We start from the raw sequence: 288,358 nt of genomic DNA, 5'->3' as shown, positions 1-288,358 counted from the left end.
ATGACAAGAGGAGAGACGTAAACTGACTCCCTGACAACCACCATCACCATCATACTTGCCCTGGATTGCCTGACTCCAGACTTCATTTCATGAGAGAAAAATGAATTTCTATGTCTCATAGTCACTGTTCTGTGGATTGTTTTATTATAGAACAGAGGAAGCTAATCCTGAGATGTGGGTAAGACCCATCCCTGGAGAAAGTAGAAATCAAGTGAAAGTGTGGCAGTCAGGTAGTGTCCAGTTTCACATAGCCACAGCAACTCGTTGTTGGCTCTGTTTGTTACCCGGCCCCAGCTCCCTGCTCACTGACCCTCCTGGGCCTTAGACCAGTTCCCTGTAGGTCCTGGGACAGTACTTACGATAGAGATTTTCCACCAGGGTGTTGCTTCCTCTAACCACGGTTTTCCCCTCATGGTTCATGAAGTTCCACAAATGCAGGGCATAAGAGTTATTGAAGCTCGGGTCTATGTCCCAGACGTCATAGTAGCGCCTCCACTCTGGATAAGAGATTGGGTAAAATCTCTGGGGATGTAGGAAGGACAAGTTCAGACACCTGAGGTCATTCAACCCTTGGAAGTCTTCGAGTTTGCACCATAATCTCAACATCCTCGTCATCAAATTAGGACCTTGGTTGCCCCAAATGTATGAGTTGTAGTGTTCAACAAAATTTTCCATGCATCCCCACAAGAAGGGGTGGTGGGGCAGGAACCCAAACACTCCATTACTAGAGTACCGAGAGGACTGAGCAGCCAGAAAGTTCTCCTCGGGGATAGGCCTGATGGAGATGACATCAGTGTCCATGTAGACACCACCGTATTTCCAGATGATGGCCAGACGGGATGCATCTGAGCTGACGTGGAACCAATGCCTCTCTGCACTGGAGTTGATCTGTGGGAGTAGGTGCAAATCAGTCCCAAGCAGTGAAAAGAGGGAGGGGTGCACAGTAGGAAGCTGGGCCCAGAGTAGCTGGGGAGGGGTGCAGTAAGCCGCCTTCCCCAAATTGGATTTGGTCACAAGCTGAATTTCACAACTCTTCCAAATTTACCTCCACACCTCTAGATTTTCCTTTAAGTAAAAATTTGCAGCAATTACTATCAATGAAAAGATTTTTAGCAGCTTTTAAAGATTTTGTGAAAAAAAAATGAAAGCAGTGGAAAGAGAAGGAAAAGATCCAGCAGTCACAGTGAAATATGAGTCATTCTTCAGCGTGGGTGTACATTAACCACATATATGAAGCAGTGAAGGAAAAATCAAAAAAAGCTCTCAGAATGCTCATTGGTTCGACAAAGGGGAATGAAGGGAAGGGAAGGGGGATGAGAATAGGAAAGACAGTAGAATGAATCGGACATGACTTTCCTATGCTCGTATATGAATGCATGACTAGTGTAACTCCACATCATGAACGACCCAAGAATGGGAAGGTATAATCCATGTATGTTTGATAAATCAAAATATACTCTACTGTCATGTATATCTTAAAAGTACATATAAAAAATTTTTAAAAGAATGCTACAAATTAATAAAGAAGAAAATAAGCTAGGAAACTAGGGGAAAAGTCAATATGTATGCTTGATGTGAACTTGGTCAAAGAATCTTCAAATGTGTGCATTTGTTTGCTTCTTAATTGCTTTAATAATATTCGTGGAGGGTCTGTTTATTTTGTGTCCACCTCTGTTAGAACTGCTAAGGATATAGCAGGGAACAGACAGGCAAACATTCCTACTGGGAGGCGAGGGACAATAAACAAATAAATATATACTCTGTTGGGTGTTGATAAGAACTATGAAGAGAAAAAAGCTGGGTGAAGGAGCTGTGAAAGAGACGGAGTGGAGCACAGTATATCAGATTCCAACAGAAACATGAATGATGTGGTGGTGAACCATCACCATATCTGGAAGAAGAGGGTTCTGGGTGGAGGGAACCACAAGGGCCCTGATGTAGGTACACCCTGGCCCTGTGGCAGAAGCAGAGTAGAGAAGGGACCCGGCAGGTGATAAGAATAGAAAGGGTAGGAACAGAGAGCAGACTTGGAAGTGACTAAGAAGGTTTGGAAGAAAGGAGAGATATGATCTGAATTAGTTGTCAAGGGGTCACTTTGACTGCTATATAGAAAAGACCCTGATAAATGGGTGAGAGATGACAAGGGGCAAATTTGGAGGCCATTGAAATGATCCAGGCAAGAGATGATAGTGGTGGCATGGGCCTAGGTGATAATCTGGTTGAGGGCGAGAGAAGTGGTGGGGTTCTGGACACATGTTGCAGATAAAACTGCTCAGGCTTCTCACCAACGAATTGGATGTGGGGTAGCACAGAGAGGAACCACAGATGACTGCAAATGTGAAAATGTGAACAAAAACAGAAAAACAACTTTAAAAGAAGTACAAACAAATCAGCATAAATAGCAGTGTTCCCACATGGAATGCTAAGATTTTGAATATTTGAACACCAAAAACAAAATATGCTTTTTTTTTTTTTTTTTTTTTTTTTTTTTTGTACCAAGGATTGAACCTAGGGTGCTTAACCACTTAGCCATATCCCCAGTCTTTTTTAAATATTTTAATTAGAGACAGGGTCTTATACATTTTTTTCTAAACTTAAATATGTTGACTAAAAGATGAAATAACCACCTTGACTTTTGGTAAAAATAAACATTCTTTAAAATTCTGTCATCAAATCAAATCAAAGCAGACCAACTAAAACTGCAGAAATCTTCACAAATTGCTAAAAATCATCACCTTGCTTACAATTGCTGAAGACCTCTTAATTAATAATAGATAACACTTGACAAGTATTGGCCAAAATATAGACAAATCCTCAAAGATAAGGTTCTAGCATCATTCTTATTTAAAAAATAAAAAAATTAGAAGGATCAGGAAGTTTAGTCATCTGTGCAAAGAGGAAAAGGGTGTATTTCAACCAAGACAGTCTGACTTCAGACATCTACTCATTCAGAAGAAACAAAGTTTTGATAAAAATAAGGATGTATAATTTTTGGTAAATTGTGATTGTTAGTGAACAGACAATGACTGTACAGAACCAGAAGAGGAGAAAATCTGCCTTTATATGAGCATTAGAGTAGTGTCACCCGAAGCATAAGAGCCCCAACAGAGGTTTCAGAAAGAGGTTTGAGGTCTGGCTGCTTAGATGACAGTTGCCCACCCCCACCCTACACCTACAGTACTCATTCCTAGGCATCCTCAAGGGCTAAGATTGCCCAGATCAGTGTAGCAAACCCAGTGGTCACTAGTAAGTGATAGAAAATTGAGTCCTCTCAACAGGTGACCCCCAGTTATCCTGTGATGATCTATCTGGGGCAGAACATGTCACAGCTCACACCCTAAGGGAATCACAGTATGAATGCTTTAGATAACACAGCCAACTGTAGCACCCTGCAGGCTCAAGGGGAGCAGATACTTAACGGTTTTGAATCTCAGGGTCCACCTTGCTCCTAAAACCCAACACACAGGTACAGCTCAGAGGAATCCAAGCTCTGCTCCATGTGATCAGAGATTTCTTTTTCCAAGGAGCAAAACACAATTTAGGTTGTATTAGTCTAGCCCCGGTGTGGGAGCACCCTCTAGCAGGCCAGCCCTGACAGCCTGCAGGGAACAAGCCTGCTCTCCCCTCCACTCTCAGTGCCTGCCTCCTGGCTTGCTGCATGCCTGGCAGCTGCCCAGAGTAGAACCAGCTACTTGCCAGGAACCCTGCTGTTGTCAACTGCCAGGACCTAGCAAGTAGCAACTCAGTTCATTTTTCCACCTCCTTCTGATGGGTCCCAATGTGACATTTCTGGGCTCTTCAGGAGGAGAGATGGGGACTTTGGAAACTAGAAGTCACTGGGGCTAAGGATGGAACTGATCCCAGGGGCTGCTCCAGCCCTATCCCCTACCTGCCTGGCCCACCAGACCCCTCCCCCGCAGGCCTAGGACACCATCCAGAGTGCCTCCTGTTGACAGCAACAAAACACATGCACACCTACCATCCATGACAGCCCACCCAGAGCAGAAGCTAACGTGGAAGAGTGGGGCAAGGTTTTTCTCTTTTTATATAGAGAATGTAGTAGGCTGAATAACAGCCACCCAAAGATATCAGATCCTAATTTCTGGAAACTGTAGATATTGCCTCATATGGGGAAAGTATCAGATATGATTAAGCTAAGGACCTTGAGATGGAGAGATTTTTCTGCATTATCCTGATGAGGTCTTAAAAATTACCGACGTGCTTTAACAGAGGAATAGAGGGAGATTTTACACCCAGAGAGGAAAGGGGAATTTGAAGACGCAGACAGAGCTTGGAGTAGTGGGCGCCAGGCCAATGGATGCTGGCATCCACCAGGCGCTGGTAAGAAATGAAGAACAATTCTTCCCCAAGTCTCCGCAGGGAATGTGGCCCTGCCAATGCCTTGATATTAGCCCAGTGAAGCTGATTCAGGACTTCTGCCTCCAAAGTAAGAAAATTAATTTCTGTTGTTTTATGTCACCACACTTGTGATAATTTGTTAGAGCATCCACTGGAAAATAACTCAAGAATATAATATTCTCAATATTTTTGCTTGGCCCACTAAGCCTAAAATATTTGCTGTCTTGCCATTTGTAGAAAAAAAGTTTGCTGATATTTGGTCAAGGACTTTGCGCAGCAGGCAAATAGTATTCTTTTGATGTCAATTTTTAAATCACCTTTTGTTTTTTTAAAATAATTGAATTTATAAAACCAACATATTCTTAATACTAAATTCACTTCTAATCAAATCATATTCAAGCAACTACTATAATTGTGTGTCCCATGGTTTCTTTGGAACTTTTCTTTTTCCAATAGATGGCGGTGGGGGGGGGGGATGATTGCAAAGCCAAAATCATTATAATCACATTATAACGTAAAGGAATTTCACTCCATATATTCATAGTCTTCAGAAAATGTCAGTTTTTAAAAAATCATAGTTAAAACAGAATCATTGAGTGTCTGTATTATAATTTCTTTAAGTATTACCTGACCTTTGGCCCTCTGTAAGAGAAACATTAAATTGAAATATTAATTCCTTATTATGTTATGCTGCTAAGATATGATTATAAAATTCCTAAGAGCTCTGGGAGTTTCTCAATCAGATTTTTTCCCCTCAGTATTGATGGGAAATTTTATTGTTTCCAATTTGTTTTGTTGCTGGTGGTGGGGTTTTGTTGTTGATGTTGTTGTTGTTACTATTTTATCAGTGATTAAGAAAATGGGACATGATTGTTATCAATCCGATCTTAATACAGCTCAACCTCATACAGCAGCATTCCACTGATCCTTCGTGAATTTTCTACTTACATCATTCTCATGTTAAATATTGCCTAGTCTCTGCCACGGGTGCATAAAAGATTTAACATGTAGGTTTTAAACTAGGATTAAAAATAAGTGTTTCATATGCATAGAAAAGATACAAAGATTTCACTCAGATAAGAATAGCCTCCAAAGAAATAAGGGCAGAAACAAAAGACACCAGTCCAAATGTAAACCTGACTTAAGTCTCTCTTGTTTAGTTGAACTGGTTCTCAATGCAGTAGAAAAAGGACCAGCAATACTCAAAGATCTGGTTGCTAGTCCGCTCTGGCCCTGATTCCTTACTCAGTTGACCCTTCTATACAGTGAGAAGTTTGCACTCATTTTCTGTGAGTTTTCTGTTGGTCCCTCCCAACACTTATTTTCTAAGTTTCCCCAAACACTTACTCGAGTGTACCATGAATACAAGGGTGTATCTTCAAACAGCTTTTTCATATCCAAAGGGAGGAGGAAAACATTGTCCATGGCTGAGAGGAGGGAAAAGGCTGGGTAACTGGAGTTTGAGGGCAGCTGAGTGGAAGTGTTGAGACCTTTCATAAAGAAGACCACGGGTTGCTCAGGGTAAATCTTGGCAGCAGACTCCACCGCACAGCACACCAGTGAGGGTGGCTCCATTCGCTCCGAGGTCTCTACAAATACAATGCCACGTCTATGGCTCAGAAGGGCTTCAGGGTCCTGCTGGAACTTAAAGGAAGACAGGCAGGAGAAGAGGCAGCGGGGCCTCAGGGTGAGCTGGTAGAGGAATCCACAGGAAAACAGCAGGATGACGGACAGGGAGAACTGGAACTCCTTCAGCATGTCCACTGTTCTCTCCGGCTCTGTTCCTTTAACAACACTGTTCATTAAAAATTGCATTTGCAAGTGAATAGAGATAGCACACAAGAACACACTATGAGGGCTGGGGAGATAGTTCAGTTGGTAGAGTGCTTGCCTCACAGGCACAAGACCCTGAGTTCAATCCCCAGCACCGCAAAAAAAATAAATAAATAATAAAAAAATAAATAATCACACACACACGCACACTATGAGAGTCTCTCTTATAAAACTACATGAAAGAAATATGTTCAAGGCATGTCAGGAATAAAAAGAAAAATTTGTCATAACCAGTTTGGGTTGTTTTAGATTTAAGGATGATTCTGCATAGAAGAATAATTAGTTAATAGAAAAACTATTAATGAATGCATTATCTTAAGAGAGTAAAGAAGAAAAGTCATATAATCATTTCAGCTCAATAGATGCCAAGATTGTGATAAAATTGGACATTCATTCATGAATTTTTAAGAAGCATAAAAACTTTCTTAACTGAATAATTATGTCTATCATAACTTATAGAAATTAACATATTTAATATGAAACATTTGAAACACCCTGTTAATATCAGGAAAGTGATATAGATACAGCCACTGTTGCTGTTGCTGTTCAACATCATTCTGATCATTCTAACCAACACAATAAAGTGAAAGAAAGGAATCTCTACTATGAATGTTAGAAGAAGCAAAAGTATCACCAGTTTTAGAAAATATGACTGCAGACCTAGAAAACCCAAGCTCATTTACCGAAAAACGAATCAAACTAAGAAGGAAATTATCCAAGGAAGAAAATTGAAAGAGAGATAAATAAGTTGCCAAGATCACACAGTTTGCAAGTAATGGAATTGCAACTCCCACCTGGGTCTGTCCAGCATGAAAGCCCAGGCTCTGAACTGTCAAGGTAGTATCTACCCCTCTGTAGATGTTAGCTCCAACTCCGGGGAACAGAGATCTCAATTCTGGGAGGTCTATTTTCACATACTATATAACTCTTGGACAGAATGCAAAACCAGTAAATTGGAGCTTATCTTCTAGCCAGAAACTTGCAGTTAGCCAGTATTTGAAGTCTTAGAAATGAGGACAAGTTTTTTCCTGGTATGCTTTCTGATAAATCGCCACCCAATCTTCCAATCAACTACCCACAGTTAAGTAAATCATTGGCAGAGAATTAAGGCTAAACACAGGCTAAGTTCCCTGGAAACTCCTCCCTCTACTAAATGGCCCCCCAAAACAGAGACCTGAGATAATAGGGGCTTCAGAGGATTTTTCAGGTGACCCACACACTAATCCAGTCTGACTGTGGATCTGACATGAGAGCTTTAATGGGTTCATTTCAGGTAGAAGAAACTACTGTATCATAACATAAGCCTGAAGCCAACAGATCCTACACCTGATCAGATTAGCTTGAATCAAATTCACAGAGACTAGGGAAAGTTTCTTTTCCAGACAATCCTATAAGTTGATCTAAACTGCTTCTTTGCAAACATAGGCTTGATTAAAAGAAAAGGAAGCCCATCACCACAAAACAGCAATAGACTAACCCCAGTAGTCCAAAGGCCTGGTGGTCTTTAATGAGAATGGATTCCCCAGTATAAATTACAGGACAGAAAGGCTACTTTTGCCATTGTCCCCCTTGTGGGATATGAACCTCTTCTTACTCTCACAAAGTCAGCTTTGTCACCTTCAACTGATGTGGCCATCCCCACATCCCCCAAAGTATTTTCACTCTCCTGTGGTCTATTCCCATCACTCCTGAAATGAGCACTGAATATGCTCTTTGGAGCTATCCTCTGCTCAGAGAATTACCTGTTCTCATTCCAGAGCCTTCTCTCAGCTATGAACATGTGTCCATAATTTCCCTTGGATGCTCTAGTATGAACAGCGAGATCCCCTCCTGAGAAGACTATGGATTCAAACATAGCATAGACTGAACAAGTTAAATCTGTCCCAATTGTTGATGGCTCTGGGTTTTTTTCTGTGTCAAGGAGGCCCCAAAACAGTTCTTGGATCTCCTTGTGACTCTTCCTTTTGAAGCTGAATTTCTTCTCTGAACCTCCTCAGTTCTGAACTCAGTGTGTTTTGGCATCTTTCCAAAGTTCTCTGGAAAGAGAACTGAGAATAGATTGAGAGAATACATTGAATAGATTGGTTGCTCTTTACCACAAAGAGGAAGGGAGATAAGTGTTCCTGCTCCCTGTCTGGGGGTAATCAGAGATCTCCATTTCTGGAAACGATGCACTCCTTGTGCCTGAGTCTCAGAAAGGTCACATATCTTAGTGCCTTCCAAATGTTTGCACAATGGCCCAGACCAATGAATACATTTTCAGAAAGCAGTGAACTGGTTAGTGGTCCTGGTCAGGAAGGGGTGATGTGAGCAGGAGTGACAGTGAAAACCTGAATACAACAAGTAGGTCCTGTCTGAGCAAGAACCTCCCAGAAAACACCATGGAAATAGCAGTGGGCTTGGAGTTGTGCCTGTCTGTCACAGACTGAGGACCCAGGACACATTTCAGGTCCCTTGTAAAGAGCAGAAGTTAACCACACTCAGGCTCACTGTCAGGATGAAAGGACTCTGAAAACCAAACAGCAACTCTCACTTTCACTAGGGAAGAGGGGAGAGAAGGAGAAGAATACTAATGAAGTTGGTATTTGTGCTCTTGATAAAAACATTAAGTTATGTTGCTTTATGTATTCAGATTAATGAAGGCTATGTCCCAGTGCATGTTTAAGATGGAAATCCTCAATCCCAAGTGAGAGTTGGTGTGATGTGTTCAGAAGCCAGGTCACAGGTACCTGGGGCCTCTTTAGGAACACAGCCTGATGTCCTTCCCAAGTCTTTATTGAGGAAGCCTCCTGCCATTTCAACCACTCCACTCAGAACATCCAGGGGCCCTCAGACACATCCATCAGCCTTCCCTCTAGTGAGAAGAGCCGGGCAGCCTTTCCTTCCTGCCATATCTGGTCTGTTCCACACTAACTTTATGTCTGTTCGGTCAGGTACCTAACAGCAGCTCTTAATTTGAACTTCACAGATCCCCTTAGAGGCTTCATGGATGGACTTCAGGAAACCCTGAACCCTAGAGCCATTTCAGGTAGAAGAAACTACCTTAAACCTGGATGCCAGTTACCCACAGCTTCTCCTACGTATTGACTTTCTGACGCTCTGTCCAGATTCCTTTGAATTTCTTTACCAAATCTCAGAGGCCTTCTCCAACCGGTCAAGCAACTCCCAGGAACCCTGACATAGGTACTTGAGTAGAGATATACAAAAATCTCCTTGCCTTTGAGCAATGGATAGGGCTGAATAATCTGGTAGGAGTCACATCTGCTTCTAGGTATTGTGTATTTTCTTAGGAATTTTTGCTTTGTGTGAGAATTCTTTCTCCAACGTAATCCTGACTTGGTCAATCCAAAAGATTGCAGTCTGGGTAATTATCACTGACCGATGAGACCTTAGGAAATGTGAATTGGTGTAGCACCCCAAAACTAAACAGAACAAGAAAAAAAAATCCAAAGTTATTTCTATTTTACAATGTTGGTCTTTGGATGTTTAGAGATAGTGAAAATAAAAGGCAGACCAGAGAGGAAAACCACAGAACTGTAGAAGAAATTTCTTCAACTCTGAAATCCTATACATAACCTCTGATAACCTCAATTCTAAATAGTTCAGTGTTTGAGCTAAGCTCCCTCTTCTATAAAGAACCCACTGTATCAGGCAGGAAAAGTTAATTTTTATCAATAAATGTTTGTTAAATTGAACGGCACATGAAAAGTACACCTTGCAATTCTGTAGCTTCTTTGGACTCAGATTTACTTCAAGAAGGAAATGTTCCAGCAACTTGTCCTATTTGCTTTGGAGCCTTTGGAACCATAGTTCCGGTTTTTTAACATTGGTTAAGCCAGTGGGACTGATAAATTTGTTAAAGCATTCAGCTATTAACAGGGAAAAAACTATACAAGAAGTGATACCTTATCAGCATTGCCAATTCGTTTCCCCTGCCATTTGTTTCCCCTGCTGTCCTGCAGTTGGAACAAAGACTGAGGGGTTGGATTTTCATGAATGGAGGGGAGATGGTTGGATAGAGGCATTTTACTGCAGAGTAAGAAACAATCCATAGCATAGCACTTGGAAACCCATGGAGGAATAATAATCAATGCACCCTGAGGAATGACATTATCTACGTTAAATCCTAAAAAAAAAATAAAATAAAATAAAAACACCGATTTACTAAAATCAGTGACTCAATGCCAGAGTAAAATCTCCTTGCCTTGTAGAAATATATTAAACTATTTTACATTCCCCATAAAACAGTCATAACCTTGTGTTTCTCACTTTTTTTTCTCCACTCAGCCATACCAGTCACACATGCCCCTGTTAACAAACCTTACATAGCTATCAAGAATATGTTCCTGGGTTTGTTCTGGAAATTATTGTATTCACACATGTAATCCCCCCCTTTTTTAAATTTACTTGCAGATAAAAGAGTTGGTGGGGGATAAGGGCAGGGAGATAAGGAAAAGTAATTATTCTCAGTGAACATGACACCATTTTCTAAGGCTGAAGCACAGTGTCTGCAAATAGCCTACAGAAAACAATGGCACCTTTTTGAGAGTGGAGGACTGAAGGGACCTTGTTGTTAAGCTCTATGGGACATAATGTAGCTTCTTCTTCTTGTAAGGAATTGGGGACATCTTAAAGTCACCTACACTAAATGTCCACATGGCACAGGACCTTTATAAAAACTGTGAGAGAGAGCACATCTCAATATGGAGGAAAGAAACCATTATAGAATGAATATTTCCCCCCAAATTCATATCTTAAAGCCCTAAATCTCAATATAATGGTATTTGGAGGCACCCTTGATTAAGTTTAGATTAGGTTCCTTATAGGAACATCTCTCTCTTCACACACATTTACACCAAAGAAAGACCTAGTAAGCACACAGTGAGAAAGTGGCTGTCTAACTGGGCACAGTGGCACATGCCTGTAATCCCAGCAGCTCAGAAGGCTGAGGCAGGAGGATCCAGAGCTCAAAGCCAGGCTTAGCAATGGCGAGATGCTAAGCAACTCAGCAAGACCCTGACTCTAAATAAAATACAAAACAGGACTGGGGATGTGGCTCAGTGGTCAAGTGCTCCTGGTACCCCTCCGGCCAAGAAAAATAAAAGAAAGTGGCTATCTACGAGTCATAAGTTGAATCTACTAGCACCTTGATCTTGAACTTGTAGCCTCTAAAACTGTAAGAAATAAACAGTTAAGCAGCCCAGTCTGTGGTGTTTTGTTATAGCAACTTGGGCTGACCAAGACAGAAACTCCATGGTAAGCTTACACATGTTTTCACAAAAACCTGTTTTTGAGCCATACGTAATGTTGAAGCTACTCTTAACATCTGGGGCCAGACCTCAGTGGGGAAGGGGCAACCAGCGACAACATAAACCTGTAGTGGGTAGAACTCCTCTCCTTACCTGAGGTCCCTTGACCTTCTTTCCTTTTGTCCTTCCATACCACTCCCCCGCCCCCACACACTGTCCTCTTGTGTCTTTTCTTCAAATGGAGATCTCTGGTCTCTCTTATCTCAACATCACCATGCACTCAATTACCTAAACCAGAAACCACTGAGTCATTTTTAACTCCTCTCTCCTTACCCCTCACATGCAAGCTATGTGAGTTCAGATTCTCTGAGAAGCAGACACGGAGGTTAACTGTGTAAGAACTTTATTAGGGGAAATGCCTGTGGTAAATAGGAAAGAAGCTGTGTACGGCTAGGACAGTGTTCAGATCACAATGGAAGTCTTAAAGAATCTTGGGGGAAATCCTGAGCCGCCTTACCTTATCTAAGGCTGTTCTTATCTAAGGAAGTTTCAGCCAAGTCTTCATGCAGTCCTCAAGCCAAACTCAAGTCTTTAGAGGAGAACGGTATCTCCCAGGAATGGGACCACCTCAGTACTCTTGCTACCTAGGTCACTGCTGTGAGCAGCCTGTTGGAAGTATATCATTAGTACAAACTCAGAGCTGTTTCATAGGCAGCCGCTAGGGCTTTGGGTCAGTCATGCTCTCTAGTGGGAGGCCTAGAAAGGGACACATTCTCATGACTGCCACATTGCACCATTCTGGGCTGCACTGATCTACTTCCCCACAGAAGTTCAAGGAGCAGCACTTCTGTGGTTCCCATTGGTCTTTTTTTCTAAGGGGAATCTAACAAGAAGGGGTGAGTGGATGAACCACAGCAGCCCTCATCTCTGTAGTTGTCCTCAGGGCTCCAACTCATCCTCTCCCTCCTCCGGTACCAATTCTAAATCCCCTTGCCCTCAGCGGTCCCGCTAACAGGTGTTGGTAGTTTAGATGATTGTGCCACTCACTTCCTTGAGGTGCCTGAAAGCTTGACAGTTGCACCTTTTTCATTCAGGGTTGCTGCACCAGGAGATGCCAAAACGGATATCTTAGGTTCCACACATATTCCTTTTTATTGCTATTATGGGAAAGCAGCCTCTCACCTCTCCTGCTGATCAAGGTTAGTCACTTTCACCAATGTAACTGCTCTTTCTACTTGCTGTTTCACAAGCCCAAGAAAACCAAGATGCTCTGTAGTTGTTTGTAATTCATTGGGACTCTTGCAGAATCACCTGGCAAGAGTTTACTCTATTTGGGACTAGAACTTCCAACAGTGAAGAGCTCAGGTTTGCTGTGACAAGAATCACAAAATCCCCCCAATAAATCAGTGGGACAGCTCCTATTTATAGCTGCTAATTCCTGGATCCTTCTTATCAGGAACAGAACATCAAATACAGATCACTGAATCAACATATGTTGTGTACTGAAGGATGGCACCCCATTCTTTCAGAGTTTCCTCCAAGCTAACACTTCAGCTGTACCTTTATAAAGCCATTACAGAAAGTTGCCTCTGTGTGGTGTGATTTGCAATACAACTAGCAGATCCCATGGTCATGGACCACTCCCTTACCTCCATCGCTGTAAAGTGATGGACACAGGCCTTGGAATCAGTAGAGTGAGCCAGGAAGATCTGCCCTCACCAATGTGGTGGGCATCATCCTCTCTGCTGAGGGCCTGAGTATAACAAAATACCTGAGAAAGGGTAAAACATATGACAGGATGGAACATATTCTCAGAAGCAATAAAGAAAAAGGAAGAAGAGGAAGGGAAGGAGAAGGAGATTCAAGAAATGAGCGTCAGCAGCAACTTTGTTGGAAAAGAATTTGAAGAATTAAATTATTTAGGAGGACATAAGACAAATATCTGTGAAAAAATAGTCCAAGATAAGTTCATGATGTGATACAGGTACAGATTTTTATATTGAGAGATGGCAGCAGGATTTAGGGAAAATGGCAATGGCAGCAGTATGATTTTTTTAATCTCTCCAAGTTATCATATAAAAACAGGCCAGGGGCTGGGGTTGTGGCTCAGTGGTAGAGTACTTACCTAGCATGTGTGAGGCACTGAGTTTGATTCTCAGCACCGCATATGAAAGAATGAATAAAACAAAGGTCTATCAACATCTGAAAAAATATTTTAAAAAATAAACAGGCCGAACCACCATATTGTAAGTCAAAATCCAACAGGCAATATTTTTGACAAAACTAGGGGATAAATTATCCCCATAAATTCTAAAATACAAACAGGTGGCAACTAACCACCAATATTCCCAAGAACTCCATGATAATAGCTCTGTACTGGAAAGGGAAGAGAGGAGCCAGATGGTGGAGAGAGAAGTCAAGAGCTATTCATGGGAAAGTGTAGCAAGGTAATGAGAGAGGAGCTACGAGGGCAAAGGGCCTGTAGTAAATTCTGAAGGGACTGGACGATCCTGAACCTCATCGGATTCTGAAAATTGAATAGCCAGGCCTCCTCCCCAATACAGAGCCCCGGGGGGCCAAGAAGAAATGTATAGAAACAGAACCAAACTGTACAAGGTAAGGAATTTTATTCCAGAAGGAGAGTAGAGACCAGGTACTTTTTCACCTGAAACAAATATTTGTTCTGATTCTGTTATTTTATTTTATAATTTCAGTTTATAAAAAGACATAAACATTCAGTGATTAAAAACTCCTCAAGAATAAATCAGAGGGTTGAGGTGTAGCTCAGTAGTAGAGTATTTGCCTAGCATGTGTGAAGCACTGGGTTGATTCTCAGTACCACATATAAAAAAGTAAAATAAAGGTCCATTGACTACTAAAAAAAATATTAAAAAAAAAAGAGTAAATAAGAGACTGTGAAAGAGTAAAATTTTGCTGGGTGTGGTGGTGCATGACTATCGTCCCAACTTCTTGAGAGGCAAAGACGGGAGGGTCACTTGAGCTCACAAGTTCCAACCGAGCCTGGGCAACATCATGATTCACAATTAAAAAAAAAAAAAAAAAGTGAAAGTTACAGTCTCTTTTATAAGATAGTATAAATCAGTAAGAAACTAAACTTCAGTCCAATAAAAAACTAGGCAAAATTATGACTTTACCAAAATTATAAAGCTACATAGCCTGTGACCAGCAATTCTATTATCAGAAATTTATCCTAGAAACCTACTCATGCATGAGCAAAATTAAATATATATAACATACATATATATATATATGTTCATTTTCATTGTTTTTGTTATCAAAGGATTAGAAACAACCTAATGTCTATTACTAAGGACTAGTTGAATAGGTTAAGACACACCCATACAATGGAATAATGTGCATCTGTAAAAAAAAAGGAAAACTTTCATATTTGGACATGGAATCATCTCCAAGACATACTTCTAAGAGAAAAAAAACAAGGTAAAGAAGAGAATGTAATGCTATTTTTCTTAAAAGGGAGGAGAAAAAGAGAAAACCAAGAGGAAATGTTGGTTGTTTCTTGAAGAGGAAGTGGGAGACTAGGAGACAGAAATGAGAAATTTTTATGGTACATACTCTGCACTACCAGAATTCTGAATTGTATGAATATATAAGCAAAATTTTAAAACAAAATTTAAGGAGAAACAATTGAGTATCCCAACAATGACTGATGAACATAGACTTACGAAGAGAATTCAGAGATTTGATAGAACTTCTAATGAAAATTCAGAAAATCACCAGGACTTTCCCATTTTGGATTCAACAAGTCAATTGATAGAGAAGCCTAAATTGAACAGGAAGAACTGAAATGCTTTGGAATCCTTTGATAATTTCCCCCAGTCTTCCTTCTGTACATTTTAATTATTAATAAAGATAATAGTTACATCAATATTTCAGTGTTCTTACTTGTACCAATACTTTTACATACTTTTAAGATTTTGCTTTGAATCTTGGTCATTTCACTTCTATAATTTATATTAAGATGTTAGCATTCCATATGCCTGAAGCCCTGGATTCAACTACCAATACCAAAAAAAAAAATTATTCCAGATTTGTTAAGTGACCAGAATGGGTCAGTGCTTTCTCCTATGTGGTATAGGGTAATAGGTAGTAGTTACTTTGGCAAAAATTGACAATTTTTACATTGTTAAGCTACTGAATTAGGAATTATTGACTATTTTCTAATTTATGTAGAAATAATTTCCTTTAACACGATTTCTTTTTTTTGGTTTATTACAGTCTTACACATTTTTGATCTATTAATTTCCAGAAATGCCATCATTATTTGTCATTCTCTGCCATCCTTTCTTACTAGTTATTAATGTTGTAGAAAAGTGTTATTAATTTATAAAGTTATCTTTGTTCTGGCAAACTTGTTGACATTTTTATTTGTAGGAATCTTGTTTTTGGCCTTTCTATATAGAAGTTCTGCAAATAGTGATGTTTCTGTTCCAGCTGTTAAATCTCTTATTTCCTTTTTTTACATTATAGCTTTAACTAAGACCTTCAATTAGTATTACATTAAACAATACCTGTGAATCAAATGCCCTTTGATTTTCCCTTATGGTATTATATTTCTCTGATTTGTCACACTATTATAGTTGGAATTTCATAATTTACCATGTGATTATTTTGTTAATATTAATTTCCCTCATTGTACCATGAAGTCAGGAGTAACCTAGTATTTCATATCATTGTATCTGCGGTAAAGTGCCTAGGACATACTCAACAAATATTTCTTGAAGGAATAAATGAGGGAGCTAGAGCAACAAGTGAGAATAGAAGGAAATCATAATAGGCAAGGGCATCATTTTTTTTATCTTGCTTTTTTTCTCTCTATTCCAATGACAAGATCATTAGCACTCAGGAATATATGTATGAATTGGAGTATTTTGGATGCGAACACCAATACTTGGCAATAACTAAATTAAACAAGAGGAGAATTTACTGGTAAAAGATAAGGAGATGTTGAAAGAGTAAGTTGAAGACTAAGATGAAAGAAAATCTGGAAAGAGGGCTGAGAAAAGAGCAATTCTGAAGGTATAGACTAGATAGTAAAACTACTCAACAGTGTTGTGGGGGTACTGCCTCTGGAACCAATGAGCACCAACCATTTTCATCTTTTTCTCTCTGATTAAAATACAAAGAAAGGAGCATATAACTGGTACAACTTGAGTCACATGACTGCCCATGGATAGGTGAGAACTGGACACCAGTACAACAGAGGTGATTTTCACACACACACACACACACACACACACACACGCATGTACACGCACGCAAACACACACAAAAAATGACAATAACAATAATAAGAAGAAGTACAACAACAAGAACTCCTAGCAGAAAGAGACATGGAGGTTTGTAGTCCACCCAAAACCAATGCCCTCTACAACTTCTTAGTTTTGGGTTTCTACCACTTTAAAAGTTCACCTTAGATATTACCATTTCAAATATAGTATAAACTGGAAATGAGTGAATAGTGTGGTTAAAAGGATGAAGGGTTCAGAATGGAACCAAGATATCTCTTGAGTATACTTTTATATACTATAGGTTTGACTTTAAAACATGTAAATGTGTTATAAATTCAAAACCATAAATAAAAACAAGATAAAGAGATGAAATCTTCTTTCTTACACAGAAAATATACACTCCTCTGAACCTTCGTTTTTTTTTTTTTTCACTTAATATGACTTAGCAGTCAGTCCATATCAGTTCATGGGACTCTCCCACCTACATATATATTTTACATATGGAGTATAATGTCTCATTTTTTCTCATTGTATGTGATGTAAAGTGTACAATTCAATGGTTATTAGTATTCACAGAGTTGTGTAACCATCACCATACTCTAAGTTTAAAACATTTCATCATTCCAAAAAGAAACTTTGTATCAATTAGCAATCACTCCTTCTTATCTCCCATTCCTTTCCCCAGCCCTAAGCAACCAAAAATCTACTTTCTTTCTCAATGAATTTGCTTATTTTGAACATTTCATATAAATTGAATTATATAATATGGGTTTGTGTGGTGTGTGGTGTGTGTGTGTGTGTGTGTGTGTGTGCATTCCCCAGACTCCTTTCATTAAGCATGTTTTCAAAGTTCTTCCACATTGTAGTATTTATTCACTCTTCTTTCCTTTTTAATGGAATGAATAATAGTCTGATGTATGGATATGCCACATTATATTTACTTATCAGGAGACATTTAAGATGGTGAATTAGAGGAAGGCTGTATTTCCAGTTCTGTGGCTTGGGATTCAAGCAGTAGGAGCTCTCAGTGAGATTCTGGGAATCTACTGGGGACTACACATTAATAGGGTAGAGACACTGCTGCTAAGCTAAACCCAACCAAGACATAGGGAAATTTGCTCCACACACAAATTTCAGTGATGCATTAATATATAAAATAAATGAGACAATAATTCAAGTAAGGAAAAAGCCCCTTGTGGGAATAGCTAGGTGTTCCCACAAATTCCATTCTTGAACATCCACTTCTACTGCAAATGAAAAATTAACACAAAGATTGGGGGTACCACATCTATGAGGGTCTCAACCTAGGTCACTCTTCTATCCCATTAGAATACATAGAGTAGTTAAGTGAAAAGAGTAATCATAAAGGGTGTACCCATGTGCTCTGTTGTACACAAAGCAATGGCCAGATCTAAAAGGAGGACTCCAAGCTTTTGACACCTACAGTAAAAGTGGAATCCTCAAGTTCTAGCACAATAGACACTGTCTTAAAATACAGTAATTATCACTAGAGAATGAGCATGGAAACTGTACCAAACCCACTTGGGGATATATTTAAAAATTCACAATGAAATGATATCCCAGAACATTCTGACAAGAGAAGACTGTGCTCTAAAATGGTCCACATATGAGCAGAACAGAAATCCATAACAACACTTGCATAAAACTTTCCACAAGAATGCAAGAAATTTAAAATAATAAGGTAATATGACACCTCCTAAAATTTATAATTCACCAGTAACTGACTCCAAAGATAATGAAGTGGTTGAAATATCAGATGAAGAATAAAGAATGTTTATTTTCAAATCAACTAATTCCAAGACAGCACATAAAAACAACAGAATGAATTCAGAAAGTCAGCATAGAATATAAATTTTAAATTCAATAAGGAGACAGAAAAAGACCCAAACGTAAATCTTAGCATGAAAGACACAATAAGTCAAACAAAATATTCAGTTGAAAGTCTCTCACAGTAGACCACACTGAAGACAGAAAAAGAACTCAAGAATAACATTAACCAAATTTTAAAATCACTAGAATTGAAAAGGGTTGTGAGATTCAGGCTAATGGCATGGATAAACTCTTCAGGGAAATAATAACAGAAAAATTTCAAAACTTTGAGAATGGGATAGACATCCATTTACAGGAGGATTTCAGAATCAAAAATAGATAAAATCAAAAAAGAATCTCTCCATGATGCATTGCAATTAAAATACCTAACATACAGAACAAGGATTGAATTTTAAAAGCCTCAAGAGAACAACATCAGATCACATCTAAAGGCAAGCAATCACAATTACTTTGAATTTATCAGCACAAATTCTAAAATCCAGGAAACCTTGGAATGATATGTTCCAAGTCTGAAAGAAAATAACTATTATAACAAAATAACAAAATAACTATTAATAAGGATTGTTGTATCCAGCAAAACTGCCCTTCAGAACAGAAGTAAAAATGAAAATCATCTAAAATAAGCAGTCATGACTTTTAAGCCAGCACTACAGAAAATAGTTAAAGAAATACTACACATAGGAGAACTCGAAAAACTCAGGCTCACAAATAGACAAATCTCATTTGAAGAGGAGCTAAACAAATGAGAAGTAGGACCAACTTAAACATTATAAATAAATCAAAATGTCAGAAATTAATAAACATCTCTTTATAATGACATTGAATGTAAACAGTCTCACTCTTCAAGTGAGACATAGGCTGGCAGAATGGACTGAAGAACAAGACCTAACTACTTGTTGCTTTCAAGAAATTTGCCTTGCAGGCAAAGACAGTCACAGGCAGAAAGTGAAAGGATAGAAATATACATACCATGCAAATGGAGCCCCACAACATGCAGGAGTAGCTACTCTTATATCCAACAAAGTAGATACCAACTCAAAATTAATCAAGAGACAAAGAATGTTACTTCATACTGGCAAAGCGGACAAGCCAACAAGAAGATATAAGAATAATAAATATACCCAAATGCTGGAATAAATAATTACATAAAAAGACACTACTCAGATTAAAGGCTTAGATAGACCTCAGTACAATGATATTGGGAGATTTCAAAACATTTCTCTCACCAACAGATAGGTCATCCAGACATAAACACAGTAAAAATTCTTCAGAACTAAAAAATATTATAAATCAAAAGAACTTAACATTTATAGAATATTCATTCAACAACAGCTGAATTCACTTCTTCTCAGCTGCTCATAACCTCCATATACATCATTTTTAGAACACAAAGCAACCTTAGAAAATATGAAAAAGAAATTTGACATATTTCCTTGCATTTTATCTGATCATAATGGAATGTAATTAGAAGTTAGCACAAAAAAAACTTCAGAAACTATATAAATATATGGAGATTGAACAATATACTTTTTGAATGATGAATGACTGATAGATGTAATCAGGGGAGGAATTTTAAAATTCTTAGAATAAAACAAGAATAGTGATACAGCATACTAGAATCTCTGTTACACCATTAAAATGTTTCTAAGAGAAAGACATAGCTATGAGTGCCTACAGAAGAAAACCAGAAAGATCCCCAATGAAAAACCTAGTGATGCATTTCAAGGCCCTTAAAAAACAAGAAAAAAAATTCCAATGCCAGAAGAAAGAAGTAAGAAAGAAGTAATTAAAACCAGAGAAAAAGTCAATGAAATAGAGAAAAAAGTAATACAAAGGATTGATGAAATAGTTAGTTCTTTGAAAAGATAAATAAGATCGATAAAGCCTTAGTCAAATTAGCCAAAATAAAAAAAGAGAAGATCCAAATTAGTAAGATTAAAGATAAAAAGAGAAATCACCACAAGCATCACAGAAATCCAAAGGATCACTAAAGGATTATTTTGAAAATTTATACTCCAATAAATTGGAAAACCTAGAAAAAATTTATAGATTTCTAGACACATGTGACCAGCCAAAAACTGAAGTAAGAGGACATGGAAAATCTAAGTAGACCAATAACTTGCAATGAGATTGAAGCAGTAGTAGAAAGCCTTCCAAAAAATGAAAAGCCCAGGAACAGATGGATTCTCAGCTGAATTCTAACAGAACTTTAATGAAGAACTAATGCCAATGCTCTTCAAATTGTTCCATGAAATAGAAAAGGATGGAACACTTCTGAATTCATTATATGAAGCCAATATCACTCTCATACCAAAAACAGATAATGACACATTAAGGAAAGAAAACTATAGACCAATATCACTGATGACATAGATGAAAAAACTTCATATTAGCACATATTAATATATTCAACAACATATTAAGCAGTTGTACATTATGACCAAGTTGGTTTTATTCCAGGGTTGCAATGGATTTACATACAGAAATCAACAAATGCAATTCACCCCATAAATGGAATTAAGAGGAAAATTTGCAGTCATCTCAATAGATGCCTTTGGACCAAATTAAGCACCCATTCATGATAAAACACTGAAGAAACTAGGGATGGAAGGAACTTACCTTAATATCATAAAGGCTATATATGACACCAATGCCAACAGCATAGTGAATGGGGGAAAACTTAGTCATTTCCTTTAAAAACTAGAACAAGAGAAGGATATTCACTCTCACCAGTCCTATTCAATATAGTACAAGAAATTCTAGCCAGACAATAGACAATAGAAGGAACTATAAGGATTCAAAATAAAAAAGGAAGAAGTCACATTATCGCTGTTTGCAAATGATATTAAAGCTCCAAAAAGTTCCACAAGAAGACTGCTCAAGATAATAAATTCAGCAAAGTAGCAAGTTTACAAAATCAACATACAAAAATCAGCTGCTTTCCTATAAGCCAATCATGAATCTGCTGAGAAAGAAATCAGGAAGATAATCTCATTCAAAATAGCCTTAAAAAAAAAACCTAGGAATAAGTCTAACCACGGAGGTGAAATACATCTACAATGAAAACTACAGAATACTGAAGAAAGAAATTGCAAAAGATTTTGAAAGATGGAAAGACCTTCTAAGTTTCATGGATAGGTAGAATTCATATTGTAACATGGCCATATTACCAAAGCATTACATAGATTAAATTCAATCCCCTGTCAAACTACCAATAATATTCTTCATAGAACTAAGAAAAATAGTATTAAAATTCATTTGGCAAAATAAAAGATCCAGAATAGCCAAGCAATTCTGTGTCAAAAAAGCAATGCTGGCTGGGCAGGATGATGCATGCCTGTAATTCCAATGGCTTGGGAGGCTAAAGCAGGAGGATCACAGTTCAAAGTCAGCCTCAGCAATTTAGCAAGGCCGAATCAACTTAGTGAGACCCTGAGGGCTGAGGATGTGGGCTCAGTGTTAAATATACCTGGGTTCAATTCCCAGTACCCCCAAAAAAACAAAAAGCAATGTTGGAGGGATCACAAACACTACAGCATTATAACAAAAATGGCATGGTACTGGCATAAAACAGACACATAGACCATCAGAACAGGAGAGAAAACAAAGAGACAAACTCACAGAGACAACCGTCATCTAATCCTTAACAAAGTGCCAAAAACATACACTGGAGAAAGATAGTCTTTTTAATAAATGGTGCTGGAAAAACTGACTATCCAGGTAGAAGAATCAAACTAGATCCTTATCTCTCACCTACACAAAAGTGGTCACAGACCTAGGAATTAGAACAGAAACTATGCAACTCCTAGGAGAAAAAGTAGGGACATCACACCAACATGTAGGCACAGGCATAACTTCTCAATAGGACCCCTGCAGCTTAAGAAAGAATATCAAGAATTAATAAATGGGATGCATCAAATTAAAATATTCTGAATAGCAAAACATGTTTAAAATGTGAAGAGAGAACCTACAGAATGTAGAAATCTTTGCTAGCTACTCTTTGGCAGAAGATTACTATCCAGAATAAATAAATAATTTTCTTAAAAATACCACCACCAGGGGCTGCAAATTAGTGCAGCCACTCTGGAAAGCAGTGTGGAGATGCCTTAGAAAACTTGGAATGGAACCACCATTTGACCCAGCTATCCCACTCCTCGGTCTATACCCAAAGGACTTAAAATCAGCATACTACAGAGATACAGCCACATCAATGTTCATAGCTGCTCAATTCACAATAGCCAGACTATGGAACCAACCTAGATGTCCTTCAATTGATGAATGGATAAAGAAACTGTGGAATATATATGTATACACACACACACACACACACACACACACACACACCAAACACACACACATGGAATATTACTCAGCTATAAAGAATAATAAATTATGGCATTTGCTGGCAAATGGATGAAATTGGAGAATATCACGCTAAGTGAGATAAGCCAATCTCAAAAACCAAAGGAAGAATGATCTCGCTGATAAGCGGATGATGACATATAATGGGGGGTGGCAGGGGAGCAAGAATGGAGGAAGGAGGGACTGTATAGAGGGAAAAGAGGGGTGAGAGGGGTGGGGGATGTAAAAAGTAACAGAATGAATCAAACATCATTACCCTATGTAAATGTATGATTACACAAATGGTATGCTGTTACTCCATGTACAAACAGAAACAACATGTATCCCATTTGTTTAAAATTAAAATAAATTAAAATTAAAAAAACACCAAAAAAAATTATTAAATGTCCAAATGAACTAAACAGACACTTCTCAAAGAAATACATATAGCCAAAATATATATGAAAAAATTCAACATCTTTAGCAATTGGTGAAATGCACATCAAAACTACAGACAATTTCACTCTAGTAAGAATTAAAATAACATTAAATGTTACCAAGGATGTGGAGAAAAAGGAACTTTTACATTGTTGGTAGGATTATATGAGGCAACCACTAAGAAATTAGTTATAGAGGTTCCTCAAAAGATTAGACATGGGACCACTGTACAATCAGGTATTCCATTCCATAGCATTTATCCTAAGATTAGTCATCATACTATGGTGATACATTCTATTCAAGTTTATAGCAGCACAATTCACAAAGCCAAACTATGTAACCAGTCTAGATTCCATTCATAGATGAATGGAAAAAGAAAATGTGACATATATGCCCAATGGAGTTTTATTCAGCTGTAAATAAAGAATAAAATATATTGGCTGCAGGAAATGGATAGAGTTCAATAATATTTAAATGAAATAGACAAACTCAGAGGATCAAGCATCATATGTTTTCCTCCTATATTTGGAAGCTAGAGAGGAACCAAGGAAAAGAAATATGTGAGGGATCTCATGAAAATCAAAGGAATAGTGTACAGTAGAGGAAAGTGATCATGGAGAAGAAGAAGAGGGAAAGGGAAAATACTGAGGACATTGACCAAATTGTATCATTATATTGTATGCATGTATAAATATGTAACAATGAATCCCAATTCCACCATTATGTATAATTACAAAGTATCAATAAAAGAATGGAAAAAATATTTAGCTATCAGTTCATCAGGTGAACATTTGCATTTTTCCTACTCTTTGGCTATCAGGAATAATGGTACTAATGAACGTTTATGTGTCCCATATTCTTTTTAAAAAGGTTTTATATTATTCTTTGGTTTGGTCCAATCCTTTCTTGGTGAACATTAGATTGTTTCCAGTCTTTTACTATTACACAGAATGCTACAATAAATAATTTTTTGAGTATGTGAAGAGTTGTTTGGTGTGTGTGTGTAATGTGTGCGTGATTTTTTGGACTGGGTATTGAACCCAGGAGGGTTCAACCACTCACATCAGCAGCCTTTTTCAAAAATTTGAGACAGTGTTTTGATAAATTGCTAGTCTGGCCTTGAACTTGGGCCTTCCTACCTCAGCCTTCTAAGTAACTGGGATTATAGGAGTGAGCTACTGCACCTAGCTCAGAGATGTACCTATAGGGCCTATTACACATGCAATAATACAGTTCAAACTAAAAGTTTGTATTTGCAAAAATGAGCTTTAGTCTGTCATGTAAGTTGCAAATATATTCTTTCAGTTTATCATTTATCTTTGGTTCATGGTGTTTTATTTGCCAGTCAAAGGTTATCTACTTTATATACTGAAACTTTATTGTTTTTTTTTAACTCTGTTTGGAATTAGTTTCAATGATATTCCTCAGTCCCAGGTTAGAAGGAAATATAGCCATATTTTCATCTGGTATTTCTTCAAACTTAGAACCCTGATCTATTTGGAGTTTACTTAGAAATATAAGTACAAGTCCAGTTTTTCTTTCCAAATGGATAGATAGATAGACATCCAACCCTGTATACTAAAAGGTCATCTTTTTCTGAGTAATTCAAGATGCCATTACTTCTAATCTTTCTATTCTATTGATAATGTTCATTCACATACAAACATTACCTTGTTTTAACTATAGAGGCTTATAATTTCTTTTGATATCTAACATGTCCAATGTGCCTCCATTTTTCCCCCTGTGCCTTCTTCTCTACACAAACACTAAAATCAACTTGTCTACCTACAGAAAAACAAACCACCATGTAATTGGTATATTGATTTAGATCATGTTAAAATTATTTGCTAAGTTGGGATGTCTTTAGAATTTGGAGTCTATCTATGCAAGAATAGAAGATGTTTTTCCACAGTCTACTTTTGTATTTTTCAGGTGTGTTCAAAGGCTTTCTCCAGGATAGCTTTTGCATGTGTATTGTTAAGTATTTTTTGTTGAGTTTTTCAAGGTGGTAGAATAGGGAGGTCACTCTCCTGACTGTTTCATGCATGAAACAAGAGAGCAGATAGGCAGCTTCTCAGCAAGTTTGGTGGGGGAAAAAGGGGGACTTTACTGGGAATTAATACTAGACCTTCAAAGCACATCAGGGACTCAGGAAGTTGGATATAATAAATAAGGAAGAATCCCCAGTGCTACTCCCTGCTGCTGCTGCCACCAGTAGTATCAACCAAGAGGTCCCCCCATGAGCAAAAGGGAGGGATAGGGAATTCAAGGAACCCACATTTTTAGGTGGCCCATGGCAGGTCTGGGTATGGAAATATCAAAGATCCAGACACTGCTGGACTAATTTTAAAGGTGTGCTACACAATATATTTACATTGGAAAGAAGCTGTATCTCTCCCAGATGCCCATGGAGGACAGAGGGAGAAGGCATTTTGCAGCTGTGGTAGAGGTTGGCAGCTGGGGGTAACTGATTCCTGGCAAACCAAAGCTGGGCCTAAAATACAGGCCTGGCAAACATACACCACATGACACTGAGTGCCTAAGTGACCAGAAGAAAACCAACATGGAGAGGGGTTTACACAGGAGAACACAGGTCATAGAAACCCACCCAGTGCCCACTTTCCCCCTTGACTCCAGTGGCTTGCAGTCCTGGCTGGGTGAGACATGCCCAGCTGGGAATTGAAAGGGCAGAGGTGGGAGTGATTGACTTTGGAGACTGAACACAAGAGACCAGGAAACGTGGGATCCATGGGTGATGGAGGGGACTAGGGATTGGCTCCTCTGCCACACAAGGGAGATCTCTGGGTTACATTCTCCCAGCATGGACCAGTAACAGCTGGTCCCTGGAAGTGCACTGATTTAAAAAGTTTCAGACTAATTGCCATTCAATGAAAACCATGGAGCCTAAGCCTATACCCTCCAGGAGCTCTGCCTATGGGATCTCCTCACACACTCCAATGACTCCACACTGAAGGTGGAACAGATGTCACACTCCAGGACACAACTAACACTGCTGAGAAAGGAAACCAAGAATTTTTTTTAACTCTCATGGAAACAATTCTTTAAATTTTCAAGGAGATCTTTTTTCTTTTGTCTTTTTTCTGCTTCATTGTGACCTAAACGGTTAATGGACACTTCTATATACAAATATTAGTTTCTTTTTCTCGTTCTAGCAATTTTGAAGGCAGTTTTTAATGACTCACTATTTTGAGGACTTATATGTTTGGCTAGTATATTACGGTTTGGTTTTGTATTCTTTTACTTTTACTTTTTACATTTTTCATTTTCTATTATGTTCTCTCACTTATGGTTCCCTTGATTCTCTTTCTCATTTTTCTTCTGCTAGCAGTCAAATTTTATTGTTCTCTCTTTCACTCTTTCTGTAATTTTTTACTTCTAATTTCTCTCCTCCTCTCCCATAACATCACATCCTACATCATTTCCGTTCTCTCCTTATCCACCATTTGAAATTGTAAGCCCTTTTGCAAACTTTTTGGTTTTACTGTGGGCAATAACTGATCACATAATTTCTGTTTATTGGGACAAGTAACATTGTAGATACCATAACAGAAACTATTTAGTTTAATCCTGTGTATTGTTTGCCTTGGTTGTGGTTATTATTTTTCTCCCCCTAAATAGTGAGGTACTGGAAACCTTCATGGTCAACAAGATAGAAACTCTACTGCCTTAGATTCATACTGTTAGGTGGACAGACAAACAAACAACATGAAAAAGCAAGGGAACACATCACTCCAAACAAACTAAAATACTTCTATAACGGAATCCATCCACACCACAGTGGAAGTGTCAGAGAAGGACTTTAGAATGTTCATAGTTAAACTGATTGGTGAGGTAAAAGACAATACAAGGAGCGATATCAGAGAGAAAATACAGGAAGTGAAAGATCACTTCAGGCTGGGGATATAGCTCAGTTGGTAGAGTGCATGCCTCACAAGGCCCTGGGTTCAATCCCCAGCACCGCAAAAAAAAAAAAAAAAAGAAAGAAAGAAAGATCACTTCAACAAAGGATAGAGATTCTGGGGGGGAAATCAAGCAGAAAACCCCAAAATTCAAAGGAAAGAATTACCAACAGAATAGACCACTTGGAAGACAGAGTTTCAGGCAATGAAGACAAAATTAAGACTTTGTTTTGTTTGAAAACAAAGTCGACTGTGGAGAAAAGATGTTAAGAGACCTTGAACAGAACTTGCAAGAAATTTGGGATAAAATGAAAATTTAAGATTTATCAGGATGGATGAAGGCTTGGAGATACAAACCAAAGAACGCAGAATATTTTCAATGAAATATTATCAATACAGAGGCTTATAGCAACTGAAATATACGAAATTACAACGGACACTAAAGCACATTATTATGAAAGTGCCTAACATACAGAATAAGGATAGAATTTTTAAAACTGGCAGAGAAAAGCAACAAGTCATATTTAGAGGGAAACCAACCCAGATCTCAACTGATTTCTCAACCCAGACCCTCAAAGTTAGCAGGCCTTAGAATAATATATACCAAGCTCTTAAAGAAATGAATGCCTCCCAGAATACTATACCCAGCAAAATTAAGCTTTAGAATTGAAAATGAAATAAAATCCTTCTATGATAAACAAAAGTTAAAAGAATTCACAAATAGCCTGCATTACAAAACATACTGAATAAAATATTTCATGAAGGAGAAATACAAATTAAAATTCAAAAACAGCAAAGGAACAAACTACACAAGATGAATCCAGAATAAATCAAATGACAGGAAATAAAAATCATTTCTCAATAATAACACAGAGTATAAATGGCCTAAACTCATCAATCAAAGACATAGACAGGCAGATTGGAATAAAAACTAAGACCCCCCCCCAAAAAAAAAAAAAAAAAAAACCAAGACCCAACAACATGCTGTCTCCAAGAGACTCGCAGCATAGGCAAAGACATCCACAGACTGACAGTGAAGGGATGGGAAAAAACATAAACATTCACGTGGATCTCATAAACAAACAGGAGTTTCCATCCTCAGATAAAGTGGATGTCAAGCCAAGGTTAATCAGAAGGGACAAAGAAGGTAATTTCATACTGCTAAAGGGAATTATACACCAATAAAACATAAATTTAAATATTTATGCCCCCCAAACAGTGGAGCATCTATGTACATCAAACAAACCCTTTTCAATTTCAAGAATCAAATAGACCACAACACAATAATACTGTGTGACTTTAACATGACTCTACTCACTGGATAGATCTTCCAAACAAAAAGTAAATAAAGAAGCTATAGAACTAAAAATACAATTAATAATTTAGACTAAATAGACATATATAGAATATTTCATCCATGAATACACTTTCTTCTCAGCAGCACATGAATCCTTCTCTAAAATAGACCATATCTAAGGCCAGAAAACAACTCTTAGAAAATACAAAAAAAAAAAAAAAGGAGAGAGAGAGATAATACCTTGTATTTGATCAGATCATAATGGAATGAAATTAGAAATCAATGATAAAATAAAAAATGGAAGCTACACTAACACCTCAGACTAAATATATGCTACTGTATGACCAAAGGATAGCGGAAGAAAATTGTATGAAATAAAAAATATTTAGAGGTAAATGAGAATATGACACAACATATCAAAATCTTTGGGAGGCTATGAAGGCAGTTCTAAGAAGTAAGTTCATTGCATTGAGCTCATTCATTAAAAGAATAGAAAGTCACCAAACAAATACCCTAACATTACATCTCAGAACCCTAGAAAAAGAACAAATCAACAAATCAAAAGCAGTAGAAGACAGGAAAGAAGACATATGACCTACCCAAATTGAATCAGGAGGACATAGAAAATTTAAACAGATAAATTTCAAGCAATTAAATAGAAGACACTAACCATCAAAAGCCTACCAACTAAGAAAAGCCCAGGACCAGAAAGATTCTCAGCTGAGTTCTACCAGACCTTCAAAGAAGAACTAACACCAATACTTCTCAAATTATTCCATGAAATAGAAAAGAAGGGAACCCTTCCAAACTTGTTCTATGAAACTAGTATCACGCTGATGCCAAAACCAAATAAAGACACATCAATGAAAGAAAACTTCAGACCAGTATCCTGATGAATATAGGTGCAAGAATTCTTAATAAAATACTGGCAAATTGCATACAAAAACATATTAAAAACATAGTGCACTATGGTCAAGTGGGGTTTATCCCAGGGATGTAAGGTTGGTTCAATATATAGAAACCAATAAACCTAATTGAACACATAAATAGACTTAAAGATAAGAACCACATGATTATCTCAATAGAGAAAAAGCATTTGACAAAATATAGCAGCCATTCATATTCAAAACACTAGAAAAATCAGAGATAGTAGGAACATTTTAACCACTATGTATATTAAACTCCAAACCCAATTTCATTCTAAACAGAAAAAAAATTGAAAACATTCCCTTTAAAAACTGTAATGAAACAGGGATACCCTCTTTCACCTTTTCTATTCAACATAATCCTTGAAACTCTAGTCAGAGCAATTAGAAGAAAGAAATTAAATGGATACAAATAGAAAAACAGAGCTCAAACTATCTCTATTTCATGATTCCATAATTAGAAGACCCAAAAAGCTTCACCGCAAAACTTCTAGATCTCATAAACCAATTTAGCAAAGTACCAGGATATAAAATTAACACCTATAAATCAATTGCATTCCTATAAACCAATGATGAACCAGCTGAAAGAAAATTTAAGAAAACTATTCTATACACAATAGCCTCAAAAAGATAAAATAAAGTACTTAGGAATCAATCTAACAAAAGAGGTGAAAGACCTCTATAATGAAAACTACAGAAACTAAAGAAAGGTCTTCCATGTTCTTGGATAGACAGAATTAATATTGTCAAAATGACCATACAACCAAAAGTGATATACAGATTTAATGCAATTCCTATTAAAATTCCAATGACATTCTTCCTAGAAATAGAAAAAGCAGTCATGAAATTCATTTGGAAAAATAAGAGAGCCAGAATAGCCAAAGTAATTCTTAGTGAGAAAAGCAAAGCAGGAGCCATCATGATACCAGACATTAAATTATACTACAGAGTTATAGTAACAAAAACAGTATGATATTGACATCAAAACAGACATGAAAACCGATGGAATGGAATAGAGAGAAACCCATATAAATACAGTTATCTCATACTAGAAGGTGCCAAAAGCATACATTGGAGAAAAAAATGTCTCTTCAACAATCCATATGTAGCAGAATAAAATTTAATCCCTATCTCTCATCCTTCATAAAACTCAACTCAAGTGGATCAAGGACATAAGCATTAGGTCAGAGACCTCATGCCTAGTAGAAGAAAATCTAGGTTCATCTGTCCATCATGCCAGTTCAGGAATGGATTCCTCAAAACCTCCTAAAGCATAAGAAGTAAAATCAAGAGTCAATAAGCAGAATGTTATCCAACTAAAAAGCTTCTTCACAGCAAAGAAAACAATCAAGAACGTGAAGAGAGAGCCTACAGAATGGGAGAAAATCTGCCACCTGCACCTCAGGTAGAGCATTAAACTCCAGGATATAAAAAGAACTCAAAAAACTTAAGACCAAAAAATCAAATAACTGAATCAATAAATGGGTCAAGGAACTGAACAGACACTTCACTGAAAAGAAACAGTCAACAAATACATGAAAAAATGTTCAACATCTCTAGCAATTAGAGAAATGCAAATCAAAACTATACCAAGATTTCATCTCATAATAGTCTGAATGGCAATCATCAAGAATACAAGTAACAATAACTTTTGGCAAGGATCCGAGAAAGAAAGATTACTGAGGCTGGCTTTGCACTTGTGTTCCTCTGGCCTCAGCCTCCCAAATTGCTGGGATTATATGCTCGTGCCACCACACCCAGCACTTTGTCTGGTACTTGACTGTACCTCTTTCATTGCAGTTTACCATGAGTTCTTGAGGATAAGAATTACTTCTTACCTTCCTCCTCTCCTGGAGTCTCATATCCAACAGAGAATAAGAAATAAATATTCATGTTTTAGAAGAGTGAACTTGGTGAAATGGAAAGAAAGCTAATGCCTTGGCACACACTAAAAACACCTTGCTTGACCAGACTCAAACTTGCTTGCTGCTTTTCTGAGTGCTCTTCAGCCTGTTTTAATGCCCTTCATGTTCTGTCCCCGAACCACCAATCTGTTTCTCGGGCATTCTTCAATCTGATAGAGCTATTTTCCATGCTCTTAGCTCCTACAGGTGCTTGTGAATTCTGTTCTAGGTCCAGCAATGCCTTTCTTTTTACCTGATGATGAACCTTGCACAAAATTCAAGGTCATATTGGTTCTAGATTCCATGTGGGTTTTTCACCTTTTTCACTATGTCCCATTCTCTCAACTTTTATAGCACTTGTATAGATAGTACCTTACTATTTTTAGCAGTCTTCTCCCATAACTGATGTTTATTCAGCTAATTTTGATACTTGAAGTTCAGATGCAAGATCCTATATTTATGCATTCAGTTATATTTATTCAACTACTGTTTATAGAAACCCCCTATGGCAATCTGCTCTAATGGTTACTGGAGATGTAGCCATAATTAAGACAGAGTAACTTTATCCTTTTTTTTTTTTTGAAGTGTCCCCACACAAGGCTAGTTAGAACCTTAATGTTTGGCCGACTCTTGGAAGTTGGTTCTCCCTTTAGATCTTCTTCATATTTGTCAAGCATTCATAGAACCACAGAGATGCTGGCTCGCATTTGTGTATTCAGTTTTATTTTATACTCTATCAATCTTGCTCAAAAGAAACTGACTGTAGAGAAACCTAGCTTCAGCTCTTGGCTATTACGATCATCGCTAATAAGGTTTGATTATTTGGGGTAAGAAAAACAGTGACAAGAAGATGCAACTAAATTGACCTAAAATATAAAAGACTTTATGAGACTTTGCTGGCAGGTATGAGGAGGAGGGAGGTGGAAAGGACAGGGGTAGTAAGCAGGACAAGCAAAGACTGCGTTGACTTTAAGTAAAGTGGCTAAGTGTCCATGGCAATTGTCCATGGGTGGGGCGGGGTGGGGAGGGCTGGACAGAGCATTCTTCAGCAAGCAGTGATGGTCCACAGGGCTGCTTTTTATTTATTTACTTATTTATTTTTTGGTACCAGCGATTGAACCCAGGGGTGCTCCACCACTGAGCCACATCCCCAACCCTATTTTGTATTTTATTTAGAGACAGGGTCTCACTGAATTGCTTAGGGCCTTGCTAAGTTGCTGAGGCTGGCTTCCAACTTGTGATCCTCCTGCCTCAGCCTCTCTAGCTGCCGGGATTACAGGCATGCGCTACAGTGCCCGGCTCCACAGGGCTGCTTTGTAGGCGTCTTTAGGTGGTGGAAATCCTTGAAGTAAATAGATGGTTGGAACAGAGCTCCCGGGGCTGTCTTCTGTGAGACAGTGTCTGATACTACAGGTGCAGATTCTGACCCGAGGGAACAGGATCGGCAAAGGCGGGAGGAGGGCTGTTGGGTTCATTGCTGGCAATCTGCCCACGTGAGAGAGTGATCAAAGGAGATGAGATCCTCCAGAGAAGACAGAGTACTATCAGGAAGAGAAGGCACAGTCATGTTCTTTAGAAGAAACCAGGTGGAGGGAACGGAGGACGTGCTGACTGCTCATTTGCAGGCTGTGGGACCGGGAGCAGGTGGCTGCACTATCACCACAGGCACAGGACAGGTGTGGCAAAATCAGCTCCCCCCTGAGTGGGTCGGGGGTAGAGCTGTGGGTCATGTTTTCCATAGCAAGGGCGAGCGGGTGGCGACTGGCGGAGCCCAGGTCCACTGGCGCTGACATTCAGAGAAACTGTTTTAGATGCTTATACCATTTCCGCCCCGCTTTGACCGCCACCAGAACAGCTTACAATTATTTTTTCTTTCTTCTCACTTGGAAGGTAGAGAAATTAATTAGCTGTGAAATGACTCACAGGCAGAAGAAAGATCAAATATGATGGAAATCACGGAGAATAAATACAAATGCGTTGGGTAGCCATTCCTGAATCTTCATAGCAGAAACAAAACACAGGAATTATTCTGAAATGAGAGTGCATGCCGACGGAAAGCCAGGTGGTTTTCCAGAATCTGGATTAGGCTTCCTGTGACTGTCTCCCTCCCCCAATTTATAAATGGAGTGTTTAATTCGTAGAAAAATAATACACAGAGAAGACCAACATGCAATCGTTGAAGCAGAAATTATTGGAGGAAAATAGTGCAAATTGGAAAATTCGAAAATCTGTTACAGTTCCTTTATCATTGTATATAAGCCTATTAAAACACAATTTACAACTTTCACCTACAAGAATGTTGCTTCCTCTCATGAACAGGTATTGGATCAAACTCAGACACATTAAAAAAAAAGATAAAATGAATAAAGATAATGTGGTGATATCTACACAATGGAATATTATTCAGTCATAAAAAAAGAATGACTTTGCTGGTAAATGAATGGATCTGGAGACAACCATGCTAAGTGAAATAAGACAATCCTAAAAAAACAAAGGTTGAATAGTCTCTCTGATATGCAGATGCTTACATTTAATGGGGGTTGGAAGAGAGAGGATTAGACAAAAGGGAATGAAGGGAAGGGAGGGATGATGGGAATAAGACAATTCATTGGTCATAACTTTCCTACATTCATATATGAATACACCACCAGTGAAACTCCACATCATGTACAACCACAAGAATGGGATCCTAATAAGTTACAGTCCATTATGTATGTCAAAATATACTCTACTGTCATGTATACCTATAGTATATTAAGTTTATATAACTGCTTGTCTGAGGTATTGCTTTTCATTGGTTTTGATTTCATGGTTTTCTGAAATATCAGGTCATCTGCATTTGAATGCCTTGCCCTTTTTAAGTTTTATTCTCTTCATTGTGTTCTTCTATCTGATTGTTGGGCTCTTCCCCCAAGACAGTGTTAAAACATAATGGAGATAGTGGGTATTGTTTTCTTGTTCCTTGGTTTTCAAAGAAATGTTTAGCTTAAGATTAAGATGTTGAATTTTGTTTGGATTTCTTCCCACCCACGAAACCAGAAATGAATGCCTGAATTTTGTCAAGGGTATTTTCATCATTTGTAGAGATTATCATTGTCTGTCCTTAGCGCTATTAATATGTCCATTCTACAAACAGATTTCCTAACATTAAACCCACCATTTTATTAGTCAGATCAAATCATCTTAAAATTTACTATTGATTATTTACTAATTTTTTTTGGGGGGGGGTACTGGGGATTGAACCCATGGCCCTGTGCTTGCAAGGCAAGCACTCTACCAACTGAACTATCTCTCCAGCCTATTTACTAATTTTTAAAGAATTTTTTCATCAATACTCTCAAGATTGATTTGTGGCTTTTTTACATAATCCTTTAGATTTGGCATTAATGGCGTATTTGCCTCATAAAAATAAATTTTAAAACTTTCTTCATTTTTTTATATTTGGCAACAGCTCATATAACATTAGGGATTATTTGGACTTTTAATTTCCTCCTGAAACCTTCTATACCAGGTGTTTTTTTATGGGGGTATTATCTAATAGCTTTCTGTGTCTTCTATGGAGATTTTGTTTCCCTCCACTTCTACTATGGTAAGTATCTGTAAACTCCATTTTCCTTGGAATTAATCACTCATCAAATTAATAACATTATACAGAATAATATTATTCATTCTGATAGTTTATTTCTTTTCTTGCTTTTTTCATATTTGCATTTACTTGCTTTCCTGATTGCATAAGCTAGAGGATTACTATTTTTTTTTTATTTTTAGAACTAACATTTACTAATTCTAACGTCTGTTTTATATCTAGCTACCTTTTGCTTTTAAGAATTTCTGGGGGAGTCTAGTATTCCCAATGCATTAGGCATGTAATAAATTTTGGGTTTTCTTGCTAAAAAATGTTTTCTGGGAAAACCCACTAAGTATCAGTGTAACAGGATTAAACCAGTGACTGAGGGGAATTTGTACCTTAAAATATTTTATGTAAATAAGGATCAAAACATGGGAATTAATAGTCAACTCTGGTGGGGGACGGTAGCAAAGGAAATAAAGATAAAAACCCCAAAGTCCCAGACCTTTATCAAATCAAATGCTGACAAGATCAAAGTCAAATGCTACATTATTCTCCCAAGTATTCTCCTGGATTTGGACTGCAGGGGAACAATAAGATCCTGCAACAATCTTTGAATCCCAAGATTCTTTATCCAAAGGCTAGGGTGACAATCTCCTCATATGGCCCAGGCATTATATCCAGAGAGGTATAGATTTTCCACATGGATCTTCAAAAAATACTTTAACACTAGCAATCTGTCACGCAGAATGAAGGACAGCATTTGTGAACTTAGCTCTTATTTATAATTAACACTAAGCTGAACTATGCCAAAAATGACCATAGAGTTACTATAGTTAATAAAAATTAAAGCTAAAGATAAAATATAAGCATCAATAGGATATTAATTTCAGCAATTACGTGTAATATTTTGTTTACCAATGTTCAGTATTTATAATTTATTTTCTGAAATCTTACCTACCATCTTCAATTTCAATTTATATTTAATAGACACTAAGAGCTGACCCTAAGGGAAAACTATAATAACTGAAAAACATATATAATTATATATACAATAATGACATAACTTTGTAAAACAAAATATAAATATATATGCCACAATTTACACACCAAAACATTTATAGTAATAACTCCTTGAAGGCCAAAATTCCTATATCATTCATCTTAATAGCTCCATCTTGTAGAAGAGTACTTGGCACAAAGTACATGTATAATAAGTGTTTGACAGAAAAATGGAAGTGAATGACATGTCTTCAAAATAAGGTAGTCGATCAAGTGAATATATGAAACTTTAATATGTTTATATTTGAAACATACAAAGGCCTTAAGACAAAGTCGATATCTAACTAAAATTCTCTTATGTAACTTCATTATTACAAAGTCTTGAGTCAAAAATCCAACTCTAAAAATAGGGTCTCAAAAATTACATATCTACATGTAATACTAAGTAAATTGTCTTATGCCACATCATCATCATCATCATCATCATCATCATCTACTGCAGCATAGATTTCTTGATTCCTCCTCTTAATTTTCTTTCTTTGTTCAGGTTCATGTTCATCACTCAGTCTCTTTGATGGCACCTCAGTTAAGTCCTTCTCATTCTCCACCTCCACAGCCTCACCAAGTTTCCCTTCTCTACTAGTTGGTGAACCTGATGTATCATCAGAAGATACAATCATGGAACCCGGCAAGATCCTGACATCAGAGAAGCTTGCAGAAAAGTCAGAAGCTTGATTCAAAGAGGGTTCTATGGATGGTGTGTTCATGTCACTATGTGCAGTTATAATATTATCTTCATCCTCCTCCTCTTCATCTAACATTATTTCATCTGGATTGATAGACGATAGAGCAGATGTGTCTGTATTGTATTCACTCCGGTCCTCTCCAGAGTTATTACTCTCCACATCATCCTGTTCTTCATATTCACCACACAAATGATGCTCTTCCTTGGCCTTCTGAAGGCTGACATTAATGTCTGTGATGCCGAGCTGGGCACAAAACTCAGTAGTCTGAGGGTTGATCCTATGAACCAGCTGCATTTGAGTCTGTGGCTTGGTAGGGTCATAACAAGCAGCTGTTACACTAAAGTTACATGGAACTCTGAGGTCATGATTCAGTTTTTCCAATACTTCCTTCATAGCTTCTTCTGTTGCACTATAATCCCACCTATAAAAGTCAGAACAACAGATTTTTACATTTTATCAACTTCACTCAAGAAATGATGAACCTAACTATGGACTTCAACTACAAGAATAAAAGTGAAAATCTATCAAAGTCCGTGTAGTAAAATTATAGTTTAGTTAGCAAAGGACCACTTAGAAATAACAAACAGCTCCTAGGAAAAAAAAAAATCCTTAATTTGTACAAATTTTATTTGTAAATAAAAGTTATTATTTTAATGTGTGAACCAAATCTTCACTTCATTATAGTTTTATCCACACTTTCCACTTACAAATTTACTTGGGTTGATGTTCAATGGTTCATTTGCTCGTCTTCCTTAGATGGAAAACTTGTAGTTTTCTAGACTATAACAGTCAGTCAATCTTGGATTGTTCTTACACTCAATCAACAAAAATTCCCTTGACTAAAAACAAAGGTGGGGCCTCATCACCAGTGTCTGCTGGAGCCAAAGGCTGCAGTCATCCAGTCAGTCCCAAGTTGGGAACCTCGGGTAAGTGTTGTGCCCGAAAGATGTGTCAAGTCACTGGGCAGGCAATTGATAGGTTTGCCAAATGCCCAGATTATAGGAAACACTCTTACCCTGCCCCCGTCCTTCTTTCTATAGACCAAACTCACTCCCCGAAACACCGAACAAAAAAACAGAGTTGGGAGAGACAAAATTGTACACACGGAGAAGGAAGTCCTAAAGAGGTTAGACTTACTTTGTATGCAGGCCATTATTCTCAGGCATATTCCACAGGTTCCCAGTCACATTAATAAGATTGTTAGTAGCCTTGAGAATAGTGAGCCATTCAATATCATACTCCAAGTAATCAGGAGCACTGGGGTCATGTTCTATTTCTAAGACCTACAGGAAGAAATTGATAACTTTAGGTAATATCATATATTTCTAATAGTCTTAAGAATTTATTATTACTTAAGAAAATTAAAAGGGAATTTAAAACAATTGTAAATCAATCATTTAATTTTAAAACATCAATGTAACTTAAATAGCCTCAAAGATTCTTAGAATATGCCAGGGTTGATGGTGCACAATTGGCAGAGTACTACAAGTTTGAGGCCAGCCTGTGCATCTTAGGTATACCCTGTCTCGAAATTTTAAAAAGATGGGATGGGGGAAAGTGCTGGGAATGTAGTTCAGTGGTAAAGCACCCCGGGTTCAATCCCTAATTCTATTAAGAATTCTCTGATTCTCTAAATTACAAAGAGCACAAATAAATTCTGAAAGGAAAATTAAAAATATGTTTTTAACTACTGGAAGAGTAAAACTATATTGTAAAGTTATTTCATTTTCTTTTTACCTGAAGAAAGTCTCTGTGCGGTAAGCATTTGTCCAAGGCTAAAAATTTGGTTGCTTTGGCTGTCTGTCCTTTATCCGCGGCCTAGACAATATGAACCATGATTTAAGAAAAAATGTCAAAACATCACAAGTCATTCATACACTGAACAGAAGAGATAATCTTTATTGCACAGGCCACATGCCTTAGTTGTGTGTCAAAAGAATGACTGTTACTTTTCCAAAAAAAGTTCTATATCTACTTGTGCAAAGGTGGGCAAGGTGCTTAAATTCTCTGGGATTCACTTTCCTTACAAATTTCAAAGCAAAAACTGATGATGATATTCGTGTCAAATGAAAGCTTACAAGACATAAATCAAAGATAAACTACAAAGATAAAAGGTAACTGAAGAGTGTGAAGTAAACTGGCAGAACTAAAACTACCAAAGGTAGATGTAATATATCCACAAAATAAAATATTGAGCACTAAATAGGAATGCAATATTGATACATGCTACGTGAATGACTCAAAAAAACAAGCCAGGGGAAAAAACAGATGCCGAAGTCTATTTATTCTAGGTTTCATTTATTTGAACTGTCTAGAAGAGGCAATTGAATTGGTGGTTGCCTGGGGCCGAGGATAAGAATAAGGATTGACTACAAATAGGCACAGAGTCTTTTGGGGCAATGGACAGCTTCAAAAACTTTGTTACATATCTGCAGAACTCTGGAAATTTACTTAAAATCACTAAATTATGCATTTAAAAGTGTTAACATTTCATATGTAAATTATACTCCAATGAAGCTATTATTTTCAAAAGTGAACTAATAAAAGGAAACGGGACAGAAACCACAATCATGAATATCATACTGGAAGCAGTACAGAAGTGACTCACTGAAACAAGGGACTTGGAGGTTAAAAAAAAAAAGAAAAAGAAAAAAGAAAGTAAGTTATTGTATATCCTGCTGAGGACCAAGTACCAATTCTTTTCTAAGGAGGTACTGAAAAGGGTGGAGAAGCAGAGATTGCACGCAGATCTTGGCTGTAAAGCAGTTCTAAGGAAAAGCAATCTTTGGTGTTGGTGAAGGGGCTAAAACAGAAAAGCAAAGTCAGAGGAGGCTGAGGAACAAATAAAAAAGGATCTAACGTAGCATTAATGCAGAGATGTACATCCTGAGGCAGACAACAGAAGATGGAGTGGGGAAAGCAGCACATCAGATGCTTCAATAAAAATCCAAGAGTCAAGAGTGCTGCGAGCCCTAAGAGGCAGAAGAGAGTAGCACAATGTGGAAAAGAAAAGAGACATAAATGGGTGACTTGAACTTTTAAATAACTGTGATCACTGAGAGGCAGTGGCACAAATGAAAGTGGAAGAATTAACCTTTGCCCTTCTCCCAGTGAAATCGGGAGGTAATATTATGTATTTCTAGTAGTCTAAGAATTTTAGTATTACTTAAGAAAATTATTGTGAGAACAATAAGTCCACAAGAAAAGCAGCCTTATGAATGTTTTCAGATGAAACCACATTTTAGGAACATTGTGAAAGTATACTTCTAACACAAAAAAGTATTTGACAAAGTAAGTTTAGGAACCACTACACATCGCATTCCACTCTTGAGAAAGGCAATGCCCATTAGTGCATTAAAGAGTCCTGAAAATTCCATACAAGACTTAAAAGACTAATTGTAAGTATTTATTCTCTACTTTCCATCAAACATCATCTATGTAATTACCCAAAGAGAACTCAAGGAATCATCTTAGACTCTCTCCTCTCTGTCACCATACCCTGATGATTCTGCTTCCAAAGTCTCTCTAGACCCTGCTTCAATCTCTGTACTCTCTGTCTTAGGCAGAACCCTCTCTTTTGCTATAAGAGACTCCTGTACTTCCCATTTCATATGACTCCAATCCATCTACAAAACTGCTGCCAAAGAAATCTGTCTAAAACGCATGCGGTTTCATTGCTTCCACATCAACTTCTGCTTTAAACCCCAACTCAGGAGCCTGGCCCAGAAGGCAGTTAAGATTTTTTTGTTCCAGTTTCATCTGTCCCTATGCCTCAGCCACAGGGGCTAGCTGCAGTTCCCCAAATGCCATACCCTTAGAACTTCCAAGACTCAGCTCAGCCTTTGGAAACCTTCTCTCTCTCTTCGGCTCTGCCACATCCCCATACCATCACTCCCACAGCATGTTAGCACTCTGTAACCAAACTTACACTGTTTTGTAATTGCTTGCTTTTCTCTTCCCCACATTTTGTATTGAGCTACTCACGAGAGATGAATTACCTTTCATTTCTTTAACTACAATTGTGCCAACAGTACCTATTTCATATTCAATAAGTATTTGCTAAAGGAAGGAATACATATTTGGATTTCTACCTGATGCTGCATCAAGGCTGCAAATTTCACATGAAGGTGTGCAGAAAACCAGTAAGTAGGTTTCAGGTGCTCTAAAAGCTCCGAAGCAGCGGGACTTCCTAATGTGTTATTTTCCACTTCTTGTCGGAAAAAAGATTTCATCTTAAGAAGTTGCTTCTTATTTCCATAATGATAAATACTTCTTGGCCAGTCATGAGATAAGAATATATCTATAGGCTGCTTCAGCTTTAAAAACAGAAAGAAAAAAAGAAAACTCTTAAAGACAGATTAACTAAAAATAATCTCCTCCTCCCTTCTCTCCAGCAGCACACAACCACTCATGCACTTAAATATCTAGAGTTCTGTGTAATTCATTCTAGAGACAGTTTATTTAAGGAAATTTAAAAAAAAAAAAAAAATGAGGCTCCTCATTCATCTAGGCAAAGCGGAGCAGTTTTTTTCTCTGCCTCTGAAATTACCCTATTTTCTGTGGTAAGGCAGAGTAACAGAGGCACACTTTGATTAGACTGTCAATCAGCTGAAGTCTGCATCTAAAATATATAATAACCAGAGTTCTTTTCTCCTTGGTAAAGAAATGATGATTCTGAAGACTCAGAACACACTAACATAATTGATATAGTAAACCCAAAGATTTACCAGAAGGGAGAATATGGAAGTAGCTCAGCAGTAGAGCACTTCTCTAGCATGCAGGATCACAGAGGGCGGGGGGATCTAATGGGTTCGTATAGCATACACAAAAACTCTCTATTGACTATAAAAATTAATATTTAATATACAAAGTGGCCAGTTGGTATCTTCATGTGGAGGACACAAAACACAATGCATACTTAACTTATCCCAGCACCTTCAAGTAATCTGTAACAAATTCTTGGAAAACTAATAAATTAAAACAACCTAAATAACTGGCCAAAACAATATAAAATGTAAGCCACACATGACTATCCACTGAATAACTAGTATGGACAAGAGGCACAGTGAAACTTCAGAGAAGGGTAATGACTCTAAACTACAAGTCACAATTGGGAAATGATATCTAAGTTGAGTCTTAAAGGACTGACAGGATTTGGACAGGTGGAAGGGAAAAGCCACCCAAGGGAACTGTATTGAATACCTCATAAAAGAAAGGCCAGCAAGCAATCTTATGACCCTGCGGAGGCTCTAGGAAAGGGGAAGGGGCCTGAGCAGTCAGGCAGGTGCTCCTACTGGACCACCTGGGAGGTCCTGGCAGGTACTCACCTTTCTGAGCCCTGGCTTCTCATCCTTAAAGTGAGGGAGTTACAATAAGATCTGCCTCACAGGATTTGAGCTGAGATTACACAAAATACCATATATGAAAACTGCTCAGCCCAGCCTCAGCCACATAGTAGGTTCTCAAACAAAAACCTAGTTTCATGCACTCTCCCATTAAACCAATGTTTTGATACATCTTCACAACTTCCCCACATCCTCATCTTTTTTCCCATTATATTCTCTTTGATACCATTATTTAATTACTAGCATATAAAATGTTTAACTTTTTCTTCAAAGTATCACTTGAGTTCAATATATATTCTTAGGGTTATCCTAAGTATAACATCTGAAATCAGGAATTAAATGTTTTGTAACATTTACCTACCAAAATAAATTCTTAAGCATTAAAAAAAAAAAAAACAAAAAAACTGTTCATCTATGAACCTCCTGAAAGCAATTTGAAAATCACATTTTTTAAATATTGAATCAATTGTTCTCAGAAGCAGTATACCAATATAATCAAAATACATTTTGGAACAAAATTACTTTAAATTTTTTTCAATCTTTTCAATGTTATACTTTTGACATACCTGTTTTAATTTATAGACTTCAATATTTCTCACGTGATAAATACTTCTTATTGTAGATGGGTTGTAAGGGGGGTACTCAAAATGACCTTGAAGTAAAGAGAAATAATTTTTATTACAGTTGTATTCCCAAAACTGGTTTCAATTCGCGCTCGAATGTGCCACAAGCAGACAGCCTATTTTTGTACATCCATATCAATGGTTCAGAATCATGGATAAGAGAGGGGTAGGGAACAGATTTGTGATTTGACATCTACACTGAGGATATAAGTTTTAACTGACAACTGAATTCAAGAAATTTGTGAAATCAATATGAATCCAACCTATTTCTCTAACTTTAAAAATCAAGGTCTAACTCATTCAAACATAGTGGAATGAATGGTAACTTGTGGTATATTTACACAATGAGATATTATACACCAATGAACAGATTAGAGTTACATGTATCAATATGGACTTCAAAAACATGTTAAACAAAGAAGAACCTGCAGAAGCTACCAGCAATAAGATACATTTATACAAAGTTTAAAACACACTATATAATACATTGTTTAAAATTCTTATATGTGCAGCAATGCTATAAAAGGATAAAGTGAATGATAAATTACCAAATTGAGAATAGTAACTTACTGGCAAGGAGAGGAAGGAAGGAAAGGAGTAAAAACAGAGGATGGGAAAACAATGAACTTTAGTTCTATCTGTATTGTTTTATTTTTTAAAAATCAAAGTTAAAAATGGTAAATACATGTCAAACTAGATGGTGGATACACAGAAATGATAGTGTTGTCTATATCTTCATGTGTATAAAACATTTTATAATAAAAAGAATAAAGTCACTCACAGAAAAAATTGTTATGAATAAGTCAAACTATATAATTTGCTTGTTACTCTGGGGCATGTGAGTTTTAAAACTTAAAAATAATTTCCCCAAAACAGCAATACCTTTCCGATAGTCATGAGATTTAAAGATACCGGAGATTCCACCAATCCTTACACCTCGGTATTTTACCACGCCAGCCAAACCTGAAAAATGACACAATTAAAAAGTTACTATAGACAAAAACAATCTCTTTACTAAGAATAAATAAGTTAGAGGCTTGGAATTCCACACAGTCCTAAAATTATTTGATATAAAGTGCCATGATGAGGTTACTTTTCTTACATGGTCAACAATATATAAGGTAAGACTAGGGTGAGAAGGCCTAGAAGTAAAATAGCCAAGAGACTAAGTTGATTCTGGACAGGATAAACGTAGAGTGTTAAAAGGGAACTGACATAATTTGGTATCTAACTGAACATAAGTGTGAGGTGGTAGGGAAACATAAGGAAAAATGTTGTATAATGGATTTATACATTATATATCTGCAAGTCAACAGGTAAAAGAATCTGCAGTTTTACATTTCATTTCTGATTGATCATCATCTAACAATTTCACCTTTTTGCAATAGTGCAGTTGTCAAAAGACAGTCAATCAGTAATGATGTAGAGAAATTAAATTTCTGAAGTTCTTAATTTATCATTAGAAAACCAGTAAATGGTCCTAGGAAAAAACATGCACTTAAAGAGAAGAAAAGACTGCAAAGTTTAAAGGAACTAAAACTGAAACTGAATCTAATCAAGTAGATAAATCTAAATGCAGATTATAGAAAAGACAGAGGGTTATAGAAAAATTTTAAATGATATCACAAGGAATCCAATCAGTCAAATCTAGAATGCAGGAAATGCTATAGAACAAATGTGCCCTTTTATTCAACAAATAAATGGTTTCATGAAAAAGGGGGATAGGGAGAGAAAGAAAGGAGGAACATCATAGTCTAATAGACTTCTGAGTTAAGAAAACCAAATGAAATGTGTGGAACTTGTTTGGATCCTACTTGAACAAACCAATGGTAAAGCAGACCTCTTTGAGATATGCAGGGAGATCTGAGCGTGAACAAGGCAATAATAAGGAATTATGTTACTTTAGTTAGGTAAAATAATGGACCTAGTTGTGGTGTTTTTAAAAATCCTTATATATTAAGAATATAATATGTACTTAAGTATTTACATATGAAATAATCTAATAGCTGCAATTTGCTCTAAAATAATCCAATCTTACTCCACAAAAAAGTTTAGAGGAATGCAGGTTGAAGACAAGGATAGCAGCATAATAGTGTGTGGTTTTTTTTTTTTTTGGGCAGTGCTGGGGATTGAACCCAGGGCCTTGTGCTTGCAAGGCAAGCACTCTATCCACTGAGCTATATGCCCAGCTCCATAGTAGTTGCTGAAGATGATTAACAAGAACAGAGATCAATATACTACTCTCTATTTTTGTGTATGTTTAACAACTTCCATTACAAAAAGTTTATGATTTTTTAAACATTTAATAAGAAGAGTAAGCCTGGCATGGTGGTATATGCCTGTAATCCCAGCTACTCAGGAAGCTGAGGCATGAGGACTGCTAGCTCAAGGGCAGGTTAGGCAACTTGTGGAGACCCTGTGTCAAAATAAAAAATAAAATGGGCTGGGATTTAGCTCAGTGGTAGAGCACCACTGGCTGGGTTCAATCCCCAGTTCTGCAAACAGTAATAATAATAATAATAATAATAATAATAACAACAAGGATATTAATAGTGTAAGGTATCTGCAGTCTTATTAACTATCTCTTAAAACATTAGATGAAGCAAGGACATATTTTTATGATTAACCATTTAGTAATTATTTTAACTGAATTTTCATGATTAACTATTCAAACACTATACACCTCAAAATCCTGACAGGCTCTTCCAATCCATCAAACTAAAAACTTATACACGAACACATACCTAAATAATAAATGTTTGGTGCCACCCAGCCACCATAGGGTAACTCTTGCAAATGATTTGAGGCTTCATGGTTTCCCCCAATGAAGACTGTAAGAACTGGGGCCTTTTTCTCTCCAGAGTAATACCTAGAACAGAAAAGTAGAGCTGTCAATTACCAAAACAGGCATAACAGAAAAGCAAAATAAGTTTGGAAGGAAAAACTTGAGCTCATCAAAAAAAGTCCTTCGTAAAGGACCCCAGATATCCATCCTTGTCCTTAGGAATGAAGAGCAAATTTCAAGCCAGCGCAGAATCAATAAGGTCAAGAACTATGTCGGGTTCATGGCTATAACTCAAGCTTCTAAAACCGGTACTAGCACATAGCAGCGTACAGTAAAAACTCCTGGATCATTAAATGAACTCATTCCAGAGTCCTATCAAGTACAAGATATCTAAACCTGTTGACTTCTTCCTCCAAGTTTTCCCCTCAAGCACGATCCCTGTGAAACAGAACAGACAGATGTATAGAAAAAAGGAAAGTGACATTTCCTAAGCGCCAGGTCCTGGGGTGAACAAAGATGGGTACGACAGGAGACAGCTAGTCAGGACCGCAGGGGATTCGAACCCAGTCCTGGGTCTCTGCCCACTGCTGGCGGGTCACGCGCTCCGCCCCGCGGGGTCGGAGGCCCGGGCCGCGCCCCTCACCTGTAGAAGGTCTGCATGTGGCGGTACTTGGGCGGCACAGCCATGCAGCGCAGATCGGCCTCGTTGCGCACCGCCTGGAAGTCGCCACAGCACAGAAGAAGGTCCACGGGCCCCGGGCCACGCCGCTCGGCCAGCGCCAGCGTCTCATAGATCTTGTCCAGCTCGCCGTGGCAGCAGCCGGCCACGGCCACCCGCATCCTGCCGGCCCGGGACGCTGAGCACCGGGAACACAGTCCGAGACCACCTGCGGCCGGGGTCCGACTGCGCGCAACTCCGAGCCGCGCTCCGCTCCGCTCCCGCCAACAAGAACAGAGCCGCCGCCGCGTTTGACTCTGGCAGTAAGATCAGCTTCCGGTTCCCAAGTCTCGCGAGAGCAGGATCGGGACGGGCAGGGCTGACAGCAGGATCCCGGGCAACTTCCAAGTCCAAAGGGGCTTTGCCAGTTTTCGCGGGTTCTTGAGTCCCAGCAATCTGACCAATGACACAATTCAAAACCAGAAGAGTCAATATAATCCTTTGAGGTAGGAATTTAGTTTGGTAAATGAAACCCAAGGCAAACGAGCAGGAGCGACTGTCGAATTCTCTAGGACGAAACCTCTCCCAGCAATGACAGTTTTCTGATGGTGAATTAGAAATTAAACAAGAGATTTTAAAAGGACATTCAAAAAATGATAATTTGAAGTGAAATTTTAAAACTGAAGATTTAAAAATTACCCCCAAAGAATTTCTAAAATTATGGGGAGTTGGGTGTATAAGAGGACTGAGAATTTTGCCTTTTGCTGCCAAATAGTTGTTTGCCTAACTAGGATGCAAGCTCAATGAAAGCAGATCAGTGTCTTGAAAACTTCAGGAAAGAAAAGAACCAAACTGGTCAATGAAAAATGAGTGGCCAAGATAGAAACAAGGGAGACACCTCTGGAAAGCTTACTCAAGAAAATGTAATCTTTTCAAGGAAATACAGGGAATGATAAGACCATCTCTGATCGACTTTATAAACAAAATTCTAGGAACAAAGATACCAAAGTTAATTCAAAATGAAGTAGGACAACCAGGCTCAGTGGCATACACCTAATATTCCAGAGACTTGGAAGGCTGAGGCAGGAGAATTCTAAGTTCCAGGCCAGCCTGTCTCCATGTAAAAACTAAAATAAGTAATTAGAAAATAAAAGGATGGGGAATGTAGCTCAGTGGTATAGTGGCACCAAGTTCAATTCCTAGCACTTCAATATTAAATAAATAAAACAGGACATGTAAATATAATGACAATAGAAGACACTGGAAAAATTATCAAAGATGAAATATAAAGGCATAGTTCCAGAGTGATTTGAGGCCAATTTAATGAAAATTTACAGGAAAGATATAATTTTGTGAAATTTAATATTTCTGATTAATTTTTAACATTTTATATTCCTTCTGTATACATGCTTTGTACAATACTGTTAAATTAACTTTTTTTTTCTGAGATGAGGGCTTCACTCTATTGCCCAGGCTGGCCTCACACTTCTGTGTTTAAACTGCCTTAACCTCCAAAATGGCTCAAACTTCAGGTGTATATTATAGAGCCCAGTTTATCTCATTTCTTATTTACCAGACTTGTTTTCTTCAAAATTTTTCTTCATGTAAAAAAAACTTTTTTTCATCGTATGTATATATTTGATCTACTGTAGTACAGCCTATACCTTTAGAAGACCTTTAAAGATATTAATTATCATTTAAACATGAAAATTTGCATAATTTTTATCAGTGTAACTTGAAAAAACTGAACTGGCAGTAACAGACTTATTAAAAGCTGTAAGACTTATGTAACCTGTAAGGCTTATATTTTTATGCCATGGTCATGTGACTACTGGAAAAAAATATTGGATTACTAGAATTCATCTCGGCAAAGTTTTCCAATACAAATTAGAAGAACTTTGATTTCTAAATCTTTTGAAAGGACACTATTAAAGCAATTCAAATCAGAACATCTAATTAAATAGAAGTAACAAACCAAGGCAATTTTGTAACCTAAATTAAAACACTTACCATTGGCTAGTGATGTCTCAAATGGTGCAGTTTCTACAGGTCTTTCAATCCCTTCATTATTAAAAAAAAAAAAAAAAAAAACTTTTTTGGACTAAGGATTGAACCCAGGGTGCACTAGTACTGAGCTACATCCCTAGACCTATTTATTTATTTATTTTTTATTTAAATATTTTTTAGATGTTGATAGATCTTTATTTTTATTCTTTTATTTATATGTGGTGCTGAGAATCGAACCCAGAGCCTCACACATGCTAGGCAAGCGCTCTACTCCAGCCCCCTTTTTATTTTTTATTTTATTTTATTTATTTATTTATTTATTTATTTATATATTTTTTGGTGCTGGGGGTTGAACCCTGGCCTTGTGCATGTGAGGCAAGGACTCTACCAACTGAACCATATCCCCAGCCCCTCAATGCCTTCATTTTTGTTGGCAAACTTGTCTGTGATGGTGGCAGTGAGGTTGTAAGTCCAGGCACCACTAGCTATACTTTCCATGCAGGAACCACAGTGCCAGATCCCCATAGCTCCTCTCTTCTCTTTGACAGGGAAGTAGTGAGTGTATTTGGTGGGTTGACTGATTTCAATTTTCTTCATCGTTTTCTGGAGGGAGGCACCACAGTGGCTCCAGGATTTACCTGTGATTCCAACCTACAAGTAGCCATGTTGTACCTCTTGGGCAGAGAAGACTCCATGTTAAAAAAAAATTGAGATATAACTTACATATATAAATATAAATATATAAACTTAAGTGTATAGTCTGATTAATTTTCACATAGACAATCACCCAAAATACTACCAGCCATATTAAGGTACATTAATATACATCACCCTCCTAAAAGATTCCCTTGTGCTTCCTCCCAAGTCCCTTCTTTCAGAAGAAAAGCACCATAGATCTGTCATATATCTGTCACCATAGATCAGCTTGAAGGAAAGCACTATTCTGACCTCTGTCACCATAGATCATCAGTTCTGCTGATTTCTTTTATAGAATACTTCTATTTTATTTATTTTTATGTGTTGCTGCTGATTAAACCCAATGCTTCACATGTGCAGGCAAGCTCTCTGCCACTGAGCTACAGCCCTAGTCCCCTTGCCCATTTTTAAATTTCAGATAATTATCAGTTTGTATTATTCACTCTTTTATGTCTGGCTTCTTTATTCCATGTAATGTCTTGAGATTAATCCATGAATCTGTACTACAGATAGATAAAGCCATACTATGCTTTTTCTTATTGCTGTATAGTATTCCATTGTGTTGAATATATCACAGTTTATCTATTTCACTCTTGAAGAACAGTTAGATTGTTTCCAATTTATAGCTGCCATTCACATTCTTGTAAAATCTTCTGGCAGACATAGGTACTCATTTCATTGGATTATGGCCAGGAGTAGAATCTCTGCATGAGGGAGTAGGTATTTGTTTAACTTTAGCAGTTAATTCTATTTCAAAAATGAGTGTGCTTATTTACACTTTCTTAACATAAGACAGTTCTGATTATTCCACATGATCAGCAGCACTTGGTATTGTCTATTAAATTTTAGTCATTTTTTTGGTTGGATAATGGAATCTTCTTATGTTACTATGTAAATTTTGCAACCAAGTTTTGACATATCAAGCAATTTGAATTTTTGTGACCAATTGTAAACAATAACTTCATGCTATAAGATTTAAAAAATTAAAGATTAAAGAAGGAAATAGATTATAAATAAGAATGAAGAAGTACCTCATGACTCAGTTCCTAATTCTATTCCCAACCCAAATACCAATTCCAGAGGCCATACTGATGAGTCAACAAACTTGAGAATTTTTACTGATTTTTCTAAAATCAGTCAAAAGAAAGTCAAATGAAATAGGAATCCTCACCTGCTTCCCATTATGAATGAGGAGAAACAGGAGGGTTGTTGGAGAAACACTGTTATGGTTTGGATATGAGGTGTCCCCAAAAGCTCATGTGTGAGACAATGCAAGAAGGTTTAGAGTAGAAATGATTGAATTATGAGAGTTTTAACCCAATCAGTGAATCAGGGATCACTGATGGGATTAACTGAGTAGTAACCGAAAGTAGGTAGGGTGTGGCTGAAGGAGGATCATTGGGGGCATGACTTTTGGGTATGTACTTTTAATCTGGTGAGCCAACTGTCTCTGCTTCCTGTTTCCCTTTGCCACACTCTTCCACCATGTTGTTGTGCCCCACCTTGAGCCCCAAAGAATGGAGTAAGCCTTCTATGGACTGAGACATCTGAAACTGTGAGCCCCTAAATAAACTTTTCATCCCCTAAAATTATTCTTGCCTGATCTTTTAGTAATAGCAGCAAAAAAGCTAAAACAAAAATGAATTGAGCAAACAATGAAGATAACTCTTTGACATGTGTGAAGGGATGCCCACTGAACATGCAGGTGCTCTCAAACTGTGAGGAAAACAAACAAGTCTCACGAATGGGGGGAAAGAAGTTCCCTGATTCTATCAGAAGAAAGACAGTGTCTAGAGAGATGCACCTAACAATGAGTAATATGAAAAAAGAAACCACATATCAACCATGGAAATATGCTATTAGGAGCACTACCCAGAATGAAGCTAACAGAAGTGCTTTTAAAACTTCTTAGGGTCCTGTGGCTCAGTAGCAGGGGACATGCTTAGCATGTGCAAAGCTCTGGGTTCAGTCCTATTATGATTTGGGTCTTAAAAGCCCCATAGGCAGTAGCCCACAGTACCATTGGGAGGTTGTGGAGCCTTTAGGAGGTAGGGCCTAGTAGAAGTAGGTTGGGTCATTGGGGAATGTGGCCTTGAAGGGGATATTGGGACCATGGTTCCTTCTCTCTCTTTGCTTCCAAACTGCCATGAGGTAAGCAGCCTTCTCTGTCATGAACTCCCACCATGATTAACTGCCTCACTACAGGCCCAAAGGGATAGAGTCAAACAACCATTGTCAGAAATCTCTGGAATCATAAGCCAAAATAAACCTTTTCTCTTTTAAATTAATTTCTTAGGCATTTATTTTGTATAATTTGCCAGGCACAGTGGTACACACCGCTAGTCCCAGCTGCTCAGGAGACTGAAGCAGGAGGCCAGCTTGACACTGGGAGTTCAGGGCCTAAGTGAGCAAATAAGAAGATTCAGTCTCTTTTTTAAAAAAAAGAAACCCAAAACTTTCTTAGGCACACACCAGACATTGATGTCTGAATACAATTCCAAAAGAAATCAGGTCAGCCTGTTGAGACAGTTGATTCTAGGGCAAGTAAAGTACAAAATGAGCCTGAATCATCTTCTTGAGTTTGAAATTAAGGAAGTGCTTAAAGAATTTGGGAACTTCAAAAAGATGCCAGATTGAAAGTGTTTCCACTGGCCAGATCTGGAACAACTTCAGTATCAAAATATATATGTCATAGTAACAACCTACAGCTCATTGAATAAAGTAGGAATCTACTACAAATGTTCCTTGACTCATGATGGTTTGACCCAAAATTTTTTTATTTTAAAATGGCACAAAAGCAATATGCATTCAGTAGACCTGTATTTAAACTAATTTCGTATTTATATCCTTTTCCAGGCTAGAAATATACAGTATGATGATACTCTCTCACGATGCTGGGCAGCACAACAAACTACAGCTCCCAGTCAGCGAGGCAATCGTGAGGGTAAACAACACAGGTTAAGTTATAATAGGTTAGGTGTATTAAATGTACAACAAGCCAATTTATGATAGGTTTGTTGGGAAAAAAATCCCATTATAAGTTGAGAAACATCTTATTTCATACTGGTATAAATAAAATAAAATATAGGGGTGAAGGGAGATCTCTTATTTACACAAAAAGATTGATTGATAAAAATAGAAAAAAATTGGAATTAGAAATTACCATACAGCAATCATTGTTGTTATTATCATCATCATTTCAGGTAAGAATCTTCGGATAGCTAAAACTGGAGGGTAAACTTGGAAGAGTAACAGGTTCCTTACATAGTCTTAACGTATCTATTATTTGAGATTACTTATGAAATCTTAAAGTATCTTTCCAAAGGATACTTTAATAAATAAAAGAGAAAATATGAAATTTTACATTAGAGAAATTGCCAGAGTGATCAAAGTTAACCTCACTAGAATTGATAAATTCACATCATGAGCCTCTCATATGACACAACATCACTTCTGTGGTACTCCTGCCAAAAGTGTTCAAAATAAAATTTATAGGAGGTCATTGGTTTGGACTGAACTTCTGGAATAGGCTCAACAGGTCAAACCAAAATGGAGTCACTCATGCTAAAGTTTCATGTCAACAAGCCAAAACTAAGTTGTTTATCTGACCTTGCGAGAAACAAGGAGAGTAAAATATAACAGCCAAATCCCCAATTTTAGTTTCCATTTTGAGTCATTTTAGTTTCGATTAGGATTCAAAGAAATTCCTCTGTTTTAACCCTAACAGAGAAACAACTTTGACTACCTGCTTTTCATTCTGTTTCTGCTTTCCTCAGGCCTCTTTCTGTCTATCAAGCACACTTTCTCTTCCAGCCCATCAGAGTACTTACCCTACTTTATAGAATGGAGTGTTGCCCAAGACTAGAATCACACATTAGATAACTAAGATTTTTTAAAAAATTGTATTGTAATTTTGTTTTTGACATCTGAATCTAATCTTGGGAAAACAGTAGACAAATTGAAATTGAGAAAGATTTTGCAAAATAAGTGGCACATATTTAAGATGTGTGTATATACATATATATGTATACTTATATAGTACAGTCTTGAAATACAAAGACATAGAAAGATGAAAAATTAAAGAAAACTAAAGATTCATGACAATTGATTGTGGTATCATAAAAGACATTTATTAGAGCAATTGGAAAAATCTGGGGAAAGTCTATAAGTCAGATAATATTGTATCAGCATTAATTTCCCAATTTTGATCATTTTAGTGCTGTTATATAATTCCTTGTTTTCAGGGAACACTGAAATGTTTAGGGTAAAAGGCATAATTTCTGCAACTTACTCTCAAATTATATACATATATGTTTAGTTCTCTATGTCTGTTTTGTGGAACTAGAAGCTAAGAAACTACATTTCTTGCACTCCCTTGTCAATCAGGGTCTGGATTAGGTTTGACAACCTATTCTGGGTTGTATGAGAATAGAAGATAGTAGAAAGATAAAAGCTACTTCTCTTTTCTTCTGGCTCTGGCAATTATGGTGGCAGCAGACAAGTTTGACACTCTACAGTGGCAAATCCTCAGTGGTGATGGACCCTGGAATGTTCTGGTCTCAAGCAAAACACCCACCCCTGGTTTTTAGCATTAGTCCTTCCAATAATTTGTAATGTTTTATCCTAAATTACCTAATGTGAGCTTGGTTTTTCTATATGATGCACCAGCTGTCATTCATGTAAAAGGCAACGAGCAGATATTTTCAAACATGGAAAGAATTCCAGGGAGACAACACCCATGGGCCCTTCTTGGAAGAAAAGTGATGTGATAATGAAATCCAGTCAAAACAGAGTTGAATTGAACTAAAGAACTTAGGAAGAAAAAAACACGTTTTAACAATGAATAATTAAAATCATAGCAGGTGAGGAGAGAGGGATTGTCGTGGAACACTTAAGACACAGTTGTTCAGGAAGATCTTACAATGACATTGGGCAGAAACTTCATGAAGGAGAGGAGTGAGCTCTTGGGATACCTGGGCAAGTCAGTTTTATAAAAAAAAAGTGTTGCAAACATCAGGAAAAGCATTCACCTGCTGTGTCTTAAAATTGAACTCCTGATTCTGTCACTTACCACTACCTACTGGCACCTAATTCTATAGAAAAACTAGGGAGAGAGCATGTTGGGCGCTAAAACTCTAAATTACAGTTGTAATGAGAGGCAAATAGTCACAGATAGCAAAAAGAGTTCTGTGGTGTCTCTGATCTCTCAATCTCAACTGGTCAAACATCTTGTATGACTTTCTGATTTCAGCAGGATAAAAAGCAGACAATAACTCTTGTTTAGTGTTTTGATGACTTCTAAATTCTATTCCTGTATTGTAAATGGTGAAAAGATCAGACTTACTTTGCCTCACTTATTACCTTTGCTTCTCCATTTTGAACATCCCCCTAAAGTGATCACCTTGTGGGAGGAGGATGGGGGAATCTCTCCATTATCTGTGAAATCCAGAAGATGTTATAGCTCTCAGAAGAGCAACTGATTCTGGAGTGTCTCTTTTTTCCCCCAAGAAATACTTACAGTTCTTGTCCTGTTGATGTTTTTTTGGAGGATCCACCAGTGTATCCACTACTAAATCCAGAGAAGTAGTATCTTAATTCTACAATTAGAGAATGTTTCTGGACAAGTCAGGCTCTGAGGAGTAACACACAGGGCTCTGCTTGGTCCATTTCTGGTTATACTTCAGGCCAGAACTTGGGCACCAGCTCCACCAGAAGGGCTTCCTATGACCTTGGTCCTGGTGAAGTTTCCTTTCTATATGCCCCCTGAATTCCACCCTCTCACTTAACACCTACATTTTTTTTAATTTTTAAAAATTTATTTATTTTGATTCATTGTAAACAAATGGGGTACAACTTGTTTCCCATACCATTTGTGTAATCATACATACCTTTCGTTTAATCATACTTTTACATAGGGTAATGATGTTTGTCTCATTCTGTTGCTTTTCCTCCTCCCACCCCTCCCATCCCTCTTTTTCCTCTATATAATCCATCCTTCCTCCATTCTTGCCTTCCTCCCACCCCCCTTTATGTATCATCATCTGCTTAGCAGAGAGATCATTTGTTCTTTGGTTTTTTGGGATTGGCTTATCTCACTTAGCTTGATATTCTCCAACTTCATCCATTTGCTTGAAAATGCCATAATTTTATCCTTTATGGTAACACCCTACATTCTAACCCTGTGTGCACTTATCTCTCTTTAGCTCTTGCCCGAAAAGTCTGTGAGAAACAGGGAATATATCAGCCTTGATCATAATTGTATTCTCACTCCTGGGTATAGTGCCTGGAATATAATAGATATTTAGTATATATGTACATATGAATGTAAGTATCTCATCTATCCTAATAAACAACTTTTCAGGATCCTTGGCTAAATCCTACAGATTTTAAAAATTATTTTCTAAATGAGTTACTTTTTCATTAAGAAAAAAAAATGGTTTTCCTTGTTCAAGGGTCAATCCTAGCTCACAAGCTGCCTTATTTGTTATATCACTTTATTGTCCTTTAATCTGGTACACTTTCTGTCTTTCTTTGTCTTTTATAACATTTTTGAAAGGCGTAGGTATGTTATTTTGTTGAATGCCTCTCGGGGTTTATCAGATGCTTCCTTGTTGATCACACACATGCATTTTTAGCAGAAATACCATATGGAAGTAATGCATCCTTCTGAGTGCATATCATGGTGTCCTTCCCATTACTGGTGATTATATTTATAGCCACTTGAATAAAGGAATTCACTACCATTAGCATCCTGTGACAAGATACTTTGAGACTGTGTAAGTATCCTGTTTCTCATCATGTTTTCACCAGTGACTTCTAGTATTCATGGATGATTGTTGCCTGGGACAATATAGTTGTCAAGTGGTGATTTTCTAACTCCATCATTTCTTCTACATTTGTAAGCTGGAGTTTTGCCATAGCAGTAATTCATTTTTTAAAAGAGAAATTTATTCTTTATTTTTTTATTTTACTGTGGTACGTAGAAAGATGTTTTAAAAACATCTCACTACTTATGTAGAAGCACACACACACACACACACACACACACACACACACACAACTCTCCATGCACCTGATGAATTCCCAAGGCATCATTTACCATTGCAAAGCCCTTGCAGACTTACCTTAATTGACTGGTTCTTAGACGCTTACTTTGTTGTCCTATTTGGGAGAATCCCGTCAGGTCCCAAACAACTGAGGGAACTCTAAAAAGGACTTGGGAACCAGAGAAACTTGTGCCCAGATTGATTTTGCCTCTCACTCCCAAAGTAACCTTCTGCAAATTATTGAACCTTTCCCAGTCTCACTTTTATTCCTCTCTGCTGAGAACAGAAAACACATCTTTATTCCACTTTGAAATCCCAGTTTAGTGTGTACACAAGTAAACTTGCAGTCCATGTCTGTTAAACTGCACTGTATCTCCTGTGTATCATAATTAATCCATTCTCTCTTCCTTATTTATTTAAAGAATATCCTGTTTTCAAATCTTTAAAAGATTCTTCTAAATCCCTTTTGGGACCATTAACTTTTTGGTTTATATCTACCTTTCTATACTTTAAGCTTTTCTATTTTTACATAGGTATGTTTCTACTTTTAAATATATAGTTCGTTATGCATCTTGGGAAGTTCTATGTAACCATTTTTAAATATTTTCCAGAATTTTTTTCCTGACAACTAAACTTCTTGTTCTGTGTTCTATTTTCATCATTAAACTCCCATTCTTGTCTTATTTTTTCAGAAATTAATACTGCTCTGAGAGAGAGAAGTTTTATTCCCCTTAGCAAGGAAATAGGTGTGGGTGTTTCCCTCTCCTCAGTGCAGTGCCAAAATTAACTGTTCCATTGTTATGTGGAGGCGGAATCCAATTTCTTATTACCCCTCAATTTCTACTCTTGCTTATATTCAAAGTGTACCTAAAGTTATTTAGCAGCAAAAGTTGAACTAAAAACAAGATTTCTGACCCCCCCAGGCTTAGAGGTTTGCTATTCAATGCTTCCTTCTTATAAAATGGCCATGTTGGTCTCCTGTAATAAAACAGGGAAGCCTGGGTAACAGAGGTGTTGGATGCCTCAAGTCACAGTTCCTACCCACCCCCATCCCCCATTTCAGCCACAGCGATAGTGACAATTCTGGGTGATCTCAAATGTATATTGACTGTATCCTACCCCAAGAGCAAATCTTCAGACTCTGCCTTTGTACACCTGCTTAAGGAAGCCCTCTCTGTTCCATGCACAAATGCAGGCCAAGGGGGCAAGAGTTAACATTGCTGGGGGAAATCCTCAACCAATACAGGATGGGGTGAGTAGTAGGCAATGCCCCAGCCTCAAGATGGACAATCCAAGGTGGAAAGTATGTTTACCAGAGGTGCTCAAGGAATAAACAGTGACCTCAATAATGGACTTTTATATTGACTTTTTCTTCTTTCTCACTCTCTATAACTAATCAATTCTGTACCCAGGAAACACTTCCCAAATAAACTACCTGCACCTACATCTTTGTTCCCATCTCAAACTAAGCCAAAAGTTTAGCAAACATTTTGTAAATGACTATGTTAAGTATTGTGATAAAAGCCCTAGGAGATAAAATCCCTATTGCCTGATGGGGAGACAAACCAGTAAATAATTAAGAAAAAAATCCCCTACAATTACAATATATTGTAAGAGCTAAAATATATTGGTAGCTGCAAGAACAAAATGATGCATGAAGACGTGGGGGAGGGATCACCTAAGGCATATTTGGGGTGGGTCTTCCAGGAGTACATGTAGCTGGAGTGAATTGATGGAGTATAGATTGCACAAAGCTTTAACGACCACATCATACAATTGTTAACTGAAAATTAAATTAATACTTTTGTATGCTCTGTGTAAGAGTTATGCTCTGTCTGGTTGTGATTTGCAGTATATGACATAATTTTAAGTGTTATAGGAGGGGCATTTAAAATTTTTTTGTAGGTACAATAGAATTAAAATAAAGAGCGTTATAAACTTGATTTTTTATGATTTAGGATGAGGTCAAAATTTTTTAGTGTGTTAGAAAAATATTGAATAAATAATAATTGCTGGGTGCAAATTGGCAAAGATAATGTAGGTACTATGCTGTACCCGGTTGTGGTTTGTAGATTTGTGAAGCTTGGGAAATAGTTGTAAGCAGAAGGATTTGCTAAAATATAAATCCTGCCTTCTGGGAACTCAATATTTTTAAAGGCAAACAGACCTATAAACAAGTGTGATAAATGTTACAATGAATTTAAAAGCCAAGTACAGAGGAAGATAGGACAGCGGTGAAACGCAGAGTGAAAGGGAAGCTGTCCTTTGCAAGACCAGTTGGAAGGCTATTGCTTTAGTCCAAGAGGTAATAGCACGAGTTAGGGAGTGGCTAAAGAAATGGAAGGAAGACAAGTAATATAACAGGCTCATCGCACCCATCCTGTGAAAACCCTACTGGTTGCAAACAGCAGGAAAGTGAAACCGGTCCAACAGAGTCAAGAGTAGTGTTGCACCTGCACGCGCCCGCGCTCACATTCCCACGAAGGAGTAGGAGATTTGAATTAATCAGAAAATACGATAAAGAGCATATTTTTGTTTGGTGTCAGTTATCGGGAGTGTTCTAGTAGGAAATATTCAGATAGTTGACCCATTTTTCCCTCACTCGACATAAAGGGTGGAGAAATGCTAGCACGTATACTGTGTAATGATTTCTCCGTTTCCAGGCATGTTCTAAGTGCTTTATGTTTATTGGTTCCTCTATTCTTATAAATTTGATTTTACGAACCAGGAAACTGAAACCTAAGGAGGGTAAGTAACCTGTGCAAGGTAATGCGGTTAGTAAGTGAAGTAGCGAGGGTTAAACCCGAGCGTTCTTGCTCTAGAGTGTCTATTCTTAACACCATGCCAGAATAAATAGGTCGGGCACACATAGCTAAAGCAGGTCACACTTAAGCGCTGTATGGTGAAATAATCACTCTTGTTGGCGGCAGGAACCCTGGTTTTGAGATCATAGTTTCCCCCCTATAAAATGGAGATGATAATGACGCTAGGAGTTTGGTGCAAATGGAGAGATACCGAATGTGAAAATGAACTTTAAACTATGTAGGTGGCTCCACGTACTAGTTTTCCGGAATATGAATACGTGAAGGCATAAACTGCAATTTATCCGTCTGGACAGCTCGCAGCGCCAGAGCGAGACTCCGCCCCCGAGGCTCCACCCACCGCGAGCGGCAGGTGGGGCCGGCAGAGCTTTGCGCATGCGGAAACCGCTGCCCGCGCCCACCTCTGACCCAGGCTGACAGTAGCTGCCGTTTCCGAGAGGACGATTCGTGAGGAGGCTCTTGGCGCGGGTCCCCTTTGCTTGCCCTTCCGCGGGCCCTTCCCACACTTGAGCGGCATCCAGAGGGTGGTCGGTTGTCGGCTACCTACCTGACTTTCTGCAGAGGTTCCTGCCCGTTGGCCCAGTAGTCGGCTGTCGAAAGTGCCGGCCCCCGCGCCGGCGCCGGCAGCAGCCGGGTGGGAAGGCTCAAGATGGCGTGCCTGTTGGAGACCCCAATCCGCATGAGCGTCCTCTCGGTGAGTGACCCGCCGCGGCCGCCTCCCTGCCGGGGAGCCCGGGACCCGCCTGCCGCATTCCCCCGAGCGCGGTGCGTCTCCTGGGCACCACCCCCTGCGGTGTCCTCTGGTTGCGGCTTGGGCCGGGAGTGAGGGAGGGTGGACGGCTGATAGACGGGACCCCGGTGGAGCCAACTCCGGCAGCTCCCACCAGTGCGGCTTCCCTGCGCGGCGTCCGGCAGGCGCGGGGATTGGGCCACAGGCAGCGCCCCGCGGCGCGGCTGGGGTCCGGCCGGGCGTTTCACTGAGCCTTCCCGGCGATGCCGCTTCTCCCGGGCCGAGCGCGCTGCCCTGTGAGGCTTGCCGCCGGCCTGGGAACCAGCGCCCACTCAGCTCCCCTGGGCTTCGGCAAGAAGAGGTGCAGGCTCATTGGCCCCCGCGGCCTCAGAGCTGCCAGGCAGGTCCGTGTGTCTTTTATCGCATCCCAGCACCTGGGCACCGGCTCGAGCTTGCCTCTTGGCAATGGGGATTTCATATCAGCTGCAACTCTTCTGTGTGTGAGGTTATTTAAACCCCCTGCCTGTGTTCTGCTCCGGAGGTCACGGCTTAAGAGCCTAATAAATGGACTTTCTCTTCCCTGTGCCTGATATTCCTTTTTTCTTGAAGGGGAATGGTTAGATGACCTCATTATTAAGAGAAGGAATGTACTGATATGTTAAGAAGCAACACCTCGTTTTTGTTTTTAAGTTAAAAAACAGGACGACAACGTTCATCCTTCCCTGCGTTGCCCATGATAGAATAGGACCAACAGTGAAAGTTACTGGGAGATGACTTCTTAGGGTTTACAACCAATTTTAGCTGTCTGACTTTGAGACTGGTCAGTTTACCAGTGGTTCATTTGTTATTGTTGGAAATAAGGAGACAAAGAATGACCATCTCTTAAACTTGTGGAAGCCAGTCTGATGTTGAGAGGGTAGTTGAATTATAGATGACTTGTCAGGTTCCTGGAGTTTCTTTTCCCTGACTTCTCTCACGGACAGGCCTGTCTGAAAACACGTAGGACATTGCTTGATTCAGGGTTAGAGTTACGTGGCAGACTGCAACCTTGAAAGGGCTTAATTTGACAATACAGTGGTAATTTAATTTTGGGAGACTATCAACAAATTTGTCTCCCAATCCATTTTGTTAGCTTTTCTTATTTTTAAACTGCAACTAGAAGAATACTGTTCACTCAAGTATTGAAGCAGATTAGTACATCAGTCCACCTAGAATGTAATGCTCATGTTTTGTGGGAGAGCAGCCAATGATGTCTCCCTCATTTGTAAAAATTGTATATATGTATTTTGACTATCCTCAGTTCTCTTTTGTCATTTACATTCATTATCCTTCAGTTCACCTTTACTTTTTGTATGTTACCAACACCTATAGTGTATACAGTTGAAAATTTTCATTTGTTTCATTTTCTTATTTTGTTTAAATGAATTTAGACAGTTTAAATCATTTATCCAAAGCTCTGAATTCCCAAAGCCTTGGATAATTGATTTAAACTCTGTTCACTGATTTTACTAATTGAAAGAGAAGCTTCAACCTTTCAGACTACTACCTAAGGCAGCAATCAGAAAATTGAATGGTTGATTCCTTTAAAAGCTACTTGTTGTGTACCAGATTAAGTACAAAGGTGTGTATTGTGTGCTTTAGGGAAGGCAAGGAGGATATCAGAAATACTGTCAAGCAGCTGATTATCTGGATTACGCTTGAGTTAGATAAATGCGTACATTGACCAAGGGAGAATCAAATTGTTTTAAATGATTTCTATCTAAGACCCATTCTACCTTCTTCCTCAGAAACTTCATTCATTCTGCTAACCTTAACTCTTCCATTTACAATCTACATTGCCAACCTTGACTTTTCTCTAACATCTGATATCATATCTTAAATTGTGTGGATGCCTCCATCACATCCAACAAAGCACATTCCTTTTCCTAAGAGGACTTAGTCATGACTTCAACTTCTGTTAATGGTACTATCTTTCACTGTTGAATCTCCTGAATTCTCTTTGACTCTTCCCCTTTACATTCCTCCTTATCTAATCAGTTGTTAAGCTCTGTTGTTCTTTATTCTAAGTGTTTCTCACATCTTTCTATTTCCCTGGCCTCTCTCATTCAGGACCTTATTGTTTTGTGACCAGTATCCCAGTATCCTTTTAATTCCATAGTGTCATTTTAGTTAAGTAATTATTTTGAGATGAAGTTGTCAATATGTTACTGGTCTCAGGCTCATGAGTTCAAGTGATCCACCAACCTTAGCCTTCTAAGTAGCTGGGGCTATAGGTGTGCCCCAACACAGTTGGCTTTAATTATTTTTATTGCCTCTAGTGTCTTACTTTTTCAGTTCAAGTCCGTTTTCATGTTAATTCTTCTAAAGTACACATTGAAGGAGCTGGGGTTGTAGCTCAGTAGTAAAGCGCTTGCCTTGCACTCATGAGGCATTGGGTTCAATCCTCAGCACCACAAAAAAACAAATAAGTAAAATAAAGGTGTTGTGTCCATCTACAACTAAAACAAGATTCTTAAAATTCTTTATTATCTGCATGAACCTTCTATTCCATATAAACTGGCTTCTCAGGCTGAAGTTAATAATTGGTTTCTTCCAAATTCCAGTAACTTATTGTACATATGAACTATAGCTTTGCATGGATTTATTATCTAATGTTTTGAGCTTCTGTCATATGCCAAGCATGGCAGTGGATTTGGGAATACATTGATGAGACACATTTATCTATGTCCCTTTAGAGATTTTAGCCCAGAGAGGAAAATATTATCAAATAATCACACAGTTTTTCATGACCGGTGATTAGTATTATGAATGAAACATATAGGGTGCTGTTCAAACATGTAGTAGAAGAAACTGATCTCATATGGTGGACAATGAGAAGATCTAAGAGGTTTTTCCTGAAGAAGTGACACTGAGCTGAGAGTTCAAGGATGAGTAAGAACTAACTAGAAAGAAAAAAAAAGGAGAACAGCATTCCATGTGAAGGAAGCTGCTTTTGTGGAGGCTCTTGTCTTGGAGAGGAAATTCATTCAGACCTAAGTGCTCAATTTTTTCTTTTAACCCCAATATTGCTTAAAACACTGTTCTTGTGTCTTGCAAATACAAGGTAGTCAGTAAATGCTTGATTGAACTGCTTTGGGAGTTGAATAAACTGTCCAGCTCTTTTTACATGGCACCATGGCCTCTATTCGTCTTTGGTTTGCATTGACCATTATGACCTCACTCTTTCCAACAAAGTTGCAAATTCCTTCTATGTTTTTCAAACTTTTGGATTGTTTTATGTTGATTGCGTTTTTAACAACTTTTTATTTTGAAATATATAGATTCACAGGAAGTTGCAAAGTACAGAGAGGCCCCTGCATATACTTGGCTCAGGTTCTTTGATTGGTTACATCGTATATAAGTATAGTACAATGTGAGAACCAGGAAATTGGTATAAGAATGTATATATTTCTGTATCATTTTAATCTTGAGTATATTCATGTAACCACCACTACTGAAATACAGAACTGTCCCATCACCACAAGGATCTCCTTCCTTCAACCTCTTGACAGTCACACCTGCCAGATACTCCAACCCAACCCCTCCACCATCCTTAACTGCTGACAATTACTAATCTGTTCTCCATCTCTGTAATTTGGGGGAAAGGTACTGGGGATTAAACCCAGGGACACTTAACTGCTGAGATCACTGAGTCACATGCCCATCCCTTTTTATATATATTTAGAGACAGGGTCTCACTAAATTGCTTAGGGCCTCGCTAAATTGCTGAAGCTGGCTTTGAACTCTCAATCCTCCTGCCTCAACCTCCCAATACTCCCTGGCGTGCACCACTGCCCAACTCCATCTTTATAATTTTGTTGACATAAATGGAGTCAAACAATATGTAACTTTTTGAGATTGGCATTGTCACTAAGCATAATGTTTTTGAGATCCATCCTAGTTGTTGCATGTATCAATAGTTTTTTCCTTGTCCTGGACTGAGTAGCATCCCTTGGTATAGGTGTACTGGAATTTAATTATTTACCTAGTGGACATTTTGGTTGTTTACATTTTCTGGTTATTATAACCTGCCCCGAACAGTGGTATACAGGTCTTTGTGTAGACTTGACTTGAGGTGTCTAAGATAAATGCCTAGAAGTGAAGTTATTACCTCATATGGTAAATGTGTGTTTATCTTGATGAACTTTCCCAGAGTCGATGTACCATTTTATATTCCTACCAGTAGTGTATGAGAGATCCAGTTTCTCTGCGTACTTATCAGCATTCAATATTGTTGTTATTTTTCTATTTTAGCTGTTCTAGATGTGCAGTGATATCATGGTCTTAATTTGCATTATTTTCCTAATGATTTGTAATGTTGAAAATCTTTGCATATGTGTCATCCATTTACCCTGATGAAATATTTCTTCTTTTGCCAATTTTCTCACTTGACTGTTCTTTTTGGGTGTTGAATTTTGAAAATTCTTTATGTATTTTAGATATGAGTTCTTCATGGGTGTTACATGGGTGTTTTTAAGTATTTTCTCAGGGTCTGCATTTGTCTTTTCATTTCCTTAACTGTAGGTTAAAAAATGACCCTTGAGGATAGGGGCATAGCTTAGTGGTAGAGCAAAGCCCTGGGTTCAATCCCTAGCACACCTTCCCTCCCTCCAGAAAAATTGGTCTCAACCTCATACCTTATTACCAAAAGTAGCTCAAAGTGGATCGTAGATTTTATTGTGAAGCATGAAATAAAACTTTAAGAATATAATAGGAAAAAGTCCACAGAATCTTGGACCACTGAAGGATTCTTAAACCTCTTTTTAAAAAATCAATAAATTAGACTTAAGGAAATGAAATTTAACACCCCTGAAAGACCTTGTTAGGAGATAGTTGCATTTTACCTTGGTCACTTTGTAATGGGTTGAATGATACATTGTAGGCTGATATAGACATCTAAGGCACTTGTCGATTTTAATTGCTTTTTACAACCTTTTCCCAATGCCTTTATACTTTTTCTGACAAGCAGCTGTTGGGCCTCCATAGGGTATTTGAAGTTAGATATTCTTTGATTTTATTCTCTCTTGACAGGTGTTAGCATTTGTTGGCCTTGCCTATCACTACATATTGATTTATTCTCTTAAGTGGGCAATTGACAATAATTAGAAAAAAAAATTTCTGTGAAGTTAAACCTATTATACTCAGAGCATAGATTTGGCCTCCTAGTTTTTCATAATAAATGCAAAATGAAATTGTTTCAGCGTATCTTCAAGTTTGCTATTAGTTTACTCTACAAAGCACAGGAGGTGGTCCTAAACAAAATGAATCAAGGGACTGGGGCTGTAGCTCAGTGGTAGAGTGCTTTCCTAGCACACGTGAGGCACAGGGTTCAATCCTCAGCCACAGCACATAAAATTAAATAAATAAGTAAAAGTATATTAAAACTTTGTGTAGAGGGAAATGGGGCAGGAGTGGGTGGGGGAAGGAAAGATAGTGAACTGGACAGACATTATTACCCTATGTACACTTATGATTACATGAATGGTGTGAATCTACATTGTGTCCAACCGTAGAAATGAAAAGCTGTATCCTATTTGTGTATAATGAATCAAAATTCAGTCTGTAAAAATAAAAAAGAAAATAATTTAAAAAAGAAAAGAAGAAAACCAAAACAAAACAAAAAAAGGGAATATTAAAAAAAGAACTTAATATAAACTTCCTGATCTTTAGTGATGATGTGTGAAAAATAGGGGTGCTCATGTATATTTAACACATCTTGCTGTGTCTTTAAGGAAAGATTGTCACCTGAATTTGGATACCTTGTGCTCAGGAAATTCTTGAAACTGTCAAGAATCAGAAATACCTTGAAGTAGAGTCTTCAGATTTTACCTAAAGAGCTAGCCTTCCTATTGCCTCTCATTCTCATTACATTTTAAAATACTTAGTGTGAGGGGCTAGGAATTGCAGTAATTTTGACTTGTGTCTTTTTTATTTCTGGTTTGACAATTGTTTTGCATAACCATCTGCCATTTTGAATTCTGGGTACAGATGTGGTATTATTTGACAAAATAAAATTCCTGTTATCCTCTGGAAGTTGGTGAACAGCTGCCTTCACTGAATGGTGGTACTGTGATGCCTGGGACTATTTAGATAGGGATTAAAGTTATTTCAATTGAGAATAGTTCTGTAGGACAATCCCCCTCCACCCCTGCTCCGTCATTTTGGTGAAGGAAACCCATTTTGACCCATTCCATAAATGAGAAGAATAAAGAGTTAGTTTCATTCTCTGGCATATTCATAATATAGGTATTAAGGGAGGAGGAATAATGAGGCAGTGTTAAACTTCATATTAAAAATAAAAAATCATGATCTAATAGAATTTCCAGTCCATAGGCTCTATTAATAGTTGGAGAGCTGTACCACCTGGATATGATTATAAGACACATTCTTTTGCCTCCATGGGGGCAAGGGGTTAAAATATTTTAGGCTTTCAAAACACTCTGAGTGGTGACTGATAGGATAAGAGGAACACAAAAAAGGAAAGAGTTGTGATGATCATTATGATCAAACATGGCTCATAGAATTTTTTACCTTTTCGTCCAAGTAGTATCATCTACCAAGATGGCAATGCTCAGGAGAGGAATGTGTTGGGAGAATAAGGAGGAAAAATAAGTTTCATTTTGGGTATGCTGGGGTTGAAGTGTTTTCCAGATGCCTATTTAGAAGTGTCAAATAGGCAGTTGGATATAAAGGTTGAGGGCTTAAATTTGGGGTAATGATCATTATTTGAGAGTTACCAACATGTTGATCATTGATTCTTAGCTCTTCCAGGATAAGCATTTCTACACTCTCTTTCTCAGAAGAACATGCATATACCCGAAGAGTCGTATAATTTCAAGGGGTTTGTAGACTCTCTTAAACCCATATTAACTCCTTTGCTTGTCCAAAGCAATGTCAGTCACCAAAACTTAAAAAGTTATTTTAAAGCATATCAGAATGGTAAAAATTATAACAGTAAGGTTTTAAAACTCAAATAAGGTATCATGAGTAGGGGACTTGGTTCTAAAGTTTTATTTTTTTTGTCTAGTATATGCTGGTGATCTCCCCCAACGTGTACTGTGTCTGCAGAAAGGAGTTTGTGTAAGCAGATGGTCACGGGTCTAGGATGCAAAGCTGAGTTAGCTGGAGATCCAAGTTAGGATAAAGTAAGGTGTTTGGGAACAAAACAGTCAAACTGGAATAGGCACAGCTCAGATGTCAGTCATAACATTGCCCTGATTGTCACAGGCCACAGTGTGGATGAGAGGTCAGATAGATCCTGAGGGGTTTTATGATAAGAAAACTAATGCATTAACTGTTATAGGAGACAGCTGAGTCCGAGTCAAGCACCATGGATAGCTCCAAGGCAAGGATATTACTGCCTCTAAGCATTGAAGCAAATAAGGCCCTTTATTGTCATGCAGTAGCTGGCCTGACTAGACAATACTAGAGCTGAGGTGTACCATATAAAATGGTACCCAGGATCTCTTAAGTCATTACATGGTTGCAATCTTGAATTATAATTTAAATCATTGTTGTATGATTTAATCTTGTGTCAAGACTGAGAAATAAGTATTTGAATGCATCTCAGTGGATTTCTTGACCATCTTGTCTTTGGAGGCATCTAAATGAACTTCATCTAATATAGAGAATATCTTAGACTTTGTAAAACTCCTGTGAAGCCTGTTGCTCTAGATATGCTGTCCAGAGATGGTTCTTGTTCCCTTGGACTTTCATATTATTGTATTTTGCACCATAGGTCCTTAGCCCATTCACTGTATCTAGGGTGATCTCTTCTTGGTCTTCAGACTTTCTCATCTACGTTGAAGAGTTAATGAACACAATTTTTAATAGGGAGAAGCTTTAAAGACCATTTAGACCCAGATAGCTGTTTGTGATTTGCACCACACTTAAAAAGGATAAATATCATAGTACTTGATTTTAGATGCATGAATGCTAAATTACTTTGTTTTTGTGACCATAAAAGCATTAACAAATAGTACTTGTTAATAGTGTACAGGGCTAGAAGAATGTGCTATCACACTGGAATTCCAGAAAAAATAAAGGCTTCCTCTCAGATCCCTTTTAATCTAGCTTTGTTTCTGGCTTTTCTGTTATGAAAAAAAAAAAATACTCCTTTTTCTGTGAATATAACATATGGATTCTTTGCCTGGAAAAACCTGCAAAATTATCTTTAGTTCATCCTTGTCATTTGTTATTGGGGAAATCAGAACTGGACCAAACTGACCTGCTTGCTGCCATAGCGTGTTGGTCAAGGTCAGATCTACAATTACCTGTTTTTAAAAACAAAATTGTGTGCTCATCCTTATTTTTAGAATTTCATGTTCAATTTTATTAGCACTGATTAAACTTATTTTTAATAAATTCTTTTGACATCAAGGTGTTTCGCCTATTGAGAGGTCAGAGTTCCTCTATACAAGTACACTAAGTAAAATTATATATTTTAGTATGTTTCATATTGGTATTTGATATTAAATCCAACTACATTCTAGAATTCTTAATTGCTCTGAGTATGTTACATTCCACACTGATGGGGCCCAACTGAACTGTGAAGTGACCTTTTAGAAACTTTTCGCAGTTGCTTGTGGCTACAGAAAAGCAAAGCTTTGATTAATCTGGAGAGAGAGGATGTTGTGAAACTCTAGAAAATACCAGTTAGTCCCATGAGAAAAAAAAGTAAGGATAAAAATATTTGCAAAAATGCTCTGTGAGATGTATAAAACAAATGTTTTAGATCTGATTGGTTTTTAATGGGACCAGAAGTTAACAGAATACAAAGAGCAAAACAAGCAGAATGACAGCAACAACAAAAACAAACAACAAAATCCTGTGCCAAAATCTTGGATTTTTAAATAGTGCTTGGACATTTTCTTCTATTTTTTTCTTGTTTGTAGGCAAGTAGAATTTTGGAATACATAGGAAGGGCATTGTAGCTGCCTGCAAGTAAAAGGTCTGTCTTTGTGATATTATTATCCTTTTTTTGTATTGTTCCAAATGGAGGGTTTTTTCCTCTCAACACAAGGAAGAAATTGTCTAGCAATTTGAAATTAATCCATGTCAGAGAGAAGCACTTTACATTACCAGAACATCCTTCAAGTGACAGATTTTGTATCTTGTTATGAGCTTACATGCATGTAACCAGAACAGAGGGAAATGTGAAATTTGAAATTAAGGCACAGTTTAGTAATATGCCACTCTAAAGTATTTAGTTTTCTGATATTCTGGATTGTAGCAGCTGTAATCTCTAGGGATAAGTACGAACTGATAAGTTGTCCCAGGTTTAAAATAAATAATTGTGAATTTGTAGCTGATCCAAGCAGTGCATTTATTTGGCATTTTAGAAAATTAATGTGATGAATTTTTTTTGGATTGAGGGTTTTGGAAGGCATTAGAAACTCAAATTTTGCCTGTCCTCCCGTGTCTGCAGAAGGGAGATCAAGGAAGACTGCGGCAGGAGATCAAGAGTTCAAAGCCAGCCTCAGCAAACTTAGCAAGGTCCTAAGCAACTCAATGGGATCCTGTCTCTAAATAAATATTAAAAAGGCCTGAGCTCAGTGATTAAGCACTCCTGGGTTTAAACCCCTGGTACCAAAAGCCCCCCTCACAATTAAGTTTTATGCTATTTGGGAATAGGTTTTGGGGCTCTCAGTCGACTGACTCATTAAGAGCTGTTTTAGTGAGTGACCTCCCAACCTTATCAATCATACTCTTTTATAATATTGTCGTAGTGACTCCTTAACTATCCTGAAATGAAATTCATAGATAACTATTGTCGCATATAACTTAAAAAGTTGGCATAATATTCCAGCTGCACTAAAGGAGAAAGACAGCAAACTAATGTATAACGTAACTAAGTGTGCTCAGGTACTGATGTAACAGAAGGTAATAAGTAGTGACATTTTGCAAATGTATATTGCCTGTGAATGTGACAGCACACTGCAGACTGATAAAGGCATGCAATTATTTACATACAATAAAGAGTAATTTTTTATATGACTTTCTGAAATGGCTGAATGTTTGGTAAAGTTCCTAATAAGATAAAGTACAGCCTCTTTTTTTTAATTCATGTAGGAATTGCATTCATGGAAAATCATACATTAACATGGTACACAATTTATTTTGCGTTTGTGTGTAGAATGGAATTAGATTCTAGACTCAGATAATTATAAGTTTTTTTCCCCCACATAACTGGATAGTGCAAAGTTGTGGGATGTAGGCCTGTTGCCCCAGGACATAGTATCCTTAGTCCTTGCTCACTAAATATTAGTAGCACCTTGTTGTCATTGTGACATCCAAAATCACTTCCACAGAGATACAGGGTATATCCTATCTTACAGTCGTACTGCAACTGTTTAGAATTACTAGGGGCATGGGGTTTTCTGAGTGGTTTGTGTATCTTAGTAAACCTCTTTCTCTCTCTCCTCCACTTTCCCTTGTTCCCAGCTGGTGACAGTGTAGTTGTAGTATGAGGACTTGGAAATAAAGTATTCTGAACATTTTCCTCATACTGTACATCTTCTAATATACTGTCACCTTTTTAAAAATTATGTTTATCACTTTTTAAGATCTTTCTCCCTTAGCTCCTTTTGCTCTTGCAAAAGTAGACTTTTTTTTTTTTTTTTTTGACTTTGCTCATTTCCTAGAACATTGCCTGTATACTGTAAATCTTTATTGACTGGATTATGAAATACTACTTCAGGCTGGGGTTGTAGTTCAGTTGTAGAGGTCATGCTTAGCATGCAGGATGAGGCGCTGGATTCAATCCCCAGTATGGCAAAACAAACAACAACAAAACTAATTCAGCATTGTTTTGTATTCCCAAGTGTGTGCAATGGGACTATAATACTAAATGCATTTTCTTTCTCAAATACACCTTATTGCTTCAGAATTCTCTTTCGTATTGTTGGTGTTATGCTCTTCCTGGAGTACTTAACCTTTTTTTTTTCCTCTTTCCTTCCCTTTTTTACCTGGAAAACTAGTACTAATCTTTTAGATTAACCATCCTAATTGCTTAGACATTACCTTCCATCCCAACCCTAGTGTTGGTTAATTGTATCTTCAACTTTTTATTTAGTGTTCACTTTTTATGCATGTTTACATGTTATACTTGTAACGTTCTTGCTTACCGCGTCTGTTTCTTTGGTGCTATGAGCCCCTTAAGGGACTCGTATGTCTCTATTCTCAGCACCCTACCATATTACCCCATAAATTAAAGATACACAATAAATTTCAGCCTGAAATAGGTTTAAAAACTAAATTGTGTGTGTGTGTGGTGTGTGTGTGTGTGTGTGTGTGTGTGTGTGAACAGCTGCCTTTTTTATATACTTGTCCCAGGGTGAGACTCCACAACTTTCTTGTTTACACCTTACAACAGGACGCACATCTACTAACAAGTGTTAAATTTAGAAGCTCAATATTAGAAAGAATGAATAATTCTTCTTATAAGCAAGAACACTTTAAAATTCCTTACTGGCATCCCATTCAACCTCAAGAGACTATAGTTGTCTGACGTGGGATGATTTGGATGTCCAGATTTACTTGTTCTTCTCTTTAGTCTGTGTGTTAGTTTAGGCTGCTATAACATAGTACCACAGTCTGGGTAACTTATAAATAACAGAAAAATTGACTTCTTGTGGTGGTGCCCTTATGACTTAACTACCTCCCAAGCACCCCACCTCCAACAGTAGAGGTTAGGATTTCAACATAAAAATTTCAGGTGGGAAATAAGCATTCAGTCTATAGAGGTCTGTTTCAGTAGTTCACAGATGTTGGTGGAATAAAACTTCCTATGTAGGACTGTATAAGTAAGTCATGCTTCTTACACTTGATTAGCAATTTAAGGAAATTTCAAGGATAATTTAGTTGTTTTTTTTTTTTTTGTTTTGTTTTTGCCTTGTTTGTTTTACAACCTAAGTCTTTATGGGTTTTTGGAATATAGCACAATCTGAGACTCTAATTCTCCCATATTTTTTATTGGTACCTTATGGTTGTACATAATGGTGGGACTTGTTGTTACATATTTGTACATGCACACAATTTAACAATATACTTTGGCCAATATCATTCCCCTGTGTTCACCCCTCCCCTTCCCTGTTCCTTCTTCCTCCCACTTCTCCTGTCCCTTTCCTTACTCTGCTGAATCTCACTTGGATTTCATGAGACGTCCCCCCCACACCTTTCTTTTCCATTTTTCCCTCTGTAGCTTCCATGTATGGAGAGAAAACATACGACACTAGATCTTCTGAGTTTGGCTTTTTTTGCTTAACATAATGTTCTCAAGTTCCATCCATTTTCCCAAATGACATAATTTCATTTGCCTTATGGCAGAATAAAACTCCATTGTTGTACATATATCCTATTTTCCTTATCCATTCATCCATTGATGGACACCCTAGGCTGGTTACATAGTTTGACAATTGTGAACTGTGCTGCTTTAAACATGGGTATGCATGTATCACTGTAGTATAAAGATTTTATTTTTTAGGATAATACAGAGCAGTGGTACAGCTGGGTCATATGGTGGTTGCATTCCTAGTCTTTTGAGGAAGCTCCATACTGATGTTCCATAGTGATTATACTAATTTACGATCCCATCAACAGTACAAACACTGTTCCTGTTTTCTCCACATCCTCCCAGTATTTATTATTGTTGTATTATTGATGGTTGCCATTTTTTGACTGGAGTGAGGTAAAATCTCATTGTAGTTTTAATTTGCATTTTCCTAATTGCTAAGGATGTTGCATATTTTCATGGATTTGTTGGAAATTTGTACTTCTTTTGAAAAGTGTCTATTTAGTTCTGTTTAGTTCATTTGACCATTCATTAATTGGGTTATTTGTTTTGGGGGGGTTCTTTATATAGTCTGAATATTAATCCTCCATCAGAAGAGTACCTAGCAAAGATTTTCTCCCATTCTATAGGTTCTCCCTTCACATGATTGTTTCTTAATTGTTCCTTTGCTGTGCTTTAGGGGTCCTATTGAGAAAGTCATTGCCTGTACCTGTATGTAGGTGTTGACCCCATTTTTCTTCTAGGAGTTGTGTATAGTTTCTGTCTAATGTGTAGGTCTTTGATCCATTTTGAGTTGACTTTTGTGCAGGGTGAAAGATAATGATCTAGCCTCATCTTCTATATTTGGGTAAGTTTTCAGTAGCACCATTTGTTAAAAGGCTGCCTTTCCACCAATGTATGCTTTTGGGCACCTTAGTCAAGTATCAGGGTGACTATTGAGTGGGGTTTGTCTGTGTCTTCTGTTCTGTACTGTTGATCTCTGTGTCTGTTTTAATACCAGTACCATTCAATTTTTGTTACTGTAGTATAATTTGAAGTCAGATATTGTGATGCCTCCAGAATTGCTTTTTGACTTAGAATTAATTGGGCTATTCTGGGTCTTTTACTTTTCCAAATGTATTTTAGAACTATAAACTGAAACCTTGTAGAGATAAAACAACCTGTTTTTGTATTTATATTTTTTTTCCATCTTCACAAAACCAGGATTTTCTCTGGTAGTGCTGAATGATGAACATTATGAATAATATTCTTAATAGTTTGTGAACTGATAGACATTACATTTTTAATTATCAATCATTGGTTTAAAAAAAGTAAATGAGCCAAGTAGGCTTCACTAATCACATTGAAATCATATGTACTTTTTATTTATTTTATTTTTTGGTGCTGGAGATTGAACCCAGGACCTTGTACATGCTAAGTAAGCTGCTTTGTCATTGAGCTACACTTCCAACCCCAAACATTAATTTCATATGGGATCAGAATTCTCCATTGGCTCTTGTAATATTTTAGGACATTTTAATATATTAATATATAAATTAAATGAGAAATTAGCTATGAAAATGCTTTTGTTAACTGTAAAACACTAAACAAGTGTATTTCTTGCAAAATATTTTGTCAGAGAGTGGGCTGCTGTTAAGTAGAGGTAGGTATCTTTGTCTGAATAATTTAGCTTTACTCATGAATATGAACAACATGAGAGGGGCGTTTAAGTAACTTGTTAAAGGAATTACCCTTTTTGTACAAAGTCAATCTCCTGAAATCATTAGGGTACTTTTACTATTTACAAGGATTTTCCTATAGTGTTATCTCATATGAGCCATACTCTGAGCTCTATGATAACATTACCATCTTATTATTGAAGAAATAGCTTCAAAATTTGAGTTTTCCCCATAATTACAAAATCTGCAAATGCAGATCATTTGTTCTTTTACTACATGATGTCTGAGTTGGAAACAGAGAACAGTGTATGTTAATGAAATACTTAAATTTGACCTAGTCATGGGTCGTTATATTCAGAAGGACAACAGGAACCTGTTTCTGGTTTGCCTTGTCAGTACATCTGACCAGTGTTCTGAGATGACCAAGTATTTCCTCTTTTTCTGGTACTACTAAGGGTGAATGAAAGCCCAATTTGTCTCCATTACTCTTGGTTATGTGTATTATTCTGTAATAATTATTCAAGTTTGGTTGGTAAATTCAAAAAACCTAATGATCATCTATTGCTGTGTAAAAAATTGTTCTAAAACTTAACTACTTAAAACAACATTTATTATTTCACAGTTTCTGTAGGTCAGAAATGTAGGTGTGAACTAGCTGGGACTTTTGGCTTAAGGTCTCTGATGAGGTTGCAGGCAGTGGGTCAGTTGGAGCTGCAGTCTCATCTGAAGGCTGTGGAGGAGAATACAATTTGGTGCTCACAACTGTTGTTGTCAGGCAGAGTTTTAGTTCCATGCCAGGTGAACTCTCCCATAAGTGAACTTATAATCAGTTAATAAGCTTCCATCAGAGAGAAAAAAGGGGTCATGGTGGGGAGAACTCTGAAATTTCTAAAATAGCATCTCATTACCTCTGTTGCATTGTGTTTGCTAGAACCAAGCTATAGGGTCCAGTACTCACTCAAGGGAAGGTACTGCACAAGGGCATGAATACCAGGAGGTGGAGATCAATGGTAGCCATCTTGGCTGCCAATCACTAATGAGAGGTAAATTGCTTCCACATAATACTCCCTACAGTACAGTGCAAGTCCTTATTTGCTGCTGTTTTTGTTTTTCTGAAGAAGAAAATTGCTTCAGCTGCCCTTCTCCCCCACCTCTTCTCTGTACCTGTTTAGCACACACTGTAGAATTTACAGTCAACTTTTTTTTATTATTAAAATCTTTTTTATTTTTACAGACTGCATTTTGATTCATTGTACACAAATGGGGTACAACTTTTCTTTTCTATGGTTGTACACAATGTAGATTTACACCATTCATGTAATCATACATGTACATAGGGTAATACTGTCTGTCTCAGTCTACTATCTTTCTGTCCTCCACCCCCTTCCACCCCATTTTCCTCTACACCTTTCAAAGTTCCTTCATTCTTTTCTTCTCCCACTAAGCCTCCCCCCAATTATATATTGTCATGTACTTATCAGAGAAAATATTCGGCCTTTGGTGTTTTTGGGCTTGGCCTATTTCACGTAGCATATTTTCCAACTTTATCCATTTATCAGCAAATGCCATAATTTTATTCTTCTTTATGGCTGACATTCCATTGTGTATATATTTCACCGTTTCTTTATCCATTTGTCAGTTGAAGGGGATCTAGGCTGGTTCCACCATCTAGCTATTGTGAATTGAGCTGCTGTGAACATTGATGTGAATGTGTCACTGTAGTATGCTGATTTTTAAGTCCTTTGGGTATAAATCGAGGAGCGGGATAACTGGGTCAGATGGTGGGTCCATTCCAAGCTTTCTGAGGAATCTCCATACTGCTTTCCAGAGTGGCTGCACCAATGTGCAACTCCATCAGCAATGTATGAGTGTGACTTTTCCCCCCACATCTACGCCAACACTTACTATTGCTTGTGTTCTTGATAATAGTTATTCTCATTGGAGTTAAATGAAATCTTAGGGTGGTTTTAATTTGCATTTCTCTAATTACTAGGGATGATGAGCACTTTTCATGTATTTGTTGATCACCTGTATATCTTCTTCTGGAAGTGTCTGCCCAGTTCCTTAACCCATTTATTGATTGGGTTCTTTGTATTTTGGGTGTAAAGCTTTCTAAGTTCTTTATAAACTTTGGAGATGAGTGCTCTGTCTGCAGTGTGTGTGGAAAAGATTTTTTCCCACTCTGTAGGCTCTTTTTTCACATTATTGATTGTTTTCTGTGCTGAGAAAAACTTTTAGTTTGAATCTATCCCATTTATTGATTCTTTGCTTTTATTTCTTATGCTATGGAGGTCTTGTTAAGGAAGTCTGGTCCTAAGCCAACATGATAGAGATTTGGGCCTACTTTTTCTTCTGTTTGGTGAAGGGTCTCGTGTCTAATTCCTAGATCCTTGATCCATTTTGAGTTGAGTTTTGTACAGGGTGAGAGATAGGGGTTTAATTTCATTTTACTGCATGTGGATTTCCAGTTTTGCCAGCACCATTTGTTGAAGAGGCTATCTTTTCTCCATTGTAAGTTTTTGGTACCTTTGTCTAGTATGAGATAACTGTACTTATGTGGGTATGTCTTACTGTCTGATATCCTGTACCATTGGTCTACGTATCTCTTTTGGTGCCAATACCATGCCGTTTTTGTTACTATTGCTCTATAGTAGAGTTTAAGGTCAGGTATTGTGATACCTCCTGCATCACTTTTTTCTGCCCAGGATTGCTTTGTCTATTCTGGGTCTTTTGTTCTTCCAGATGAATTTCATGATTGCTTTTTCTTTTTCTATAAGAAATGTCATTGGGATTTTAATTGGAATTGCATTAAATCTGTATAGCGCCTTTGGAAGTATGACCATTTTGATAATATTAATTCTGCCTGTCCAAGAACATGGGAGTTCTTTCCATCCTCTAAGGTCTTCTTCAATTTCTTTCTTTAATGTTTTGTAGTTTTCATTGTAGAAATCTTTCACCTCTTTGGTTAGATTGATTCTCAAGTATTTTCTTTTTCTGAGGCTGCTGTGAATGGAGTTGTTCTCCTCATTTCCCTTTCAGATGTTTCATTGCTTATGTATAAAAATGCTTTAGATTTATGTGTGTTGATTTTATATCCTGCTATTTTGTGGAATTCATTTATGAGATCTAGAAGTTTTCTGGAGGAGTTTTTTGGATCCTCTAAATATAGAATCATGTTATCAGCAAATAGTGACAGCTTGAGTTCTTCTTTTCCTATTCATATCCCTTTAATTTCTTTGGTCTGTCTAATTGCTCTGGCTAGTATTTTAAGGATGATGTTGAATATAAGTGGTGAAAGAGGGCATCCCAGGTTTGCTCCAGTTTTTAAAGGGAATGCTTTCAGTTTTTCTCCATTAAGAATGATGTTGGCAGTGGGCTTAGCATAAATAACTTTTACAATGTTGAAGTATGTTCCCCCATCCCTATTTTTTCTAGTGTTTTGAACGTGAAGGGGTCTTGTATTTTGTTGAATGCTTTTTCTGCATCAGTTGAAATAACCATGTGATTCTTATCCTTAAGTCTATTGATATGAGGGATTACATTTACTGATTTACGAATGTTGAACCAACCTTGCATTCCTGGGATGAACCCCACTTGATCTTGGTGCACTCTCTTCTTAATATGTTTTTGGATATGGTTTGCCAGGATTTTGTTAAGGATTTTTGTGTCTATATTTATCAAGGATATTGGTCTAAAGTTTTCTTTCCTTGATGTATCTTTGTCTAGTTTGGGTATGAGGGTGATATTAGCTTCACAGAATGAGTTTGGTAGGGTTCCCTCCTTTTCTATTTCCTGGAATACTTTGAGAAGTATTGGAATGAGTTCTTCTTTGAAGGTCTTGTAGAACTCGGCTGAGAATCCATCAGTTCCTGGGCTTTTCTTGGTTGGTAGGCTTTTGATGACTTCTTCTTCTTCTGTTGCTTGATATTGATCTGTTTAAATTGTGTATGTCCTCCTGGTTCTGTTTGGGAGGATCATATGTCTCTAGAAATTTGTCGATGTCTTCGGTATTTTCTATTTTGTTGGAATATAGATTTTCAAAGTAGCTTCTCATTATGTTATGTATTTCATTGGTGTCTGTTGTGATATTTCCTTTTTCATCATGAATTTTAGTAATTTGGGTTTTCTCTCTCCTCTTTGTTAGTGTGGCTAAGGATTTGTCTATTTTGTTTACTTTTTCAAAGAACCCACTTTTTGTTTTGTCAATTTTTGAATTTTTCTTTTGTTTCAATTTCATTGATTTCAACTCTGATTTTAATTATTTCTTGTCTTCTACTACTTTTGGTGTTGCTTTGTTCTTCTTTTTCTAGGACTTTGAGCTGTAATGTTAGGTCATTTAGTTGTTGACTTTTCATTCTTTTCTAGAATGCGCTGCATGCAATGAATTTTCCTCTTAGTACTGCTTTCATAGTGTCCCAGAAATTTTGATATGTTGTATCGTCATTCTCATTTCTTTATCTCCTCCCTGATGTTTTCTGTTATTCATGCTTCATTCAATAGCAATTATTTAGTCTCTAGGTGTAGGAGTAATTTCTGTTTTTTATTTTGTCATTGATTTCTAATTTCATTCCATTATGATAGAACACAAGGCAGTATCTCTGTTTTTTTACATCTACTAAGGGCTTCTTTGTGGCATAACATATGGTCTATTTTCAAGAAGGTTCCATGTACTGCTGAGAAGAAAGTGTATTCGCTTGTTGATGGATGGAATATTCTATATATGTCTGTTAAGTCTAAGTTATTGATTGTGTTATTGAGTTCTATGGTTTCTTTGTTTAGTTTTGTTTGGAAAATCTATTCAGTGGTGACAGTGGCGTGTTAAAGTCACCCAGAATGACAGTGGTGTGTTAAAGTCGCCCAGAATTATTGTGTTGTGGTCTGTTTGATTCCTGGCATTGAGAAGGATTTGTTTGATGTACATGGGTGCACCATTGTTTTGGGCATAAATATTTACTATCATGTCTTCCTGATTTATGGTTCCCTTTAGCAGTATGAAATGTCCTTCTTTATCCCTTCTGACTAACTTTGGCTTGAAGTCCACTTTATCTGATACAAGGATGGAAACCCTGCTTTTTTACTGAGTCCATGTGCGTGGTAGGTTTTTTCCCATCCTTTCACCTTTAGTCTGTGGATGTCTTTTTCTATGAGATGAGTCTCTTGCAGGCAGCATATTGTTGGGTCTTTCTTTTTAATTCATTCTGCCAGTCTACGTCTTTTGATTGATGAGTTTAGGCTATTAACATTCAGGGTTATTATTGAGTTATGATTTGTATTCCTAGTCATTTGGGCTTATTTTTGGTTTTTAAGTTGGCTTGGTTTCTCCTTTGAGTGGATTTTTCTCTAAGGTTGTTCCTCCTGTTGCTGACCTCCATTATTGTTTTTCATTTCCTCTTCATGGAATATTTTGTTGAGAATATTCTGTAGTACAGGCTTTCTATTTGTAAATTCTTTTAACTTTTGTTTATCATGGAAGGATTTTATTTCATCTTCAAATCTGAAGGTTAGTTTTGCTGGGTATAGGATTCTTCTTGGCAACCATGTTCTTTCAGAGCTTGAAATATGTTGTTCCAGGCCCTTCTATCTTTTAGAGTCTGGGTTGAGAAGTCTGCTGCTATCCGTATTGGTTTCCCCCTATATGTAATCTGATGCTTTTCTCTCGCAGCCTCAAAATCCTATCTTTAATTTGAATGCTAAGCATTTTCATTATAATGTGCCTCAGTGTGGATCTGTTGTGGTTTTGTGCATTGGTGTTCTGTAAGCCTCTTGTATTTGATTTTCCATTTCATTCTTAAGGTTTGGGAAATTTTCTGATAGTATTTCATTGAATAGGTTGTTCATTCCTTTGGTTTGTATCTCTGTGCCTTCCTCAATCCTGATAATTCTTAAATTTGGTCTTTTCATGATGTCCCATAGTTCTTGGAGATTCTGTTCATGATTTCTTACTATCTTCTCTGTTTGGTCAACGTTATTTTCAAGATTAAATATTTTGTCTTCATTGTCTGAGGTTCTGTCTTCCAAGTGGTCTAGTCTGTTGGTCATGCTTTCCATTGAGTTTTTTATTTGGTTCATTGTTTCCTTCATTTCAATGATTTCCTTTTTTTTTTTTTTTTTTTTTTTTTTGAGAGTATCTGTTTGTTGAAATGATCTTTGGCTTCCTGCATTTGTTGTTTCAACTGCTTATTTGTGTGATCATTCATTGCCTGCATTTGCTCTCTTATCTCATTCTTTGCTTCACAAATCATTTTAATCATGTATAATCTGAAGTCCTTTTCTGACATTTCTTCTATCATATTGTCACTGGGTTCTATTAATATAGAATCTAAGTTTATTTGGATCATTTTCTTTCCTTATTTTTTCATGTTGTTCATGTATCTTCCCCTCTAGCAACGCAGATCTGGGGTATTACAGTTTCCCCTTTATAGGTTTATAGTGACTCTATAGGTTTCCAGTACCTCTTCTTTAAGGGGGAGATCAATATTAGCAGTGCCCAGTTCAGACAATATGCAATCCTAAACCAAATAGCCTCTATGAGGATGTTAACAATATTGTCATAATAAACAGAATGAGTTCAATTATTGTCTTCAGTATAACAAATAGATTTGCAATATGATATACAGTTTCTAATGGAGGACAAAGAGGATGGGGAGGGGTGTAGGATGTAGTTGTTAAGAGGATAAGAAAAGAATATATAGGAATTCTAGATCATAGAAAGAGAGTGTAATCAAAAGAAGTTGTTGTTAGCATGCAAAAAGGTAGAAAGAGACTCTGAGGGAACAGGTAAACAAAAGAAAAATAGAGCAAGAAAAGTAAAGAAATAAAAACTTTAAAATTTTCAATAAGGAGAAAAAAATTTAAAAAATTAAAAATCTAGACTATAAGAGTCATACAGTATTCAAATCTCCCAGTCTTCAGTAGCCTGATGTATGAGAGGTACTTGACAGTGAGCTTCCAGTCTCCAGCAGGCATCTTAGGATGACATTTGACCCACCTAAAGATGGGAGATACGACTTCCAGTATTATCCAAGATGGCTGCTCTGTCTTCCAAATGTGTTAGCATATGGGGAGCTGCAGCACAGGGTGTGGGCATGGTTGACTGGAGGCAGGGTGGGTTGGTCGGGCAGGGGTCCTGGAGGCTGGGTGTGGTTGGACTGGTTGCGGGATCCTAGAGGTGGGGTGCAGTCAGTCGGTCTGGGGGTCCTTGTGGTAGGGCGCAGCCGTTGGTCTGGGGTTCTTGGCGACAGGGAGTAGTTAGTCGGTCTGAGGGCCTTGGAGGCAGGGAGTGGTCACTCAGGCTGAGGGATCCTGGAGACGGGGCTCAGTCAGTCCAGCCAGGGGTCCTACAGGTCCTGGCTGTTGTCTCAAAATGGCAGCAGCCATGTGTAACCAAACCTGCAGGTACTGTGACAGTGAGCTTCCAGGCAACAACAGGCAGCTGGTGCTCCACTGGCGGTCTGCGTTCTGTCAGCTGGCTGCTGTCAGACCATCGGCAGGTGAACCTCTGTGGTGGGTGATGGATAGGTGAAAGGCAAGCGATGAATAGGCAAGAGGCAGGCAAATGGTGGATGGCAGGCGCCAGACAGTGAGCAATCTGCACTCAAAAAGTAGTCAATAGGCTGGCAGACTGCAGATGATCATAGTAGACAAAGTGGGTAAACAGCAGGGGATCGATAAGCAGCAAAAACTGCCTCACCAAGAAACAGATATCCTCTGCTTGAAACTCGAGTTATGGAGTGACAAGGAACGCAGCCTCTCTCTAGTCCGCCATCTTGAATCTCCCCCTCTACACTCAACTTCTTAGAATTAACTCTAATTCACAGATATGATGTCCACAGATTTTCTGCTGAGGGCTACATGTACAATTGCACATAATATAATTTTGGGGCAGTGCTATTAATCATAAAATGCAACAGGTTTTTAATATATGCATTGCGATGGCTTTATTGTAGCTTTGAATATGTAAAGTGAGTTCAGAGCCAGGTTGAGAGCTTGCTGGCTCAAGTATTTGAAGCCCTAGGCCAAAAGGCTATAGAGTTACAAGTATGACTCTCATTAATTTTGCTGTTCTTCACCCTCGGCATAGAGTGTGCCCTGAGCTTTAGCTGGCTGCTTGGCACATTCACTCTTTCATTGGGAGGATGGAGGTATCACCATGTGGACCAATCCCTTGCTTTTATTTTGTTTCTTTCTCTGGGCTTCCCTTATGCTCAGCCTCTTCTCTGAACATTTCCTTCATCTTTTTGTTGACAATACACCAAGCTTTTTTGTCTGTTGACACTCTGACTAGCCTCACAGGTAATCTTCTCAGTTCTTTTTCTTCCTATATCCTTCATAATACTTTGACAAGATAGTTTAGAAGTCCTCCCAGTTCCTCATTGGTACTTTCAGATCCTACTCTTTCCCTCTTTTCTAAAATCCTATCTTTAAATCTCATCATATTCTATGTTGTATTCATTTATAGACCTCCAGATCATTCCCTCATTTTTTAAGGATTATAGCTTCTGCTCGTGGTAAATTTTTCTAGCACTACTTCTGTGATTATTTGTGGAAATTTCATTGTCTACGCAGTGTCTAAAATTCTAGACTTCTCCAAAGATCAGATCCTCAATATTACCTTGAAGTACTTGATCCCATGGTCATTTCCTAGACCTTGATTTTACCAGTGACTAAAATTTCTTCATAGACTCAATTTCTACCATCCTGGCCAGCACCTTCTCTCAAATCACTCCTAGTACTCCAGTGCAAGCAGTTCTTCATTGCCTGTTACCTACAGTCTCTTAATTCTACCTCTTTTGCATTGATTTTTAGTAGGTCCATTATTGTTATCACATCTTTGCGTATACCTTCATTCAGTTGACCCTTCCTGTAGCCTTTCCTTCCTTGCCTGGTAAAATTCCAATCCTAGTTAAATCCATCTCTCCTATTCATGTCTGCTTCTGTGCATTTAAGTGTAACTGAAGAAAAATAGCCATGCTTACTGTTCTCACTTTAAATTCATAATCACAAACTTCAAGAGGATTCTTAGTATTCCCTAGTAGTCTTGGTAAACTTTCCTAGCTCATTCAGTCTGTGTCTTATTCCTTCATTTCTATCTTCAAACCACTTAACACTTCTTTCTTTTATTCTTAGCACATAGAAGTACTCAGAGAGAAATTCCACTAGCTCTCACATCATAACTACTTAGTTAATTCACTCTGGGTGTTGCTTTCTTTGATCAATAAACCACATTCCCTTTCCAGTATTCATGAACATTCTAGAAGTTCTCCCCCTCCTCATGTAGCATCAATTTTTCTTCTCTCTTAAGAATTTCCATCTGTGAATAAACATGTACTAATTTATTCCATCTTAAAAAATAAAATCTCAAAAAAAAACCCAAAATAAAATGAAATAAAATCTCCCTTGACTCTCCTTTTCTCCAGCTACTACCTTACTTCTTCATTTCCTTTTACCATGAAACTCCTTGAAAAAATTGTCTGTACTTAACATTCTCTAGTTTCTCTTTTCCCATTCTCTCTTATACCCACTCTAAACAGGTGTCACCCCACTATACTGCTGTTGTTAAGGTCATGATGCCCTGCATTATTCCTAAATCCAGTGGTCAGATCTTTGTCATTACCATATACTGCACATTGCAAGGATTTGTCAGGGTGATTATTCCCTCATTCTCTGATTTGACTTCCTAGAATTCTACCTACCACCCTGGTTGTGGAGCACAGACTTTGGGCCTTGCTCTATCCATGGTCACTCCTTTAGCAAACTCATCTGTTTATAAGCTGACAACTTTCTGATTTGTATCTCTAGCCCACAACTTTTTCCTAAACTCTAGACTTACATATTCACAGCCAGCTTGACAGCCTCTCTTGGATGTCTGATAGGATTCTCAATCCTGACATGTCCAAAGCTGAACTTTTGCTCTTCCCACTCAAATCTGCACCTCCCACAGTCTTCCTTATCTCATTAACTGGCAGCTCAATCTTTCTAGATGCTCAGGCAAAACCTTTAAGTGTTGCCCTTGGCTCTTATCTTCTCTTATACCCTACATCCTGTCTGTCTGACAGCATATCCAGTTTGACAGTCACTTCAGACTACCCTGTTTATCTGGATTCTGAGTGAATCTTAACTACCCCTCTAACGTTTGTCCTAACCCAGGCTATCATTGTTTCTGAAATACAAGCATTTCTGATGATAGCCTCCTACCTGGCCTCTCTGTTTCTGTCTTGTGGCCCCTCATCCTTCTCTTCACATTTGTCTGTTCCTAAAATTGGAACCAAAATGATATGAAAACAGGTCAAATTATGTCTCTATTTAATATTTTGTAGTAGTGATGCTATCAAAGTAAAAAAACATGAAATCCATTTAATGTATGTATGTATGTGTTTATTTTTGTGGTACTGGGGATCACACCCAGGGCCACAGGGATGCTAGGCAAGTGCTCTACCACTAAGCTGTATCCCCAACCTGAAATTAATTTTAATATTATTTGAACTAATGTGTCAAAATATCACTTCAGCCTGTAATCTATGTAAGAAGTTACTAATGGAATTATTTTACTTTTTGTATCAATTCTTCAAAATCTATACTTTGTACAGTTTGGATGCTAAATTTTTATTGGAAATACTTAATTACTATTCAGATTTCATAAAATATATAATTTAAAAAGTAGATTCACATGCCCAGGTAACTCCAAGTAGCCTTAAAAGTTTTCTAATCACTGAGTCCACTACTGGTTTTTAAAAATTTTATTGTAATTAATGTTTTAAAAATTAACAAAATTCAGTTCCTAGCCATATTTCAAATGCTGAAAAAAAGCCATTTGATGCTAGTGCCTATCGTATTGGACAGTGAAGCTCTTTACCCTCTGACTCTGTTCTTGGACCTCTTCTCCTACTGCTTTTTCCTTTGGTTATTCTCCAGCTCTAATGGCCTCCCTTGCTTCGATTATGTCAGATGAAGCCCATCTTAGAAACTTTGCATTTGTTGTTTTCTTTGCCTGAAAAGTTCTTCCCCTCAAATAGCTGCACAGTGTGCTCCTTCACTTTCCTTGGGTCTTTGTTTCAGTGTACCTTTTAGAAGTGTTTTCCTTTGCCAACCTATTTAGTATCTGTACGGATTGTCTTCTGTACCTAGCTCTTCCATTTGCAAGGTACCTTCTGAAAGTAAAAAGAGGTAGAGGAGAGAAGTGACCTGTTCTACAAAGGAAAGCAGTAAAATGCAAGAATTTTCCTATACAGAAATACAAATGAATGAGTGTGTTAGGCAAAAGCACAGAGTAAAATAAAATTGAATAAGGGATCACATCCCCTGAGCTTGCTTGCTACCTTAGGTGACATTTTTGTATGCATGCAGACCCCTTACAGATTGTAAGCTTCTTAAATGCAGCACTCTTCCTTAATGTCCTCTTGTCCCTCCTTTGCTACTTAGTATAACTCTGAACAAAAGGCAGTTGGAATCTCCAGTGTGGGCCTTTTATGTTATATATTCTATGGTGGCCTGCCTACCCTTTGTTGTTTTTCAGTGCCACCAACTGGTATACTTGCTGATGGTTTAAGTGTGTTGGCTTCACATGTCCTGTGGCTGTGATTATAAATTATAACTGACTCATTCTTTCTTTCTTTGTCCATTGTGGTATACTCTTAGTCATTTTCTAAAACCAATTTTTTATGTTCTTAGTAAGAACACAATTACAACGGGATGTAAGTTTTTGAGGACAGGGACTGTGCTTTATGAAATTTTTCATCTTTAATGTTTTCCTCACTGCCTTGCTATAGATACCCAGTCAGTGCTTGCTGTATTGTATGAACCAGGCCACAGAGGAGCAATCAGAATTGCTATTGATGGAGGAAATTTGTGTTAAGATATATGTCTTGAACCCAAGTATAGTACCTCTTTTGTTATTTTGGTTTTTTTTAACTTGGTTCTTTTTAGCTATCCATGACAGTAGAATTCATTTTGATATAATTATATAAGCATGAAATATATCTTATTCTAACTAGGACCCCATTCTATGGATACACATGATGGTGGGACGTACGCTATGATGTTGTCATATATGTTCATAGGAAATTTATTTCAGATTAATTCCACTGTCTGTCCTTTTTCTATTCCTCTACCCTTCCCTTCATTCCTCTTTGTTTGTTGATATTTTAACCACATTGGGAGACAAAAGATGTAGAGTGGTGGGAGTAAATGTGGGGAACAGTAAAATCAAAGATCAGTCCCTAAATAGGAAAGAGGCTAAGGATCTGCAATGCTCAGATTAGCTTATTGTGTTAGAAAGTCAAGAAAACAAATATACTGCCAGGTACAGTGGCACACTCGTGTAATCCCAGTGGCTTTGGAGGCCAAGGCAGGAGAATCGCAAGTTCAGAGCCAGCCTCAGCAACTTAACAAGGCTGTAAGCAATTTAGCAAGACCCTGTCTCAAAATTTTAAATACAGAAAGGACTGGGACTGGGGCTCAGTGGTTAAGTGCCCCTCGGCACAAAAACAAACATACACAGTGACAAGACATACCTGTTTGTATTACAGATATGCTTTTTTTCTCTTTTACCCTAGCTTTGCCCTTATTTAACATTTGATGATCTGACTTTGGGTGAAGAGCATAAGAAACCTTATTTGTGAACCAAGGGATTAGGACAGATAATTAATGATCATCCTTCTAACTCTGATTTTGTTTATTTTGTGGAAAAGATATTATATTAGAAGTGCTTTAATGGTACCCTGGTGGGCACAGTACTTTTTGTAACTTCTCTTTGTTTGCTTCTGCTGTTTGGTCTTTATAGATGGAGTTCATACTAAAAGCAATAAAATGTTTTGAGTTGCCTGTGAGGATATTGGGGTAGCAAGTTCAGAGTATGAAAATGTGTATTAATTTAAAAAAAATTTAGTTGTAGATGAACACTATTAATTAATTAATTAATTAATTAATTAATGTGGTGCTGAGGATCAAACCCAGTGCCTCATACATGCTAGGCAAGTGCTCTACCACTGAGCTACACCTACAGCCCTAATTTTGATGACTTTATTGTCAGAACACTAGAGTTTGTGTAGTTCTCCAGAATTAATTTTGGTGACTTAGAAGTTAAAACCAGTACCCTATCTTGGCAGTGAGCTCTTTTACTGAATTGGGATTCTGAGTTAACTGAAAATGTTCCTTCTTCCTATAATAATTTATTGCTAATGGGTGGTAGCAGTGTGTAAGCATATTCTAGGAGGCATCAGAAAGAGCAAAGGGACAAAAATCTTTTTTCCCCTTATTCAATGTAAGTTCTTCATTTTAAATAATGTTAAGTATTGAAAATTAATGTAAGAAAGTATTACTGACCAAAATAGATATTCAAGAAATAGCATAGTAGGGCAAATGCCACATATAAGTTAAATGAGGTAAGTCTCTGTCCTTTATTCTTTATATTCGTAACTTTTCACGCTTACCCAGCTTTACCCAGTTCAAATAGATTACTCTGTTGGACCCATAGATCACCCTACTTCTGAACTGTTTTCCTTCAGAGAAGGTATGTCAAGTTCATTATTGCAGTTACTGTTTTTGCTTATATCTGCCTCCTAGCATTGAAGCCTCTGCCTCTGTTTTAAGGGACTTCCACTTGTACTTGCTTGCTTACGGTGAAGCCTGCACCCTTTTCTTGACCCAGAGCCAGATTTTCTCCCTTTCATTGTATACTAAACAAAAGTAATATTCCTATCTATTGCTCACATATGTGACATCCAACAGTTAATGAAGAAACTTAACTGGTTTCATAGCACATATGCCCAATTGTTTTATTGACAGTTTGCGGGGCTTGCCACAATGGTCCCACTGTCTAGTTGTTTTTAGTGAGGACTGGATGTCTTCTTTTCTTCAACTTATTGTTTATGATATTGTCATATTTTTTTCTCAATAATATTTACAAAATACGTTTACTATTTCCCCTCTAATTCTAACCTTAAAATGAACAAAGTTATTGTGTACTCTGTAATTATGTTGATTTCCCAAACTCTTCTGCAGTTTCATTTCCAAAATTCATAGTTTTCCATTGACTTTCTTAGTTTTGAAATCGAATCTTCTTTAAAAAAAAAACAAAAAACAAAAAAACTTTGGCATCTTGAACTAAACACTGCAGTTTCCAATTATTTTGATACCTGAGAGAGAAAAGTCACCTGCTTAAGTATCCCACATAGTAAGGAGGCAAATGATACTTTATAGAAATCTTGCTGCATCTTCCTTAAGTTAGATTATATAGCTATTTGATGTTGTGGGTGATAACTATGAATTTGTGATTTGCATGGCTTCAGATGTCATAATTTTTCCCCCACTTTCTAGGAAGTAACAGCTAGCAGTCGCCACTATGTTGACAGGCTATTTGACCCTGATCCCCAGAAAGTTCTACAAGGTGTCATGTAAGTAGTATGTATTTAAGAGTCTATCAAAAAGTTTTGTTTGTTTTCATGTTTTAATCTGCCAAATTTTATAATTCTGAAAATGCAGGGTTATAATATTTTCCTTCCATTTGGCTTCTTTTTGAAAAGACTGCTTGACATTCATGACTTTTAACATTTTACTATAAATAATTATCTGTTGGATAGTTATATCTTCATTTTTTGTAGAATACTTGTTTTATACTTAAAATTTTTCCTTTGGAGAATACTTTTGCTACTTTAGTATCCACAGAAACCAGAGAATAAAATTGATCTTTTGTAATTGGAAAGCAGTGGGAGAATAGGTTAGTAGGTTTTGTTGTGCTTTGTTTTTTGATAACTCACCAACTGCCTCTGGGTCTCCCAGTGACATTTTATATATCAGAATTTAAAAAACAGGCATCAGAAAATTTAAATACACTCTTGATAAGATAAATGCCCTTCTTTTCTCCAAAATTTCATCATGTTTAATGAAAAGAAACATTTTTAAGCAATATCCTGGAGGTGATGATATTTTTAAAAATTGAACTAGGAAAAATGGGGTAAAATTTCAAATGACTGAAAGGTATATTCTCTTTCCTTTTGAGCTTTAGCACAGTATGCTTTTAACACATTAGTTTTAAGGAAAAAGGTCTAATCTAAAGGCTCCTAAGGGATGAGAAACACACAGAACCCACAGGCCTAAACTGTGTTTGAAGAAAGAAGGATACAAAATAGGGTGAAGATGAGATGCATTTGTGATAGCAGTGAGGCACAAATGTGTAAACCCCTTTTTTCTTCTCTTACTCTTTATGTTGGTCAGCCAAATAATACCTTTAACTCTTGCTCAGTCATGCAAGACTAGGATGCCTTATTTGTAGAAATTTCTTCTGACTGAAATTTGTATTCAAAGCTTACCAGTGCCCCAAACAGGCAAAATGGAGGGATGTTTGGGAGATGTGAATTTGTAAAAGGAGGCAAAATAAGTGTATAGGGTTATTCAAGTTGACCTGGAAGAGAAGGTGAGGAGCTGCCTGGGACCACCTAAGATACTTGACACTTTATAAAGATGTATCTTTATGTCTTCTGTTTACAGAAACAATAAGAGATATATCTTGTTTTTTTTTATTGTGTTATTATTTGCTTTTGTCTCCTTAACTGGGAGATTTTGTGATGATTAAGTCTGCTGTTTTTAAGATATATTTGATTATTACCAGGAAAAGTGGTATTAAACCCTTCTATTTAATTAAATCTGTTTGGACTGTACCTACTTGAACAAATTAATCGAGAAGGTAGGTTTAATTTAACATTTCTCCTGAGACCAGACAGGCATTCCCCACATACAGCCAGACGGCTTTGTATATTGATAATCCTAAATAACTATCAGTAGTTAAAACTTTGAGAACATCAGAATCATTACGTGTTCAATAAATGGTATTAGAAGGCGATGTACTATTACTAGTATAGTTGTTTAGGAGGAAGCTACTTATTAATCAAAGATTTTTCATGATAAGTCTGTATACTGAGTTGTATCTGATATGAGTAGATTGTCACTTTGAGAAATTTTTAATTTACCAAAGAACATTATAACTTTTTAAAAGTTGATAAAATATCAAATAAGAGACAAAAGAACATTGAGAAAGATTAAATTATAATGAAGCAACCAAAGTGTGGCCTTCGTGACTCTTAAATATTTATGAAGTCTCAGACACAATTAACTGTCAGTTAGACAGACACAGAAAGGCTGTTCATGTTAAGGGATGTTGGAATGGAAAGAACATGGACTTGGCGTTGGACAACAGTGGGTTGAATCCCTGGTTAATGGCATTTCCTACTGGGGTCCTTTCCTTGCTGTGGGCTTGGGCAAATTGCTTAATTTTCTTGACCCTTCATTTTATCATCTGTAAAGAGTTGTTTTGCCAGGTGTTTGTGAGAATTGAAACAGAAATAAAAAATTCAGGACTTGATGTGTTGTGGATACCCACCAGCTGACAGTTAGTTGTTCTTAGCTCCAAGATAAAATAACTTCAAAAGTAAGATAATTCTCTGCACAGAATTAAAAGGAAAATTCAAATTAAAGAATCAAACATAAAACAATTTGAACTGAAGAAGAGGAAAGAGAGGGACTAGAATTCTTGACTTAGATAAGAGAATAAAAACCATAATGCATTCTAGTAAATGTGATTGCTATGTACAATATTAAAATCTGTTTATAGTTAGAAAAGTACAGATTACCCAGCATTTTTTTTCCATTATGTCAGAGTATGACTGGCCTTATGGAGGTTTATTTGGTATGATTTTACAAAGCTTTCTAGGTAGAAATACTTACTCTTTCTGACAGTTGTTTCTTAAGTTAACGTCATTATCCAAAAATTAATTTTAGGATGAAAAATAAATTATATTTTAAACATTTTATTTATTTTTAAGTAATTTTAATACAATATTGATAGAAGGAAAATGGAACCAAAATGATACTTAGGGAAAGAAAGTTGACCAATTTTCCCCTTTTATGTATCTTAGGCATCTATTGAGTCACACAGAGACCATTACTAGAACAAAATAGATAGGTAAGAGAGGTAACCGCACAAAGTAAACAACTAAGGTAGTTGCTAATTTTAGGCAAGGAAAAGACAGACTGAGGTAATCTTATTTAAGTCCAAAATATCCAACTGGAAGGACATAAAAGAATTGACAAGAATTATAGCTTAAAGAATTAAAACTAGAGTTTTATCATTTTTCTAGCTACATTCAATTTGATTTTTATCAGTAAAGATCAAAAACATATAACATACTAACAGAAAAAACAAAATTGAAGAAATCAAGGGTAAATAATGTGTTTTCATCCATTTTGAATCTACTCTACTGAATTAGAACCATAGCCACACCCATAAACATAGGGAATGTTTTTGTAGATAACCCATATCGCCCAGGAGTGTTTTACCCAATCAGTCAAGAAGAATATTCAGCATCAGAACTGCTTATTTTTCAGTTGTTGAAGAATGGGAGTTATCAAAAAGTAACCTTTTGGTACAGTAGTTAGCATAAACTTTAATGATCCTCCTGTATCAAAGGTTTGAATACAAAATCAGGTCTTTTTCTCTATTTTTTAATGAAGTGCTTCATGAATTTGCATGTCTTCCTTACAGAGGGACCCTGCTAATCTTCTATCATTCCAATTTTAGTATATATGCTGCTGAAGTGAGTACAGGTTCTTTTCTCTAAAGAGCAAATTTCATAATTTGCATAACTGAATAGTTTATTAGGTGTGGTGTAATATATGAATAGAGAGAAAAGGGAGGTCACTTGTGTAAGTCATGATCTATATAGCCTTTGTAACCGCATGAAAGAATATGTGTGTATATTGGATGAACTACCCTGCATTGCAGATTCTGGGCTTCCTCTCATGTAGAGATCTGCATGTGACTTTACAAAACAATTGTAGGACAGTTTTTGGTAAGGTTATTATGGTATTGGTTCAGCCATGTTAAATCTCATAGTTGAAGAACAATGCTTTTCAAATGCTTTTATAGATCATGAGTCAGAGTTACTTAAATACTGTGTAGTATATGTGTCTTTTAAAACGTATCTATACTAGAGCTCTTGATCTGGTTCTTCCTTTACTGATTCATAATGAAAAGATTGACAGATATTCTTATGTGGCCCTCTGTACATATTCCCATGATAAAAGGCAAAAAACTGATAGAAGCATATGTGACCGGATTTGTCCTTTCAAATCAATAAATAGAATCAACTAGAATAAATAGAATCAACTAGACTCTCTTTGATTTAATTTACAGGCAGTTGCAGATACTTTGGAATTGTGTGGTTTTTACCAAGAATCCATTTCTAAAGTGTCTTCTGTAGTATTTTAGTGTACTGATGAAATGAGTTTATTTTGGTAATGATTTTCTGGTCCCAGAAATGATCCAACTCTGGTTTCAGTATAAACAGGTTCCATTTTCTTATATGAGCTAAAGATATAAATTTCTATAAAATGAAATATTAGGGTTTTGAGAACTTTTAAGTTAAAAGATTAAGTTTTATGATAATTCTAAATTAATATCCTGAAAAAGAAATGTCTTTAAAAGGCTTATCCCCTAATACATTTAATCTGTAATTCTAAAAAGTGTTTTGAGTAGCCAGGCATGCCACCTGTGATCCCAGTAACTTGGGAGTCTTAGGCACTAGGATTGCATGTTTGAGGCAGCCAGGACAATTTAGTGAGTCCTTGTCTCAAAAACAAAAAATAAAAAGGACTAGGAATGTAACTTAATTGTAAAGTGCCCCTGGGTTCAATCCCCAGCACACCAACCTCCCCCAATAGTTGTTAAAGTAAATGTCTACAAAGACAATGCTAATATCAGATGTAATAGAGTAATCTTGAGTCTTATTTGTTTATAACTATGTATTCTGTAGTCAGAATTATGGTTAAAAGGGTGGCAGGATTTTCCAGAATTTGTTAGATCATATTGATAGTCCTACATACAGATGAGCTGTTTGTTTTTGTGTATGTGTGATATTAACTTTGAACATCAAGAATAGCTGTATATTTGTATGCCTATGTGTATGTATCTTTCCACATATATAAATCACTTATTTGCTGCCACAATATTGTATAACATTTAACACATTTTTATGTTCTTTGGAATGATTATGTTTAAATATTAATATGCTACAAAAATATTTGGGCATTACTAATGCACTTATTTTAAATTTCTTCATTTTTGGAGAATGTGATTTATATTCATATATTGATAAAGAATTAAATACAATAAATATCCTAATTTCTGAGTCAGTATTTAATTTTAAAATTTATGCATTCACTTATTATTTGGGAGCCATAAGATGCTGTAGAAGAAAGATTAAATATTTACAGTAGTTTTTTGATGGTTTTATGCAAATCAGAACTGTATCTGAAACTACATGTATTCCAAAAATTTGCATCATGGAAGAATTTATAAGAATGAACTGGACGCAGTAATCCCAGCAGCTTGGGAGGCTGAGGAAGGAGGATTGCAAGTTCAAAGCCAGCCTCAGCAATTTAGCAAGGCCCTAAGCAACTCAACAAGACAAATAAAATACAAAAAAGGGCTGGGGATGTGGCTTAGTGGTTGAGTGCTCCTGGGTTCAATATTCCCAGTACAAAAAAAAAAAAAAGAAGAATGAAACTGAATTGCTGTCAATTCTCAGGTCTTTTTGGTTTCTACATCTAGTAAGTGGATATGCAATAAATACCAAAGTTAACTTGAGTTTTCTGTAAAATGTTTGCTTCCTGAATTGAAGCCTTCTGCAAAAATAACTTTTGTTTGAATAACAGATCATCATTATCAAATTCTTTTTAAATTGGCAATTTACATATGGCCAGTTATTAGTTTGGAATATTAATATGAATATAAATATTCTTTAATTGGAATTGAGTATATATACCCCATTCCCAACCAAGCTTGGTAACAGAAAGCTTGTTGTACTGGGTGTTTTGATACTACATTCTCCAAAAAGAGCTTTATAATAATTGCAGGGGCAGAATCTGAGTACATTTGTAATTTTCAAAGTTCAGATCATTTTTATAGGTTGTTTACTATGTAACCTTATTACTTACTTACCCACAAATATGGTTTTTCCTCTATTTTATGGACAAATATTGTATGAACAGTGTGTTCACTGTTCACTTATCAAATTGTAGTTTTCAGTTTCCAGTATAATGTTTGGTTACTTTATATCAATTAGACTAAACATGATTATAGAACAGTGTTCTAAACAAGAGCTTCAGGTAAGTGGAAGGTAATACTGTTTCAAAATGAAAATAATATTATTGATCTTTAGCTTGGGGCTCCAAACTTCAATACTTTTAAAGATAATTTTGTTTTTAGAGGATAATAGGTTTTCAGTTAAAATTTATGCTATATTTTACTGTTATGAAATAAATATGCTTATACCTGACTGAAACTTTCTCTAGGAGATTTCAGTTCTTTCTTTAGCTTTTGCTACTATTTTAATGCCATAGTTTAGTGTTTACTTTCTCTCAGTATTGATCAACTTTATAATTCTCTAATTTAGACATAACTGTGGTAGACTTTGTGTATGTTTTAATATTTGAGCATTTTTCTCTAATTAATCTCTTTCAGAGCAAAGAAAGGAAATGAAGTAGAAAGTTTAACCTGCATGTAAAAGTGGGTGCCTCATAAGTCCATTTATTAGTGTGCAAATTTAAGATTCTGTCTAGATTTTAGCTGAAATTGTTACTTGACAAATGCGTGTTTGGAACTTCTTAATATTGACTCCTCTTATTTCATCTCCGCAAAATGGGATATCCTGAAGGCTTACTTTTTTTTTTTTTTTTTTTCCTTTCTGCCTGGATATTCTTATCTTACCTCAAGATAATTCAGTGTGTCTCAAGTCAAGAAAGATCCTTGTCTCTAAGCTTCCTAGTGTTTTCTGTGTCTAGACATGAAGTAGTCATTCAAGATATGCCACAAAAAATTTCCTGTACCTGTTGAGTCATCTTGTTAACTCCTTCCTCAAAATGTCCTATGTATTAATGATTCCAGTGGCTATTAACCTAATTTTTCTCACATAATCAGATCCCTGGGGGAGGGGGGTTGGTTAATTCCTTCAACAAACATTATTAAGTGTCTGCCAAGTGCCAAGCATTGTGCTAGTATGGGGGTATTTAAGAATGAATAATGTAGTCTCTGGGCTGGAGAATTTAAACGTCTGATGAAGAAGTCAAATAACTCAAGAGGCAATCCACCTATAGTTTGGTGACTACTATGATGGTAATAAAGCATAGTCTCCTTGGGACCGTAAAGGGAAGCATCACCCTCTTAGGTCCCCCTCTTGACTCTTCTTATCAGCATGCCAATACATTCCACATTCAGCTTGTCTTAGGCACTGCTTCCTTCACGTCACTTCAGTGTTCAAAAACGTAATCATTCTTTAATCCATCTCCCTTTAGTTTGTCCCTTCTCCCTGTTACTTTCCTAGTAACTCCCTGAAGTTAACCTTCCTTTCAGATCAGGTTCCTTGTCCTGCCCAAGAAACAAGCCATATTCCTTTCTAATATTATTATCGGTGAAAGGCTTTTCCTTTTCCCTCTCCATCCACTTATCCAAGTCCTGACCATTTTTAATCATTGTTTTAGTTCCTCCCATTGCCTCAAAAATCTGTTAACCATCAAATTTTCCTGTCTGTATAAACACTCAGTTTGTAACATAACACTGCCTTACATTGTTAGTGTTATTTTTGTCATTACCAGGAGATCGTAAACTCTTCAGGTCAGGCATCCCTTCGTGTGATGTTTTGTATCCTTCATACAGCCCTCTATAGTCCCGTGCTCAAAAACTAATAGTTGAGTTTCAGTAGAATATAAGTAGGACATCTCCTTCCTACATCTAAAATTGATAGGAGGTTATATTCCATTCATCTCCTGGGAAAAGGATGCCTGAGTAAAGCTTAGATACACTTTTATTTTGTATAAAAATGTAAAAAGTGAAGAAGGAAATGAATTTACCAAATTCCTTTTCCATGAGTTTGTTATAAATGCCTGATGTGCTAGAGGTAATGCAAAAATCATGTGACTGAAAAGACATGGGTTGAGATGATTGACTTTGTCATTTAGTATGGAGTTCTGAAAGAAAAAATCTCTAAGCATGAGTTGTAGCTTCCTCATCTGTAAAATGGGGTTGATATTATAAAAAATTATAAGGAAGGGGAAATAAAAGTAGTGGTTATAGCATATTTTATAAGCTTTAAGGAATATATAACTGAGTTTTGCATTTTTAAAAAAATACATATTTCTGGGCTGGAAACGTAGCTCAGTGTCATTCGTGAGGCCCTGCATTCAATCCCCACAGTGTGGCAAAAAGAAAAAAATTACATATTTCTATGATGGTACATTTTCTTAAATCATAATAATTAATGATCCATTGACTTCCCTGATATTTCCAGACCAGATTTACTTTAATGCTGCTAAAGATGAACAGATTTCTATCCTAACAAGTGATGAGTGTGTTCTAATGGAGGGACACCTAGTCCAGACCTTGAGGTCTTGGGTCATGTTTCCTGGAGGAAGTGATGTTGGCACCTAAGTTTATACTGGAAGGATGAATAAAGTTAGCCAGAGGATCATATGAAGAAGGGGATAAGGAATGATGAGAGAGACAGACAGACTACATTGTACTTAGATCTGCTAAAGAGGGGGAAATGTGTTGGTTATTGTCTCTTTTCATTTTAACCCTTTCATAGAAATGACTTACGAGTATCCCTTTATAATAACAACTGAATTGAATTTGTTTGCTGGGCATTAACTTCTTTCCCCCCTAATGAGCATAGTTATATTTTCTTACCAGATCCAAAATAAGAATTCCTTTTTCCTTAGACATTTATTCATTTTACTAATAAGTGTTCTCTTCAGCTTGCATTTAGTCTATAGCCACTGGCTGCCTCTTCATGTCCCTTTTGTATATTATTAAGAGAACTGGAATATTGGTTTTGGAGGGGGTTTTGTTTGCTTTTTTTTTATAAAATTGTTTACTTTAGCACAGTTGCAGATGTTTGGAATGGGCTCATAGGGAATATAGAGACAGATACCTCATTTCTGCTTAGTTTGAGAAGAATGGGCAGATATTAAGGTGGGGAGTTCTGTAATAGGGTACCCAGAGTGGCACCTGGCACAAAATACTCCTTTAAAAATGTTTTTATTTTTTTTAGTTGTAGGTGGACACAATACCTTTATTTTATTTTTACGTGGTGCTGAGGATTGAACTCAGGGCCTGACATGTACTAGGTGAGCACTCTACCACTGAACCACACCTCAGCCCCAAAATAGACTCTTAAGTAGATAGCCGCTGGATAGATGAATGCACTGCATTTAGTAAAGATGGAATGCAGTATGAGAAGGAAGATGATGAATAGCTGTGGGGTTAAGATCTTTAAGCTGATGAATTGGAACTAAACCTGGTAAGAAGGAAACAGAGGCATCCATAAGAGCCAAGAACCTGGACATGTAATCCATCACTAACTACGCTTTTCCTAACTAAGACTTTGCTATCTTAACATTCTATAATCATGTGTCAAAACATGGTAAAATCTTCAATAAACTTCATTTGGTTTAGTCCCATGATGAAAAAATTATTGTTACTTATCTCCTGTAAACCATATAGAAGCCTGAAGGATAATTTACAGAGAGGATATCTCAAGCTGTGTAAGACCTATCTGCAGATACTGAGCTAATGGAAGAAAAGAACAGGCAATTTCAGTATTTGACTCAAGGCTTGTAAAAGTGCCATTCAGAAACTTGTGGGGAGAATCTGCTTTCAGCACTTCCCTTGTCATAGCAGTAGTTTCTATAATAATTGTGAAAGATTATTATTTCCCCCCTCCCCTGCTTCCCTGTTGGGGATTGAACCCAGGGTGTTGCTTCACCCCTGAGCTGTATTCCCAGCCCATCACCAGGGTTTTAAATGTCAGTGTTTGGTGTTATAAATACATATGTAGTTTTTTAAAGTAACCTTTTCCCCCGGTTTTTCTACAAGATTTTGTTTTACAAACAGTGCAACTTTTTGAGATTTTAACTTTCAAGGTTGTCAAAAAATTCCTACGTATTATAGAGCTCTACTAACTCAAAGAGGGAAAGTAAAAAGAGATGTTGAATCAGCATTTAGGAACTTATTGGGATGTAAAAGAAATGGTTGAGCTCCAAACTGCAGTTCTACCAATGATCTTAATACTTCCATACCTGACTTCCCCTTATTAAATAAATATTTTGTAGTGTCTCTTGTTGTATCTTAAATTAAATTCCTAGAAATATAACCTGCTTATACACATAATTCTGAAATAATATAATGTCTCATCTGCTTATAATATAAAAATATAAATAAAAAGATTAATTTGTTATGTTGCAATATGTAAATGCTTAGGTCTAACTGAAATAGGAAACTCAGTGAGATAGTATGAATACAAGAATTGCAAATGTAGACTGATTATAGATATGTGATATTGACTGTTACAAACACCACCAAACTGGTTTTTCCGTAGTGATTAACTTTTGATATAAAGTATATATCCCTCTTTTTGTCAGGAGAAGCACAATATTGAAAAATTCAGTTTTCTTTTGAACTATGCAAAAGATGCTGTCTTTTTGTAAAACCATCACCAGAAATTTCCTGCCTTTCTTGTAAACTTCTAAAATTCCTGTTGGGGCCATAATGCCCTCCTGCTCACTTTGAGAACTCCTGCTATTTAGGAATCCATGGTGTTCTATATTAAAATAGTGCTGTCTAATCAGGGAAGTATTTTTAAAACATTAGTAGTTGTGGGTTTGTTTTAAGCTGTGCATTTTTTTTTCAACACGTCCTTTGTAACCAATCATGAATTGCTGAACCAATTGATAGAGGTTCTCTTATTGTGAAATAGAGTTTTACTTCTGTGAAGTAAAGAGCTCTTTGTAGCTAGAACAAAAAATATTGGTGAATATATAAGAAATATTACAGTGGTTCTTAAAATATTTTAATCTTCTTACAAGATAATACAATTAAGTTGGCTTCTTAAGCAAAATGGTAACAATGTACTATGTTGGCTCTATCCAATTTAAAATCAAAGTGTGTGACAATAGTAGTAGAAAGAATAGGAAATGGAAGTACACGTGCAAGACTCTTAACACATGAAAATATCACTTTAAGCTTGTCATAAATTAAATGATGAATTGGAAATTCTAAAACAACCATTAAAAAGCAATAAAACAGGACCCCGAGCCATGCGTGCTGAAGGTGTCCTGTGTTCCTTTATATGCAAAGGGTTGGGGTCATCTTTAGAACTCAACTCTGACTATATTGGAGGTCTTAGCCACATTCCACACTACTCTTCTGTCAGCTCCTAGTCACTTAGCACCTCTCAGTCCCTTCTCTTTAGTACTCCAGGTGAAAAAGGGCCAATGCTTTGACTTTGTCACTAATTTCTGTACTTGCCAACCCAACTCGGTTGCATGATAAAGTGGAATGAATTGATCTTTGATACTTATATTTTTCTGTGATGTCTCAACATACTTCATACCTTTTTCTCTTCCCCTGAATTCAGAGACATGAAAAATGCTGTAATTGGAAACAACAAACAGAAAGCCAACCTCATTGTTTTAGGAGCTGTTCCAAGGTATGTTTGCTATCTATGCCCTTTCTGCCATTTTTGCTAAGTTCTTAGTGTATTTCTTATTCTCAGGCACAATGCCCCTTTTTTCTATATTGTTTTATCTATATTTTAAAAAATAAATACTTTGACATATGTGAACCATCTCTAAGAACCATCTCCAGAGAATGGACTAAGAAGTGAGTATATTAATACTCTTTGGAAATTCAGGAAGATCATTAACCTTGCAGTGTTAGAGTTTGTTGGATACATAGGACTATATACCTACCTGATGATTTCTTCTCCATCTCTTTAGAGTCCTGGAAGTTTTTGTGTGAGTGGATAATTTATTAGAATTCTCAAGACATTTTTGAATTTAAAGAGGGAAAAAAAAACTCTGCTTATTTTTTTAAATTTATTTTTTATTTGTACATTATGTGTAATAGTGGGATTCATTAAGCCATATTCATATACATGCACATAACATAATTTGGTCAGTCTCATTCTCCAGTATCTTCCCTTTCCCTCCTCTCCAGTCTTATTCCAGCTTGTCCTACCCTGCTGATGTTATGTTACTGTTGTTTCAATTAGCACATTATTATAAACAGAATTCATTGTGGTATATTCATACATGGGTATAGCATTATTTGGTAGATTTTTGTTCCCCAGTACTTTCCACTCCCTCTCCTCCTCTTTTCTCTATCCTCTTCCTCTACTCTAATGGTCTCCCTCTTATTTTCTTCAGATCCCCGTTTTGTTATGCAACCCCCCCACCAGCTTCCATATATGAGAGAAAAATTCAACCCTTGACTTTCTGATCTGACTTATTTCATTTAGCACAGTGTTCTCCATTTCCATCCATTTAGCAGCAGATGACAAAATTTCATTCTTATGGCTCAGTAAAACTCCATTGTGTGTATACACCACATTGTCTTTATCCATTAGTCTAGGTATTCATCAATTTGGCTACTGTGAATTATGCTGCTATAAACATTGGTATGCATGTGTCACTATAGTACACTGACTTTAATACTTCTGGATAAATACCAAGGAGTGGGATTGCTGGATCATGTAATGGTTCCATTCCTAGTCTTTGGATTATATTAATTTACAATCCCACAAATAATGTGTAAGTGTATCATTTTCTTCACATCCTTGCCAGCATTTATTATCATTTTTATTCTAACTGGAGTGAGATAAAATCTCAGTGTAGTTTTGATATGCATTTCTCTAATAGCTAAAGATGTTGAACATTTTTTCATACATTTTTAGCCATTTGTATTTGTTCATTTATTCATTTGCCTATTTATTGGTTGAGTTATTGGGTTTTTCTGTTTTTTGAGTTCTATTAAAATAGTAGATATTAATTATCTGTTGGAAAAGTAGTTGGCAAAGATTTTCTCCCATTCTGTAGATTGTCTCTTCACACTCTTGTTTCTTTTGCTCTGCATAAGTTGTTTAACTTGATGCCATTCACTTATTCTTGGTTTTATTTCTTGAGCTTTAGGAGTTTTATTAAGGAAGTCAGTGCCTGTGTCAGTATGTCACAGTGTTGACTCTGTGTTTTCTTCCAGAAGTTTCAGAACACAGTCTGATTCTTAGGTCTTTGATTCTTGAGTTGACTTTTGTGCAGGGTGAGAGATAGAGATCTAGTTTTGTTCTTATATATATGAATTTCCCCTTTTCCTAGCACCATTTGTTAAAAAGGCTATCTGTTCTCTAATATGTTTTTGGCAGCTTCATCAAGGATCAAATGACTCTATTTATGTAGAATTGTCCCTGCTTGGTTTTTAATCCTTTTAAAAAAAAATCTGATTTTGAAAATTTGTTGTTTCTTGAGTTATCATAGAACATTTGATTTCTTTTTCTGATGACCTATCAGCTTCCTTTTGGCAGACAGTGACAGTTTATGACTTTCTTTTTGCCTTTGCTACTTAGAACCAAGGTTTGTTTTTTTGTTTTTTTTTTTTTTTTTGCAAAATTGTTACAAGTTTTAAAAAATATTTTTATTTTTCTCATTCCTATTTTCTATTTTTTAAATACAGGACTAATGGTTTTAATGTTTTTAACATCACTGACCTCAAATGTATACTTTAGTAACCATACTCTCAGCATCCATTCTTAGGGTTTGTGTGCAGTATATCTAACTAGTGCTTTAGGGAGCATGAAATTAGAATGCAAAAGAGAGGGTCTTAAGAAATGGAGCATTAGAATTTGGGGATTAGTTACTTTGCAAACTGGGCTACAGTGGAATTGGGAGGATTTCCTCAGTCCCCAAATGGGAGAGTTGAAGAGAAGAAAGGTTTCCTGAAACCTTTCCTGAAAAACTCCACAAAGACTATTCCCTCTATGCTAGACCTGTGCCACCTAAACATTGAAGCTCTGGATTTCTAGTTTGAGTCTGTGATCCAGCAGTACTTGGCAAGTTTTGAAAAGACCCACCAAGAAGTAGCAGATAACATGGACTATAGTGCTTGTTCTGCAGATACCACTTGTACACAACCCTCAGATTTACAGTTTGATAAACTCTGAGATCTCATGATAGTCCTGTTGTTCAAAATGAAAAATATCTCTTCTAGATTTTTTCAGATGTTTCTTTATTGAATTGGCAGATAATATAAATAAATAACCATTACCCAGAGAAATTCAAATAAGCTCAACCAACTATAATTTTAGTATGTGGAACGCATTGGTAGCCTTCTTTTATCACATTCCTTTGTCACAGTATTTTAATTTACTTTTGTTCTTTTAGTCTCTTTGTTTATCAAGTTCCTTCTTTTTAGATTGTTGTATTTGCTTCAGCAAGAAACATCAAGCACGGAGCTGAAAACGGAATGTGCAGTGGTATTGGGAAGTCTTGCTATGGGTACTGAAAACAATGTCAAGTCTCTGCTGGACTGCCATATTATCCCTGCCTTACTACAAGGTATGCAGGGAGGACATTTCACACACGCAAAGATTAGTGAGCTTGCAGTGTTGTAAGTACTGGTTGAGAAGATGAATCTCACATATAGTTTCTGTTAATAGGACTACTGTCCCCCGACCTGAAGTTCATTGAAGCTTGTCTCCGATGCCTGCGTACCATCTTCACCAGTCCTGTCACTCCAGAGGAGCTACTATATACAGTGAGTTTGGATGTTTTGGGGTCATTGGTTTTATTTCACTAAAAGCTTATTTGCTTATTATCTTCAGACTCACAGCTGTGATATGTAAAAAGTCTCAAGAAGTGTTTGAGTTCCTGCTTATTTACAAGTATTAAATGTTCTAGGCTTTGTTTAAAATGAACAATGGGGACTGGGGAGATAGCTCAGTCAGTAGAGTGCTTGCCTTGCAAGCACAAGGCCCTGGGTTCGATCCCCAGCACCACAAAAAAAAAAAAAAAAACCACGTTAAAATGAACAATGGTAGAGCATTTGCCTATAATATGCAAGGCTTTGTGTTCAATCCCCAGCACCACAAAACAAGCAAATAAAAAGGAAGATAGTCTCAGATCCTTGAGGAATTTACAAGCTGCTAAAAATTTTTAAAAAACCCATTTTTATATCTTTGTATAATTAAGGAATTTCTTATTATGTTAAATGAGTGATAGGGAGTTCTGCTCACTTTAGCTTCAAGTCCAGGAAAGTAGGCTTTGTAGAGTAGCTAAAATTTGACCTAGGTCTTGAATAATAGATAAGATGTAGAGAATTGGAGAGGAGGGAGACCATTCTGGGAAGGATCTGTGTGAGGCAATTGCAGAACAGTCTGATGTGGGGAGGGCGTTGTTAGTGTTAGCCGGAGAGGTAAACCAAAACCAGCTTGCAGGAGGGTAGGCTGACAGGCTAGAAGTAGAACATACCTGGAAGAGAATCCAAAGATGTTTGGAGTCAGTTAGTGGTTTTCAAAAGTCTCAGGGATTATGAAGGGGTTTTGATGGGACTTTCTTAGTGAAAATTACCTAGACCAATGTTGTTAAAACACTTATCTAAAATATAATTTTTACTACCTCAGTATACACATGTATAACTTTGTGTATGTGAATCCTGAGACAACTATCGCAACACAGTTCCACAAATGTGATGTCCTCTGGTTTCTATTTTTTTGTTTCTCATTAAAAACAAATAATGCCTTTTGTGCTTCTCTGAGCTCATATAAAGAATCGCTTGTTTGATTGGATACACAGAATCATAAATCTTATTCATAATCAAGGATTATAAGTATTTCAAGAACATAAACAAGAGGCACAGGGAAAACGTGCATGGAGAAGATATGGCACATGACTCCATAGTCCATCCTGCCTACATCAGACACGTAATTCTCTGGCCTCAATGATACATAAGGTCTCCAAGTGAGCTTTGTGGGTCACTTCACAAACTAGGAACTGTGTTATGAAGCATCTCAAGTTTATACCTCAGGGTTTTATGTGACATTCTTGAGGGATTTGTGCCTCTTAAGTCTAGGCTGTTTACTACAGTAGTTCTCAAATGTGAGCATGTTCCAGAATTAGTTGGAGGATTTGTTAAACAGATTGCTGGACCCCCACCTACACAGTTTTTGAATAGTAAGACTAGGGTAGGGCCTGAGGATTTGCCCTGCCTACAAGTTTCCAGGTAATTCAAATGCTGCTGCTTCTTGGACTGGTCTTTGTAGTAAGTGTCAGAGTGTTTTTCTGGATGTCATATTGTCATGTTTCCAAAGAGATTAAACCAATCATCTGTCTTCTCTACCCTAGAAATTTCTCACCCACCCTAGCCCTAGGGTAAGAGGGGGAGAAAGTAATCCTAATCTGCTAATTTGACTCCTTCCTCACTCTCTAAACTGATTTATGTCCCACTAATGGATCATGGTACAGTTTGGAAAACTCTTGTCTAGGTCAACTTAACTTTTTTACAGAACAGTTAAGACTCAGGTAAGTTAAATTTAGAGGGTGAAATCATCAAAATTATGAAACATCTTAGTTTTATGCCTCAGAGATTTTATACTTCAGAGTCAGATGGGAATCTGTAAGAGGTGTCAGGGGAACCAACAGAGAGCAGTGCTTGAGTGTAGACTCAGCTGCTGTAGCAGAGTAGGTACTGAATAGGACAGTCTAGTTAGAAGAGAGCAGGGTTTCTAGTTTGAAATCCTGTTTATCAATGGGTAACTTTGGGAAGTTATGTAACTGTTCTTTTCCTTGTTTAATCATCTATATACTGCAGATATATGAACACAATTGACAGAAAGGGAGCAGGTGAAAAGAAATAGAATGGGAGCTGTTGAAATGGATGAATGAGAGAGCAGTGAAGGAAAGAATGAAGGCAAAAATAGCTTTAGGAGTCTGATAGTTGTTTTTATCTACTGTTGACTTGCTGTTCTAGCTTAGCTGCTTCTGCTTCCCTGTGTTCTGCCAGTGGAACTACTGTCTCCCCTCACCCTATTTGAAACTCATCTTCTCTCTTACTTTTCTTTCTTTGTATTTAGTACCTAACTTTCTCTGAGGTTTTCAGGTTTTTTGTTGTGTTTTTAAACTACTTTGTTTGTATAACACACAGGTTATAACAAGTAGGGGAAGACATTTCACTTTTAGGGAATCAACAGCCTGCTATTTTTCTACTTACCTTTTATGTATCTTTTTTGGGGTTGGGGGATATCAGGGATTGAACACAGGAGCGCTCTACTACTGAGCCACATCCCCAGCTCTATTTTGTATTTTATTTAGAGATAGGGTCTCACTGAGTTTCTTAGTGCCTCAACGTTGCTGAGGCTGGCTTTGAACTCCTGATCCTCTTGCCTCAGCCTCCAGAGCCACTGGGATTACAGGTTTGTGCCACCATGCCCAGCTTCTTTTATGTATCTTGGCATTCTTTTCTTTGATGCCCTCTGTGTGAAGGTCTTCAAAGTATGGTCTGTTGATCAGCAGTATCAGCCTCTTTGGGGAGCTAGTTAAAATGTAGACTCTTAGATCCCAGTCTAACCCACAAAATCAGAATCTGAACATGAAGAACATTCCCTGGAAATTTGCAGGCACATTTGTACTTGAGAAGCATAGCTTGAGGACGTGTGACAGCTTTGACTAGGAGACTTGAGCTAAGTCCATCTATGTTTAAGGCCAGATTCCCTTTCAAATTGTAATTCCTTTTGTATTAAAAGGAAATACTTGAAGAACCTGCAGGAGGGTTGTTTGATTTTTCTCTTTTCCTATGTCACCATTTAAATGTCAGTGAAGGCAATAGGCAGTGGGTTTTACGTGACAAATTGCTAATCATGTAAATTGTACAGATTGCAAGTGGCTAACTGCAGTCATTATGAGAGATTAGTTACTGATGCTCACCATATATCTTAGAGATCAAAATGGTCAAATTCTTTCTATACTTCCTTATACTGTATATCTTATTAATCACCTCACATTTTGAGTTCAGAAACTATTAGTCTTACTGAAGTGATATTATTTTATTATGAGGACACATGAGAGAGCTGTTGAGAGTTCCTGTCCTTATATTTTGTTTTCAAGGATGGATATTGAAGCCCCTTTTCTTGTCCTTGGCCTCAACTGTTTTGAAGGCCATGATGTTTTTCTTTTGCTGTATTCCTTCAAGAAAATTGATTTACTGCCTTTTAAGATAAGAGGCTTCACTATGTGCCTGCACTCTGTCAAATGTGCGTACGGTGCCTAAGTTCCTTGTTGCTGTGCTCTCATTCCCCTATGCTCCAGGATGCCACAGTGATACCACACCTCATGGCGCTGCTGAGCAGGTCCCGCTACACCCAGGAGTATATCTGTCAGATCTTCTCACACTGCTGTAAAGTAAGAACCAGAATAAATACTTTCTATAATGTAAAATCTTACTTGCCCTTAAGAGATGTGCCTTATTTGTGTGTCCTCTCAAAGATTTTATGTGTATATTTTTCCTTTATTTTTTAACACAAGCAGCAGCATGTAGTGTATACCATTCTACATCTTGCATTTTTCACTTGACATATCTTGAAGGCTATTCCATATCAGTATACGAGGAGTTTCTCTGCTTTTTTTTTTTTAAATAGCTACATAGCATTTTACTGTATAAATGTACAGTAATTGATTTAACTAGTCCTCTGTTGTTAAATATTTAGTTTGTTTCCAGTCTAAAGTACAAAAAAGTTTTCCAACGAGTACCTTGTATAGAAGACATTTTATAAGAAATGGAATTGCATCAAAGAATATGTTCAATTGTAGTTTTACCCATACTGTCCTGCCTGGAGGTTGTCCTATTTTCTATTACCAACAGCATGAGATCATGTCTGTTTCCTTACAACCTCAGTTTCCTATGTTGTTGGAAATGGTTTCTTGTGATCTCATCTAAGAAATGGATGTGATTCTTTGCTCATTGTTGAGTGTGTTCTCTTTCTCTCTCCCCGTTTCTCTCTCTTTTTATAGACATACTCAGGTAGGTATTTATTGCAAGTATCCTGAGGTAAATAAGTACAACTGAGATAATTTAATATAATTAGAAGAGCTTGTACGTTGAAGTCATTAACACCCAGTTTTAAATTCCAGTTCTGATTTGTGATGACTGAGGGACAATGAGCATTAGTTTTCTCGTCATTGATTTTAGTAACTTCAGCTTACAATTTTTGTTTTTCCATGTTAAGTTGAGAACTTTTACCTTTTCACCTGAAAAAAGAAACACTTTATGATTTCTCTTTGGCATTTCTGAATTGCCAGCCTCACTATTCTTGCAAGATAAGAGACGCATAGGGTAAGGTATGAAAGAAGGGGCTCAGAACTTCCATGCCCATCACCCTCCAGGTGCATCACCCTTATGTCCCATATGTAGAAGCTCTAGTTTCTCTGTTTAGGTTCCAAACCCAAATAGCAGAGTGCTATGAAGTAGCTACTTAGTTTGCTTCATAGATTGCATTTTGAGTGTACTTATTTTGGTAGCCATGGTGATGACTTCAGATCTTTCTTAATTTTTAAGTAGTTTCTAATTCTTACCAAATAATTGGTTATCTTCTGAGAATTCTGTTAAGTATTTCAGGATGGCATTAGCTGCCTTCCTATTGTGTAATACAGATACCAAGTGAGGTAAGAAGGGTTAAGAGAAGTGAACATACATTCCAAAATGGAAAGGTCACATTTGATTTCAGAACATCTCCCCCAAATATATGAAAATTAGATCACTTGGTCCTGGAAAAAGTGCCTACATTAAAATCTAATCATTTAAACCCCTTTCCAACCCTAGCTGATTATCACAGCCTCTTTACTCTGTTTAAGGCACAGGAATTAAGATTTTTGCCAAAAATCCTTGAGTTTTTTCTTCTTGATTCTTTTGACAATGTGTAGGTTAGCTCATAGAACCAGGGATATCAAACAATGCCTTTATTTTTTTTGTTCGTTTGTTTTATACCAGGGATTGAACACAGGGTCATTTAACTGAGCTACATCCCCAGCCCCCTTTTTGTGTTTTGTTTTGAGACAGGATCTCCTTAAGTCCTTAGGCCTCACTAAGTTGCTGAGGTTGGTCTCGAACTTGTAATCCTCCTACCTCAGCCTCCTGAGTCGATAGGATTACAGGTGTGTGCACCATCATGCCCAACTACCTTCATCTTTTGAGGTGGGCAAGAAAATGTTCTAAGAAAATGAAGTTTTTTTGCAATTCATTTGCTAAAAAGGAGTTAAAACCAATGAGATACAGAATTTTCCAACAATAAAATGAAGTCTTATAGCCAGCCCTGGCAGTTGAGTAGAAGATGATATTTTAGAACTCAGTGCCTCATAACCATCCTATCAGCATCTATTCCTGAGTGCTCAAGAGAGCATAACATCTACTAGTCATAACCACAGTGATTCCAGAAAATTGGACCTGGAAAAATAACTACATATCAGATTATTTTGTTAAATTATAAGAAGTTTGAATAATACCATACCCAAAGCTAAAACTCAGTTAGCCTTCAGGGCTAGTCATCAGGAATATCTCAACACTTTTGGATTTGCTCATCCAAAATTTCTCAGTGCCGTCTTACCTGAAATCATAGATAAAGGAGTACAATTAAATCACTAGACCTTTTACTAGACAGAAACTTTTGCTGAGAATAATAATTTACAGCCACCCTGATGCCACTGACAGCATTGAAGATGTTATCAGAGAAATTTGCCTCACTAAGCTTTCTTTTAACCTAATAATTACCATTTTCTGCTGTAATTACCAAATTTAAGTGTTCTGAGATATAAATAGACTTCAAAAATCATTATACTGTTTGTAAACCCAGCAATAATAGTAATGGGTTAAATTCCAATATTAACTTTCTCCCTGATATACTAACAAGTCTTTGAAAACAACTGATCTGATGATTTGTGTATTATCATTAATTATAGAAACCTCTTATTTTCACATTCCTTTTTTTTTGTACCTAGATGCAAAATAAACAAACTTTGTAATAGAACATATTCAAAGGAGCCTACTTAGCTACAATTAAATGGGATAAGACATTACTAATTTGCATAGACTGGTATTATATCAATATAGTTTGTGGAGGGAAAACAAAAAGAGAGATTATGAAAGCTTTTATTGTATAAACTAATAATAATTGTATCTTTGAAACTCTTTCCCTGATGTATTAAGGATCAAAAAAGGCTAGGGATAATATTTATTAGAATTATAACTTATAAATTGTTGCCACTTCCTAAGCAGTTACTCAGATTTCTGAGTCCTATCTTTTGGAAGTTAAGACTGCAAGGACTTGTGAATTTCTGTTCAGGTGAATGCTGCCATCTTAACCACCACCTGCAGGCATGTGCAGGTTGATTTGGAGGAAAACAAGAGAGAGACTTGATAAGAACCAAAGAATAGCTTCTCCTCCCCAGTTGGTTCAGCCACTAATTCTTTCCTTGCCATTATTTTTACCCAGTCCTATATACAGCCTCAGAGAGGAGGAAGACCTTTGATGATAGACATTTGTTGCCATATTTGAGGCAAAGTATTTGAGGGCTAAAAAGTAAGGTATCTTAGCAGCAGGGAATAATTATGTAGAGTGAGAATTGCGATCTGCTTGACCTTTTCACTATCATTTGTAAATACAACTCTATCAGTAGGGATATTTCAGAAATGATTCAGATCTTAGAAAAAAGATACATGCACATGGGTATACTTTGAAGTGATGTTGTAATAGTGAAAGACTGAAATTCTAAATGTCCAACTATAGGGTACTAGTTAAATAAAGTATGAGACTTTCATGTGATGAATAAAATGAGAAAACTAGTACATATGGTATGAATGATCTCTGCGATATTTAGTAAAGGAAATGAAACACTTAGAGTAGTATGTATAGTATTTTACCATTTGTATTAAAATGGGAGAAAGAATATACTTGTATGTTTGTAGAATGACTTTAAGTATATAAAATAAGCAACTCAGGAGGCTGAGGCAGGAAGATTATGAGTTCGAAGCCAGCCTTGGGCTAGGGATGTGGCTCAGTGGTCAAGTGCCCCTGAGTTCAATCCTGGAAGTCCCCACGCCCCAAAAAAGAAAATATAAAATAATACACTTAGATCACTACCAAACATAGGAATCAGTTGACTGCAGTGTTGGAAGAACAGTGAGGTACAAGGGTACAAGAGGCCAAGGCAGCACCCTGCCTTCTTAGCCACTCTGATAAGCTCTGCCAGTGTGGAAACTAGGAAGTCAAAATGGATGTGTAGAGACAGACAAAACTTGACCATGCTGACATGTAAGCTGAGGCTAATTTAGGGTCTTAGGAGATGCTTCTTTTACTTGACTCCCCCATAACAGTCACATCACTATTTTTATACTGAATAAGCCAAGGACCCTTTTATTTCAATTGAGAGAATGCTAGTAAAGCATTTAGAGCATTGCCCAGTCCATAGCACCCCTTAAGTAGGACCTGTTACAACCGCAGATCAGGATGCGGTGGGAGAAAAATACATTTAAAGTATATGCCCTGAGAATGGGATTTGCATGTGTAAACTATGAAATACTCAGTAATGATTTAAAATAAGAAATTAAAAGTTAGAAAATGTATAGAAATTAAGAGAGATTGCTGAAGTTTGTTTTTTTTTTTTTTTTTTTAAAGGACCCTTTTAATAGTGTATGAAATGGTTAGGATATTGTTACCTATAAAGTAGAATGTGGTTCTTGTGTTATTTAGAAGTATAAATATTAATCCCACTTCAAATGTTGTACTTTTTGACCCAAGAAAGAGTAAACCAACTACAAGATAGTTCTTAGTTGGCTTAGTATCGGGTTAGAGAAACTGTTTTGAGAACTCTTGTCTGAACCAGTAACTGATTGCTAAACCCAGACAGATTCCCTACTTTTGGTGATATGGTCTTCTCTTCTGAATAAGGCAAAAGTAGGAATAAGGATAAGCTTGCAGTACCAGCCCTGTCTTGACTTTAACTGACTTTTCATTAATTGTTTGGGTGAGGTTGGACATAAAATGATTGAATAAGAGTCATAGCAATATTAAAGCTTTGCATTAACCTTTAGCTTCTGCCCCTTTGAAGATCTTTAGTACATAGTTTAGTAGAAAACAGTGGATGAAGAACACAATACCCCTTTTTCCTATCTCTTCACCTTACTCTAAGAAGTAATCATTTTCAAAAAAGAAATGAGAAACATAGAAACCAAAACATGTTCACTTCTTAACACTTCTATGGAGTGTTGTGTTTATTCTCATTATAGCATCACTGAAATCTCCCTAATGTATTATGGTAGGTGAGGTTCGCTTGCAATTAGTTTTAGAGTTTCCCCTGACTAGTTCCTCAGCCCTAATTTGTAAGAATGACTGTGCTTTTGTCTCCTGTGGGCATAGGGTAAGGGTGTGTACATGAAATGTAGAATTCAGAGTGGCTCTGTGGTGATATGCTATTTAATCATTGTGAAGGGCCTCTGCAAGGATGGCTTCTCTGTCCCTTCCTTATTTCAGGAAGTTAAGAAAGCAGCATTTCTCAAACTGGAGTGAGGTAAGATGTGGCAGCCCCTTGCAGAAATAAAAACTGTCTACCTTTCTTTTTGTGTTTGAGTTTGCAAGCAAAGGGTAACTGAGAAATCTATACTGTCATGAATGTGGTTTTCAACATTTAATAAATGTGATTTTATTGGAATGAATCACTATTCTTCTTAATTTATTATTGTATTCTCTTTTCTTACAGGGTCCAGATCATCAAACAATTTTATTTAACCATGGTGCAGTTCAGAATATTGCTCACCTACTAACCTCACTCTCCTACAAAGTAAGATGTTAAAAACTGTGACCAGATTTTTATCTTGATTTTGGTTAATAGAAATAGACCCACATATTTTTTTGTTTCTTTGATCCTGTGATCAGGAGGAGTATTTTGTCAGTAAAATGTTATAGGGCATAATGATACCTCTAGAATGTTCTTTCATTGTAGGGAGAAAAATTTTGCCCTTGGATCTCAATGTTTCCAGGCTGTGGTTGTGCCATGAGTCACTGTTGATTTTTGCCTGTTCAGTAGTATTTCAAGTCTTTCCTGGGCAGCTTCTATGCTAAAGCTGCTGCTTAAGGTGCTGCTTCAAAATGTGTAAAAACAAAGGCTGACTAGCTCAGGAAAAGCTTAAGAATTCACGATTGAAACCCTCAGTGACTCAAACTTATAGCCTTTACTCACATATATATCAGCATGTACAATGTGTTTTGTTTTATATTTTAGAAAATCAAGAACTTTCAGACATTAATTAAATTTTCCTTATCATCTTTTATATACAGCTAAGCAGCCACACAGTATATTATCAGTCAGTGAGTTAAAACTTAGGCCATTTGTTGTTGTCCAGTTAGCAAACCGTGGCAAATATTGTGATATTGTTGGTGTTGTATCACATTAGAGCTAGGTACGGCAGAAGAGGGAAGCAGTCCTTTTGTCTTGTGTCTACCTGTGACCCTAGTCTGCTTTTTTGGTTCTTAGCTTTATTTCAGGTAGGGCCTGCTAATGGGTCTGTTTTCCCTACCCTAAACATCCAAGTTTGGTCTTGGTGAAGAACTCAGAAGGATAGGAATGGGGAATGGAGCCAACCTGAAACCGGCCAAGGCATGAGAAACTGCTGTGCCATGTGGAAGCTGAATCCCATTAGCACTTGCACATCAATAAACTGTTGTTGGGGCCACTAGTTATTGTCTCTTTACTTTGTTATCCTCTAGTTTCATTAATTCCCCAGCTCTTCCTCCATTTCTTGTGTTTTCAGCATTAGATTTGCCTATTATATCAAATTTTAGAAGGTTGTAGAAGGGCAAAGTGGTAGCATTACTCTTTTGCTAAAGTTTGCTCCATTGTCAAGAATGTCATGAACATCTTCTAGGTTCCACCTGTTGGGGACGTGCTAGCCTTGCCCATGAAGGACACTCCTTCACACTCCACCTGTGTGTCATGTGGGTGCCTTCAACCTCATAAGAAGGTCATGTGTAGACTCAGGCTCAGAAGTAAGATGACATCTCCTGGTGAAAACTAAACGGAAACAGTGAAAAGGAACAGCTGTCATAGGAACTCTTTCAAATTGTAAAACAACAGATTGAGCTCTTGCTATCCTCTGCTTTTGAGGAAGAATAGCACAATTCTTAGGTATTTTAAAGTGGAATTAGTCCTTCTCAAACTTTTATTATAACACTCTTTCTCTCCTTCTGTTCTCTTGCCCCCATATGCATCCTATACACATTTACAAGAGGACTCTTCCTTTTTTGCCTTCCCTTCAGTTCTCTGGTTTGTAGTCAGAGAAGAAATGTCCCACGTGTTAATTACATTCCCCTTGTCTTAACCAGCAGTATATTTTGTACAGTATTCTTTTAGATTTGATTAGGAATCTGTCTTGTTCACTTTTGATTGCTGCTGCTTCTTCACTATTTTTCTATTACTTCAAAGTTAATTTTAACTTTTTATAACAAAGTTAAACTTCTATTGTACTCTTCAGATAGGTATTGCTGTTATTCTCTTGAAGCCGTCTTTTAGTATTTTAAGCAGAATTGAATGGTTATTTCTTCATAGATTCTGAGACATTCAAATAATATTTGCAAAATTAAAATAAATGCATTTTCTTGTCTGTTTAATTTTATAGGTTCGAATGCAAGCACTGAAATGCTTCTCAGTTTTAGCTTTTGAAAACCCCCAGGTATCGATGACCCTGGTAAATGGTAGGCTGGAACTTTCAGTGGCACCTACATGATTTAATTTATCATTTTGTAGTTTTAAAGAATTTCCTTAACAATTTTTTTTTTTTATTTCTAGTTTTGGTTGATGGAGAATTGTTACCACAGATATTTGTGAAGATGTTACAGAGAGATAAGCCTATTGAGATGCAGCTCACATCAGCAAAATGGTAAAGGTCAAAACAATGTGGGAAGGAAGATAGCACATTTATCTCTCCATATCTTAGAGAATTTTTGAATGACCTAATTTGCTCACTTCCATCCCCCATCTTGTTTTGGGATCTTGAAATTAGATAGTCACTGGGCTACCTCACATTTTCTTAAATGGATGTAAGTTTTTCTACTTGGTTTATCACCAGTAGTGTACAGAACAGGAACTCTTGTGTCTAAGACTATACAGAATTACTTTGTTATTCCTAAACTTAACATTCCTTGTATGCCAGCTGAAATAATACAGAATTATGTCAAAATTAATCAACACATATTACAATAAGTATGAAGCTAGAAAAATAGAAATATGGAGGGAGAAGTTGAATACTAGTACATTAACTGATATGTCGAGCACCTGCTGTGCAGGGTTTACCTCAAACAATTACTCGTGCATCATGAATTGTGTTTATTTATATTGTGCTTTTGTTTGCTTGCTTTTTATCTTAACTGCAAAACTGAGCATTTGCCTCTTTGTTAATAAGGTATTATTCTCCTATAAATAGTTTTTAAAAAATGATATGGTAACAAACCTCATGGTAATAACAGCTACAGGGATTTTAGACTTCCACAGTGGAAAAGAATTTACTCATTTGTTTATAGCTTTTTGTAAAAGCCAAACATGGAATGTTTTCAGTTCCCCCCACCCACCAGCTTACTAAAGGAATCTAACTCAAGAAGGAAATTCATTAATATAAATTTCTAAAATAATTTTCAGTACCTACCTAGGGAATACAAATTAATTTTTATTTTTTATTCAAAACCAGATATAATTATGAAGGTACATTGTTTTTCAGTAGAACCATTTGTGAATCCTGAACTATTGCTCGTAACCTCTAAAACCTCTAAATAGTTCACTTCTGATGAATAGCAGTATTACAATTTAAATGCCTCTTCTGTGATATTTCTACCACTTTGGGAGTTGGAATATCCCAACTTAACTTTATCTAAACTAAGATACTTTGTTAATCTTATATTTTATTAACATTTTTCAAGTGTAAAAAGTATGGAGAAAATCATAAGGAACCCACATATGCCCAGCTATCTTCAAAATGTATCCACCCATTAGACTGTTTATTTTAAAAACAATTTTGTAGTGTTTTTATTTTTCTAACTATCTGGCTGACTGTATATGTATCTGTTAGTTTTCTTTTATTACTAAATTGAACTAAAGATAAAAGAATGTCAGTCTTCTCTCTCAAAATAAATGAAAGTATTTGTTTACTTGTGTTTTTTGCTCATAAAATCTTAAAGGCAAATAATTTTTTTCTTTTAAGCTTTTAAATCAAGCAAAAACCTCACTTTTGGTCATTTTATTCCAGTTTAACTTATATGTGTAGAGCTGGAGCAATTCGGACAGATGACAACTGTATTATATTAAAGGTAAGCTAATTCTTTCTAAAACTATTTGAATATTATGTAGTTCTATAAGTATTAATATGAATATTGGCATTTGTTTCTTTTTACACATTTATCATTGTGGTATGTATATATAGCATAAAATAATATTAAAATGCCATGTTTTCTGTGGGAAGCCATGTAACTTTTAAAAATTGGTTTAGAGAAATTTTGAACATCAAAGTGAAATAATTCTTTCCTTCACACAACTTTTTTTATCTTATGGTAATTAAGAGCATGTGGAAATTTTAAAAAAGAGGTAAAATTCAGGTGAAATAGGGAATGTAGTTTAATCCTTGGGTTTCATTAAATTTGCAGTATAGTTTTATAGACAGGCAGTTTGCCATTCCTATAAATACAGACTTTCTGTCACTCTAGTAGCCAGTAACCAATGGCATCATGAGAGAATAAATAAGTAGCACATGAAAACAATCATTGTTGTTTGTTTGTTTTGCTACTGGAGATTGAACATAGATATACTTTACCATTGAGTCACTTCTGCAGTCTTTTTTTTTATTATTATTTTATTTTGAAACAAGGTCTCACTAAGTTGCTTAGGGCCTTGCTGAGTTGCTGAGGCTGAACTTGAATTGCGATCCTCCTATCTCAGCCTGTCCAGTTGCTGGGATTATAGGTATGTGCCACCGTGCCTGACTGTGGTTATTTTCAACAATGTATGTCAAATACAACCTGAACTTAGGAAAACCTGGATAAGAGATCAACCCTGAAAGTCCTAATTAAGACCTGTATTCTGGTTTTAGCACCCCCACCACTGACTGGCTTGATGTCCCTTATACTTTTGTTGCCTCAAATTCTCAATCATAAAAATGGAGGTGATAATTCCTGCTCATTTGTCTCAAAGTATTGTGAGGATAACAATATATTAAATACAGTAAATGTCTTATTTGCCATAAAGTACAAAACTGGGCATAAACAGATTAATCATAGTGTCATTTTGAAAATGGCATGTCTTATTATCATTATCCAAAAGGTGAACCCAAGGATAAAGGAGCTTTAAGAAGGCTAATGTCTTCTGAGAAAGAGAGACAGCTAATTTTATGAGTGCTGAGACTTTCCGGACAAGTGACTTTTTTTTTTTTTTTTTTTTTTTTTTTTTTTACTTCTCTTACCCTTATTTTCTTTCTCATTGGTAAAATAGTTTTAGTAGCATTACCTTTATGTAGTAATTGGAAACATTAAATAGGATAAACTATGATTTTTGTTACAGATAAATAGTAACTAGTAATGTTGGGAAGAGAAGAATGGGACCTTCTCCTCAGAAGCCTAGGTTTGAGTTGTAAAGCCAGAAGCAGGCAAATAGGAAATCAATAGTGAACAGTAAAGCGCTAAATTCTGTGGTGAAAATGTGATAGGACTGTAGAAAATAGTGAAGCACAGTTGACTGTAGTCATCGAGGAAGACTTCTATCATTAGGACATTTCCATTTCTATTTCCACATTATCCTTCAAACTGGATGCATCCGCCTTAGGAATACTAAGCACAGAACATTTCTGTTGAGAACCTAATGTAGATAAATTACTAAGACCAGTGTCAAGGTTTTGAAGGACCTCAGGAGTATACTTGAACTAGTTGATACCACAGTTATTCCAGCAAGTTCTTGGGGAAACCTAATGATTGTGATTGATGCTTTTCACTCACTTTTTAGGAGAACTGGTGGAAACTGAGAAAGTTAAGATCACTGAATTTTTAAAGCTGTATTTTGTTTTTGCAGCTATAGATATTAATCCTCAAAGCAAAACTAAAAGCCATTCCAGCCATGTTACTCACTAAGGAAAGGATTGTAAACTTTTTCTAAGGCAAAAGTCATTCCTGATTAAACTGCTGCATTTCTTTTTAGTAAATAAATACATACATGAGACAGAACCCTCAGACAAGATTTGTTAGCGGTTCTTAAATATTTTTATAATAAAGTTTCAATCTTGTCATAAAAGCAAATTAGAACTTCTAATAAGATGCATTGTATTAGAGTTTAGTGTGCCAGCACAAATGATTAATCTGTACTCAATTTTGTTTGTTTTTGCATTTTGAAAAATCTTTTATTTTCTGAAAGTCAGTGGAAGAAGTACTTGAGCACAAATATGACTTCCAGTGAAAACCTTTGAATTAATTCCTACCTGCTCTTCATCAAGCTTGCCTTTACCAGAAAGCAAATAATAATGTCCCTACCTTTCAGACGTTGCCTTGTTTGGTTCGAATGTGCAGTAAGGAAAGATTACTAGAGGAGAGAGTTGAAGGAGCTGAAACACTCGCCTATCTGATTGAGCCAGATGTTGAGCTGCAGAGAATCGCTAGCATAACCGATCACCTCATTGCCATGCTTGCTGACTACTTCAAGTATCCCAGCTCAGTGAGTGCCATCACTGATATTAAAAGGGTATGTTCTCTTTTCTTTTTTTTAGCAGCCCGGGAGTTTGAGTTTTTTTTTTTTTAATTGCTTACAACTTTCAACCAGTTGGTAATTAGAGCTCAAAGCCCTTTTAAAATAAAATAATCTTTTATCTTGGGTAACATAGGTGATATTGCTTTGTGTGTTTTTAATCCAGTGTATTTCATGTTTATTGTCAGGAAAGTTTTACTAAGCATATATGCAGGAAATAAGAAAATTGCATCCCAGGCCCCAACTAAACCCCCTAAATAGTGAGTTTCTAAGCTAGGTATTGACATCATATCAACATCATTTAATTATATTCAAGGTCATGCAGTCATCTCTGTTACTATATTCTTGTTCTTTAGGTTAAGTGTGATCTTTGTACAAGTAACTGAGTGTCCTCATTTTAGTCTTCCCTCAGTCTTTGTTTTTTGATACCTTTTACCATCTTCTTTTTCCACGTTTCAGTTTTATACTGTACTTTCAACTGACTACAGAGAGCTAAAGATTATTTAACCTCTGGTTTGGGACCATCAAGGACCAAATTGGGCTTTTTCTGAAAATTCAATTTCCTTAGCATTGGTAGATATTCCTTTGACTTGTTGCTTTTCAGCCTGTTTGCCTTGTCTATTTCTTTTAGCATAAGAGATTCTATTAGAGGAAGTTCATTATAGGAAGTCATGGTAGAGAGACCATAATTAGTAGCTGGTGCCATTGCATGAATGTGACCATGGTCCCAATTTTAACTTTTCCTTAAACCTGAGTTTAAAAAAAAAAAAAAAAAAAAAAAAAAAAAAACCCTACCCAGACCGTAGGTCACTTGGCATCAAAGGTGTACCTTTTCTCTTAGGAAGGGCCTAGAGTACCTTCAATGATAATTGCATTAGTAATGTGCACTGCCCTCTGTCTTTAACATCCTGTGGATGTTCTTCCTTCAGTTATAGTATCTTCCTAGGAGAGGCGATGGGATACATTGAACCAGTGCCTCCTTTGTTACTCTTTGACCATTTGTTCACACCAACATAGTATCTCACCAGCACAGAGATACATAAGCAAGACTTAATCATGGCCTGATAAGCACCCTGAATTGAATGATTGCCCCAGCTAGGCAAAGAGAATGCCCTACTGGGCTTGGGAGTGAGGAAATATAATTTTAAGAACTTCTAGCATAAACTGTACAACTCATCCAACTATTATGTAGAGAATTATCCCTGCTATTAGAGTTTTTTCCATTTCATTTCCATCACAGTAGAATTGAAATGGTAATCTTTTAAATGACTCCCTAATGCCAAACTTAAATAATAGATTGTTTAATCATCTTGAATTTTGGTGGTGGATTATGCAGTGGTTTCTGGCTATAGAAGTACCCATGAGAGAAATTACCACATGTTAATAAATGTTTGTGATTTTCTTGGCATTGGGGTCCAAGTCAGTATTAGAATGTGTAGATTATGGCTAGAATGTAGTTAGGACTTTAAGGGCAGATACTTTGCATACTTTGGAACAAAAAATAAGTATTGTATATTGCAGAGCTCCTCTCATAATCTGTCTGTGCCTGCTGTGGATCAAAACATTTTTGACTCAACTCAGACCTTCAAAGCCAGGAAGTCATGGAACAACATATTTTTCAAGCTCTAAAAGAAAATGGATGCCATCCAAGAATTTTATATCCAGCAAGATTAAGTTTCAGATTTGAAGAAGAAATAAAAACCTTCCATGATAAATAAAATTTAAAAGAATTCAAAACCAGAAAGCCTGCACTACAGAATATTCCCAACAAAATATTCCATGAGGATGAAGTGGAAAAAAAAAGAAAAAATGAAAACCAGCAAAAGGGAGGAACTACACTGAAGGAATAGTCAATCAAAGGAGAAACTAAATCAAATTAAAACCAGAAATAAATCAAAATGACAGGGAATACAAATCATATCTCAATAATAACCTTGAATGTTAATGGCCTAAACTCATCAATCAAAAGACATAGACTGGCAGATTGGATTACAAAGCAAGCCCCAACAATATGCTGTCTCCAAGAGGCTCACCTCATATGCAAAGATATCCATGGACTGAAGGTGAAAGGATGGGAAAAAAACATATCACTCTTATGGATTATGTAAACAAGCAAGGGTTTCCATCCTCATTTCAGATAAAGTGAACTTCAAGCCAAAGTTAATCAAAAGGAGCAAAGAAGGACATTTCATTCTACCTAAGTGAATTAATACATATTATGTCAGCAAGACATAACAATTGCAAATATTTATGCCCCAAACAATGGAGCATCTATGTATATCAAACAACCCCTTCTCAATTTCAAGAATCAAATAGACAACAACACAATAATACTGGGTGACTTTAACACACTTCTCTCACTACTTGACCGATCTTTTACACAAGAACTAAAGAAATTATAGAACTAAATAATCAATAATTTAGACATAACAGACATATATAGAATATTTCATCCATCCACAAGCAAATAAACTTTCTTCTCAGCAACACATGGATCCTTCTCTAAAATAGACCATATCTTATGTCACAAAGTAAATCTTAGTATACAAAAAAAAGATAATAATCTGCATTCTGTCAGATCATAATGGAATTAAAATTAGAAATCAATGATAAAATTAAAATTAGAAGCCACTCTAACACTGGAGACTAAATAATACACTATTTAATGATGAATGAATAGTAGAAAAAATCAAGGATGAAATAAAAAAATACTTAGAGATAAAATGAGAATATTGATACAACATATCAAAATCTCTGGGCCACTATGAAGGCAGTACTAAGAGGAAAGTTCACTGCATTGAGCTCATTTATTTTTAAATTTTTTTATTTTTACAGACTGCATTTTGATTCATTGTACACAAATGGGGTACAACTTTTCGTTTCTATGGTAAGTTCATTTATTAAAAGAATAAAAAAGTCAACAAATAAATGATTTAACATTACATCTCAAAGCCCTAGAAAAAGAAGAACAAATCAACACCAACAACAGTAAAGACAGAAAATAATTAAAATCAGCCAAAATCAGTGGAATTGAAACAAAAGAAACAATTGAAAAATTGACAAAAAAGAAGTTCATTCTTTGAAAAAAATAAAAATAGATAAACCCCTAGCCATGCTAATGAGGAGAGAGAAAACTCAAATTATTAAAATACATGATGAAAAAGAAAATATCACAACAGACACAACTGAAATACAGAAGATAATTAGAAACTATTTTGAAAATTTATACTACAATAAAATAGAAAATATAGAAGACATTGACAAATTCCTAGAGACAGAACCTACCTAAACTGAATCAGAAGGTCATACACAATTTAAACACAATTTAAACAATTTCAAGTAATGAAATAGAAAATGCCATCAAATGCCTACCAATCGAGAAAAACCCAGGACAAGTGGATTCTCAGCTGAATCCACAAGACTTTCAAAGAAGAATTAACACCAGTACTCCTCAATGTATTCCATGAAATAGAAAAGGAGGGAACCCTTCTTTTCTAAACTCATTCTATGAGGCTAATATCACCTGATAACCAAAACCAAAGACACATCAAGGAAAGAAAAGTTTAGACCAATATCCCTGATGAACATAGATGAAAAAATTCTCAATAAAATTCTGGCAAAGCACATACAAAACCATATTTTAAAAATAATGCACTTCAATTAAGTGGGGTTCTTCCCAGAAATGCAGGGTTGGTTCGACATTTGGAAATAAATGCAATTCATCATATCAGTAAACTTAAAAACAAGAATCATATGATCATCTCAATAGATGCAGAAAAACCATTTGACAAAATACAGCACCCCTTCCTGTTCAAAACACTAGAAAAACTAGGGCTAATAGGAACATACCTCAACATCATAAATCTGTGGGAAACCCAAGACCAGCATAATTCTAAGTAGAGACATTCTAAAAAGAGGCTTGCTTAGAGCATTCCTTCTAAGAACTGGAATAGACAGGATGCCCTTTTCACCACTTTTATTCAACATCATCCTTGAAACTCTAGCCAGAGCAATTAGAAGAAAGAAATTAAAGGTGTACAAATAAAGAAGAACACAGACTATCACTATTTGCCAATGACATGATTCTGTATTTAGAAGAGCCAAAAAATTCCACCAGAAAACTTCTAGAACTAATAAATGAATTCAGCAAAGTAGCAGGATATAAATCAACACCCATAAATCAAACACATTTCTATTCATCAGCAATGAATCCACTGAAAGAGAAATTAGGAAAACTACCTTATTCATAATAGCCTCAAAAACAAACAAACAAACAAATTGGGAATCAGTCTAACAAAATCTACAGTGAAAACTACCAGAATACTAAAGAAAGAAATTGAAGAACACCTTAGAAGATGGAATGACCTCCTATGCTCCTGGATAGGCAGAATTGTCAAAATGGCCATACTACCAAAAGCGTTATACGGATTTAATGCAATTCCTATTAAAATCCCAATGACATTCTTCATAGAAATGGAAAAAGCAGTCATGAAATTCTTTTGGAAAAATAAGAGACTCAGAATAGCCAAAGCAATCCTTAGGAAGAAAAGTGAAGCAGGAGGCATAATACCAGACTTTAAACTATACTATAGAGCTATAGTAATAAAAATAGCATGGTGTTGGCACCAGACAGACACATAGACCAATGGTACAGAATAGAAGACAGAGACAAACCCACATAAGTACAGTTATCTCAATACTAGACAAAGGTGCCAAAAACATTCACTGGAGAAAAGATAGCCTTTTCAACAAATGGTGCTGGGAAAAATGGAAAGGCACATGTAACAAAATGAAATTAAACTTCTCTCTCTCACCCTGCATGAAACTCAACTCAAAGTGGATCAGAGACAGGCATTAAAACAGAGACCCTGCGCCTAACAGTAGAAAAAGTAGGCCCATATCTTTACCATATCAGCATAGGATCTGACATCTTTAGAAGACTCCTAAAGTGTAAGAAGGGAAATCAAGAATCAATAAATGGGATGCATTCAGACTAAAAAACTTCTCAGCCAAAAAAACAATCAATAATATGAAGAGAGAGCCTACAGATTGGGAGAAAATCTTTACCATATGCATCTCAAATAAAGCATTGATCTCTAGGGTATATAGAGAGCTCAGAAAACTTAACACCAAAAAGACAAATAACTCAATCAGTAAATGGGCTAAGGAACTGAACAGACACTTCGCAGAAGAAGAAATACAATCAATCAACAAATATATGAAAAAAATGTTCAACATCTCTAGCAATGAGAGAAATGCAAATCAAAACTAAGGTTTCATCTCACTTGAGTCAGAATGGCAATCATCAAGAATACAGGCAACAATAAATGTCAGTGAGGATGTGGAGGAAAAGGCACACTCATACATTGCTGGTGGGACTGCAAATTGGTGCAATCACTCTAGAAAGCAGTATGGAGATTCCTCGGAAAACTTGGAATTGGACCACCATTTGACCCAGCTATCCCACTCCTTGTTTTTTACCCAAAGGACTTAAAATCAGCACACTACAGTGTCGCAACCACATCTGTGTTTATAGCAGCTCAACTCACAGTAGCTAAACTATGGAACCAACATAGGTGTCCTTCAACAGATAAATGGATAAAGAAAATATAGTCGATGGAATATTACTCAGCAGTAATGAAAAATGAAATTATGGCATTTGCCAGTAAATGGGTGAATTTGGAGAATATCATGCTAAGCAAAATAAGCCAGTTCCAAAAAACCAAAAGGCTGAATGTTTTCTCTGATATGCAGATGCTAATTCACAAAAATGGTGGGAGGGCATTAAGGAAGAAAAGTGTTTAGATTAGGTAGAGGGGAGTGAAGGGAGGAGAGGGGACATGCGGGTAGGAAGGGAAATGTAATGAAACAGACATTGTTACCTCATGCACACATATGACTGCATGACCGATGTGATTCTAAAACATGTACAATTAGAAAAATGAGAAATACCCCCTTTATATGTGATATATCAAAGTACATAAATGCATTCTACTGTCACTTATAACTAATTAGAACAAATTTAAAATGCACAAACTTTTAGGAAATTTCATTACCTTGAAATTAAAAAAAATTTTTTTAATATGCACTAAAAAAAAAAAATTGGGGGGACTATTTTTAAGTCCTACCTGCAGAACTGCCCTAAATGAGTTATTATTCTTTACTTTGTATTTAGTGGAGTTATCCTAAATTATATTACTCATCTGGATTTACCCATGTTCATATACCACAGTGACAGTTAACTTAAAACTTGTAGTTGATGAAGCTGTCCCTTTCAGGATTTTGTAGCTATTTATTTATGTAGTGAATTTCAAAAGAGGTTCTCGGAATGTTTTGAACAACATTTTTATCATTGGATAAGAGTTAACTTTTCCAAGAAAGGGTTTTCCTTTGGGAAAAATGGTTTTCGTTTGGATGAGGAACTTAGGGCTTTTAGTTTAAACTATAATATGACTTTTTTAGTTACTGATTCATGGTCATTGGAAGTGTTCTGAGAGCATGTTTTTGTTTTTATGATAGTTTGTTGATAAGTCAATTTTATGGAAGAAATGATAACTTAAGTCATTTAAAGATAGCATTAATTGCTTGATACCAATAAATAATTTTAATTTTCTTAAAGAAAAAAGATATACCCTGAATATCAATCTCAGGTAACTTAAATGGTAGTAGTGATTACTGTGGTATATTGTTTATTAGGCATTTTCACAAAGAGTTCCCTGTTTGTAAAGTTTTTTAAAATGTTAAATTTAGGCTGGCACTATTCTTAATGTTTAGGAAAATCTAAAGACATTGATGAAATAGCATTCAATTTATCAGCTGCAATCTTGGGCTAGAAAGACTGAGGTACGCCCTTTTTTTTTTTTTTTTTTTTTTGAGGAAAACATTTCAAAGAGCTGCTGCAAGCAAGCAAGCAAGCAAGATTCAGAGCCCCTTAAAGTACCATCTGTCAGCACTGAATTTTTAGGGATTAGATATTCACAAAAGCTTTTTATTTATCAGTGTCAAATATTGTGTTTTCATTCTTAGAAGCAGGATGCATTTAAGCCCCATTGATGTAAATTCAGCATGGTCTCAGTCATGTGAATAGAACCCCCAAAAACTAGGGAATTGAATGACAACACTAATGTTAATAGTCATTAACAGATTTAAAAAAAATTTTTTTAAGATGTTAATAGACCTTTATTTTATTCATTTATTTATATGTGGTGCTGAGAATTGAACCCAGTGTCTCACACATGCTAGGCAAGCACTCTGCCACTGAGCCACAACCCCAGCCCCAACGCATTCTTTTTTTTAATCTTCAAACTCTACTCTGTTATTTTTATTAAAATTTTAACTTATGAACTGAATTGGAATGTATCTTTTTTTCCTTCTAGCTTGATCATGACTTAAAACACGCTCATGAACTCCGCCAGGCTGCATTCAAGCTGTATGCCTCTCTTGGAGCAAATGATGAAGACATCCGGAAGAAGGTGAGTCTGGGAGAGGGGCGTCCCCCAGTCCTGACAGCCAGCAGGCAGGGAGTGACATCAACCTGAAAGTCGTGGTGAAGAGCACTAACAGTGACTGTTTGAATATATTAAAGCAGATTGACAAAAGGCAGAATTGAAGAATGAATGGGACCTGGATTTGGGGGTTGTTTGTTTTTAGATCATAGAGTGGCATGGCCATACTGGAATGACAAATAACTGGCCTGCTTTTTTTGTGTCATTAATATGGATTATTATGTTGCACATTTTTGCATGTGTTCTGATAAAAATCAATTCTAGCACTGTGAAGCTTCAAACACCTTGAAAGACCTAACACTAGAATTGTAAATGTTATTTATGGAAATACCTTCCAATGCCATTAATAAGTTCACATCTCTATTGTATATTGTTCTTTGATATGTGGCTTAGTTTTATGTTTTTATTTTTTTATTTTTTTATTTTTTTATTTTTTATTTTTTTTATTTTTTTTGCTACTGTGCAAGTTTAATGTGAATAAAATCTTTGTGGAATGATGATTTTATGTTTAGTGAGTGGTCATCTGAATTTTCCAGCTCCCAAAAAGTGTGTCTCTGGTGTAGCACCTGTATGTTACTAGAGTCTAGTCTAACACTGAATTTACATTATGAGAGTAGTTCTAGGTAAGAGGTAAAGTGTAGTGGTAAGTTCTGACCTGGCTCCCTCCACAACCAAAAGGCTGGAGCTTCCCACTCAAAATTGTATGTAATTTATTAAGTGCCACACAAGACTTTTAAAACCATCAGTGAGCAAAATGACATCTGCCTTGAGGAGCAGTAGTAGAAGGAGCAAGTGGCATTATTTACTGAATTTGACAGTTTACTGACTGTCCACATCTGTGTTGGTATTTTAAGGAGAACTGAGGAGAGAAATCACGAAGTATTGGATTGACATTTACGTGATTCAGAGAAGTATTGCAGGCCTGTAGAAAGAGAAATATGGAACAACCTTAAGTTTATTGAAATAAACTGAAAAACTTTCTTAAGAGAAATTGAAGTAATAGCAATAAGATTAGATGTGTGAGTAGCTTTGATTTAAAATCAGCACAGAAAAGCACAAGAAGTTTCTTGTTTTCCATATAATCTCAGACTAGTTCAGTTAATGAGCTTTTTGATCTCTTTTGAAGTGTTTTTAGTACATACTTATAATTTTTGATACCTCTAGCTTTCACTTGTAAAATGTTACTTCAAGGCACACATACTGGTGATAATATTATTTCCTGTGTCTAAACCTAATTTATGGATGTTGACACTGATGTATTTCGTTCACTATAGGTATGTGGTACATTATAAGGGAAGAGGTCTTGCTGGTAACTCATAGATGAAATTAGAGAAGACATGGACTATATGATTTAAATACATAATGATTTAGGATTGTGATTAGGGTTTGTTGAAAACAGAAGAAGTATTTTACCCATTCTATGACCTCCACAAGACCATGTCTTGGAATGAAAGGGAGATAGATTAAGAGGTAGACAGACAGATGGATCATAATGGGGGAAATAGGATGTGTATTTGTACTTCTTTGTACTTTTTTGTTAATAAACTATTGCTTTGGAATTAATGACTTAATTTGTGATGTCATGTTCTAGAAAAACTTGCAACAACAGTCTAATTAGTAGTCTACTAAAATTTGTATTTATAACATGTATAATTTGCTGGTAAGGCTAACTCCTGATTATTTCTGTAGAAAGACAACAAATAAAGAATAACTTAAAATTATTAATCATAGTTTTGTTGTGTGCTGAAGAAGATACTATGACATTCTTATGTGATTGGGATCATGTAGTGCTTTTAGGAAGATATTTAATTTCTAAGAAATTAAGTGTTTGAATAATTTATATAGTTCATAATATTTACTTTGAAAAGAGAAATTATAACATGGAAAATATAAAGTAATTTTGTGATAAAATCTACTTGAAGCCTGGTCTTAGGAGTAGAAAATCCTTATTTTTGGTATATAAACATGATCAATAACTCTTTTCCTTTTAATGCATTTGTTTCTATTCCTTTTTTTTATGTCAAAATAATTATTTGGATAGATTTTAATTTACTTTCTCCATGAAATATTTATTTCTCTTTTATGCTTATGCCTTATAAACATTGATTGTATTCCCTTTTTATATGTAGATTCTTAAAGTTCTATGTTTATTGTTTTATTTTTCATGTAGTATTTATACTTACAAAGATGGAATTTCAGTTAGCTGAATTATCAAGTGAATAACCATAAAAGAAATGCCAAGGACTATAGACAGACCTTCCCCTGTTCTCACCATCCCTCCCCCCAAAAAAGCAAAAAACAAAAACAAAAAATGAAGTTTTTTGTTTGTATTATCAGAAAAAGATGAAATATTCAGTTGGTCTGCTTTTCAAACTGAAAATGGGAACATAATTCAGTAATTACAATCAACAGTATGTGCCCTGCTATATCCAATTAAGGAAAGGAAGCAGAATAAAGAAAACAAGAGCAAAGAAGTAGAAACAATGAGAAATAAACACTGCATGCAGTAAAGGTGAAGGCCAGTGTCATCCTCTCTTCATAGAATTATGTCTCCCTCTTAGTGCTTCTAAAGACTTCTGAAAGTGTGCTGTTTTCATTTCTTGATACCATCTCTTTTGGCCAGATTTAAGCTGAAGACTGAATATGACTTCGAAGTCAGAGGTTAACCAACCTTTCTTTGGAGCAATGTTGGCATATTCCCATTAAAAGAAGTTAATTGTTCCTGGAGCCTAATAAGCACTCAGTTAATATTTGTTAAATAAATATAGAAATGAGAGTGCAGTAATCATATGCAGAGTGACATTTCCTTTAATGTGCCTGGATCTTTCTGTATCCTGTGCAGAACAAAGTTGGAATCCTAATTCCTAACTTTGTATCCTTTATCACTCTGGTGGTTACAATTGTGTGGCAGCACACATCTCTAATCCCAACTGTTTAGAAAGCTGAGACAGGAAGATTATTACAAGTTTGAGGCCAACTTGGGCAACTTAGTGAGACTCCAAAGTAAAAAATAAGAAGGACTAGGGATATAGCTCTGTGGTAGAGTGCCCCAGTACTAAGATGGGGAGGGGAGAATTGAAACTGATTCTGAGTGGATTATGGTTAGGGAGAGTCAAGGCATAACTAGGAATTGAGAGCTCAGTGGAAGACAGGTCCAGAGCACATTAGTAGTGACTACTGACACCTATGCCATTAGCTCTAATCTCTGCCAAGGGAAATCTAGTTTCTAATGGTAGCTTTTACCAAATATTAATGCTGACTAGGAATCAGAAGTACAATTTATGGGGCAGTGAAAACAAGAGAAGTTAAGATATTAAACAAATAGATCAGGAAATTGTTTCAGATACTAGCATCATTAATAAATGGTTAAGTAATAGACAGCAGTAGCAAACAATCCTGTAATTTTTAAGCCAATTCCTTTATAAAAAGGAATTGTTTTTATGAAGACTATCACTTGTTTGATAATCGATTAAACATCAGATTGGAATTTTTTAAGTATTATCTCTCTTTTAATCACTTAAAATAAAATAGTGATATTTATCAGAAATGTTAACAGAAATTGAAGAAAATTAGCAGTAGGAAAGTGTACATTAAAACTAAAATGCAAGGGAATTAAACTAAGCAGGATGCTGTTTTTATTTTTAATAAACAGATTACAAATGTTAAATGAAGTATTTGTAGACTTTGCTCCTCTAGGATATCTGACCATAGAGATGTTCAGAAGACTGTTCTCTTACATTTGAATACTTATATTCTAGCTGGAGATGCATCTTGAGGACTTAGAGTGTAAGCTCCATGAGGGCAGGGATTTTTTATGTTTTGTTCATCGCTGTGTTCCCAGCATCTACAATACTATGCATAGTTGACAAAAAACATTTGAAGAATGAATAAGTGAATGAAAGGATAGTGAACAAATGAATGCAGAATTGTGTTACTCCATACTCATTATCGAATTATATACAGTCCTCTCTACGTTAGGAACTTTGCTAATCATACTAGCAGTTCTTGTGTATATAAAAAGAAGAAATGTAAAATGGAGGAAATACATATGTGGGCATAGGGTCAAGGGGTTTCACTGTACCTACTGTAGAGACTATGCAGGAATTCCCATTTTTCAAGAGGCAAGTAATTCCAAGGGCAGGTACTCTTCTACTCACTTGGATATAAGTCAAAGAGTACACATTTCATTTCAAAATAATTTTGACCATTTTTTCTTAAATTAAAAATATAGGGTTTTTCCCTCTCTAAATATATGATCTAAAGCAGTTTATAGAATTCACAAGTGTGAATATGCACATTTTCTACGAATGAAAATGTGATTTGGTTTATAGAAATGAACCTGACTTTTTAGGAACAGACTTACCCTGTAAAATGATATTATATATAAAATATTATCTTCCCACTTATAGGTCATTAATTTAAGTCAATTCTACATAGATTGAACTTCCTCCATTGTACAGGTTGTCCACTGAGTAAGGGAACTACCCAGAGAGGGGAGGTAAACAACAATTAGACAGCCCTAAAACTCAGCATGTATAATAGAACCTCAGTACCAGAGAAAAACAAGAAATGACTAGTGAGAATTTGCTAAGAGCTCAAAGAATTATTTGGAACCAATTAAAATGAAGATTGATATCTGGAGCTATCCTTGAATAAATTTGGAATTTAATAGTTTTAATAGTCTTTTTTAATGCTTTCTAAATGCTTTTTAGTTTACATTTTTCAAGAACTAAAAATATGAACTCTTTTTGCTCCTTGTGCAGAGAAAAGTTATCCAATCACAGTAGTTTTATATGACATGAAGAAAGTAACTGACATTGGATGTTTTCTCCTCTTCCCTCCCTTCCCCTTTCCTTCCTTGCTCTTCTCTTTTCTCTTTTTTTTGAGTCAGGGTCTCTGTATGTTACCCTGCCAGTCTCCTACTCGTGTTCAAGAGATCCTCTTGTCTGAACTTTCTAAGTAACTGGGCTATAAGCACTGCCACTGCACCTGACTTATATGTTCTTTTTTTTATTGAACATTTAAAAAAAAAAAAGTATAGGAGGAGTAATATTCCATTGTGTATATATACCACATTCATCTGTTGAAGAACACCTAGATTGGTTCCATAGTTTAGCTATTGTGAGTTGCGCTGCTATAAACATTGATGTGACTGTGTCACTGTAAGATGCTGATTTTAAGTTCTTTGGGTATAAACCAAGGAGTAGGATAGCTGGGTCCATTCCAAGTTTTCTGAGGAATCCCCATACTGCTTTCTAGAGTGGTTGCACCAATTTGCAGTCCCACAAGCAATGTATGAGTGTGGCTTTTTTCCCACATCCTCACCAACAATTATTGTTGCCTCTTTTCTTGATGATTGCCATTCTGACTACAGTGAGATGGACCTGGAGAATATCATGCTAAGAGAAATAAGCTAATCCTAAAAAAACCAAAGACCTAATGTTTTCTTTCTTGTATGGATACTAATTCACAATGGGGATTGGGAGGCTAGGGAAGAATAGAGTTAGTTTGGATTAGGCAGAGGGGAGTAAAGGGAAGGGAGTGGATATGGGGGTAGGAAGGTCAGTAGAATGAATCTACAATAATACCTTATGTGCATAAATGACTACATGACTGGTGTGAGTCTACATCATATACAACCAGAAGAATGAGAAGTCATACTCCATTTATGTATGATGTGTCAAAGTGCACTCTACTGCCATGTATAACTAATTAGAACAAATAAAAAAAGAAAAATAAGTATAGGTAGAGAAAAATAAGAAAAGGAAAACAAAAAAAGAGGAGGATTTTCTTTACAGTTATAACCGTAAAGTAAGTCATTGTGAAGATTAGACATATTTATAATATTTAGCATGATATCTGCCACATAACAAGTATTTAATTAGTGGAAGAATTTATTAGAATATCTTAAATGACTGTTGGAAGAATCAAAATACTGTATTTTTAGTATATTAGGAGAAAAAGAGAACAACATTGGAGGTGTAAATAAGAAAGGTTTATAATGAAGAAAGTGATTTTATGCTATAAATTCACAAAATTGTTAATTCATTCCAGTAAAAGAATATTTATATTCAGAAACATACTTTCTTTAGAATATCTCTTATTAGGGCTGGGGAGATAGCTCAGTCAGTAGAGTGCTTGCCTTGTAAGCACAAGACCCTGGGTTTGATCCCCAGCACCCAAAAGAAAAAAAAAAAAAAAGAATATCTCTTATTATTGACAAGGTGTTTTCTTTGTCTTATAATTTTATTTTTAAATAGATTTAAAATATGGATTTTTAAGAATTTTCTGTTGTCATAAAATGTCCTCCAAAGCACCAAAATAATTTTGTTTGTTTTTCTTGGTGCTAAATATAATATGTAGTGCAAATCAATAGTTGGTTAAAATCACAGATAATAGATGTCTTGAGAAAAGTCAGGAAGCTGAATTCTATCTAACTTTTTGGTGTTCTAAGTATTACTGTCCATGGTTGTCAGAAGTGTCATTTCTCCTAAGGGCCATCATTCTTATGAAACCAAATCCCCAAATATGTTCATATTTTGAACACATGTAAAGTTTTTCTGTATTTTTAATGGTATAAGATTTAAAGATATATTTGAAGTTTAGGCCAGTTTTTCTTAACATCTTTTTATTGTATCAAAACTTTGCTAAAAAAAGTTCTTGCTAAACATTCACTTGGAATGTTTTTTTTTTTTTTTTTTTTTTTTTTAGCTATAGATGGACACAGTGCCTTTATTTTATTTATTTATTTTTATGTGGTGCTGAGGATCAAACCCAGTACTTCACACGTGCTAAGCAAGTGCTTTACCACTGAGCTACAACTCTAGCCCTGGATGTTTTTATCCTTTGTTATAGCTTGATTTTATTACTAGTTTGTTTTCTGATTAACAGTATAAATGTACCATAAATTTATGTTTTTAGAAACTAAGCAAAGTTTTTTGATTCCAAATGACCATTTAAAGGGTACAACATCAAAATTCTGTATTTGTCTCTGTCACGAAATCAAGCAGATGTAAGGAATTGTTTCCGAGTCATAGCCTGCAAAACACCTTGAACATCTTAAAGGTTTTTCCATGGTACCACTTAACTAGCACCCTTTAGAACTTGGCTTTGCTATTATATAGCAACAGATTAATTCAGAATTCAGAATTCCTTCCCTTAAGTTGTGGTAAATTGTTGGCTATCTTCTTAAAGCTGACCTACCAAAGAATTTTTAATGAGCTCTGCACATTCATTCACGATGGTAAGTATTTTAAAGGAGATAACAGTAACAGGGCCAGGTTTTGCCCCTTGCACAGTGTTAAGACCCTCAGCTTTCAGTATGCCAAACCTGGGAGTCATAATGCTATATACATAAAAGAGGTATTTATAAGATGAAGTAAGACTTTTATCTCAGTTTCATTAAATGGAGACATAAAATTTAAGTGTCACATTGTGGTATGTAGATGTTTAACCATTGACTTACAGTTCTGTTTTTAATGCATGAAGTGCAAGTTGGTTGTTTATTGTTTATAATCTAGTTAAAAGCCACAGATATCTTATAAACCAAGTAATGAGCTAAAATATGATCTTTATTACATCTGTAAAGCTAAAATGAGTGACTTCGTTGGCTTTTCAAGAACATTTTATCTGGAAATGAATGGAATGTTTGGGATAGTTAAATATTTTTAGAATAATAGACTTTGAAAACATTGTGTTTGTGGTGAAGAAGCAGTACTATTGCTGCACTGTTCTTATATGATTAAAATGCTAGCACAGGGTCAGAGGATGCCACCCTGTAAAATACCTGTTACCCATGTAATTCTGTCATTATGTAGCCTGTGAGAAAAGAATGGTTTTTGCATTTTTAAATGATTAGGGGGAATAAAAATCAAAGGAAGAATAGTATTTCCTGACATGTAAAAAGTAAATTAAATTCAAATTTATGTCCATAAAGTTCTTTTCCAATGCAGCCATGTCCATTTGTTTATGTGTTGCCTGTGACTGTTTTGTATTGCCAGGGCAACTTGAGCAGTTACAACAGAATCATGTGACCCCCAAAGCCTGAAGTTTTTCCTGTCTCGCCTTAAATGAAGATAATTTGCCATCTTATACTAATATTTCATAGCTAAATAGAAACTGTCATAAGCTAGTTTGGTGAAAAACTACACTTCCCATTTACCTCTCTGTTCTGGATTATAGAAAGTATTGGGACCCCACCAAAGCCAGTAGAGGGAAAAGTGGTTGTCTGACATTCTGAAGACAGTATGACATTGTCACTTGGTATTTCCCTACATGCTGATTCCCTTGTTTGAATGATTATGGCATGTGACAGACCCTGGATGAACTGGCTTTTAGTTATGATAGGAAATGTTACTGAATTCTGTATAGTGGTTTACAGAGTTGCTTGACTAAGATGCCATGTCCAGGAGAAAAATAAAGGTACAGTATACTTAGTAAGCTTTGCCAAATATAAAGCATTACGTTAGGTGGCATAGGGACATGTGACAATGATTTAATTCAGAAACTTATGTCAAGATATTCTCTTTGAGAGCCAGATGTGGTATGCCTATAATTTTAGCAACTCAAGAGGCTGAGGCAAAAGGATCCCAAGTTCAAAGCTAGCCTCAGCAACTTAGTGAGACCCTGTCTCAAAATAAAAACTAGAAAGGTCTGGGGATGTGATTCAGTGGTCAGGCACCCCTGGGTTCAATCCCTGGTACCAAAAACAAGCTATAATCTATTCGAACCTGAATTCAACATTAATATAACAACTGCTCTTTATTGAATACATACTATGTGCCGGACCCTATGGTAAGCATAAGCACATTATCTTTCTTAAATCTTATTACCATCCTGTGAGACAGCCACTGCAGACCAGGAAACAAGCCCATGGAGTTAGAGAAATTAAGTACGAATATGAATAGCAAAAAAGTGAAAACAGGGAAGAAATACTTTGCAAAATGTTTACTAGAACTCCAGAATATGTATATTAATCAGTGATATAAGAGAAACTGAGTAACTTCTTATTCTCTTCAAGAAAAAGAGCTTTTGGGCTGGGGAGATAGCTCAGTTGGTAGAGTGCTTGCCTTGCAAGCACTAGGCCCTGGGTTCAATCCCCAGCACCGCAAAAAAAAAAAAAGAAAAAAAAAAGAAAAAAAAAAAGAGCTTTTGGTTAAAAGTTTTTAAAAAGGAGCTACCCTTTCTTTTCAAAATAATTACTAGAGGAAAGTGTTAGAAAAATCTTATATTGGAGCATTCACAAATGTTACATAGGCTATAGCTGGGAAGACCTACAGCCTCCACAACAAAGAGAGGGCATTTATGGCCTGAGGGCAGGGGAGTGCTGGTTCCCTTTGGCTTATATCTGAGAAGGTTTGATTCTAGAATGGAAAAAGATCAAAAGGGAATGGAATTGAAAAGGCAGTGAAACTCTACCTTGTGTTTTCTTCCCAGTTTTTTGTTGCCTTATCTCTATTAGCTGTATTCTTGCTGACCTTTTTTTTTTTTCTTCTTCTTCTTTTTTCTTTTTTTGGTGCTGGGGACTGAGCCCAGGGGGTGCTTCACCACTGAGCTATATACCCAGTGCACACCGCGCCCGCCCACACACACCTTTTTTTTTGAGACAGGGTCTTGTTAAGTTGCTTAGGGCCTCACTAAGTTGTTGAGGCTGGCCTTAAACTTGTGATCTTTCTGCCTCAGCCTCCCATGTAGCTGGGTTTGCAGGGGTGTGCCACTGTACCCAGCCCTCTCTGACTTTTGCCATTTGTACTCCAAACCATAGCTGAATCATTGATTCGTCACATTTTTCTTGTAGGCTCTGTGGAATGTCCTTTTTTTTTTACCTTTTCCCCATATCAGTACAGTTTGTTCATGAAGACCTCTCTTGCCTCCTTATTGGCCTGGGATGTCAGTATATGGTCTACAATTCCTATAGCACTGATAGCTTTTCAGACTTCTTTCCAATTTTCAAAGTCAGATTTCAATTTAGGTACTAAGACTAGGTGAAAAAACATCTCATCCCTACAGCACACTGAATAGAAAGGACTCCCCACTATAAGTAAGAAAATGCAGGAGAACCCTGCTCAAAAGTTAACAGGCCTGATGAGTTCTTTCAGATGGTCTGTTGCCATTAAAGCCATGTGGAAGAATGCAAGCACCATGGCTACCCACATTTTCTTTACCATTCTTCTTTTGATGGACGCCTAGGCTTATTCCACAACTTGTCTATTATGTTCATAGTGCTTATCTCCCAAAAAGAGAAAGGGGGGGGGGGCATTAAACCTCAACTATGTGTTCCCTGGCATGAAAGGCCCATCTGTATTGACACTTAAGAAACAAAGCACTGCCATCCACACCCAGTCTCTTCCTTACCTCCTTATACTGACTGCTTAGTTCCTCCTGCTTTACAACTAGACTTTCTGGATTTGATAATTTATGCACTTAGATCTTAGGAGGAGACAGCCTCATCTAACTTTCAAAGTTCAGTTCCAGGTCTTAACTCTTTCAAACCAGTTCTGTCTTGTTATCGTTCATACTTCATTAGAACATCTTCTGGACACCTTTTACATGAGCCCATTTGGAATTAAATTGTATTTGCCTGGCTATTAGTACATTAGTATAAACAATTGATGTTAAGATAATGACCACTTTGCCATCCCCCACCCCCTTAACCCCAAGCACTTTGAGTTGTCTGAGAAGTTCACTGATACCACCAGGGATCGGCCTGGATTCCATTTGTACAAATTTTGTTTGACCTTGTTTGAATATAGTCCAAGTCCAAGCTGAAGTATTTTTAGTACCTAGAGAATGCTTCATGCTGAGTTGTGCCAAACAAATAATTGGATATGGGTTTTACAAAGACTATATCTCTGACTTTTCAAGTTCTTCATATGCTCTGAGGAAGAGATGGTTTATGTCCTGGATATTCCTAAGTTATGGGTCTACTAGTGCTCACGGAGAACTGGAAAATTTCCATATACCTAAAGGTTATCTTCAAATTATTGACATTCCCGTGTGTGTGGTGAACATTGCCATGTTGTCTGGATTCTGCATTTTCCCCATAACCCTGTGGGCTGATTGCTTCTGTCTCATAGTCCATAGGGATTTCTTGCCCTGCTGACAGGGAGCTCCAGTCTTGTTCTAGTAGATCCTTGTCCATCCTGCAAGAGCTATAACACCGTTGACAAAAAGCTTAGCAAAGCATGAAGTCACGAAGATTAAAAACACCTACTCAACACCCAGTCCATTGACCTAAAACGTGATCAGTTTGGGATGTAGTGATTTAATTCTGTACTTAGATTTATAGCCCAGGCCTTTAGAAGAAGAAAAGAAAAGAGATGACCTCCTCTACTCTGAGGCCTCAGTGTATCACTGATCCTTTCTGATCAGGATCTACAACTTGCACCCTCCATCTTATAAGACTTTGGAGCACAGTACTGGGGCCATTAAAAGGCACCATAGAGAGCAAGTTTTGTTGTTCCTGGCTTTCCAGCCACAGGTCTCAAAAGCTATCTGGTACTGTTAGACTATTGAGTCAAAGGACTGTGACCATGACCACCACCAGCTCCTCGCCTGCTCATTTAAAAACTTTTTATGTGGATTTCCAAACCTCTCCTTGTCTCATAATCACATTTTAATCCTGATTTGGGTGCATGTGTTCACTATAATCTCCCTTTATCCATGCACAAATGACGTCACTGTTCTCAAGGTTGTAAAACTTTGGTTACATTGTGTTACTCACTTACATGGCTTCTCTGGATACCTTTTGGATTGTAACCTAGGTTCACATTCTAATTTTGTATTGTTTTCACTCTCTCACTTACTGATGATCTTGATGGAGGTCAGTCGGACATTCTGGTAATATGCTTTCTGAAACCAGGGTTACTGAAGTCTTTTCATAACCAGTTCAGTTACAAATCCAGGCCTCCTGCTATAGACATTTTAATAGACTCATATAAGAAAGGTCAACTTGTGCCCACAGGTAAGATACCTCTAGATAACCCTATTGTTTAATATCCTGACTCAAGGAGAAAGTTCAACAGCTACCTAATAGCTATACTCCATCCCCAAAGGATCAGGCACTACCTGCCTCTAGAAAACTCAAAAAGTAAGTACACAGGTCCACTCTATTAATGTTACAGTGATTGGGCAATAATAGTTTACTGTCCTCTGATCTGAGCCTGGATATTATCTGGAAAGGTCATTAAAAAACATTTCCCAATGGATAGTAAAACCTCCATTCTTGACACTGATAGTCTTTCCTCCATTCTCTTTGTGGCTGCCTTAAGCCCATGGCCCTCATCACTCCCATGCTCTTGCTGCCATAGACTCAGTTGTCATAACTCAAATGTTAACTGTACTTGCTTATTCAACAGAGTTTGGTGGTGGCAAGAGTTTTCTTTCCCTCACTGTTCCTATGAGTTTTAAAATGCTTGATACTCTGCTGAATAAATAACTTATTTATTCAGGTAAAAACTATTTTCAGGAATACAAATAGGAGCTCTGCCCTGTTTGCTCTTGCCTTCTCCCTAATTTTGACACCCCAGTTAGACCTTGCTATATCTAACCTCTCCTCACCTACCTTGTTTCCCATCTTCTAAACAGCATGATAGCTTTATCCAGATTTTGTTTCCCTGCTGATTGCAAAGGATTGGAAGTGAAGTAACCATTGCTATGACCCTTTATTTTACTGAAGGCCCAGAGAGGTAAAGTGAGTGAGTTGCTCAAGATTAATACAATAAATCCACTCTACAACATTCATCTTACTGCTTCATTCACTGAGTTGGCTACCCACTCATTTTATCTCTGCTCACACCCTGTTCCTCTCTCTAGTTTCTTTGATTATCAGCCTTATTAACTTTGGGAAGGCTCACAGTCTGGACTTAAGCCCATATTAAGCTTGTAGAATCATCTGACCCATCTCATGTATAGAATTAGGATTTTTCATGGTGCCAAACAATTTCAAGGATCTATGATCCATGGCCCAAACTTTACTGGGATAAACTTTATAAAATACCTAAACGATTGCTATCCCTTGGTAGATTTACATCTGTGGTTAAATTTGGCTAGTAAATGTTCTCCAGAAGCCTCTTCTAAGTCTTGGCGGGGCTTAGGTTCTAAGCACATGGAGCCAGTGCTGATGGTATTTCTTAGTTCTTCTTGGAGAGTAATCCCTTGTCCTATCTGCTCAATCCCATACCCCTCTCCCACTTACTTTCTGATGATGTAACTATCCAACACAGGCAACTGTTTCTTCCCAGTTGCTACTCCTCATCCTAAGTGAAAATAATTTCCTAAGGCACCAGGAGATTCCAGGCCTCACCACCCAGCCCTCCAGCGCCTGAAATTTTGCCTCCACCTTGTAGTTTTTTCCTCTAAGGGAAGGTCCCAGTTTAGTTTTGCCTCTTTCAAGAACAGTGACTAGTGTTTGACTGAAGTAACTAATCAACCAATCTTCTGTGGTTGCTGTAGCAATAAAAGATGAAGCAATTTGAAAAACACATTAGTGTCACCCCAAGGAAATAGTAATGAGGTCCTAACTACTTTAATGGAATAAGAAGGGTGATGGGACAACCGTGAGATAGTGCAAAGGAAATTGGTTAGGCCTTAAGGGAAAGAGTTGAAGTAAAAATAAATTCAGATTTAGTGCCTGGATAGCTGGCTAACACCAGAAGCAAAGATAGACAAAAAGACATGAGGTTGAGCCAAGACTGGGAACAAGCAGGTAGGCAGTAAACATGGCATAGGACATGAATAAACAGAAATTCCACTGAACATTCATATTATTGGAAATATGGAACTAGATATCAGGACGAAATTCTAGGAACAAACTTTAGATTAGGAAATTACTCATACCAAGCTGGTTCTGAAGCCACAATATGGTCATATGTAGAGTGAGAGTTGGACAGAACCTTCAGATCACAGTTAGTTCCCTTTAAGGATGAGAAGCAGAGAGAAGACAGGAGCTTCAAGGGGTTGAAGTGTGGGCTCTTTTAACTTTTAAATACGGGTGGAAATAAAGTGGAAGGTGAGGCAGCCTGAGGGAGGATCCAGTGGGGTAGGCAACATACTTGTGCAGGAAAGGAATGAGGAGGTGGTTTTGGGGTGAAGATAGAAGGACTTTGAGCTTAAAGTATTCAACTTGAGCATAGCAAAGATAAAGAAAAAACTGAGCGAATGGAGACATTTCTTTCAGTAAGAAGTGGGAAGTTGAGCCAGGCACACCCTTGTCATCCCAGCAGACCCAAGTGGGAGGATCACTTGAGTGCAGTAGTTTGAGACCAGCCTGGGAACCATAGTAAGATCCTGTCTCTAAATTCATTAATTAAAACAATAAAATGTTGAGGTAGTTTCTTTCCCAAAAAGAGAGCATATCCCCCTACAAATTTGAGGTGGGCACAGAGGGACTGAGGGGATGAGTAAGGTCAGAAGAATTTGAAGGGGCAGGTGGGAATATGGGGGTCTCTTGCAGGTGAGTACAAATCTGGCAGGCCAGAAGTGAGGATCTGGCCCAGGTGCTGTAGTGTTTGCTGAGAGAGCAATCAGGCATCCATTTTGGGGATGGGGTAGGGCTGAAAAGAGTGGATGAACTGAGAAAGGGAGTTGTGTAGGAGCTGGAGGTGGGAGAACAGAGTGGGTATAAAAGTGAGCAAAGGATTAGATTTGGTCTAGGATAAGGAGTAGACCAATGTATACATACACTTTGGGAACATTATATGAAAATTATCATTCTGAATGTACAGCTAGAGTGTGGGTCCTATTCTGAGTAGTAGATATTCTTCTTCCTGGTCAGTGTTAATTTCATTTCTATTTCCTGCAGCCTTCCTATTTGGCTTGGAAGATCCTGAGGTTTCCCACCCTTGCCTATTCTGAAGTCAAGCCAAGCTTCAGGATTCTCTCATTTTACTCTAGATCAGTGATCTTCAACCTTGGTTCCACCAGACTCAATGAGGAGCTTTTTAAAAAATACATACAGGTTCCTGGGCCTCACCCCAGAGAATAGGATTTAATTGGTATGACCTGAATATAAGGATTTTTTTTTTTTTCCATTTTCATTTTAAAGCTCCTTAGGAGGTTGTTCTGTGTGACCAGGGTTAAGGTCTTTGGTATTCTGCCAGGCAGGATAATGACTCCCATTAATAGAAGTTTCGAACTGGGAATGCCTGATAGTTTAGCTTAGTGTGGCTAAGCATATGGACTCTGGAGTTAGATGCCTAGGTACAGCTCTTTGATCCCAGGAAAACTGTATTACCTAGGATTCTCAATTTCCTAATGTGTGGATGGGAACAATCATAATAATGCTCACAGAAGACTGAGGGTTAAATCAGATGATGTAACATGTTTAGCACAATGCCTGGCACATAGTAGTACTCAAAAAATATTCATTGTTTTTGTTAATATTTTTGTGATTGCATTAATACTTTATTCTTTTTCCATGGGCCCACACAAGTTAGACTTAATTTCCTCTGAATATTTTATTTCAAATCTGTACATTACTTGAAGGAAAATTGTAGGCCATCTTGTTTTAAAGTTAAATAGAATAAAGCTTCATGATTGTAGCTTGACTTGCTACCTGATTGATGTAGCAGGAGTTGGTGCTATAGTGAAAGATGACAGATGTTGCTTTTCCAGATATTTAACTTCGTTTCAGTGGTCATGGTAAGAAAGTAACCACAGGGTGACTCTGTCAAGCTGATAAATTTCACTTCTTGAAGATTGGGTGTGGACTATGATTTTTCTAGAATCTTTCTCTGGCAGGAATTTGCCTAATAGGAGTTTAGTTATACTCTTCCCACCGCCCCCCCAGGATTATTTATGCAACACCTCTGCAATATTTATGCCATTTAATTTTTTTAATTGTCTTTAAAAATAAAGAAACATAACCTGTCCCTTACACCCGTCATTCATCCTCACTCGTCCTTAGTGGGCTAGCCCTACCTTCTGATGATCTTTCTTCCCTTACTGCAAAATGATTGTTTAAGAGGTAAAACTTTTACCAAAAACATTAAATGTTTAATGGACATTAACATACTTGCATTTACAAGCAGTGAAGTTTGTCACCTTCATGTTGTTATTTATGCAGCATTAACCTTTTTCTCCAGATCATTGAGACTGAAAATATGATGGACCGAATTGTGACTGGCTTGTCTGAGTCTAGTGTCAAGGTGCGGTTAGCTGCCGTCAGGTATGAGCTTTAAATGGTCTGAATAAACATCCTTTGCTGTGTGTTTAACTTGTTTCCTCTCCGGTCCTTCACTACGTAAGCGCAGAATCCAAATGTTACTGGAAAGTATGCTCGGGTGAATTCATACAGTGTGTAACATCACCTAACAGAAAACCCAGCCTCCAAAGCCCATGACGTGTCCTGACATAGTTGACTTACTCTCTATGGATATACTTGAAGCGTGCGCTAGTGATAGTGAAAAGTCATGCAGTTTATTTGAGAAGTAAGTTTTGGCTTCTTAGAAAGCTAATTTTGATTATTCTTTATAGATGTTTGCACAGTTTATCCAGATCTGTACAGCAACTTCGAACCAGTTTCCAGGATCATGCTGTGTGGAAACCTTTAATGAAGGTAAGAAGAAAGGTCATCAAGTGACCCATTCACACAGAGGCTTTATGAGCTGAATGAGCCAGTAGCACTCCCAGGGATCAGGAGTGTGTCTGACTTGGGTAAGGGCATTTTGAACATCTGTCTCTTGAATCTGATATTTTGAACATCTACAAATCCACAGAATGTGTTTCTGAGATTGACATCTTGTGTGTAAGGGAAAAGTCCAAACCTGGTTTTCTTTTATTAATGCTGTAGCTACTCATCTGATGTTCCTTTGTGTTGAGTATTACTCTTTAAACTTATACTGAGTTATCCTTGTAATTTTTAGTTATAAAATAGAAAAGAATTAGCCATTTGCAGATATAACAGGTTGTTCTTAGTCCTTTGGCTATCCCTGGATTTTTTTTCCTCATTTTTTTAATTGGTGCATTATAGTTATATATATTGATGGGATTCATTGTTACACATTTGCACATGCCACAATATAACAATACGGTTTGGCCAGTATCACTCCCCAGCATTTCCACCTCCCTCTGTACCTCCCAACTCTTGGTCCCTTTCCTCTTTTGATCTCCCTTTGATTTTTAAGAGATCACCCCTACCTTTGTTTTCCTTTTTCCGCTCTAGTTTCCACATGTGAGAGAAAACATTGACCCTTAACCATCTGAATTTGACTTATTTCACTTAACATGATGGACTTTAGTTCCACCTGGATATTTTTCTTAACAGTAACTTTTTTTTGGCATCAAATCTGCTCCTGAGGGCTCCCACCCAATTTTTTAAAAAGTCACGTTTCAGGGCAAATGAATATGAATTAAGAGAGTAGCAGGTTGCTGCTAATAGTGTTATCCCTGATATATCATGGAACCACAGGTCACCTTGATCTTTCATCTTTTTTCCCCTTTAAATGACCACATACAAACCTTGCATTTAGTTTAAAGGATTTTCCCTTTATTAAGGGTTTTTTGTTTCAAGTAAGTACTCAAAAGCCTCCAGGTACAGTGGGCTACTAAAAATTTTTACTACAGAGCTCTTGCCCTAGCTTACACTTCAGGTTAGAATAGGGATATCAGTGTGGCAGAAACAGTCAGGAAAGACTTCAGACAGAAATAATGTGATGTGACTTTGAAGGGAAAAGAACCAGGAGAATTTTTCAGGGAAAGGAATAGCAAGAACAGAAACATTATGTATGGTATATGTAGGAAATAGCAAAGATCCCATTGTGACCCTAATAGAGGACTTGGGTATGATGAGACAGACATACCAGTGAACAGATAAGCACCAGGTAGAAGAGGTGAATCAGTGCCGAAGGCTTTGGGAATTGACATGCCGAGCCTTTTTTTTGTGGAGGTACATGATTTATGTGTTGAGGTCCTGGAATAAGGACAGCATGTGAACCCTGAAGATATTTAAGTGGAAGGAATGACAGGTTTGGGTGTATAACCACCCAATTAGGAACTGTCAGGGGGACACCAAGAGGCTCTAAAAAAATGTCACAATATGACCCTGTGAGGCTTATCAGAATTTCTTCTTCCCAGTTGGCCCACCTAAGCCAACTGTCTATGGCAACCTAAGCAATCTATGACATTGAACTTGACCTATTTCCTTCCACTGGCACTTCTCCCTAGTTTCACCCTGTTGCATACTATTGGACATATGTCAGCCCTTCTAAATATTCTTCACTCACTGCTCTTCTTTTACTACCTGAACCTAATTAAAAACCCCAAACTCAGAAAGGCAATTTGCCCAATCCCTATTCTCCATACTACAACATCAGTGCCTTTCTACACTGAGCAGACACTTGCTAGGGGACATGTTGGCTCCCACCAACAAAAATCCATTTCAGATCCACAATCCTTTATCTAAAAGCACTGGAACCAGGTTTGGCATTCCTGGATTTTCAAAGGTTCTCCTCAGTTTAAGTGATATTTTCTTTTACCGTCCCCACTTTTTCTTGTTCTCAGATTGTGCCTTTTTCATAGCAACTTGATCTTGATTTAATGATTATACATTCAAGATTTTTTTAAACTGCTCTTCTGCTTCCCAGAATAACTCCCTTTGCATCTGGGGTTGTTATCTCTGATTGTACAGTTCAGAACTGCTCTGTCATACAAATCAGAAATGGAACACCATGTGATTTCTGCCTAGTTCTCCCAGGGAAAAGGTCCGATGAGCAATCTAGAAGGGTTTTGTGCACTTGGGTACATGTGGGTATGATTACTTTCAAACTATGACTTTGTAGCACATTTAAATTATTAAAATATTAACAACTTAAAAGAAAACAAATGATTTGCTTCATATATTTTTTGGTTCCTAATGTTTCAGAAGCTGACATCATATCTGCTAATATTTCGCTTTTGTTTTTTTTCATTTTTTAAACTGTTGGTTAGCAATCTGCAAGAGAATAAGCTTTTGATTTAATTGAAAGTTTTATGATTATTTTTTGTCCTTTTGGTGAAATTCGGTATTGGATGTCAACTTCTGAATTTCATATGTTGTATTTTAAACATTTTGTTTCTTCAATGTGAGAAATCAAGTTTAGAGATAATTGTTTTTATTTAGTCTTCTGTGATCTCACTTCCATGATTTTAAACCATTAATGATATCCCTTTTGTTTATCCAAAGGTTTTACAAAATGCACCAGATGAAATACTAGTAGTAGCATCTTCCATGTTATGTAATCTCCTTCTTGAATTTTCTCCAAGCAAAGAGGTTAGTATTGATGTTCTTTCCTAGTTGTTGCCTGGTCCAGCTAGTGCTTAATCAAATAACTTTTTACAGTTATTGACTTTGAAATACATGGATTGGTTATAAAAACAACTTCTGAATTATTTGATGGGGACATCATTTTTTAATATGACTCTTATTTCCCAGTGTTCCTTCTATTCTACCTGGCATATTCAGCTTCTTTAAAAGACATTACAAAGCTGGATAGAGTGACATATGCCTATAGTCTCAGTTCTTCAGGGGGCTGAGATAGGAGGACTCCTTGAGCCCAGGAGTTCAAGACCAGCCTGGGCAACATAACAAGACCCCATCTCAAAGGTTAACTAATTAATAAGATATTACAATTCGTAGCCAATCTAAACTGCAAGTGTAAAAAATAATTACACAAGCGGTAGACTATTTTCAAACTATACCTACACTAAAGAATAAATTGACTCACTTTTGTAAACCAGGGTTTAGGATTCATTTCAAGGAGATAAACTGCTTCTAATGTAAGTTTTAGTTTTTTAGTTTCTAATGTTGATGGTAGTTTGGGGAGGGAGAAAATGTGGGTGTTCCCCCCCCCTTTGTTGTGCATTTCATAAATTCTCAAAACTTGTATTTTTTTAAAATAGGAAAAACTGGAATTGGTAGAAGGGTAAACCTTAAGAGATCAGTTTAACTGTGTTATGTTTTCTGGTTTGGTGCTGGTCGTGCCTGTGCTTAGTATGCATGAGGCTCTGTGTTTACTTCCCAACACCAAAACAAAACAAAAATCTGCCCGCGTGGTGGCGCACACTTGTAATCCCAGCAGCTTGAGAGACTGAGGCAGGAGGATTGAGAGTTCAGCAAAAGCGAGGTGCTAAGCAACTCAGTGAGACCCTGTCTCCAAATAAAATACAAAATAGGGCTGGGGATGTGGCTTAGTGTTTGAGTACCCCTGAGTTCAATCCACGGTACCCAACAACAACAACAAAAACAAAAATGTGATCTGCCAAATCATGAAATGAAATGAATTGGACATTTAATAGTCCCATTTTTATTTGGGGTGTTTTTTTTTTTAATTATTTTTTAATTGTAGATGGACACATGTGTACCTTTGTTTTATTGATTTATTTTTATATGGTGCTGATGATCAAACCCAGTGCCTCACACATGCCAGGCGAGCACTTTACCATTAAGCCACAACCCTAGTCCCTGTTTTTTGTTTTTGTTTTTCCACGTATCATAAACTCCACTTATTTATTTGTTCTTTTAATTTTTAAAATTTTTTATTTGTTCTTTTTAGATGTACATGAGAGTGTATTTTGATATCTTGTATACATACATAAAGTATAACTTCCCATTCTTCTGGTTGTACATGATCTGGAGTTATGTTGGTCATGTGTTCATATATGAACACGGGAAAGTTATGTACGATTCATTCTGTTTCCCATTCCCATGCCTCCTCCCTTTCTTTCATTCCCCTTGTTTAATTCAATGAACTTCTGTTCTTCCCTCCCTCACCTTTATTGAGTGTTAGCATCCACATATCAGAGAGAATATTTGGCCTTTGGTTTTTTGGGATTGGCTTATCTCACTTAGCATGATATTCTCTGGTTCCATCCATTTACCAGCAAATGCCATAATTCCATTCTTCATTAAAGCTGAGTAATATTTCATTGTGTATTTATACCACATTTCCTTTATCCATTCATCATTGAAGGGCACTTAAGTTGGTTCTATAGCTTAGCTATTGTGAATTGAGCTGCTGTAAACATTGATGTGGCTGTGTCACTGTAGTATGCTGATTTTAAGTCCTTTGGGTATAAACCAAGGAGTGGGGTAACTGGGTCAAATGATGGTTCCATTCCCAGTTTTCTGAGAAATCTCCATACTGCTTTCCAGAGTGGTTGTACCAATTTGTATTCCTACCAACAGTGTGCTAGGGAACCTTTTTTCCCACATCCTCACCAACATTTATTGTTACTTGTATTCCTCATAATTGCCATTCTGACTGGAGTAAGATCAAATCTCACTAGTTTTATTTTGCATTTCTCTGATTGGTAGAGATGTTGAACATTTTTCCATATATGTGTTGACCAATCATATTTACTCTGTGAAGTGCCTTTTCACTTCCTTTGAGTAGTCCCATTTTTGTTGAATTTATTTTCTTCAGTCTTTGACTGAAATCAGGAAGGCAGAATTGACAGTTCAAAACAGTAATTTTTAAAAATCTTATAACAGGACTAGGGATGTAGCTCAGTTGACAGAGTGCTTGCCTTGCACACACAAGGTCCTGGGTTCAATCCCCAGCCCCACAAAAAAAAAAAAAAAAAAAAATCGTATAACAAAATGGGACAGAATATGGCAGATCCTCCATCATGTTCTCTGCCCTGTTGTGGGGTCTTGGCTGGGTTATGATTAATCTACCTTCAGAATATTTAGTGTCCATTATTTAGGGAAAAAAGGTGGAAGAGCTCAGGAAAAGGATCATTAATAATGATCAATTTTTTATATTAAAAATTAACTTGATCCTATTCTGGAAGGCAGGGAAATACTATAAGAGCATTGTTGGGCCATTGATAGAATTGGAATAGAGACTATAGATTGATAAAAGTATTGTGTTAATTTAATGTTAACTTATCTGAACTTGTACCTATACTGTGATTATGTAAGGGAATAAACTTCTTAGGAAATACATATTAAGGGTAAAGGGCATGATATATGCACTCTGATTTCAAGTGGTGGTATAAAATAATGTGAATATAAATAGGTGAACAAAATAAGAGATGATAAAGCAACTATAGCAAATGTTAAAAATACCACAATTTGTACAAATAGAGGAATATGTAACTCTTTCAAAAAATATCATCTTGAAAGGCACAGCACTTTTTAAGTGTAGAAATCTGAATTGCTTAAGACATTTCTAGAATTCACTTGACATATGGCCTTTAAACGTTATTGGTGGTAATAAATTTTAATCCTCTAAGTTTTGAATTTTCCATAAATTTCCAGATACTCCTTTTCATCCTAGTATCATAACTACAGTAAGTGGTCAGACTAAAGCATACTATTTTAGGTGTAAAATGTGGCATGACTGTAAAAGTACAAATCCGTTTTGCTTACATAATTGAAAAGTAGTTCTGAAAATAGTCCTCAATAATGAATTCCATAGCATTTTGAAATAAAATTGACTATTTGGAAGGAAGATGATTTGGTTATCTAAGTTCCATTATATTTCTTTCCTAAACCAACCATTGCTTTATAATCATAGGTGGTAAGCAGCACACAAGGTCCATGCATAAATGAGGCCAGCAGGGATGGTTTCAGAGGGTGGGGAGAGTGAGAGTGGGGAACTAGATGATGGGGTCGCATAGGGTATGTGTGAAAAGTACAGATGATCAGAGTCTCCAGAGTCTGTCAGTACTACAAAGAAAAAGGAAGTGACCTCATGATGATGATGACGATGATTAGATTTGTGGGAGAAAAATTGTCCTTGCCCTCTTCAAGGTGATTTTTATGGCTGTATCACTCCTGCTTTTTGAAGGCTGCTTGGAACTGAGTAAGAATGGGAAAGAAATTATAGAATATCAGGTATATACAAATTTAGTTTGTAAATCTGACTATAAAGCTGTATTTTTTTGTTTTTAAATTTTGCAATCACAGCCAATTTTAGAATCAGGAGCTGTAGAGCTACTTTGTGGATTAACCCAGAGTGAAAATCCTGCTTTACGAGTGAATGGAATTTGGGCTTTAATGGTATGTTTTACCTTTTTTATTACTTCATAATTTATATAATTATCAAAGTTAGAACTAAAGAAAGTATTATGTGAAATGTCTGGAATTGTCTATTTTAAAAACCTAGCTATTGTGGCCCAGTTTTCTAATGACCAAGAACCTAGAAGATATGGTATTCAGCTTTCAGGTCAATAGTAAGCAAGTTGCTTGGCCACAGTATGCCTAGTTTCCTATTATTTCAAAGAGTGAACAGGTGTTGAAACTTCACTTTCTTAATTTTGGGGAAAAAAAAAATATATATATATATACATACATATTATTTTTATATATTTATATATATATATATGTATATATATATATATATATATATACACACACACACACACACACACACACCATGGATATAGTGACATATACAGAGAGCTGCCTACTTTTTACAAAGCACTTTATTCTCCCCTTTGCTCTTAAGAACATTATGAAATAGGCTGAGTATTCTTATAACACGACAGATGATTTTTTTTAATTGACAAAAATTGCATATGGTTAAGGTATACAACATGTTTTAACATATATACTCATTGTAGAATTCCTGAATTGAGCTAATTAACATGGATTGCCTCATATGCTTTTCATAGCGATTAAATAACTTGCCAAGATAATAGGATTGGCATGTAAATGCTTAATAATTTAACAGTTCCTAGTAAATAATTTATAATAATGGATTCAAAAATTATGATGTCAACTGGACACTGTGATACATACCCATAATCATGGCTCAGAAGGCTGAGGCACAGGATTAAGGGCCAGGCTTGGCAACTTAGTGAGGCCCCTATCTCAAAATATAATAAAAAGGACTTAGGTAGCTCAGTGGTAGAGTACTTACCTAACATGAGCTGAGTTCAGTCTCTAGTACAGCAATAAATGAATGAATTTATATATGAATAAAAGAAATATGTACACACACACACACATATATGGAGTCAGAGAACCCTTTTTCCTTAAGATTATCAAAGTAAGTTTTATTGAAATTGTAAAGGGAGTAATCCTACATGAATATTTCAGAAACATAATTATGGTAGTTATAATTTAATTGCTATATACCAGACATTAAATTAAGCATTTTATATTTGCTTCCTCTAATTCTTATTTTAAGTTATATTGGTGTATATCTACCTTACAAATGGGGAAATAGGATTCCAGGAATTTAAATGAATTGTGAGGGAGAAGGCCTCACAGCTAGTAAGTATGGAAATGGATTCTGAAGGTGTCCCAAGCCTGTACTCCTCTCCCTTTTCCATGTCTGCTGTGTTTTCACATGAACTTTGGAATAGAAATAACCATCTTCTAAGAAAGCACCAAATCCAGTGGTTTCATAGTTATTTTTCCCTTTAACTTCACACTGCTTTTAAAACTCTTTTCTCCTTGGGGGCTAGGGATATAGCTCAGTTGGTAGAGTGCTTGCCTTGCAAGTACAAGGCCCTGGGTTCAAATCCCCAGCACTGCCAAAAAAAAAAAAAAAAAAAAAAAAAAAACTCTTTTCTCCTTGAAACTGTACTGGGACTTTTTTTTTTTTTTTTTTTTTTTCTTCCCCAACCTTCTTTTCAGGGAACATTCCCCTGAGTTTCATTGTACATTTCAGTTTCAGGAACTCCCCCTAATGGAAGAGATTACTTCAAAACCTACATATCCAGATATGGCTGTTACCTGTTCCCCAGATCTATTACTTGAACAACCTGTGGGACTTATAAGAGCTCCCTGGCATAGCAACTTTAATATGAGAAAATGAACTTACATCCCACTCTAAAAGTCCAGACAGACTATCTTATTTTCAACAGTTTCCATATTACCAGTTGCCATGTTCTCCAGCTACAAACCTTGGACTTCTCTTTGATCTGGGTCTCTTCACTTGATCTTAATAAAAAGACCGAGAAGTAATGGCCTGAGTTTCTTGACACCCAGCCACTACTCTTTTTTGCTCTACCATGTTGACTTGCATCATTGGTAACTTTACCTCTCATCTGTTTTAGCTCCTTAATTAAAATAAGTTCCTAGGAGGCAATAGCTACATATTACTTAAGTCTTCCGTTTACAAGAGATTTTTATATCAAAAAGTTGATTGAGGAGTTGTTATTTGGAATTTGCCATGGTTTTGTATTGGGTGGGTAGATTGTTTTTAATTCAGACATATTATTATAATTTAAAGTTAAGCTGGGCTAATCCATAATGGGAATAACAAAAAAGGAACAAAGTAGCTACTGCTTGCTGGTAGCCTTCCCCCTGGAAGGCTTCCTGTGTGATAGGGCCCAGTCATCCAACACCTACCATAGTATTAGGAACCCAGTCAGTGTTTTCATGCTGGCAGAATTAGCACACCACTGCTTATTTTCATCTTTAGTAAGTGAGTACTTTGAAATCATTTTCAAAATGCATGGCACAGTATAGTTATTAATAGTCATATTGTTAATAAAATGCACAGAAGGCAATTTGATAACCATAAAGGTCTTCTCAAAATAATAAATACATTTTGTATTTATCTGAGAAAGCTTAAGACATTCACATGCCCATGCCAGAAAGTAGTCATGTTCATCAGGTAGGTGTATGCCTAAGAGTAGCAGTTATACCTAGAAATCTAGGTGATTAGCAAGAATCAGAAAAATGTATGACCCATACTTAAGGATTCTTACAGATTGTACTTTGAAAATTATCAGAATTACTGCAAAAATAAAAAATATAATAAAGTAAATGTAGAAATGATTCTTGCAACTTCTTTAATCTTTTCAGAATATGGCATTTCAGGCTGAACAAAAAATAAAAGCAGATATTTTACGAAGCTTGAGTACTGAACAGCTCTTCCGGTTATTATCAGATTCAGATTTGAACGTGCTGATGAAGACATTGGGACTTCTTAGAAATCTCCTCTCTACTCGGCCTGTGAGTAAGATCACCCAAGCTTCCAAATTAGCCAACCCTCCGTGTGCATAACCCAACACTGCTGTCTCTACTCCCCTCGACATCTCTTATGAGTATGACTCAAATGTTGCCCCTTTCCAGAGAAGCAAGGAGTTGATATCCAGGCCTGCCACCTTCGTAGGTGTTCTGGGAGCACCCCTGCCCACCACCCCTGCACTGCCCATCCTTGTCTCTCTCTCCTCCCTTGACACCAAATATGTACCTGTCTTGATTTGTTACTTTACTCTTGCCTAGTTTGCTGGCCATGTTTCTCATTTGCCTGAATCATTTATCTCTGAGGCTTCTGCTTATTTGGATTTAGAGAATTCTTCTCAGTGCTGTTCCATAGACACCCGCCATACCCCCACCTCCCACATTTCTAGAATTAACCTCTGGAGATGTCATTGTGAAGAGCCGTGGGTAGTCGATAGAAGAGGCACAGCTTTGCTGTTGGGGTCATGCTCAATGTTGTTCTCTGATATTCCCTGACCAACGATGTCAGGGCCTTCGGGTTGACGAAGAAACATGGGTGGTCCCCTTCTCTGTTCCTTACTTGTCTTTTGAGTCATCTTTATGCATTTGTGCCCCAAGATAGAATTAATACCTACACTGTATTTTTCATGTCTGACTCTCCCCACCAATCCATATTTTTGTGCTTCCTTTTAAATCTTTGATATCTGTGGGCTTGAGGACCCCCACTGATTTTATTCTGTATTCTATCAGACCGTCTCTGTTTTCTTCATAGTAAAATCATTCAAAAACGTATTTGAAGGCAAATTGCAGCTTTACAATATAACAAACACTATACTTTGGCATCTAGTTCTGTAGGCTGTGGTGTTCTACTTGAAGCAACTGTGTATCATAGTAATTAACGTTTAGAAGCTTTATGTTCTTTCTGTGGTCTTTTTGTTTCCCAGATGATAATTGTGGCTTTCCCGTTGTTTTACAGCATATAGATAAAATAATGAGTACTCATGGAAAGCAAATTATGCAAGCTGTCACCCTTATTCTGGAAGGGGAGCATAACATTGAGGTCAAAGAGCAGGTATGTGTCCTTTCTCCTGGGGAGTATTTTCTGAATGTGAGTACGAAGGCAGATCTTAGGTAGGAACCTCCTAAAATGTTCAGATCTGCAGAGGACAGGGTGCTGCTGATGTGGAGGATCCAGAGACAAGAGAGGTGCTCCATCAACCTTGAACTATTCAATATTTCTTCTCCCTGGAATAAAAGAAAACATGACCAGAGTCTGTAGTTTTCCCCTGGTTCACACTGTATACACTGTCCCTGTCTCTAAAGTAGCAGCTGCCTTTGGTAATCCTAGAATTACTCCTTTCTCCAGAATTCACTGTTTCTAACCCTTTCTACCACCATACTGTGAATCCAAATTCCTATAGTTCCCTGGTAAGAGAATTTCTTATCCTACTGATGGTTTTGGTTTTTTATCCTTAGGCATCTTCTATTCTTAGTCAATATCCGAACACCTACTTTCTGTTGGCTTTCAGTAGGGCAAGATTGTGGTAGGCATAAAAATAGAGACACTGCATTTATGAGTTAACCAGGTGGGAATCACTGTTCTGTATTTTCTGGGAGACATCAAGGCAGCTTTAATGTTGTATATATTTTATTTTGCCATAAAAATGAAGGTCACTGCAAATTTAAGATTTTAACACAGAATCTGAGGTGTTAGTAATGTTCAGTTTCATGCTATAAGGTGTTGGCTACATAAGTTTAAATTCCTTGAGTTGTACACATGTATGTATGCCTATATTTATGCCAGAAACTTGTCAAAATCATTAGAGGAGAGTTGGGCACAGTGTAAGTACAGGGCTCAAACTCCTCATCCTCTGTGTTCCCAAGCTGGAGTAGTTCAGCAAGCTTCTGAAGAGCAGTCCCAGAGGTAAAAGCAGTAGGACTTAGTAGTTGTGATGGGATTTATGAGCAAAAAACATGATAGATTTGACAGAATGGTTTCAAGATAGGTATTTTAGGTGATTTTTCTTAAAGTTAATCTTCAAAGCATCACTGAAGTGAAATGAGATAAAATTCATTACTGGGACTAAACAATGAAGAAATACATTGTTCAAAAGAAACTGTTCTACTTGGAGACCAGTGGAATGGATTTTGTCTGTAAAGACAGCTCACCTGGATAGAATTGCTCTAATGTGAAAAGCGAAGCAAGGCAGGAAGACCAGGCGAGACTTGGATGAAGACAAACGAAAAGACCAACAACAGTGGTTTTTTGTTTTTTGGTTTTTGGTTTTTTTTGTAGGAAACAGATGATACTATCATACAGATTTTGGAGATGATCCAGAAGTAGACAAGTATCGAATGCTTAAACTACCTAGCTGGAAGTTTAATGCTTCTCAGAAACATCTAATAAATAATTTTTTAATCTAGTCCTAATTGATGTACAATAAGTTGTAGTGCGATAAGTTTGTATATGTGTATATACGCATGAAACAATCACCATAATCAAGATAGTGAACATATCTACCACTGTTTTTTTAAAAGAGGAACAAAATAAGAATGTCCATTTATCCCACTCCATTTCAACATTATCCTGGAATTTCTACCAAGTGCAGTAAGGCAAGAAAATAAATAAAAGATATACAGACTGGAAAGGAAAAAGCAAAACTATTTACAGACAACATAAATGTCTTTATAGAAAATGCCATGGATTCATCAAAAAATCTAGAACTAATAAGTTAATGAGCAGGTCACAAAGGAGAAAAATTGATTTTATTTTTATATATGAGCAGGGAACAATTAGAAGTGGAAATATTTTAGAATAGTGCTATTTATAATAGCTCAGAAAAAAATGAAATGCTTTGATATAAATCTTAGAAGGATCTATGTACTGAATGACAAAATACTGAAAAAGAAATCCAAGACCTAAATAAATGGAGAGAGAATACTATGTTAAAATATCATTCAATATTGTAGCCATTTAGAGAATACTATGTTAAAATTCTCCCCAAGGGGATTTACAGATTCAGTATAATCCCAATCAAAATCCCAGCAGAACTTTTATAAACATTAATATAAATGTAAATATAAATACTAGAATCTCTACCTACTATGAAATAACATAATCAAGACTACATACCATTAGCAAAAAGATAGTACATGTGGACTATTACATGTGCTAGAAATAGGCCCACGTATGGCAGTTGCTTACTGACAAACATGTAAAAGCAGGTCAAAGGAAAAAGAATGATCTTTTCAACAAATGGTGCTGTAACAATTTTTGCCAAAATATTTTGCCAAAAAAAATAACTTGTACTGTATCTCACAGCATAGATAAAAATTTACTCATAGGTATAACATAAAAGGTAAAATTATAAAATTGCAGAGAAAATCTTTGAAATCTTAGATTAGGCACAGGGTTCTTAGATATGATAGTGTAAACATCAGAAAAGGAAAACTGGTCTTCATCAGAATGTAAAACTTCTATTTCTGAAATGCACTGTAAGAGAATGAAATGACCAAGCATCCACTTGAAGGAAATATTTGTGAATCATACATCTTATGGACACATTGGACATGGTGACTTTTGTCCAGAATATATAAAGAGCTCTCAAAATAATAAAAAATAAAAATAAAAACCTGAGTGAACAATATTAATAGATACTCCATAATATCAGTACACTCTTTTAGAATGACTAAAAATGTTTTGAAATTGACAGTAAATCAGTGGGAATGCAGATGATACACTTGGATTTTGCAGTGCCTTAAGGTTGAAGGTATACAGTCGTCCCTCATTGTCTGTGGGAGTTTGGTTCCAGAATGCCCATGTATACCAAAATCCACAGATGCTCCAGACCAGTATATAAAATTGCATAGTATTTGCATATAACTTAGGCACATCCTCCTGTATACTTGAGATCATCTCTAGACTACTTATAATGTAAATGATGGATGAATAATAATTTTTTTAATAATGCCCCCCCCAAAAAATCTGTACATGTTCAGTATGGACAGATTTTTTTAAAAAATATGTTACATCCATGGTTGGTTAGATCAATGAATGTTGAATCCATAGAGATGGAGTGCCAACTGTACTTAGCATAAGCCCAACAATCCCATTCCTAAGCATGTGCTCACATAACGCAAAAACCTATATTCACACAAAACCTGCATATGAATAACAAAGTTTATAACAAATTTATTGGTAATCACCAAAAACTAGAAACAAGCTAAATGTTCCTTAACTGAACAATAAATACACTGGAATACCAGTCAGCAATAACGAAAGACAAACTGTTGATACATTCAACAACATGGATGAATCTTAAGTGCCTTATAGTACATGAAAGAAGACAATTTCAAAAAGCAGCATGGTGTACACTTCCATTTATATTCTGATTTTGCAGAAGACAAAATCATAGAAATGGAGAACAAACATACAAGATTTAAGGGAGGAGTAAGGGACTGTAAAAGGATAGCATACACGTTGGGAGGGAGACAGTGAGAAGACTATTCTGCATCTGATTGTTGATTGTGGTGAGAGTTACAAGATTCTATACATTTATCAAGTAGGAGTCACACCAAAAAAGTGAATTTTACTGTATTTAATAATTGTGCTCTTATATTTAACCCCAAAAAGCTAATTTGGATTTTGTTTGGGGTGACATCATTTAAGTTCCCACTTTTGAATATACACTCTCCCCAATTATTTAGGTTTTCTTTGATTCTTCATAACAGTGTTTTATAGATTTTAGTATACAGATCATATTTTCTGTATTCTGAAAGGTGTCAACAGATAGTTTTCCTGTAATGTCTATCTGGTTTTGGTATTTGGATAATGCTGGCTCTAGGGAGCAGGGTGGGTTGTTCTCCAGTCTTCTGTGAGAATTTGTGGAGAATTGGTATTACTTGTTTCTTAAATGTTGGTGGAAAGTTCCAGTGAAGCTATGTAGACATTGGGTTTCTTTTGTGGAAAGGTGTTTCTTTAATAGGAGTAGGACTGTTTAAGTTCTTTGGTCTTGAGTGAGCTTTGGTATTATGAATTTGAAGGAATTTCTTCATTTCATCAAATGTTTCAAATTATTGACATAAAAGTATTTGTAATATTGTCTTATTATCTTTTTAAAGCATGTAGTATCTTTTACAATGTGTCCTGTCTTGTTCTGTATATTGCTAGTTTGTTTTTTCTTGATCAGTCTAACTAGAGGTTTAGCAAGTTCATTGGTCTTCTCAAAGAATCCACTTTGAGGTTAATAATGTCTGTTTCATTCTACTATCCTTCCTCCCCCCATACCTGTTTCCCTCCCTTCACACCCCTCTACCTAATATAAAGTAGCTCCATTCTTCCCTATTCCCTCACCCACTTATTGTGAATTAGTATCCACATATCAGACAAAACATTCAACCTTTGGTTTTGTGGGTTTTAAAAAAAATTTTTTTAAATCCATTTTGGTTTCATCTCACCTCCCCTCCCCACCCCCCATTATTTTTCTGTTCTCTTTTTTAGGGGTTGGCCAACTGTTTCTGTAGTACTGTACAATCTCTATAGTAACCACTTACCCATGCTGTTCTAGGCTGAAAGTAGCTATAGATGATATGTAAGTGAGTATTCTTGGCTCCTTCCTAAAACTTTATTTCCCAGAACAGGCAGTGGGTTGGATTTAGCCCACAGGCTATGGTTTGTCAAACTCTGCTCTGTTTCATTGATTTCCAGTTGTTCATTCTAGTGGAAATATGTGTATGTATTTTTTATCTCTACTGTTTTGTATGTTGAATCGATTTGTCCCTAGAACTAATTGATCTCTTGAATTTGGTTGTATCTCCATTGAAATGTTTACAGTATGGTTTGCATGGGTCTGTTCTAGCTCTCGAAAAAAGGGGGAATCAGTCACCTATCTTGCTGCCCTTGTCTGTTCTGAGGAATCTCCCTGTAAATCTCATTCTTCCCAGTGAATCTGAATGTATTCTCATTTCCCCAGGAGCACCTTGGTCATGAAGCCTTTTAAAATTCTTATCTGTGGTCAGGGTCATTTCCATTATTTCTTCTTCTGCTGCATTAGCCAATTCATAGGACTGAAATGGGAAGAAAATTGAGAACAAGAGAGAAAGAATATGATTCTTCCATGACCCCTTCGCACCCCCCAGCCAGGCTCCAGTTCTGTCCCTATTGCTAGCCTCATTCTTTTCCTGTTGGTTTTAGCCTGGCAGAGCCTCCTTGGTGAGGACTGGATCACACCATCGATGACTGTGATCTCACTGACTTGTTCTTGGAATGGTGGGTTATTGTAAAGTTGGCTGAGTCTTCCCATAATCACATGAAGGAAGAACGCAATAGAAGGAATGAGGTATTTCTGCACATAATTCAATTTTGCCTGCATTAGTGAGTCTGGTGTTGCCAGATTTGGATTGCAAGGATGTCAAGACATAGAGTAGGAAGAGGGAAAGAAAGGATTGGTACTCAGGTATTCAGTGACCCTATTGAATAGGTTCAAGTGGGACTAGAATGTGGCTGGAACAACCATCCCTTACATGATTCTGATGTCATCTTGACCTTGGATCCCAAAAAGCCAGCTCCTTCCCAGACTAATTAACCTCTGTTGACTACACTTGTCATGCTCATGTCTGTCCCCTTATAGTTTCTTTCCTATAAAAGTCTAAACATAAAATAATGCAGACCCATATTGTTAATTTTCCTAGGGTGTTGTGCCTGCCAAGACTTACAACAGGCTCACCATGTACCAGAACTACAGTTCACTTTCAAATCTGACATCTTCCTTAGATCTTTAACTTCTGGGAAGGTTTAGGGTTTCCTCATCATGACCTAACTGCCATGGAATAAATAATCCCCCAGTGCCCACTTAGGAATATATATATTTCCTTATTTTATATATATATATATATGTGTGTGTGTGTGTATGTATGTATATATACACACACATATATATATATACATACACATATTCACATATGTTTGTGTATATATATAGATATATATAGATATAGATATATATATGTGTATATATATATGAGAATGATTATAAATCGTATTTCCTCTGTCTCTCGTTTCCTGGAAGCAGCCTTTTTCTAGTTCACACCTTACAGCTCACTCCCTAAAAATCTAGTTACTACATTATGTTAATCTAACTGACTAAAATTACATACCTGACATTTGAGGGTTTGGGCCTAAGTAAGAAAAAAAAATCTCAATGGTGTAATTAACTGAAGTCTTGCAAAGAAAAAAGTTAAAATTGGAGAAAATTATTCAAGTCTCTCCCCAACATCACCGCTTGACTGACCATTTCTTGGAGCAGTTGCTGACTGTACTGCAGGAGGGCTCAGTGTCACTTCCTCCAAGGAGTTTCCCTGGCCCTTGCAGGATTCGGCAAGTGCTTGCTCTTCGTGCTTTCTTGGTTCTCTGTTCTACTTCAGTCATACCACAGTGAAGTGTAATTGCTCATGTAACAGCTTCCGAGTCAAGGAGTGTATCTTTTTTTGGGGGCGGTGCTGAGAAGGAATGTATCTTATTCCTGTCTCAGCCTAACGCCTTGCTGAGGGCAGGTCCATGATAGGCGCTCAGTAAATGTTGAGTTGTTAAGTCTGGCACCAGTTTGGTTTCCCTACCATAGCCCTTTCCCCTTTACCTTAACCCTTGCCATCTGCTGGTTTATCTGTAAAAATGGAGCAGCTGACGAGAGCAATCTCTTCCTCTGAGAAGAAACTCCCGTCAGTGCAGTGGTTGTACTCTAGGTGTAATACTGTAATATGTAATATCCAGTCTGCACAGCAGACCAATCTGGACTTCGCTCCTTCACACATTTTGCTTCCTTTTCTGTCTTCTAACAAGATTCAAAACGAGACAAGAGATTCTTATTGCCCATGGTTGATGTAGCTGGTGGACAGGGTCTAGGCCTTCACCCAGAAGGTTGTTAGCTTGGGAGCAAGTGGCAGGTGGAGGCCTGGGGAAGGAGGGGGACAGTGCCATCCACCAAACAGACTGCACTTGAAGAAATCTGTAGGTTAATCACCAGAGCTTCTCTCAGAAATGAGCCAAGACAAAAAATAATAAATTACATTTTCTGTTTTATTTTTATGGTAGTATATACATATGTGTATACATATATATATATATATATATATGACATGACTTCCTTTACCCAGCTATGGCCTAATGCTCAGCAAGAAACCACAGGAGTATTTGAGGTGTTTTTGCCGAAAGTGAACTCAGCTTGGGGGTGGTTACTGTTGTTGACAGTGTCAGGAGTTGAGAAATCAGGGCATTGATAACAGAACCTGAGAATACATGTACCTGCCGGTGAGAAACTGCCCAGACTCTTGAGAGAGTTTGACTCTGGGAACCTCACAGTTTTCTTGATTGTTGGGTCTTTGTTCTTTTCCAGACTCTCTGCATCCTAGCCAACATAGCAGATGGGACAACAGCAAAAGAACTTATTATGACTAATGATGACATCCTGCAGAAAATCAAATATTACATGGTAAGCAAGCCTTTGTCCCCTTCACTGCTGCATTAGAAAGCAAGGACTGTAGCATTGTTGCAGAAATTTTTTAAGAAGGATAAACTACTGTGTCAGATTCGGAATCTTCCATCCTGAACGGAGAACACCACTAACTCCTTAAAGCTTGTGCCATTGGTGATATTAACATCTACCACCCCAATCCCCATCCCACTCATCTTGATTGTCTCCTTGGGCTCTTGGCTTTCTCTCAGTCTCCCCTCTCAAGGCTTCAGTCCCATAGAACTCAGGTGCTCCCCTGACACCTTAATTCCTTAACCTATTTGCTTCCAAACAGCCTGCTACCTACTGCTGTGGCCAGGCCCTGCATCACCCATGGCAAAAATCTGTCCTCCTCTTTTCATTTTCAGCATATCCTATCCGAACTCTAACCCTGGAGGAACCTGTCTTCTCTTTTGCCAGCCACCACACGTTAACAACCGCAGAGGAAGGATAGAACAAGCTGAGCCGTTCACTTTATGAAACCCACATGGGCGCTCAGCCCCACTGGGTATCCTTCATTGATTCTGTAGTAGGTTGGTGCCCCTGTTCTCCACAAACAAGAGTAGGTTCTTACCCTCTCCTCATTCTTTAAACCTCACCTCTTCCCTTGCCTTGTTACTCTCAGTGATGGCCTCTATTTTTTGTTTTATTAATAGAGTAGAAGCTGAGCCTTGAATCAAATCCATACTCCCTCCTGAAGGCCTGTCATGTACTGCATGGCCTAACCCCTCCATATCTCCAACTCATCGCCTGGCTCTCTTCCTCATTCATTACACCAGCTTCTTTCAGTTCCTCAATATGGCCATGCTCTTGCCTATCTGAGAACCATCACACATACTGGCTTCTCTTCCTGGAACACTTTTTTCCCACTCCTTCTCACTCTTCAGATCCAAGCTGAACTGACCTTTCTTCTCTGGACTCTTAATCTTTGTTCCTGCATCCTGCTTCTTGTCTTCAAAGCACTCAGCTCAGTTATAGTGAGTGTGCCTCCTGAGCCTCTCCTCTACCAGGTGTAAACTCCATGACATTAAGGGCATGTCAGTTTTGTTCACAGTTCTGAATCCAGCACTTGTGGAACCTGGCCTCTCGTATGTGCTCCGGAAACTTCATTAAGTGAAAACCTCCTGCTTCAACTAGGAATTCCCTGATGTTTCCACATAGTAGCTTTCATCTCTTGACAGTCTCTCCATCAGTGGAGGAGTGCTTGCCTAGCATGTAAGAATCCCTGGGTTCAATCTCCACACAAACAACAAGAAAGTTTCCCTTAACCTTGCATACTCCCTGAGATACACCTACATCTCTGCCGTTTGAAGTCAGCTCTCTTAAGAGCATCTTCTGCACATGCCATCTCCTTCCTTCCCTCAAAGTTCATTCTCTGACCTCCTTCATCTGGCCTCCATCCCCATCAACTGAAACTGCTCTAGCCAGGGTCACCGTGACCGCTGTGATGCCAAATCCAAACAGTGCTTTCTCTCCACTTCTTACCCCACTTGCAGAAGACCTCAGTACAACTGTTTCTTCCTCCAGAACGTCTTTTTCTCTTAGCTTCCATGACCTTCTTTTGACCCCCTTGTTGGGCCCTCTTCTCCTACAAGCTTTCCTGGATCACCAATTCACAACCTTGGCTATATAATATAATTGTCTAGGGAGCCTCTTCTGAGATTCTTAAATAAAAGGTCTGAGGTGTAGCTTGACCATCAGGATTTTTAAAAGTTCCCTGGGTGGTTCTTGAGTTGAGAACCATTGGCTTAGGGGACTCTTGTCCACCCTATATCTTGTACTATAATTTCTATGCTGATGATTTCCAGGTATCTGCTCCCAACCTAGACCTCTCTTCAGAACTCCAGACTCATATCCTCCTGTCTATGCAGCATCTTTACATGATTGTCTAATAGTCTCTGAAGTTTGGTGTTTAAAAATGAATTCTTAGCTATCTCTCTTAGATTTAAGTGTTTCCCCTCCCGGTCTTTATCATTTAGTTTAATGGCTTTGCCATCTACCCCACTGCCAAAATCTGGGGGTCTGTCTTAATTTTTGTAGCTCTGTTCCCTTGTTATCCAATTTGTCGCCAAGTCCTGTGAGTTCTTCGTCCTAAACTAATCTTGAATGTATTCACATTTTTCCATCACCACTGACCCTTTCTGATCCCAGCCATAGTATGTTATGACTGATTGACTACATAATCATAACAGCCTCCAGGTTCTTCTGCTTTGTCACTTTAGTCTTATCAGGCAAAGTGATTTTCTAAAACTGTAAATCAGACCTTGTCCCTTCATTGTACAAATCCTATAGGAGCTTCCTCTGAACTCAGAATGAAATCCAGAGTCCCTGCTCTGGTCTTCAAATCAGCCATGCCACAATTTAGCCATGCCACCTTCTGTGAACATACATCTTCTTACCTCAGATCTTTTCAGTAACTGTTCCTTCTTCTTGGAAGCCCTAACCTCTTGATTTTTGCACATTTGGCACCTTCCTTTTTAAAATTGCTGTTAAAATGTTGCCTCTTTCAAAGAGATGTTATCTGTGCACCTAATCTAAATTAAATTCCCATCCTCTGCCCTTCAGTTTTAGTGAATGAATGAATGGTAAGTGAACTTATACACAGTAAATGCTTTTTATAGTATATGCAAGTTCATTTATTCAGTTTACTCATTGATGGTCTGAGGCTGTTTGATCTTACTGGAGCTCAAACTGGGCATCTATTTAAAACTGTTGGCAGGTAGAAAAAGAATCACTAAAGAATTCTAACAGGAAGCCACATCCATTTCTTTTTCTTGATAGAGGTATAGTCCTACTTAGAAGATAAGTCTATCTTGATCTCCAAAAAACATTAAGGATATCATGTCACTGTATTCCATTGGTTGTGCATGAATTATTTAAATATGCTAGCTTTTTTTTTTAATTGACCACTAGAGAAATCACTTATAAAGATTGTTTTGCTATTGAGTCCTCTTTCATTTAGGAGAAAGCACTCTATATGGATAAATGATCTAACTTAACCAGAAATAGTTATACTTTTAGCATATAAAGAAAAATAAAAACAAGAATTATGTTATAAAAGATAGAAGACTGCTCAATGATAGTTGACACATTTGATAAATCACGCAGAGATTGGACGCAGTCTTTTGGTCTACTCCTATAGAAATAAAAGTAATTTAATTGTTACTTATTATATGTTATTCAAATGATCGGAAATGAGATTATCTCCATTTTTTAATCTTTTTCTCTATCACTAGGGTCATTCGCACATCAAACTGCAGCTTGCCGCTATGTTTTGTATATCAAACCTCATATGGAATGAAGAAGAAGGTAAGAATCTGGTGAGATTTGTGCTGGTGAAAAGTATGGCATAGAGAAGGCAGGAAGTTCCCCTGGGATTTTAGGCAGGGGCTCCCCTCATTGGCCTCACTGACCCCCACCACCTTACAGAGTCACCCTGGTAGGAGAATTAGTGGGACTAGCCTGAGTCGACTGGACTGAGCCCCCACCCTTGGAGCCAACACTATACCAGATTACTGGGGTTAAGGGTGAGAAGTGAGTGACAGTCCCTGCCCCTGGGAGAGCTGACGAGGAGGCTGTAAGAGGCACTTGAAAAAAGTGAGAGAAGAGAGTGGGTGGAAGAGTAGCCTTTGTGAGTATTGGAAGCACATCTAAGGACTACTGGCAGATTAACATGACAGAGAAGAGGGTACTGGTGAGATAGTCTTATGGTGAAGTGACCAGTCTGTAATGATCAAAGGTTCTCTACGTGGCCTGTATATTAGAATCACCTGGGGATTTTTGCAACAGACCAGTTCCATTGGAATCTCTGGGGTTGGGTCTAAGCACAAAGTTCTTAAAGCTCCCAGATTTTTCTGGTATACAGCCAAGGTATGCATAAGAGCACTGGATCTCAGTGTTAGACTAACTGCATTAGAATCACCCAAGAAACTAAAAGGCAAGTCTGGGATCTGGCCATAGAGATTCTGGTTCATTGGGTCTAGAGGGGATGGTACCTCAATGTAGGTTCTTCAGTAGGGAAGAAAGATTCCAGGGGGATTACTATGCTCAGCACAGAAGGGGTAGGAGGCAAAACTGGATTCATCCCACAGGCCTAAATGCTATATAGCATCTGTATTCCAGGGAGACAAAGCCAGGCCTCAAGGTCTTGGTCTAGTTGGAAGGCAGAAAAGAGTGGTATGAAATTGGAACTTCCAGGTGTGCTAACCAAGAGGCAAGAAGTGCAGGGAGGAAGGAGGAGGGCAGAAGGTGATAGAAGGAGAGGAAAACAACACCTCTTAGGAGTAGAAAGAGCCCATCCTCGCCAGGGCTAAGGAAATGTCCTAGAAGAAGCGACAGAGCTGGGGGCCGGTGACAGAGGGCCTTGTACCAGACTGAAAGAATCTGACCTTGATCTTAGTAGTCCATGGGGAAATTAGTCCAGCAGCAGAACCCAGGGTGGACTGCAGGAAGAAGGGCCAGGAGGCACAGTTAGGGGATCCAGCTGCATTGGAGGGTGGGAGACAAGGGGAAAAAAGGGTGAGGAGTGAAGGATCCCAGTGAGGCTGAAGGAGAGCAGATGTCTGTGTCACATTCCTAGTAACCTGGTAACTTTAATCTTTTAGGTTCACAAGAACGCCAGGATAAATTACGAGACATGGGCATTGTAGATATTCTACACAAACTGAGCCAGTCACCAGATTCCAACCTTTGTGACAAGTGAGTATCAACATGAAAAGGGCCTTGCTTTGGGCTAGATTGGAATCTTTTATGAAATGGTTTGAATTACTTAGTAATTCACATGGCCAAACTTTTAAAATCTTTCAGATTCTCAGAATTTCTTTTTAATTTTCTGTGAGTCACCTGTGACATGTGAGTGAGGTATAAAGACTCCCACTTATTCTGAATAAATGTTGAGTGTGGGTCATCTTAGTTGGTATCTGGAGAAGATCCACAGGTCATTCCTTACCTTCCCTTGATCATTAGCATAGAAATGCATGTAGCCTTCTGGAAAGCAGGAAGACCACTATTGAAGAAATTGATTAGTTCAAAATTTTACTGAGCCTGTGCCAACCTAGCCTTGCTGCTGGGAATTCATCAGTGGCCACTTAGTCCCTGTCCTCATAGAGAAGGGTCAGGAGTTACAACCAGACACCCAGCTGACCTCAAGATAGTCAGAAATACTTTTCCTAGCTGTGTGCGTTCCCTGGTAGCAGACCTCGTTCCAGCTCACTTCTGTGTGTAGCAGCAGCAAGGAACATCAGCTGTCATACTCCAGACACTTGAGTGAAGCTCACAAGCCCTTCAGCTCTTCATGAACAGGTTCTGCCTATCTGCTGCCCTACACTCCATTCTTGCCCACTTATAGCATCACACTTCAGGCATTTACAAACTCTGTTCCAATTGTCCCTTCCCTCCAAGTTGCCCTTCATTCTATATATATATATTTTTTTTAACTCACCCTGCACCCACTCCCCTCACTGTTTTAGGCATTAGAGATGTCTGGTGAATAACTTGGTGAAATCCTTGCTCATGGAACTTACGTTCTATAAAACAATCAGCAAATGAATGTATAGATAGTGGGTAATGACAGGTACCATGAAGAAGAACACAGGTAAGGTAAGGGAAAGGAGATGAGAGAAAGTTGGTTATCATATAGGTTAATCAGTAAATGCCTCCCAGATGATGTGATATTTGACCAGAGAACTGGATGAAATGAGGATATCTGCTAGACAGATGTGTAGAGGGAGAACATTCCAGGCAGAGGGCATGGTGGGTTCGAAGCCCTAAGGCAGAAGTGAACTTGGCATTTCCAAAGAGCAGCAAGAAGATCAGAGGGGTGAGAGGAAAATAACAAGGGAGGACCATGAAAATGGGTGGAAGGAGCCAGATCATGAAGAGCCTTATAGACTGTTAAGAATTTTTACTTTTTATTCAGAATTTAATAGGAAGTCATTGGAAAGTGTTGAGCAAAAGAGGCATTATCTGATTTGGATTTTGAAAGATCACTCTGGTGGCTGTGTACAGAATCATCTGTAATAGGCAGGAAGGGAAGGAGGGAGACCAGTTGAAGTCTGTTGCAATAACCCGAGTGAGAAATGACGAGGTCCTGGTGAAGTATTGAGAAGTCGTTGGATTCAGAAATTAATCTGAAGATAGAGCCAACTGGACTTGATGGAAGATGTTAATGAAAAAGAGGAAAGGAAAATGCCAGTAGCCTGAGCAACTGGGTTGAGGGTGTTGCTGTTTACGATGGTGGGAACCTAGGAGTGGGTTGGGGTAGGGAGAAGCAAGAATTTTTGTTTGGATGTGCCAACTTTAAGAAGCCCATCCCATTAGATATCTGAGTACCTCAGATATCTAATGGGATACAGGGACAGGGATATAAATTCAGATGGTGTCTAAAGGGAGCTGGGTGAGTCACCTAACTAGAGTAGAAGAGTGAGAGGAGAAAAGAGTGCTAAGGACAAAGATCTGGGGCCCTCCAACGTTTAGGGGAAGATGAGAAACTTCCAGTAAAAAAGCAGAGGAAAAACCAATGGGGTAGGCTTGAGACCTGGGCACGTAATGGACAGGACCATTTGTCCTTCAAAACTGGATCAGCTTGTCACCTCTCCAAAAAGTCTTGTCTGACCCACTCTCCTCCCTTGCCCTAGGCTATGCTAGGAACCCCTCCTGTGCTCCATTGTACCTGCAAAACACATCACACTGTGTCTCTGCTGTCAGCCTGTCTTCTCTGCCGAAGGGAGGAGGGACTTAGTAACTACTCTGCCAGTGAATGGCTGTTCCTGATTTTGGAGCACAAGAACAGGCTAGGCTTCGTCTCCCTGGAGCTTACTGTCATATAAGTCAAAGAGGGCAAAACCCTGAAAACCACAGTCCCAGCTGCTGGTCAAATAAGTGTAACACCAAAGGCAAGTCCAGGCCACCCACATGCCACTGGCTGGATTTGAACTTGTGCTTGAGGGGTTGGCACCTCTGCTCTACTCCATAGCTGCCAGCTTAAATGGAGGGCTGTCAGCCCACCTCTTCTGGCTGACAACTGGGTCATATGCTGGGGGTTCTCTACTTAACATTGTCTCTAGGATAATCTAGAATGCTGAGAGAGGCCTTACCAACATGTAATAGGGTGTGTGTGAGCCCTGCCTGCATTGCTATAGGTAACTCAGGTGCTTTCTCCCCCAAATTTGTGGAGTATATAAGTTTTTAGCACTTCTTATACTTCCTCCCCCATTAAAAGAAAGTAGGTGTGAGTTACCAGCCTAAGTCTGTCTAAGGAAAGACAATCACACCTCCAAAACCATCCATCTGAAAAACTCCTTAGCCTAGAAAGGACAGCAGAAAGATAAGGGTATAGAATAATCACACATAGCCAACCTTTTTATAAGATCCAGAAGGAATCTGAATTAGTTTTTTTAAAGAGTAACACAGGATTTCGATTAAGACCCCCAGATGGACATTCCCATAATGGCACAGTAAAGTCTGTCATCTACAGAAGACCTCTCCCAGGTACCTTTGGTGTTTAAGTCTTTGTGATCCTTTGACTCTGAAGCACTCGACAGTGGAGCTGCTGCTCAGCAGAACTTCCAGCCTGGGCTCAGGGCTCAGGGTGCAAGGCCCTGCAGTTCTCACCTCACACCGCTCCTCTCAGCTTCCTTATGGATTTGAGGGGGCAGATGAATGGTCATTAAGGGGTACCTGCGGCATCATCTGTAAACTTGTTTCTGAAAATGTCCTTTTAGAAGAACCCATCTTGCCCATAGCTCAGGACAGTCTTTCTAGAGCTTTCTGTTCTGATGCTTTGGACTATTCACAACTCTTGTCCCTGTAGAGTCTTATATAATTGTAAGAACATTCCTTAGTGTACCACTTTAAACACTGTAGATGATATTTATTACTTGACTATCAAAATGACACTAAATCCAGCTTATCGCATGCCTGGTCTCCTTGGCACAACTTTCATCAGCTAATAGAAACTGGAAATTTTAGACTTTTCTTTCTGTAATTTAGAAGGGGAGACTGTTGCTAAAATCTTACTTCCTAGCTCCACAATTGCATCCTCTGTAGAAACTACCAAGCTGTGGTGGGAGTGGTAAAGGAGGCCTGCTGGGCCAGCTCAGAGGAGTGGGAGGGGTTAGAGCACTGTTGACATGACACCTCTTCCTCTCCACCTGACCCGCTTCTTCCCAGTACCTTAACAACCCACATGTCCCACATTGTTGGTGTATCAGGCATAATGAGAACAAGAAATTGTAGCCTTCTTCCTTGATTCTGAGGCATTTGAACCATGAGATGCTTCATCCCACAACTAACACCATTCCCTGGGTCAGATTTCCTTCCCCTTAGCTTCCCAGAATCCTAAGGGTCCTCCCCTAGTGTTGTGCATTGCCACGTAAAACCTGCATGGCAATAGGAGAAAGTAAAGAATTCCAGATCCATCACTACTATGGATTAGTGACCAAGGAAAACTACAGAATGTGAGCACATACAAGGGAATGTAGAGTGTCACTAAGCTATGGCAGGTTTAAGGGCAAGGATGGCTATCCAGGAGAACCATGGGAAGAAGAATATAGCCATCGTGGGTTTCAAGGGTTTCTGAGTACAGCTCTTTGCTCCTTAAGTTAGGTGCACAGCTGGTCACCCCAGTTCACTCTGGGGATCTACTTTTTTTAGGTCAAATCACCTGCAACTACCATCATTGAGCCACAGGGTGGTGGTAGTTGTTTTCCTCAATTATAATTCTGAGATGATGGCTGACAGGAACATTGTGATTTCAGGGCAAAGACGGCACTGCAGCAGTACCTGGCATGATGGGAGCGCCGGACACCTGTGAGCATCCACGTCCTTGTTTAAGGAAGTACAGGAACTAGCCTCAATTGATTCCTTCTATTTGCACAAGTCACCTTGGACTGCAGGGAGCTGTTTTGCAAAAGCAATTTAGTAGGCTTAGATCTCAAATTCATCTTGAGAACATTTTTTTGAGGTAGTAATTTCCTCAGAGGACTATTGTGTTTTGTTTTGGTTTTTTTCTGAGCTACCTGAACTCTTTATTAGAACAATCAATCATTTTTCCTTTGGACCTACAATTTTTTGCCTATGCTGCAGCCACTTTGTGAGTGAGAATGAGTGTGTGTGTGTGTGTGCGCACACGTGCACTCGCGTGCTCGTGTGTGGGTCAGAATGAGTGGATGTGTGGGTGAGGGATACCTCAGATTTTTCTTTTCTTATTTTGTGTGAAAATCTCTTTTCTACAGATTTTCCAGGGTTTAAGCATTGCTTGCTGTATAAAACAAAAAACAAAAAAAACTTTACTGAATTATATACAGTTTGAATGAAATGTTATTTTAAAAACAAAACAATTGTTTAGTGTTCCATAAAGGTTATGTTGAATTTTGGTCAGATGAATATTTGTAAGTAAAAAAATATATGCATTTCTGAACCTCAACTTACATAGACTTTCTTTATAAAAACAAAAACAAAAAAAGAAAAAAGTTGGCTATAATTGGCCTGAATAACAGGCACTATACATGGTGCTCTGCAAATGAGTAAGCTAGCGTCTTACTGCCATCAATGTTAGCAGGTCCCAAGCCGCCTTTCAGCCTAATTTATAAGTTCTCAGGCTTCCAAGTCAGAAGGACAGAGCAGAGTGGAGTGAAGTAAGTGACAGATTCACAGTAGGGTTTTTAAAACATCAAAGGGAAATAGAACTACTGATCGTGAAAGCCAGTGACCTCCCTTGATAGGGGATGAAGAGCCTCCCAACTGCCCTAAATTCTGTCACTGGTGTGGCAGTATCTGGCAGGACTTAGCACCAGGTGTAGAACATTATTCTCAAGCTAAAAGTAGGTCGTCACTTCTTGGAAACAAAGTCAGATCACTTTGTGCTTCCTGAAACAGCATATATCACTGTGAAACTAAAGAGTGTTCTACAGACACTTCTGTGGAAAGGAACAAGAACAGCCTAGTCCAGAAAGCAGTCTTCTCTTAGCTGTCACACTAGTAGCTCAGGGTTGCTAGTTGGTGTGCTTTTGTAAAATGAGACCTGAGATCTTCTCCTGCAGGAAGCTAAGAGCACTCGGGTTGAGAGACGAGAAGGGAATCTGCCCAGGATGACTGAGGATGACATCTTTTTACAGCGAGTACTACTTAGTCCTTCTGCAGCCCTTAGCTCAGCACCAGCTCCGACTTCTGGGTCAGCTTCAAGGTGAATTCAACAGAGGTTGCTCTTGACTGAAGGTAGAACCAGCCTTTTCCCTTTGCTAGAAGGAGGTCAAAGGCATCGCGGCCAGGATGTGAGGTCTGCGGTCCAGAAGCTTGCGGGTGAGTGTGTGCCACTGATGGGGCCCCACGCCCACCCACCAGCCACTCCCTGTGGGGCTGCTCAGATCGAAGCTGCCCTGTCACCAACCTGCACCTTCCTTGGAAGATTTCAATATGATTGATTGCAAATGAATGTTTCTTAGATGTATTTAATGCAATGTTTCCGGTTCTCCACATGGCCACTCAAGACTCAAACACATGAGATTTCTAAGTTGTTACTTTTTTCAGAACATCACTGATTTCCTATCACAACAGGAACTTGGGTTTTGTGCAGATATCAAAGTGCTAATGCAAGAGACCAATTTAAAGAAAACCTAATTTATTGGGAATAAAGCCTTATTTAGGGCCCATTTGTTGTCATTTTTAGTACTGAGAAAATATCCTTGGTTGGCATTTGTAACACAAAACACTATAGTGTTGGTATTAAAATGTACCAGGTAAATATGAGGAAACCAATAATGAATTGCTGAGACAATCTTGAACCCAGATAGCATAGAGAGCTGAAGGCCCAAGGAAATGACATTCTCACACTCCAACTCTGCAATCTTGCCTGTGGGTATACACAATGGTTAAATAAAAAGTGCTTTACAATAAGTAACTTTTCTGATTTGAATGAAGGGAAATGTATTTATTAAAACAAAGCTATTTGCTGCTTTACGCAGGTGCAGTGTTCAGTCAGCAAGGAAGTGGGAAGAATGGGACATGGTCTTGTGTCTACACCCAAGTTCTTAACTAAGCTTCTCGCTCTCTTTAATACTGCATTCTGTTCTTCTTTTTGTGCCCTGATTGTAACCCAAAATTTATGAACTAGAAAAGAATGTCCAATTTAATAAGTTGCATTTTTTTTTCCTTAAGCACTTTATTCAGAACAATACATGTTCTTCTGGTAGTGTTTGGATAATATGATTTTAACACATGCTAATAAAAGCCAAGAAAAATCATAGCAACTTCTAAAAAGGAGTCTGTTTTCCAAATGTCTGGACATTAGGAAACATTAGAAGATGATGTGGACCGACTTTTGGAACCTGTGATTCTTGGTGAGTAAAGGGCTGGGAAGTGCCTTTGATTCAGACATGTGCAGCAGTCTGGAGACCCCACTCTACCTGGTCTCCTGATGGCCAGCAGACTCTTATAGGTGACCACTCCCAATCACGAAGACACCCTCCCTGCCAGTGTTGGGTCCTCCACTGCCACCACCTGCTGGACACACGCCCAAAGTTTGGCAGTTTACCAGCTGCGTGGTGCCCAGCAGCCACCAGGCATGGGGTGGGAGAACAGTGAGGTGGCTGTGTAGGAGGGAATCCTAGTGGAGAAGAGCTGTGTGGGAACCCAACGAGAGACCAGGAAAGTAGGAGGAAAGCCAGGCAGGCCCCCTTTTCTATAATTGCCATGGGACACTGGAAGTGAGGGCTAGAAAGGAAGAGAGCAAAGGGACATCCCACCCCAGTTCCTGATGGAAGGCTGACAGAAAGGGTTCTAAACACCTTGTCACCTGGAGTAGGGACTGGTGCTGCCCCAATCTGTCCCGTGCACTGACCTTCCCTGATCATTGAACAGGGAGGCACATGTTTCCTGCATGAGGGAAGTTTCTGTCCAGTACCTGGCCTCAGGGAAACCTGTGGGAACCCTCCAAGGGCCACGGAGTCAACTACTGAACCATTTCTGCAGCTCCCAGCATTGGTCTTGTTGGGCATCCAGCTCTCTCCCTGGAGGATGGGCCAGAGCCAGTGCTTAGAGTTGAGTCCACCTTAGACTTAGTATGGTTGGGCCTGCCCTCCTCTCCTCAAGCACTTGCGCCTAGGGGATGAGGCCAAAAAGCCCAAATACACCTGTTCAAAAGCAGCTTCTGGCAGGAAGCCAGGCCCAGCCAGCATCTCCACCAAGGAGTACTGTCCCCTTGAGAGTAGAATGGTCTTATAGCCACTCTCAGGAGCCCCCACCCTGTCCCCCTTTCTTATGCACTCTTAGAAAAGGCGTGTCCTACAATGCTGAAGCCACAGCACCCCTGTGCCCCCAGCAATGGGAGGAAGGAACTGGTCACCACCTTTCCCACTCTGATCATCTCACCTAGTGCTTCTCCTGCTTTTCCCCTGCCTGGCCCTGACCTTCTTAGCTGTTTTCTGGGAGTGTTTAAAGATCCCTCTCACTGACACCAGCACTTCTCACCCTGAGTCTCTGTTCCCTCACCTACTCTTCCAGTCTCTCCTGCTTTTCAGAGGCCCTGATTGCTGCTTCTCTCATCTCACCAGTGATGAGAGATTCTTGACTTCCTGGTTTCTCTGGGGAGATCAGATAGCTATCAGCTCATTCTGAGCCACATTGATACCCATGGTATGGAAGCCGGGATGTAGGGCTCTCGTACTCCCAAGTCCTTTGTCAGCTCTGACATGGCCCAGACTTGAGCCTATGCTCAAGGGAGGAGCACAGCCCTGTAGTGAGCTGTGTGCCCAGGGCTCTGGAACAGTGGATCCCCTTTCCTGACAGCTCTGCTGAGCTCGTTGTTTCATGCAGGGGCCCAGTTCAGTTGCTGATTTGCACTGGGGGCTTGCACATCTCCATTCAGAGGCAGCACAAGGTCATGGGAAAAGCAGTGACTTTCAACACTAGGGCCCATCCAGTGTCAGAGGCCTTAGTTCTTCAGGCCAGACTCATCCTTTTCTCCCCAGAACCAGCACAGACTCAGCACTTAGGTGACAGAAAATGTAATGCCCCCATGAAGAGCCGTCTTCTGACAGCCAACTGCCCATGTAAAGGACTTCTTCCAGTCGTAAGAGTGGACTCCTCTGGAGAAAACCCACAAATGAGGAGATTGCTGGCATTTTCCTCCTGGTTTGAAAGGACAGAGTAGCCTGGGCCTGGTGAACTTAAAACAGCACGAGAACAAAATGGTAAGAGGGAGTGGCAGTGCATGGGACTACTCACTGGAAACCCCATACTTTTTACTGCATCCCTCAAAGGAAGAGCCCTGCAGAGAGCAAAACCAGGCAATTCAGTGGACACTGAAGGCAACCTGGCCCCCAAATGAGAAGCCAAAGAAATGGGGGAAAGGGGTAACGAGAAATTTGGATGAACCCTGGTTCCACATGTACTTCCAAGTATTGCTGTGCGAACGTGCCCTGATGCAGGGAGAGCCTCGAGCGGGCAGATCTGGCAGCACTGAGTGGCTGGGCATGACGTGGGCAGGAAGCAGGCGGCCACGCTGAAAGCCAGTTGCCACCTGACCTCACGTTGGGATGCTGTCTTTTGTCACACCCAGTCTTACTGCACTGCTTTTAAGTTCATAGTTACTAAGTTAGGATCTAAAATGGTTTAACCATAGAGTAGGTTTATGGTTGGGAAGACACTGCCCCTCCCGTGGCTCAGTATCCTCTGAGATGACACCAGAGTACAATAACGGATGCCTGTTTTGTTTTTTTTTTTTTTAAACCTGATGACTGGGGATGTGGGGAGTGTTCTGTACACTGTTTAATAAAGAGAAAGTACATGGTGTTGTTTTTATTTTCCACAAAGACAGGTAAACCAAGGAAGTACTGGTGCTATTCTGAGTTTCCTTCCAGGCAGGCTCCAGTGCACTGACATCTCATCTTGTGACCCTGTGGCCTTGCCCTTGGTCACATGCTCAGAAGAGCAGCACAGCATCTTAGTCCATGTCCTCAGGGACTCAGAGCACCTCCATGGGGCCTGCTGCTCCTTGGGTTTCAGTGCCTGTGGGATGACAGATGTTCTGCAGGACTTGGGAACCCAGTCCTGCCCTACCCGCCATCCACAAAGAAACAGAAAAAGGAATAACTACCACATCATTGGGAATCAAGCTAGGTGTCAGCTGAGAGGGTCAGCAAAGGGGTCCTAATATGTGTAAAAATTAAAAGAATTAGGAGAATGAGTAACATCTGTTGAGTACTTACACTATGTTACCAAGCTAAGCTTTACATCCTGTCTCCACCATAGATCTGTGGAGGGTACTATGAAGTTACTGGTTTGGGGTTATAATGGGCAAATCATTCTCTCTCCATCTCACAGATAAAGAAACTGAGGCCCAGAAAAGGTAAGGAACTTTCCAGAAGTTATTTAGCTGGTGAATAGTAGAGCCAGGATTTAACCACAGTATCATTGTGTCCTGAACTTTTGTCCCCTGCTCCCATGCTTTCTTAGCAGAAGTGCTGGGTAGGCGAAGGCACGTGCTGCTCCCCAGAACTGAGGTGTGACACATCAATACAAATGGGCAGAGCAGCAGCACTCCAACCAGGCCACTTCTGGAATTGTCCCCTTTGTTCATTATCAACGGGCCAGAGTGAGACTTGACATCTTCCAACATTCTCCTGAGCACCCCAGTGAGTTCACCCTCCTCTTGGTCCTGAGTGACACCTGCATGCCTTCAGCCATCCCCCAGGTGGATGAAGATGTCCCATGACTGTGGGCTCACAGGCCATCCCAGGCCAGGTCCTCAGGAAAGCTGGCCCCAGCAGGGAGTGACTGGAGAACAACATGGCACTTGGATGTGGCTTGGGTCTTTGATCCACACACAACCACACTTCCCAGGATGACCAGACTCTAGACTCCAAGGTGCATTCAGCATGTTCCTTGGCTGCCAGTGGAAATAGCTACCTCATAGGTCAGCGGCAAAGACTCAACAAGGGCCAGTGCAGGTAAGCACCTGCCCACCTTACCTTGCCCCTGTCCACCTGTTCTGATGTGGCTGGATTTGAGATCTTGAGACTATGAGCAGAGCAAACATTTAGGCAAATACCTTGGTTCACCCCCAAACATTTGGACACACAAAGATTATTGCACATAAGATCTGCGTGCAGCCTACTCCCAAGAATGACCCTCATGTCCTTTGGTTTTCCCCAGAATATTCATCTGGATATTCCCAGCTCCTTCCATCTCACCCGGGCTCAATGCAGACTTGTAACTGAAGTGAGAACAGTGCTGGTCGATCCCTCCACTGGTGGCGTGGGCTGTCACGGGCACTCTGGACCCTGTGGGGTTCTCACCCAGATTTGGAGGTGGTGGTGACCCAGGCCACATTTCCAGAGGCTGAGTTCTCCTCATGGAGGAGATGACCAGAGCTCTCACCACAACGGGCTCCAGAAAGAGGGCCCTTCCCTGCAGCTCCTGCTTCTCAGTCCACTAGGGGATTCAGGAAGGAGGGTACAGAGCACAGAGGACAGAGAGAGCAACACCGGGCTCTGCAGGAGATTTCACCAAGTTAGTAAGACTTTCCCAGTGGTTTTCACAGAGAAATACAAGATGCCTTCACAGTGAAAACAAAACTCCAAAATAAACCAAATATGTAGTGAGGTATAAAAAGGCAACACTTTCTCTATGAAAACAAAAGTTTAATATTTATACCCAAGTTACCTGGTGACCCATATTTTCAGAACAGAACATTTTTGGATTCGTTACCAAATGATTATCAGTCCCGCACACACTCAAGCACTTAGTCACAAACTCCTATTCACCTCTGACAGAAAGACCAAGTCTGCCTTGATGACTTACCCTGAGAGGCCTCTAGGTCTCCGTGTGAGAACTTGACACTGGGGAAGAGCAGTGCCAGCTCTCTGCTGGCATCTTCTCGGTCCCGGCTCCCGTGGACAGCATTGAAGGGCACTTCTGTGCCATACAGAGCCCGGAGACTGGGAACATTGGCAAAAAGCAAAAGAAACATTTGCTTCACTTGAAAAGAAATGTCTTGCTTTCTGGCAACATGATTACCAGCTCCCAATTGGCACTCTGCACTTCTCTGAAATTGCTTTCTTGTGGAGATACCAAGAACAATAGCAAAGGCAGCAGGAGCTGGCAACCACCTGGTCATAGCAGTGGTCCGGGCCCAAGACCCGGTGTTTTACGTACAGAATCCCCTTGCATTTCCCACAGCCCTCAGAGGGACACCCTGGGACTTCCATCGTAGACAGGTGTGCGTAATGGTGTAAGCACTGGAGCCGCCATGTTGTCAGGACTACCACCAAGGGGCAGGGTCTTAAGTGCTTGAAACTATTCAGCTGGGACTTCCTGTGTGTCAGGCAGTGCTCTAAATGCCTTTGTTCCCTAGTGATGGTTATGTTACATATGAGAGAACTGAGGCTCAGAAAGGACTTGCTTGAGTGACACCCTTGGCTTCTTGCCAAGCTCCTTTCTGTTGTCTGGTTCTCTCAGCTTCGATGGCTAAGATGTGGATTTGGCATTGGTGACACACAGGGCCAAGGAGAATACCAAGTCAACTCAGGGCAGTGTGCTAGACAGGGCACTTGACTCCAGGGGACCTCAGGACACACTGGGTGGAGAGTGGGGTTGAAGGGGCTGTACCTATAATGCAGTTTCTCTAGCCACACTGCAGTCTCTGGCTTGACGGGCCCCAGAATCTATTATTCTGGAAGCACATTGTGGGACCCTCTGACTAAAGAGAGACTAGTGACCAAGGACCAAATCTAGCTGTAAACTTCAGAAGAGGGTAGAGGAGGGGAGGAGGCAGCTCACAGTGGGTGCTTAGCAAAGACGGGTCACTGGCAGAAGGGGAGGGCATGGAGGTCCCCCCAAATATATAACTTTAAGTGTGTCCTGGTCAACAGCCTTGGTTACCCACAGTTTTGCACTGAATACCAAGTGGGATAGAGGTTTGAGATGGATGGAAGGACATAGCTGGTGACATCACCTTTCAGGCTGCTCTCTCCTGGCCACATTGGGGTCACAGGGCCCCATGAGGTTTCGCCAGGCAGTGATCACATCCTCGCTGCCCTTGGTCCTGGTGAGGATCAGGAGATGGCTTGGTCCACTGCACATGTGATGTACCAGCTTTTCAAATGCCTCCTGGGCACAGGGAAGAAAACTGTGACCTGGGGCAGGGGCTACTGGGGCCTGAAGAGGGGCAGCAAACCCATCCTGCCCACAGGATGAGGGAGTCAGTGAGCAGCCTTGCCACCCCACTGTGTGCCTGTGCATACTCAGCCACTTCCTGGCCACCTCTGCCCGCTGTGGAGGGGCTGGGGGAGGATGGTGGTGTGACCTCCCACCCCCCAGAGAACCCAGAAAGATGAGACTTGAAGTCTTTATATACGGAAATCATGTGTGGATGCTGCAGAGCCAAGGGGTGGGATATAGTAAGTTTTTTTGTTTTGAGATGCTTCAAACCCTTCTTCAAATAACAAAACTCTGGCTTTTATTTGGGGAATAGCTCTTTTCCATTTCATTGGGTCCTAGTTTGACAACCATGTTGCTTAGCACCCCCAGCACACCTCTAACCTGAGAGGTGGGGCTGTGACCCCTACTAGTGCAACCAGACTCCCAGGGGCAAGTCCTAAAGAGAAGCAAATGGCGAGCAGACGGATCTGGGTTGTCTTAAATGGCACATGTAAGGCTTTGGCCTCTGAGCTCCCTTGGTTCCTCTTCTCTCCAAGCACTTCTTGTTAAAACACTTCCTTCAATATTCTTTCTAACTCTGCGAGTTACAGAGTACCCTTCTAGTAAATTCTTTTTCATTACTTAGTGTCAAAATCTTTTCCTTGCAACCCTTGAACTTTATCTGATAGAGGCTATGACCATGATTCTGAGAGCAAATTCATGACCCACTTGCTGTTCATATTCTTGTTCTTCATAATATTCTATCTTCTCCCAAACTACTATCGATCTGTAAGCACAATGTTGGAGGAAGAGAGAGAGTGGTAAGCACATGGAAGCATATGAGCTGACCTCTCCTGCTTTGCGTTGGTAGAAAAGCCGCATTTCTGCCTCTGTCATGGTTCTCTCTTCATTTATTAGAATGTCAAACCCGGCTTCTTGGATCTATAGAATATATGTAAGTATTCTTGAAGGGTAAATCAAGTCCAAATGTGCATTTAAATTACTTGAAATGTAAAAAATAAAGACAGGCAACATCAAAAGCAGTGGGGACCCTCATTCCCCCAGCATCTGTCCCAAGCAGATTTAATATTTTCATTTGCTTGAATAGAGTTTGAGTTCCAACCCTATAGAAGCTTCCTTTGCACAGCAGGATGCCACTGCCTGCTGCCCCACCCCTACGCATCCAGCAGAGGAAGGGAGGACGGCCCGTGCACACCGTGTGTTTCTCTTTTACCTTCATAATAATCTCATCAGTCTTCCCGTGGCCCACTGCATCTGGTTTAATGATTGCCAAGGTACACGTCTCCTGTGGTGACACTGAAATAAGCCAGGGGATGGTGCTGTCAGAATTTGGTGTTTGAGGCACTAGGAGGCCACTTGAAGACAGTGCAGCCTCTACACAAGATTCCACTGCACCCTGTGCCAGGCCGGGGCGTGAGCTCCTGGGTTCTCTGCCTGGCCTCTTAGCTTGCCCCTGCAGACCCAGACTCTAGTGGACACACTCGACTGGCTCCACAATCCAATGCGGCCAGGCTGTGATGGACAGTACTTGGTCCCTGGGTCAGGAGACACACAGGGAAGAAGTTGCTGAGAAATTGGGAACAGAAAGGAAGGCAGAGACGAGTCCATGAGGTGGCCTGGGAGCAGGGTTGGGCAGGGTTGCTGGAGCAGAGGCAACACAGGCCCAGAAGTCCTCCTCCCTTCCCATCGCCTCCTTATGATCCGTAGCCTCTAACTGCTGTCTGCCATGTTCTTCTCCCACTCTGCTGGCTCCTCAGTCTCTGCTTCCTTTCACCTTTCCTGCCATGTGGCCAGTATGGCTGCCCCAAGTCCTGAATCAACATGACTTTTCAGCTCCAGCACATGCTATCACACTGCAGCTTCAGTCCTCTCCTCGTTCACGTTCTCCTGAGAGAAGGCCAGTGCTCCAGAATGAGCTCGTTGTGAGCCAAAGCACCACCCAGATCTCACTGGCCAGTCCATGGTTGGCTGCCCTTGGGTCAGTGTCCACCTGTCCAAACAGCTGTGGCCATGAGGGAGAAGAGAGTCCACTGCTTAGGCCCAGGCTCTGGGCAGGTCTATAAGGAAACCAGATGTCCAGGAGCCCATCTCCATCGCACTTCTGCTTACATGAACTTGGCCTTGGTGTATTACCTGCACACGCCACAGAATCGGCATTCTCCCATCATCTATTTTCTGTTTCTCAGCTTTTCTATTGGTTGTGTTGCAGTGAAACAAAACAGTATCTACCTATGAGGAGGATCCTGTGTTCTGAAAATCTGAATGAGATGCTGAAAAGGTATATGCTGTGGGCCCAGTGTTAAAGGCTTGGTCCCAGCCTGTGACAGTTGGTCAATGGTGGAACCTTCATGAGGGGGTCACTGGAGGCATGACCTTAAATGGTGTACCCAGCCCCTCCCACCCTGTGCTGTCACCACAGGCCCACAGGCAATAGGCCAACCAGTCATGAACTGAAACCTCAAAACTGTGAGCAAAATAAATGTTTCACCTTTATAAATTGATTATTTCAGGTATTTGTTATAGTGACAGAAACCTGACTAACAATAGCAATCATTTTAAGCAATCAAACCTGTCAGTCTTCCTGGGATTACCAATATGCTATAAGCACTTAAGACTCTTGTAAAAGTTCCATTGTAAATTGGCTGATTCACAAGACCACTGGAGGGTAGAGAAGAGGCCCAAGCAGGGGCCTGGAGAGCTCAATGAAGAAGACGCTGAGGAGAGGCCTGGGAGGCGAAGGAGAAGAGGAGTCATGATACCTCGGAACCCAAGAGGAGGAAGGTTTTGAGAAGATGATGCTATGAACATCATCCTGTTCGGCAGGGAGATCCCACGGAATACGGAGGTCACAGTGCCCCCTGCAGCATCCTTGCAGGAAGCAGTGGGTACAGACCCAGACTGCAGCAGGTCTGGCACAGGTGGAGGGTCAGGGTGGCGCCAAGCTTGTGGATGAGGTTCAGGAAGCTTGGCTGTAAAGGAGAGAAGGCTCGGGACCAGGGCAAGGTTTTGTGTGGTTTTCTAGGTGGGAGAGACTTGAGTAGGGAGGAAGTCATGGAGGAAGAAAGAAAGAGGAGACAATGCAAAAAGGAGCGATGAATGTGTCTCACAGGAGTAAATGGCTGACTTACTTTCTTCACTTGAAGTTTTCTTGCTTTCCTAAGCCACAACTCCTTCCCTGTTGGAACCCAACTCAAACAGCCTTATTTTTAAAACAAACAGAAACACTTAAAAACAGCCTCTCTACTTCTTGCAATAATAATTTTAAAACCTGCTTCTGTTATCATCTCAGTTCCTGAACTTAATCCTGGTTCCCCTGGTGCCTCAGTTGCCACCAAGAGATGGCTTCCCAGCAGCGGTCCCACTTCCAGCTGTCTGCACTGGCAGGTCAGTTATCCTCTCTTAGTAGGTTCAGGAAGAGCGGCAATGCCTGTGGCAATGAGGGAAGGGGCATAGAGCTGTGCAGAGAGAAGGTTTTCTGGTGTTTGAGAAAGAGTGATAAAGGAACTTGAACTTTCCAGCTCAGATCAGGACTAAGGAAATATCAGCATCGTCGCTTTGCATGACCAATTCTTCTACCCCCACATAGAGCTTAATAGAGGCCCAGTGATTGCCATGAAATTTATGCTTGTTATATTTGAACATGATCAGAAAGCTGTGAAAAGTAGCCAAGATACTTTTATAGGGCAGAAAGGGGATTTGACTACAGTACATTTGAAGTCAGGTGACTGGAGACACTTCATGGTCAATCTTGTCAGAGTTCAGATTGCTCAATGACCTGATGACTCACATCAGTCTGAACCTGCTTTGCCTTTTGCCTGGCTCATTGGTTCTGCACTCACCCACGTCCTCATCTTCACCAACGTCTTTTTCACGGGGAAAACATTCATCTTCATCAGAAAGAGACTCATCTTTAATCTAATACAAATTGGTCAGGAACAGAAGTAGTTAGCCAATTAAAATTACCCCTAAGACCTTCAAAACCCTGCAGAAACAACAAAAAGTAAAGATACAAAATGTGGAACAAACGGCAAGGGCAAGATGATGAAAGTCCTGGCAACTCGACAAGATCCTTTGTAGAGGCTGGGTGATGGGACACAAGAGAGGAAAGAGAAATTCAAGCTGATCTTAAATTTTAGAGTCTGCCTCTTTTCACAAGCATTAAGTAGAGACTGAGGAAAAATAGAGAGTTGGCAAGAAGACAGACAAGGAATTAAAATGCAAGTAAATAATAAGTGATAGACTACACAGTGCAGAGAGGTAAAGGGATAGACCATTTTTCCCCAGAAGAGGCATGTACAAATGGAAGCATTTGCAGCTTTCTTTCTTTTTTTTTTTTTTTTTTAATTTATGAACAAATTTATTTAGCTCACATGCAGCTTTCTTTCTTAAAGAAAAATTTTTGGAGAAGAAATACGACTTGATTTCTAATCCATTCTATTTAAAAGGGCTTTGCTAATTGGAATTAAATATGAAAACTTGAGCAGTTAACAGGGTTGAGGTGTGTCTGGCAGATGTACCAGAAATACCTCTCTCTGCCTACAGTGTGTTGGTTTTCAAAGGCAGACAATTATTTGTGAAGAACTTGCAGTCAATATTCTTACAGAATAACCAAAATCACTAGCTATGCTGATCCTATTTCTTACAGTAATGACAGAGCTTGGTTTCTTAATTAATAAACCCTCTGCGATCACAAATAAAACCTTCATGAACATGAGTTTATGGGTCACCCAGAGACACTCTGCCCTGAGGCTGAGGGGAGACCCCCCCTTGTTATCATTTGGATAGGTAAATCCCAAAGGCCCATGAGTTGAAGGCTTGGTCCTCAGCTTGGTGCTATTGGAAGCTGGTGGAACCTATAAGTGGAGGAGCCTAGTGTGAGGTCTTAGGTCACTGGAGTGTGCCTAGAAGGAAGACTATGAGACAATATGGTCTCTTCTCTGCTTCCTGGTCTCCATGAAGTAAACAGTCTCCTCCATTGCACGTTTCCACCATAATATGCTACCTTACCACAGGTCCAAAGCAACAGGCCCAACTAAGTGACCATGGACTCTAAAACTGTGAGCCAAAATAGACCTTTTCACTTTTTAAGTTGATTATATCAGATATCTTGTTACAGTAACAGAAAGCTGACTAACACACCACTACTCAATTCTATAAGATTACTTTCCTTTCTGAATTAATTGTTAAGTGGAGGGTGAAAGGAAAATGAATAAAAGAAGTTAGAGGGTTTGGTAGAAGGGAACAACATTTAAAAGGCTTCAAAATGCAGATATATCACAGTGAGCATTGTGCACTCTCCTGGACCCTCAGGAACAGATCTAATGTGGGACATTCATGAAACTTTACTTTCCCAGCACCAAGAAAATCAGGTGCAGGTGTGGGTGGGGAGACTGCTGGCTTCCCCATACAAGCACACTTAAGTTTGTTGTTTGTGGAAGTGACCTCTGCTTACCACTTTTCGTTCTCTGCCTTCAGCTAGCACCTTCTTTTCAACCTCCAGTTGATCCAGGATGGTCTTCTGCAGCAGAGGGGCATTTGCTCCCCTGACGACAGCCACCAGTTCTCCTCCCTATAGTAAATCACACACCTCATGAGATCCTCTTCAACATGTTACTCACTTTCAACAGTGGGAGTGCTTAAGAGTATGCTCCAGATCAAAGTCCATCAACCCCAGGCCCACAGCCTCTACCATCCATTTCCAGAATGGGATATTCACTTCTGCTGCCACCTTCTGGGGCTCTTCCCACTAGGGTGCCCTCAGATCTGCTCTTAGTTCTAAGATGATGTCTCTCTAATCTCTACCTTCTACCTTGTGACTCTCCTTTCAAAGCTTCCTTCAGGGCAAATGAGAGTTAAAGGAGGAACAGTATAAAGAAGTTTGGGGTGACTTACACATAGCTTATTCTTTAACATTATTTATTGAGCACTTACTAAGCCAAGCACCCAGGCAGAGGCAAAGAACAGAAGCACTAAACTTGACAAGACATAGTCACTGAATGAATGAAGAGTGGAGTGATCATTCCAAATAGACAATTAGGATACAATAAGATAATTACTTTAATAGGGGAATTTTTAAGGTGTTTGGAACTTGGGGCAAGAATTCCCAATACTGGTGGCTGGAGTTGTGGCTCAGTGGTAGAGCACTTGCCTAGCACACGTGAGGCACTGGGTTTGATCCCCAGCACCACATAAAAAAACTAAATAAACAAAGGCATTGTGTCCCTCTACAACTAAGAACATTTCAAATTTTTTTCCACTAAAAAAAAAAAAAAAAAAAAAAAAAGCTCAACACTGGCTGAGGTAGTCAGGGAAGACTTCACGGTGGAGGTGGTGTTTAGGGTGAACCTGGATTTTCTACTTTCACTTCTCCAAAAGTCTCTATATGTAGTACCCAAAAGGAGTGAATCTGGAGAGAGAAGTTCATGTGAAGTGGGTCCCCCTTACACTTGCAGCCACCCCTTAGTGGCCCACCATAGGGCCGGAGACTGGCCTGTGTCCTGGTTATGGTTGATGCTTTCATCACCACAAGCCACTGTGATAATGAGCCTGCTGCACTTGAGCTCCCATGTCTGCTGCGGTCACAGCGAGTCCCTCTGAGTTCCCGCCAGTCCCTCCCTTCCCCGTCACGGTCCATGCTATCACTTCAGTCCCACCAAATGCTGAAGCTCAAATGTCTCATTACACATTTCCAACTTGGAGTCCTTGCAATGCTGAGGCCAGGAGGCTCAAGTTTCCCAAACTAACACACCTGGCCTGGCTGTCAGAAGCCCTGGGAGAGGAGAGCCCACTCTCTCTGAATGTGCAGCGAGGCGCTGGACCGGGGTGGGAGCAGCCTGTCATCCCATTTCCTCCAGGTATGGCAGGTGGTCTCAACCTGGGAAGCCAGTTCTGCGACGCCGGCCCTAAGGAGCATGGAGCTGGACCATGGATGTCCCACTCAGACACCCCCAAATAAGCTCTTCAGAACATGGTGCCATCTGATTTTCCTCAATGGTCTCTAACGTTTCTGACTTTGTGTAAATGTATCGTCACATTTTATGATTGAAAAGATGACTGCAGGGGCTGGGGAGATAGCTCAGTTGGTAGAGTGCTTGCCTTGTAAGCACAAGGCCCTGGGTTCGATCCCCAGCATGATTGCAGAGCGTGTCTGCCCCATAAGGAAGTATTCATAAAGTTCCCCTTTATGAACAGAGGACAGAACTCTTGAAACCCTGTGCTCTGAGAGTGAATCCACAGTCTAAAGGAGCTGAGGAGTGACTCATTCTTTCCCAAGCACAGCTGGTCAGGATGGCTACCCAGTCAACAGTGACCACCAGCGAGCTGTGGCCTGTCTCCTGGGGAGCAGGACCTGAAGGCCACTATCCTAAACAGGGTCAGGATGGTGTGCATTGCCAGGCCTTAGAGAGGGTATACATGTGGCCAACATAACAGGAACAGTCTAGGGGACACACCCAACAGCAGCATCACTTGTTTGGATCAGGAAGGTTACTTGTTGGCCTCCAGAGGGAATTAATGCTATTGAGATGCATCTATTTGAAAGCTAATGATCTGCAACCATCAAATAGTTCTGATTCTACAAATGTACTTACTGCATAAAACAGAAAGGTTGGCTCACACTTCCCTCGGTATTTTTCGAGGACATCAAGACAATCTGCCTCTGCCTAAAGAAAACAAACTGTCAGCAGGCACCCAGGTGCAGTGGGCGCAGGACCGTGGGAGCTCCACACCCCAGGACCAACCTCCCCAGGTGAAGCCCAACTTGCACTCCTGCTGCTCCTTCTAATCAGAACTGTCTGTCAACATACAGTAATTGTGGAAGCGTACTTCCTTGAAAAGTCTAGTGAGGAGGAAATAAGACTTTCTCCTCCTTCCACCCAGCTACTCCACAAGTCCAAGGAAACTCCACCATCTGATGTCCTTCTGCAGCCATGACTGGCAACAGCAGACATGAAAAATCCTCAGACACTGCCTCTGATGCCTGAAGAACCCACTGTATGAGTGGTGACAGATCCCTTGGGGGAGCCAATCAGCAACACCCTTGCTACAGAAGCACCAAGTCTGAGTCCCAAGGGAGGAAGTGGAGAGTCCAGGAAGTCCAACTTCCTGAGAGATCAATGTAAGTTCTATTATCTCCTGTCTTCGCTGTCTGTGAACCTTGAACCCATGCAGCATGTGAATTGTCTCCTGCACACTTCTCTGAAATTTATTTCCATTTCCACATAGGAAATAAAGCGAACATTTGCTAGAAGTTCCCCTTTGTGAAGCAAAGGTTGGAAATCTTGAAACGGGGTGCTCTGAAAGTAACATTTCAGTCAACCGTGTTCAGGAGACCAGGAGCATATGCATGAAGAGGAGGGACACGTACTCCTTGCTTTCACACAGCATGAAGAGACTGCCTGAGCCAAAGGGACGGCAGGGGTGGAGGGTAGGGATCTCTACATCTGGAGAACTTACAAGGCATCATGACTATGTCCACAAAAAATCCACAGCTGAATACCTTTCAGATCACTGAGAGAAACTGTTCATGCTTCCTGTTCCTTACTCTTTTAAATCTTCTAAAAAAAATTTAGTGTTTTTATGACTTTTTGCCGGGAGAGTGTCTTACTAATGCGAAGTGCAGAAGGTCCAGACCGACCTCGATCCTCAGCTTCTGGAAGAGGCTCGCCACAGGCTTGCAGGGGCCACACCAGGCTTGGTAGACGTCGACAACTGCGTGGAGCCCAGAAGCAGGGTCAGCAGGCACTGCCACCCTCCAGGCAGGCCCAGCCATTCCCGTACATTCTAATGCCCTCAAATCACGTCTGTTTGCAGGGACGGTTACTGGTGAAAGGGATTTTTTTTATCCCAGCAGACTGAACACACATGGAAACACAGCTGACCCTCATTCTTATGCATTTGGTATTCTGAATTCCAGGTATAATGAAGTAAGTACGGCAGAAGATGATGTTCTTAATGTGGCACTTTTATCTTATGGGTTTTTCAGGCCACATTCAGGGTCAGACCTGGCACAGAGTGACCCTCAGTGGGTCACTGATTTTGAACTGGACTGAAACCATGTATTCTAAAAGGACAGCTATGAAGGTTACTGGGGGTGACCAGCCAGCATATAATTGACTCACCTACTTGATAGTAAACACAGTTTTAAACTTTTCCCTAATTAATAAAAGCCACTTGCTTTGAGTAAAACAGTGTTTCATTTATTTTATAAAATCAATACTTTTCTCCTGGAAAATGAACCCGTTGAAGAGTGAGATGGGAACTTGGATTCCCTTATCTTTTCCTTGGATTTCCCTTGATCCTGATCTATAGAGGGTGTCAGGGCTGGGTATGGGGAACCCTTCTGATTGTTGCAAATCATGAGGCTTGGAGGGAAAGTGAGCAGGCTACACCAACTTGTGTGTAGGTAGGACCTGCCCAATCAGGAGGCAGCAGCAAGTTCTACACTGTCACTTACAGGAGGCCACATTGTAGAGAAGTGTTTGCCAGAAGCCTCACCACTTAGAGTCTGTGCCTAATCCACACAGGTGGGCCCCATTGAACAGCTACCATAGGGTCACAGGCAAATAGTCTAAAAATTGCTTATAATTTGTTAGGTCTGCCAGTTTTAATAGCATGCAATTTTTTTATTTTACTTTATGCAGATTCACACTTCCATACTTTCACATCGAGTGATTACTATTATTGCAGCAATATAAGTTATCATGACTAAAATTAAGCATAGACTCTGGTAGCACTGTATTAACCCCATTCTGTACTAGTCAGGGAAGGAAGGCTTTGCAGGGGGCGGGGGTGGGTACACCGGGCATTGTGGAAATGCTGGGCATGGATGGGTATAGAGGTATGCATGCTGCAAAGCATGGGCAGTCAGGCACAGGTAAAAGTTCAGGGGCCCTGGGCCACCTGCCCCACCAGACCTGCCTGGGCCTATGTGGTGGGAAATGGCAGCAGGAATCATTGGAGAAGTCTGAGATGTGACCTTGAGGAACTCCATCCTGATTTACTTGGCAATAAGGAAGGACCCACAGTCAGTTTTAGAGAGGAAAGGGAGCTAACTTTTCTTGAGCCAAATCAAACATCTGTACTTTTTCTCTCAAAAAAGCCCAGTGAGCTGAAAATCATCCCAAGATGGAGAGGAGGAGACTGAAGCTCACGGAGGTGAAGGAGCTGGCCTAAGGCAGGAGTTGCACACGGGGTGGTTTATAAACAACAGACAACTGTCTCTCACAGTTCTGGAGTCTAATATGACCAAGACCAAGCCTGGCAGCTTCAGTTGTCTAGTGAAAGCTGGTTCCTCTGGAAGAGAGGAACACCGTGTCCACATGTGTTGGAAGGTGAAGCACAAGGAGGACGAACTCCCTCCATCAAACCCTAATCCCACCTTGTGGACCCACCTCTTAATACCACCACACTGGCCATTAAGTTTCATCATCGGAATTTTAGAAAAGACATGTTTGAACCATAGCCTAGCAGAAACAAGTACTGCGCCGGTCTGTCTGAGGCCACAGCCCGTGCTCTTGCAGCTGCTCCTGGAAAGGAGTAAGACACACCAATTCCGGAGCATGGGTTGGTTCAGCCAGGCAGCAGTATTTTGCAGAAAGTGAGACCCAGGCTGGGTGGGAGGGATGAGGCAGCCAGACACAGGAGCTGCCGTGGGGACAGAAGTGAAAGAAGAGCAATCCTTGACACCTGCAAAAGGAAGTGGAGACACTGGATGAAAACCAAGTGGGCGAGAAAAGGACTCCACCTTTGAGCCTGGCAGAAAAAGAACTGGGTGGAGCCGGGCAGAGAGTCAATTCTAGACAGGCTGGTTTCCTGGTACTAACTGGAAAAATCTAAGACTAGCGATCACACAGGCAAACAGACGTCCAGAAGGAGAGCAGGGGCAGAGAGAGGGATTTGGCCTCCTTGGTCCAGGTGGAGGGATCGACTCTAGGCTTGGGAACAGGACTGGCACAGTTGACTGGATTTCAACATGCTACGGTCATGTGGGTAGAGGCCAAGAAAGCATTTGGGTCAAGCTATGAGGGCAGGTTCAACCCCAAAGGAAAGACGGTGGCCCGGTGGCTTAAAATCCCCATGCAGTATTGCAGGGATGGTTCACCTGCCATTTCCACCAGCTTCCAGTCCCCTCTCCTCCTCTGCCTAGCAGGAGCCCTGGGAACAAAGGAGCACTCCACCCACTTAGGAGGGAGTAGAGAGGGGTCTGAGAGGCTGGAGAGGAAGCGGTATTAAGAGGTCGACTCTGAAAGGTAGGAAGCGAAACAGAGAAGACACCTGGAAGAAAGGGCAGGAGTGACAGCATGTGAGCCCAGATGACCAGGTGACCCGATGAGACTTGCACCATTTGAAGGCAGGGGAGAAGGAGCCAGCAGAGGAAGACTCCCAAGACAGTTGTTGACCTTGGAAGCAAGTTTCTGCTGGCTCCAGGGAGAAGGAGCATCCGTACTGTGCGTGTGTGTATGTCCGTGTGTTCCTCAAGCTGCCTGGTGACCAGGAACCAGGAGGAACCAGGAGGAGCCCGGCTGCCTTCAGGGAAGGCCTAGAGCAGGCTTGGCAGAGTCAGGGTCTGGTGTCGCGTGGGCACTTAGCAGGGGAGCTGGCACATGGAGAGTTCTCAGAAAATCAGAGAAGTAGTGGCTGTTTTACCCTGGAGCTGTGTTCTAGTTGCCCAGACAAGACACCTGGACACAACAGTGAAGTCCTGGCACCATGGAAGGCTTTATAATTCCTCAAATAGGAGCGTGTGGCAATACTCACACCCACACAAATGCACCAATGCCACTGGCATTTATTTAGCATCCACCTGGCCCCAGGTCTGGGCAAGTCGGCTACAGATGTGAGATGAGAGAGCCAATGCTGTTGTGTTAGAGTCTAGGAGAGAAGTGGTGCCACCCACTCGGACGGGGTGGGGGTGGGGGTGTGACAGAGTCCCAGGCACTCCTGAACCACACAGAGGTGCAGCAAAGATTTCACCCAGGGTGGCTCCTTTTGAGTGGGTCTAGGGATGAGAAAGGTCTCTACAGGCTGTGATGGATCATGATATGCCAGGGAGTAGGGACAAGGGCAAAGTGAGGAAGCAAGGAAATGTGGCAGGTTCTGGAAAAATGTCAGCACGCAGGACCCAGCTCAGGAAACAGTGGGGAAGGGGCTGGAAAGAAGGATCAAGTCACAAGAGAGCAAGAGTTCTCAAATGCAGAAGAGTCATCCAATGGGATGTAGAGACATGGGAAAGAACAGATATGAGCAGACATATTTATAAAGAGAACTGAGCAGACATGCAGAGAATAACAGAGCCCAGAGATAATCTGGAGGAAGATATCGAGAGGAAGAGAAAGGAATAATAGGTGCGACGGGGGTGGTGACCTCTAAGATGGCTCCAAAGATCCCAGCCTCCTGGTACACCCTGGTAAGCCCCAGCCCTTGAGAGTGGGCTGGACCTAGTGGGTGTCTAATGGTCAGAACAGGGCAGGAGGCTATCACCTTCAAGATTAGGTTAACAAAGGGCTGACTTCCCCCTCGTGCTCTCTCAGAACCCAGCTCTCGAGGAAGCAAGTTGCCATGTCATAAGCCTCATGGAGAAACCAACAGCAAGAAATCAGTATCTCTGGCCAACAATCAGAGAGGATTTGAATCCTGCCAACAGCCATGTGAGGGGACCTGGAAGTGGATCTTCTGAATTTGGTCGAAAGCTTAGAAGCAAATCTGCCCCAAATTGAGCTTTAAAACCCTCCATCTGACAACTGCACTCCTGAATCAGAGGCACCCAGCTAAGCTGCATCTGGTTCTGTGACTCTCAGAAACTGTGGGATAATAAATGTTTGCTATTTTAAACCACTAGTTTTGGGGTAAACTGTTAAGCAGCAATAAATGACAGATAAGAGAAGGATGAGAACAGGGAGACCCCTGGACAGTGGCTATGCTCTTCCTAGTGACTGTGCAGTTCCTGATTCCAGTCCCTGATGATGCCTGGCTCTCCCTCCTTCCTGAGCGTTCCAAGGGATACCCCATTTTCCTTCTAATGCATTTTCTTTGTGTGCCTCAGGTACATAGAAGTTGTTTCTGTAACTGGACACAAAACAACCCTGAGAATAACAATCAGCTCTAAAATAAGGAAATCCTGTTATCTGACAGTACAGACTCATTACCTAAACCAAATTTATGATGTTCAAGCCAGATATAAATACAGTACCCCACCCCTGCCACTTATCCTCAGGGATCTGTTCCAAGACCCCTAGAGGATGACTGATACTTCAGATAGTACCAAACTTTATACAAGCACTTTGATACCATGGCAAGTGACTGGTTAACTAAGCAGGCTACTTAAGATACTAACGGGGAGGTAGGATGATATAAGGTTTCATCATGCTACTCAGAATGGTATGCAATTTAAAACTTATGAAATGGTTATTTCTGGGATTTTCCATTTAATATTTCTGGATTGTGGTTGACTGCAGGTAACTGAAATTGGGAAGCAAAATCACAGGTAAGAGGGAACTATTGTACACACAGACATGAAGAAGGCACCTGGCTGATTGTGAAGCTCAAGGTTATAGGGAAAGGTACTTATTGCAGACTTCTCTTCACGCCTCAACACTTCAGTTAACAATCTTGAAAAGAATGGACCTGAAAAAAATATATTTTATTTTGAGTTACCAGTTAGTCCTTTGGAACTCAGCATTTCCTCCCAAAGCTCCTGGGTGCTGATGTTGACCTAAAGTCAAAGAGAATCAAATGCTGTAACACTGAGGGCAAAAATGGAGAAACAATTTCATGAATTTTCTTTCTCTAAAATACATAGAAATAAAGTTCAAATTTTGCTCTCTCCCCAACCTTCTTTTGTCCTTCCCTTTCTTCCTGCTTCTTTCCCCAGGAAACACCATTAAATTAAGAGTGATACATATTATTCTCAGCATTTTTTTTTAACTTTTTTTTTTTTTTTTTTTTGCGGTGCTGGTGATCGAACCCAGGGACTATCTCCCCAGCCCTATTCTCAGCATTTTAAAAAATGTTATGTGTTATTTCTCCAGAAACAGTATATAAAATTTCTTGGTGTCTTTAAAATGTACATGAACAGTATCATACTGTAGGCTTCCTTTTGCAATTTATATTTTCACTCAATATCAGAAATAATTAAGAGGTGAACTTATTGCCATTCATTCTCTTCTTTTTCTTTTATCTAAAAAGAGTTCTGGTTTCCATTAGACATAGAATTCAAAGAGAAATGCATATGATCTCCCTCCATTAATAGTAGACATTTTGTATAATGTACACAAAATATATTTTTACTTTGAAACAATTCCAAACTTTCAGAAATTTTATAAGTACATTATAAAGACTGTTTAGGGGTACTTTTTTGTTATTTGAAAGTAAATTGTTAGCCTGATATTCCATCACTCCCATGTACATTATCCTACATAGCTACAATACAATCATCAGTATCAGGGGGAAAACACAGTTGCATGGTTACATTTAATCCTTACATGCCATTCAAGTTTTACCAACTGTCCCAACAACAGCCTGATAGGAAAGGAGATAGTAAGAATCCCACACTAGTCAAATCTCTTAGCCTCATTCATCTAGAATAATTCTTAAGTCTTTTATTTTCAAAATCTCAACACTTTACAAAACTATATGCCAGTTGTTTTGTAGAATGGTGTGTCTGGTGTTTCCTGCTGATTAGGTTCAGATGGTACATCTTTGGATTGGGTGGAGTGTTAGAGAAGCTGAAGAGACTGTAAGACACTTGTAACTCTCTGAGGCCGCCCCTGTCATGGAGTGAGCTATACCAGCTCTGGGGCCAGGACTCTGAGTAGCTGAAGAATCTCACCCTTAGAAGCAGGGCAGGAGCAGAAGGATATGGAAAACATCTGACCTTCACTAAGCCCTACATTTGGTAGGGAAATAATGCAAAATGTGTAGCGCCTTTTGACCAGATTGCCTCTTGATGTCCTGTGATTTCTGTCTCTCGGTCACAGATGGAACCCCAGAGAGAGGACAGGGTTCCTAGGTTGGCAGACCCCAGGTGCTGCTTTCAAGGGGTTTACTTTACAGGGAGGTGACACGAATCCTTGGTATAAGTAGAGAGGGGCTAGTGCTCCCCCTCCTCCCTCAGCAAATGGGAGAACTTGCTTTGAGTATTGCATGCTACTCTGAGCTCTGAGAAATACACAAGAAAAAAATAATAACATTGCTAACAAATGTCACCTCCAATGGGGATACAGGACACAAACCTATGAAATGATACTTATATGGGTCAATAATATCAGAGACACCATAGAAAGCATTCAGACCAGTCCAGAAATGTCCAAAAGAATCTCATTACAACAACTCCAGCATCCTAGAATATCAAAGCCGGAAAGCCCTTAGAGATATCTCACAAACCCTCATTCCACAGATGGCAAGTCATAGCCCAGAGAGGTTATGTGATGTATTTAAAATCATAGAATCAGCTTAGCTTAGAGAAAACTTCAAGAACTATATCTGGTTTCTGCAGCCTGAGCACGTATCTTATTGGGTTCAATCGACTATGAGACATTCTGAAGTTTGTTTTTTAAATGTACTCATATTACAGATCATTCAATGATCTTATGACAAAGCCCTCTCCCCCAATTCCAGGGCCCAGACATGCATGTTTTTACCATGACTTTAAAATCACCCACACCTTCTGTCCAGGACCAAGAAGAAAACAAAAGATAAGGAAGGCTTACAGATTCACTTGTGCAAATGAAGTTAGGCATTCTGTAAACAAATGCTCACGACGTAATACATCTCAAAACATACTGCTAATAAGTGAAGAGAACAGTGATGGGGAAACTGTCTACACGGAGCACAAAGGTACAGACCATGCCCAAACTCAAAATTATCGATATCAGATTCTCCGGAGCAAGTTGCAATTATGTTTCAACAAAAAAGTTCAACCATCGCATGGAAATTATGCTGGATCATTTTTCCTTGGTTTTGTAGTTTCGATTTGTGATAATGCATGTTGGGGTCTATATGTTTGGTTGTATATGCACTATATGCAAAAGAGCTTCTGCCCAATTTTGTTTATATTTATGCATAAAAAAAATCTGTCATCACGAGGGGTCCGAGTTTTTTTTAACTTTTAACATATAAGGGTAGAACACTCAAGTTCTAGAACACTGTTACTGCTAGCATAGAGAACATCACTGTCACAGCACCCTCCCCTTCCCTCCACACCACATTCCTGACCCTCCAACCCTAACCAAGTGCTGGAAGCTAGCGCCCCTTGAGGCTTACCTGCAAAGCAATTTCCTTCTTCTTGCTGCCCATGGTTCTGCAAAGAAGACGAAGCCCTGCTACCGCGGGTTTGGGCCCTTCTGGCCGCAGCCTCCCTATAACCGCTGTGCGAAACCAGCAAGCGCAGAGCCTTCTTCAGAGTCCACCCGACCCCTTTGTAAGGTGCTTCTCAGTGGCAGTAAATCAAGTCACTGATAGAAAATGAACGCCGCCTGAAGCGAGCGGAGCCTGCAGGCCACGGCCGCTGGCCCGCCAGGCGGTTGTCTGGGGCTCTGGGAAGCCCCTTGGCCAGCCCGGGTCCGCGCTCAGCTGGAGCGGTCCCCGCACACCAGGGTGCCCGCTGAGGACTGGGGGCGGGGAGGCAAGGATCCTGGTGTCCGTGCTCTTCCCTCCCGGGAAGCGGCCCCTGCGAACGACCTCGCCACCCGCACACCGTCCTCTAGGCGCCGGGCGTCTCCAAACGACTCTGCGCTAACCCGCTACGGTCGTCCTGGCAACCCCGCACCCCGCCCAGCCGCTCGGGAAGCCGCGGGCACGTAAGCCACGCCTCCTGGGGCTGCGCAATCTCCTGGCGAGACTCCGGCGCAGAGGGCAGGGGGAGTCCCGCCCCTTGAGGGGACAGGGGCGCCCCCAGTGGCTGGAGCGTTGTCATGTCTGCAGGATTTGAGGCAAAGACCTGAGCCTTGTGTGCACCGTGCAATTGCATTTCTGAATCCCGGCGTCCTTTCTCCCCGGCCTACCAGACCGAGCAGGTGTGCAGCTTTTCCTCCATTACATGCTTGCATGATTCGTCCCAGGCAGGAGAAGGCTTTGAGGGGATTGAAAGGGTTCTCTTTAAGACAAAAAAAAAAAAAAAAAAAATTATGAATTTTAAATTAACTACGAACGTTAAGTATAATAAATACAAACATGAAGCAGTTACAAACATGGTAGTTATTAACCCAACTGTTTTTAAAAAAAATCACTTTAAATGTGAATAGTCTAAATTACACCAATTAGAATATTGTCAAAAAAAAAAAAAAAAACCCAATGCTGAATTGTGTCTTGCCTATAAGAAACCCACTTTATTTATGTTGTTGTTCCAAAGTTGTATTTTTTGTCCGTATTTTTATTAACACATTATAATTGCACATAACAATGGATTTATTGTTACATTTTCACACCTTCACACAATATAACAATATAATTTGGTCAATATCATTCCCCGGTATTTCCCCTTTCCCCTTCTCTTCCCTCTTCTTGGTCTGTTTTTTCTCCTCTAGTGCTCTTCCTCCAATTTTCATGAGATCTACCCTCTTAACCTTTCCCTTTTCCTTCTTCAGTGCATGAAATAGAACACAAATCTTAACTTTCTGAGTTTGGTTTATTTTACTTAACATAATGTTATCAGGTTCCATCCATTTCCCTACAAATGAAATAATTTCATTCATCTTTATGGCTGGATAAAACTCCATTGTGTGTATCTACCACATTTTCTTTATTCATTCATCTCTTAATGGATATCTAAACAGGTTCCATAGTATGACTATTGTGAGTTGTGCTGCTATAAACATGGGCATGCATTTATCGCTATAGTATACTGACTTTAATTCTTTTGGATTAATACGAAGGCGTGGTAAGCTGGGTCATATGGTGATTCCATTCCTCATCTTTTGAGGAACCGCCATACCGATTTCCGAAGTGGTTGTAGTAATTCGCAGTCCCACCAACAGTGTAAAAGTGTTCCTTTCTCTCCACATCTTCTCCAGCATTTAGTATTGTTTGTATTCTCAATGGCTGCCATTCTACCAGGAGTGAGAAGAAATCTTAGTATAGCTTTGATTTGCATTTCACTAATTGGTAAAGATGTTGAACATTTTTTCATGTATATGCTGGCCACTCGTATTTCTTCTCTAGAGAAGTGTCTGCTTACTTCGTTTGCCCACTTATTAATTAGGTTAGCTTATTTTGGTGTGTGACAAGTTTGAGTTCTTTATATATTCTGGATATTAATCCTCTATCATGAGAGCAGTTAACAAAATTTTCTTCTATTCTGTAGGTTCTCTCCTCACATCATTGTTTTCTTTGCTGTGCAGAGGCTTTTTAATTTGATGCCATCCCATTTATTAATTATCGATATCATTTCCTGAACTTCAGGAGTTCTCTTGAGAAACTCATTGCCTGTGGCTATATGTTGGAGCGTTGACCCTACATTTTCTTCTAGGAGTTGCAGTTTCTGGTCTGATGCCTAGGTCCTGATCCGTTTTGAGTTGATTTTTATGCAGGGTGAGAGATAAGGATCTAGTCTCATTCTTCTACATTTAGAGAAGCAGTTTTTCAGCACCATTTGTCTTTCCTCCATTGTATGCTTTTGGTGTCTTTGTCAAGGATCAGATGACAGTATCTGTGTGGGTTTGTCTGTGTGTCTTTTATTCTGTACCATTGGTCTATGTGTCTGTTGTTATGCCATGCAGTTTTTGTTACTATAGCTCTGTAGTATGATTTGAAACCAGGTATTCTGACACCTCAGCATTGCTTTTCTGACTTAGAATTTGGCTATTCTGAGTCTTTCTTTCTTCCAAATAACTCTTAGTGTTGGGACTAATGACACATTAACTAACTCAGGCTGACTCCTTACTTCCTGGCGGGTAAGGAAGATCAAGGCCTCAAAGGCGGTTTCGAAAGCTAATAACGATAAATCCGACCACTATCAGGGATTGGTTAACAACAGTTCCGCGAACATGATCAGCTTATGCTTGCCATATAGTCCCATGGGACTCCTCTCGCCTGCATGAAACCCCCCCAATGCCTTGCTGACCTTTAAGCTGATTGGTTCCTGCCTAGCCTTCCTCCTACATAAAAGCTGTGTGACTTCCTCAATAAACGAGTTCCTGCTGTGACTGGTCTCCCTGATGCCTCTGATTGTCCTCCACCTGGAGGACTGGGTGCAGGCGGTCAATCGGCCCTAACTTTCCCAGTCTGGCCTTGTTGGGGAGTGCTCCCTTCCCTTGTTGCTGGTCGAGAAGAGCAAGGGGGCTAAAGACCCCAACACTTAGGAATGTTTTTTCTAGTTCTGTGAACAATGTTATTGGTATTTTGATGAGTGTTGCATTGAATCTATCATTTTGGTAATAATAATTCTGCCTATCCGTGAACATGGGAGGTATTTCCATCTTCTGAGGTCTTGTTCAATTTTTCTTCAGTGTTCAATAGTTTTCAACTCCTTGGTTTGATAAGTTACTGGGTATTTTTATTTTATGGCACTGTGAATGGGATTCTATTCTTGATTTCTTTCTCAGCAGGTTCATTATTGCTGATTGGAAAACTGTTGATTTTTGTATGTTGATTTTCTAAGCTCGATACCATGCTGAATTGTTTATTAGCTTGAGCAGTCTTCTAGAGAAGCTTTTTGGATCTTCTGAGTATAGGATCATATCATCTGCAAATAGTGATAATATGACTCCTTCCTTTCCTGTTTTCATTTCTTTTATTTCCTTCTCTTGCCTAATTGCTTTGGCTGGAAGAAATTCTGTCCTCAGAATGAATGGATGCTGAATTTTGTCAAAGGCTTTCTTTGCATCTATTGGGATGCCTATGTGATTGTTGCACTTAATTTTATTTATGTGGTGAATTACATTTATTGATTTGTGTAGGTTAAACCATCCTTGCAACTCTGGAAGAAAATCAACTTGGTCATGATGTACAATCTCTGAATATGTTATTGGATATGATTTGCTGATGTTTTATTAAGAAATTTTTTTCATCTAAGTTCATCAGGGATATTGGTCTGTAGTTTTCTTTCCTTGATGTGTCCTTATCTGGTTTGGGTATGAGGGTAATACTGGTTTCATAAAATGAATTTGGAAGTGTTCCATTCCTTTCTTTTTATGAAATAATTTGAGGGGATTAGTTCTTTAAAGATCTGGTAGAATTCAACTGAGAATCCATCTGGTCCTGGACTTTTCTTTGTTAACTTTTTATTAATTGAGTGCTTCAATCTCATTCCTAGTTATTGATCTGTTTAGGTTTTCTGTGTCCTCTTGGTTCAATTTTGGCAGGTCATATGAGTCTAGAAATTTACCCATTTCTTCTAGGCTTGGAGTATAAGTTTTCAAAATAGACCCTAATGATCCTCTGAATTTCTCTGAGGTTCATGGTGATTTCTCCTTGTTCATCTTTAATTCTATTTATTTGAATATTCTCTCTCTTTATTTTGGTTAGTTTGGCTAAGGGTTTATCAATCTTGTTTATCTTTTCAAAGAACCACCTCTTTGTTTCATCAATCCTTTGTCATGTTTTTGTATTCTCTATTTCATTGATTTCAGCTTTGATCTTAATTATTTTTTTCTTTCTACTGGTTTTGGAATTGGTTTGTTTTTATTCTTCAAGGACCTTAAGATGGACCGTTAGATTGTTTATTTGTGATCTTCTGATTTTCTTATGTAGATACACTTAACTTACATAAATTTTCTTATGTCAACTTTGCTCTTAGAATAATTTTCATAGTGGACCACAGGGTCTGGTATGTTGTATCACTATTCTTTTTTTCTTTCTTTTTTTTTTTAATCAAAGGAAGTTTTTTTTTTATTTCTACAGACTACATTTTGATTTGTTGTACACAAATGGGGTACAACTTTTCATTTCTATGGTTGTACACAATGTAGATTCACACCATTCATGTAATCATTCATGTACCTAGGGTAATAATGTCTGTCTCAGTCCACTATTTTTCCTTCCCTCACCCACTCCCACCCCATTTCCCTTTACACAATCCAAAGTTCCTCCATTCTTCTCTTACTCCCCACCACTTCACCCTCCCATTATGCATCATAGTCCACTTATCAGAGAAACATTCAGTCCTTGTTTTTTGTGAATTTACTTATTTCACTTAGCATGATATTCTCCAACTCCAATGATGGAATATCATTACCAGCAAATGCCATAATTTTATTCTTCTTTATAGCTGAGTAGTATTCCATTGTGTATACATACTGCAGTTTCTTTTTCCATTCATCAATTGAAAGGCATCTAGGTTGGTTCCACAATCTAGCTATTGTGAATTGAGCAGCTATAAACATTGATGTGGCTGCTTTACTGTAGTATGTTGATTTTAAGTCCTTTGGGTATAAACCAGGAGTGGGATAGCTGGGTCAAATGGTGGGTCCAATTCCAAGTTTTCTGAGGAATCGCGAAACTACCTTCCAGAGTGGCTGCACCAATTTGCAACTCCCTCAGCAATGTATGAGTGTATCTTTTTCCCCATATCCACACCAACACTTACCAACACATTATTGCTTGTGTTCTTGATAATTGGAGTTAGATGAAATCTTAGGGTGGTTTTGATTTGCATTTCTCTAATTACTAGAGATGATGAGCACTTTTTCATATATTTGTCAATCGCCTGTATATCTTCTGGAAGTGTCTACCCAGTTGGGTTCTTTGATTTTTTGTTTTGTTTTGTTTTTTGTGTGTGTGGTGCTGGGGATTTGAACCCAGGGCTTTGTGCTTGTGAGGCAAACACTCTACCAACCGAGCTATATCCCCATCCCCTCGATTGGGTTCTTTGTATTTTTGGTGTAAAGTTTTTTAAGCTCTTTATAAATTTTGGAGATTAGTGCTCTGTCTGAAGTGCATGTGGCAAAGATTTTCTCCCACTCAGTAGGCTCTCTTTTCACATTACTGGTAGTTCCCTTTGCTGAGAAAAAGCTTTTTAGTTTGAATCTATCCCATTTATTGATTCTTGCTTATATTTCTTGCGCTCTGGGAGTTTCTTGTTAAGGAAGTCTGGTCCTAAGCCAACATGATTAAGATTCAGGCCTACTTTTTCTTCTGTTTGGTGAAGGGTCTCAGGTCTAATTCCTAAGTCCTTGATCCATTTTGAGTTGAGTTTTGTACAGGGTGAGAGATAGGGATTTAATTTCATTTTACTGCATATGGACTTCCAGTTTTGCCAGCACCATTTGTTGAAGATGCTATCTTTTCTCCATTGTATGTTTTTCACACCTTTGTCTAGTATAAGATAACCATACTTATGTGGGTTTGTCTCTGTGTCCTTTATTCTGTACCATTGGTCTACCTGTCTATTTTGGTGCCAATACCATGCTGTTTTTGTTACTCTTACCCTATAGAGTTTAAAGTCTGGTATTGTGATACCTCCTGCTTCACTCTTCCTGCTCAGGATTGCTTTGGCTATTCTGGGTCTTTTATTCTTCCAGATGGATTTCATGATTGCTTTCTTTATTTCTATGAGGAACATCATTGGGATATTAACTGGAATTGTGTTAAATCTGTATAATACCTTTGGACGTATGGCCATTTTGACAATATCAATTCTGCCTATCCAGGAACATGGGAGATCTTTCCATCTTCTAAGGTTTTCATCAATTTCTTTCTTTAGTGTTCTGTACTTTTCATTATAGAGATCTTTCACCTCTTTTGTTAGATTGATGTCCAAGTATTTTTTTTTTGAGGCTATTATGAATGGACTTGTTTTCCTAATTTCTCTTTCAAAGGATTCGCCACTTATGAATAGAAATGCATTAGATTTATGCATGTTGATTTTATATCCAACTACTTTGCTGAATTCATTGATTAGTTCTAGAAGTTTTCTGGTGAAGTTTTTTGGATCCTCTAAATATAGAATCATGTGGTCAGCAAATAGTGATAGTTTGGGTTCTTCTTTTCCTATTCGAATCCCCTTAATTTCTTTGGTCTGTCTAATTGCTCTGGCTAGTATTTCAAGGACGATGTTGAATAGAAGTGGTGAAAGAGGGCATCCCTGTCTTGTTCCAGTTTTTAGAGGGAATGCTTTCCATTTTTCTCCATTTAGAATGATGTTGGTCATGGGCTTAATTAACATAGATAGCCTTTACAATGTTGAGGTATGTTCCTACTATCCCTATTTTTTCTGGTGTTTTGAGCATGAAGGGGTATTGTATTTTATCAAATGCTTTCTCCACATCTATTGAAATAATCATATATTCTTAACATTCAATCCTTTGATGTGATGAGTTACATTTATTGATTTCCGGATGTTGAACCAACCTTGCATCCCCAGGATGAATCCCACTTAATTGTGGTGCACTATCTTTTTAATATGTTTTTATGTGATTTGCCAGAATTTCGTTAAGGATTTTTGTGTCTATGTTCATCAGAGGCGTTGGTCTAAAATTTTCCTTCCTGATGTGTCTTTGTCTGATTTTGGTATCAGGGTGAAACTGACTTTATGGATTCCCTCCTTCTCTATTTCATGGAATACTTTAAGGAGTATTGGTATAAGTTCTTCCATTCTTGTAGAATCCATCTGGTTCTGGGCTTTTCTTAGTGGTTAGGTTTTTGATGGCTTCTTCTATTTAATTGCTTGAAATTGATCTGTTTAAATTGTGTATGTCCTCCTGATTCAGTTTGGGTGGATCATATGTCTCTAGAAATTTTTCTATTGTTTTGTCTATTGTTTGGAGTATAGATTTTCAAAGTAGCTTCTAATTATGTTTTGTATTTCAATGGTGTCTTTTGTGATATTTCCTTTTTCATCATGAATTTTAGTAATTTGAATTTTCTCTCTCTTCATTAGTGTGGTTAAGGATTTATCTAGTTTGTTTACTTTTTCAAAGAACAAATTTTTTGTTTTGTCAATTTTTTTGATTGTTTCTTTTGTTTCAATTTTATTGATTTCAGCTCTGATTTTAATTATTTCCTATCTTTTACTACTTTTGGTGTTGTTCTGTTCTTCATTTTCTAGGACTTTGAGATGTAATGTTAGGTCATTTAGTTGTTGACTTTTTATTCTTTTCTTGAATGTGCTCATGCAATGAATTTTCCTCATAGTACTGCTTTCATAGTGTCCCACAGATTTTGATATGTTGTATTGTTCTCATTTACCTCTAAGAATTTCTTTATCTCCTCCATGATGTCTTCTGTTATCCATGCATCATTCAATCGTGTATTATTTAGTCTCCAGGTATTGGAATACTTGCTGTTTTTTATTTTATCAACAATTTCTAATTTCATTTCATTATGATCTGATAGAATACAAGGTAGTATGTCTATTTTTTGTATTTACTAAGGGCTGCTTTGTGGCATAACATATAGTCTATTTTAGAGAATGTTCCATGTGCTGCTGAGAAGAAAGTGTATTCACTCATTGATGGATGGAATATTCTATATATGTCTGTTAAGTCAAAGTTATTGATTGTCTTATTGAGTTCTGTGGTTTCTTTGTTCAGTTTTTGTTTGGAAGATCTATCCAGTGGTGAGAGCAGTATGTTAGTCACCCAGAATTATTGTGTTGTGGTCTATTTGGTTCCTGGAATTAAGAAGGATTTGTTTGATGTAAATTGGTGTGCCATTGTTTGGGGCATAAATGTTTATGATTATTATGTCTTTCTGATTTATGGTTCCCTTAAGCAATATGAAATTTCCTTATTTATCCCTACTGACTAACTTTGGCTTGAAGTTCACTTTGTCTGATATAAGGATGAAAACACCCACTTTTTTACTGAGTCTGTGTGCAGGTTTTTTCCCATCCTTTCACCTTTAGTCTGTGGATGTTTTTTTCTAAGAGATAAGTCTTTTGAAGGCAGCATATCATTGAGTCTTTCTTTTTAATCCAATCTGCCAGTCTGTGTCTTTTGATTAATGAGTTTAGGCCATTAACATTCAGGGTTATTATAGAGATATGATTTATATTCCTGGTCACTCTGCCTTATTTTCTGTTTTGAACTTGGCTTGGTTTCTCCTTTGATTGACTTTACCTTTAGGGTACTTCCTCCCTTTGCTGGCTTATTTTGTTGTTTTTCATTTCCTCCTCATGGGATATTTTGCTGAGAATGTTCTGTAGTGCAGGCTTTCTATTTGTAACTTCTTTTAACTTTTGCTTATCATTCAAGGATTTTATTTCATCCTCAAATCTGGAGGTTAGTTTTGCTGAATATAATATTCTTGGTTGGCAATCACATTCTTTCAGAGCTTGAAATATGTCGTTCCAGGTCCTTCTAGATTTTAGGGTTTGGGCTGAGAAACCTGCTGATGTCTGCATTGGTTTCCCCCTATATGTAATCTGTTGCTTTTCTCTTGTGGCCTTTAAAATTCCATCTTCATTTTGGATGTTAGGCATTTTCATTAAAATGTGCCTTGGTGTGGATCTGTTGTGAGTTTGTGCATTTGGTGTTCTGTAAGCCTCTTGTATTTGATTTTCCATTTCATTCTTCAGGTTTGGGAAATTTTCTGATATTATTTCATTGAATAGGTTGTTCCTTCTTTTGGTTTGTATCTCTGTGCCTTCCTCAATCCAGATAATTCTTAAATTTGATCTTTTCATGATATCCCATAGTGTTTGGAGGTTCCATTCATGATTTCTTACTATTTCTCTGTTTGGTCAACTTTATTTTCAAGATTAAATATTTTGTCCTCATTGTCTGAGGTTCTGTCTTCCAGTGATCTAGTCTATTGGTGATACTTTATATTGAGTTTTTTATTTGGTTCATTATTTCCTTCATTTCAAGGATTTCTGTTTGGTTTTCTTTTTCAGAATCTGTGTCTCTTTATTGAAATGATCTTTTGCTTCATGCAGTTGCTCTTTTAATTGTTTATTGGGGTGACCGTTCATTACCTCCATGTGCTCTCTTATCTCACACTTTGCTTCATGGATCATTTTAATTATGTATATTCTGAACACCTTTTCTGACAATTCTTCTACATGCTCTCATTGGATTATCTTGGTTTGTTTGGAATACTTTCTTCCCTTGTTTTTTCATGTTGTTCACATACCTTCCCCTCTAGCACTGCAGATCTGGGATATTGCAGTTTCCCCCCATAGGTTTTTAGTGACCCTGCAGGTTTCCAAAACTTCTCTGTTAAGAGGGAGATCAATAATAGCAGCACCCAGTACACACAATATGCAACCCTAAACCAAATAGCTCCTACGAAGACGTTAACAGTATTTTCATAGTAAACAGAGGATAAGTTTGATTATTATCTACAGTATAACAGATAGATTTGCAATGAGGTCTACTGTTTCTAATGGTGGACAAAGAAGATGGGGAACAGTGTAGGATGTAACTGTTAAGGGGATAAGAAAAGAGCATATAGAGATACTAGGTCGAAGGAAAAGTGAAAGTGGAATCAAAAGAATTTGGTTGTTAACTGAGAAAAGAGAGAAAGAGACTCTGAGGAAACAGATACACAAAAGGAAAATAGAATGAGCAAAATAAAGAAATAAAAAATTTAAAAATTTCATAAAGAGAAAATAAACCTACAGTATAACAGTCATATACTATTCAAACATCCCAGTCTTCAGTAACCTGATGCATGAGAGGTACCTGATAATGAGCTTCCAGTCTTCAGCAGGAGTTGCCCCACCAGAAGATGGCAGCTTCCACTTCCAGGATAATCCAAGATGGCTGCAAATGTTGGCAAATGGCAAGTCACAGCACAGGGGCTGTGCCGAGTCCACGTGGGGTGTGAGTGGGTCAGGGGCCCTGAAGGTGTGGGGCAGTTGGTTAGTCCAGGGGTCCTGCAGGTCCTGACTGTTGTCCCAAAATGGCGGCAGCCACGTGTAACCAAACCTGCAGGTGCTGTGACAATGGACTTCCAGGCAACAGCAGGCAGCAGGCAATCTGCTAGCAGTCTGTGTGGGATCTTCAGGCTAATAGTGGATGATCGGCAGGTGGATCTTGGGTGGTGGGTGAAGTGTAGGTGAAAGGCAGGCAATGGGCAGGCAAGAGGCAGGCAAACAGACAAATGGCGGATGATAGGCAGTAATCAGTGAGCAATCTGCATTCAAAAAGTAGGAAATATGCGGCAGACAGTGGGTGATCATGGTGGATGAATGGGGTAAACAGTAGGGGATCAATGAGCAGCAAAGACTGTCTCACAGAGAAACAGATTTTCTTCTGCTTAAAACCAGAGTTACGTAGCATAGGGACAAGGAATATAGCCTCCCTCTAGTCTGTCCTCTTGGATCATTGTATCACTATTCTTATTTGATTTTTCTATTCCCATTTGAGTCTAAGAATTTTTATATTTCTTCTATCACCAGTTCATCATTCAAAATGTGTTGCTAATATTAAAAATATGTTGTTCAATCTCCATGTATTTATATAGTTTCTGTATGGTTTGTTTTTGTGTTGATTTCTAATTTTATTCCATTATAATCAATAAGATGCAAGAAATTATACTCTTTTTTTTTTTTTTTTGTATTTGCTAAGACTTGCTTTGTATCCTTAAAGATGGTCTATTTTGGAGAAGTTTTCATGACCAACTAAACAGAAAATTAATTCAACTGCTTTTGGATGAAATATTCTATAGGTGTCTGTTAAGTCCATTTGATTTATAGAACTTTTTAGATCTGAAGAGTCTTTACTGAGTTGTCTGGAATCCTATCTATTGGTAAGTGATATGTTTTGAAATCACCCAGTATTATTGTACTGGTTTATCTGAGTCTTTAATCTAGCTAGTGTCTGTTTTAGGCAATTACATGCACCAATATTTATGGTATAAATATTTACTATTGTTATATCTTCTTGTTGGATGATTCCCTTTACCAGTATAAAGTGACCTTCTTGTTTCTTCTGATTAATTTTGGCTTGCAGTCTGACAGTAGCTACTCTTGCTTGTTTTGGGTTTCCATTTTATGTATATCAATATCCATTCTTTGACCGTCTGTAGCTGTCTTTGCCTATGAGTCTTTTGCAAACAACATATAGTTGGAAGAAACCCACTTTAAATATAAAGTCACAACTGGGCTGTGATGCACACCTATAAGGTGTGCAAAAGGGTCACAAGTTCAAGGCCATCAAAAACAAAAACAAAAACAAAAAAACCGCCTGAGGTTGTTGCTCTCTAGTAGAATGACCCTAAGTTCAATCCCTAGTAGGAGATGGGTGAGACACAGGTAAGTTAAAGGCAAAGGGAGGTAAGGCAGAGGAGACTTCAGAAAAGGAAATTTGTCATGAATAAACAGTGTCATTACTTAGAGTTAAAATCAGCTCTCTTGGAAGATATAACAATATTTCATGTGTATACACTTAACAGAGCATCAAAATGCTAAGGCAAAAACTGATTGAACTGTCAGGAAAACCGGATAAACTCATTATTTTTATTGAAGATTTAAACACAAGTTTTAAAATAATTGATAGACTCAGCAGGCAGAATATAAGCAAGGATATAATTGAATTGAACAACATTAATCAACTTGACTTAGCATTTATACAGCACTTCACTAACAACAGTAGAATATAAATTCTTCTCAAGCTCATATGAGATATTCACCCAGATAGGCCATATTCCAGGACATAAAGCATACGTAACTAATTTAAAAGAATGGAAATCATGCAAAGTATGTTCTCAGAACACAATGGAATTAAACTAGAAATCAACAACAGCTGATGAATGTAATCTAGGAGATTTAAATAAATGGAGAGATATTTCACGCTCATGAATAGAAGAAAAGACATTATTATGAAATAAATCCTTCCCAACATGATTTGTAGATTAAACCCAATTCCAATCAAAACCCCAGCAAATAAAATATTTTGTGGATATTAATAAAACTAATTTTTGGAGTTTATATGAGAAAGCAAAAGACCCAGAATAGCCAACATAATACTAAAGAAGAAAGAACAAAGTCAGAGAACTGACACCACTCAACCATGTATTTCCTTTCTTTGTCAGCTAAGATCAGTGGAAATAATACCCAAGTAGCGCTAAGGATATCTAGCACAGAGATTTAAGTTTCTAATACCATTTTTTGAGATCCTTAAAGAAGTACTTGATTCTAGGACTATGATAGAAATATACAAAATGAGCCTGGGATATTTTGTGGAGTCAGAAAGTAAAGAAGTGCAAATAAATAATAAATAAATCCCACATTGATGAACTATATTAAAGGGACATAAGATAAAAGAAGTCTCAGTGGCCAAATTTGAGCAAGAAGTGGAATGAGCAAGAAAATAATGTGGTACTGGAATATAATCCAAATTATAAATAAATATCTAGCAATTCAGTTAGTAAAAATAAATTATTGAAAAAAATTAATAAATGGGAGCAAAGAGACACATCTCCTCTCTAGAAGATATCCAGATAATTTATGTAAATATTCTTCCCTAAAGGATGGGAAGCTTAATTTTGCACTCCTTAAGTATGAACTGTGCATAGCAGCTTCCTTCTAAAGCGTGCAGTATGGAAAGGGTCAATGTGAGAGTCACCAATAGTGGGAAAACATGACAAATACTACCTCAGCTAGGTGATCAAGATCAACCACAGTGATAAATTATACTGATAGATAGAATGTACCATTGATAGGATATGATGAAAGTGTCATTTTTGCCTCTGTGATCTTCCTCCCCACAAATAAAGCCCCGATACAGTTATGAGAAAAATATCAGATGAATTCCATTAGATGAACATCCTGCAGTATAACTGACTTCTACTCTTAAAAAGTGACTAGGTCAAAAAAATTGAGAAAAGTCTGAAAATTTCTCACAGCCAAAAGAAGCCTAAAGGAAATGTGATGATTAAATATAACATGGTATCTTGGATGGGATCCTGTAACAGAAAAGGAACATTGGATAAAAATTAAGGAAATCTGAATCAACTGTGGATTCCAGTTCATAATAATGTATCAGTATTCATTCATCATTGTAACAAATATGTTAATATAAGATGTTAATAATAGGAGAAGCTGTGAGGAGAGAATTCTGCATTTTCAATTTTTTCAGAAATCTAGATCTGTTCTAAAGAAATAAAGTGAGGATTTGGTCTTAGACTTTGTTAGAGATGGTCTGGGATATTGAATTAATAATTTTATTTCCACATTTCAATTTTTTATTTTGTCTTGACTTACTCCTCCTGAAAAACCACAATGTAGAAATAAGCCCTGGAATTTTTCTTTGCTTATTGTAACTCCTCAGTCAGTATTGAGCAACCTTCCAATATGGCTGCATGAAAGCATTATAGCCAGAGATACCTCTATACCTTTCTCCCCAGTTTTATAATTTCTTGCCTTTGACCAAGATCTCTAGGAACATTCTTGTTAGTAAGCAACACTCTAGGTTCTTTAGGAAATGAAAAGATACAAAACAAACCTTTTGTATATGGAGGGCTCAAGGCTGGCAAAGGAAATAGATGTTTACAAACCATTACAATACAGTGAGGGGCTACATGGAGGGCAGATCTTTCAGGAATATCAAGTCTTAGAGATATTGGGAAAAACAGCTTCCTGCTAAGATAAGGCCCCACTGTAGAAAAGGTAAAAAGAAACAGAAACTGATGAGAAGGCTCCAAAGAGAGGGTAGTAAACTATTGCAATAAAGGTTAAGTATGTTGAGGGCTGAAATGCATACATTGACTTTATTGATTTGAAGGCCAGTAGTGATTGATTTGAGGGTAGTTCAGTGACATAATGGGGGAAGGAGGCCGGAAACTTCTATACTGAAGAGTTAATGGGCACTGGAGAATTGGAGACTGTGGACAGAATGTGGTATTAAAACATACATCAAATAATCTCCATCCAGGAGCCCTGGTACTGCCAGCAATCCTCCATGAAATCCAGGGTGATGGAGATAGTGAAGACTGAGCTCCTAGCTCTGATCCCACCAAGATTCTGCCTTCACCCACTTCTACTCTAAAGCCAATGGCTTTTTTTTTTTTTTTTTTGCATTCAGTTCCATGACAATATTGAGTCCCATGACACCATTCCCCAGAGCCACAGAGTCACTTCTTAAGACTGCATTTCAAACTGAATCAACCCAATATAAGTCATGTTCATTGCTTCCAGATGGAGGCTATTCAAGCTCTTGCATTGTTTGGCACCTCTCAAACTTAGTTCCCCAAATAAAATTAAAATCAGATGACAAATTTCTCCTGCCAGTACACTGAAAGAATTTCATTCCTTCTGAATGCGTTTAATTTCTTAGCACATGGTCTCTACTACAAAACCTATTCACATCTTTTCCAGGCTGAACCCCAGAAACAAATTTAGTGGAAATACATTTCCCTGTTTGCCTGGAATCCCACTTTATTCCTGTAATCCCATACAATTATTAATAGTGTGGACAATATGGAACTCCATTAACTTTTCCCCAAATGGGTCATCTTGGGCCACCCCTGCTTTTTACATCTTGATTTAATGAGACTTCTGTCTTCCACCTGTTTGATAAGCGTCTGTGATTTGATGACTTTTTCCAAAAGCCAGATGTCTTTCTCAGAGACATCTGTTTTTAATTAAGCCTAGCATAAGTGATGTACTTTTTCTCATTTGTTTATTTAATTTGCTTTGTTTTAGTGCAAAACTTTCTAACTTTAAGTTACTGAAATGTTTTAGAGTCTAAAATCAAAAATAAATTCTTTCTCATGCAAGGCATGCTCTTTGCCACAAGGTGGTGGGTTACTCAAAGGAATCTCTTCTGAGAGTCAAAACAGCAGAAGCATTTTCTTTATCAGAATACTTCAGAACTGATGTGACTGTAAGAAAGTGAGGCTACTCACTTTAAGAGGAAACCATAGGTGATAATAATGAGTGAATAAGCACATCTTTGTCTGATCTGACTCTTCTCTGCTTCCACATAGGTTTTCTTTCTTCCACAAATACCAGCCTGTCTCTACAGTGACATGCTTTAAGGAAGGCAACCTGAAGCTGAGAGTTGGGCAGATTGGAACTGGATCCTAGATTCACCAACTACCTATATACCTCAGGTAAGTTACATCAACTTCCTTAGTCTGTTCCCTTATCTTCTTCCACCTTTGGGGAATGTTGTAGAGATAGATACTATATCGTTCACAGTTTCTTGATCCTGAAGTCAGTGTTGTTGTTGAATCCCCCTTTCCAGTATGGAATCCTGCTGGCTAACAGCTCCCCAGTCAAGGATCACAAAGGCAGTCCCTCCACCCCTGGCATCCAGATGGAGACAGTTGATTCGTTTTCCTCAGTCAGCAGAAGTGACTTGTGTCAATTCTGGACTTGAGTGGTTAAGTGTAGATGTCGAACCCTCCATACTCTGCCTCCATCTGGCAACTTGATATCATCAGAGTGACTAAACACCAAAAATTTAAAATTTTTAATAAAGTATAATTTTGATTGTATGCTTATTGCTTTCTTTGTGCCAAGAAATCTTTGCCTACCTCCAGGTCATGAATCTATTCCCTTATTTTCTTCTGGGAATTATAAAAAGTAACTTTTTTTTTGAGACAAGTTCTCACTATGTTGCCCAGGCTAGTCTGGAACTCATGGGTGCAAGCAATTCTCCTAACTCAACCTCCCAAGAAGTGGGGACTACGGATGCACACCATTGCTCTTGACTGAAATTCATTTTTCAACTGAAAGTTTTACTGAGATCATCATAAATTCATACAGGTGCAAGAAAGAGCACCGATAATCCTGTGCATGCCCCACCCAGTTTCTCTTAATGGCAACATTTTGTGGAACTATCTAGTACAATATCACAGCCAGGATACTGATGTTGATAAAATTACTCATCTTGGGCAAATTTCCCCTGTGCTAGTTGTACTTATTCATGTGTGTGTGTGTGTGTGTGTGTGTGTGTGTGTGTTAAGTTCTATAAGGTTTGATTACCTGTGCAAGTTGGAGCATCAGCTACCTTGGTTACCACTCTGGGCACAGGATCCCATGTTGCCCTCTATAACCATACCCATCTGCCTCTTGTGTATCTCCCCTAATGTCCGTTAACTGCATTTCTCTCCTCCATTTCCAAAATGTTGTCACTTAAAATGTTATTTAAAAAGTTATGCAAATGAGGGCTGGGGATATAGCTCAATTGATAGAGTGCTTACCTCGTAAGCACAAGGTCCTGGGTTCAATCCCCAGCACCAGAAAAAATAAAAAATAAAAAAATAAAAGTCACGCAAATGATATGCTACAGGAAGTAACCTCTTGGATTAGGTTTTTTTCCCCCTCACTCAGCACAACTCCCTCAGAATTTATAATTTCCCTGAACATTCATCCAATTCATGCTTGCATCCATACTTTAATTCCTCTCTCTTGCTTCAAATTCCATAGTCTCAGGATACCACAGTTTGTTCCAAATTAATTTTTTTGTGTGAGATATGTGATGGAGGACAAGTTCACTTTTTTATGTGTTTTTGGCTGTGCAAGCACCAGTTGTTGAAAAGATCCATCTTTACTTCCTTGGATTGCTTTGGCCCCTTTGCCAAAAATCATTTTTCCATGCAAGTGTTTCTTTCAGGACTCTTTAGTCTATTCCACATGATTACTAGTTATATTGAAATCAAGATTACCTTAAAATCAGGTAACCTAAGTCCTCCAACTTTGTTTTTCTTTTTCAAAATCTACTTGGCTATTCCAATTTCTTTGATTTTCATATAAATTTCAGAGTTGATCTGTTAACATTTTTAAAAAATGCCGTTGAAAATTTGATGAGTATTGCATTGATTCTAAAGACGACTTGAGGAGAGTTGACATGTTAACAATATTGAGTCTTCCAATCTGTAAATATGGTGTATCTTTCCATTTTTTTTTTTTTATTTTCAACATTTATATTGTCAAACAATCTTGGAAGTCATTCGTATTTGGTGTTTATACATGCTCGGGAGGCTGAGGCAGGAGGATCAAGAATTCAAAGCCAGCCTCAGCAAAAAGCAATGTGATAAGCAACTCAGTGAGACCCTGTCTCTAAATAAAACACACACAAAAAAAAAATAGGGCTGGGGATGAGGCTCAGTGGTTGAGTGGCCCTGAGTTCAAACCCCAGTACTAAAACAAAACAAAAAAAAAATGCTAGTATTAATAAAATTGATTTCTAATTATTTGTTGCCAGAACATAGAAATACAACTTTTTTTTTAAATATTGATCATGTTTTCTGAAATCTTGCTAGACTCACTAGTGCTAGTATTAGTATTTTTCATCAATTGTGAAAACACAAGCTAGCAAGCCGTGAAATGGAAGCAAAACTTGTCTTTCTGAGCCTACCAACCTGCATTAACTGTGTGGCGTTCTTGACAGTTGTAGTCAGGAAGGCGACCATCCGACTGCAGATCTATATTGTGAGCCCCCGGAGGGCAGATTGTCCCAGTGACTTCCTATTGAACCTTTTATCACAGAGCTTCAGGTCTCCAACACCAATGAGCCCTCTGCTGCCCACTGTTCTTGAGGAGTTAGAGCAGGTGGTAAGGGGCCACTCTTCAGTCTGATCAAAGGTCCCTCCTGGTGGCAGGGTTTTCTCCTCAGGCTCTCGTGTTTCTGCGCGTTTTGCAGACTGTCTTTATTCCTGACTATCTTTTCAGGAATGTGTATAAAGTGAACAGCCTTGAAAAATAGAGATAAAGTCTTCTTCTAAAGGAAAGGAAAGGTTTGCCTGGGAAGATAGAAATAACGTTTCCCTCTCTAGAAAGCATACTTACTTCCCAGTGTAAAAGCTTTGATTTCTTGAAGGTAGGATTCTCCTGTGACACAACCCACTGCAAGTGCAGGTGTCACCTGGAAAATTGAGGTTCAGGAAACCTGTGCAAAAATTCTAATAATCTGGCTGCTGCTTTTGCTTTGAGTAGTAAACTGTCCTTTATCTCTGACCCAGAACTTTCAAGTGTTCTTTGAGCATCCATAAACTTTGGGAGGATAACTTGTTAGCTTGCAAGATAAAAATCTCAGACATGTCACAATTTCTTGTTTTGTTTGCTTTGAAATGGGGTCTCACTTTGGTGCCTGGGCTGACCCAGCATTCTGGTCTCAAGAATCCTCCTGCCTCAGCCTCTCAAGTGCTGGGACTATAGGCGCACACCACTGCACCAGACTCCCACTTCGTATTTCCTGACAACCTCCACAGAGGTAGTGAGATTTCCCCCTGATTATTTAGGCTCCTCTGGGAGATTGGAGAGCATGAGCTTCTAACTGCCTATAGAACCCTTTGCCCATCCATTTGGGCCAACAAATAAGCTTTTGAGGCCTAGCTCTACCTCAGTTGCCACAAAGTCCTCATTACCCAGAACTGCACTCTTCCAGTGTTTACCCAGAAACTTCCAAAAGGTCCTGGGACTCTATGGCTGGTTGGTACTCCATGAAAGCCTTCCCCTTTTCTTCCCACGCCTCTCTCAGTGATGGACATCAAGACTCTTTCCAAGAGTTGAAGGCTTAATGCTAAATGACCTTCTGGGGCCTCTAAACTTCACTGATATTTATCTCAAAGATTTGTGTGTGTGTATATTGGAATGCCACGCGCCATATTTATATTTGTTTTGATATGAAAATAATGTTTGGAATTCTAAACATTGGGGAACTAAAAGCAGCTTCCTGACTTGTTTGTCAACAGGAGTGATGCTATTGGATTTCAGAAAACTGGGCTAAAGGGAAATGAGAAAGTCCAGCATTTCAAGTTCAGCATCTAAGCAATTTTTTTTTCTCTGTCTCGGCATTACAATATCTTAAATATTAGGTCACAAAACCATGTAGCAACAAATGATGACCATTTTTCACTGCTTTATGTGCTGGGGCTGGGAAATTATGAGAAGAGGAGAAAAAGTGAGCCCTGGTCATGGGTTGAATCTGGACAAGGACTGGGACCGGCGCACATGCAGGCTTAGCCTGTGGCATCAGGGGAATGAGCATACCAGCCTGCAAGTCTGCCCTGACCCCTTGGTCCCTGGGCAGAATTATGTAGGAAATCTGTACAAAGGCATTGTATCAGACCCAATGTATTGGCCCACCTGCTCCCCAGGCCCTCTGCCACTTACCCCATTGAGAACCCAGCTGCCACCACCACCAGCTCATCTCCTCCACCTCCAGCTGTTCCAGCCTTCACTTGGGTGAAGGCCAAGCCCTGGCGGGGTTTCCTTTGCACTTACCACAGCCACAGCCACAGCAGTTCCAGCAGCAGCCTTGCTGACCAGATCCCCCAACCTCTCTTTCCCACCTCTCGAGCCAGGTGAAGCGTAGGATCTGGGTCCTCCAGTGGCTGCCTGGAGAAGGCAAATGATACAACCTAGAAATGGAAATATATCCGGGAGGATCTTTGACCCATGAGAGATGGAGACAGGAAGGAGATGAATTCCTCTTCTCTCCTTTCCCTAACGGATTCCTCTGTGTCTCAGTGGTTTCAGATACCCTGCATCACCGACCAAAAGGACATTTTCTTATGAATTCATGGTCAGCCTGGTTAGTGGGCCACCTTTTATCTACTTCTGCTTCCCTGCATCACTTCCCTCTTCCTCTCACTTTTGGCCCTGGGATTGTACCCTCCTTCAATGGAGTGTCCGTATATATGCTCTGCTCTGACCCTGTTTTCTGGGTAACTCGGGTTAGGAGGATCCCCGTCCCCACTCCCGTTCTCCACCACACTCCCACAGAAAACATTCCAAGGTTCTAATGTGTATCTCTTTGTGTATGTAATTGTCAACTCTATGTGCAAATATATTCAGTTATATAGGGGTCATTGTATTCTGCGTTTCACTCCTCATTCTATTTCTGACGTTTCAATCATCTCCGTTTTTAAGGTCCACATGTGTTGGCGTGTGAACCTGTGGCCCTGGTGCTCCATGCACGCTTTCACCTTTTCTTCCCAACCCTCTCTGCACTGATGGTCATCAAGACTCTTTCCAGCCTCCCCATCTCAATGCAATGCTATGCTACGCAGATTTTTTTTTTAAACCCAAGTACTGGGAATAGAACCCAGGGGCACTTTACCACTAAGCTACATCCTCAGTTTTTTTTTTTTTTTTTTAATTTTGAGACAGGGTCTTGCTGAATTGTTGAGGGTCTCACTGAGTTGCTGATTTTCCTGTATCAGCTTCCCACAATGCTGGGATTACAGGCCTGTGCGTCCACACCCAGTTGCTACTCAGCTCATTTTTATTTAAAACTCTCGTTTCACCTGGTGTCAGATTTAAGTCTTGGCCAGTTCCTTTCCATACCAGTAAATTCAGGTTTTTCCGTTACTGTTTCTCTGTACTCACCCCCAACATGCACCCTTTTGTTGGAGTCACCTTACAGTTAGAAAAGACTTACCTGACACCACTGCACAGTGGGGACATGGAGTTGGTAGTTATTACCTGCCTGTTCTGACATCTGCAGGTACCTACTCAACTGCTGGGGTCAGGTTATTAGTCCACGCAGATGGCCGCTGCATCCTCCTATGTTAACTGCTAGGTGTGTAGAGTCTTCTGGTCTTTCTTTTCTTTTTTCTTTCTTTCTTTTTTGGTATCAGGGATTGTTTAAACACTGAACCACATTCCCAGACCTTTTAATATTTTTTTTAGAGACAGGGTCTCATTGAGTTACTTAGGGCCTTGCTAAGTTGCTGAGGCTAGCTTTGATCCCATGATCCTCCTGCCTTAGCCTCCCAAACTGCTGGGCCACTGTGCCCAGTTTTTCTTTTTTAAAAAAGATTTTATACTGTTAGACCCATTTTAAGTTCATAGGAAAATTGAAAAGAAGGTTGAAATTTTCTATATACTCCTTGCCTACACACATATATAGCCTCCCCAGTTATCAACATCCTTCGCTACTGTTAAGTTTTACAGTTGGCGAACTTAAATTGACACATCAGTCATCCGAAGTCTATAGTTTACATTAGAGCTCACTCCTGGTGTACATTCTCTGGGTTTTGACAAATGTGTAATGACATGTGTCTATCATTATGGTGTCATTATAGTTTGACTGCCCTAAAAATCCTCTGTGCTCCACTTGCTTATTCATACCTCCCACCCCTAAACCTCAGAAACTACCCATCTTTTTACTGACTCTTTCAAGAATGCTATGTAATTGGAATCATACAGCCTTTTTAGATTAGCTTCTTTCACTCATTAATGTGTCTAAAGTTCTTCCATGTCTTTTTTATGGTTTGAGAAGATCATTTCTTTTTAGTACTGAATAGTATTCCATTGTCTGGATGTACCGTGGTGTATTTATCCACCCAACTGCTGAAGGACATTTTGGTTGCTTCTGAGCTTTGTCAATTGTGAATAAAGCTGCTATAAACATTCACATGCAGGCTTTTGTGTGGACCTAAGTTTTCAACTCCTTGAAGTAACACAGGTAATACCAAGGAGCACAATTGCGGGCTCCCGTGGTAAGAGCATGTTTTGTTTTATAAGAGACTACCAAACAACTGTCTTCCAAGTGGCTGTTCCATTTTCCATTCTAATCAGCAGGGAGTGTTCCACATCCTTAGTGGCTTTTGGTGGTGTCAGCTGTCTGGGTTTTGGCCATTCTAATAAGTGAGCTGTGCATCGTATCATAGTTTACTCTGCATTCCCCTGGTGACATATGATATGGAGGATTCTTTGGCTTTAGAGCCACCTCTAATGATGCTCCTGCTGCAGATTTGTCCTGTCCATCACCTCACTAGGGATACCATGAAGGGCCTTGCTGCAAACTTTGTTTCCTTCTGTCCCTATGCTTTGTGACTTGAGGGTCTCTGAGAAAACTCTGCTAGAGAGGCACAGCATCCTCTCTACTGGGGTCCTCCAACCTGCCTGGGGACCTTTCCTTTCCTCTGCCCCATAGACTTCGCTTTTACTTTTTATCGATACTTCAGGAGTCCTTAATTTCCTTCTTCAATTCCGTGTCTCTGCCTGAGGTCATTTTCTTCTGGTGGGAAATTATATCCTTAACTGCCTGTTGGTGATGAATTTCCTTGTTTTGAGCCATCTGAATTTTTGCTTTAACTTCATCATGGAAGGCTGTTGTCACCAGTTGTAGAACTCAAAGCTGGTGGTTCTATTCCTTCTGCTCTATAAATAAGTCATTCCATTGTTTTCTGGCTTCCATCATTTCTAATTTTTTTTTTTTTTTTTTTTTTTTGCGGTGCTGGGGATCAAACTCAGGGCATTGTGCTTGCAAGGCAAGCACTCTACCAACTGAGCTATCTCCTCAGCCCCCCATCATTTCTATTGAATTATCAGTTTTTGAAGGTTGGTGTCTTTTCTCTCCCCTTTGTCTGCTTTTATTTTTTCCTTGTCTTTGGTATTCAGCAGCGACCTACAGCGTGCCTGGTGGTGCTTTTTCTTGTGCTTATCCTTTTTGGAGTTCATCAATCTCCTTGACTCTATGAATTAGGGTCTTTTATAAATTTTGGAAAATCCTCTGCAATTATCTGTATGATCAACAGAGCCATTCTGTTCTGTTCTGTCTTTCTCTTCTTCTAGGATTCCACTGGTATGGATTTAGATATTTCAATATGCCCATATCACTTCTGTGCTACTCTCTTTTTTGCTGTCCTTTCAATATCTTTTTTTGATTTGTCTTTTAGTTCACTAAATCTATTCTCAGCTATGTTCAATCTGCTATTAAACTTATTTAATGGGCTCTTGATTTCAGTTATTATAACTTAAAATTTTATGTTGGCCATTTTATTTTTTATTTTTTATCTGTCACTTACCTGTTGATATTCTCCTTTCATCCATGTCATCTATTTTTTCCTTCAAGTCATTCAATATATTAACCATAAGTAGGGATATTTGAGTTTTTAAAGTATAACACACACAGAGAGGAAATGTGTCAAAGTGCAATGATCACTAACACAAGCTTGATGAATTTTGCATTTGCACACATCCATGTAACCACTACCCAGATCAAGATACACAGTGTTTCCAACAATTCTTTCCCACTCAGTTACCACTCTCCTACCCCAAGACATAGCCACTATTCTATTGCCTATCACTACTAATTAGTCTTACTTTTTACTGGGCTTCATAGATGTTGTCCTTTGTATTTGGCTCCTTTCACTTAATATCATATCTGTGAGTTTCATTCATCTTTCTTTGTTTTAATATTTCATTCTTCTTGATTGTGATAGAGTATTCTATTGCATCAATAAATCACAATTTTTAAATTCATTATCCAGTTGAGAATTGGGGTTGTCGCTAGTTTGGGGCTCTATGAGTTAAATTGCTATAAGAATTCTTATACTTGTTTCTTAACAAACATATTTACTCATTTTTCTTAGGTATAATCTAGGAGTAGAAATGTCGAATCAGAAGATAGGAGTGTGTTACAGTTTTAGTGGAGACTACAAGTTTTCAAAGATGATTGTGCCAGTTATCAATTTATTGCCTATCAGTTCAAATCCACTCTTTTTTTTAAATTTATTTTTATTATTGTATACAAATGGGATACATGTTGTTTCTCTGTTTGTACATGGCATAAAGGCATACCATTTGTGTAATCATAAATTTACATAGGGTAATGTTTGATTCATTCTGCTATTTTTTCCCTTCCCCCCACCCCTCCCCACCCCTCCCACCCCTCTTTTTCCTTATACAGTCCTTCCTTCCTCCATTCTTGCCCCCTCCCTAAACTAACTCTAACCCTAACACTAACTCTTCCCACCCCCCATTATGTGTCCTCATCCACTTATTAGCGATATCATTCTTCCTTTGGTTTTTTGAGATTGGCTTATCTCACTTAGCATGATATTCTCCAGTTCATCCATTTGCCTGCAAATGCCATAATTTTATCATTCTTTATGGCTGAGTAATATTCCATTGTATATATATATACCACATTTTCTTTATCCATTCATCAATTGAAGGACATCTAGGTTGGTTCCACAATCTGGCTATTGTGAACTGAGCAGCTATGAACATTGATGTGGCTGTATCTCTGTAATATGCTGATTTTAAATCCTTTGGGTATAGGCCAAGGAGTGGGATAGCTGAGTCAAATGGTGGTTCCATTCCAAGTTTTCTAAGGAGTCTCCATACTGCTTTCCAGAGTGGCTGCACTAATTTGCAGCCCCAGCAGCAATGTATGAGTGTACCTTTCTCCCCACATCCTCGCCAACACCTGTTGTTGCTTGTATTCTTGATAATCACCATTCTAATTGGGGTGAGATGGAATCTTAGGGTGGTTTTGATTTGCATTTCTCTTATTACTAGAGATGTTGAACATTTTTCCATATGTTTGTTGATTGCTTGTAGATCTTCTTCTGTGAAGTGTCTATTCATTTCCTTAGCCCATTTGTCGATTGGATTATTTGCATTCTTGGTGTAGAGTTTTTTGAGTTCTTTATAGATTCCGGAGATTAGTGCTCTATCTGAAGTATGATTGACAAAGATTTTCTCCCACTCTGTAGGCTCTTTCTTCGCATTGCTGATAGTTTCTTTTGCTGAGAGAAAGCTTTTTAGTTTGAATCTATCCAGTATTAATTCTTGCTTTTATTTCTTGTGCTATGGGAGTCCTGTTGAGGAAGTCTGGTCCTAAGCCGACATGTTGAAGCTCTGAAACCTACTTTTTCTTCTATAAGATGCAAGGTCTCTGGTCTGATTCCGAGATCCTTAATCCATTTTGAGTTTAGTTTCGTGCATGGTGAGAGATATGGGTTTAGTTTCATTCTGTTGCATATGGATTTCCAATTCTCCCAGCACCATTTGTTGAAGAGGCTATCTTTTCTCCATTGCATATTTTTGGCCCCTTTGTCTACTATGAGAACATTGTATTTATTTGGGTTTGTGTCTGTGTCCTCTATTCTGTACCATTGATCCACCTTTCTATTTTGGTACCAATACCATGCTGTTTTTGTTACTATTGCTTTGTAGTAGAGTTGAAGATCTGGTATTGCGATACCCCCTGCTTCACTCTTTCTGCCAAGGATTGCTTTAGCTATTCTGGGTTTTATATTCTTCCAGATGAATTTCATAATTTCTTGCTCTATTTCTGTAAGGTACATCATTGGATTTTAATTGGAATTGCATTGAATCTGTATAGCACTTTTGGTAGTATGGCCATTTTGACAATATTAATTCTTCCTATCCAAGAACATGGGAGATCTTTCCATCTTCTAAGGTTTTCTTGAATTTCTTTCTTTAGAGTTCTGTAGTTCTCATTGTAGAGGTCTTTCACCTCTTTTGTGAGATTGATTCCCAAGTATTTTATTTTTTTTCGAAGCTATTGTGAATGGGGTAGTTTTCCTAATTTCTCTTTCTGAAGATTCATCGCTCATGTATAGAAATACCTTAGATTTATGTGCATTGATCTTATATCCTGCTACTTTACTGAATTCACTTATGAGATCTAACAGTTTTCTGGTGGAATTTCCTGGTTCCTCTAAGTATACAATCATATCATCAACAAATAGGGATAGTTTGAGTTCTTCTTTGCCTATTCGTATCCCTTTAATTTCTTTGGTCTGTCTAATTGCTCTGGCTAGAGTCTTAAGGACGATATTGAATAGAAGTGGTGAAAGAGGGCATCCCTGCCTTGTTCCAGTTTTTAGAGGGAATGCTTTCAGTTTTTCACCATTTAGAATAATATTAGCCATGGGCTTAGCGTAGATGGCCTTTACAATGTTAAGGAATGTTCCCACTATCCCTATTTTTTCTAGTGTTTTGAGCATGAAGGGGTGCTGTATTTTATCAAATGCTTTTTCTGCATCTATCGAAATAATCATGTGATTCTTGACTTTAAGTCTATTGATATGGTGAATTACATTTATTGATTTCCTGATGTTGAACAACCTTGCATCCCTGGGATGAAACCCACTTGATCATGGTGCAATCTTTTTAATATGTTTTTGTATGCAATTTGCTAAAATTTTGTTGAGAATTTTTGCGTCGATGTTCATTAAGGATATTGGTCTGAAATTTCTTTCCTCGATGTGTCTCTGTCTGATTTAGGAATCAGGGTAATATTGGCTTCATAGAATGAGTTCGGGAGGGTTCCCTCCTCTTCTATTTTATGGAATACTTTGAGAAGTATTGGAATGAGCTCTTCTTTAAAGTTTTGTAGAACTCAGCTGAGAACCCATCTGGTCCTGGACTTTTCTTGTTGGTAGGCTTTTGATGACTTCTTCTATTTCATTACTTGAAATTGGTCTATTTAAATTGTGTATGTCCTCCTCGTTCAGTTTAGGCAATTCATATGTCTCTAGAAACCTGTTGATGTCTTCGAAATTTTCTATTTTGTTGGAGTATAGATTTTCAAAATAGCTTCTAATTATGTTTTGTATTTCAGTCGTGTCTGTTGTGATATTTCCTTGTTCATTCCGAATTTAGTGATTTGGGTTTTCTCTCATCTTCTCTTTGTTAGTGTGGCTAAAGGTTTATTGATTTTGTTTATTTTTTCGAAGAACCAACTATTTTTTTGTCAATTTTTTGTATTGTTTCTTTCGTTTCAATTTCGTTGATTTCAGCTCTGAGTTTAACTATTTCCTGTCTTCTACTACTTTTGGTGTTGGTCTGTTCTTCTTTTTCTAGGGCTTTGAGCTGTAGTGTTAGGTCGTTTATTTTTTGAGTTTTACTTCTTTTATTAAATGCGCTCCATGAAATAAATCTTCCTCTAAGTACTGCTTTCATAGTGTCCCAGAGATTTTGATATGATGTTTCTTTGTTCTCGTTTACCTCTAAGAATTTTTTAATTTCCTTCCTAATATCTTCTGTTATCCATTCCTCATAATAGCATATTGTTTAATCTCCAGGTGTTGGAGTAGTTTCTGTTTTTTACTCTTTCATTAATTTGTAACTTCAATCCATTATGATCTGATAGAATACAAGGTAGTGTCTCTATCTTCTTGTATTTGCTGACATTAGCTTTGTGGCATAATATATGGTCTATTTTAGAGAAGGATCCATGTGCTGCTGAGAAGAAACTGTATTCGCTCTTGGTTGGATGGTATATTCTATAAATGTCTGTTAAGTCTAAATTATTGATTGTGTTATTGAGATCTATGGTTTCTTTGTTCAATTTTTGTTTGGAAGATCTGTCCAGTGGTGAGAGAGGCGTGTTAAAATCACCAAGTATTATTGTGTTATGGTCTATTTGGTTTCTAAAATTGAGAAGGATTTGTTTAACATACATGGATGAGCCACTGTTTGGGGCATAGATGTTTATGATTGTTATATCTTGCTGATTTATGCTTCCCTTAAGCAGTATGAAACGTCCTTCCTTATCCCTTATGACTAACATTGGCTTGAAGTCCACATTATCTGAAATGAGGATGGATACTCCAGCTTTTTTGCTGAGTCCATGTGCATGGTATGTTTTTCCCCATCCTTTCACCTTTAGTCTATGGGTATCTCTTTCTATGAGGTGAGTCTCTTGCAGGCAACATATTGTTGGATCTTCTTTTTAATCCAATCTGCCAGTCTATGTCTTTTGATTGATGAATTCAGGCCATTAACATTCAGGGTTATTATTGAGATATGATTTGTATTCCCGGTCATTTGGTTCATATTTAAAGTTTTTGACACATCTTGGTTCCTCCTTTATTTGACAGTTCCTTTAGGATAATTCCTCCCTTTGCTGATTTGCTTCTTTGTTTTTTATCTTTTCCTCATGAAATATTTTGCTGAGAATGTTCTGTAATGCTGGCTTTCTTTTTTTAAATTCTTTTAGCTTTTGTTTATCATGGAATGATTTTATTTCATTGTCAAATTTGAGCGTAAGTTTTGCTGGGTATAAGATTCTTGGTTGGCATCCATTTTCTTTCAGAGCTTGAAAAATGTTGTTCCAGGCCCTTCTAGCTTTTAGGGTCTGGATTGAAAATCTGCTGATATCCGTATTAGTTTCCCCCTGAATGTAATTTGGTTCTTTTCTCTCACAGCCTTTAAAATTCTGTCTTTATTTTGTATGTTAGGTATTTTCATTATAATGTGCCTTGGTGTGGGTCTGTTGTAATTTTGTGTATTTGGAGTCCTATAAGCCTCTTGGACTTGATTTTCCATTTCATTCTTCAGATTTGAGAAATTTTCTGATATTATTTCATTGAATAGATTGTTCATTCCTTTGGTTTGTTTCTCTAAGCCTTCCTCAATCCCAATAATTCTCAAATTTCGCCTTTTCATGATATCCCATAGTTCTTGCAGATTCTGTTCATGATTTCTTACCGTCTTCTCTGTTTGTTCAACTTTGTTTTTGAGGTTAAATATTTTGTCTTCAATATCTGAAGTTCTGTCTTCCAGGTGTTCTATCCTATTGGTTATGCTTTCTATGGAGTTCTTAATTTCGTTTATTGTTTCCTTCATTTCAAGGACTTCTGTTTGGTTTTTTTTCAATATCTCTAACTCTTTATTGAAATGATCTTTTGCTTCCTGAATTTGCTCTGTTAACTGTCGATTGGTGTGATCATTCAATGCCTGCATTTGCTCTTTCATCTCATCATTCAATGCCTGCATTTGCTCTTTCATCTCATCGTTTGCTTCCCTGATCATTTTAATTATGTACATTCTGAACTCCCTTTCTGTCATTTCTTCTGCCATGCTGTCGTTGGATTCTATTGATGTAACATCTAGATTTGTTTGGGGCATTTTCTTCCCTTGTTTTCTCATATTGTTCATTAATCAGTGGGTCATTAAGATATTGCAGATTTCCTCTATTGACTTATAATGTCCCTGAAGATTGCTAGTATATCCCCTCTTATCCTTCAGTAGCCTGAAGTCTTGGAGGAAGTTGATAATGCAGAGCTCCACGAAGAAGCTGCCTCTCTAGGAGTGGTGACCCTCAGGTGGCGTATATTCCCTGCTAGTGGGCAGAGGTGCCTCCACTTCTTGCCCAATGGTCATCCAACGGGGAACTAGGCTGTGGGCTGAGGCAAGGCCTGTTTGTGCCTGTGTCTCTGGTTTTACCGTCCCTTTGAGAAAACCTCTCCCGGCAGGGAAGACTCACTCAGTGGGGACGTCTCGCTGGTCAGTTCCCCTCCTAGAGGTTCCCCTCAATCTACAACTACCGCCTGGGCTGGGCTGTCTTCCTCTGCAACGTTCCCAGGGTCCCGGACCTACCTCCTGGGCCTGGGAGCCTCACCCTCTGCAGGCGAGTCTCCTTAGGCTGCCTCTCCCAGAGAATCCGCCCGCAGTCCTGGAAACTTCGCTCCACCCCTAGGCGTGTCTTTGTGCGGCTCTTCCAGCAAGAAGCCACCTAGCTCCTGGGACCCTGCTCTGCACCTAATCGCCTGGCTATGCAGCCCCTCCTCTGAGTCGCCACCTGGAGCCCCGTACAATAGCTCCGATACCCAGAGACCCGCCACACACCTCCTCCTCTGGACAGCGGCCCGGTTTCCGACGCAGTCACTAGGAATCCAAGCAACTCACTTCGAGTCTCCTCCTCCCGCAGACCGCCCGTAACCCTAGGCAGTCACTCCAAGCCCGTCACTCCAAGCCCAAGTGACCCACCCTGTTCCTCCTCCTCCTCCTCGGGGTAGCCCCCGGGTGTTCAGGAGCGGTGACTCCGAGACCAAGCGACCCACCGCGCTCCTCCTCCAGGCAGGCCACTGGTGTTCAGGAGCGGTTGCTTTGAGTGCAATCAACTCACCACTCGCCTCCTCCTCTGGCAACCGCCTGTGGCTCTGATGCAGTCACTCCTAGACCAAGCAACCCACCGCGCTTCTCCTCTTCCTCCGGGCAACCCCCCGGTGTTCAGAAGCGGTCGTTCTGCGTCCAAACAGCTCGCCACGCAGCTCCTCCTCAGGCAGCCGCCCGGAGCCCCAGTGGTTGCTCTGAGTCCAAGCGCTGTGCTGAGCCACCTCCTCCTCAAATCCACTCTTAATTGCCTGCTCAGTAATAATGGATACAGACCCAGTAAACATTTATCATTTGTCAGCTGGCACAATATTAAGCCTTGTCAGTAAAGAGTAGTGGCCGCCACTGTAGGAGAATGGGCTTCTCTTGGTTCTCATGTGCTCCCTTGGAAGGTTCCTGGAACATGACAGCCAGAAGCACACAGCCCATCTCAAGGGGCAGCCCTCCAAACTCCAAAGATGGACTCACCATGCATTATTCCTGTGGAAAGTTTTCCAGCAACTTCTATGGTGTGGTACCTTTCTGTGGATGGCTTCCCTCAGCACCCCTGAGGAATGCTTTCCAGGGAATTCCATCTTCCTGGAACATCAGTGAACTTCATCATCCAGTGAGTCATGGCTCCACTATCTCCTACAAGGTATGAATCTCAACCTGATGATAGGCGGCAAAGTCTGGGACCTTGTTCAGATTTGTTCTTTCCTTGGGTGCTGCTATAACCAAATTGTTTAGCGTCATATTTTTCTTTTCCTGAGTAGATAGACCCCTCTTACTTTTAATAATCCTTTGTTTTGAATGTCCTTGTCTACATCACTGTGTGGTTTCTGTGTCCTGAGTTAGCCCTGACTACTGATTCATGCATATACCAATTTATGCTTTTGCCAGCAAAGTAGGTGAGATGCGGTTCCTCTACAATCAGGGTATTTTTGTTTGTTTTGTTTTTGTGCTACTGGGGATTAAATCCAGGGCCTTGCACGCGTAGGGCAAGTGACCTACCACTGAACTATGTCCCTAGCTCCTACAATCAGTTATTTTAAAGTCCTGGTCCACCAACTACAACATCTGAATCATCTGTGTGTTTGCTTCTACTATCTGTTTTTTTTTTCTTTCTGTCTTTCTTGCTTATCAGTTATATTTTCATGCCTGTTCACAGATCTAGATTTTTGTTTGTTGTTGGGTTTTTGTTTTGGGTGCTGAGGATTAGACTCAGCACCTTTCACATGGTAAGCATGTACTCTACCACTGAGGTATATCCCTATTCTTAGCTCTGTTTGTTTTGTTTTGTTTTAAATTTTGTTTTGTTTTCTTTTGAACCTAGGGGTGCTTTATCTCTGAGCTACATCCCAGTCCTTTTAATTTTTTACTTTTAGACAGGGTCTCACTAAGTTGCTAAGGGCCTTGCTATGTTGCTGAGGCTGGCCTCAAATTTGGAATCCTCCTGTCTCAGCCTTCAGAGTCACTGGAATTACAGGTGTATGCCACCACATCCAATCTATTTATTTTTCATTATATGCAATCGTTATGTATAATTTTCCCTTTATCCTCTGTTAAGCAGATGGGGGTGAGGAATGATCACAGAAATATAGAACTGAACTGGATTGGGGCTGGTTTTGATTTGGAAAACTTGACTTCTATTGAGTCTTTCTGTTGCTAACATACTAATCTCATCTCACCCTATTCCTCGCATGTGCCTTTGACTGGGAACCTCACAGGTCTCTGTATCCTCAGCCTGGAGAGCTTTGCTCTTCAGGAGTTCCTGCTCCAGCAGTCCAGACTCTGTCCCGATGGGGCTTCAAGATCTGCTCACTGTCTAGAGGTGGGAGCTGCCTTTGCATTTGAGGCAGGCCCTTTTTGGGGCAAGCCTTTGTTTCCTAAGCACTGTGGGACTGTGCAAGATTTCATTCTGCTTTTAGATGCATTCCTAGGCCCAGAATTCAGCAAATGTCATGTGGAGAAAATTGGTTATGTGTGTAAGGCCCCCTGTGTTCTAATTTGTCCTCTTAGCACATGTGGACACTAAAAGCTTTGCTGGTTCCTCCTTCCTCCATTAAAGTCCCCCTTCTGGGCAAAACTTGATCCTTAGTGAGTGCCCCAAATTGGCAAGTGTCCCGGGCAGGGGTGGGGAGGGGTGAGGGAACAGCTGGAGAACCTCATCTTATTTCGTTGCAACAGGGACATTAGCCTGTTGGGTCCTACTTAGGAGGGTAGGTTTTTAAAACATTTTTTTTCCTTTCAAACTATTGTCTCTAGCATGCATTCCAAAATGTTAGAGTTGACTTTTCTTTCTTGATAAATATCTGCTATCATATCACTCCATTGAGGCTCTGGCTGTCAAAATGTGCATTTCAATCTGCAGGACACAACCCATTAGTGCAGTATGAAACTGATTTAGTATCTTTGAATGACAGTATAGAATATACTAGATCAGAGGGCATCACACATAGTCAAGATCCACATTTTACATGGAACGTTTGTTACACTGGTATGTCTGTGTGTGCGTGCTTGTGTGTGTGCGCACAGCGCGTGCATGTGTGTTTGTGTGCTCTGATTTACAATGTAAAACCAATTTATTCCTGTAGGTTGCAACCCCCAAAAATGCAAAAGCCACCAATTTTAGTTTAAATGGAGGAAAAGCCAAGACAGATAAAACAAATCATCAGAAACAAACATATTGGTTGAGGATAGACAACTTTCTGAGTTTAGCGGCAAGTGGGAAGCAGACTGATTGGAAACTGCTCTCTGACTCCAGAGAGCAAGAGGGAGTCCATGTGAGGGATTAACTATAAGCATCCAGAAGCAGCCTTGTGAGGCCGTGCTCCTAAGGAGGCTGGAGGAGGAGGCAGGTGCAGAGACGAGGAGGAAGGATAAAGAGTAGTGATTGAGCCAGGATTGGCGAAAGGCTACAGAAGCCGGGAAAGCAGACTGTAGTTCTTGATGCTTAATCTTGGGCAGGGTCTGAGGGGCCTTGTACTTGGTATAGAAGTAAAGTCACCTGAGGGTATGAACCAGCATGGGGCCGGGCAAGCTTCTTTCACTAACCTGTGGTTGGTGTTTCAGGGTCGGAAGAGACTGTGACCGGAACAAGTGCTGTTCTGTTCACCTTCCTCCTGCTTCCCCAACACCAAACACATGTGACTGACCTGCCCATGAAGGCCATCGGCATGGCAGCAAAAGCACTGGCTTTGTGGTCAGCAGAACCTGACTCTCAGTCCACCAACTGTGTGGGAGTGGGCTCACAGCCTGCTCATATGGAAAACAGGGTGGCAGGACCTTCAGGACAGGGTGGTTAGGAGGTGTGTAGACCCACCACCATGTCCTATGGCAGGCACGTCATACGTGAGAACTCAGGAACTCAGGGACCACACTGGGATCTGAAATTCTAGAGGAAGTGACCTGGCTGATTCCAGCCCTGCAGTCCCTAGATCCCCCTGGGTCGCTCAACAAACCACTAGGCACCAGCTTGAGTCTGCTCGGAGGCACTGCATTCAGCAAGCTCCCTGCAGAGGAGCAAGCACAGGACACGCCACAGTGGATGAACGACATTTGCTTTGTCACTAACTGGGGGGGGTCCCACTCTGTCCAGTCCAGCAGTCTGATATTTGCCCCATTTCAGGAATTGGTTCCTGGCCCAGTGGCTGGTCTTGGATCTCAGGGCATGAAATCTGGGCCTGAGTCCTGCTTGGGTTCTTGGCCAGGAATCTGGCCTTCTACCATGATTCAGACACACCTATCAGCCAAGCTGATCTGCTGGAATTTTTGGAAAGAGTTCAGTGCATTCATGCCTCAGCGTACAGGGACTGTCTCTCCCTCCTCAGCCTAGCTAGTGCTATTTGTCCTTCCAGACCTGACTCAGTCATTGACTTTTACTTACCCCCATCCGCATCGTGGGTTAGATGCCCCTCCTCCAGGTCCCACCAACCCCCATGCCACTGACCCTGGTTGGCACTCTCTGCCCCAATGCCTGGCACTCAGTTGCTGCTATGGCAGAATTTACTTAGTAATGAACTCTCAAACCCAGGTCTTACTTTTCTGCTCAGTTACCTGTTCTCTGAAGCCTCTGCTTGCCAGCAAGTGAGCCACATTTCAGGGGTCCAAGAGCAGAGGAAGCAGCCCAAATGGAATAGCCCATCCCCAGACATAGCCTGCAGGGTTTAAGCTCACCCCTGGAGAAGCCCAGGTACCTGGATGTGGCTACTATTTCAGTCAACGTTTCTTCACTGGGGCCAAAAAACGTGACAGAAACAACTTAAAGAAGGAAAATATTATTTTGGCTTGTGATTTCAGAGGTTCAGTCCATAGATGGTCGATTTCATACTTCTGCGCCTGAGATGAAGCAGAAGATCACGACTGAAGGGCATGTTGGAGGAACGCTGCTAATTTAATGACAGCAGGAAGCGGAGAGCAAGCTCCGCTCAACAGGGTAAAAAATAGACCCCAAAAGCATGGCTTCCTCCAGCCATAGCCTACCTGCCTACAGTTTCCACAGAGTTAATCCATATCAGTGGATTGATCCGCTGATTAGGTTTCAGCTCTCATAATCTAATCATTTCACCTCTGAACATTCTTGCATTGTCTCATGCATGAGCTTTTGGGGGACATCTCATATCTAAACCATAACAACCATCAGACGTGAAAGTTCCATTGAAGATTTGTGTAGGAAAGAGTGTGAAGACATCTTTTGAGTCTCGTGTAGATGTTAATCTCGACTCTGCTAAGGGCAACAGTCGGGGACCAGGAGAGGGCCTTTCTTGACAGAAAGAGCCTATGAAGGGTTGACCGATAATGAGAATGCCCCCTGACTCCCTTCCCCAGGGCCTGTGGTGAATGGAGGGGAGAAGAAAAGGCAAGTCCAGGGCAAGGTCCAGCTAGTCAAGGTAACCCATCGCTCAAGTCCCCAGCCACCTCTTTTACTTCCTAGTGCTCAGGTCAGGTACTCTTGGTGGCATCCAATCTGCTCTCCCTACCCTGGGGCCTCTTGGGGGTCCACTTGACCTTGGAACAGCAGAAGGGAATGGTGACAAGGGGACCACTACTGCTCTCCCAGCTGGGGGCTGCGATGCCAATGGGAGCCTGTCAGACTGAGAGCCTCAGCAAGGCCTTCCGGACACAGGATGGTGAGGTCCCCTTAGGTCTGGGGTGGAGGGAGGAACTCTCAAACTGGGAAGGGAGTGGGTTCTCTGGGTGTGTAAAGTTGGTTCCATGTCACTCACAGAAAAGAACAGTTCTCAGAAATGACACTGATAACCTCGAGGTGGGCCTGGGGATATAGCTAGTTGCTAGATCCAGCATGAGAGAGGCCCTGGGCTCAATCCCCAGCACCCCGCCTCCCGCCCCGTCCCCACACACCAAGCTGCCACTTAATCCCTGCTAGAATGGCTATTAAAAAAAAAAAAGAGGTGAGGATGTGGAGAGTGAGACCCTCTACAGTGTAGATGGGAATGGAAAACGTGTAGCTTTGGAAAAGTCTCTTGTTTCCCCAAGGAGTAACCCATATGACCCAGCAATTTCGCTCTGAGGACTTGCATAGGAATATTCATTGCAGTTTTATTCATAGTAGCCCCAAATTGGAAGCCTAAATATCCATCAACGAATATAGATAAGCAAAATGTTTTATATACATACAATAGAATATTATTGGGTCATGAAAAGGAATGAAGGACTAACCATAGGACCACGCATACGGACCATGGAAACATCGTGCTAACTGAAAGAAGCTAGTCACAAAAGACCACGTGTTGTGTGATTCCATTTATGGGAAATGTCCTGAATAGGCAAATCCATGGACACTGGAAAGCAGATTAGAGGTTTCCAGAGGCTGCGGGGAGGGAAGAATGAGGAGTGACTGCTCATTCGGTTATTTGGTGGCGGGGGGGGGCGGTAATTAAAACGTTCTGGAATTAGAACACAGTGTTGGTTGCACAACTTTGTGAATATACTAAAAGCCATTGAATCGTATACTTGAAAAGGTGGAATCTTATAGTATATGAATTACATCTCAAAATTGTAAATGGGGCGGGGAGATGATGCGCGGTGGAGACAGCGGAACTGAAACACATGAAATCGTGCTGGAGCGTCGCCTCTCGCCATCATCCGCATGAACTTCGGGCCCTGGACCTCGGCACGCGGAGGGCCTCAGGGGAAACGCCGAGGGCTGCAGGACCTAGGGAGAAGATGGCTCGGGATCTGAAGGGGCCGCGCGCGGTTCAGGTGGTGGCGGAGAATCGCCGAGGAATGGCGAGGCGTCGGTAGGCTCCGAAGTTGGCCCGGCCGGGCGGAGATTTAAAGGCTGGAGCGCGGAAGCTTCTAAAGCGGCCGGAGCGCATTCCCCCTCGGAGTCCGCCTCGCAGCCCGCGCCCCGCGCTGCTGGGGATCTGGGTAAGTGGGGGAGGCAGCGGTCCCGGCCCGGCCGGTGGCCTGGCCTGCGCGCCCCGCGGGGCCCCGGACTCGGCGCGCGTCTGCGGGGGTCGGGGCGCACGCGGGGGCGGCGGGGCCTCGCGGCGTGGCCCGGCTCCCCCGGCGCCCGCGGTGGCGCTCTATTTTTAGTAGGCGCTGTTGCAATATAAGGAATGCGCGGCGCGCCAGGCGCTCCGGGCGCGCGAGGGCTGCGCGGTCGCTTTAAGGAGGCGCCGGGGCGGGGACCGGCCAGGGCGGCCGGCGGGCTGGCTGGCCGGGAGCCGTCAGTCCAGCTGCCGCGGGGCCGGCAGGCGCGGCGCTGCCTCCTCCCGGGCACGACCGCGGAGGAGGCGGCCTGCGGGCCAGAGCCGAGCCGGGGCCGGAGCGCGAGGTGAGTGGTCGGCAGCCTGGGAGGGGCGGGGGCCGGCCGCGCTGTCCGCGGCCTCGGCGTGCGCTTTGTTCCGGGGCGGGAGGTGTGGCCGCCCCCTGGCTCCGCAGCGCTCTGCACGCGCCGGCTGCGTCCTGGGACTGGCTGTGCGTGGCCTTTTGCCCCCATCGCCGCCTGCCGCGTAGCGGAGTGCGATCGAGAGATCGGTTCCCCACCGAGACCCCGGAGGGGAGGGCCTGCTCCCTGCTCAGGGACCTTCCACGGTAATTACCCCGGGGTTCCTCGGAGGGGAGGTGGGCGGCGGGACTGGGTGTGGGGGGGCTCTGTCCCCGCTTTAAAATGGCGTTAAGGAGGACGGGGATCCTCCCGGAGAGTTGTCAAATTCATCTGAATTATAAAAAGCAGCCTTCTGTATAAACAACTCCTAACTGTGCCCGGGTTCGGGGAGGTGGGGCTCCGGTCACAACCGAGGCCTGGGCTCGTGCATGGAACTGATGCGGCAGGGTCCCCACCGTGTGTCAGGCACAGTGCCAACTCCTCCCCCGCGAGGAAGAGTGACAACCCAGAGTGGTCAGTGGGGTGTGGGAGCGCTTAGGAGTCTGCACTCCGGTATGGGAGGTCAGGGAAGGCCTCCTAGAGGAGGTGATGCCTGGCAGCAACGCGACACTCTGGACACCCAGTTAGACCCCAGATGGAGCCAAAGTGCAGTCTGGAGAGGGGGACAAAGACCACTTCACCGGGGCTTTGATCAGAGCTCTGGGATTGTCCCTTCTGCTTCATGGGCCCCTGCTGGTGTAAAACCTCATTGGACCAAGTGGTTCTTGCTCCTCCAGGACTCACACTCTGTCCTGGACCAGACCAGAGAGGGTGACTGATGAGGCTTGCAATTAAAGCCTCCAGAGGTTTGCCTGGCAGCAGGAGTAAGCAGATCAGACTTGAAAGCCTGAAGTCTCCACTGTAATAACAGCAGGACTTATAAGGACCAGACGCTTGAGGTGGACTTGCTCATCATTTGACAGTACACCTCCAGAAAGATTTTATTATGATCCTCGTGTGCAAATGGTGAAATTGGGGCCAGAAAGAATCAGCGATTTCCCCAAGATCATATCTAAGTCCACGCTTTTGACCACGTGTCTGTTCTGGTCCCTGTTGTGAAAGTCGGGCTGTGCTGGGCTGGAATGCACTGGTGCAGCCTAGGTTACACATTTGTAATGCAGCTTTCTCTGCAGACACACACTGGTGGGTTCAAGTGTGAGGTAGTGGTTGTGTGTAATATTAGTGACTGACACGTGTCAAAGCTCAGCAGTGAACAAAGCACTTTCACAGAGACAGATCTTAGAGTTTCTTCTGCTTCTTTTCCCCAGGAAGAAACTTGAGCTGCTAACATTTTATAAACCTCCCAATTTCCTGTAAGTCGCATGGCCCTGCTGACTGGGGCTGAATGTTTCGGACTATGGTTTTCACCCATGGGTTTGTTCACACTGCCCAGCGGCCACTTAACATCTCAGTCTGTGGTTTATGGTGTAGTTTGGTCTTTCTCTGCCAAGGCTGGGGGTTCTAAGGTCTACCAGCGCCTTTGGGGGAGGGGGAAGGTGTTGAGCAAGCCCAGTGCTCTGGTAGAAACTACCCCTTGCCCCCTGATGTGACCTAGTCATTCCCTTATGCAAAAGGGAGGTGGTCAAGGTCCCCTGGGGAGGTGGCTTACTACCTTTCAAGGTTGTTATCTTTGTTCCTGCATGCAGCAGATTCTATTTTCCAATTCTCATGTTTTTGCTATATGAGACTTTTTTTGTGACAGGTGTAACTTTTATTTTAGTATTAGCTCTAGTCACAGGTATTTTACACTTTCTTATAAAGTGAAAAGTCTGGGATTGGTTTCTTTTTTTAAAATTTTTTTAGTTGTAGTTGGACACAATACCTTTTATTTATTTTTTTTTATGTGGTGCTGAGGATTAACCCAGTACCTCACATGTGCTAGGCAAGTGTTCTACCAACTGAGCCACAACCCAGCCCCCTGGAGTTGGTTTCTGAGCTCCAGTGATCACCTGGACTAGGAAGGATTGCAGGCTCTGATAAATTGAGATTCTGGGGTGACTTGTCCTGACATCAGTCAGAATCACGATTTTGACCAACCTTTTGTGTCTAGTGAGTTCTCAGGGAAATGTGACCTCCATACTGTATTTTTTTTAACTTGGTTTAATCATTGTAATTTGTTCTACCAATGAAATGCTCTGAACAGAATGTGCCTTCCTGAAAGTGATAGAAGACATATCTGCTCAGAAGCACTGTGTAGTTTGTACAAGCCATACTCACATGAACTAAGTGGGAACAGGTTCCTATGTGAAGCTGGAATGTTCTCAAGTGTCCAGAGGGTGTCCAGAAGCTTTAGACCTGCCAGGCCTAGGCAGGCCTGAACCAGCTATGAGGTAGTTACCTTTGTCTGGGGATGAGAAAAAAGAAGGATCTGGGTGAGTTCTCTGTGACCTGGAGCATCTGGCAGGTACCCTTTTTTGGGGACTGAGCAGAAATTCTCTGCTTAATTAAGCTTGGAGAGGAATTCTTTTGGTGACCTGTCCTCATGGTCTTAGACAATGCCTCTGGGCTTTGTGTCCTGAATCAGTGGGGATGCTTTTGGCTGCAAGTAACAGAACTCAAATAGCAGTAGGTTAAACAGAGGTCAGATCCCCAAACGTGCTTTCAGCTCTTGTGAGGTCACTATGTACTTCTGGCAAGTTCTTGCATGGGATAGATAGCCACGAATAGCTATAGATAGCTGAGGGTGAGTTTTAGATTTTTATGTTCTTAAATCACTGCCTTTTTAATATGCTAATGAGAGTCCAGAAAAAAATTGTTTTATGTGCAAAGTTGGGTATATAATTCAGGGGATTCATAGAACTCTGAAAATGATCCCTGGATCCCATGTTGACCACCCCTGGTCTAAACCATGTTGCTTTACTAGTGTTTACTGAGGACCTGCTCAATAAACCAGCCAGGCCAGCCAGCATGCCATCCGGGGCAGACTGAGGGCAAGGTGGGTATTGGGTACACAGAGTGGCGTGGTTATCATTGCCCGGCCTGTGAGCTCTGAGGTTGGACTTCAGAAGGCAAAACTGATGTGGTGGGGAATGAGGGAAGGCTGTGTTGTGCTCCTGGGTACCTGCCTTGTAATCCACAGTACCTGTCTCTTGTCCCCCAGGGAGCATTCCTGCCACACTGAGGAGTTTGGTTAGATCTGTTCCCAGAGGTCCCTAGCCCTCCTTGGCCTGGCCCGCACCGCAGGGCTTTTCGCCAGCCAGTGTGATCCCAGCTGCTTTCTGCAGGCATTGCTCTTCACTCTTGTGGGAGTGGTGAAGCAGCCATGTGAAGGTAGCTTCTTACTGTCCCTAATATTAATGTCCTTTCCTATTCTTGGCAGCTTCACTAGATGGGGCCTGCTGATGGCCAGATGGCCAAATGACAATGTGGGTCATCACCAGTTGCTGAGTTGACATTCTGGGCTTAGAAGGGCATATTCTCTGTCAAGAGGGCCAGGCAGCAGGCTTCCCCATGGATGAAGCATCACAATTTACATATGATTTGTTCTGCTCACGAGATCGTGGACAGCGCCAAGACAAGGATGGATGTGGCTGTGCCGGTGGAATGGTGGAGTGGAGGGGGTGGGATGGAGAGTCAGCTCTGCGCTCTACTCCTGGTCCTCTGGGACTGTCTACAGGGCTTGGGTGGGGCCTGTGTTGTGCTGCATGGGCCCAGGCTCCATCTGTGACTTCTCTGCCTGGCCCTCAGGGTTGTCATGGGGATTAGATGAAATACACAGATGAAATATGGTGAGAGACCAGAAAGGACCCTGCGGATGCCGAGCATTATCAGTATTCAAGCAACCTCAGATAGCAAAATCCTCCACCCGACAGGGCCGTGAGCATGTTTAGTCTGGACTCTCACCAGCAGAGCACATCGCTCATCGTGAGGGGCAGAGGCTTCTGTGGGACGCAGACGGCACCTTCCATCTTAAAGGTTACATTCTTGTTTATATGTATTATATAAAAGGATCACATCAAACCTGTCTTTAAATGAATATTTTATTCATATTAAGGCTGAAGAGCATGCTTTTTGAAAGTGTGGTGATTTGAAGACAAGGATTAATAACAGTAGTGGACAAATATGGCCAGAATGGGAAAGTGACCCTCTGAGTCAAGACTAGGAAACTGTCAACAGCTACCAGGGATGGGGCTTTGCCTGCAGGTGGGCTCTTCTAGAGATGGGCTCCTGCTGCCCTTCAAGTCAGTCCATTCTCCTTAGGGCCCGCTCATCCTTGGAAAGTTCTTTCTTTTCTCCCCTTAGCCACACGAACCTTTGACAGTCTTGCTTTTCTCCAGCATGAGCAGATTACTTTCTTCAACTTCTCAAACTGCATTGTTTGAAGACAGCTTCTTTGTGTCACCTTCCTCCCTCCCTCCATCCAGCCGCCCAGGTGTCTTTCCTTCAGCTTAGACTTGTGGACTTTCCCTCTGCTGTACTCCTTACACTCACCAGCGCTAAGCCTCACAACAGTTTTTCCAGATGCTGTTAGCTTTTTATGGATGAGAAAACTGAGGCTCAGGGTGTTAGGCAGGGCCCCACGGTCGTCGCCTGAGAGAAACTGAGGCAGGAAGGAGTCTAAGTTTTGTGTGGAAGCACGTGCTCCTTCTGCTGTACCTGCTGTCCCCAGGCCTAGAGGCACAGTCCTTTCTCTGCTGGTGCTGAGGGTCTGATATACTTAATCAGTGCTACCAGGGGCCAAGGGTCCGTGAGGAGAGGGGTCACGCGGACTGTGCAGAAAGTGAGGCAGTGTAAGTTAGGGAGGTGCAGCCCTGCTGATTGACAAAGGAGGCAGAGAGGGCCAGCAGCCAACTCCAACTCTCCCTAACCCCGTATTCAACCTATGAACCTCTAAATCATGGTGCACTGTATTTTAGTTATATATTTTTTTCTGGTAGGGGGATTGAATCCAGGGGCACTCTACTGTCGAGCTACATCCCCAGTCCTTTTATTTTGAGACTGGGTCTCGTTAAGTGCCCAAGCTGGCCTCAAGCTTGCTGTCCTCCTGCCTCAGACTCCTGAGTTGCTGGCATTGTGGGCATGCATCACTGTACCCAGCATTTTCTTTTTTTAATTTTGAAAAGTAAAAAAAGAAACATGTCAACAAAGAAACAGCAAGCACCTGTTATCCAGAATGAGTGGTTGTGACCATCTTGTCTGCACTTAATCTTTCCCACGGTGGGCAGGACTTAGAACGGATCCCTCATCATTTGTCCTGACTGGTTTGGGCCCATCTTAAGCCTGGGGTGGGCTTTGGGAGCCTCACCCTGAGCTTCCATGTATTGGTTCTCTCTTGTGTCTTCAGGTGCCCAACTAATCCACTGGAAATGCCTGCTGGCCTCCAAGGAGGCCGTACATAGATGCTCCTTTCATCACCTCTGACCACACTGAGGAGTGAGATGAATATGCATTTTTGGCTTTGACCTTTGAAGATGTTCCTCCACCATCACAAACACCTGCCTTGATTGTTGCAGGTCGCATGGCACAGTTTAGTCACAGCTGCCCCAATTGAGCTGTAATTTAGAGGGAAGGTGGCAGGTGTACTTGGGGGAGACAGAGAAGATGCAATTCTATTTTTGAGACTGATGACGATTTGTTCAGCAGCCTGCCTTAAACAATCTTTGACAAAATACATTTTGTATTGTAAAGTATGGAACTACTTTAGAGGAGGGGGACTAAGTCCACAGGGTACTTTCTAATCCCCAGGGTGACCGGTTTCAGCTCTTCCTTAGGAACAGACCCCAGGTGCCCCATGTTGGGGCAGAATAGCTGGCTCCCAAGTCAGAGGGTGGATGCTCCCTGTGATGACAGGAAGCATCTTCTCCCTCAGCTGTTGGCAGCCTTCTCCCCACCATGGGTAGACTCCGGAGGCTGGTGTAATCCCATTTGCATGTAGCTTGAGCTTGAGTTAGAACAGTCAGCAAAGCTCTGCTTTTTAAAGCTGTGCAGTGAAGATCTAGACATTTCTGGAAAGGCCTTCCTCACCAGCCAGAATCCTTTTTCATCGAGTCATAATGGGGGGCTGAGGTTTGAGCTAGTTTCTGAATACACATTGGGGACCCAAGGTGGTCCCCAGGTCCTCTTTATTAAGTGGGGAGGATGAGGTGAAGTGCTTTCCATCCTTGAGTTGTCTGCACGGAATCACACCTCTGGGTCCTTCTCCCTCTGATGGAGATGCTGCCAAAGTCAGCAAGAGTGGAAGGTGAGACCTCAGAAGGACTCATAGAAGTGGTACCCATGAAAGCAGTTAGAGACATCATAAAACCAGGTCCTATTTGATCATACAGAATTATACTTATGTATTGTACTTACAAGCCCACTTTCTAAAAGAAAGTTCAAGTTTACGAAGACCCTGCTGTAAGTACTGTGTGGTAGGCTGTCCTCAGTATTCCAGATACTGGATGGAAAGTACTGATAGGCACATGGACCTGTGTGGAGATTGCTAGAAGTGTGGTAGAGTTTGGGAGGGCCACTCACTCCTGCAGGAGCTGGTCATTTGGGGGTAGTTTGGGGACAAGTTCTTGCCTCCCCAAAGCATTATATTCATTTCAAAAGCAAAATTAATTTTAATTCCATTTATTATTATTTTTTCTCTTAGTCTCTCTTAGAGTTCCAACATACCTTCTGGGAAATTCTCTCTTTTTAGATAACCCACAATTCACCTCTTCATGTTTTAACTGGAAACAGAGACCCTGATGGAGGCAAATGCATCTTTCTCAGCCAGTACCATTCCCTCACGAGTCAGGCCAGAAACCCAAAATAGCCTCTCTCATGTTCTTCTTTCAATGCCTGCTTTATTGTAACCGGAGATGAGGGAAGAAGGGTGGAGATGCTGTCCCAAAGCCTCCGGGGCACATATATTAAAAAACCTCGTGAGAGATGCCTCCTAGGCTTCCCTGCACCTCAGCATTCCTCAGGTTGAGGTTCCTGGAGGAGCTGAAGGCCTAGCGCTCCTCACACCTGGCCCCTCTCCCCTCCCAGGGTCAGGCTCCCAGAGTCCGGCTGTTGGCACCCCCAGGCATCCCAGGCCAGTGGCCTCAGCTTTCACGTCCACCTCCACTCACTGACCCCCAGCCCCACCCACCCTCAGTGGACAGCCGCCTGAGTCCACTTATCTGGGCCTGGGTGGGTGTTTCCTGCATGTTTGAGATTTTATGGAGGAAATCAAAATAAAGAAACAAAGCCTTTGTTTTATTTCTGGACTCCAACTGGGGATGGCTGGAGGGATGGAAAGGGGCAGCAGGAGCTGGCCACTTGGCACTTCAACAAAATAGTCATTCTAATAGAGCATTTCACAGGGACTTTTCTATTTAGGGTTGGTGTGGGCGAGTAGGAAAGATGGATGGAGGGCTGAGATCCATCTGTGTGGGGAAGAAGAGGTGGGGATCCACGGCCCCCAGCACAGTCTGGGGCAGAGCTCGGTGTCCAGGCAGGGGTCTGGGACCTCCCAGCTGGGCTGGGGAGTTGGCAGCCTGGGGCGCCCTAGGCTCTCTCCATCCTCCCTTCCTGGGAGTGTTTGCTCCACTCCCTGTTTTATGACTCATCTTGAGTGAGTCCCCCACTCCTTGAGCCTCCTTTCCATACCCAGAGAGGGGAGTGCCCCCACTGTCCTCTGTCCCCCTTTTTTCTCTAGTCAGTTATATGGTCGGGTTTGCATTTGCCACCACTGTCTTGTGTTCTAGGCTTTCTCCAAGGGCTTAAAAGAAAGGAGGTTGCCTGTGTCTCAGAACAGGGCAGAAGTTAAAATCCAGTGTCAGAAATCCTCCCTTTGTGTGGTCACGCCCAACCAATTTCGCCCTGGCTGTCCCTCCCCTCAAACTTACTTTACTACCATTTTCCAGAGACCAGTTTTCCTGGACACTTACCCCCAGACCTTCTGAAAACTCCAACTTTCCATTGCAGAGGAACGATGACATCTATCTTGGAGTAGGCTAGCAATTTTTTATCCTATTTTTAATCTGGAGAGGGTCATTAAAGAGTTTGTCTAAACAAGAATTATGTACCCTAGAATTACAGTAAGAACCAGAAACTATGGAGTGGTTGTCGTCATTATTAACAGATCAGATTCCTAAGCTGGGCCTTCAGACCTGTGCTTTCCCATTAGAACATTTTGCAGAGTAGCTGTGAGGATTAGAGATGATATAGGCCAATAAATATTTATTGAGCACCTCTGTGCCAGCCACATGCTGGCTACTGACAACCTAAGATACATTGCCTCATAAACAACTAAGCATTAAGTACCATCATGCAGTGTGCTGTCAAGGCAAACTGGATGCTTGTGGAGAACATGACAGTAATCTCACCGAGTCTGGGATGAGGTGGGGTTCAGGGAAGCATAGGTAAGGTGCTTAGCATGGGTCAGGGCTTAGGAAACAGGCATTTTACATATCAATCTGGGCCACAGGATTCAACCTGGATCCACATCGTACTGGTTGCTGCTGCCACTCACCAACAGTTTTGCAGACGGGTGTTTAATTAGCCTGAGGTTTTGCAGCTAGCAGAGAGGCAGATGATTTTTAATGATGACTTTTAATGAAAGTGCTGTATGTACACAGGAGGGCATGGGGACCTGGCCCCCAGCTGGTACGGACCTTTGGGTGAGCCCGCCTATGGCCTGTCAGCTCTGCCCTCTTCCATGCCACAGCTGCCTGGCCTGGCCAGCCTGGTTTGGAGGGCAGAAGAAACACAGCAGCCCTTTAGAGCTCGAGGAGTGAGGTATAGAAGGTGACCTCAATCCTGGGTGGAAGAGGGCCTCTGAGAAGCCACCCCAACCTGGCTTGACCCTGTCCTGCTCTGTAGGCCTTCGGCAGAGAAGATCCCACACCTCCCTGGCTGCTCATCGCCATGCCTGACTCGTATTCAGGAAGTTTCTCTTTTATTTGGCCCCAGTCCGGCTCTCTGCAGTCTGGTTACTCTTTTAAAATGGAGATTGGATCACCTCACCCCACCTCAGGGAAAAGCTTGGACCATTTCTTTTGATTAAGCAGCAATAAAGTTCACATTCTTCATTAATGGTGTTTAGTATTTTGAATATGAATGATGAGAGCAAATCCCAGCCACGGTCCTCTTTGAGGTGCCTTTTGCTCTCCACTGCCCTAGGTCTGACACACTGCTGGGCGGGCGGGTGGGCTGTGTGCCCTCCCCCTGGAGAACACTCCTCTGGAAATTTTCCTTTGGCCTGAATATCCCCTGCTGCTGCTCCTCAGGGTCACTTCCACTTCCTTTCATCTCAGCTGCTTTGCAGCCAAAGCCAGGCCAGGCCAAGACAGCAAGAAGGTTGTCTGCCTGGGGACAGCCACCCCACTGGATGTGTGCAGCTCAAAAAGGCCAAGGTGGCAGCTAGTGACCTGGGCTTGGGCCACCCATAAGGCCCGGGGGTCATTTGTTTGCTTTGTACAATGTATGAAACTTTTAAATTGATGGCTGGTATTTTAAAATCCGGTCTACACATAACTCAAATTTATGGATACTTTAAAAATCTTAAACTATCTGGTAGTTTGTGACAGATAGTCTTTGGTTGCTGTAGTCAACTGGTGCAGGCTCTTAGGGGGCCCAGGGACAGAGAGGACAAGGTCCAGCCCTCAGCGCCCTGTCCCGCTCTAGCTGAGGACTCTGACAGTGAAGCAGCACCCAGGTCCTGGCTCTGAGGGGCGGCAGAGGGGGCACTTTCCAGAGGAGGCACAGTGGCTCTGAGGCCAGCCAGAGCTTGGTGGTCAGGCCTCAGATGGACGCATGTGGCCTTGGACAAACGGCAGAACTCTGTGTCCTTTAGGGTTCTTGGGGCTGACAGTGTCTTCTTGGCGAGGTGTGTGAGTTGGGTGGCACCTGGCTGCACCTGCCTGGCATTCCATAGACAGAGGCGAGGGAAGGAAGCTCCAGGAGGAAGCCGAGGGCCCAGTGGAGGAGGACTTCGGGGGCTCAGTTCAAAACATCCTGGGGAAATTGAGGCACTCCTTACGGTGGCTGGTTTTCTAGGCAAATCCGGCAGAGAGCACTCACCGGCAGACTGCGCGGACAGGGCCTGGAGCCTGGCAACTGAGTGCCATCCTTGGAGACACTCTGTTAGGGCAGCAGGAGCAGAGACCGCACACGGGTGGCAGGAGCTGCAGGCTTGCCCCTGGGCGAGTTTTCCGGGAGCACCCAGACCCTGGGGAGAGTTGAGGTGGGGGATGGGGGGGACAGTGCCAGGGGCGGGGCCCAGGCCAAGGGCAGACACCACACTGAGTGGGTGAGCGTGCTGAACTCTGACCTTGAATTTAAAGTAAAGGGTTGAAATAAACAGAAAGGAAGAGAGAGTCAGGGCAGAAAGGGGGGAAAGAGGCCTGTGAAGCCGGTTTGTGCAGGGCTGAGCCTGAGCAGCCCAAGATGGGGCAGCCAGCAGAGGGGTCACCCCAGGTGGGCCCGCCCAGAGTGTGTGGAACCAGCCATCCCATAGGGTGACCGCTAGCATGACCTTCCCAGTCACAATCAGATTCCTGTGGAGGGCTGCGGAAGTTCTCCTTAGCTGCAGGTATGGCTGCCCCAAGACTAGGAAAATATTAATAGACCTCCGGGGACTGAGAATAAGGTTTAAAAATAAAGCCACTTTCTCCTTTCTCACTTCAGCTGCCACCCAAGGAAACATGAGCCTGTGGGCAGCCTGCCCTCACAGAGCCCATGCTCCACAGGACGGGAGACCCCGTGTCTCCCCCTAGATTGAGACCCCTCCTTGTCCTCTGTGAGGCTCGGGGACACACACAGTGGAGGCAGGGCTGGGACCCTAGAGGCCCCGTGGCTGGTACTCCTGTGAGCCAGCCATGCCAGTGAGGCCTCTTGTTCTGAGGCTGTGTGGACCCTGACACTGAGGCCCCTATTAACCCCTCGGTCCCAAGAGCCCTTAGACCCACCAGGCCTGTGGACAAGCTGAGTGGTGAGCAGGACGTGGTTTTAGTCTTGCCACCTGCTGGGTCTCAGGGCCAAATCCCAGCTTCCCCCTCTACTAACCTGTGCCTTTTGGGCAAATGCCTTGGCATCTCCAGCTCTGTCCACCACTGATGAAATGGGCAACACAGCTCCTGCTGTATGACAGCTGGCCCTCATCTGGGTCACCTGCCTCTGCTCCCCCAACCCCCAACCTCCTAGCCCTTTTGTCCCCTCTCCTTTGATCTTCTAGAGCATCGTAAATTTGTACTGTGCCATTAGTCTAGTCTCCCTGTGTCTCTGCTGGGATTCTCCTACTGGCTAACTTCCCTGAGGGGGGGCCCTGCTTGGTTGGGCAGCTGTCCAGCAAGCCTGCATTGAGCTTCCATGATGGCCTGTGGTTAGGGAAGGGTCCTGGGGCCTCCAGTCCCTCACCTGTTAGCCCCGCATCCTTGGCCACCTGTTCCTTTGTCATCAAGTTCTTCTTAAGCAGCTCACTGTGCTTAGTGTAGGGATGCAAAGATGAAGATCCCGAGTTTTCAGGAAGCCAACAGTAACCTCCTGCCCTGCCACCCTTATCCTGCCCGCATCCCCTCTGCTGTGCACACACCCACATCCCACGCTCAGTTGCAGTACCCAGTGCCTTCTGGGTTTTTAACACCTGTGATTGATATTTTGCAGCTTCTCTTCTACATCTGGGACACACTTGTCCTAGTGTTTGCCTGGCTAATACCTACTTGGCCTCCAAGACTCCATTCTGGCATTATATCTACCAGGAGGGCTTCCCCAATGCCCCAGTCTGGGTGAGCTGTCCCCAACTCCTGGGCTCCCACATTACAGAGCCCTCTTGCTCTGCCTCCCACCACACTAGGAGCCCCAAGCTGGGCTGGGCTCAGGCTTCTTCATCCTGGCATCCCTAGCTCCTAGGACCCAGTGACCCAGAGGTGCTCTGGGGTACCGACTGGGGGTGTCAGTCCACAGGGTGAATGGGTGTGTGTCTGGAGAGGAGGGTGGCTTCCATTGGTTCCTCTCCCTTTCCTGGGTCGCTCCTTCGGATCAGGTAAAACCAGGCCCATCCTTTTGTCCTGTGACCTGTCAGCCTCTTTCTCTTCTAAGAATATACCGCACAAGCCACAAGGCACAGAGAGGGCCAGGTTTCCTGCTGCAGAACACTTTAGGACTTAAGGACTGGATAGAGAGAGACACCTGGTTTTGTGTCAAGTTCACTAGCAGTTTGGTATCTTCCCTGCGCTCTGCAGCAAGCAAGCATCTCCTTTGTACGTGGGGACAAACAGAAGAAGTCATGGCTCCTGGCTGTGCAAAACTTACCTCTCAGCCATTGTTCAGTCAACAAGCACCTGGGGGCTTGCTTTCCTAGGAATCAGCACCAGGCTGAAACGTGGGAGCCACCTTCAAAGGCAGATTGGGAGCTGAAGCCAGGTCACAGTTGGGGGGAGAGCCTTCCAGGGAGAGTGGTGTGCTGAGTTGTGTCAAGCTGTTCTCTGTGGGACAGTTTGGAGGGAGCTCCAGAAATTCAGGAAGGACTTTGGAGCAGCAGGGCTTCCTGCAGGAGAGGCTTGGGATGAATCTTGAAGGATGCTGGTGTTGGATCAAGCAAATAAATGTCCCCTTTCATCCCACCATGAGACAAATGCTGCTACTGCCTCACTTGTATAGAAGGTAAGCAACCTGCGTGAGGTTACAGCTCAAGCTCCAGGTGAGCGACCAGCCCACAGTTGGGCAGGGAACAGCTCTTGTGTAGGGTGGGCTGCTGGCTGCGGCTCTGGAACCACACTGGGTGGTTTCAGATCCTGTCACTGCCCCTTTCCAGCTGGGCAACCTTAGAAAAGGTATTTTACTTCTCTGTGCTCCAGTTTCTTCAGCTATGAAATGGGATAATCAAAGCCCCTACCTGATAGGGTTTGTGAGAATGAGATGAGTTAATTAAGTGGTAAAATCTTCCATCAGCACCAGACACAGGCTTCCCTACTGTTTTAACACAATCGCTGGTGGCCTGGCTATGGCAGGTGGTTTCTGCATATACTCAGGGACTCAGTGCTGGCAGATGGCGCGGCCAGGCCCTGCCCAGGAGGGCCCTTTCTCTTGTGGAAAAGACCCAAGTGTTAATAGTTGTGATATAAGAGGCACATGGTCCTGGGGGAGAGGGGAGAGGGAGGGCTGTAAGGCTGAGGACATTGTGGCTCTCCCCTGGCCTGCTTCAAGTGTCGGCCTTGGTCTGGACCTCTGGGACTCCTGGGATTATTTCTACTCTGCTGCCAGTAGATGTGATCCTGGCAGGGGAGATGGGTTAAAAAAAAAAAAAAATCAGGGACTTTGGGTTGAAAGGAAACTTGAGTGCTAGCATTCTCTAGGGATGACCAGGCATGCTGTCCCCAAAGCCCTGAGCCCTTCCCAAGGAAAAGGATGGCTACTCAGTGGGTGGGAGGGAATAAGAAGGCAGAGCTTATATCTGGGATGGTAAACAAGTTTGCTTTTGTGCCAGTCACCCCGTTCTCTCAGCCAGGAGTGCTGTGTTGATAAGGATTCTAAGGCTGAGCAAGCAGGAGGCCCCAGGTGAGGCCTGCCATGGCCCTGGGAATGGGGAGGGGCTAAACCCATGCCCCACACTTGCCATCTAGATGCCATGTTTAAGGCCTTTGCAGCACAAGATAGCATACGTAGCTGGTTGGGTGCTTGCCTTCAGACTGGAGTGAGCCGAATACATTGGGGGCTTCATAGAGATGTTGAGTGGTCTAATGACAGTGTTGGGCTGGGATGAGCGAGATATGAAACACAGGGCTGGGGCAAAGTCTTGGGGAGGGCAGAGTGAACCATTAAGAGATGCCAAGTGGCCTGGGCCCCTGGAGGGTCAAATACCATTTACGCCCAACCCGCAGGTCAGTGACTCTGGGGAAGCTGCCCATTTCTGGGAATTGTGCAGAAGGGAGGGGCAGCTCCTGGAATGCACAGCCATTTCCTCCACGTGGGTTGGGTTACTCCCCCCAATGTGCCCTCATCCCCCAGAGCTGGGCACACCCAGACATCATAAAGACGAGATTTGCTTCCCAGGACTGATTTAGCTCCATGTGAATTTACTCTCTCAGCCTTACTTATCTAGAAAACTTGCAGCTGAGTGAATGAGGTAAGGGGAAACCTTTCAAAGAATTAGTATCAAAATGGGCAAAAGAACAGTGATTACCAAACCTTCAGTAAAGTTGGCAGCATTTTTGGCAGAGGCTGTGAGTTGTCCACTCTCCGAACCTCTAACAATCTGTCGTCCTATAGTCAGGGCCAGGGACGCAGCCGCAGGACGTGGAGTGCCCTGCCGGGTCCTGACTCACCCTGACAGTTATAGCAAAGCTGTGGGATGATGCAAACAAATTGACAATTGACAGAAGAATTGGAGACCTTGTGGCATGGCAGTGCTAAGCATGATCTTTGGTGTCAGAACACCCAGGGCTGAGGTCCACTCCACGGTGGCAGTTGTTAGCTGTGCGACTCCTCCTGGGCACCACTGGCTCTGGTCAGGATGATATGTTGCTGCTTTGCACGTGGGCCTGGTGTGGGGTGTGGCCAGGGAGCCCATGACCCCTTGCTCGACAGCCTCTGTAGATAAAGTCTTTTTTTTTTTTTTTTTTTCCCATGTGTTCAGCTCACCTGGAACAATAGACACAGTAGGAAGCAAGCTCTGTAGAAGCCCTGGAACCTGGGAACCTGAGAAGAAGGTAGCAGTTTTGGAGAGGGATTATAGCTAGTGGGCACTGATATTTTAGGGGGTATCTGGGGCCCACTGCTGTCCTTGGCCTTTGTATCTGTTACTGTGGTAGATCCTGCCACAGCCATATGTGGTATAGGTGGTGATGGACAGGACAGGGAAGTGGACTGAATCACCAGAACCTGCCAGGTCAGAAGAGAGAGGAGGGGCCCAACGAATTTGCCTATCAGTGCAAATATGTCCTTGCTGAGTCACCTTCCAAGTTATTTTCACTGGGGCCTTGCACATTCTTGGGACCCCGTTTTACACATGGGAAAACTAAGACTTCAGAGAGTTAAAAGACTTGCCCTAGATCACACAGGGAGCTCATATCAGAGACATGAGTGGAACACAGGCTGCCTGGCTACAGAGAGAAGGCCATTACTGACCCCCCCAACCCCCGCTGCCCCACTGAGAGCCCCAGGGACTTTGCACATGTCTGTTCCCAAGAGGTCCCAGACCCACCTGCCACAGTTTGAAAATTGCTTAATGAAAATCTCAAGCTGGGGTCTCCAGTCCACCCAGTCACCCACTTCCTAAGGGTATGCATCAGCCCCTTTCAGAAGGATGGACCTCATTTTCCTGCTGTTTGGCACAAGGGAGGGCCGGGTGGGTGGAAGGCTGCTTTGGGGCAGGGTGAAGTAGTCTGTCTATGCACAGACACAGAACCTTTCCTGATGTGAACCTGCTGGGGCTCATGAGAGCCGCCAAGGGGTAAGAAGAGGTGACTCTTGTCCTCACAGAGCTTACCACCTGCTTGGGGAGATCACTCCCCCAATTGTGAAACAACTTCAGATCACACAAGAGGATGACAATTATGAGTAAAGAAAGTGGAAAATCAGCACTGCCTGCTGTAATTCCAGCATCTCAGGAGACTGAGGCAGGAGGATCACATGTTCAAAACCAGCCTCAGCAACTTAACAAGGCCCTAAGCAACTTAGTGAGACCCTGCTGAAACTAAAAAAGGGCTGGGGATGTAGCTTAGTGCTAAAGTGTCCCTGGATTCAATCTCCAGTACCAAAAACCTCACAAAAAACAAAAAACAATCAAAAACAGCTTACTTGTCAGTTTAAAGATGCCTGAGGTTTTCATGTACATGTTATTAAAATTGTTGAGGAAGCCATATTGCCTTTTAGGAAGAAGTTTCCAGTATGAGCAATGGTTTAGGTTGCTGGTGCAGCCTGTAGACTGGGTGGGGCTCTGGGAGTAGTTGGTTGCCATGGGAACCAGTTCAGCTGCCTTCACTGCCAAGTGGCTGCTGTTCCAGAAGTTGGTTTTTGCATGGAGGGGGCTGCCTGGAACCTCAGAGCCATTTCCCATGGAAACAATGCTCTAGATGATGGGTGATGTTCCCACGGAGGCCTATTTAATCTGGCACTGAGAGCTGAGATGCCAGTGTGGCTTCTAATGCAGGAGGAGTTGGAGTCTGGGAATCATGGAGCCTCAGAGCAGAAGAACCATGAAAGAGGCGGGTGGAGCGGGGAGGGGGAAAGTGGGGGAGAGAGAGAATGCTGCCTCTCTTCTAAGAGCAAAGGAAAGAAGGCAAGAGAGGAAATACTGGGCACCTTTTCTGAGCTGAGCATATTTCATACATTTCTATTTCATGTTTAGAGCAATTCTGCAAGTGTGATTCTCTAACCAACCCCTCTTTACAAGTAAGATACAAAGGCCATGAGCGGAACTTGCCCAAGGTCATTCAGCTAGTCAGTAGGAGAGTATCCAGCACAGCAAATTAGTGGGGAATCTTTAAGAAGAATCCAAGTCTATCTTATATACCACTTTCCCACCTCAGAGGGGCCCATCCGTGGTCCACACAAGTGAAGAGGGAGCATTCTAGAATGATCTCCAAGGTGTCTCCCCTTTGAGAGGACTGGAAAGGAGAGGAGAATTGCGAATGTAAGCACTTTGCTTCTTAACCACAGACCAACCAGCATTTTATCCCGTGGTGACTTCAGTCACAGCCTCTTAGTAGCTTTTTAAAAATTGTGCCACGTGAGACCAGCTTATTCTGTAGGAGAGGGATTCCTGCCTCTTGCCGTCTTGGCTGTGCTTCCATTTACAAAGATGTCATTTGGTCAGAGGGTTTTTCTGAGTGGAAAAACATGCCCATCAGGAGAAGATTCAGCCTCAAGCCTTGCTGAATCGGGGTGTTCTCTGGACTCATTCTCCTGTTCTGGCCATGCTTGCTTTCTTCCTGAGCCCACACTTGTTCCAGAAGGGTCCTGTCCCTGGGCTTGGCCTGACCTCTTAGAGCAGTCCTCCTTCCTGGCCAAGAGTTGTCACTTAGCCCTCTACATTGTAAGGGCCAGCTCTGGCTGGCAGGTCATCTGGCTGTTGTTCAGAAATACCAGTGTCTAGCAAGTGCCCGTGCTATGCCAGTGCTGTGCCAGGCTCTGGGACAGAGAGAAACAAGATGCAGCCCCTGCCTCATGTGCATATGAACGTGTAGAGGATCCAAAGTGTGTTGGTGACCTTTGCACCAGGAACTACAGGGCTCCAAGCACAGGGTGGTGTCTCCCCTGGGAGGTGGCTCTGGGCCTGGGCCTGACCCAGGAAGGAGTGTGTACCCTCCCAGAAGCCTGGGTGTGTGTGGAGGGCACTCTGACCACAGGGCACACTGAGAGGACACAAAGCTGGTTGAGGGTGAGAGGACAGTATGAAGGGCTGTGGCACTGGTGTGCCTGGAGAGGTCACTGAGGGCAGCTTTAATTAAAGGTGACAGGCCTTAGATGTCCAGTGGAGGAGCCTGGACTTCACTAGAAGTGTTTGCAGCACAAGTGACCCAGCCTGGTGTGTTACCCAGTCTAACCCTGTTCCACCAAGTCCAAGTTAGAAGGAAGCCCCAGGTGGAAGGTAACCCCGATGACACAGTTCCCGGTGGCCTGTGGGGTTCAACCCCTGAGTGTAGGGTGCTCTAAAAAGAAGAGTGCCCTCAGCTGACCATGTCCTGCCAGCTGCCTTGGCAAGCAGAAAGTATTTTTGAGCAAGTCCCCAGGTGATTCTGCTGTGGGGGGTCTGAGCGCTGACTTGAAGGTTCAGTTCTTGTCCTCTCTTATATTTACTAGTGTGTTATCTCGACTTCCTTCAAGAAGAAAATCAATAGAAGTGATTTTACTTCCCCATGCCTTCCCACCCACTTAGTACTGTGGCTGGGCTGCCCCCAGAGGAGGGATGCTGACACCAGCAGACAGGTGTCACCCTGGCCCAGTGCCTCGGTGCAGCCGGGCGAGACGGCCACGGTTCATGAGGGGTGGTGAGGAGCTGATTCCATCGTCTGCCAACCTGAGATGGAGAAGAGGGTGGGAGCTGGCCTTCCCCCCCCCACCATTCCTGCCTCTCTCTGCCTTCCTCCCCTCTGGCCCCTTGGACCGCCATCGCTGTGGTGGATTTAGCCATGAGAGAACTCAGTTCATTGAAGCCACAACTCATGGCCGTCTTTGTAGCAAGATGGAGGAACCAGATTCTGGGGCTGCAGCCAGGGCCAGATCCAGTCCTGACCCAAAGGAGCTAAAATCAAACATTTTTAGGTGACTTGAACATTTTACTTTATGGGGAATATTTTACTATTGTCAAACTTTTCCAGTTTACCAATATTATACAGTCATTCCTCCATGTCCAAGGGAGATTGGTTCCAGAACACCCCAAGGATACCAAAATCCACAGCTGCTCAAGTCCCTTCTATAAAATGAGACAGTATTTGCATATAATTCATCCTCCCATATTCTTTAAATCATCTCTATATTCTATACTTAATACACAATATAAATGCTACATAAATAGTTATACTGTATTGTTCAGGGAAAAATGACAAAGAAAAATGCCTGTATGTATCCAGCATACATGTAGTTTTTAAAATATTTTCAACCCACAGTTGGTTCAATATGGATGCAGAATTCATGCATGAGTAGGTATGCCTGTGCATACCTGTTGTAGAAAGTGAAACACTGAGAAAACTAAAGGGCCTTGCAGTCGAACTCAGAGACAACCTTCTAAACCTCTCAAAGCCAAATCCACACCTGGATGGGTGGATTCATTGATGGGTACCTTCCTGGAAGTAGGATCATGTGTATTTGCTACTTTGAAGCCTAGCATTTTTCCCCCTTGTCTATACATACTACAACCTTTTTTTAGACTAGTAAATATCATCCTTTTTAATTGACTGCCTATTATTCCATTATATAGACAAACTTCTTCAATTCTCTTCTGCAACGTTTATTTCCATTCCCCTCCCCCATTCCCATCCTCTTTGCACACTTCCCTGGTTATCTCCTTAGAATAAAGTCTCGCGTGCTCACAGCTGTGGGAGAGGGCACGTCCATTTCCAATTCTGATATATTTATGCAAGTGTATCCTCTGCCCAGGCTAGACAGATTTATACTCTGACTGTATAAAAGCGAATACTTCCCCCACACTGGGGGGAAGTCCTAAATGTCAACATCAGGCTTCAGTGACTGCAAAGGATTCTGCAACCACTCTGGCCTGTAACCCCATGCAAATCAGGGTGGCCACAGAACCCACATTTGGGACTAACACCCTTTCTGTCTAAACCTAGAATTGAAGACTCTTTCAGAGATGAAAATAAAAATAGGAAACACCCAAGCCAGCTCTATGATCTAATAGATAAGGAAACTGTGGCTCGGTGAGGTCAGTGCCCTCCCCAAGTAGGGGTGTCCTGCGGGAACCCCAGTCCCTTATCCTCTGGGCCCGTTGCCTCCCTCTGTGAGACCGTAGGACACACTGTGGCTTTCCCCCTTCCCCTGGCACAGGGATTTTTCTCTTTTCTTCCACGGAAAGGTAGGATGGAGCTTCCTCTCCCTCTGTTCCAGCCAGTGTCCATGCCGCCAAGGAGGCCCTTACAGGAGGACCCGGCTTCTCCCTGGCAGGGTCCACAGCGAGCAGCCTAGACCCCTGGCAGCGGCTCCTGACGGTTCTTCAGGTGACACCTCCCTGCCAGCCTCTTCATCCTGGGGACTGTCAGCTCCCATCCTGTGACAGGTGTAGGTTTCCCTCCTGTTTTTCAGATTGCGCTTTCTTTTCCTGACTTCTCTCTTCCTTGACACTATTTCCAAAGGTCCAGCGGTAACTCCTCTGCAGTCACCTCTTCACATCAGTCCTTATCTGTTAAGGGGCCAGTTTGTTTTTGTTTATTTGTTTGTTTAGCTTTATTTATTTATTTATTTTGAGATGGGGTCTTGCTACGTTGCCCAGGCTGGTCTCAAACTTCTGCATTCAAGCGATCCTTCTGCCTTAGCCTCCTGAGTAGCTGGGACTACAAGCCTGCACCACCATGCCTGGCTTCCCATCGCCCGGCAGAATCCTGGCCCCTCCTTAGCTTAGGGGTTTTCACTTTGGCGATGTTTTGTGGGGGACCATGCTGTGCAGTGCAGGATGTGTAGAAGCATCTCTGGTCTCTGCTGATGGGATACCAGTGACACCCACTCAGTTGTGACATGCAAAAATACCCCCAGACCCTGCACGTATCTTCGAGGGCAGAATCGCCCCTGGTCAAGAATCACGGCCTTAACTGGACTCAGCGTCATCAAAATAAAACTCCCACCTGTGTCTCCCCTTCCTTTTCCTTAAATAAAACAGAGTTGGCCAGTTGCCCTAAGGTTCCAGCATGACCGTGTGTGGTGAAGGCCAAGGAAATGGGGAAAGGAACCAGAATTCAGATGGTTGGAGGGGGCCTCAGCGTCCCTGAGCACGGGTGTGCTGACTGATTTTGGCTTTTCCCTCTGAGCTCTGACGGCCTCAAATCCTCAGCTTAGCCTTCCAGTTGGTAAGTGATGTTCCAGTCGATCAAGACGATGTGAAAGGTGGACCTTTGTGTCACTCATGCTCTGACCAAAGCCCTTGTGTTTAGCTGTATAGTTCGAGGGCAAAGTTTGGTACTGAACTCCTTTAACACAAAAGCTCTTTAACAGGGCGTTTGGCTGTAATTGTTAAAGAAGAACAGTGGCACTGTGTACCCAAAATCAGGTCTGGCACATAGTTGGTGTTCAATAAATGGTGGCAGAATAAATCATTTGAATAATGATGGTCTCTACATGGTACAACGGAAGTGATACTCATTTTTTCTTTAACTTTCGTCATTTTGAACCCTTTCCATTTTGGGGAGTATTGGTTACTTTATAAGAAGGGAGGAAAACCCATGAATGTTTCCCCCTAATTCTGAAAGAAAAAAGGTCTCTGCTTTATCCCACATGTCTTGCCTCCCAGGTCTGACCTACCAGAAACATGGCAACCAGCGCCGTCCCCAGTGACAACCTCCCCACGTACAAGCTGGTGGTGGTCGGGGACGGGGGTGTGGGCAAGAGTGCCCTCACCATCCAGTTTTTCCAGAAGATCTTTGTGCCTGACTACGACCCCACCATTGAAGACTCCTACCTGAAACATACAGAGATTGACAATCAATGGGCCATCTTGGACGGTAAGACCTGGGTGGCAATCTGCTTGGGGTGGGGTGTTCGTTGGGGAGGATCGGAGAAATTTGACAAGTCTCAGTGGGACAAGATGGCTTCCTTCTTGCCATTATGGGGAGGTTGGTATAAGGCTATGTATGGTTTGCTGGGTGAATTCTGAACAGGCCAGACCTTCTTAGAGGCCTTGAAAAGCTTTGAGGAAATCAAAATATACCAGAATCGTACCAAGTCAGGAATGTCATGCTTGTTATTGCTTGCTTGATCAGAAGCTCTGATTAACAGTTACGGATGTCTCTAGTTAATAAAAAAGGGAAAGACAAATTATTTCTTAATAAGTATGTTCATTTGGTAATTGTCTTTTTGGGGAGGGATCTTGATCTGACATTGTGTTTCTCGTTTGTTCTAAATTGGTATTTCTCGAAGTGTGATGCGTGGAACTTATTAGAAATGCAAATTATCAGACTCCTGCTGGTTCAGAAATTCTGAGGGTGTGGCCAACAATCTGTTTTAACACACCACCCATGCAGTGCTGAATTTAGAGACCACTGCTGTAAATTCTTACTGATTATTAGTTCACTCTTACTGAGCCTCTTAAAGAAAGATGCATTAATCACAGAATGTTGGTCTAGGAGGGAGCTCCTAGGTATTTGATCTGCATGAATTTTTTTCTTAGTTCATAACTTATTTTCATTCCTTTACCAGTTTTTTTCAAAGACCAGAGTGTTTAACTTTGATGCAGTCCAGTATATCTGCTTATTATTTTATGAATTGTGCTTTGGGTATTGTGTCTAAGAAATCTTTGCCTGGGCTGGGGAGATAGCTCAGTGGGTAGAGTGTTTGCCTCACAAGCACAAGGCCCTGGGTTCAATCCCCAGCACCGCAAAGAAAAAAAAAGAAAGAAATCTTTGCCTGCCCCAAGGGCACAACCATTTTTCCTGTGTTATTTTTCCAGAAAAGTGTAATGGTTTTAGATTTTACATTGAGGCTCATGATCTATCCTGAGTTGATTTTTACATAAGGCTTAAGGATAGAAGAAAGTTCATTTTTCCATAAATGGTTATGTGGTCATTCCAGCACCATGTTTAGAAAGATTATCTTTTCCCCACTAAAATGCCTTTGTACTCTGGTGAAAATCTATTGTCCATATAATCTATTCCTTTGATCTGTTTGTCTTTACACCAGTACCACACTCTCTTGATCACTGGAGCTTTATAATGTGTCTTGAAGTCAGATAATGTTAAATCTCCAACTTTGTTCTTTTTCAAAATTGTTTTGGCTAGTCTAGGTCTTGAGTATTTCCATATGAATTTTAGAATTGTTCAAAATTCTGGAATTTGGGATTATGTTGAATCTGTATACTGATTTGAGAATTGACATCTTAACGTGTTGAGCCTTCTAACCCATGAACACACTATCACTCTTCTTTTATTTAGTTCTTTAATTTCATCAATTCTTTTAAAGTACTGAGTGCAAAGATCTTTTATGTATTTTATCAGATTTTTACCTACATTTGTATCGATGTTATTGTGAATGATTTTTAAATTTCATTTTCAGTTGTTTGCTGCTAGTATATATAAGTACAATTGATTGTTGTATGTTAATCTGATAGCTTGCAGATCGAGAAATTCATTTATTAGCTCTAGATAGTCATATGAGTGATAAAAGCAATTTTAATTTTGCCTTTCCAGTTTGGGATAGGTTTTTTTTTTCTTTTCTTGCCTTATTTCATTGACTAAACCCTCTAGTGCACTTTTGAACAGAAGCAAGAATAGACCCGCTTGTTTTGCTCTTGATCCTAAGGGGAAGCTTCCAGTCATTCCATGTTAAGTACAAATTAATTAAGCATTAGCTGAAGATCTGTTATAGATGCCCTTTGTTAGGTCAAGGAAATCCCTTTATATTCCTAGTTTGCGAAGGCTTTCCTTCAGGAACTTATATTGAATTTTATTGAATGTCTTTCTGGTGACTAGCAAGATAATCCTATGGTTTTTCCTCTTTCATTTGTTAACTTGGCAAATAACATTTTTTTCCCCTAGTATTAAACCAAATTTGCATTCCTGGGATAAATCCCCCTTGGTTATGATATGCTATCTTTTAATATATTTTGGACTTTGATTTGCTAAATTTTATTGAGAATTTTTATTTCTGTGTTCTCGAGGGATATTGGGCTGCATTTTTCTTGCAATGCCTGTCTGATTTTGGTATCAGAGTAATGCTGGCCTTATATAACAAGTTGGGAATTATCCCCTTTTCTTCAATTTTCTAGAAGAGTCTGAGCCAAATTGGTATTATTTCTTCTTTATGCACTGAGTAGACTTTGCCAACAAGGCCATCTGGATCTAGAGTTATCTTTGTGGGAAAGTTTTTAACTATAAATTAAATTTCTTTAGTAGATACAAGACTATGCAGATTATCTCTTTATTCTTCAATGAACTTTGGTAGTTTGTGACTTTGAAATTTTGTTTGTTTGTTTGTTGAGGTGCTGGGGATTAAACTTGGGGCCTCCCACATGCTAGTGCTCTACCACTGAGATACATCCCAACACCCCAAATTTATTAAATTCATCAGGTTATCAAATTTATTTGCATAAAGTTGTCATAATATTCTCTCATTATCTTTATAATATCTATGGCATCTGTAGTGATGTCAGCTCTCCCGTTCCTGATATTGGTAATTTGTGACTAATTTTTTTTCTCTGATCATGCTGGTTAGAGATTTATAAATATTATTGATTTTTCTCAAAGAACTAGTTTTTTCACTTATTGATTTTCTTATTTGGTTCCACTGATTTTCATTCTTATCCTCTTGCCTGCTTATTTTAGATTTAATTTTCTTGTTCTAATTTCTTCAAGTGCAAACTGATGTCATTGATTTGAGACATTTCTTCTTTTCTAAGCTGTTCATCTGGTGCTATAAATTTCTCCTAACTGTTCCTTTAACTGCATCCCATAAATTTTAATGTGTTTTATTTTCATTTTCATTCAGTCTGAATTCTTTCTAATTTATCTCCGAATTTTTTCCTTGACCCATAAATTATTCAGAAGTTTATTATTTAGTTTTCAAGCATTTTGGAATTTTCCAGAGATCTCTCTGTTCTTCCTCTTTAATTCCAGAGAACAGGCAGTGCATTATTTGAACTTATTGAGACATATCTTACTGCCTGTCTCAGTAAATGTTTCGTGTGTATGTGGAAAGAACTTGTATCCTGTCTCTGGGTGGAGTGTCTATGAATGTCAGTTAGACCAAACAGGCAGAAAATGTTGTCTAAGTCTTCTATATCTTCATTGATTTTCTGAATATTTTTCTATCAATTATTAAGAAGAGGGGTGTTGAATTTCAGTGTGTAATTGTGGATTTTCTTTTCAGTTCTATCAGTTTTGACTTATGTATGGTAACACTCTGTTAGTAAATAGATAAATGTTTAGGACTGGTATATCCTCTTGAAGAACTGACCCTTCAATTATTATAAAATGACTTTCACTATCCCTGCATTTTCGTCACTAAAAGTCCAATGCGCTATCCATTGTGCCACAGAGCCACCTTATCCCTGCATTTTCTTTCTTTCTTTTTTTTTTTTTTTTTGCAGTGCTGGGGATTGAACTATCCCTGCATTTTCTATCCCTGCAGTGCAACCTGGGAACTCTGAAGGCCATAAGCAAGGCATTCATAAAAGCCCTCGCTGATTGTAGATCCGTCTCTTAGGGAACACTTTGCTTCATTGCCCCATGTCTAGTATCCTGACAACCATTATTTCATATACTTTGCCTGTTTTTTTGGTTATTTGGGGTGAGAAGGTAAATCTGGTCCCTGTTACTCCATCTTGGCCAAAAGCAGAACCAAATCATTATTTTGAAAAAAAAACAATAACTTTGAGCCAGGTGTCATGATGCTTGCCTGTAATTCCAGTGACTCTGGAGGCTGAGGCAGGAAGATCACAAGTTTGAGGCCAGCCTCAGCAACTTAGAGAGACCCTAAATTTTTAAAATAAAAATTTAAAAAGTGAAAAGGTCTAGGGATGTACCTCAGGAGTAAAACATCCCTGGGATTCAATTCCCAGTACCAACCAAACAAACAAACAAACAAAAACAACTTTGTGAACATATTAAAAAACACTGAACTATGCACTTCAAGGAGGTGAACATTGTAGTATATGACTGTCTCAATTAAGAAAGCACCATCCTTCAGGGGCTTGCAGCTGGGACTTTGACCCGTTCTGCCAGGTTCCAAGCATGTTCTCACTTTGGGGACTTGGCATGTGGTGTTCTCTCTGTGCTGTATGTTCTTCCTGAAAAGATGCTCACTTCATTTAGGACTCAGCTTACATGTCACCTTATCCGTGAGATCCTCCCGGACCAAGCCATGTATACTAGTATCCACTCACCCTGTTGTTTCCATCTCCCTGCTCAACTCTGTTTTTCTTTATTCTGCCCTTTACTGTTGAATACATTCCATACTTATGAGTTTCTGTCTCTCTCCCAACTAAAATACAAAATTATGAGTGCAGGGACTTTATTTACTGCAATATCCCAGCATCTAGAATACTGCTTGGAATTAACCTGCAGAATGAACAAATGAATGAAGGAATCCTAAACAATATCTGTGTGGTCACAGGTTTGATGTGATAGCTTTATTATTTTTCTTCTATTCCCATTTATTTATATGCTGTGTGTATAACTATTAAAATTAAAAGTTTACATTTATGTACTTTCTAAAATAATTTCATTCACCACCTATTGGAAAAACTATACTTGGGATATACTGAATTAAATAAATGTAAACAAGTTTCTTTACTGCAGAACTTATAGCAACCTTTAATATAATAAATACATATTAGAAGCACATTGGTAGGATATATTGTCCTTAGGCCTCCCCAGAGGGGCTATTTTTTGGTAGAGCATTCTGGGCTATGCTCCATAGAAAACGTTCTGAAAAAAATATTACAAGATGCATTTAAGAGATTAACACTGCGTCGGGTACCTAATTGTAGCTCAGTCAATATTATTTTTCATTATAGCCGAATAAGCTTCTCTAACATTTTTCTAAGTAACTTTGGACGCTAGTTCCTGAGAAAAAGAATCTTCTTCAAGTGTGATTTTTAGATTTTGAGATAACATTTATAGCAGTACCAGGAGAGAAAGGGGAAACCTGGCCCTCACGCCGCCCTGGTAGCTTGAATTTGCTCCCCTCAGCCCGGCGCCCACCCGGGCCCTCCTCAGGAATAGATGCCGGAGTCCCAGATAAGCACCCTTCACTCCTCAGTAAGGTCTCCTGTTAAGAAAAGGAAGACAGCTGGGCGTGCTGGCATGTGGCCCTAAGAGACTGGAAGATCTTGAGTTTGAGCACCCCCACCCCCCAAAAAAAAGAAAAAGAAAAGGATGCTTGCAACATTTCTTCTACATATTAAGTATGGATTTTTAAAGCATGCCCTGTATTTTGAGAACTTGAATCAAATGAAGGTTGTACTTAGGCTTCAGTGCAACCAGGAACCTGTCTGGGGCCTGCCCTTACCCAGGTGGTTTGCAGCCCTGGGATGCGGAAGCCATCCAGTGCCCTGAATCCGCTTCCCTGAGGCCACCCGCCTGGGGAGGTGCCGGGCCTGGCGACGCCTTCAGTTGCCCTCTGCCCCACTGAGCACCCAGAGCTCTGGAATCTGTGCTTTCTCTTCTTCCAGACTCAGAGCAAAAACATGACAGTGTGATACTGACGGTGGTGACGGTGATCATGAGCAGGAGGAGGAGGATGGTTATCACGCCAATAGAGACGTCATGGGGTGATTGCCAAGTGGAAGGCCCGTGCTCAGCACACTCTTCTTTTAAAATTAGTGCATGCTATGCAGAATGACAGGTCTCCTTGTACATGCATAATAGCACACTTGATCTTTCTATCTCCCAGGACCCCCTTACTGTACTCCCATCCCCTTCCTTTTCTCTACTAGTCTCCCTTCTACCTTCATGTCACCTTTTTCTCCCCCGGGATTCTACGTATGAGAGAGAATATGTGACACTTGTCTTACTGAGTCTGGCTTCTTTTGATTAACATGATGCTCTCCAGTTCTTTTCTTATTTCTTGCAATATCATTTTTTATGACTGAATAGTACTCCAGTGTGTATATGTGTGTGTGTGTGCGTATGGAGTATTACTATATATAATATATATTATAGATATATTAGTGCATATATATAATGTATAAAGATCATATATATACATGTATATACATATAAATACATATATACATATATGTTATATAAAAAATGATACATGTATATATATCATCTTTTCTTTATATATATCATATATATGTAATATATATATATGTGCCTATATCGCCTTTTCTTTTTCTGCTCGTCTGTTGACAGGTACCCGGGCTGGTTCCTTACCTGGGCATTGTGAATTGTGCCATGGTAAACATGGGTGTGCAGGTGTCTCTGTCATATGCTGACTTCATTTCCTTCAGGCATCTGCAGAGGAGTGGTAGAGCCGGGTCGCAGGGTAATTCTCTTTTCAGTCTTCCCGAGGAACCTCCATACTGATTCCCATGGCGGCTTTGCTCACTTACATTTCCACCAACAGCGTATGAGTTCCTGTCCCCATGCCACATCCTCACCAGCATTTATTATTTTTTGTATTCTTGATGTTTGCTATTCTGCCTGGGATGAGATGAGAGAGCAATGTGGGTTTTTTAAAAAATATTTTTAGTAGTGGATGGACCCAACACCTTTATTTTATTGATCGATCTTTATGTGGTGCTGAGAGGATGGAACCCAGTGTCTCACACCTGTTAGGTGAGCGCTCTACCACTGAGCCACAGCCTCAGCCCCGCAGTGTGGTTTTGATTTGTATCTCATGGATAAAAATGTTGAACATTTTTTCACATAATTATTAACCTTTTGTCCTTTTTTTGAGAATAGTTCGTTCCATTAATTTGCTGGTTTACCGACTGGGTTATTTATTTCATTAGTGTTAAGTGTTTTGAATTCTTTATATATTCTGGATTTTAATCCTCTGTAGGAAGAGCCGCTGGCAAAGATTCTCCCATTCTGAAGGCTCTCTCTTCACTCCATTTCCTTTGCTGTGCAGAAACTTCTTAATCTGATGCCATCCCATTTGTTGATTCTCGATATTGTTTCCTAAGCCCTTGGAATCCTACTCAAGAAGTCATTACCTGTGCCTGTTTTTTGAAGTGTTTCCCGTATGTTTTCTTCTGGCAGTTTCAAACTTTCCTGCCTTATACTTAGGTCTTTGATCCATTTAGAATTGATTTTTGTACAGTGTGAGAGATTGGAATCTAGTTTCAATTTTTTGTTTTGTTTTGTTTTTGGTACTAAGGATCAATCAGGGCCTTGCACAAGCCAGGCAAGTGCTCTGCCATTTTTATTTTGAGAATGTGTCCCAAAAAGTTGCCTCGTCTGGCCTGGAACTTGTACCCTTCCTGCCTCAGCCTCCAGAGAGCTGTGGTCACAGGTGTGGACCGCTGCACCGCTGTTTCTGTCTTCTACGTGGACATGTAGTTTTCCCAGTACTGTTTGTTAGAGAGACTGCCTTTTCTCCCGCGTCTGTTTTGTCCTCTGTTCTATTCCAGTGGACTCCAGGTCTGTTTCTGTGTCAGTCCTGTGCTCTTTTTGTCACTGTGGCTTTGTTGGTAGTGTATTTTGAAATTGGATCTTGTAATACTTCCAGCCTTGCTTGTTTCGCTCAGAATCCCTTTGCCTATTCTGGGTCTTTTGTGCTTCCATATGAATTTTAGGATTTTTTTTTCTAGTTCCTTGAAGAATAGCCTGGTATGTTGACGGATCGCATTGACTCTGTAGTTCAGTTTCATCAGTGTGACCATTTTACCAGTATTAATTTGGCTGATCCATGAACACAGGAGGCCATTCCATCTTCTAGTGTCTTCTTCAGTTTCCTTCTTTAGCATTCCTGTGTTCATTGTAGAGGTCTTTCCCCTCCTTGGTTGGGTGTATTCCTGGATATTTTATACCTTTTTTGAAGTTTTTGCGAGTGGAATTGTTTTTCTGATTTCTTTTTTTTGTTGTGTTCTTATTTGTAAACTACTGATTGGCGAGCTATTGACTTTGTTAATTTTGTATCCTCTTTGCTAAAGTTCTTTATCAGATCTAAGAGTTTTCTGGTAGAATTTTAAAGGTTTTCTAAGTATAGAATCATATCTGTGAATAGGAATAATTTGACTTCCTCCTTTTCTGTTGGTATTTCTAGTTCCTTCTCTTGCCTAATTGCTCTGGCTAAACCTTCAAGTGGGTAGGAGTGGGGAGGGTGAGCAACCTTGTCTCATTCCTGATTTTGGAGGGAATGTTTTCATTTTTCTCCACTCAGTATGATGTTGGCTTTGAGTTTGTCAGATAGAGCTGTTATTATGTTGAGGTGAAATCCTTCTAGACCTACTTTCTTCAGGGATTTTATCATGAAGGAATGTTGAATTTTATTGAAGAATCTCAGCATCTATTGAGATGATTGTGTGATTTTTATCCTATGTGGTGTGTTATATTTATTGATTTGCATATGTTAGACCATCCTTGCAGTTCTGGAATGAAAAGAACTTGATCATTGTTGTTAGGGTTTAGAAATGAGGCATCCCCCAGAATCTCATGTGTGAGATAATGCAAGAATTTTCAGAGGTGAAATGGTTAGAGTACCTGTTGTGACCTAATCAATGGGTTAACACACCAATATGGATTACTGGGTGGTAACTGTAAGCAGGTGGGGTGGTCATGGGGGACATGCCTTTGGGGTTTAGTTTTGTCCCTGGTGAGCAGAGCTCTCTCTGCTTCTTTGTTACCATGTCCTGAGCTGTTTCCTTCTCCACACCCTTCCTTCATGATGTCCTGATTCACCTTGAACCCAGAACAAAGTCAGCCATCTATGAACTCAGACCTCGGAAACCATGAGCCCAAATAAAATTTTCCTTCTCTAAAATTATTCTTGTCAAGACTTTTGGTCACAGTGATTAAAAAGCTGACTAAAACCATGGTGGATGATTGTCTTACTGTGTTGTTGAATTTGGTTTGCATGAATTTTATGAAGGATTTTTGCATCTGTGTTCATCAAGGGTATTGGCCTGTTGTTTTCTTTCTTTCTTTTCTATTTTTGTTGGCACGTGCTCTCTCTTCACCTTTACGAGCACTGTGGTGGGAGCTATGTCATAGGCTTGTGTTGAATGTGAAGAAAGTAAAGCCACACATCCGACAGCCAGCAGTGGTCTGAACTCCCCTTTGTCTCCGAGACACGGTCAGTCTGGTTGTGTAGGGAGTCCCTTGCCCACATCACACAGTTGAGCAGGACCCTGGGAATGAGAGCTGAAATCCCAGGAGAAGGCACGAGGCTGGGTTATCAGGATCATCAGACAGGTCCCTGGCCCTTCATACTGTGGTCTCGCCTGTGACCTTCTGGGGCCAGGTGCTCCCCACTGCTCTGACCACACGTCAGATGCACGGGTGTTCTCCCTGGAGCCCCTGTGACTCCTGGCCCCACCCTCTGCCCCGCTAACCTCTGGAACCTTTCTTCCATCACCAGAGAGCAGCGGGGGCCCTGTGTCTCCAGTCCCGCTTCCCACCGAGTGGCTCTGGGGCCCACCCCTGCAGCCTCTTGTCCCCTGTCTCTCCAGCAAGGGCTTGGTGTTGGCAAAGAGCTAAAGCCTGGCTCTTCTCCGGGGCCCTCAGAAGCCAGGACATTTCCACCCTGGCTTCTGCCCAAACCCCACACACAAGTGCTGTTGTCTTCTCTGAGGGGCCTGGACCTGGCTTTTCCCCGAACACTTGAATCCACATTCTTTCTGGGGTCAGAGAGGAGAGGAGGCTCTTGGAAGAGCAGGGAGAGGAAGCAGAGCATTTATTGAGAGCTTTCTGCTGAGCTCGGGGCCATTCCAAGTGGGCACCTATGCTCAGCCCTACAGCCAGCTTCACACTGGCCACTTCCCTTGGGCCCCGAGTAAGAATGGGGTGCAAGCAGAGTGGCCTGCCCCTCCACACATCCTCCCCTTTGCCCCAGAGATGGTGTGGGAGGAATTTCTTCCTTTCCCTGCAGCAGTGAGAATGGCTGCTGGCCGGAGGTGACAGAATCACCCCTCTCCTGGTTGCATCAGTCATCCCTGCTCGGATGCTTCCAGTTGCCTGGAGCCCACTGGTCATCAGGGTGCCCGGGGCAGGACTCACTGGTAGGAAGCCCCCCTCACGGGGATGCCGGATCTCCTCTGGAACCCTCTTGCTGTTCAGCCCTCAGAGCTGGGATAGCAGATACTACTGGCCAGACTTTCCTTGAAGGCCACGCCTCACACTCAGTTGCAAGGTTTGCTTCGTTTCTTCTTTGTGTCAGTTCTGCTAGATTGAGGTCACTGAGATTCCATTGGCTCGTTTGCAGGTAAGCACAGCTGCTGTGCAGCTGGTGTGCACCAGTCCTACTGGGCTCGTTGATAAGATAGTGAAACCTCTGGAAAAATGCTCCTGCTGCCACCCTGAGCCCCAAGGGACCTTCCCCTGGGAAGCCAGACCACCTACCCCACACCTGTCCAGCAGTCCTCTGGTTAATGGAGCCCCTGCGGGTGAGGGAACCGAGACTCAGGTGAAGAAACAGATCACACAGCTGATTAGAGGCCCATTCCCTCTGCCCCCAAAGCCAGGGATCTTAATCCTGCTCTGTGCTTGCCCTAGCCTGGGAGCCAAAGGACCTGTCACCAGCCTCCCACCTGGGATCAGTGCATTAGGCTTGGACTCCATGATGGAGGTGTGAGTGTGAAGAAGTGGCTACCCCTGAAGCCCCGGCACAGCCTGGGCTCATTCCAAGCTTGTCATCACCCCACCCCAGCTGCTGTTCCTCCTCTGCTGCCAACAGTCAGGTCCCATCTCTTGCAGTGTCACTTTGGATCTTCACAGTGATGGCAGTTACAAGTCACGTGACCGTTCTGGGCCCAGCACACCAGCCTGACAGGTGGCTCTGAGATCTCGCCTGTCTGCCTGGTATTGGGTGATGTGCTGGGCTTTGAGCTTTGGTTTGGACTTTGAGGTTGTTCCTGTCATCTGTACTCACCAGACCTAGGCCTGGAAACTGGGGGCTTCTCCTCCCTTTAGGGAAAGACAGTCTCAGGACAAAGACCTTCCACCTTCATTGGTGGGCCCCCTATCCATGTGGGATATGTCCTCATAATTGTGGCAAAGAATAAGTGAAAAAATACAAATTGATGGCTTCTCTAGGAGAGGGACTCTGTCCTTTGCCACCATTGTGTCTCAGATCCAGCCCAGACTTTGTAACTTTTATATCTGTTGAGTGAGCCAGGGGCAGAGGCACCTTACAAGGTTATAATAAACCCCAATAGATGCTGCTATTGCTGTGGTTGCTCTAATATGATATATATTACTAACTACAAGGACTTTTAAGAATAGGCCCCATTGCCTATGCAGATGAAGGTCACTGACCCATGTCCTGTATCTGGAGAGGTTGGGAAGTAAGGCTTACACCCGACTTAGGGAGATCACTTCTTTCCTTGGTGGTGTATGGCTTGTACCCTGAGTGAATGTTAATTTACTCAACAAATACCTCTGAGCACTGCCGTGCACCTGGCTCTCTTTGGGTCTGGTAGGGTGCAGCAATTGGCAAAGCAGAGCCCCTGCTCTCAGGAAGCTCGGATACAGTGTGGGGTGCAGAGCGTAAAGATATGTGTATGGTGTCAGGTGGTGATAAATGTTGAGAAGGAGAAAGAGGCCAGAGATGGGAGGTGGGGAGGAAGGGGTGGCTGTCTTCTGTGGGCTGCTCAGAGAACGTCTGTCTGACCAGGTGATGGAGTGGAGACTGGAGAGAAAGCTCTACCTGTGTAGGGGCATGTCAAGGGCGAAGGCTGTGAGGTAGGGGTACTGGCCTGTTTGGGGAATAGCTGGGGAGGCTGGTAGGAGGCAGTGGATGGGAGGGATCTCACAGGACCTTGTAGGGAAATGAGAAGCCATGGAGGGTTTTAAGCAGAGGAAGGACAAGAACTGACTGATATCTTAAAGACTTGCTCTGGCTCTGGTGTGGAGGTCAGACCTTAGGGGATCCAGGGCAGAACCAGAGGGACCAGTGAAGAGGCTCCTGATGGTGGACCAGGAAGGAGCACCCCGTGGAGGAAGTGCTGAGAATGGGTAGGTTCTGAATGTCTGTTGAATGAGGAAGCCATGGGATTGTTGATGGAGCAGATGAGATGGAGTGGGGAGTGGAGAGAAAGGAGTCCAACCCACGCAGCTGGGAGAATAGAGTCATGTTCATTGAGATTGGGAAGACGGGTGAAAGGCAGGTTTGGGGAAATCAGGAGTCTCATTTTGGACACTTTACTTCTGAAATGCCTTTCACACGTACAAGCAAAAGTCAAGGCATTCGCTGGGTGTCTAAGCCTAAAGCAGGGGAGATGTGGGCTGCGGATGGGAATTTGGGAAGTAACATGGAATTCTATAAGGTGGGTCACCAAGAAGGGGAATATGGCTAGAGAAGGAAACACCAGGAATTAGGACCTGGGGAGAGGGAGACACAGAGCAGGACCTGGTCACTGCAGTGGGAGGATGACAGAGAGGGTGGGATCCACCGGAAGCTGATGTTTCACAAAAAGGGGACCATCAAGTATAGGACTGAGCTGTGCCTGTTGGATTTCGTGCCATGAAGGTCACTGGCAGCTTGACAAGGTCAGCTTTGGCAGAGTGGTGGGGAAAGAAAAGCTGATTAGAGCGGATTCGAGAGAGGGTGGGAGAGAGGACAGGCCGGCAAAGAGCATGGCCTTGAAGAGGAACAGAAAGTGGGGTGGGAGGTCGACGGGCAGGGCTTTCTTATTTTTAATCTTTTGGTTTTATTTTATTTAAGATGAAAGAAATTATAGCATGTTTACATGCTCTGGAAAATTAGCTGATAGAGAAAAGGATGCTACTGTGTGTGGATAGAGGAGCAGTAGCCATGTCCTTATGTGACTGGGGACAGGAGCGGGGGGGCCCCGGTGGCGGGTGGTCTTGGAGGGAGGAGCAGGCCATCCACTGTCAGTGAGAGGGTCGGGGGAGCGTGCACTTCAGAGAAAGGGAGATAGGCAGACATTTTTCTCACATAATTTGTCTACTGAGAGAATTCACACGTAAAAGTCACACGTGAAGTTCAGTGGCTTTTTAGTGTACTCCCAGGGTCCTGCAAGCAGAAGTCGCTGGTTGATTCATGAATCAGTAACCACTGAATCAACACTAATTCCTGGAGTTTTCATCACCTCCCACCCCCCATAAAAACCACCCCCACTTTTCCCTTCCCCAGTCCCCGCACCCTCTAAGTCATGCTCTGCCTTTGTGGATTTACCTATTCTGAACATTTCATATAAATAATCACACAACATGTGGCCTTTTGTGACTGGCTTCTTTCACTTAGCATAGTGTTTTTCTTTTTTTTTTATTTCCATATTTTTTATTGGTGCAATGTGCACATTGGTGGGATTCATCGTTAATATGTGTAGTGCACACAGTATAACAATATAATTTGGCCAATGTCATTCCCCAGTATTTCCCCTTTCTCTCCTCTCCTCCCTCCTCCTGGTCCTTTTCCTCTACTCTACTGATCTCCCTTCAGTTTTTATGAGATCCTCCCCCCGCATCCTCCCATACACACTTTTCTTTCCCTTTTACCTCTCTAGCTTCCACATATGAAAGAAAACTTGTGACCCTGGACTTTCCGAGCTTGGCTTATTTCGCTTAACATAATGTTCTCAAGTTCCATCCATTTTCCTGCAAATGATGTAATTTCATTTTTCTTCATGGCTGAATAAAACTCCATTGGGTATATACACCACTTTTCTTTGTTTATTCATCTGTTGGTGGACACTTACGCTGGTTCCACAGTTTTGGTGTTATGAATTGTAGTACAGTGTTTTTGAGATTTATCATGTTGTATATATCAAAATTCCATTTCTTTTTATGTGTGCTGTAGTATATGGGTGTACCATATTTTGTTTACTCTTTCATCATTTGATGGACATTTGGATTATTTCCACTTTTGGGCTCTGATGAATAATGTTGCTATGGATGTTCATGTGCAGGGTTGTGTTTGAGTGTAGGTTTTCTAGGTATGAAGGAGTGGAGTTTCAGGATCACGTGTTTAAGGTTTTGAGGAATTACCAAGCCATTTTCCAGAGTGACTGCACCATTTTACATTGCCACCAGCAATGCTTGTGGGCTCCACCACCTCCTCGGTGGGCCGCCTAGGGTGGAATCACGTGGAGTTTATCTCCTGATGGAGAATGGAGCTTGAAGAGAGCGAGGTTCGATGGACAATTGCTACGTGGTGTGTTCCCGTGACCAAAATACACAGCAAGAACAACTTAAAGGAGGAAAGGTTTATCTGAGCTCATGGTTTCAGAGATTTAGTCCACGATGGACTGACTCCATTGCTCTGGCCCCAGGTGAGGCAGCATGTCATGGCCAAAGGGTGTGGCAGAGGGAACTGGGGAGGGAGCCACAGGGAAGATGAACCCTTCCAGGGCATGTCCCCAGTGACCCACCACCTCCAGCCATGCCCCATCTGCCTATAGTTATCACCCAGCCAGTCCATTCAAACTAGGATGGACAAGCCAATCATCTGACCTCCAAACATCCCTGTGCTGACATAGGACAATACAGGAGGACACCTCATATCTGATGTATAACACATGCTCACCAGGAAATATAGGAGACTCACTGGAGAAGGATGTGTTTGGAATGGCTGGTTGCTCTGAAGGCTCTGGAAGTTAGTGCCAGAACTGCAAAGGGAACCAGCCTGCACAGCGTGGTCTCTCTCCTCCCAGGCACAGGTGGAGCCCAGAGGCAGGCGTGCATGGCGAGCATGTGGCATGACCGTCTGGGGTGGGTGCAGAAAGTGTGGCCTCTAGGCCTTCATGGTCATCTCTGCATCCTCAACCCTCTGTCCTGACTCCCTCCCTTTAGAGCTGATCCTCTTCGGGCGTCAGGGCACTGCTGCTGGCTTCCTGCTCAAAGCCAGGCTCGTGCCAGGGGCAGAGAGGCCTGGACTCAGACAGGCATGGGTTCTGGTCCTGCCCCGCTCTTACTAGCTGTGTGAGCCTGAGTGGCTCAGTGGCGTTGCCCTGCCTCCCTTTCTTCACCTGTGGGGGGGTGGCCTCCCAGAGTGGCTGTGAGGTGGAAATGGGTTTGGAGGCCACAGCCTGGCCTCCCCGCTGCCAGGCCTCTCCCAGGCTCCCACCTGTTCCTGAGCTCTGGTTACACTGCTGAGATCCCTGCCATGTTCTCTGCTCTTTCTTATTCTTCCCAGAGGGCAACCAACATCTGAGGGAGGGGGTGTTCCTGGCTCCTCTAAGAACCCCACAAAGCCTGGGGCCATCTTTCCAGAATGTTCACCCTCACATGCAACTTGCACCCTGACTCAGGGGGGCCATGGACCTCATGAAAACTTACCCCAAGGCCCCCTCACTCCACCCCCCATGCTGCAGTAGTGTGGCCCCTAGAACACGCATGCCTGGGGCCAGTGGCTGGCTCTTCTCCACTGCTGCTGCTGTCCTTAAGTGAGCGTGATGAGGGAGTTGGGGCCACTGCCAGAAGGAATCTTCCCCCATTGCTAGGAAGCCAGCTGGTGCCTCTATAGGACTTTTAGCTCCCTCTTCTGTAGAGTCCCCAGTGACCTGGCTTTCCATATCTTGCCAGCACTTTGGAGAAGTTGAAGCAAGTGACCCTTTTTCTGGGAACAGTGCTGGGTTGCCACAGCAGCCCTGCTGCAGGGCACCGACCCCTGCTCCACATGCGCCCTTGCCCAGAAAGGGAGCACAGAGGCAAATGGCCGGGAGGGGGCCCAGCAGGATCTGTGCTCCATAGGGGATGTTATCCGACCTGAATCCATTCCTTGGAAGGGCTCAGTCTTCCCCACCAACTCGCCTGTAGAACAGGCTCTTTTCATTGCTCAGTGGATCTAGGGATTAGCGAGAGCACTAAGCACATTATCCCTAGAAATTATCGTCTCTATTGTTTTAGATTCCAGAACCTTCCCCCTGAAGGTTGCATTGTAGAAGTTAGAAGGTCAGTGTTTAGTGATTTCCCTTACTGCTGGAGCGCGGCACCGTTTCAGCATGGTCTCAGCATTTCCTGTCCCATGCCCTGGATTTGTCTTGTCATGGTGCACAGTTTTTGAGCCCTCGTCGGGTGCTGAAGCTTCCAGGAGGGCCAGGGATATGAATGCCAGGCACCTACTCTCCAGGGCTTCACTGCTAGGTGGGGAGCTGAGCCAGGTGGTGAGGCTCAGGCAATAGAAAGCATTCGAAGATGGAGGTCAGAGGCGGAGCCTTCTCCTGAGGAGCAGAGATCAGTTGTGAGGAGCTGGAGGGTGAGCTGGAGGGTGGCTGGGGCAGCCCAGGGGAGGGGAACGGGCATTGAAGATGGAGGTCACAGGCTTGGCAAACGTGTAAAATTGAGACACAGCTTGGCTGGTTCTAGGTGGCTGGTCACACACCCTCTTGTTGGAGGAGGAGGAGGAGGAGGAGGAAGTCTTGGCAGTCCCATTAGGAACCCAGGCTGGTGCCTCTCCATGCTGGCTGCCAGCCTGCCTGGGACTTCATGCCGTGCCAGTGTGTGGGTCTCGGCTTCTGAAATCTAGCAGCCACCACTTCAGTCTTCCTGTGCAGTGGAGCTGGCTCCCTGGCCACCACCACCACCACCCCTGGGGAGGACTGGGGACTGGGGCAGGGCAGAGAGACCGGGTGCTACCTCTGAAATCTCCCTGCTCCCTCCACTCTGGCTGTATCTCTCTCTCTCTCTCTCTCTCTCTCTCTCTCTCACACACACACACACACACACACACACAGAGGCAGGAGCCCTCTTCTCCCACAGTGACTAACGCTGTGTGTCTCTGGAGTCCTCCTTCCTGCCATGAGGCGTGGGCACACAGGTGGAGCCCTCATGTCCTATCAGCATAGCTGCCATGGTCTTCGGCCTTCCCTAAGGAGCCGCGGAGGCGTGTGTGTGTGTGTGTGAGAAGCTGGGCGAGAGTTGGACCCCAACCCGGACTAGGGTCCAGCTCAGCCCCGCTCCTTCCCGGCTGCGCCTGCGTCTGCCACTCCCCCGTCCCCAGGGCCAAGAATAGCTTTCTGCCCTTGGTGCTCTCGTCAGTTTTATCTGCAATTATTGGCGTATTCAGGTCCTATGTTTTTTTTTTTTAATTTTGTTTTAGTTGTCATTGAATCTTTTATTTATTTGTATGTGGTGCAGAGTATCAAATCCAGGCTCATACATGCCAGGCAAGCGCTCTACCCCTGAGCCACAACCTCAGCCCCAGGTTTTATGTCTTCTCCAGCCAGTTTTGATTCTTTATATTTTCTTAAATCATCTCTTTCTTCTAGAAATGAAAATGTGTTGCTCTCAAACTGTTACTAGTTTTCTTTTATAATTAAATATATCTGTATCCATAGTCACACGCCTTTTCTCCTTCCAAATGCTTATTTTTCTTTTTTTTTTTTCTCTCTGACAAGAATTGCTCAAGATTTTTTAAATTGGATCTGTTAAAGAATTTTAGATATTTTAGATTCAACTACTTTTGATTTTTAGCTATCAACTACTTTCCCCCTCCTCCCTCTACTTTTATCGATTTTCTTGTTCTCTCCTTGGTTTTATTTTGCCTTTTCTAGCTTCCCAATTTGAGTGCTTAGTTAATTTTCAGGTTTTTTTTTTCTTCCAAAATGCATTTAAAGCTTTAATTTCCCTCTGAGAACCATTTTGGCCTCAAATCAGAGGTCTTATTACTGCCCATTGTCCTTCAATTACAAATTATTTGTAATTTCTGCTTTGCTTTTCTCTTTAACTGGAGAGTTATAGAACAGTATAGCTTTTAAATTTTCAAGTGAATGGATTATTTTATATTCTTGTTTCTATTGATAACAGATCATTAGTTGGTGGGGGGGCATTTGTTCTATCTTTAAGACAGACATGTTCAAGTTTCTCACAATGATTGACTCATGACTTTGGCACTTTTTGATGTTTGTATCTTTTCTCATTATACATTTGTCCTATTTAATGATTTAACCTTGAACTTAATTTTGCAACTGCATTTCTTTTGGTTAGCGTGTGGCAGGTATATTCTTTTTTTATCCTTCATTTCTCATTTTATCTGTGTCATTTTGCTTTCTATGGGTCTTTTGTAAGTAACAAACTTATTTTGTACTAAGAATCTGCTTTTGACAGGTGCGTTCAGCCCCATTTGTATTGTGATTGGATTTATTTCTGCCATCTTATTTCACATCTACTTTTTAACTATACGTGCTTATTTTTATTAGGTTTATTCTTGCCTTTTGTTGAGTTGGTTTCATTTACTTTGTTCTGTTTTTCTTTCTTCTGTTGATTAGGAGGTTTGGGGTTTATTTCTGTTCTTTGGGTAGTTCTACATACATAAGAAAGTGTATACTTAACATTTTTCTATCAGAATCTGGATATAATTGGTATCTTTTGCCTCTTTCCAAATGAATCAAGAACGTTAATACAGGTTGAGTATCCCTTATCTAGTATAGAATATCACATTGGGGCACGAGGTGTTTCAGGTTTCAGGGTTTTTTGGATTTGGGAACATTTGCATAGACTTTACCATTTGAGCATCCCTAATCCAAAAATCTAAGATCCAAAATGTTCCAATTTCTAAAACTTTTCGAGCACCATGTTAGTATACAAAAAGTTGCAGATTTCCGAGCACTTCAGATTTTTAATTCCCAGGTGAGGGACATTTACTTTTTCCTGGTCTCTTCCTGCACACATGGATCATCATAGATTTTAGTTCCAACTTATCATCCATTCTCTTCAAACTGTGCAACATGTATTTAAACTTAACACATATTTTGCTGTTTTCTTTGCTTATGACTATTTATAATCTTACTTCTTTTCTTTCATGGATTTATTTTTCACTTTGCTTGAGTACATCCTCTAAGAACTCTTTTAGAAAGCATGGCAGTGTTTCTAAGACCTTCGATGTCTGAAATGGCTATTGTCCTTTCCAGAGGGTCCATTTTATTTCCAGCTTCCTGTTGAGATTTTTTAAAAATTGAATGATCATCTTTTTAAACATCTTAGATCTCTAGTTTTTGTTTAGACAGTATATACCTAATAACAAGAGGTAAGTAACAGAAAATTTGTGAATATATTAATTATAACATTACCTTAATGTCTGCTGCTATTGAATTCAGGCCTTCCCAGCCACACATCTGCCATTTTCAAGTATTTAATTGGTTGCAGTTCTAAGTAGGACTTATTTGAGGGGAAAAAGGCTGTATTGGAGGATCCAGTTGAGGGTGCAGTCTTCCTACCCCCAATCACCACACTGGCCCTCACTCTAGGTCCCTGTCTTCTTATATCCAGAGGAAAGAGTTGTAGGTTGTCAGAGCTACTGGACCTCAAGAGTCCTGCCCCTCTTCCTACACAAGTCTGAGGCCCAGGGAGTGGGGCGGAATAGCCACTGGCTTCTCTCACGTCTGGTGCACATCCCAGGTCCTCCTGTCCGTCTGTCACCCCTCTAGAGTGCTGAAGGACTGGAGAGGGCATCCATCAGTGATGAGCTGTGGGACAGGTCACTTCTCAGACCCTCTCTGAGGAGAGGTGGCATCCTGGGTGTCCTCAACAGCTCATCCTGTGGCTTTCATTGCCGTCCAGCCACTGGCAACTCTGCATCTGTCTCTTGCCCCCTCTTTTCTTCTCAGTATCTGACTTAAGTCTCCAAATATCTGTCTGCAGTTCCACATAGGGGTCTTCTAGGCTTTGCAACCTGTGTCAAAAACTGAGCCCCCAAATCCTGCTTCTTCCCCATCCTCACCATCTCAGTCCATGACACCAATTTGCACCCCGTCACCCAGGCCAGACCCAGCGGCACCCCTGGTGCAGCCCTGTCCTGGAGAGTGGCCGGATCTGGCCACCTCCCACAGCCTCCCATCACATCCTGCCCGGATGGCTGCACAAGCCCCTAACGCGTTCCCTGGCTTCCACGTGCAGCCTGTTGAAAAAGAGAACCAGTTAGGAGGAACCAGAAAGAACTTTATATAAATAACACCAACTTATGACAGTGACCCCCCAACCGGCCACATTGCTCTTCATGACGTTCCAGCTCCACTCGTTTATCTGTCTCTCGACGGGCCCCTAAGTTCCTAGGACAGCAAGGATTTTGCCCCATTCGCCTTGTGCCCACAGGGGGCTCAAACCTGCCCGGCATGTCGTGGGTACTTAAAGATTTCTTAAATAAATGAACAAAAATTGCTTAGATGTCACATTTATTTGCTCATTCAAGTATTATTTGGGTACATTTTGTGCTGGGACTCAAATAGCCAGGTGACTCACACAGACCAGGTCCCTGCCTCTGGGAGCCAACAGTTTGGAAGGGGGACATTAAACAGGCAGTAAGATGTGTATGGGGAAGGGTTGGGACAGAGTGGGGAGAACCCCAGGGGCTCAGGCAGCAGAATGCTACCTGAGTCAGCCAAGGCTGGGGAGGAGGAAGGAGCCGCAGGCCCAGAGGGTGGGAGAGAAGACCCTGAGAGGATGGTGGCTTCTGGCAGTTGCTTCTCTAGGGCTGGCGCACTTCTCTCAGGGCATTAGACACATTAATGCAAACAACCCTGGCTGTCCCTGTTTTAGGAAACAGAGGCACAGAGAAAGGAGTCTTCCCAGGGCCACACCCTAGGACTGAGGAGTCGGGCGCAGCCCAGTGGTCTGACTCCAAAAACTGTAACCACCAACTCCATTGCCCCTAGAGAGAGGGAGAAATTAGGTCTGGTCAGAGAGTGGGCTGAGCAGGGAGGTCAGACAGTGAGCAGGGGCATGCAGGAGCCCACAGTTTAGACCTTGGACGCTGTAGGGTAGAAGGGGTCAGACACCCCAGCTGTGGCTGTGACTCTCTGAGCCAGGCAGAGGCTGAGCACTTGATCTCACCAGGAAGGGTGAGCACTGGGGGTCAGGGGGATGGGAGCAGTGTGAGGGATGGGTGACTTGGAGGGAAGGACCTTTCTCATGGTCCCCCCAGTCTTCTTCCCCAGGGGCCCCTGCTTCCTGCCCCAGCACTGTTCCCGCCACCCCTGTGACAGCCCCATCCTGGAGGTGAGAGACCCTAGCTGCTGAGGGCCATTGCTTCACCAAGGCCTACCTGGTGTCTGTCCACACTGACCAGTGGCCTCCTTGGGGCTTCCCCAGGTTCATCCACAAACGTGCTTTTTCTCCACAGGGGACAGCAAGATGGCAGAACTGGAGGCTGAGAGAATCAGGAAGCTTCCCAAAGAATCCTGCTCTGTAAATGCTGCAGCAGGGAGTCTCCCGGCCCTGGGGACACCCCAGAGGGAGTTTTGAGAGAGGGTTTGTGAGAGCTGATCACTGATTTTTTTCGTAGCTTGTCTGTGGATCAGGGAATTGAGGCCCAGTGAGCACCTGGGTTCAGACGATCCAGGCAGAGCCTCACGCTGAAGCGGCCCCTGAGGTGACTCAAGGCCCACCCAGGCCCGAGGAGCTTGTGCAGCCTCTTGTGGGGACAGCAGCAGCCACTGCCTGGGGGTCTGCAGGCTAAGGGGACCCCAGCAGGATGCTGGCAGCCCCTGAGCGGCCTGGTCTCTCCGCAGTTCTGGACACGGCGGGGCAGGAGGAGTTCAGCGCCATGCGGGAGCAGTACATGCGCACGGGGGACGGCTTCCTCATCGTCTACTCCGTCACTGACAAGGCCAGCTTCGAGCACGTGGACCGCTTCCACCAGCTCATCCTGCGTGTCAAGGACAGGTGAGGGCCGTCGAGCAGGGCCTCCCAGCTCCTGGCCTGTAGGAGGCTCCATTCTGCCTTTGGGCCTCTTCCTCCTCCTCCCTCTTCCTCTCTCCCAGGTTTGGGGAAGGCTGACGCACAGAGGGGCAGAGCTGAATTCTCTCCTCCCACAGACCCGCCAGTGAGTTCCTAGATTTTTCTACCCCACCCCTAGATTTTTCTTCAGGGCCAAACAGCTTCGAAGGCTCAAAGGGTCCATCCTCCCATCTTCCTGAATTGTCCTCCGGTCAGGGAATCAGCAGCAACATCTCTGTTTTAGCTCCACGTGAACCAAGTTATATGATGGACAAAGAACAAGTGCATTTGCTCTGTAGTGTACCTTGCCACTGATTAAATCACATTTGACTGTGAGGTTTACAAGCCTCTCATTAAAAGCACATTTTTCTTGTTTCATAGAGTGTAATTAAATAATTTCGAGTCTGTTTTAAGCCCAGCTGGCTTGTCAGTTCATTGGATCTCAAAGAGGCAAAGACAATAAACAGGAACTAATAGAGAACAGCAAGCTCTGACCAATCCCAGTAAACAGAAAAATCCAATTAACACCTGTTCTAAAGGAGAAAAGGGTAATGACTTTACCAGGTAAAGGGACACATGCACAGATCTGCGGTTAAGCCCCTGAATATATGAACCTCAAAACTGACTCAGGTGGGAAAATATTTAATTTTCTTGCCAATCAAAAAAAAATGTAAGGGACATAATAAAGTGCCATTTTCACCTGTGCAATTACAATTTTTTAAAAATAAAAATACCCAGTGCTGCCAAAGATGTAGCGAGATTATCAATTTGGATGGTAGCTTGGCCTCTGGACCGGCCTCACCACCAGCCTTGTGACAGGCCTGAGGCTTCAAAACCCAGACGCCCACCCCCAAGCCCTTTCTTTCTGGAAAGGAGGAGGAGGGAAGGGGCTCTGCAGCCCCAGGCCAGGCAGGCTGTTACCCTGAGGTTTGACTGTGCCGCCTCAACCAGGCATTGGGCCTCACTGTTCTTTTATTTCCAGGGAATCATTCCCCATGATCCTCGTGGCCAACAAGGTCGATTTGATGCATCTGAGAAAAATCACCAGGGAGCAAGGAAAAGAAATGGCGACCAAACACAATGTAGGTGCACCTGCCTTGGGCCGCGTGGGGCTGGAGGATTCGGCAGTGCCGGCCTTCGGAACCAGAACTCGGGTCTCCTGGGTAGTGCCGGATTCCACAGGGCCTCCGGGGCATAATGTGATGGGGAGAAATTTTTAAAACAAGGCAGAAAGAAAACACCCTCTGTCGTCATTAGAAGTTCTGATGTGGGGACCACTCGAGTACCTTCCTAGTGGTGTTCAGCCCACCTCCTGGCAGAGGGCCACTCAGCACCCTCGGGACCCAGCAGATTCATTCTTCGGTCCACCTCTGCACGCTCTTGCTCACTGGAGTCCACTCTGTTCGCTGAGCTCTGCCCCGTTCCACAGGCGCACCAGGTCATTAGCAACTCATGGTGGGCATCCTTATCCCCTCTTGACCGCTGACCACACTGAGGTTTACCCAGGCCACAGCCTGAATAGCAGCAGAAAATCTTAGGTTTTCTCGTGTTGCTAGGCAGGGTCTCTGTGCACCCCAACCCTAGTGGACATGGTCTGTGCCCTCTAGTTGCCCGTTTTGGGAGGTCTGCTGGGAGGTCTGCTGCCAAGTGGACCCTCCCCTCTGGCCATTGACCCAGCTCTGCAAGTTGAAGAGGGGGTGCACTGGAAGTAAACTGCCTGTCTCTGCCCTCTGTTCGCTTTTTCATTCCATCATTCTAGGCCCTGGGATACAGGAACCCCCACCTTGTGGGGCCTACCTCCAGTGACAGAGAGAGACTATAAGCAAAGCAAATTAGAGTTCTTAAAGTTAGTTATGTGTTATGGAAACAAATACAGGGAAAGGGGATCTGGAATGTGGAGTGGAGAGGATGCTTTCCACATAGGATAATCAGGAAAAGGCTTGCTGGAAGCTTCCATTCAGCAGGCAGTTCATAGGCAAGGGAATGAGTGCTGCAGATGTCTGGGGATAGAATATTCTACAAAGGGAAGGGCTGGGGAGATAGCTCAGTTGGTAGAGTGCTCGCCTCGCAAGCACAAGGCCCTGGGTTCAATCCCCAGCACCGCAAAAAAATAAAGAAAGAAAGAATATTCTACAAAGGGAATCATGTGTGCAAAGACCCTGAGGTGAGAGTTTGCAGAAACAAAGAGGCCATGGTGGCCCAGCAGAGGGAGCAGGAGGGGTGAGTTTGGAAGTGAAGATGGATAGGTGGTTTTAATCCTTGTGAGATTTTTTCTGTGAGGAGGGAAATCACTGGAGAGCTTTGAGTAAGGAGGTTCGTGGCCTGACTGCATGGAGTAGAGTCCATGCGGGGCAAGGCTAAGGACAGGGAGATAAGGGGGGGACTATCCCAGTGGCCCACACAAGACTGACTTGGACCTGAGTGGGGCTCGTGGGGGTGGTGGGCTGGGTTTCTAAGAGTTCACAGCATTTCCTCACAGGCTGGATATGAGGAGAGAGAAACAAAGGCCCCATGGATGGTTCCAGGGTTTGGGCATGAGCAACTACAGAAGGCTGGAGTTCTGGTAACTGAGCGGGAAGGGACAGGAGGAGTCAGTAAGGGAAAGACAGGAGCTTGGTTATCAGAGTCTTCAGTTTAGGGGCCTCACAGATGACCCAGGGGAGATGCCGGGACAGCAGTCAGAAGACAGAATCCAAAGCCATGCTACCCAAGGGAGTACGTGTAGATGGAGAAGGGTCCTGGGGCTGAGGCTGGGGAACTTCCTGTTGTGGGTCTGGGGAGACAAAGAGGGATCGACAAGAAAAAACAAGCAGTCAGCCATATCCAAGGACCAGAGCAGGGAGTTTGGAAGCTAAGACAAGACAGTGGCTCCTCTAGGAGCCGGGAGTGGTCAGCCAGGCCAGGAGCTGCCCAGAAGCCTCCAGGGGAGCCTGGGAACTGACCACCATGTCTAGTATTAGACACAGGCCTGGGAGAGCACATGAGGGCCTGGCATGCTCAACAGAGATGGCCTTGGGGGCGATTTCCGTTTCATAGTCTTGACCGCCATCCGATAACCAGTTCTGCGGGTCTGAGCAGGGTTGGCTGGGGCGTCCACAGACGCCCTCGGGTTTTCCCTCCCAGCTGCAGTGGGAATTGTGGAGGCTCACTGGTGCTGCTTAGGCCTCCAGAGCTGAGTTTTGCAACTAGAAGGGAAGAAGACCCAGGGGCACCAGGTCTCTCACCTCAGCCTGATGCTCTTCCCCCGGGGAAAGTGCTACTGCCTCATTTGTGTTCAACCAAAGGACTTCAGGAGCTGCTCTCAATGACATCCTGACTTACTAACTTGTGAGACCCGTTCCTCTCTAGGTGACTGAGACAGGGTGCTCCCACCTGATGCACGAAGATGGTATTTTCTGGCCCTTGGATGGAGTTTAATGGTACCACCATTTATTGCAGGGCTTCCCTTAGTCCAATTGCTACTGAAATCCTGAATTGTAAGAACCCAAGGATGCACCTCAGACTTTCTTCAGTGGTAGAGGCAGGGTCCCCATAAAGGAGGTGGAACATGCTGGGCACGGTGATGCACACCTGTAATCCCAGTGGCTCTGGAGGCTGAGGCAGGAGGATCATGAGTTCAAAGCCAGCCTCTGCAAAAGTGAGACTCTAAGCAACTCCGTGAGACCCTGTCTCTAAATAAAATATAAAATAGGGCTGGGGATGTGGCTCAGTGTTGAGTGCCCCTGAGTTCAATCCCTAGTACCCCAAAAAAAGAAAAGAAGATGGGACATACCCAGGGACCTGGGGGGATAGTGCAAGTCACGTATTCTGAGCCCAGTGACTGGGGCCACAGGCAGCAGAGGGCTGAAACTCCCGGAAGCTGGGGGCTTACTGAGCTGTCGGTGTGCAGGAAGCGAAGGGACTCCAGGCAGGTCCCAGCTCTGGCAGCACGTGCCTTCCTGTCTCCCTTCTGGGCATGCTCAGGGTAGCCATTGGCCTGACCCACAAAGGCCTCAGAGCTCTACTAGCACATAAGTGAGGCACCTGCCACCCCTGTACATGGTGTCCAACCTAGAGGCCGTCGATGGGAGGCCAGGTGGGGAAGTGGAACATGCGCCTGGTGCAGACCTGGACTCTGCCGGTCACGGTAGATCTCATGCCGGCACATCACCCTCAGCCATCTCCCGCTGCAGAATGAAGATCCTGCCAGCCTCCGAGGGTTAATGTGGGCATTCAGTGAGGTCAGAGATGCTGGGACCTGGGACCCCAAACAGCCCACAGTGGACAGCACTTTCCTTTCAGTACAATCTGATGCTCAAATTTTGTCAAATGAGGATTTCAAAGGCCTGAGCTGTGCCCTTTGTGCCCTGCCCTTTGTGTGTCTGTCAGCTCCATGAAGCCCCCCGCTTGACGCCAAAGCAGGGTGTGGACATCTGACAGGAAGACACGGATTGCCACGGGCCCTGGACAATGCTTTACAATAACTCCTCTGACATAACTACTCACTCTGTCAGGCTCCACTGCCACCCCCACCCCATGTGCTTAACCAACCAGTCATGTTTATTTTCTTAATTGTGCTTTTCTCCTTCAAATGTCTTGTAATGAAAAGCACTAATTTTATAATCAGAGAAAAGCTATGAAAAATAACAAAGGTCCACAGACTCACCACGAGCAGCTTACTCCATGGCGTGTAGGGAGGCCTGTGTGTTTCCCCAGCCCCCCAACCCGTGTGGGGCACCAGCACTTCCCGCCCTTGTGGGTCCTTATTGTAGGAGAAAAGGAGCGCTCAGAAGCTTGTTCTCCCTCTAAACCGAGGCTTGGTGACCCCATGGGGCCACCTCGGCCACAGCTCCCATGTGCCGCTGCCTTTTGGCCATGAGATGATTCCTCAGCATTATCCCTGTGTAAACATGGCTGAGCTCCCGGACTCATAGACACAGACCAAACAAGAGCTGGACTGGGGCTGGTGTGGTGGGGCGAGGGCCTGCACAGCCCAGAAAGGTCACCTGGGTTCAGAGTCCTGCTTGTGGCCCCTCCTCTGCCTCTCCCTCTGTGTCCACTCTGGAGGGCCCAGAGATTACCTCAAGGTAGGGAAGCAGACTTCAGAAAGAAAAATGAATAGACTATATCTTAGTTTGATGAAGGAAAAAATCTTTAGTCTTTCAGGATATAAAAAGATCTTTTATATTCTATTTTTAGGAAGCTATCAAATATCTCTGTGACTCGAGAACAAGAGGGAATTGGAAAAGCCATTAGTAAAACTTTCCAACCTCAGAGCGAGAAGCCACCGAAAGAGACTTGAGGCTGCTGGGGGCTAGGGATTCATTCCATCCTGGGTTTCTCTGAACCTTGGAGAATTTGCCATCGTAAGGGTGGGAAAGGTCCTTGTGGATCTCAGTGCCACTTTGACCAAGTTAAGCTTTGCCTTACAGATTCCGTACATAGAAACCAGTGCCAAGGACCCGCCTCTGAATGTGGACAAAGCCTTCCATGACCTCGTTAGAGTAATTAGGTGAGCACCCCACCCCTCCCTGGAAGGAGCCTCTGTGGCTGGAAAGGGCCCAGCCAGGCTGAGGGTTTGGTAAGGAACGCAGCTCCTGTTCTGGCCAGTTCTGGGCCTGTTTTCCTGTTTCTCATGCCTCCTTCCATCTCTTTCCCCTGCCTTCCACCCACCTCTGCCCTCCCCCAGCTCCAGAAGGGTCTGTGGGTAGAGGCTGCTGCACCTACTACATGGACACATCTTCACCTGCTGAAAGGAAGTTCCTTCCTGCTGAGGTGTGGCGCCTCCGTCCCCTCCAACCATCCTGGGTGTTCTCCCAACACTGGAGCTTTCCACACAGCAAAAAGCAGGCCCCTCTCCCTGTCCCCGGAGCAGAAGCCCTGTGTGTGCTATTTCCCCTGAACGACCAAAGGGTGATTCTGGGGCTCCAGTCAGGGAGATGTGTGGGCATCTCCTTTCCAGACCCACTGACCGCTCTCAGCCACCAGCAAAGTCAGCTGGCCTGACAAATAGTTTCTTGAACAGTCTTTTGCAGGATCAGGGTCCAGGCTCAATAATCTGGTGCTCAGATAATAAAAACTGCCTCCTGGCTGCCATCCCTGCCCCATGGACCCCATTCCTCAACTCTCCAGCATCTGGGGCAGCCCAGCCCACGGTTCGACGCAGGACACCATGCGTCGAATTCGTTGCTCTCGTGCTGGTGACTCGAGGGCTGTTGGTTAGCTCTGGATGAGACCCAGAGCTCTCCTCTACTTGACACCTCTCCATCCCCACTGTACATCCCGCCCCAACCACCCTGCACGTACTCAACCATCTCATTTTCTCATGTCTCTTCAGCACCCTGGAAAATACGGCAACCTTCACTTAACGTTTTTGCTGGCAGTTCTGCACACTTGAAATGATTTACTCCTGGCCATTCTGTCTCCAGTTAGGATGTAGTAACACCAAGTCGCATACAGTGACGTCTTGGTTATGGACCTGTACTTCCAAGGTCAGGTTCAGACACAGGAAAAGTTAAAACACTTGAAAAACTTTTGCAATAAAATGTCAGTTGGCCGGTCATTTTATTTAAAATGCGAAACACAGAAACAGAGGCCAACACTCTGTAAAGCCTAAACTATGATGGAACTCAGGGTTTAAAGAAAGGCAGCAGCACATCCTAATGGCAGTAATTCCCATCAACAGGATGATTTGGGTTTTTCCATTCTCTTCCTTCCCAGTTTCTTTGCCTCAAGAGAGACTGCCCAGCCAGGCCACTGTCCAGCAGCTAGGACTCCAGTTCCTCCAAATCTGTCCTCCCAACCCCTAACCCCTGCCAGAACAGGCTCCCTGTGCCTCTGACCCAGGGAGAGGAGCAGAGGAGACGCAAAATCCATTCTGACTTTGTCTTTCTGCCCTTCATTGTTTAAAAGGCAACAGATTCCAGAAAAAAGTCAGAAGAAGAAGAAGAAAACCAAATGGCGAGGAGACCGGGCCACTGGCACCCACAAACTGCAGTGCGTGATCTTGTGACAACCTAAGGCCCTGGGCACAGTGACAGCGAACTGCCAACCCTCGGGACCCCTCTACTGCCTCACTGCACTGAAAACTATTTCTAACCACCACCCTTGGCCCAAGGAACTTGGCCTGGGAAGGGAGGAAGGAAGGGTGAGCCGGGAGCAGACAGGGCCTGGCTTTGCAGGAGCGCATGAGCTGTCTCAGATCTCCCGCGAGCCCAGGAAGCCACCCGTGAACAGAAGCAGCCCTCAGCCCCTCGGGGGTCATTGCACCCAGATCCCCCTCACTTGGTGGGTGTGTTGTTCCTTTTAGCTACATAGTGTTGGTTTGATGGGGACATGTTCATCCACATGCAATGTCCCGAACAAGCCATGATCCAGCTTCCCCCGCCTTGAGCCCAAGCCACAGTGTCTGAGCTCAGATGTCTTTTGTAGATTTTTAAATTATTTTAGTGATGATTATTTTATTTAGGGGGGTCTGTGCCCACTGCCTGGTGGAATCCCAGATCTTCAGCAGACCTCTCTGATAACATATATAGAATACTGTTGTTGTCTTCTTAATTGAGTGCCAAACTCAACCCAGAACGAGTCGAATGACGAGAGGACAGAAGTTAATGGAAATGGTATGTAGCTGGTAGGGGGCGGTCTCTGGCCATGGGTCACACCCTGGAGGGAAAGTGACCCTACTCATTGCCTAGAAACGAGAACGAAGAGAGATACGTTTACTCGGAGGGCTTTGCAGTGTCTGAGGACGCAGTTATCAGAAAACAAAATTATCTCACTGAGATGAGCGGCAGGTGCAAGCATGTCGGTTATAAAAGGAGTTTTTGTTCTTATTATCCTGGAAATGTATAAACTGAGGTGAGCTGATGGGCTTTGCACAAATGTGGGTTCCTTTTTCAGACAGCGTGGGTTCAGTTGTTCTCCCAGGCGTGCGAGAGGCCCTGGGTTTCTCGGATCCTCTCCTCCTGCTCCTGTGCATCACCCGCGCTGCCCTGGGCCTCTCTGATATAAACTCACTGACATGTCAAAGGAAGCCATGTGGACTCCCTCCAGAAATCTTGAGGCCACGCAGAATCTTAAACCACAAAAGATTCAGTACAGTTATCTCTCAGACATCACCAGGACCTGAAGCCATTTCCCTTTGAGTCAACCGACTGCCACCTCTGTTAAGCCCAGTTAATGAGCAAACCCCTTCCCTTCCAGGATTCACAGACTTCGTTGCCTCTTTGGCACACGCTTTTATTACCCTTTTGGATCTTGACAGTAATACGAGATCAGAGGCAAAATGAAGGTGGGGCTAATGATGGGATTCCCAGACACCTGTTTCTGCAAACGACAGCCCCCAACACTCTGAGAATGCCCACCTCCCTCTTCTGGTGCTGCTGGTAGAAGCAAAGATTGGATTTTTCCAGCCCAGGTTGGGGTGGAGGGGCAGTTAGAACAACAGCGCCCCCCCACCACCACCCAGAGGAGATCAGAAGATGAGGTGGCGTGGCTAGTGACCTTCTTTTTCAGGTGTTATGAATCAGGTCGCTCTGCAAACTAGAACATTCCCAGCAGGTAGCCTAACTGCTCTTTGGTGAAATAAAGACATGGAAGGAGCCTCTGGCCAGATGGATGACCAGACACCTGGATTCTTCTTTGTTCAGAGAGTGTGCCCGACTCCTAACTCGGCAAGATCACCAGCACCAAGGGATCAGCCGGAAGAATGATTCTGCTGCAGAAACAGTGGGGACTCGCATTAGTTGGAAATCAAACCCTTTTGTCGAAATGGCCTTTTTTTTCCTGTTCCTAAAAGGAAGGACAAGAGAGAACATTCCAGACAAGGTGGCTCAGTTTCCAGGATCCTGTAATGTTAGCAAGTATTGTAAACACTAAAAGGACGAGGCTTTCTCCAAACCTCAGGCTCCGAGCCCCGCGCGCCGCAGGCCTGTGTGGTTGTGTGTGTGGTGGAGCATTGAGATGGCAGAGCAGGACAGGAAGCCCTGCAACAGGGCAGCGGCCACTGCCAGGGAACCCCTGCCCAGCACCACCCGCCACCAGCACACCCCTGCCCACGTGGAGCGGCAGCTGACAGCACCAACTGGGGGGTCTCATTGGAGGCAGACCTACGACAGAGCCCTGAGCCATAATGGTAACCAAGAAAGGGGTTCCCCCACTCCTGGTTCCCCTCACACTCAAAAGGGGTGGTGCATCTGCCCCCTCCCTGCCCCCATCTTCCAGAGCATCTCTCCTAAACTCAAACCACAGCTGAACTCCACAGGGCCTAAGGGAGACTCTGGTTAAGGGTTGGCCTCTGCTTTGGGACCAATGGTGAGCTTCCTCCCATGACCTCATTTCTCCCTTAGGTGAGGTAGGTAGATAACACCCCATTTTTAGAAGTGGACTCTTGTGGCAGGGGCAGCTTTCCAGATAGACTGGAGTGGAGTGTACCCAGGAACATCCCCCGTACATCTCCATCACCACCTGGCCTGCAAGGCCAGTCTGGGGAACCTGACTGACCATGCTACTTCATGACTGAGGGGCCTGCTGGGGCTTATGGCTGTGTCATCATCATGGCCCACAGGTTTTCCTGAGAGTAGTACTAGCTGCACATCCCCTGGAGCATATCCTTCCTGAAATCCCCTCACCCCATGACTCTGTCCTTGTGTGCTATCAGATTTCCTCCTACTATTCTGACGCCTTCCTTAGAGGGTTCCATTTCTCCCTAGAGGTAACCCTAGCCATCTTCCCCACCCCCACGGGCTGGGGCTGGGGCACACAGGGTATCTGGATGGTTTCTCTTAGGACTTTGCCCACCACCTTCTCATGGTACTTGCTGTGGAGGCCCCCTGAGACCTGGTGTGACCTGTCTCGCTTCGCCAGGAGACATGACCTACTAACGTGTCAATTCTAACCCAGAGGCCCCTCAGACAGGTCACAGTAAATCAGAGCCACAGACAGTTCCCCTCCATTAGCAGCCCATTGGGTTGGAAATTCCATGTCAGATTTACTTAGAATGAGATACTTGAATTGTTGAGCGCCATTGGGTGCCCAGCTTCTGTTACACAGTATTAACAGGTGGCCATTGTCGTGAAACGAGAGTGAAGCCTGAACATCTCGATGATGCTTGAGCCTTTTATGTAACTTTTTATCAAGTCTTTGTGTATCTTGACTCATTAATAAAGAAACAGAGAGATGCCCGTCTTATATCCTCTTTTTCACCAAATATTCCAAAAGTTTTGCTGAGAACTTTGCAAGTTTCACCCAGAATACCCACCTCTTCCAGAGTGTGACTTTGGCCTTCACCAACCTTAAAGGCACAGCTGCTCAGTGCTGGGTAGACCTGGATTCGGGTCCTGCCACTGACCTCTGTGTACCCGTGAACCAAGGACCTGCTCGGGTCTTTAGCTGCACGGCCTGAATGAGACGGTGGTACCCACCTCCTGAGCAGCCCAAGGACCAAAGCTAAAGAAAGACAGAAGCATATGGTAAGGAACCCAGAAATGGTGCTCTTCAGACAGGACCCCTAAAGGGTTATCCCTGCATGGAGAGCGTTCCCTGCCTCCATCTATTGGGGCACAGTCTTTTGTACAGTGTAATTTCATTTCTTTGTTCATCGAACCCAGTGGGAAATTGACCAGACTGCATCAAGGTCTCTTTGCTGGGGTCTAGAAGTCAATTGCTCTTGTGGTACCTTTTTGGATAATTATAGATGAAACACATGAACAGAGGCTGGAGGATGCTTCTCAGACCCCTTGACCTGAGAGCAGAGAAGGCTGGACTGCAGACTGCAAGGGAGCGTGGACAGCTCAGGCCTGGCTTCCTGCCCTTCCATTTATTCATTCCACAAATATGTATCGGGCTGTCCTGTGGGCCAGGGGCTGGGTGTGTGGTGGTGGACAAGAACAGGGGTCCTCCTCCTCTAGGCCCAAATCCATTTCCTATGGCTGTTGTAAGAAAGTTCCACAGACTTAGTGTCTCCACATGGAAATGTATTCTCTCACAGTTCTAGAGACCAGAAGATCAAATTCAGCTTTGCTGGGCTGGAGCTGAGGTGTCCACAGGGCCATAGCCACCTGGAGGCCTCTAGGAGAGAATGATTCCTTGCCTCTCCTGGAGTCTGGTGGCTGCCAGCATTCCTTGACTTACAGCCACGTCACTCCATTCCTCAAAGCCAGCATCTTCAGATCACTCTCTCTTCCAATTTCACGTTGCCTTCTCCGTGTGGGTCAGATCTCCCTCACTCTCAGCCAACGCTGCCTCCCTCAACAAGAGGCAGAAATTCCAGACTTCTTCCCACCTCCACCCACCCTCCAGCATCTGCACCATATGCTCTGTCTCCTTGGTTGTTCCAGACCAATGATCCAGGCTCCTAGCTGAAGCCAATGCTTTCTTTGGGCCCTAGGACACACCAGGACATTATTCTGGCACTTGGCCCCTCCTCTGTATCATTTCCTTCCTCTACTGCATCTTTCTCATATCTTGAACAAAAGGAATTTCTTTCTTTGACCCACTTCCTCTACGAGATACCACTGGCTCCTCTGCTATCTTTTTGCCGGAAATCTTGTTAAAAGAGTGATCACACTCACGGTCCTCTCATTTCTTTCTCTTTAAATTGCTCCAGTTACAAACTGAAATTACAACCAAAGCATTCTTTATGATTTCAAAAAATAATTTGCTTCAAATGAAATTTCACTTGTCACTTCTCAGGTGACCTCCATCAGCAGTGGCCTCCACCTTGCTAAGTTCCAGAACTGTCCCTCAGTCTCTCCACACTTCACCTCAGGGCAGCTTTTCCTTGTAAATGTCCTTCCCTTGGCTTTTCGAATGTGGCCCTCTCTTGGTCTTCCTCCTCCTCCACAGGTCAATCCTTCTTAGTTTCCTCGGCTGGTTCTTTCTTTCCCACCTCACCTGTCGACTTTGGAGCATCCCAGACGACAGTTCTTGGTCCTTGGTTCTTGGTCCTCTTCACTTTCTTAATCTCATCCAATCTTGAGACTTAAATGCCTTTGACATCCTGATGGTTCCCTGTTGACTGTCTCCAGTTTGAAACTCTGTCCCAACCCTGCTCATTCAGCCACCTGCCTACTTGACCTCTCCGATTGGATGTCCCAGTTACAGTGTCTCAAAGCTATGTCCAAAACCGAGCTCCTGGCTGTTTCCTCCATGACTGCCTCACAGCCGTGTGCTTTCAGTTGCTCAGGCCAGGAGACCTGGGGTTGCCTCTCAGTCCTCTGTCCCACGCCGCCCATCCAGTCTGTCGCCAGATCCTGCTGGCTCCACCTGCACAGCACATCCAGAGTCTACCTGTTTCTCACCACCTCCACTGTTAGTGTTCTAGCCCAAGCTGCCTCCATTCACACACACATTCCTGTCTTCCTGAAGTTCATTTTCTACACTGCAACCAAAGAATTCTGGGTAAAATGGAAGTCAAATTATGTCTCCACTCTCTCTAGACCCCCGACCAGTGGCTCCCCCATCTCATTTTTCCTAAATGTCAAGGCAGGCTGCCTCACTGGACGTGGAGGAACGAGTGGCTGATGTTGAGCCACCATGAGAGAAGGGCAGTCCCTTTGTTCTGGCAACAGACACCCTTGAGCTCTGAGCCACACAGAAGGGCTATTGTAAAACCCAGGTGCTGTGTCACAGAGGGATGCACATGGTGACCCTGAGATCTGTGCATTAAGAGGCATCCCTTGATACCTGAGGGGGACCTGAGAGGGGGGCCTCTCATAAACCTCGCACTGGCTAGGTGACCGGACGAAAATTAGTCATGTATTGGGCTCATGAATTCCACCCCTCTTGGAGGTGAAAGGTTTCCCTTTTCAAAGCATGTCCATATTCCAAGGTCCATAGAAAGGCTATTTTAAATGAATTCCACCATCCTCTCCGCTCACTTTTGAAGAGGCCATGGATAAAAAGTTCCCAGGTGTCACAGATGTCAGCATTATCATCACCCTATGGGGCTTATTGGACATGCAGACTCTTGGGCGCTGTCCCCATATACTGAACTGGAATTTGCATTTTACCACATGCCCAGTGACTTGTGTGTCCACTAGTTTGAGTGGCACTGCCCTAGAACATCAGCTTGACAGGGAGTGAAATCCAGCCCTGGATTCACGATGCCTCAGGACCCAACTCAACTACATCCAACCAGAGTGTTGTGCCAACAGCTGCCAGGTTCTGCTTGGCAAGCAGGGAGCTCAGGGGTGGCACTCTAAATAAAGGATGAGTTAGTCTATGCAAGCTAGGGATGCTCTCATTTCCCAGAATTTTCACTTTCTATAGTTCTAGGGAGCCAACATTGTGCCAAATAGCTCATTATCATGCTAATGTGAATATTCAGACATTAAAAAAGAAAGCTGAGTTCATACCAAGCAAAGAACTGATGGGTGCGTTCAGTGCAATGTACATCCTGGCAATTGTGGGTAAACCATTAACTCTGCCTCAAATCCAGCTTGTGATACAACCACGATGGTGCCCGGGCCCATGAACAGAGGGAAAATCACAGTTCTCCAAGTGTGGCCCCCAGACCAGCAGCCTCGGCCTCAGCAGGGAATTTGTCAGCAATGCATAATATCTGCCCGCATTCCAGGCGCACTGAGTTAGAAATGTGGAGGTGAGTCTTAGCAATCTGGGGCTAACAAACCCACCAGGGGATTCTAATCTCCCTAAAGTTTGAGAACCACCAAATTAAATAAATGTGGGTAAAAGTCGAAGTTCCTACCCCATAGAGGTAACCAGCAGGCAGTTTGGTCCGTTCTTATGCTGACCCTCTGGGCAAAGTTGCCCGGGGCCTTCCTCTTTCCTTCCTGCATGATTAATAAGGATCCTTCAAGGTCTGGGACCAGCGTCCCCAGTACAGGGATTATTAGCCTTGGCTCCACAGAGTTACAGAAGGGGCAGCTGATACCCTGAAATCCTATGCAAAATTATGGGTGTCCATGCACTGTTCCGGGGAGAGAGTTGTGTTCCATCAGAGTCTCACTGTACCCCTGGGTGCTGCCCAGAGTGAGGATGAACCAGCCTCTGAACCTCCTGTTCTGACGCAGGCCCTTCTGGCATGTTCACAGCCCAGAGAATGGGAAGAGGAAGTGAAAGGAGCAAAGATCCATCTACTCCACCACTTCTAAGAAGCGCTGACCAAACTGTTCCCCTGGTGGATGCGTCCCTCAGCTCCCTCCCACGATATCCTGAGGGAGGGGAGGCAGGCGGGCCGCACTGCTTCTCCCAGTTCCCCCCACATGACTAAGGGTGTAATTCACACATGACTCACCTCCCTCCCTTTCCACCAGGCTAATACCACCTGCCCCTTTGGCCCCCAACACCCTGGTCCGACATTGACAAAGGAGCAGAGAAAATTCAGGATGTCGAGACAGCCCCAGGACCATAGGGTGACCCATCCCTAGGGTGGGAATTCAGCTGGAAATAGGGGCAGAGGAGAGATGAGAGGAACGTACAGAAAGCACTGGAAGCCAGATACCGTTCACTCACCTTTGTGACCATCCAGACCAGTGGTTTGCAACTCTGGCTGTATGTTAGACTCAGGGAAGTTGGGACATAATCTCACTGCCCATACCCATGTCCAGAGAGGCTGGTGCCATTCATTGGTCTGGACAGGGCTGGGCATCGAGACTTCTGACAGTTCCCAAGTGATCCTCCTCTGCAGTTTTGCTGAGACCCCTAGCTGGAGTGCATTTTACTCATGTCCCACGAATATCATGACTCTTCAATGATCATTGTATTTAAAAAATTAGTTGCCCAGAGAATGCAGTGTCTGAAGTTACTAAAGGAACATAGCATCCCAGCCCTTGGTGTGCACATGGATGTTGAGCCATTGATTTTATCTTTGCATGAAAGCAGGTCCCCTCAGAGCCTGGCTGAACTCACGGACTTAGTCGATCCCACAGGACAGTAGTTTCTCCTTTGCCTACATCCCTTCCCTGTTTATGTTCGCAAGACTCAGGAAAGACCTGGTAATACAAAGGTAATCACTGATGTCTATTAAGTGAACTAATACTACAGATGTCAGCCTCCATGCCTGAAAAAGGAAGTCAGGTTGGCTCAAACGACCCTTTTCCACCCCTCGTCCCGGAGCTTGTGGTAGTCCCCGGGCCCACTGCAAACTTCAAGTAGGTCCCCAAGGTCAGGAATCGCCTGATGACCTCTGCATCTGTCTCTGTCCCATGACCTCCCCACTCAACTTCAGCCTCAGAGAAGTAAACTGTTGTGCAGGGTCTCAGACCCAGGAAACAGGATTTGGGGCTCAGCAGGTGGAAGCAGATGCAAGCACAGTCAGAGATGGCAGCAGCCTCTGGCCTCCAGCCCCCAGCCAGTTCCATCTTGCTCCCATTTTCCATAGGCCCTTTTTATAGGCAGGTCAACAGATTATATGAGAGGACGCATGCTCACAAGTTAATGTTCATGACCTTGAGTAGATATGCTGAAGCAGAGTGTTTCTGGCCTTGACTAACCATTACCTTGTTGATTGCCAGCCCTGGCTACGCACTAAAAACATAACATAGCCCATCGGAAGTCTTGGTGAGGGAGCATAACTACAGCCATTTGGGGCCTGCCCCAGCATAAACCACACTCAGCAACCATTCCTGAGCTTTGCCGAGGGCTTGAGGGCCCCAGGGATGGTCCCTCTGATGTCAGGGGCCTCTCGAATGGTCTTCACCCCATGTCACACCAGACCCTCCACCAGCCCAGCTCCTCCCCATCCCAACACCCTCCACCATTAAGCTAAACCCCGCTCCCTTGGGTTCTCTCACCTGTTTGTTTTCTTTAGCCACAATGCCATGATCTCTTCCTAGAGTAAAATGCGGTTCTAGCTGCCAATAGGGTGACCAACACCCCCAGTGTTGGTCACTGAGGCATTTTCTGGGATCCTGATCTTTCATTCTGAAATCAAGACAGTCCCAGGTCACCCAGTTCTGTTGGTCACCCTCCTGGTAAGAGTAAAATGTGCACTGTGTTCTATAATAATAGCACTAATAAGTATAAACTAGCCAGAGGTTCTCAGTCTTCAGCAACCAACATAATCTCCTGGGAGGCTGGTGGAAGCACAGGTTTTTACAGCTCTGGGTGGGGCCCAGGAATTTTGCTAATAAGTTCCAGGTGGTGTGATGTTGCTGCACTGGGACCCCACTTCAAGGACCCTGAATTAGCAGA

General features: G+C 40.8%; 5 protein-coding genes and 1 non-coding gene across 27 annotated transcripts; 2 read left to right on the top strand and 4 right to left on the bottom strand.

Moving 5' to 3' along the window:
* Positions 1–321: 321 nt before the first annotated feature.
* Positions 322–6,117, bottom strand: A4gnt (alpha-1,4-N-acetylglucosaminyltransferase). Its single transcript, XM_047563161.1, has 2 exons — positions 5,707–6,117; positions 322–888 (listed from the first exon to the last, which is right to left on the bottom strand). The coding sequence occupies exons 1-2, from the start codon at positions 6,115–6,117 to the stop codon at positions 322–324; spliced, it is 978 nt and encodes a 325-aa protein (XP_047419117.1).
* Positions 6,118–35,955: 29,838 nt separating this feature from the next.
* Dbr1 (debranching RNA lariats 1) lies at positions 35,956–46,442 on the bottom strand. The gene is made up of 8 exons (XM_047564485.1): positions 46,101–46,442; positions 45,417–45,541; positions 43,555–43,635; positions 42,616–42,701; positions 40,796–41,020; positions 38,442–38,522; positions 37,842–37,987; positions 35,956–37,125 (listed from the first exon to the last, which is right to left on the bottom strand). Exons 1-8 carry the CDS (start codon positions 46,295–46,297, stop codon positions 36,414–36,416), a joined length of 1,653 nt encoding a protein of 550 aa, XP_047420441.1. The 5' UTR covers positions 46,298–46,442; the 3' UTR covers positions 35,956–36,413.
* Positions 46,443–59,114: 12,672 nt separating this feature from the next.
* On the top strand, positions 59,115–168,346 carry Armc8 (armadillo repeat containing 8). Of its 4 annotated transcripts, none has more exons than XM_047564707.1 (22): positions 59,115–59,380; positions 87,719–87,795; positions 98,866–98,937; positions 101,694–101,836; positions 101,938–102,035; positions 105,581–105,673; positions 111,020–111,100; positions 112,935–113,010; positions 113,105–113,195; positions 114,555–114,615; positions 116,825–117,025; positions 124,405–124,500; positions 140,616–140,698; positions 141,007–141,088; positions 143,693–143,779; positions 147,422–147,514; positions 150,275–150,424; positions 151,392–151,487; positions 158,806–158,901; positions 162,159–162,231; positions 163,527–163,620; positions 167,679–168,346. In XM_047564707.1, exons 1-22 carry the CDS (start codon positions 59,336–59,338, stop codon positions 167,710–167,712), a joined length of 2,022 nt encoding a protein of 673 aa, XP_047420663.1. In that variant the 5' UTR covers positions 59,115–59,335; the 3' UTR covers positions 167,713–168,346. The 4 variants fall into 4 exon arrangements, with proteins under 4 accessions (XP_047420663.1, XP_047420665.1, XP_047420664.1 ...); XM_047564710.1 differs by lacking the exon at positions 59,115–59,380 and adding an exon at positions 93,918–93,962 and having other exon boundaries at positions 87,720–87,795; XM_047564709.1 differs by lacking the exon at positions 87,719–87,795.
* Positions 90,896–90,998, bottom strand: LOC124993826 (U6 spliceosomal RNA). The gene has a single exon (XR_007110346.1). It is a non-coding gene; the product is annotated as a U6 spliceosomal RNA (small nuclear RNA).
* Positions 151,491–192,856, bottom strand: Nme9 (NME/NM23 family member 9). 16 transcript variants are annotated; one of them, XR_007110251.1, is made up of 13 exons: positions 192,340–192,850; positions 189,733–189,790; positions 184,685–184,788; positions 183,669–183,740; positions 181,532–181,648; positions 179,919–179,994; positions 177,293–177,375; positions 176,908–177,000; positions 175,874–176,028; positions 174,721–174,857; positions 173,889–174,410; positions 173,015–173,067; positions 172,891–172,926 (listed from the first exon to the last, which is right to left on the bottom strand). XR_007110251.1 is itself a non-coding variant. In XM_047564716.1 (12 exons), the coding sequence occupies exons 1-11, from the start codon at positions 192,370–192,372 to the stop codon at positions 173,054–173,056; spliced, it is 942 nt and encodes a 313-aa protein (XP_047420672.1). In that variant the 5' UTR covers positions 192,373–192,849; the 3' UTR covers positions 172,786–172,926; positions 173,015–173,053. The 16 variants fall into 16 exon arrangements, 13 of the variants coding, with proteins under 13 accessions (XP_047420671.1, XP_047420677.1, XP_047420679.1 ...); XM_047564716.1 differs by lacking the exon at positions 173,889–174,410 and having other exon boundaries at positions 172,786–172,926; positions 192,340–192,849; XR_007110249.1 differs by lacking the exon at positions 173,889–174,410 and having other exon boundaries at positions 172,834–172,926; positions 173,015–173,806; positions 192,340–192,853.
* Positions 192,857–228,609: 35,753 nt separating this feature from the next.
* On the top strand, positions 228,610–282,380 carry Mras (muscle RAS oncogene homolog). Of its 4 annotated transcripts, none has more exons than XM_047565083.1 (6): positions 228,610–228,886; positions 250,240–250,450; positions 272,017–272,170; positions 273,207–273,306; positions 277,636–277,715; positions 279,116–282,380. In XM_047565083.1, exons 2-6 carry the CDS (start codon positions 250,258–250,260, stop codon positions 279,213–279,215), a joined length of 627 nt encoding a protein of 208 aa, XP_047421039.1. In that variant the 5' UTR covers positions 228,610–228,886; positions 250,240–250,257; the 3' UTR covers positions 279,216–282,380. The 4 variants fall into 4 exon arrangements, with proteins under 4 accessions (XP_047421039.1, XP_047421037.1, XP_047421040.1 ...); XM_047565081.1 differs by lacking the exon at positions 228,610–228,886 and adding an exon at positions 229,107–229,295; XM_047565084.1 differs by lacking the exon at positions 228,610–228,886 and adding an exon at positions 229,347–229,555.
* Positions 282,381–288,358: the final 5,978 nt, after the last annotated feature.

Source organism: Sciurus carolinensis, chromosome 9 (assembly GCF_902686445.1).
Source record: "Sciurus carolinensis chromosome 9, mSciCar1.2, whole genome shotgun sequence".
In the NCBI taxonomy this organism is placed as follows: domain Eukaryota; kingdom Metazoa; phylum Chordata; class Mammalia; order Rodentia; family Sciuridae; genus Sciurus; species Sciurus carolinensis.
Note: the sequence above shows the minus strand (reverse complement) of the source record. Positions and strands in the feature narration are given on the sequence as shown.

Coding starts and splice junctions, on each gene's coding strand:
- A4gnt (XM_047563161.1), bottom strand. CDS start 6,117: ATGCTGAAGGAGTTCCAGTTCTCCCTGTCCGTCATCCTGCTGTTTTCC. Junction 889..5,706: donor TGTATTCATGGTACACTCGA/GTAAGTGTTTGG, acceptor CTACTCCCACAG/ATCAACTCCAGTGCAGAGAG.
- Dbr1 (XM_047564485.1), bottom strand. CDS start 46,297: ATGCGGGTGGCCGTGGCCGGCTGCTGCCACGGCGAGCTGGACAAGATC. Junction 41,021..42,615: donor AAGTCTATAAATTAAAACAG/GTATGTCAAAAG, acceptor CTGTTTTTAAAG/CTGAAGCAGCCTATAGATAT. Junction 37,126..37,841: donor AATAATGGCCTGCATACAAA/GTAAGTCTAACC, acceptor TGACTTTTATAG/GTGGGATTATAGTGCAACAG.
- Armc8 (XM_047564707.1), top strand. CDS start 59,336: ATGGCGTGCCTGTTGGAGACCCCAATCCGCATGAGCGTCCTCTCG. Junction 113,196..114,554: donor CAGCTCACATCAGCAAAATG/GTAAAGGTCAAA, acceptor ATTTTATTCCAG/TTTAACTTATATGTGTAGAG. Junction 114,616..116,824: donor ACAACTGTATTATATTAAAG/GTAAGCTAATTC, acceptor CCTACCTTTCAG/ACGTTGCCTTGTTTGGTTCG.
- Nme9 (XM_047564711.1), bottom strand. CDS start 192,372: ATGGGCAGCAAGAAGAAGGAAATTGCTTTGCAG. Junction 189,791..192,339: donor AGAAGGAAATTGCTTTGCAG/GTAAGCCTCAAG, acceptor CTTTGACTTTAG/GTCAACATCAGCACCCAGGA. Junction 183,741..184,684: donor ACCTTCTGCACTTCGCATTA/GTAAGACACTCT, acceptor TGTTTTCTTTAG/GCAGAGGCAGATTGTCTTGA.
- Mras (XM_047565083.1), top strand. CDS start 250,258: ATGGCAACCAGCGCCGTCCCCAGTGACAACCTCCCCACGTACAAGCTG. Junction 250,451..272,016: donor TCAATGGGCCATCTTGGACG/GTAAGACCTGGG, acceptor GTCTCTCCGCAG/TTCTGGACACGGCGGGGCAG. Junction 273,307..277,635: donor AAATGGCGACCAAACACAAT/GTAGGTGCACCT, acceptor TTTGCCTTACAG/ATTCCGTACATAGAAACCAG.